General features: G+C 42.2%; 3 protein-coding genes across 7 annotated transcripts; 1 reads left to right on the top strand and 2 right to left on the bottom strand.

Annotated features, from left to right (window-relative positions):
* Positions 1-34,318: 34,318 nt before the first annotated feature.
* Positions 34,319-72,440, bottom strand: LOC137147956 (uncharacterized). Its single transcript, XM_067540374.1, has 11 exons — positions 72,404-72,440; positions 71,704-71,914; positions 69,017-69,108; positions 67,833-68,065; positions 57,885-58,121; positions 56,791-56,872; positions 55,988-56,197; positions 49,932-50,140; positions 48,816-48,888; positions 42,335-42,452; positions 34,319-34,514 (listed from the first exon to the last, which is right to left on the bottom strand). Exons 1-11 carry the CDS (start codon positions 72,438-72,440, stop codon positions 34,319-34,321), a joined length of 1,698 nt encoding a protein of 565 aa, XP_067396475.1.
* Positions 72,441-87,792: 15,352 nt separating this feature from the next.
* On the top strand, positions 87,793-96,818 carry LOC137147803 (2-epi-5-epi-valiolone synthase-like). Its single transcript, XM_067540192.1, has 5 exons — positions 87,793-87,962; positions 90,622-91,255; positions 92,735-92,968; positions 93,793-94,045; positions 96,718-96,818. Exons 1-5 carry the CDS (start codon positions 87,793-87,795, stop codon positions 96,816-96,818), a joined length of 1,392 nt encoding a protein of 463 aa, XP_067396293.1.
* Positions 96,819-105,832: 9,014 nt separating this feature from the next.
* MITF (melanocyte inducing transcription factor) lies at positions 105,833-266,821 on the bottom strand. Of its 5 annotated transcripts, none has more exons than XM_067542302.1 (10): positions 266,594-266,821; positions 172,673-172,919; positions 132,373-132,600; positions 130,779-130,862; positions 129,111-129,206; positions 122,639-122,756; positions 117,621-117,695; positions 116,507-116,582; positions 112,062-112,209; positions 105,833-110,023 (listed from the first exon to the last, which is right to left on the bottom strand). In XM_067542302.1, the coding sequence occupies exons 1-10, from the start codon at positions 266,695-266,697 to the stop codon at positions 109,643-109,645; spliced, it is 1,557 nt and encodes a 518-aa protein (XP_067398403.1). In that variant the 5' UTR covers positions 266,698-266,821; the 3' UTR covers positions 105,833-109,642. The 5 variants fall into 5 exon arrangements, with proteins under 5 accessions (XP_067398403.1, XP_067398422.1, XP_067398413.1 ...); XM_067542321.1 differs by having other exon boundaries at positions 117,621-117,677; XM_067542312.1 differs by having other exon boundaries at positions 172,673-172,916.
* Between the last annotated feature and the right edge of the window lie 10,012 nt (positions 266,822-276,833).

The following is a 276,833-nucleotide window of genomic DNA, read 5'->3' as shown; positions in this document are numbered from 1 at the left end:
GTGATGGCACTGTAAGGGACATACATCCTGATATTCCGCCATGTCTGGGGATTTTATGCACTGAGGACAATTTTGGGGCCTGATTTTCAGAGGAGTTGAACACCCCAAATTTCAGTGAAAGCCAGCGGGAGCTATCTCTGGAAATCTGGCACCTGTGAAAATTAAGCCACGTAAGCCTTCTGCTCTTGGGATGATAAGGCCAAGAATCCGTTTAGAAGTCACATTTTTCTTTTGTAACTGATGATGGTGTTTCCATTAAAATGTCTCAGTGCAAAACAGCTCTCACAGACCTCTTCGTTTTCACTAAAAAAAAAAAGGGCTACACATGCAGCACTCTACTAGCCAGGTTAATTCCCTTCAGGCTATTCTATGTGGAAGGAAGGAAGCGAGGGAGAGTCTAACAGATAGCATTTTGTCTTCCGAACTTATTGACTATGAAAATGATGAACATAGAAGAAGCCTATTCCAATGATAGCCCAGAGAGGAAAATACTCCATTTGCACCCTCTTTTACCAAACGGGTGGGAGAGCGCGAGGCAGGGAACAAAAAAGCAAGACTTACCTAGGATAAAAGATCCATTATCCAGGCTCCCTGTTGCTCTAAGCAGATAAAGTGAAAACAAATGTCACCATATGTCACCTAGTGATCGTATCGGGTAAAAAGAAAATTCAGCGTGAATTCAAAACACAGGAATGAAAAAAAAAAAACACTGAGTGACAATGGAGGGGACTCCGGGCCCAGTTCTCAGAGAGCATAAAGAGCTGTAGCTGTGCTGAAGTCAATGGTGCTATGACCATTTGCTCCAGCTGATGATTTGGCCTCAGGTCTTCTGAAGATGTCTTTAAAATAATGGTGTAGTCCTTAAACTGAAGCTCTGGGCCAGAATCGCATTTGGGCTGAGTCCCATTCACAGCACTCTGTAAAGTGAATGTAAATGACATTTACACTAACTTCAAGGCCCCTTTACGATGCCAGAGTGGCACAAAGTGACCCTTAGTGTAAATGAGACTGTCACCCTGTATTTTTAGAAGGAAAAACAATATTTGCCAGGAAAATCTCAGACAAACTGCTTCCCATCAGCTGAAGTGACAAATACATTTGGGGGTCCCCACAAAAATATTTGAAGCTATCTCCCCAAAATGTCCCCAACCAAAGGCAAAAAACCCAAAGAGTAACAATAAATCAACAGAATCTGGCTGGCAAACTGGAGCACAGAAATAAAAAATTCTGCTTCTTAAAATAGGAGCCTGAATTATCTAGATTTGTACATGGAAGTAAGTGACAAAAGCTTTGAGATAACACTTCTCCTTATCCGCATATTTAAACATAAAGTCAAAATTGAGTGGAAAAATATGACTGCCTTGAAAAATAAATATATTACTTATATCAGCTCTAACAGCCTGTTGTGCCACAGCATAAATGTTTAAATAAAAATTTAGAAAGTGTATATTTTGAAATACTCCAGGCCAGTAAGTTTTGTATTACAAATTTCTATTAAGAATTTCATTTTGGTTTTTTTGCTTCACTGAACAGCAATGGAAATAATTTGCCTGTGTTGTACAGATATTCATTTTGCACTCTGTACTCCACGCTAGCATTTTCCCATTTCCTTTTAACCAGAAAAAGTGGAACTATTGACCTTAAATATTTCCACTCAAATTCCTTCTATTCTATCATAGACTTTATAAGACCCACACTGTGACCAAGATAGGTTTCCCTGTATGGAATTCCCACCCTTCGAGAGATTGCCAGCAATTCAATACATATAAAACACTATACAGTCACTAAAATTTGGTAACGGAAATTTGGAATTGATGTACCGGTAATACTTCCTCTCTGTCCCTCCTTCCCCCCTCAGCCACCAGTCAATTAGCCACAAAACATCATTGAAAACCAGGCATTCAGCAGGTTTTTTTTAAAAAAGGGTTGGCTGTTTAATCATACGGCAAAACCATTCAAAGTTACAACAGTAAGAATTTTTTTAAAAAACACTCAAAGGTTTTTGGAAGGAATATAACCCTCATGTCTCAGGGTGTGAGCCATCCTGTAATTAGTGTGACCTAGAAAGAGACTTGGGCTCATTATTCCCCTGTTATTATAACTGCCTACTACAGGGTTTCTTGCCTCTTGCTCTGGAGCAACTGGTACTTGCCATGGCTGGGAACAGGATGTTGGACTAGATCAATTCCTGGTAATTCCTATGTAATCTGTTAATTCCTTGAAATCCTGATTCTACATTCCCTAATCAGGCAAAACTGCCATTAGGCCCTGACTCTATAAAACTTTGCTTACGAGGCAACAGGTTGAAAATATTAAAACAAGACAGCGAATAACAAATAAAGGATTGAAATCAGCCTGTCAAGTGCCATGAAATTGACAATTTAAGGCGTGCCAAGAGTGTTATGATTAAGCTTGAGAAGGAAATAAGCTCTGGTCTCATAATTTATAAGAAACAAAAATTGCTTAAGTGGGGCGAATAATAAAATAGCCAAGAAGAAAAATAAACTGCTCTGCTGTGTGTCCATCCCATTCTGCAAAATTTAAAAGGCACTTACTCAGTTTATCCCTGCACTTAGCACTCCCCAATAACTGGTTCAAAAGAGTTTGTTTACCACTGCATGGAGGAAAGAAATTGAGGAGCACTGCCTGGGTCAGCTGGTGGGTGGGAGCATGTGATCAGATTATGGTTTAATGTTCTTAACTGGAAAGCTGACTTCTACACCATACAACACTCACTCTACAGGTTTCAGCAGGGTAACAATGAGGCTGCAAAATTTCTTCTTTTCCATTCGGTAGTTATGTTTGCTCATTGACATTTTAACTTAAAGGCCAGTTTGCTTTCCCTCACAATGTGGCTGGACCTTTAAAATAAATAATGCACAATGTGGACAATAAAGGACAAGGTTAAAATGTAAAACATTTTAATGGAGCGTCTTGATGAAAGGTACATTCACCCTTTCTAAATACTCTATTAATCTCAGAGGGTTACTTTTTTTTAAGCTCATAATGCACTATTAATATGCCTCTAATTGTGGAAGTAGTAGGTTTCAGACATGTTCTCCGATTGCTGTACTCTCTGAGTAAGGGCAGTTAAGCCCAGTGACAAGTGCTTAAGTGGGGCTTACGTGATGCACAGGGTCTTGTGCAGGCCTTCTTCACTATGGTGAATTTCAATCTCTGGGGAAAAAGGTGGAGCCCAGTTTTTAAGTATGCAATGCTTATCCTAATTGGGCCAAATTCTGGTCCCATTGAAGTCATTGGGAACTTGCCCAGCTTACAGTTAGACACTAAAATAGCAGGCTAAAAACAGTAGTAAAAAATGTTCGATTTTGTGTTTTATTAGATTAACGCGCCAGGAAAGTTCTGCTCTACTCTTTCATAATATTTGGTCATCTTTGACGTCCTGATTTTTACTGAATTTTTAAAAAGGCTGCTCATGGCAAAAGGAGGTCAAGTGACAATAAATAACTCAGCCAGAAACTAAATTTGAATTTCCCTGTAGTAACCTTACTGCATGCAGTTACACTTAAGGCAGCTGATTCACCCTTTTTTTTTTTTTTTTTGGTTTTTTTTTGGGTAGCAAAGCTGAAGTACTACATAGATTTGGGGAGTGGTCATTTTAACATGCTAGCTTACACTAAATATTATCAACACATTGGCTGCTAAGGGTGCAAGGGCATCAGCTGTATTTTGATATGTGCAGAACATCATACTTCCTCCAGTGAATCATAGAATCATAGAATCATAGAATATTAGAGTTGGAAGGGACCTCAGGAGGTCATCTAGTCCAACCCCCTGCTCAAAGCAGGACTAACCTCTGCTATATCATCCCAACCAGGGCTTTGTCAAGCCGCAGCTTAAAAACCTCTAAGGATGGAGATTCCACCACCTCCCTAGGTAACCCATTCCAGTGCTTCACCACCCTCCTAGTAAAAAACTTTTTCCTAATGTCCAACCTAGACCTCCCTCCCTGCAACTTGAGACCGTTGCTCCTTGTTCTGTCATCTGCCACCACCGAGAACAGCCTAGCCCCATCCTCCCTAGAACCCCCTTTCAGGTAGTTAAAGGCCGCTATCAAATCCCCCCTCACTCTTCTCTTTTGCAGACTAAACAAGCCCAGTTCCCTCAGCCTCTCCTCATAAGTCCTGTGCTCCAGCCCCTAATCATTTTTGTTGCCCTCCGCTGGACTCTCTCCAACTTGTCCACATCCTTTTTGTATTGGGGGGCCCAAAACTGGACACAATATTCTAAATGCGGCCTCACCAATGCCGAATAGAGGGGAATAATCACTTCCCGTGACCTGCTGGCAATGCCCCTCCTAATGCAGCCCAATATGCTATTAGCCTTCTTGACAACCAGGGCACACTGCTGACTCATATCCAGCTTTTTATCCACCGTTACCCCCAGGTCCTTTTCTGCAGAGCTGCTGCCCAGCTCGTCGGTCCCCAGTGTAACAAACACAGCTTTTTGTAAGTTACATGGTGGAACAGCTTCCAAGGGGAGCCAAAATTTCAAAATATTGGGATGCCCAAATCAACACTGAGGCAACTAAACAGAGCTTGCTTGAGCAAAACTGGAGCCTGCTGCAAAAGCAATCAGTCCCTCAGCTGTAAAGCCCAAGGTTCAATGTTCAAACGTCTTCCTACCTCCAACCTGCCCCAATCTCCTAGAGCATATTAACTGTGGAGGAATGGATATAGAAGGGAGGAAAAAATGAGAATATGTCCTGAACTTTTTTGGATGGATGTTTCCACAGATGATAGGGAAAATTCCATGATGCTTCCCAGTCACTGTCACCCACAATTCACCTACAACCCAATCTTAACATAGGCAAAGCTTCTAGCTCTGGAAATCAGTGAGTGTTTGCCAGAGTAAGACTGCAGTATTGGGAGCTAGGAGGTCAAACCCCTGCCCCTGCCTTCAAAACTATTGCGTGCATTGGAGCCCAACTGTCTATGGGTCCTTGTGTCCAGCAGGAACATGGGGCACTAGCACAATTCATCTGCCACTATAGAGATAACCTGGTTCTTTCCCCCAGGACTGAGGAGCATGGGGATGAAACAGCAGCAGGCTACTCTAGTTCTGAAGTTAGAAAAGTGAACATGGAGTAGCTCTTTGAGGCAAAGCTTCTCTTCAACCCGACCTGGAGCACCTCCCCAGAGGTCAGCCAGGGTTTTCAGACTGTATGCCATGGCCAGGATGCAGACCAAGATGCAATGTGCCTGATAAATGCACACAACACATCTCAAGTTACCAGATAGCAAGTGTGAAAAACCAGGCCCGAGGTGGGGAGTTATAGGTGACTATGGGAGGAAAAGCTCCCGATATCGGGACTGTCCTTATTAAATTGGAACATCTGGTCACCCTAAACACATGACTCTATTTCACTAAGAGTTTTGGCTCAGTGAGGATTGCAAGAGCAGGACACTGGTGTGTTCTTCTCATTCAAGCACGGAGAGCCTTGTATTTAAACAGTTAAATTATTTCATTCATTCATTACATGACTCTGCCATCACAGAAACCAGAGTCTGCTTCAGGGAGCCGGAAGGTGCAGCTACCTTTTCTCTGTCCAGAGCTCTGCATTCCAATATGGAGAGTGATAAACCTCTGAGTCACGCCCACCGCCGTATACCACAGTAACGTCTGCCATTTCCGGTACATAACCCTGAAAAACCACCTGAACTACAATCTAAAGAAAAGGGAGCGATTTCGTATGGGTGTCTGCTAATGACTAAGCTGAGAGATGTGAATTGCCTGTGTCACTTCTTGTCTCAAGCTAGCAAGGGATAGGATTTCCACAGGCCTGTTTGGGATATTTTAATTTCTTTAAGTATAGTCAAAGCATAAACGCAGAGGAACAATAAGAATATAAGAACGGCCATACTGGTTCACCAAGCCCAGTCTCCTGTCTTCTGGAAGTGGCCAATGCCAGAGGGAATAAACAGAACAAGGAATCATTGAGTTATCCACTACCAGCTTCTGGCAATCAGATGCTAGGGACACAGAACAAGGGGTTGCATCCTGGAGCATCTTGGCTAATAGCCATTGATGGGCCTATCCTCCATGAACTTATCTAATTCTTTCTTGAACCCCACTACAGATTTGGCCTTCACAACATCTCCTAACAACAAGTTCCAAAGGTTATGCACTGTGTAAAGAAGTACTTCCTTTTGTTCACTTTAAATCTGTTGCCTATGAATTTCATTGGGTGATCCCTGGTTCTTGTGCAGAGGAGGGGGTAAATACCACTTCCTCATTCACTTTCTCCACACTGTTTATGATTGTATAGATCTCAGTCATTATAGCCCCCCTTCGTCGTCCCTTTTCCAAGCTGAAAAGTCCAAGTCTTTTTAATCCCTCCTCGTATGGAAGCTGTTCTGTACCCTTAATCATTTTTATTGCCCTTCTCTGTACCTTTTCCAATTTTCATATATCTTTTTTGAGATGGGGCCACCAAAACTGCATGCAGTATTCAAGGTGTGGGCATACCATAGATTTTTATAGTAGCATTAGGATATTTTCTATTTCATTATCTATCCCTTTTCCTATAGGTTCCCAACATTCAGTTAGCTTTTTTGACTGCCGCTGCACAGTGAGTGGATGTTTTCAGAGAACTATCCACAGTGACTCCGAGATCTCTTTCTTGAGTGGCAACAGCTAATTTAGACCCCTTCCATTGTTGTATGCAGTGTTGTTGCTGCCATGTTGGTCCCAGGATATTAGAGAGACAAGGTGGGTGAGTTCATATCTTTTATTGAACCAAGGTTGTCTCTCTCACCAACAGAAGCTGGTCCAATAAAAGATATTACCTCACCCACCTTCTCTCTCTAATTTAGATCCCATCATTTTGTACAATATGTGAACTATGAACTAATTGGGGGAAGATGGAAATGAGAAGATAAATTTCATTTACATTATCTCCCTTTTTACGGTTGCTAAGGTCTAAAGTAAAGGTTTGGTCTCTTTCTGGTCCATAAAATATGGATTGCTATTTTCAAACTACATCAACACCGTTAATAGCCATTCGCATTAGTCAGCCCTATAATAGCACTGTGATGCTATGAAATATTGACATGATAAAACAATGTAGCCCAGGGGTTACTGACAGAGCCTCCTTTTTCAAAGACAAATAAATGCAGACTTTTAAATGTGCTCCTCTTGGCACCTTTCTACCTGGCTGATAACATATAAAAACTTAGGACTAAACTCTGGAGCCCTTAACTCACCCTAGGGAGCACTAACTTACGTGAGTACTCCCACTGCTGTTAATGTGAGGAAGGGCCCTAGGACTCTGTCCAGTAAAGGGGGCTGAATGCAGGGAGCCTGCACAGAAGATGCAGCCATCTTGTATAGTGCCCACAGGGCCCTCACATGGGGGGGGAAAAAGGGTACACTTCACTCGGGGCCTGGAGGCCCTGGGGGGCCCTGCCCAGGCTGCAACCCTCATTACCAGGAGGAAAAACATTTCATGGCTCATGAGATTGTATGTATGGGATGAGGGATAGTGGTGTGTGTGTGGGAGGGGGCCTGTGTTACAAGTTGGTACTGGGCCCAAAAAAATTATGCTTGGGCCCTGAGTGCCCACAGAGGCTCGCTCGCTCACACACGCACACGCACACACACACAGCTGCTGTGACGGCTGCTGCCACAATACCCACAGAGCCTTTGCCATTCCCACTGTCCTCATCCCCATGGCTTGACTATTCTGTCTGCCCACTGGGAAGAGGATTTGGTCCTTAGAGAAGGTGTCTACTCCACATGTTGTGTTATGATTTAAAAACACCCTTGCACTTAGGCGCTTAATGAACTGTCTGTCTTCCAGGCTCAAAACTGATAGCACAATTATATTTCAAATGGCAACATTCCGCCTCCTTCGTCAGCTATCCACAAAATGATCTTTCCAAGTTAAAAGAAAAAAAAAAAAAAGTACAAGTCTAAATACAAAGGCAAGGTAACAGGCAATTTACTGGGGCATTTTTAAACTTCAGATGTCTGTTTGATGGATGTCTCTCCACAATAGATTATACCTGCAGTGTGTTTTATATAAATTGATGGTAAGCAAATTTCATACAGCACTGGACTCTCTAATAGAGCAGATACACAGTCCTAACAGGGCTCAAGGAGTAGTGCTTACAGATCAGTTAGTAGAATACATTAAAACAACATTAAACTAGGAATTACCAACTAAGGCGCTTCACATAGCTTCCAGTTCAGACTAAAAAATCCAACCAATGATCTCCGTTCCAACAGCTAAAACACCCCACCATGCTCTGATTATCCCCTGCCTTTATTACTGTGACCTCTTGCCCTCCCGGATACCTACATTTGGCCTGCCATTCTATCCAAATTCACCCACTGAAATCATTTTCAGTGCCTGTCATTCAGACCAGTCACTTCCACTCCTTAACAGGGGCTTCAAGTTTAAACTTCTTGTCCTCACCTTCTAGGTCCTCCTACAGCTCTGTTTCCAGACACATTTCTGACCTAGAATCTTATCAAATTCATAGATTCCAAGGCCGGAAGAGATCATTGTGATCATCTAGTTTGACCGCCTGCATAATACAGACCAGAGAACTTCCCCAATATAATCCTAGAGCAGATCTTTTAGAAAAAACATCTAATCTTGATTTTAAAATTGTTAGTGTTGGAGAATCCACCAGGACACTTGGCAGCTTGTTCCAGTGGTTAATTACCCTCTCTGCTAAAAATGTATGCCTTATTGCCTGTCTGAATTGTCTAGCTTCAACTTCCAGCTGTTGGGTCATGTTACATCTATCTCCTAGACTGAAGAGCCCATTATTAAATATTTGTTTCCCACGTAGATACTTAAAGACTGTAATCAAGTCACCACTTGACCTTCTCTTTGTTAAGCTAGATAGATTGAGTTTCTTGAGTCTATCACTCTATCTTGAGTCTATAAAAGGGATGTTTTCTAATCCTTTCATTATTCTTGAAATTACCACCCATTCTCCTCCTCTTACTCCTACCTCACTGCCTTTTTCCACATACCACCCCCCAAGCATAGAATATTTACTCCATTCTTGTTTGTCAAACTTACACCCTGTCTGCACTTAAGTGCATCCTAAACAACCACTTCTATTATGTCCACAAGAAATGAACAAAACACACACAGATGCATGCACAGCATATGTATTACCACTTCTTCGCCTTATCTCATCAATCAGGGTCAGCAGCTCTTGTTCTTCATCTCTAGAGGTTCTTGTCCAGGTTGACTTCCAAACTGACACCAGCCTTCTTCATGTCCTTCTTCAGCATCTCAAAACACCTTTTTCCAGGTCTTCTTCGTGGTCTTTGTCCCATGACTATGAACTTTAGTACTCGCTGGCCAACATATCTCACATCTCGTTGCCTCACATGACCCAGCCATCTCAGCCAATACTCCATTAGCTTGTCCATGATGGGGGCTACTTGTCAGGTCAGTAACCTGCGGTTTCTTCATCTTCTAAGGATAATCACTGAACAGCATTCCTTCTGTCACCTGTTCTTACAGCCAAATCTGGGATGCCGAGTTTGACTGCATGAAGACTGAAAAGCGACATTTTAAGGACAATAGCTACTCAGAATCACTAATATAGGCAGTTTCTGTGGTCTAGAAGAAATTTTGCAGTGAGATGTAAATTTTCAGCCTCCTTTTCTGTGCTGTAACAATGATCTGCAGGCACAAGTCTGAGCCTTTCTACTTCTATCTGAGTTCACCCCTGGGCTCTACAGAGATGCATGGGTCTGTGCTAACAGATGTGATTGCTGGATCTGTGTCTAAAAGGTTAAATACATAAGACAGTATGTACTAGGAAATCCATCAGTTGGCTTTCAGTTTCATGTATCTATAGGGTGGGCCACAATTTAGTTGTTCCATAGCAAATATGGGGCTTTGTTAATCATTTAAGCCAGCTCGCTCATTTCCCAGTGCCAAGTGTGGTAGTTGTTTAAGCACAAGATGTGGAATGTGGAGTTCTGGTCCTGGTATATCACAGGTCCTGCCATTGACTCGCTGCATGACCTTGGGTAAGTCCCTCGCACTGTTTCTGCCCCAGTTTTCCTAACTGAAAATTGGAGATAACAGCCCTTAACATGGAAATGCGATCTGAGACGTAATTTACTGATATTTGCAGAGAGCTTTGAGATCCTCAGACCAACAATGCTAGGAAAGCATGATTTTATTTTCCTTGCTAACCTGGCAATCTCTGGGTGAAGATGAAATGCAGACATCCAGACACTTTTTCATCTACGGGCCTTAGGGTGTGTGCGGCTCAGGCTTCCTTTTCCCAATAATTAAGCTGTACTCTTCACTCTTCAGATTTTCTGTTCCTTCTGATATGGCTCAACAAATAGATCTAAGGTGTGGTTGAACCCACATACCAAAAATCGCTGTTATGACTGACAGAGCCATCCCTAGGCTACAGCGAATTGGGGCGACCACCCCGGCTGGGCCCTGTGCTTTGGAGGGCCCTGCCAGAGGCGTACTGAGGGGGAAGGCCATGCCCTTAGGCACCGGCCTGGAGGGGGGGCACCAGCTGGGCCCACGTAGGAGAGGGGTGGGGCCAGGAGAGGGAGCAGCCACCGTGTTCTTTGGGGCAGGAGCGGCTCCTGGCCAGGGCGCTGGGTCCATGTGGGCGAGGGGCAGGGGGAAGAGGCATATGGTGTGCTGGGTAACGTTTCGCTCCATGAGTGGGGGGGGATGTTTCTGTGACAGACATGCCTATTGTGTGCACAATCATGGATAAACTTTACGGAATTAAATTAAACCTCATTGCATTAAGTTTAAGTATCGTAGCAGTTCTCTGCCGTAAAACTGCATACATATATGTATTGTCGTGGGACTGTATGCAATGTCTCTAAGAGGGAGACATGACTGATGTAAAACCGTGGGAAGTGTTATGAGCTTCAAACACCTATTTTAAAATGATGGGTGAGATAAGAAGGAACTTTTGGAATAAACAAAGTTAAGTTCTCCTAGGAAATACCTGGGGGGAAGGAATGCAAATGTCCTGTCCCGAGACCCAACCTTTGCCTTGAGGAGAAACCCATTGTCTGACTGATTACCCATTCCCAGTCTCTAAGGATCAAAGACTCAAACTGTATAAAGGAGAAAAATCAGACTCATAGAGGTGCTTGTTCTAAGCCAAGGTGGTTATGAACTTTTAACTACAGCAAAACCCCTTTGTGGGGTTTGAAGGATTTTTTCACCTGCCAGATCCCTTGTTGGATGATCTCTGATACGTTCTCTCTGTAATGCTTCCACCTTAAGATAAATGTGCTTGCTTGGAAAAAGCTGTGTGGTAACTTAACTGCGGACAGTTACGCTGTTTATAGCCTCTAAGGCAGGCAGGCAAAGCAGGCCTACTGAGGTGGTCTGACGTGCTAGGGAATTCACAGTGTAGGCAGAGAACTGTGCAGCTTGGAATACCGCAGTCAGGACACTTGTCTCCGCCCAAGAGAGGTGACAGCTGAGAAGCTGGAAGCCTAGAGTGGGTGCCCTTGCTGGACCACAGAGAGGAATACAGATGTGTGGCTCTGAACTGTAACAGCTGCTAATTGCTGAGAGAGAGAAAACACAAGAGGTATGAGCAATAAGGGGAATAAGAGAAAAAAGAGGAGAGTCCCTTACACTAAGTCAAATTGAAAGGCATAAACATAATGATGCAGAGAGTGCATGAGCTTCACCATTGACAGAGGCAACATCCTGGGAGAGTGACTCACCTCGTAACAGGCATGTGTGAGCGCTAAAAATGTGAGGAGTGCCTCTGTTGATGCCCATGTACTACATTCAACTATCCAAGGAGTCACTCTAGATTGATAGATGAGATGTATATAAGGAAGCAAGTGACACTTAGCAGCTTTAAATTGGATGCTGCAGCACAAGATAGATAGACCATCCATGGGGAATGTTTGAATGACTGATGATCTCTACCTTTTTCCAAGCCCTGACTCAGGGAAGCATCCCCAGACGAGAAGGGCACTCCACCACATGGTGAAATATAAGCACCTCCTTCACTTTATTTGATTTCAACAGGTCTTACGCACATGAATATGTGCTTACCTGATTCGGATTGGCCTTAATCAGAAAATTTCCTGAATCAGCAATTTACTTCAGAAGTTTGGCCATCTGTATGGGTGACGCTGAGGTTGTCAAGTACGAATGGACTGTGTTCTAAGTTGATTATTAAATTATTGAATTCATGAATGAGAAAAAAAGGAATAGTTAAAAAAACGAGTTTTTTAGCCTCAGGGGTTAGGGAAAAGACATGCAAATAAACTCACCTGGACTGTTTGCCTTTCTCTAGAAACTGATAGCAATCCCTAAATTAAATCAGTTTAAAACTGGGCCGTGAACTCCGTTTAATTAGTTTTAAAATATCGACACCACGGTAACAGCCGTCAGACAGAACTTCAGCACTTCATCAAGTGTAGAGATTTATCTGTCTCTGAAGTGAGGTTTTGCTGCTGAAAACTCAAAATTTCTTATCGCTTAACAGCCTGGCTCGAAAACAAGGTAATTTGGGACAGTAAAATGGCTTGACTGACCAACTGGTGTTCTAATCCACATGGACCAGACTTCACGGTGCTCCTTGGTGAACTCCTCACCTTGTTCTGAAGCCCATAAGCTATCTTCTGTTACAAGTGCAGGGAAGATGCAGGGAAGAGTTAAAAGTGAATCTCCTGCCTCTTTGAACTGTTTTCTCAGTACTGCGTGTACACAGATACACTTTTGATGTGTTAACTAGAAAATCTGACTGAAAAAGAACAAAGCAGCTGTCACTTAAAGGAAGACACTGACGAAGAACCACACAGCTTTTTATTGAAGAACTGTCAAGATTGATCCTACAGCACTCAGTTTGTCTGTAGTATTTATCAAAGACCTAAATCAAATGAAGGAAATTAAAAAAAATAATAAAAAAAAGTGCTATCCACTGGACATTTATTAATGGTCTCTGAAAAATGTGTTATATTTAAAACACTCATGAGGATTATTTTTAACAGTTCAGGGACAGGTATACATACATGTTGGCATTCTTCATAAATCTTAAAATATAATAATTTGCCATTGTTGAGCAAACGCACTTAATTGCCTGCAAAGTTTTAAGTTGCAGATGTACTCGGTTAAAAACCTTTCTGGTTGGAAAAGTTTAAAAATGGTTGCCTTTTAAGGAAAAGCATAATGTTCAATAAATATTGTACTGCAGTAGAGACTAGTGAGCCCAATCAAAATCAAGGCACCATTGTGCTAGGTGCTGTACATATGTATATTATGTGACCATCCCTGCTTGGAAGACATTATAATTTTAAAAGACAAGACAAATAAGGGGTGGGATAAAGAGAGTATTATTACCCATTTTTTCAGAGGGGAGTCCAAGAGATTAAGTGACTAAATCTTTGGCAGAGTCTAGAACTGTACCCAGATTTCCACATCTCAGTCTAGTTGCCTTAATTACAAGATTATCAAGTAAACAAACAGCCTGGCCTGACTGTTAATCAAACATGTCTCACAACTATGGTGATGATGGGTTACATATTTGATATGACAGACAGTAATTGCCTTTAGAAAGACTTCATTTTGCCAACAGCTACCTTAGTGTGACATCGAAGATCCTGATCTTGCAATGAGCTCCACTGAGAGAACTAAGGACCAACAGTTTCTCCAGTAATTACCATAAAAGTAACTGTGGTCGCTATGTGGTATCTCTTGGCAAATATTGACAATTTAGTGATGAAGACTCTGAAGTTATGTCTGGCACGCAGCCAGCAACATGAGCCTTTTCCATGTTACACAAACCTTTAATGAAAAAAAATAAGGCCAATGTTTCTTTCAAAGTCATCAGTAGTCATAATAATACTTTACCTTTCCCCCAAAAGATCCGAAAGCACTATGCAAATGTGGATTAAAACTCAAACACCTTTGGGAGGGCAGTAAAAATTATACCTACTATATTTTCGGGGGGGGGGGGGGGGGGGGGGAAGTAACCGTAAGCACAGAAAGATACGAACAAGTTTTTTAAAAGACTGTCCTCTCACAGCACCAAAATGCACGCACGGTTGCACATCAATAATTTTCATGGCTGTGCACACATATCAAAGTTTTGTGCATAGAAGTGGCCATCAGCAGCTAACTGGTCATTCGCAGCTGATTATACCCAATTTGCGCATTGATTAACGCCAGGAGTTACAAAAGGAGCACATGGCTGTGTGCAGAGGTGGGACTCCTTTTGAAACTAATTTGGTGGTGATGTATGCAAAGTCACAGTGAGTCAGTGACAGAGCCAGGAATAAAATCAGGAGTATTGGCTACCAGTCATGCGCTATAATGACTAGACATCCCATTCTCATAGAATCATAGAAGATTAGGGATGGAAGGGACCTCAGGAGGTCATCTAGTCCAACCCCCTGCCCAAAGCAGGACCAACACCAACTAAACCAACTAATTCTCCCTTGTACTAAACAACCTCATCTATATAAAACACCGAATTGTTGTTGGTAGTCTATAGAAAGCAGCTGTCAGTCTTGTACGAATAACTGCTAATACCGAAGACATACTGCTCCGTCTTCAAATTCTTGTAGGCATTACTTCTCTATCAAGAAGGAAAGCATCCTTTTTATTTTCCTCTCCTTACATCTTACAAGAGCAATTGACATCAAATGTAAAATACACAAAAATCCTTCCAAGTTTCCTAGGGCATGCAACTGGACAACGAGTAGCCAAAACAATACACCACCAAAGAACTGGCAGCCAAGGTTTTATGTTGGCAAACAAAATCCTTGCTAATAAGGTACTCGCTACCTGTAGGTTATTCATGTGCCAACTGACTGTATTAAACCATTTGGCACTAACCTGCTTCTCTTAGAAAAGCGGTACTTTCAGAAGTGGCAATCAGCGTGGCAAAGTGAATAAATACGTAACTTAGACCAGCAGTGCCAGATTATCGGAGGGTGGTGGGATGGATGCTATCTAAGTCCTAATACCGCTTTCAGTGCTCTACCGTTTGTATGGCTACACCACCTTCAGAAGGTCAGATGATCTCTGATGGGATCACTGGAATCTGAAGTATTTTATATGGGGCCATTCTCATAAGGTGCAAACACAAGCGAGAAATATTTCTCTCGCCCGGTGAAATTCCCACTTGTGCAAATGGCCAGGCTAAAAGTCTAGATACCATGCCCTTCATAGAGGAATAATATAGATCTTATGTGGCATTTTGGTCTTGTGCTGGCCTCTCTGCACCAGGGCAAATTTCCCCCACATGTGTAAGTCTTTGTAGGATCAGGCCCTTAAGCTTTTTTGAGGGAAAGAAGAAATTAAGTAGGACTTGCTCTTTAAATTGTAGAGACAGATGGTAGATTCTCACTGGTGTCAACTAATGTAGCTCCATTGATGTAAGCACAAAACCTGCGTCGGAATCCACTAGCATGAATTTCTGTGCTTGTGTGGATTCTTCTAGAAGAGAAGGGCGGGGTCCATGTTAGTGGATCGTTGCCAAGGCTGGATCAAAGCCCTAGGCGGCAAACTCAATACAGGCAAACAGGCAATACAGGCAAACTCTGTACAGTGCTATACACACCCATGATGCCTTGTACAACTGATTAGTAAGCCCCAGATGAACCACACTTAGAGAAAATGAATCTTTAAAAAACTCCCAACAGCTAACTTTGGAAACCTAAAAGAAAGTTTTTGTTTCTTCCTACCCAGAGAATGGAAGTAATCCATTAAGGGCAAGATCCTGAAGTCCTTATTTAGTTTTTGCTCATTCCTTATTCGTCCAAAACTTTCTCCGAAGCCAATAGGTGATTTCTCCACATTACAATTTGGATTTGGCCATATAGACAGGATTTTTTGATGTAAGATGATTTCAGTGGAAGTACACTAACTTACACCCTATGAGGATCCATCCCAGAGATTTTACTTTTTCTGAAAAACATTGAAAGCCATGGCAGACATAATCCAGTATCAAAATGCCTAAACTATAATACACAATAAAGATATGGCTTTAATAATTTTCTGTTATACTTCCTCTGCAATGATGTTAGCGAATCTCACCCAAAAAGTAAATTATTCAGCCAAGAGGGTATAGAAATCTTTTGATGAGTGTCACTTTTCCATTTAAAGTTTTACCAAGATCCTGTTGGATAAGATGCCTTTTTCAGATGACGTATTTTGTTTCTATGCCTCTCTTTCAATCAGCAAGCTGTTTCTACTTTTTAATATACTTTTCTAACAAAACAGAGTGGCCATTCAAATGGATCTATTCAGAAGAAGTGCTCACATTCACAGTCACTGATATATATATATATATATATATATATATATTATTTAGTTGTAAGAATACTTTTTTTTTTTTTTCATTTTCAGAACATGAAAGCTGGAGTCAAATAAAAAAACGGCAGTCTTTTTTCAAGGCAAGTTTGGAGAGAGACTAGTGTGGGTTGCAGTAGGACTCCTTTTCTTTCATGTAAATAAATAGATAATTTACAAGAGCTTTTTAAATGGGAAAAAATGTCTAGGAGACCAATACATTTATTTATAACATACAGTTATATGGTAATATGTAGCAAATTGAAAGGATGAATTCCAGAATGTTTCTTTTCAAAAAGGTACTCATATTCTGGAGCCAGATTTGCAAAAAATAAAATAAACAAACATAAAATAAAAATAAAAGAGCAGTTTAATTAGCGAGTCGTATTCCCTTTGCTTTAATTTCAGGTAGGTACAATAACCAGCTAATTCATTTTCCAGCTATTCGGTTTTCTCTTTCCATTTATTTAAAACCCTGTATTTGTGATCCTGTCCCCTTGCAACTGAAAGTAACATCACAAATTTAACTCTGATCTGAGTCAAATTCTGCCCTTTGAAGACTTGTCTTTGCAAGGGACAGCCTGCAAAAAAGTCCTCATTGGTTCAGTGCTACAGATTGTTAACGCGGCTAAAAGTGCCAGGTCAGGCAGACCTGCTTTGAGCAGGGTGAGATGACATGATGCTGCAGATCCCAATTAAGGAAAGGGTCCCTAATCAGGACAGTGCCTAAGCACATGCATAAACATGTGCTTAAGTCCCATTGAAGTGAATGGACCTAAAGCACGGGTTTAAATGCACTCCTGAATGATAGATTTAAGCCTATGTTAAATGATCTGGGCCTAAAATATTAGGAGGTGGCCAGTACCCCTGTACTTTTCTGATCCCCACATCTGTGGAGTTGAACGTGTGTTAGTAATGGTGGGAAATTTTAGAGAGAAATTCCCTCCTATAGCCAAGCCTCGATATTTATGCTGAACACCTCAATGTGAAATTCATCCAGTAATATAATTTCACAGTCAATAATTTGCTCAGCTCTATTCACTAATTAAAGCTTTCCTTCTTCTTGCCTTTGAGGGATACTGCTTTTGCCAATCTTTTGTCTAATTCTTTATAGCTGTATTTTTTTCTTTGTAGTTAAAAAAGTGAACTGAATTATATTAGCAGCTCATAGCGAGCAATGTGAATCCATGCAAAGCCCTTAGTTGCCAGCATGCATTAGTGAATGCAGCGAAGTACTCATTTATTTCCTGACATTAATCCAGTGGGTCTCTTTCTAATTCTTGGCACAGCCTAGGCAATGCAATTCATTTGAAAGTCTTGCTGTGGCTTGTTACAAATAGTTCCCCAACACTGAGATTGCCCGTGTCCTTTGCATCTGATTTACCAAAAGGCATTTCCCTTGGCTCTACGGAAAAGCTTTATACAAATTTCCGCCCTCCTCCCCAGTCTTAGCAGTACTTTTTCCATCAAGACGCTCCACAGGTAATCTGTTGTTTTCAGTTAGCAATTTACTTGTGGCAGAAACATGCAACACTGTCTGAAAGATTGCCACCAAGGTAACGGGGCATCATGGTCCTGATTTCCATCCCCTTGGAAAGCGTGGATTTGCATTACACTAATAAGGAGCCACAGAACTCTGATGTTCTGCATCCAAAATTCACACATAGAATTTAGGACAAGCAAGCACAAAACTTGGAGAATAGCAGATGCCCATATAATGTGTTAATTCTCTCGCTATCCGAATTTCTTGATTTCCTCCAGGATATATGGATTCTAACTCTGGAACACAAACTAGTATTCAAGAATAAATCAAACTAGAATGAGGAAGCAGCTACCTGGAGTTCACAGAAGACTGACGGGAATGATCAAGGGCCTGGAAAACCTGAGACAAGACATTGCTAAAAAAATATAGGAAATAATAAATGGTCTTCAGAAAGTAGAAAAAACTTCTGTTTTTTGTGTCTCAGAATACAAGAACAATGGGACAATCAGTGAAATTAAAAGTTGGGTAATTCAAAACCAATAAAGGTTAATATTTTTTCACACTTATGAGTAAGCTATGGCACTTACAATTGCAGAAAGTCATTGAGGCCAAGAACTTATGAAAATTCAAAAAGGAACTGGATATTTATATAGATCTCGGGAATATCCAGGGTATCATAAGTAATAGCAATACATTTTGGAAGGGATATTCGATAGAACTGGTTGAGAATTTTTTTTACAATATGTTTTTTCCAATCAGAAATTGGTGCTTCACCAAAACCAAAACTTTTTGTGGAAACTTTTGTTGGGAATGTTTCTCAGGCTCAGGATGGAATGGAGTTTCGGGCCGAGAGACCCCTACTCTATAATAGCCTGTGGTTAGGGCACTTACCTGGGATATGGAAGACTAGGGTTCAGCTCTCCAAATCATGTAAATGACTTGCCTTCATACTTGTAAATCAGTTTCCTATACAGTCAGTCATCTCAAAAACCGTTCCACTTTGTACTTACGTTTAGAATAAACAGATTGCTGTGTTCTAGCCTTACCAGGAATATTGTCCTCTACTGAACCCAATCAGCTCTGAAAGGAGATTTGCAATTTTGATTCGCAGTTTCCTTTCAACCTGTTTCCCTAACATGATCTTCCCCCGAAGCAGCAGGAGTCTTCAGCCTTTATTTGACTAAATATATAAATATTTAGGCACTTACAGATTTGAAATATATGTATTTGTTGGAACATTTACCACCTGCTATGTAAAGTTAAATCCATATATTATAGGAAACAACTTCTTTATCATGTTTAGTCTAATGCCAAATTAAACACAACTCGATGCCTATAGGCGTTTAGTGCTTATGAATCAGTATTACAATAATAGCCGGAGCCTTACTTTAGACGCAGGGCAGAGGGGCTGCGGCACTGTGCTCCCAAGGAAAACAGCCATTAAAACATGAGCAGAAGTCTACTGAAGGAGCCATGAGCTTGCCTTCTTTACACAGGGTCCTTGCAGTGTCATCGGGCTCCCTGAGTAGAAGGACCCAGCCTATGGAGGAGGATAGTGTGTGGTTCCTTCTGTACCCATCTCCCTTGGACAACCAACTAGGGTCATCATGGGCATGATCCGGCCTTAAGTTTGGAGTTCATTATTTGCTCTGCTGGTGCAATGCAGTCACAGGGCCTGATTCTGAGTACCAGTAGGCCTCCTTTACACCACTCCAGCAGTGAAAAGGGACCGCCCATTTTAAAGATCTTTCCATTGCCAGAGCAGTGTAAAAGGGACATAATATAAGTAAGAACCAGGCCTGCAGATCCTTGGGTAGGCCTCCAATGCAACCTTTCCTACACGGGACAGAGGGAAGAATTGCTACCATCAGCATGGCATAGTGTTTTGCAAGGTGGTCCGGGGCGGGAGGGTGGGGAGAGAGGGCAAATCATCCCAGCACGCAGGCGGGAGGCACGCTGCAGCTGCCTGCCTCCCAGCCAGTCCCAGCACGAAGCGCGGGACCTGGGACAGTTGCCCCAATTCGCTGTACCCCAGGGACGGCTTTGGCGTTTTGTGATGTTGTGTGTCTCAGGGCTTGTCTACACTGCGGACTCCGCAGCAATCAATGCAGCCAGATCAATTGAGCGGGTCATAAAGCTCTCTGTTCAACGCCATTGGTCCACCTCCCAAGAAGGAATAAGGCTGCATTGACCAGAGGGCATGTCCCATCAATGCAACACCATGAAGATGCCGTGGTATGTCAACATAAGTAGGTCGATAGGAGATACGCAAGCTACATTATGTAGGTTAGGTATCGCCCATCAACCACTGCCACCAATGGAGACCAGTTCCCATTTACGTCATGCAGCTTACTTTGTGCAACAAGTCCTTTGTTTTGGAAAAGAGTGGTTGCTTCAGGAAGCATTTGGGGCGTTGGATACATACACGGAATCGATGCTCTTCCAGAGCTGCGGGGAACCCAAATACCTGGCAGAATGAGGCTATTTCTCTTGTGTGTTGCTTTTGTGAAGTTTCTCAGGTAGCAGTTTGATCAGGCATTGCATAAGTACCAGGAGCAGTAGAACTGGGCCAGAATATGTAGCAATTCTTTGGAGGTGATACCTCACAGCAGACTAGCCAATTCTTATTGTTCTTCCACAACAGACTGGGCTTGGTAATTAAATACATGGTGTTTTTGCTCTGTGAGCTTATAAAAAACAGACCCCAAAAAAAGAGTAACCCCCTGAAAATTAGCTGAATTTACCCTAGACGTTTTGGAAATTTCGAAACCACCTCGTATTATTTTCACTAAACAGATCTCGACATTGTTGGTTCATTTACAAAGCCCATGCACACTTCAGCATTTATGCTGCAAACAGTAAATGGAGTTGTCCTCTGAAGTGACAATTCTTTACACTTACAATAACATATGGCATGACCGGCCGTGACTTAACCAATATAGCCAAACACCTGGAGAATGGGTAGAGAAGGTCAGCTTTGATCAGACGGCAAGAATTCGATACACAAGTACTCAAGTACTCAGGGTTTGCTATATGTTCAAATATTTTGATATGAGTCTTCTAGGAAAAGAGAAGCACATATCTAACCTCCAAGGAAAAGACAAAGAAGACACTTGAGAAGAACTGACCTGGGCTGAGGAATATAGCTTCCCGTTTTCACTGACACCTTTAATCATAACTTTTGATGTTCTGACATACAAATAGCTAAAATGTGCTGTTGCATTCTTGTTCACTCCTAAGGTTGAAATGTCATCAAGTTACATTGGGATTGAGATGGGGTCCCAATTTGCTAAAAATGCTTTGTGCATAAGAAAGTTCTGTGCATTCTTTCACATGGGAGTCTGTCTGTCCAATTCATCATGCATTCATCTTTCACGTGGGAAGAATCTTGACACACTGCTCAGGCGAATTACTGAAATGCAGGGAGAGTAACATCAAAATGTTCTATGTCATAGTACACATGGACCTAGTTGCTAAAGAAAAAGTGCAGCTAGTTTATCATATATTTGATCATTTCTTTGTCCCGCCTGACTAGTCAAAAGCTGAAACAATGCAAAACCTGTCTGTTGGGTGGGTTCTTTTGGAAAAGTCAGACCAGGAACCTTCTGAAAGATTCTTTGATAAACCTTCTTAGTTAATTAATCTTTGACGTGAATTTGGGTTCAGTTTAAAGCAAACTTGGACACACAAAGGATTTTCACTGACGCCATCTAAATTTCAGGTCCACCTGTTTTCAGTACAAAAATGCAGGTGAAATGCAGGTGATTTCACTGTGAGTTTTCAAATGCTCCCATAGTGCAAACCCACATGCACTGAAACCAGACAAAATGTTTGCATGGAAACCCGTGAACCAGTTTTACCAGGCGTTTTTAGAGCAATTCCATGATGTAAAAGAGCATCTGTTGTTATCCTAAAACTGAGGCACAGAGGGGTATAGAACACATGCCAGGGGAATAAGTCCTTTCGAACACAACTCTGTAATGGCATTTAAGGTGGACGTCTTCTAAAGGCTGGTTCAACAGGACAACAAAGCATGCAGCTAGCCACAAGAAAAAGTCCGGTATTCTGTACCCCCACCCCATGCTCTCCAGTGCTCCAACTTCGGGAAAGGGGGTGCCCATCCAAGCAAATATCTCTAATACATTGTGCCCCAAACCCTAGAGCATTCAGAAGATACCATCTTCAAAATAAATGCCAAAGCTTCAGCTCCTCCAGTATCTCTCCGAAGGTGGCATGGCTCAACCAAGCCAGAATGGCTGCTCCCCCAGGGATCCCTCTAGTACACAGAGAAGAGTGGCCCAGCTGTTCTGTAGGGGGAAAAGGAGAAAGGGCAATGAAGTGGGAGAAAGTAGGAAGAGGACAAACAGAAAGAAGGAAGGCAAAAGAGAATGAAGAGGTTTCCTGCCACCAATCCCTCCCCTCCACCCAAAGACGACAACTAGAAAGGTTTTGCCCCAGCAGGTGAACAGTCATTCAGCACTTGCTCAGCCTGTTATTGAAGCACTCCTTGCTGATATCCAGGTTGCCCATATAAGGATTCATGAGCCATGGCAGTAAGGGGTAGGCTGGGTCTCCCAGGATCACTATGGGCACTTCAATATCCCCCATTGGAATCTTTTGATCTGGAAAGAAAGTCCCTGCTTGCAGCTTTCTGTACAGGCCAGTGTTCCCGAAGATGCATGCGTCATGCACCTCCCCTGACCAACCCGCGCTGATGTCAGTGAAACGCCGACAGTGATCCACAAGCGCCTGCAGTACCATAGAGAAGTACCCCTTTCTATTGATGTACTCCAATGCAAGATGGCCAAAATTGGGATATGCGTGCCATCTATCGCCTCACCACAGTTAGGGAATCCCCTCACTGCGAAATCATCCACTATTTCACACACATTTCCAAGACTCACAGTTCTTTGTAGCGGAATGCGATTAACGGCCCCGCACATTTGCGATAACCCAGCTCCAACGGTGGACTTCACGACTCCAAACTGATCAGTGACCGACCGGTAGCAGTCTGGAGTTGCCGGCTTCCACACGGCAATCGCCACATGCTTCTCCACCAAGAGGGCAGCTCGCATTCTGGTGTCCTTGCGCTGCAGGACAGGGGCCAGCTCCGCACAGAGTTCCCAGGAAGGTGGCTTTCTGCATTCGAAAGTTCTGCAGCCACTGCTCGTCATCCCAACCCTGCATAAGGATGTGATCCCACCGCTCTGTGCTTGTCTCCCGTGCCCAAAAGCAGCGGTTCACCGCATGCGGGTGCTCTGTGAATGCAAGCAGTAATCTGGCATCGTTTGTTTGCACAGCACAGCAGGTCAGGCGCCTCGGATTCCAGTTCTGATTCGGTGCTCGTGATACATTGCGCAACCATCCGTGCTGTGTTCAAAGCGCTGACAGCAACAGTGGAGAGTAGCGCAGGATCCATCCTTTCAGATAGAGATGGCAGATGCGCAGGAAGCTGGGGCCCTTGAAAAATGCCGTGAAACGCAGTTGGAAACCCATGGGACGTTGGGACAGAAATCACTGCATCATGGGACGGTGAGCCCACACCCATGGTGCACTTAGATCCTCTCCGCCTTCCCACAACTCCTAGTGGTGCAAGGTGGTGAGTTGCACTGTGGGATAGCCGCCCACAATGCACTGCTCTCGCTGTCGATGCCGGAGCATCAACTGCGGACACGCTTTGGTGACACAAGTAATGGTGGGTGGACAGGCACAAGCATTGTAATCACAGTGCTTTTTGATCATCACTGTCACTTGCGTTGACAAAACTTTCTAGTGTAGACGAGGCCTTAGTAACTATCATAAGAACTAAATCCTGGGCCCACTGAAATCAGTGGGTGAATTTCAAGTGCACAAGGCATTGGCCCTTAATCTATAACGTGGTTATTTTTTTTTGTTTGTTTCTGTATAGACTTGTTGTATTTTGGGATACAATTTCTATGAGAGATGCTAACACAAATTGCTTTGCATTAAACATGTTTCTCATTTTGCAACCTCTTCCTTTCTAGCTCTCCAGGTAGTTCCAGATCCATTTGGAACCTTCGATGTATATGAATTGTGTCTTAATTTGGGCAGTTCACTTGTGGCACAAACAAACAGTTGATATTAGGCTGACAACCGTTACCTTACTTAGTGTCATACCGTGGCCTGGTTCCACATGGGGCATGAGTTTGTATGCACCAGGATAATATCCTGCAGAATATATTCTGTTTTCAAAGAGTGTACTAGACTGTTTCTCAACCTTTTTGATACCACGGACTAGCTTGCTGCCTTCCTAAACTGTGTCAGGGAGACCTCAGGGACTGGCGCTGGTTCACAGACCAGTCATTGAGGAACACACTCTTTTAGAGAACAGAGGCACCCAATTACACATGTTCACATCCTATTTACATAACATTCAACTAGGAATATTTACCACTATCTTTTGGGGCTCTTCTCTACAACAAGGTAATGCACTCCAAATAAAACCATGCCAACAACAGGTTTTTCAGGTCAGTGGCAGTTCTGAAGAATCAGAAAAAAAATTCATTTGGTGTCAATGTAAAATAATAATTAAAAAAAAATGTGTTAAACCAAAAAGTAAAAAAATAAAATAAATCTGTGTCAGGTTTTTTAAAAAAAGCCCACTCATTCCCCCCCAACTACCTCCAAAAACCTTTACAAAACTCCCAAACCTCCCAAAACAAAAACTAAATGTTGCATTTGACCTGAAACAAAATGTTTCATTTTGATTTTGAGCATCTTTTAAAAACTGTTTATTTTTTTAAATGAATAAAAGTGAAGGAGATTTTGAAATAAAAATCATTTCGACTCGATAAGTCAAAAAGTTTCCTTTCAAAAGGTCAAAATGGAATGTTTCAACTTTCGTGACTTTTCTTCTGACATGAGCAACTCAGCAAGACTGACGTGAATGCCTGAAAAGAAGTTTCAGCAGAAAAATTTTGCTCAGCTCTAATTTCAAACTCAGTTTGAAAACCTTAACCCACAACATTTGGGAGCGTGCCTCCCAGAACAGGTAGACAGACTTGGGCTAGCTCCACTCACGCTAGCACACTGAAAATAGCAGCATGGACTTGTGCCATGGCTGGCCACTCAGGCTAGCCACCAGACCTCGGATCCAAGAGGTCAGGTGGGTTTTGGCTTTGGGTGGCTAACCCTACGAGCCTCCCCTGTCACAACATCACCACTACTATTTTTAGTGTGCTAGCTCACTAGCTTGAATCTGCCTACCTGGTCGAGGAAGGACATTCCCACCTGCAATGTAAGACATAACCTTATAGTTTTCCATTTTCTTGGGTGTCGGATTCGTGCCCAAGTAGGCCCTCTGTTTTTGTTCCTAAAGGACAGTTTACGTCAGATCCCAGAAGTTTCTGGAAGGAGTGAAGCCACTGTTCATTTTTAAATGCAAGGGATAACTGATCCCATTCCTCAAACTCTGATAAGAGGATGGCCAGTACAACACAAATCTATCTAATTTATTAGACATGGTGATGAACAGGAGATATAGGCCTAGATATCCAGACAGACAGAAAATGCCATTTTTATGCTGGAAATGCATCTTCGGGTTTTATACAAAATACTGTGTGTCCAGAGATCAGCATCTGAGGAAATAGCTGCACAACAACCTTCCTTCTTGTAACTCCATTAAGTTGTTCACTGACTCTGTGGAAAGCACCATTTGATTCCCAGCTAAAACAACGTGATCAATATGTTATGGAGAAATAAATCATCTTCAGTACCTACATTGAAATATTTATCCGCTTGTATCAATATCTCATCTGTCACGGAAACAATGCAAAGCTTCAAAGATTGACACTTCATTAACCAAGGGGAAGAATTCAGTCAGGATCCATCACCCTTTCTCCAGTTCCTCTATTTTCACAGCTGTTACCCTAGTAACAACCGTTGAATGGAACTGGTCAACATTTTCATCAAAAATATATATATATATATATATATATATATATATATATTTTTTTTTTTTTAAAGAAAAATGGCTTTTTGAACAAAAATATTTTTGCAAAAAATTTCATTTTGGCAGAAATTTCCAGTTTTTTAATCAAGAAAAATGGAAACTGAAACCTTACAAATTTTCCGGCTTTGGATCTCCTCCAGTAATGTGGCTATCAGCTTGGGGGTTGTTAGCTTTACCCAGAGTCTGAAAATAAACAGGAAATTTAAGGCAGTCCCACACCTAAATCAGCCATTACAAAGCACTCAGTAGGGTGGGGAACAGCTGTGTTGTAGAACTGGGGCACCAAAAGTCACTTATTCCTTCAAAGTTGGCAGGCAAATGCTAGAGTAAGTCTACGTACCATTTCTGAGTGATGGGATTGGGACATCAGAGTTAGATGAGTGACGTGGTGGAAAGGGAAATGACCAGACAAATCAAGCTATTATCTCGAGAGATTTACAATGAAATGGAGTAGCACCTGTCATATTGCTATTTACCAAAGGCATAGTTATAGCCAGGATTTTAATTACAGCCCTTAATCATTGGAACGGTTCCAAATGTTTAGTCTCTCTTTCACATTAATGTATCATTTATGCCATAATATATACGTCAGGGCATATCTGAATTTCTTCGGGACCTAGAATAGCCTTTTGGGTCAAAATCCAATTTGTGTGTGTTTTATTTAAGGGAGAAAATAGTGATGTACATGTTTAATAGCTCCTCAGAATGCTTTTACAGTCTGTCAAGCAAACGATATGTATTCTCAGAATTAATGAGCCTCCCTAGAGACAGAGCCCGTACATGGAGCCAGAACTCCATGGTGCCTGAGAAAGGACCAGTTAGAGCATGTCAGAGACTATTTGCAGATGTAGGGCTGGATTGTATCCTTAAGGCTAGCACACAGAAGTGGTGGAACAAGAGACTTGCATTAGCCTCAAATGTCACTTGAGCTCCCTGGGTTAAGTCTGACGCCTACATCGGTGAGAAAGAGAAGGGAAGAGATGCCTTGTACTCTCCCCTCCTACCACACTATGGACCAGATTCTTCCCTCACTTACCATTCCTACATCACACTGTTATACTTAGGCTAGTGTGTGGTTCGTGGAAGGTATATGAGGGCACATGAAGAGAGTAGGCCACATGCTGCCCTAGCCTTACCATCAATGGTGCTGCATGGTGCACGTGGGAGATGAATTAGGCCCACAGTGTTGCTGTTTCCCTAGAGATGCTCCGTGTGTTTTTGCTCTCGTTGTTTTTGCTGTATGCAGACTAACACGGCTACCCCTCTGGATTAGTTCTTGTGTCCACATTGGCGCTGAACTTAAATAATTCCTCTCCCTCCCTGGTATTTATCCCTCCGATGTATTTATAGAGAGCAATCATATATCCCCTCAACCTTCTTTATGTTAGGCTAAACAAGCCAAGCTCTTTGAGTCTCCTCTCATAAGGCAGGTTTTCCATTCCCCAGATCATTCTAGTAGCCCTTCTCTGCACCTGTTCCAGTTTGAATTCATCTCTCTTAAACATGGGGAACCAGAACTGCACACAGTATTCCAGATGAGGTCTCACCAACAACACCTCCCTCCCTCTACTGGAAATACCTCATCTGATGCATCCAAGGACTGCATTAGCTTTTTTCACAGCCACATCACATTGGTGGCTCATAGTCATCAATTGACTATGGTGTCATTGGTAATCAACCAATATGCCCAGGTCCTTCTCCTCCTCTGTGACTTCCAACAGATGCATCACCAGGTTATAGCAAAAATTCATTTTATTAGTCGTACCTAAATGCATGACCTTGTACTTTTCACAATTAAATTTCATCCTATTTCTATTACTTCTGTTTACATTGTCATCCAGATCTTCCTGTATGATATCCTGATCCTTCTCTGTATTGGCAATACCTCCCAACTTCATGTCATCCGCAAACTTTATTAGCACATTCCCACTTTTTGTGCCAAGGTCAATAATAAAAAGGTTAAATAAGACGGGACCCAGGACCGATCCCTGAGGAACTCCACTAGTAACCTCCCTCCAGGATGACAGTTCACCTTTCAGTATGACCCGTTGTAGTCTCCCCTTTAACCAGTTCCTTATCCACCTTTCAATTTTCATATTGATCCCCATCTTTTCCAATTTAACTAATAATTCCCCATGTGGAACTGTATCAAATGCCTTACTGAAATCTAGGTAAATTAGATTCACTGAATTCCCTTTGTCTAAAAAATCTGTTATCTTCTCAAAATAGGAGATCAGGTTGGTCTGGCATGATCTACCTTTTGTAAAACCATGTTGTATTTTATCCCAATTACCATTAACCTCAATGTCCTTAATTACTTTCTCTTTCAAAATTTTTTCCAAGACTTTGCATACTACTGAGGTCAAACTAACAGGCCATGTCAAGATTATTCTTAACCTCCACCCCATCCTCAGTGCTTAGTGGTCCCATGTCTTCTTTCTCGGTTTTCTGCCTATTTATATGGCTATAGAACCTTTTACTATTGGTTTTAATGCCCTTTGCAAGGTTCAACTCTACCTGGCTTTTTGGCCTCTCTCACTTTATCCCTACATGTTCTGACCTCCAAGAGGTAGCTTTCCTTGCTGATCCCTCCCATCTTCCACTCCTTGTAGGCTTTCTGCTTTCTCTTAATCACCTGTCTGAGATGCTTGCTCATCCAGCTTGGTCTATAACCCTTTCCTATGTTTTTTTCCCCTTCCTTGGGATGCAGGCTTCAGATAGTTCCTGCAACTTTGACTTGAAGTAATTCCAAGCCTCCTCCACCTTTAGATCCATGAGTTCTTCAGTCCAGTCCACTTCCGCAACTAATTCCCTTAATTTTTTTAAGTTAGCCTTTTTGAAGTTAAAGACCCTGGTCACAGATGTATTTTTCTTTATCCTTCCATTTAGTTTAAACTGAATTAGCTGATGGTCGCTCGAACCGAGGTTGTACCCTACAACCAGCTCTTCTATGCGGGCCTCACTACTCACCAATACCAAATCTAAAATGACATCCCCTACTTCAGAGCAACAGGAGGCCCTTCCTCTCAAGAGCAGACAGTTCACTGCAGCACCTCTAGCCCCTACACCGGGCTGAAAACGGACTGCTTGGGCTGGGTCCGATGCTTTCCTGTGGTAACATACTGCACTGGCCACTGGACTGTCCCCAAATGGGAGACTCCATTCTGTTTCCAGGAGAACTGCACCGGCACCGATCACTGTAGGCAAGCAGGCAGAGAACCTCGGGCAGAAGGAAGGACACAGTCTAAATGAGGGAGAAGCAGAGGACAGAATCTTATTCCTTCCTTCTGCCATTCTGGCCCAGTCCCCTGGCTGATGCAGAAGGTGGGAGAACCCTGTCAGAGGGCCTACCGCTTCAGGAAGGCACAGGACAGGGATTGTGGGTGTTTTCTGCACAGGATAATATGCTGTCTCCTCTCCTACTCCACACACAACATTTAAATGGCCCCCAGACCCCAGCTTAAGTAAAGAGCTGAAATACATCAGTGTGAAACACTGTACTGAGCCATAATCCCTTGGCATTATACACACACACACACACACACACACACACACACACACACACACACACACACACACACACACACACACACACACACCATTTTCAGACACCCATCTCTCAGGTATCCTAAATCTACTGAAAATTATGCACACATTGCAGGGCAGCAGTATACTCAGAAATCAGACTGGCACAAGGTCACCTGTGGCACCGGTAGCAATCTATGGTGTCACTTTCACACAGTCTTTAAATGTGACCAGTGATGGATGGATGAGCTGAGGCGAAATAATCCCTCTTTTCTCAGAGGCCGGCATAAAATCCAGTCCCACCTTCATGTCAAGTTCAAGTCTAAATTTTATCACACACATTGAGGAGATAATGTTTTGTTTTTTTTTAAATCCAATATTATGCTTCTGAATACAGAATTTACCTAAGTAAATAATTATTTTTAAACCCAAGATTTAGGCAGCTTTAGTATTCTACATTATGCTAATGTTTGACAATTACTAAGTGTGGGTATCAGCCAGTGTTTTTTTTTTTTAAGTTTAATTTAAAGCAATTTGACATGGAAAGGTTATTACTTTAGTTGCCAATAAAAGCTGTACTTTTAACATAAGTGTACACCAAGCCCTAGGGTATGTGACTATTATCTTTTCTGCAATTATGTGGTGTTCTACATAAATGTTTAAAAAAAAACCCTCAGAAATATCAAAAGTACTAACTTAGATACAATATAAAAGTTGAATAGATAAATGGGAAACCCAGTTAGTACAGACACAACATAGGTTGAGGTTTCCTCCTAGAGGTAATATTAGGAACAACGCCATCTGGCTTTGACGGAATACATTAATTCAGACTAAATCTTACCACCACCAACACCGAGGGAGCAGAATATTGGTTTATTTTATAAACATTTTAACTGGAGATGCAGATGTTTGTTTTGCAAGCTCACTAGTATTTACGATAAGGGCATCTTCCTTCAAAAACTCACCTATCTTCTGCCCCTTTGTTACTAAAATAAAGGGAAAAAATGATTCCTTATCATCCATTTTGAGCTTCTTTTTTTCCCCCTTACAAAAGAAAATATGTGCTTGCCACTAACTCTTGGGCTACATTCATAGATTTTGAAGCCAGAAAGTGTTACTGAGCACTTTGATCTCACCTCCTGCATACCACAGGCCGTAAAAGAACTTCACCCGGAAATTTGATTTAAGTGACTTGCCCAGCACCACGCAGAAAATGTATGAGAGCACAAGGCATAGAACCAAGTTCTCCTGGATCACGATCAATTGCCTCAATCACAAAATTATCCTTTCTCTTTAAGGGACAGACCGTGTTGAAGGTGTTTCAGCAGTACACTTCCCTATTAAGAATTTCTGGAGCCATTTTTCGCCTCTCTGTAGGGACACAGGGGAAAGGCTGGCTCCTATGCCAATCTTTATCTTCCAAATTGGTACAAAAGGGCAGAGGCATGGCTGCACAAGCCTCATGCAGTCCTTGAATAGAAACGGATCTTCTCCCTTACCAAGTTACTCCTGAGACCACGAAAAAGACTATATCCTGTCAGGAATTTTTCCACACAGCTTGCCACCAGGACAGGCAAACTATAGAAATCAGTCGAGGCCAGAACACAGCCTAATGCAGGAGCTCTAGATGAACAGGTTACATATAAGAGTGCCCCATGGTGTTCTGACAACCAGGCTAGGAGAGTACCAAAAACGTTTCCATCCGTGGTGCCTATTCTTCTATGAGATTCTTTGCTCCGGACAATGTGAGAATTCCATGCAGAGCCGGCGCTAGGCATAAACAGACTAAGCAATTGCTTAGGGACTTCAAGCAGTTTAAGGGGCCCGGCCCTTATGTGTTGTGTGGGGGATCCCCCCCCAAAAAAATATTCCTGCACCACCTCTGATTCCATGCAAATCCAAAACAATGGGAATGCATCCACCTCTGCTGATAAGGCTTATAGCACCTGGATGCAAATACTCTGCTACTTTCACCATCAATTTACCACTGAACCAATCCTCTATAATGGAAAAAAAATCCCAATGAGAAGGTACTTTCCTAACTACCTCTGGCTAGGGATTGCTCTGGGGTACAACCATTAGTGTCCCACTCAACGGCAAGCTTCTGAGCTGGTCTAGGTCTTAGTAGTGTCTCTTTCAAAGGGCACAATAATAGACCATTGTCCTCTGGAAACAAATTGGAGATCCTGGGGGAACACCTGCAGGAAGAATTCTACTTAAAGAGCCCAGTTAATCACCTAAAGACCCAGATGATATAAAATTCCCTTCTATTTGTCCTGAAGGCAATTAAAACCCTAGATCTTACACCCTTTGTACAACTATCTGAAAATTGGTGATGATCATAATGTAAGCTAGGTCCCCTGAAATAAGAGACCCCAGTTGCCACATGCTACTGAGGACAAAAGGACAAAGGACATTTCTTTGGCAAGAATGAGTTGCAGCACCTTCCAGGCAATAAGTTGAGACTAGCAAGCTCCACTGATTGGAGTCTATAAAGCTGAGTCGTAGACTGATAAGCCAATCAAACCAGAACACCTTTGATTGATCTTATAGAGCTGTCGGCAGCCTTTCAGAACTAACAGCTAGCTGAGAAAGGTAGACATGCACCTCAGTGGGATGTCTAGAATGGGTCCCTGGAGAAGCTACACAAGTGGGCCTTCTCAGGTCCCACAGGGCTCAAAATCCAGACTTCCAAAACAGATTCAGCTAAATGTCCTACCTCTCTCCTCCTTGCCCTTTCCCACACATTCAAAAGGAGAACATGGAGAGTAACAGACTGGAGGGAGAATGTGTCTAGATCTAAACAGCTGGAGCTCATTAGATAAGAGAGAGTTTGGACTTTGAAAAATGCAGTCTCTCTTTTTGGTTGTCTGGGTTTGTTTTGTTTTTAAAGTGAATTTGTAGCTTGTGAAAAGTCCCAGAGTATCCACCTTGCTCTGAAACCTCTGCTTCCCCGAACGGACAAAGCCAAGGCAGCTGAAATTCAAGCTTCCCATAATAATCTACCAAAGTGCTTCCGTGTTAACCAGGAGTGACCATCTCTAGACATGAAAGGTTAGTTCAGTCTTCACGGCTTACTCAGTCTTTGGTCTGTCTTCTGAGACTGATGACAAGGGGCTCAATTAGAACACCAGTGGCAATGGTGCTTTGTGCTTCAAATTCGCTGAAGTTTGCTCTTTTACCCTTTAGGTGGGAGCGGTAACAAGCTGTTCACCAGAGGTCCAAGCCATGAAATACAAGCCCCCCGAGGATCACTTGGAATCTCTCCTGATGAGTTCACCAATGTGTGCACCTTGGGATGAAAAAGCCAGCCAGAGAGATGTGAGAATCTCACCAAGCCCTTCCAGAACATGACACAGAATGACGCAAGTGTGGGAGCTCATAGAGAGAAAAGGGTTTGCGAGCCCAGAAAAAATAATAAAATGTTTAAGTCCTTAATTGTTTTGCTTGACAATTTCTCCCACAATTAAGCTTTCCATAAGCTTGTGAGTTTGCCGAGCATTGTCAATAAATTAGATCATGCACACGAAGCGAGTTTTCCAAGCCAAAAAGTTGTAGCCTTAACAACACTCTCCAAAAAAATGACTGTACATGAAACATGAAATATTTATTAAGTATCAACGATCTCATAGAAAACTTACTGAAGACAGGAATCTTCTTACACTTTATCTAGTACAATGACAGTACATCAGTGAAATAAATGCATAGCCAACAGAATGATGGTGAATGTCAAGTCTGAAACAATTATAGCAATTCCCCACAATAATGGGTAGCCAACATGGGGACTTGTAGTATTAATAAAAGTAATGACATCCATCCACAATTATTTATGTTACAGTAACATATGGCTGCCAAATGAAAAACAAATGACAAGGATTTGCAAGTGAATTCTTGCAAATAAATTTTCTTTCGTTACACAGGCGATGCTTAGAAGTCCTCAGATGGGAGACTATATAAATGCAGAATACTGTCATTATTATTGTGCCGTACTTTACTGTCTCTAAACAATGAGCCTGATTCTATTGCTCACACGGGTTTTTCCACTGATATAACTGCATTGATCATTGAAATTATTACTGATTCACATCAGAGAACTAGCAGTTCTTAGAAATTTTGCAGAAACAAAAAAAAGTGTAAGTAAAACTTTGGCTTGCCTTTGCTTACCAAAGGAGAAAAAAAAGAGCCCAAGAGTGCCAACAGTTATGCATGTGCTTAACTTATGCATATGAATATAATTCTCTATTAAATGCAGTACTTTTCTTGCTGGTGTGTGTGTGCGCTTATGCATGCGTGCATGTGTGTGTAAAAAAATACCTTGAAAACCTAAGTACACCAGTAAATATAAAATGGCAACATTCAGGATCAAATGCAATTAATTTATTTTGCCATGTCACATTTAACATTTTATGTTTTTAAAAACAATTCACAGATGTCACTGAAACAACTTGAAGAAAAAACATTTGAAGAAAAGCATTCAGCACAGACCAACTAATAATGTTTTCTTTAAAAAAAAATGTTCCCCTGTTAAAGTAAACAACATCTGAGGCCTCACCTGTACCAAACATATCTATATTCTTTTATGTACCAACTTCACTGAGATTTGAATGCAAGGTGTGAAGTATCAAAAAATTAGCGAAAAAAAAGGATTACAAACGTCTCTCCTACAAAATTATTTCTAGACTAGATGAGTAGTAGATAGGTCTTCAAACAAGGTATTAAACAAGGAAGCAATAATTTTATTCTTGATGGTCATTTATGTTGTAAGAGCTAAAATCGGCATTGATTTAACTCCATTATCTGTTTTCTGAAGTGTTTTATGCACAAACTTTTTAAAAAGATGTATTTTTATTTTATTTTACTTTTTACACACATGTTTTCACCCAGTCCTGTGAGGAACTCAGAATTCTCTGGAAGCATCTGAAGACCCTTATCTTGCAGACTATTGAGAACGAGGATTCTTTCCTGTCTGCTTACCACTCTTATGCTCATGCATTAGAAAGCACTACAAAGAAGAAAGGTGCTCAGTTCTTTTCTACCACAAGCTTTGACCACCCTCTATGACCAAATTGTGGCCTGTTATGTAATCTGACGCTTCGGATGCCAGGTACACTACGGCCGCCTGCAGGTCTGTCACTTGAGCCAGCTTCCCAGCAGGAATATCTCTTAACCAGCGCTGTACTAGAGGTTTCAGATCCTCCGAATGGATAAGTGGCGTGTCTACAATTCCCCTATAAATACCACACACACCGTTACATTTTTCATCTGTAGCACTTACAACAGTAAAACAAGTACTGGTGGGAATACAAAATGCCAGTTAGAAACGAAAACCATGAAATGACACAAGTGAAGATCCCAACATTAGACATCGTGTAGCTTTGCTAAGGCGTTCCAAACCCAACTTCAATCATGGTTGTCCCCTACCGTTGCTAAATCGACTCAGCGGTTTACTCTTAAAGAGCACTCATGGATTGTACCGTTGGCTAACATAGGTGCCCCATTATCTCAGGTTACTTATCATAACACCCGATTTACATTTTCCAACAGAAAACAAACATGTCGTGGAAACAAAATGAGCACAACCAGTCTGTCTCTGCATGTTGAAAATGTGTTCCATTTACCAATTTCTTTTTCATCGGCGCACAGCCTAATGTTACACGACATGTTTGCATACAGTTCGGAAACTGAAAACAGCCCAAAGTTTCCATATGCCAAAAATGCGGAAAACAAAATCCAGCAGCACCTTCCACAGTACTACATTCCTTGTAAAATGAAAAGAGGACAGGAAGAGGAAAAAACAAAATATGCCAAGGATAAACCCCCATTAAATAAATAACATGACCAGTTACAAAACATGGACCAATCTTGATTGTTTCACATTAATGAGCCAACTCCAAAACATATTAAAACTCTGCTAAGTTCATTTCCCTCAAATAGACTAAAAATGAGTGGAAAATAGAAAGCACAATACAGCACTAATATTTGGCTGGTTTTTATGACTAACTAGGACTGATTTGTCATGCTCCTCCTTAACAGCATATTTGTATTTTGTGAAATGTATAATTTTTTCAGTCCCTGAACAAATATATTTACATAACTGTGTCTAACGAGAAATTACATTTAACTTCCCAGAAATGACAATAACTAAAACCTGAACTGCCAATTCCACTTCATTAGTGTGGTAGAAATGCATTCCAAATGTTAATAAAAATTCCAACATGCTGATAAATTAGCGCTTCTAAGGAGCATGTGACACCTTGGTTAACATATTCAACCTCAATTATATTTCTCTTCAGCACCCTGTTATCTGGAACCTTTGCTGGCAATCAGAGGTGCTGTTTTTCAGCGGCCAATTTTCTAGATAATGTAGCTTATCAACACTGTGGGTAAACTTGCCAATGAAATCAGGCTGCACTGAACCACACACACGCTAATTGCATCTCTTTTTTATGCATATTTACAGACTGTCACTTCAAAGAAATCAGTGGCCCATTGAGGCACCCAGTTAGCTGGAAGAATTGCCTCTTGCAAATGAAAATTAGCAAACAAGCTAGTGATAAATATGAAATGAACAAAGTATAAAAGTACTGTTTTGTTCTGAAACTTCATCATCATCCCAATTTATACTTCCAAGGAAATAGGTTTTAGAGACACACTGAATTCTGGGTATGTGATTTACCTTTTGTTTTAAATGAAGTCTGAAATCGTCTATTGACTATGCTACTAGGTGGAAGTAATTCAGACTGTTCCTCAAAATTTCCATTTCCGCAAACTGGCCACACTTTAAATATCAGCATTATTTTTGCTTGTAATTGTCAGTAAACCCCATAAGCATTCAGAAATGCTGAGCAAGGGCAAATTGACTGAGCTCTCACAAAGTAATAAAATAGAATAAATTCCAGTATAACTTTGTAGACAGTCTACTTATGTATCCCTAAGCACAGTCTCCCTCCCACCCATTTAGCACTGGTTTTCTGGGCAGAAAAACCACCGTTTTAGTTGCAGAAGTGAAAGCGATGGTCCTAATCCTCCTCTTGCTTACACCAGTTTTACACTGGTGATTATCCACTGAATTCATTGAAGTTACTTCTGATTTACACCAAGCACTATATCTATTGGCAAAGATTTGCAGGACCAGGTTCTAGGTTTCCATGCATCTATAGTATTTTGATATCCTAACTAGCAAAAGCTAGGATTTTTAAATGAGGTTTTTGTTTTACCTATAATATATAACACTCCAATATATTAATTAAAAATGATATAGATTAAGAAAAATAATATATATTCCTCAACCGATTTCAAAGAAATAACGTGGAAACTAAATATAATCAGCACAAGCTATAAATAATTGAACTATTGCCTTTAGCTGTCCTTTTACTTTTGTTTTAAGAGTAAAAGGTCTGATTTTAAAGAAAATGTTACAAGCAATTTTTATAAATAGAAAAAGATGTAGCACACAATTTTTTGTATTTAAAGTTGCAAATACACATACTGATGATACTATAAATATTAAGCATGTCATTGATACTACACATCTTCTGGGAAAGGCTTGTGCCAAGTTGGGCAAATTAATGTTGCAGAACCCTTTTAGGCAGATTTTAGTTGGCTTCTAACCAGTTCCAGCAAAGACAAGTGCCAATGCATTAATTCCCTACCTCATCTAGTATGCCGTGCTGAGCCTATCAGTGCTTTCTGTTGCATGTCAATGTTTTATCAAACTACTGGTTCCTTAACATTGGACAGGAACAGCAATATTCCATTGTTGATACACAGGGCAATTTGAGACATTAAAAAACAAAGGACAATTGCCTAAAACATCTCCACTTTGAGAGAGACAGTGAAAACAAAATCAGTTAACTGGAATTGTTGTGTGAGTTCAATCCCCATATGAGGGAGGGAAAAACAAACCCTTCCCTCTCCGTATAACTTGATTTCTTTCAGATGAGTTATTAATTTGAATCAGTTAAGTACACTCCACTTAATCAGAAAATGTTTAATCAGGAGATCCACTTAATTGGGACCTCTCTCGAGGAATTACAGTTAAATCCAAAGATACTTAACAGCAATGACTGCTGCTTAATGGGAATAGTAATGCTGCTTAATTGGGACGCCTTTGGGTGATATAGTGGTGCTTAGCTCTTTCCTGTGCGGCAGTCTCACACTGGTTGTTTGTGTGTGTGTGTGTGTGTGTGTGTGTGTGTACTCCTCTAGCAATGGTTTGTAGATCTTCCATAACTGGGGCACATGCAGCAATTTTGATTTGCTTCACCACCTCCTGTTCTCCTTTCAGTCCAACTCTACATGCTGGGCATCTTATAGCTGTCTCTAGTGTAGCACTGAGAGCTGAGTGTAGCTCATTCCCTCTCTCATTGCACATGGTGCCTCCTTCCTCCCCCAGAGACCTATCTGCGACGGGGTGCCTGCCCCTCACTGGCCAGGAAAGGGTTAATAAGGCCCTTGGAAAGGCTGCATGAGAGGCAGCCAATAGGAAGGAGCTGTGTGACAGCCAATCAGGGCCCAGAAGGTCAGTACATAAGGGAGCTGCAGAGCAAGGACAGTGCTTCCCAGGAGCTTGAAGGGAAAGGTCTGGCAGTGGCTGGCTGCTGTGACTCAGCAGAGGCAAAGGTCCTGAAGCAAGGGCAGAGAAGGTACTGGAGCTGCGGGGAAGTGGCACAGGGAAATCGTCAGAGGAGTAGTGCGGGAGACACAGCGGAAGGCCGCCATGGAAGGCTACCACACACATAGAGTCCCTGGGCCAGGACCCAGAGTAGTGGGTGGGCCGAGGTCCCCTCTGCACCCCCAATCACCATAGGACTGGTGGCAGGACTGCAGTGGCCACAGTGGGAGGAGACTAGAACTGGGACAGCAGAATCCCCCGGAAGGGAGAGAGCACTGATTGGACTGAGTGCGAGACACTGTGGAGAGATAATGCTTGTATGGGGTCCCGGCTCAAGAGATTGCATTACCTTGGAATCTCCACAACCCCATTAGTTGCAAAGCAAGGAGCTGACACATTCTGCAGAGCTTCGTAGTCAAGGAAGCCAAATAGCTGTGCATGGAGTTGCATGTGGAACCTGTGTGCTTTGTAAACTCAGGCCAGTTAGAGTCTATTGATGGAGCTGACAAGGTCTTCAGGGGAAAGACAACAGAGGGTGTTATCTGAGCAGCCCAGTGAAAGCACTGATTAGCACACTGATTAACACAGGCTTACACCTATATCAAGCTCTGCAGGCCTACTGGAGTCCCTTGTCTAGTGTGTTGCTATGCAAATCATTAGCTCTGCAGGATGGGGGCTTCAAATCGAACTTCAGGGGACACATGTGACACCCAGATGACTCCGAATTTTGGTTCACTAGGGATCAGATAACCAAGGTTTGACCATAGCTGCTGTTCAAGGAACTTAGAATTCAAGCACCAGTGCAAACTGCCCAAACCAAAGAGCTTCAGACTGCTGCTCTTTCTCCATTTAAAATCAAACCAGAATGGAAGTTTGCAGCACGGGGGTAATATTAATGCAGTGCAAAGTTTGCAAAATCAAGCACTCAAAAGACAGGACACCCCAAAAAGGAAAAGGGTCTCTTGCAATGCCTTCTACAGCTCTTTGCATTAAAATAAATAAGCATATAATTCATTTAACTTTACATAATGAACAAATCAGCTGCAAAATAAATCAAACAATGCAAAATATTGTATTCTCACGGAAACTGAACAATTCAGCAGCTGTTGGCCATTGTATGTCGAGTGTGCTGCTCTTGAAGAAGATGGGTTAGTTCATTGCAGGCTTTTTTTTTTTTTTTCCCTCTTCTTCTCAGTTTGTACTGTCTGGGCCAGAGCTACTGGTGACCATAAGAATTTTGCCACTGATTTCAATGGTATCAGGATAAAGCCTTATGTTAATAATACCACTTGATAAAATCTAATAGAGTGATAAGATTCTGGCATGCAACATAAGGGGCTGATCGGCTCTTTACACTGCATATTGAACATTACTGTGGATTAGCACACTGGCACTAGCTATTCGGGATCTGAGCTGGATCCAAAGAAAATTTGCCTCATGAGTCTAGAAGCTAGGAATAAACTTCTCTCTCGCTCTCTCTCTCCAACTCCTCCCACGCCCAATATCCCTCCCAGAAAGAAAGAGGCTGTGAGGCTGTACTGTAACATGAGGCAGGGATTACCTGATCAGCAAGAGAATTAATAAATTCAATACAATTATGCTAAGATCTCTGCCATCCCATTTTATGCATTGCTATGCATAAGTTTTATAGGCTCGTTTAAAAAAAATGAGTTGATGAAAGCTGCCAAGAAAGGAAAGAACAAACAAACCAATGTTTGCATGTCGAAAGAATGTTTGTGGTCAGATGTGAATATGTGGAGATACAAGTACGTTGATATAGCCAGGATTCAGCAAAGTATATAATCATATTCCCCATTCCAGTAAACATCACTTTACATCAGGAAGGAAGGACTCAAATTTGTGCTTAAATGCTTTCCTGAATTGGGACCCAACTGCTTCATTGTAAGCACGAGTAGTCCCACTGAATTGAATAGGAATACTTGCCAGCTTAAAATAAAGCACGTGCTTAAGTGCTTTGCTCAACTGGGGCCTATGTGCACGTTTCTGGAGCCCCACGGGTTCCTTTATTGAAATAGTTACATGCTATAACAAAGACTATCTGCACGTTCACTTCAGTACTAAGGTAAACCTGTGACACTGGGCCAGTTCCTCACTCTTCCACCCAGCGAAGCACTCAGCAGCATCAGTGGGCCTATTGCCCCCGAAAGGAACCGGGCCTGATCTTGTGAGGTCCTGAGGGTGGATAGGCCAGAACCTTATTTTAATGTGCAGTATGAGGCTGAAATGTGTGTTCACATTTACATGACCTCCTGAGGTCCCTTCCAACTCTAATATTCTATGATTCTATGATTCAACAGAGAGGTGAATTTGAATATCCAATCATTGAAATGAACAAAGGTGCATTTGAGTTCACCAGGGAGTGTTTTAAGGACATGCAAGTGCCAGTATGTATGTATTGAGAGCTCCTTACCTTTGTACATTGTTAATAATAACCCAGGAAAATCATGGGCAATATAAACCTGATCCAAACCCTATTGAACTTAATGGAAAAAGTCCTATTGATTTAGTTGGGGTTGGTCCTGCTTTGAGCAGGTGTTGGACTAGAGGCCCTCCTGAGGTCCCTTTCAACCCTCATCTTCTATGATTCTATGAGTGGGCTTTCAGCCAGACCATATGTGATTATCAAATATTCATAACTAGTATGTCTAAACCAGGGTTAATCAGGTATAGCAAAAGCTCTTTTCCTTACTGAGCATGGAGGACCTGTTCTGGCAAGCCTTCAATGAACAAAAGTCCTCCCTTATTACAAAGGGATTCCCACATAGAGAGAGTTCACAGGCATGGGACCAAAGTCTAGGATGAGTAAGAATTATTCAAATTAAACCCAATTTGGTTTAAGGAGTAGAAAAAGAAAAGCCTCTGAATGGAGTTCTCTCTTAAAGCATCAGTGTACCTTTTCACCATTTCTCTGACAAATCACAGCTAACATGAAGTTTTACTATCCTCTCTCCAAAAATGTTATCAGTTAAATATATTTAACAAGCAGGAGAAATTTCAGCCCAACGGGTAATTTGTTGCAGGACGTTTTAAACACCTGAAAACCAGGGGCTTATAACTTAAGTGTCTCTTCAAGCACAATTACGGTGACTGCAACACTAATATTCCAGCTATATTAATAAAGGCTACTGATATATTTCTCAGCCAGAAGGTATATTGAAATGTGACCAGTATTTTCTGATTCTAGTGGGCCCCAGGAGCTCCAACCTGTATATAAAAATTAATTCATTGCAGCTCAAAGCCTCTCTGCTTCCTACCTCTATTGTTAACACTAGCTCTGCCCTGCCAGTTCTTGCTGCAGCTTTGCAAATTTCATTCAGCCCTCCTGGCCCTGGAAGCTTAGAATCAGTAGAGCTAGATACAGTATCACCAGTGTTGAGCCAGTGGTATTGGTGTGGGTAAATCCCAGTTCAGAAATAGGATGTTATTTAAATAATCTGTGGATTGAGTTGAGCTAAGCCTGGAATAACAATTATTATTAGTAGCAATAAATAATAATAATTAATAATAAACAGAGCCAGCATATAGAAGTAGAGACCAGACCAATAATCAAAATAAAGATATTTGCAATTGAGCTCTGTGATGGTTTTCTCCACTTTATGGATTAAAATATTTAACTTGTTTTTCTTAATTTCATGTACATCATATTTTCATTATTACCGGTAGTTTAACTTCTGGGTTAAAATCTTGCTCTGCTTACTGATTGACTTCAGTGGTCTATGGAATTTGATTGCTTCCAATTAATACCGTCCACTTTAGTTTCTGCTCAGCACAAATTTGTACTGAAAATTGTTTAATAACAAGAGAGAGACATGCTATTAAAAAAACCCCAACCAAACAACATAACCCAAAAAAAACCCCATACATATTTAAGCTTTCAAAAATTAGGTAAAATGTAACTTGTAATGAATATTTTTGACAAAATTACAGGTACGTATTCTGTAATTGCCAGAACTGAACGGTGTCTCAATTACAGCACTACAATGTGGCTTTTAGAGTGCCTATATATTTGCCTGAAGTAAAAGAAAAAAGAAAGAAAAAAAAAAGAAAGCATTGTCTATTAAGTGTCAAAAGCCTTTTCTTTAACCGCAGAAGGCTTGGACAGAACTAAGAAAATATTTCATCTGGAAGAAAAATGCTAAAAACTACCCTTCATGTTATTGGAAAACCTATTATCAAATGTTAAAACCTTTTCTCAAATCCCTGAACATACACCGCCATGGAGAACACTTTGGTTACAATGATTAAATCTTTGTTAGCAGAAGACAAAAAAAAAAAAAAAACCGGGGGGGGGATACAATCCACCTGCTGATTAGCAACTTTGTTTTCCCAGATTTTCTTAATTTGGGCAGTGAACACTTCCTATAACATTTAATTCTTTCTGTACTTTATAAAGTGAAACTACATTTTACTTACGGGGAAATGCAATTGACTCTTACTCCCCTGTCAATCCATTCGGTTCCCAACGTCTGTGTTAATTTTACGACCCCAGCTTTTGAAGCGTTATATGCTAACTGCTTCTGCGGGTGAGGAACTAGAATAATTCAGAAATACAAAACATTGATTCTTTACATATTAACATGCACAGGGAAACTAAGATCACAACGAGGACATATGAACTAGCTGCCCTTTCCCCCTGATGTTTGGCAGGTAACATGAAGGAATCACAATAGAGCAAAACTCTAAATCTATATTTTTCCTAATATAATATTTTTCATCTAATATTTTTGCATTAACAGCTGGAGGGTTGAAGAGAAAATGAAGAAACAGCAGCAATAAAACAGACTGCAGATTTCACAACTACAAAAAATAGATATTACAAGTATGTACTCAAAATATTTGGCTGTATCCCATAAATATAAACATATGCACAAACACACGTATACTTTTTATAATACATACATACAAGTAACTGCCTGGAACAAATTATTCTGCTTATTTCATAACCTCTTTATATTATCTAATCAGGTGTTTGTGTGGATGTGAACACGTGTCCCCAAAAATCAGATCTCCTACCACTTTCGAAATCTGAAGCTTTTGAAAATGTTTCACAGATGTCACATGTCAGTCATAAAGGAAAATGATCGGCTTGTTAATTACAATGTTCAAGCTTGCTTCTGTGGTGTGTTCTGTTAGTTCTACCCCTTCGCTGAGTTCTCATACTTACAGTGTTCCAAGGAAAGCTACTTAAGGGCAGATCCTCAGCTGGTGTAAATTGCCATAATGCAACCAAAATCAGTAGAAGTCACTTTGGCTATCTCAGTTTACACCTGCTAAGGATCTACTCCATAAGTATTTTTAGTTATCTGGCTGCCATTATGACCTATTTAAACAAAGTTGTTTAAAAGCAGTGAAATCTAAACATGTGCAGTTTAATATTAAAGATTACTGAGCTGTAATTCATTTTCACTGAGGGGAAAGAAGCAGCACTAAACAGCATTAATGAGGTAACAAAACATATATTAACACACAGTGTATGGTATTAATGTATTTTAAAAGGCAGGTGCATTACAAATTTTTGTAAGGTGTATCAGCATATTAAAATTGCTTTAGTTTCATGTGACTACTGGCAAGCACCATATAATACAGGTAGGAAAATTAAAAATAAACTGGGGTTTGAAAATGAGCATTAAAATAACTTAGCAAGCAATTCTATGTCACTATTATAAGTATTCACCCCAGAGTTCTGAAGGAACTCAAATACTAAATTGCAGAATGACTAACTGCGGCATGTAATCTATCGTTTAAATCAGCCTCTGTACCAGCTGACTGGAGGATAGTTAATGTGATGCCAATTTTTGAAAATTTTACCAAATTTTATCATTCGAAAGATAACTCTTTTAAAAAGAGCTTTTTTTAAAAAAAAATAAAAGGCTGCAGAGGCAATTCTGGCAATTACAGACCAGTATATCTAACTTCTGAACCAAGCAAATTGATTGAAACCATAATAAAGAACAGAATTATCAGACTATAGATGAACATAATATGTTGGGGGAACAGTCAACGTGGCTTTTGTAAAAGGAAATTGAGTCTCACCAGTCTATTAGAATTATTTGAGGATGTCAACTAGCATACAGACAAGGGTGATCTGGTGGATATAGTGTACTTGGACTTTAAGAAAGCTTTAGACAAGGTCTCTCATAAGCAAACTAAACAGTCATTAACAGATCCTTTCATAGCTAAAAGATAGGAAATAAACTAAAGAGTAGGAATAAATGGTCAATTTTCACAGTCGAGAGAGCTAATTAGTGGGGTTTTCCAAAGACTTGTACCAGGACCAGTACTGTTCAACATATTCATAAATAATCTGGAGAAAGAGGTAAAACAGTGAAGTGGCAAAGTTTGCAGACAATGCAAAATTACTCAAGATAGTTAAGTCCAAAGCTGACTGTGCAGTGTTACAAAGGAATCTCACAAAACGGGGGGACGAGGCAAGAAAATGGCAGACAAAAATCAATGTTGATAAATACAAAGTAATGCACATTAGAAAACATAATCCCAACTCTACATACAAAATTATGGGGTCTAAATTAGCTATTACCACTCACGAAAGAGATGTGGGAGTCATTGTGGATAGTTTCTCAAAACATTCGATCAATGTGCAGCAACAGTCAAAAAAGCTAACAATGTTAGAAACCTTTAGGAAAAGGGATAGATAATGAAATAGAAAATATCCTAACGCCACTATAAAAATCCATGGTACGCGCAAACCTTGAATACTGCAGGCAGGTCTGGTCACCCCATCTCAAAAAAGATATATTAAAATTGAAAAAGGTACAGAGAAGGGCAACAAAAATGACTGAGAGTACAGAACAGCTTCCATATGAAGGAGAGATTAAAAAGACTGGGACTTTTCAGCTTGGAAAAGAGATGACTAAGAGTGAATATGATAGAGGTCTATAAAATCATAAATGGTGTGGAGAAAGTAAATAAGGAAGTGTTATTTACCCCTCCACAGAACTCAAGAGCCAAGGAACACCCGATGAAATTAATAGGCAGCAGGTTTTAAACAAACAAAAGGAAGTACTTCTTCACACAGTCAACCTCTGGAATTTGTTGCCAGGAGATGTTGTGAAGGACAAAAGTATATCTGGGTTCAGAAAAGAATTAGATAGATTCATAGAGAATAGGCCCAACAATGGCTGTTAGCCAAGATAATCAGGGATGCAACCCCATGCTCTTGGTGTCTCTGGCTGACAGAAGCTGGGACTTTGATGAGAGGGGATGGGTCACCCTGCTCTGTTCATTCCTTTGAAGTATCTGGCCCTAGACATTGTCAGAAGACAGGATACTGGGCTGGATGGACCATTGGTCTGACCCAGTATGGCTGTTCTTATGTTTTTACTTCTCCTATACTCATGAACTTTCATTTATCCCCTAGACCCACTGTTTGTAAGTGTTGCCTTTTAAAGTGTAGAAAAAGGCAGGTAAATAAAGAACAATATTGCTGGATTATATGAAAACAATGAAATGGCATAGGCCTCAATTCAAACACTTAAGCACATGTTTAACTTTCTGCATGTGAGTAGGCCCACTGACTTCAGCGTGACTTCTCGTGCACTTAGATTTGAGAACATGTAGAAGTGTGTGTAGGATTGGGTGGGGAGACGTAGCTAATAGTTCCTCCTCTTTATCTAGCTGATAAAAATTTGAAAGATCCCCCACTTCCCAGATAATGCATTTTGCAGTTTGAAATCCAAATTCATTCCATATATTTTTTTTTTTTCTAAAATAAAATAATTAGGATTTGATTAGAAGAAATATTTCTCCCTTCTCTCTCTTTTATTTTATTTTTTATTTTTTGGTTGTCTATCACATCACAGATGCAGCACTCCATGTGGGCTGTTGAAACAGAGTGGAATATAATTCCTTGATTAATTGATGCACATCAGCTCCAAATTATGTACAACTTTGGGACTTAACCTCATCACCTCACAAAAGCAGTTATTGCTAAACGTTCCCAGTTTGTCTGTTTGTAACAAATCACTTGAGTTTCCTAAGAGGACAAAGGCTTTTGCATCTTCCCCAGTCAAGGTATCGTGGTTTTCAGTGTGTACAAATTAAAACGGAGATTTGCTGTAAAATGTTGGAAGCTGATTTTGGAATGGAAGCTCATTAGATGTTTTCTAGAGTTCCTTCCTCTAATGCTTCTCATTTCCCAGAAATGGTTAAGGAAGGAAATTTAGAAGATGAAATATATACCTCGTGACACACTCGGCCCCTCTTAATTGAAAGCACTCAAAAGGAAGCCAAAGGGTGTTACAAAGTGGATGGCTTTCACAGTGGCTACTGTTTTTGCGATAAAGTACAAAGCACCAAATCCTGTTCTCCTTACTTATGCTGTCCTCTTCAGTCGAAACTCTCATGTGCACATGGACAGAATTGAGAACACACTCACCTCCCCCCCCCCCAAAAAAAAACAACAACAACCTTCTATCAAAAATTGACCAGAGCTTCCTTATAAATGTAAAGGTTTATCTGCAACACAGTGGAAAACATTTTAGAAAAGGACTCTTCTCTTAGGGCGTTGTAGGGGTGGGATTGGGAGAAGAGGGCTAATTTCCTGTCTGTTTCACATATTCCCTGCTGTTTTGCACACATGGGGGTGGGGGAAATGTAGGTAAAAATTATACCAACATCAGCTGCATTACATTTTTAATAACCAATATCATTCTATTGCTTATTGTTCGATGAATGAGGGTTTCCACTCTGCCCTTGGTACACGCATGTAATATTAGTGGGGAGTTCATAGACCTCTGATCACTAAAGATACTCTCTGCAAAAATTAGGGATCTCAGCTACACCTGAATAAATCCGGAGTAACTCCAATAACAACTGCTCTCCATTACACTGGAATATATCTGGAATTTCTCCAGTGAAGCTACTGGAGTTACTCAAAATGTATACAGGCAAAACTGAATGCAGATTCTCAGCGTGATCACATTCACTTTATTAAACTATTTGAGAGTAATAAATTGGGAAACCACAATCAAAAATCTATCCAATCAGTTTAACTTCCCTGACATTCTCCTCTACTCATTTTGTTGTACCTACCAGAAAGAACTCAACCTATGAAAAAATTATCCAGTATTTCTAGAAACATTCTATACTATGCCAGTTGGCCAACATACTTAAATAACCAACCAACCAACATATTTATTTAACATTCAGCAGATGGACACGATATGAACATCGTGATTTTCAGTTGTATTTTTATAACTGATTCGATTTTTTTTGTGCCAACTTTCAAGCAGGTTCGTGAAGTAAACACATTCCCCCTTGTCTTGACTGCCCATCTCACCACGTCCACTTGAGTTAATATTTTGTTGACATTTAAGTGCACCTCAGGCCGCCCTTCTCAAGTTATTTTCAGCATTGCTTTAAAACACGCCTATATTTCAGTTAAGATTTCCAATTGTAATTGATACACTTGAGGCCAGATTGTCAACTGCCATAAATGGCCAACCCTCCATTGAGCCAACCAAGCTGTGCTGACTTACACCAACTGAGAATCTGACCCTCAGTTTGCAGCTTCAGTAAGTTAATTGTCATTTAATATTCTCTTTGGAAATGTCACTCATTCATTTAAAACACAGCACTTTTGAACAACAAAAGCAAGAGCGGTAATGGTATTCTGACACTCAGGAGGGGGTAAATCCTTAGCTGGTAGAAACGGCCATAATGCCTTCAGAACCAAAGCTCTAACTACAGATGTAACCTAACATTCTATAATGTCTAATATCTACTATTAAATCAGTCATTATTAATTAATTAATTACTTGATTAATTATTGTATGAATTGTGTGGTAGCATCTCAGAGTCGCCACCATGGATCAGGACCCCATTGTGCCTGGCACTGTATAAAACTCATCCCATTTTAAACTTTAAAGTGACTTTTTCTATTTTTGTGTGTGAGATTTGCGATTCCCCATACTTTGGGACAGGGACCACGATTGTGTTTAACCGCCAGTAAAACAGCTGGCAATGACACTTGAAAAAAAAAAAAAAAAAAGATTAACAACAGCATTATAAATGCATTTTTGAAGAAACATTTCAAGTTACTATGCAATAAACTGAACAGAATGTCGTAGAATGTCAGACTGGGCACAGTAAAAATAAATGTTATTCCCAAGGAAAATAAAAAGCCTGCATATTTATGTAACATTCAGCAGATGGACATGATATTAATATAGGGGTTTTCTGTTGTACTTTTATAGCTACTAGATTTTCTTGCCTAACTTGGTAACCCCAGGCACCATTTGATTTTTGGATTTGGACAATACTGCAACAGATGTCCAGACCAATAAAATAAATTCCTAAAGGGCTATGCTTAATTTGTGTAATTGATCAATTTTTGTTACATGGGCTTCAGTTCACCAGCATGTAACTGCCTCCCAGATTAGCTCAGCAGTTGGGATTTCATTCCATATGTTCCGACAATAGTTTATTGGCTCTTTGACGACACTGCTGATACAGCAGCGTTAGTGGAGACACCTGTTGGCGACGTAATGAAACATAACAACTGGTATTGCAGTTAAGGATAGAGTGAAAAGCTTTTGGATAGACTGTAAACACTAGCAAGGTACAGTTTTCTGGTAAGTTATACACTGTGCTCCGATTAATGGGCATTATACCAACACTTTTCTTCCATAATAAATGTGTCAGACTCAAGGAGAGTAAGTCCGCCTCTTCTATAAAAAAGTAATATGTGCTCTAAAACATGGAGGACAGATAAATGTTGAAAAATGAGATCAATAAAAATTTTGTAGTACATTTTCCCCTAATACAAAATGTCAGTGATTTACTCCTCCCCAATACAGGTTTAATTGATTCAAATAGCATTGGCAGTAATTAAAATATGGATTCCGAAGCACAACTGTTAGATCTCATCACTCACCTATTAAACTTGCCATAGATGCTGTGTTAATTATCTTCCCATATCCTTGCTTCAGCATAATGCGGCCTGCAGCCTGTGATAGAAATTAAAGGAAAGACCAGTGACCCCTTTTGTGGTTGTGCTAATAATTACATGATAATAAATTAGTCTTCACTTTTCAGAAGAGTTTATGCACAAATGGATTTTTTTTTTTAAAGTGCATGATATAAAAATTTGATAATTTGAAAATGGCTGATGCAGAAAAATGTCTATTGTCATTTTAATTCAGCTACCATTTGCCAAGATTTTCAAAGGGTGAGTAATAATACTGGGTGCCTCTAGTTTTGAACACTCAAACTGATATCCCCCCAAATTGTCTGATTTTCAGGGAGTTTTCAGCACCTCTTCCCCCTACCCCCGCAAAAAATCAGGTTTCTTTTTAAGGTGTCCCACACCAGACACCCAATAATCACTAGTTACTTTTGATAACCTTGGCCTAAAGGTATAGCTGATACAAAGCTTAGCAGAATTGAGGGTTTTTTTAATATATATATATATAATTTCAACAGATCATACCAACATTTATTTTAAGCATTTTTTAAATGTATCTATTTAAAATTTTCAGAGTTGAAAAAAATGCTTAAAACCTATAATTTTGCACAATTTTTATCTATTTAAATTTTCATAGTTGTTGGAAATTATGGGGATCAGACAATGGGAGGGTCAGACAATTATTTAATGACAGCAGACACCGAAATATAAAAAGTTAAAGCTTTACAACCATTCAAACACAAATTGTCAACATTTCATGTCAAGATATACAAAGTAAATATCCTTAAACTCTAATAAGTTCTCAAGCACCATTTTTCTTACTTTTCCTATGCTTAAATTTAAATTGTTATGGAAGCAAATATTTTAATCATTTTGTGTGAGTGCAATGAAATTGACATTTACTGATGAAAATCGAATCCGTCCAAGCCTACTGATACAAAACCAAACCATTATTAACACCCAATAATATACGATCGATTTTATGATGATAATTAGCAACAGAAATATCATTAAACCTCTGGGTAAGTCAAATGCTCAGAAAACAGCTACATTTCTGTGGAAAACAGTACAGATCCTCATACTTACTTGGCAGCACAAAAACAAGCCTCGTAAATTAACATTAAAAGTTTTGTCCCATTCTTCTAGTGAGGTGTCTTCACTTGCAGAATTCATGTTAATTCCAGCATTGTTACATGCAACGTGAACTGTGCCCCACCTAGCTACAATTGCATTAAGAATCCTTTGCACATCTTCGGGTTTGCTTACATCTGCTGCCATTGCCATGCTTTTTATCCCTAGATTAAAATGAGATTGATAAAACCAACATAGGCATTCACAGAAAACAAGGCATCATTTCGTGTGTAACAAGTTATTAATTCTTAAAAAAATAAACAAAACGAAAAACCCAGTTTAATCACTACTCTGCTGATTGCAGCAAATGATGTGCTACTTATGGAAGCATGATGCATTGGAAAATGAATCTTTTAAAAAGTTTTTAAGTTTAACTTTTGTAAGCTACTTGTAGTATAACACATAATCAATTTGTTTAAAATCAAAGTTCAGACTCTCCAGTTGAATGAATCTTTGAATACAACACCATCTTCTGGTCAAAAATCCAACTGCAGTTTATCAACTAAAGCGATAGTCATTCCAACAATTCTCTGAGTGCCATGGATCATAAAGAGTATCATCTTCAGGTGACTGTTATTAGCTCAGAAACAAGATAAAACGGAGGAATATTTTATCTGTTGAACTACAGATGTTTTTACAGTGGACCCCAGATGTCACAGAAATCAAATCAATTTGTCAGCCAAACTGATTCTAAGCATCAAGCTTTTAGAATTTGGAGTGTACATATTTCTATAATGTATAATGGTGCGTGCAAAAGCTATCCAGAATTAGAGTTATGATTTAAACATGGAAATCTAAATATTCAAAATGATGGCTCTCATAGTAACTAATTCGGTCCCATTGCAGCTACACATTAAAGCACAAAAGTTAATATCATTAGTAAATAGCAGTAAAAGTACCCTATGGATGTGAAATGTGACAGATAAATTTGCTTTTGCATCAATAACTTTGCATATCTTGCCTTTTGCACATGTATAATCTCAATCAGAAATTATTCCAAAATAGATTTTGCATTTCATTTTTTAGACTGCTTATGCAGGAAAGCTGATTTTTACATAAAATGTGAAACCTTATTTTTTTAAGGCTCCAATCCAGCAAAGCACTTGAAGTCAATGAAACTACAAACATGCTTAAAGTTAAGCATGTGCCCAAGTGTTCTGCTTGACTGGGAACTAATTCACAGGAGTGTAGGCCGCCATTAGAGTTCTATCACAAATCAGTATTCTACGAGCAAGAAACAAAGGGTAGGGAAAAAGTAATATATTATAAACAGGATCCTAACAGATCTGGTCTCGTGTGGTTTATTAATAAAAAACCAGGAATTAGTCAATAACTGAAAAACGAGCCATCTGACATGTCAGAAAGAAAAATGTCAAGAAGAAATGTCTTAATGTGTCTTCTGAAGCATTATGGAAAACCCACATTTTGGGGGGGGGGAGCGCTGCACCCAGATATATATATATGCAGCTATACACACTAATAGTGAGTGGATCAAGCTTTGGACTTATTCTGAAGACATCTGAATTCTAGTCCCAGCTCTGCCACTGGCCTGTGTTACCTTGGGTGAGTCACTTTGTCTCTTTATGCCTCAGTTTCCCCATCTGTAAAATGGAGATAAGAATACCAACATCCTTTGGAAAGTGCTTTGTGATCTACGGATGGAAAAGCCCTAATTTCCCGTTAGATATTATATTATTATTATTAACCTTTATTGCTATAGAAATGTAGCAAAGATGTAGAGAACTCCATGAGGTTCCTGTCCCTTACAGGGATGACAGAGCCCTATAGCTATTTAAAAAACCAGCATCTTTCAACAAGGCAAGGCACTGGGCTAGATTGACAGAAGTGAATTCTCAGTACCCAAGCTCAGCTGCCCCCAAACCCTGTTGGTGCCTAAATTTGCTCGGCACCTACATTTTTGCAGTAAAAGTTCCCTACGTTTCTGCCTCTGGGCAGGCAGACGCACACTGCAGCTACACACCAGGCGCCTAGACACCTATGCCCCAGAGTGACACGTGAATTGGAGGGAGATCAGCATTCCTCCACCTAACTTACCTGTGGGACCTTATCCTATAAGCATGCTCAGAGCTTGCCTACTGGATGGGATGAGGTCCCAACAGGCAAATTTACATAAGATACCCAAGGAGGAGCCATAGCTCCATCATAACTTGTAGCCCAAGTGCTTAGGGTACTCACCTGGGGATTGGCCCCTGGTTCACGCCTCTCTCTACCTGAGAGATAGGAAGGGTTTGAACTGGAATTTGATGCCTCTCAGGTGAGCACCCAGCCACTGGGTTGGGGATATCCCAATGGGGAGAGGGGAGGGTCCCTCAGTCTCTCCTGTTGAAACCGATCCACTGTAGCTAAAAGAACTGGCTCGTGGGCCTTCCTCCTCAGAGGGGTCATTCTCAGGCTTTTCTTACTCTTTCTGGCCCAGTGATTCTTTCGTTATTTATAGACAGACCGAGGGACTCTACATCTTCTGCCAGCAGCGTGGGAGGGGAAGATTAACAACAACAACAACATCTAGCTGGGAAAACAGGGCTTTTCCATCCAGAAAATCCATAGCCCAGAGATTAGGGCACTCACCTGAGAGGTTCAAATCCCTTCTCCCCCTCAGGCAGGTGGGAATTTGAAGTGAGAGTCTCCCACAGCCCAGTTGCATACCCTAACCACGGGACCTAAAAGAGAGGTCCCTCTTTTCCCCAGTCCCTCAGCTTTTTCCTAAGACGGCTAGATGCGTAGCACCAAGTGAGGCTTTGCAGAGAATCCCTGACAGAGATAGATGCCTCGCTGCAGCTGAATTTATCTCCAAGATCTCCTATCTGCAAGAGGGGGGGCAGGTCAGGTCTTCGCACACACCCTTTGTAGGCTGAAATGGGTATAAATGTGTAACAAATGCTAACAAAGTCAGGCTTTTTCTTCCCCTCTATTGAATGTGTCACATATAAAGGTTTATAAGAAGAGCAGATTAAAAAAAACAAATACAAAATATGGGAATTTATGTACTGGCTTCCCAGAATTTTGAAAAATGTCAAAATTCCAACAGCATGCTGGGTAATGGGGAAATATTGATGTGCTATCATTAAGGTTAAGAGCCTGTCATGGATATTTTTGGTAAAAGTCAGGGACAGGTCGTGGACAATGAACAGCTGCTCCCCGGGGGCAGGCCGGCCGATCAGTTGTTCGGCAGCAGTCCCGGGGCTGACAGCTGCTCCAGCCCTGCCCCAGAGGCCCTGGAAAGTCACTGAATCTGTGATTTCCATGACCAAATCTTATCCTTAGCAATGATGTTAGCCAAAACCCCCATAAAACTGATGAAAAATTGCACTGAAATTGACGGGTTTTATGACAAATTTTGTTTGATACTCAAAAATCCAAAAATGCTGATCAGCTCCATCTGTACATCTGCTTTTGCTTCTAAGCGAATGGATTTGGTCCACTAGTTAAAGAAGTAGAGGATCGTGCTTTTAGATCCCCAAATCTGCCTGTAAGTCCATGCAGATGACTCAATGAGGGGTAGATACAAGTGGACGGTTCATTTTTCATGCACATGGGGGCCGAGGTGCTGAGTTGCCAAAAATGTCTCCTGTGAGGAGTTGACAGTGCCTACACTTCTTAGGATTGTCCATTGATGGATGGTGGTTTGTCCCAGAACTTAATTTATATGTAGCAAAATGTTAACATATTCCTGTTTTATCACTAATCCTACATTCCAATCCGTGGAGATGGACCTTTGTGCCTATGCAGAGTCTGTCTGAGTAACTGCAGTGGGGATCCAGTCACACAGATACAACTGCAAAATTGGGAGTGATATGTGAACATCTAGAGAAGGACTGATAAATGTGCGCTCTCATTAAAATAGGTTACCAGATTTAGCCAGAACTAATCAAATTCATTAACTTGCTCTAGATCCTGAAAGAGCAAAGAAACTGGAGTTTTCTCCCTTAAAATAATATAGTAAAAAGAAAATTAAACAGTTAGAAATATAGTCGTAAAGTAATAGCCCCGATCTGAGCCTAGAAATCCAAGACAATTCAAAGTTAAAGCTAAAGCCCCCTGTTTAATTCCTGATGCTACAGATGTTAGTTCAGGTGAGTAACGTTAGGCAGCTTGAACAGTCCCCATTGATTCTGGTCATCCAACACACCTGAGGTCAGGGACTTCTCCGATGCACAAAGTAATTCATGGGAGTGTTTGCAAGACTGGAGGCCTTAATTTGTATGTTATGGGTCAGTTTATTGCAGAATTCTCTCAAAGCCCTAGATACTGCTAGCATTGCACTTGCAACAGTTTTTTTCTGTGGATTAATTATGCAGAGTTCATGGAAATAGTTTTCAGGTTAAACCAGCCAAAGACACAGCTGGAAAGGAATTAAGCACTTGATTTAGCCTTCTGTGGCAGGGACTGTCTTGTTATGGGTGTGTAAAATGCCTAGCACAAGCCAAAGATGGGGACTGCCACGATAGTGCATGGTCTATTACTGTATCCATTTGCACAAATATTGGAGTACAGGTCCAAATGGCAGTATCCCACTGTCCTGGATGAAACTACATCTTTGAGGACATTGAAGGATCCAGTGCAGCAGAAGGTTTGGATGTACTTTCACAAGAGGAATTATAAAATAAGTGATACCTCCTTTCTTTTCTCATTAAAACTCTATTTCCAACTGTCTACGTTTCCTTTATGAATATCGTTTAGCTTTATCAAACTTGCAAATGTCTTTGGAGGAGATTTGAATTTTACATCCTATTTTAGTGATAAGAACAAAAAAACCTGTGTGGTTTGTAGAAGACTTCACCTATTATTTGGGATTTCAGTTGCGATGTATGTTAGTATTTTGTACCTATATCTGACGTCTATGCCTTTAACTTATGCATGTTCTGAGCAACTACGTCCAATGTTTTCAGAAGTGACTAGTGGTGATTTTAGGTACTTCTGAAAAGACTGGCACCCAAAAATTAACAGGCCAGATTTTCAGAAAATGCTGGCTACCTGGCCTCTGAAAATCAGGGCCTTTCAACGTATCCAAAGTTGGGCACTGAAAATCACTCTTGAAAATCTTGGCCTTTGTTTTTAGCTATGTTTATGTCTGGAGTTTCCCTCAAAGGTACATGCAACTAGCTTGTCCGCATTCAAAATTTCAGGCATGATCAGCATCGCTTCTCTTCAGCCCCTTCCCTAGTTCCTCTGCCTTGCTTTCTGCCTGTGTACCGATCATTCCTGAACGATGGCTACTCTATAATGCAGTGAGTGGAAATAAAGTCACAGCACCAAATCCTGCACCGAACCCTGCAGCTTATCTTAGGCAAGAAACTCCTTGAAGTGAATGGATTCTGAACAAGGACTGCAGACTTTGGCCCACGATTATTGGACATACAGGAGACAGATTCATGCCCCAGGAAATATTACCCTATCCACCCATGATGCATTGTGACTGTGCACTTGGTTTTGTGTGTGAAAGTAGAAGCTGCGACTGGGGTATTTGCTAAAGAGTGGGTGGGCTGTGTCTGGCTGTTCTTTATTAGCTAAGTCTTGACTGCCTTAGCTGCCACATGATATAATGTATGGAACACCTCTTTTTGTGGCTGATTGATGTGTATTATATAGCACTTATTAATAAAAGATTGCTCTTCTCTGTGCCCGTCAGTCATGGCTCATTATATGCTGTTTTTCCTTCAGGTACCCCTGCTAAAGAGTTTTATATGGGATAATTTGCTTTCCTGGTTGCACTTATTTTGCGAGGCAACACAAGCGGGCAATGTGACATTGGCTATTGCTTGCTGAGATGCCGTGTGAGGAGATCACGCTCTGCAACTATGGCATGTGCACGCTATTCTTTCCTTTGCGGTTAGACTTATTCTGCATCAAAACTCGATGCAAGGTATTTTCCAACCAGACACCAGCTAAGAAAGTGTCAAGTTTAAAATAACAAAGCGCACAGATATTACAGGGAAGACACTGTCGAAGTGCACGTATAAGAGTAATCAGCAAATTAGTAAACTGCTTACCTTTCAGGCTGAGCTCATCCGCTACTATTTCTGCCTTTGCAAGTACCAGATCCACGATGGCTACCTTAGCACCTGCTTCTCCCAATGCATGAGCAAAGGCTCTTCCTATCCCCTGGCCTCCACCTGTTACATAGGCCACTTTGCCGTCCAAACGCAGGCGATCAAGGATGCGACATCTGTTATAGCCCCAAAATACATGATCTTTCACCACTTCTTTCTGTAGCAAAATAGCACAATGCACAGAGGGTGAAAACTCAATTTCTGTGGCAGCTTTGCCGGCTAATGGAATAGTAAGATTGGTGGGTGTGGAGGAAGTCTACCCGGATGCTGTAGTCAGAAGCAAGTTAATATGAGAGTAGTGACAAGGTATGAACTGGGCTTCATCCAAAGTCCACTGAAGTCAATGGGAGACTTTCCATTGACTTCACTGGGCTTTAAGCCAGCAAACAGAGCGGGAGAGAAATTGGGTGCATATTAGAGAGGGGGACAGAGTAGGAGGGGGGGAAATGGAAGGGTTACTATAATCAATGATATTACGATATAAAAAAACAGCTGCCCCATAGCACGATATAATTTATGGCATGCCTCACTCTAATACTTGTTTCTTTTACGGTTCTTACTCTTTAGGCAACTACTGGGAAAAATGATGCATACGGGACCCATTCTTCAAACAGGATTGTCTCTTTAACACGTAAAGTGAAAACAAAGGGTGAAATCCTGGCCTCGGTGAAATCAATGGGAGTTTTGCCATTGACTTCAGTGGGGCCAAGCTTTTCCCCGAACTGCTTATGAAGAGGAAATACACACCTTTGATTCAATCATCCCGTCTGCAGAAGCGCGGCTCCTTCGAACGACACTCAGTCCGCCTTGCACAGGCAAAATAACCTGGGAAAACACATACACGTGTCCAAGTCGACATTGAACCATTCCAGCTTGGAGGGCACACTGGGCCTGATCCCAAGCCCACTGAAATAATGGGAGAGTCTTTCCATGGACTTCCGTGGGCTTTGGTCTAGGCCCATGCTGGGTATTATGGTGGTTTTGCTGTTTGCATTCTGTTCCCTGCACCGGGAAGTCCCTTTCAATCCCAATATGCCATCATCCATTTTACCAGACTCCTAATTCAAGTCTCACTACTTCCACAAATGCTAGATCCGTAAAAATGCCATTTTGTCTTCCAGTGTTATAAACTGGGACTTCCAGTGCCTTGGATTTTGATTGTCTAATGAGATTTTATGTTCTTTGGGATCTGTATCGAGATAATTTTTGGAGCTTAATAATAATAATAATAATAATAATGATTTTGTGACTTTGAATAGTCTCTGGACAATCTTACCTACTACTATTTGTGTACTTCTGTATAAAAATTGCATTTTATGTTCCATCAATATGGTTGCGTGCCTGAACTAGTGATCTGGTGCCATTGTCTAGATGGCAACCAGACCTAGTGAAAATGACACCGCATCTTGTAGACTCAACACCACTATCCAAACACAAGAAAATGAGATTTGCAGGCTAGGTACCATTGTGACTTAGTGGTTAAGAGTAGATTTCAGGGCGTGGAAAGTTAAAGGGGCAGAGAACCTTTTCTGCAATTGAAAGCAACCATTCTTGATGACAAAACAGATCACGAAGATGCACAATATGAATTCTTTTGGATCTAATAAATTATTCTTAGGGTTCCACTGGGTGAATTATGATGACTCCTTTTCAGTTCCCTTGCATACAGTGCTGGAACTGACAAAAGAAAGTTTTAAAGCATGACCACTACTATAGGAAATAGACAGAAAGATTGAAACAGCCTACTTCCAGGAGTCTAATAAAACAATACTGCTGAAGCAATTTCATAGATACTTACAATACCAATATAACCTTTAATTAATTGTATAGCACTAACCTGCTCAACACGAGGATCTGAATTAATTACTTTATTTAATTTTCTGACAGCTAATACATTTTCATCAGATACGTTCTCCAGGTAGACTTGTCCTTTCATGAGAGTATTCTCCACACAGATCACTCCATCCATTCTCAGCAAGTGGTTATCCATGACAAAGTTGTAGACATTAACAGGATTTCTTTGATCAGCATCAATAAAAACTATATCAAAGTGATCGCCCACAACCGCTAACTCCTGGAGAAAAAAAAAAATATGATGTCAAAGGAAAAAAGTACTGTTTCCTTGTAGGTGGAGGGTCTTGTAAAATGAAACATCCTCCGTATGAAAACACCTAACATCACAGAACAGAAAACACTATTTTAAGGTAATATTCCTAGTCAAAAGTCATTTCTGCTTGAAAGCAACCTTTTGATTTACAGTGAGCAAGGTAGAACTGGTTGAGACTCTTCTGTATACAGGTTACCTTGGCTATCTGCAAACTATCTATCCACCACAAATAGGTCAAGCCCTTTGAATTCCCTCTACTGCTGCCAGTGCCCAGAGAACCTCAGAAAACACCACATTCCCAGTTGGTGATTGGTGCTTGCAGTACAAGTCAGAGGAAATATAAATCAAGATCTCCTGCACTGGCTCGGAGATACCTCTGTATCTCCTCCCTGCAGGGTGTGCGTGCATTTATATTCAGTCCATTTTTAAAAGCTGTGTGTCGCAGGGAATATATGGTGGTATTTTCATGCATGTTCAATGTTGACGTAACAACTCTGCTCCTATTTAAGTCAATGGGAGTTTTACTATGGACTTAAATGGCAGCAGAGCTGGGCCAACGCTGAATGCTTTTGAAAATCCCACTCATCATTTTTTCCAACAGAACCATTACAATGTAGCTGTACACAACCAAGGAAATGTTTTTTAAACAAAACATTTCTTAAAAACTTCATGAAACAAAGGAACAAAGCTAGTGAGGGAGGCTACCACAACACATCCTAGTGCCAAAGTTGATCATTCTTGATGAACATCTGAACAACCAACACTGCCATTCTCATGGGCGTGATCCTTACACTCTCTCTATCATACAGTCAGCCCATTATGCAATTTCTAGATGTGTTTTGGTAAATGGACATGTCAGGAGATTGCTACTGGGACACCAAGCCTTTTGTTGGCAAATTGGGCCTATGTCACTGGCTTATGAAATTAGTAGGCTCTCTGAAGTCTTGTTCCCAGTGAGTTTGTGGGCCTCTCACAGAAACATCCACCATTAGTGGAACTAAATTGGCACCGCCCCTGGCATCATAGCAAACTTGTCAAGAAACTGAATGCTCATGAAGAATCAATCACCCTGTCGAGGTGATACATCCGGAACAGGACTGAGGGATATGGGTGGGGAAGCTCAGAGACTATCCTGCTCACTCTTATTTGACTCCTCTCTACTCTAAACAGACCTAATCTTTTCAATCTGTCTCCATATGGAAGGATATCTGTACCCCGGCTATTTCTACCACATATCTTTTTTGAGATAGGTTGACCGGAGCTGAGCATAGCAGGCAAGATATATTGTGGTGCCACATGCAAGCTCCTCCTTCCGAAAGGCTGGCTGACACTGGTCAAAATGATGGGGTCTGTATTGTGAAGAGAGGGATCCTGCTATCACATGAAACATCCTGTTTCCCTTCACTTAGGGACAGGTATAGTTACTCCGCCTCATGTCTTTAGTTCAGAGGAATCCATGAAATTCCTTCATGCTCAGCCTTCCCTATGGAGTAATCTCTGCGCAGGAGATCAGAAGACACAGGAGCTGGTGGTAAAGATGGCACTCACTTCTGTGGCACCTTGGCTCTGGGCCTGGATTTCCGTGATCATTTCCTGCCTGGGGAGACTGCGGCCCTGCTTGTCCCTGATGAAGCTTTAGAGAGTGCGAGAGGATGCAGAGGCCTCGACAAACCATGAACTCTCTCATCCCCTCTCACGGGCAAGTGAAGTTCTGTGGTTATGGCCAAGGTCCCCCGAAAGGCACCACTTAGCTGTTGCCTTGCTCTGGTAGGCAGGATTGAAACAGAGAGATGGCGCTTAGTGTGAGCAAAGTGCACAAAATATTGGTACTGTAAGGGAGAGGACAGGAGCGGAAGGGGAAATCCTGCTCACGGCTGTCCCTAGAAGAAGCGTTAAAATAAGAATGGTCAGACTGGGTCAGACCAATGGCCCATCTAGCCTAGTATCCTGTCATCCGACAGTGGCCAATGCCGGGTGTTTCAGAGGGAATGAACAGAACAGGTCATCATCAGGTGATCCGTCCTGTCGAACATATGGGATTGCAATGGGCAGAGTGCTCAAACTCTGCTCTGATTGACTTGCCAGAGGCAGAGAATCTGGCTCATCAGCAGAAGGGTTGTGCCCAGTTCAGGGCCCCAAGAGAGATCTGAACTGTCTTTACTATTTGCAGAAAGAGAGGTGCAGCCCAAGTGTCTTGGACTGGGAGAGAAGTGGAGATCCAGAAGGAGATAAACTGTCTGCAAAACATTCTGCTGAAACCCACGTGGGATGTTGACTGTGCAATTCCTGTCCCTTTGCTACAGAAGCATCAAGAAGAATTGTTTTAATCCAAGGTTGGCTTGGCTGCCATTACTGTTTTTCCATACAATAAATAACTATTTCTTTTAAAAATCGCAGAACTGTGTAGTGTACTGGAAGACAATGTGTTCAAGATCCTAATATATATTGCTGGTTATGGCAAAAGATTAGAGACAAGACCCCCTGAGAGAGAAAATGAAAGAATCTTCAGCCAAATCTTATTTAAAGCCTGATGTAGTTTACACTGGAACCACCACTCACACCAGACTTGCTCAGTAGAAAGACTGTCCAGTTTCTTGGATATGGATCGTATAGTCAGTATATTCTAACAAAGATAAACGCAAAACTCATTACCTTTGATATGCCTTGTTCTTGACCTAAATGTAATAGTCATTTTTCCTTAGGGTACATGATATACATGGAAAAGTTCAACTTCCTTTTAAAACACCATTAGGATATTTTACTGTATGTGGACATACACTCTGGTTACTCCTAAATGCTATTCTATTGAGTACAGTTTATATTCACTGGCAAAGCTAAATCTCAGGGGAAGCTAGAGAGGGAATGCAATTTCTAGTAATAACAGCTCACAACAGTGAATACTATCCACTTATCCCCACAATTTCCAGCTATTTTGGACTCCTTTCTGAATTAACCTTTCATATCAAAAGGAGCAATTCTGCACACTAGAGACTCTGACACAATTTCATGCATAATTTATTCACTCAGTTCAACATTAAACGCAGAGTCCTTGACTTTGTCAAGGTGGATTCTGTTGGCAGACTTCACAAGCAGCAAAACAGGAGAAATGAGATCTGCAACTCAACCTATTCACCTATTCTCTCTGGTTAAAGCGGGGGAAGAAAAAACCCCTGACTTGCACAATACCCTGCATCAGCGCATTCTTCTGCAATCATGTTGTTGTTGATGTTGTGAGTATTTTAGATTTTAAAATGGAAATAAACTTGAATCATTTCCCACCCATTTCCCTTGCACTTTGCATTCATGTAGGGCCCAAACCTGCATTCTTTGTTCAACAAAATCTCCCCCAGAAGTCAGTGGGAGTTTTGTATGCAGGAATGGGCTCATGTGTGTGAAGAATACCACCCACAGATAGAATACCACACGTAGGAGTTTTTGTTTAAAGGGCTTTCCTTGGAAATGACTCTGAAGTGTAAATATGAGCACCACATAGACAAGGGAAGCTCCCACACTTATTGCAAAAGTGTTTAAATTATTGATGTCATTGTGCATAGACATATGTAATATACAATTTTTTTTTCACTTGGAAACAAGTGTATTTTTGGTAATGCATCTGTATCCAGTTTGGGACACAAGAGATTATTTTCTCATGACATCAGGTGGTCTGACAGGGTCAGACTATATGGCTACCAGAGAGTGCTACTACTTGAAATCCAGGAAGTGGGTGGGCACAAGCCCGCCCACTGCTAAAGGCCCCTCCCCCATCTTAAGGGGAGGAGCCACTGGACCTGGGACTCAATTGATTTTGGAGGACAACTAATGAGAAAACAGGAAAGGGTATGAAGGTCAAAGGGTCAAACGGAGGGAACTGGAAGGGGACACTGAGCAGAGAACCCTGGACTGTGCCCACTACTCCCAGAAGGCATTTAGGGAACCAGTGGATGCTGTCCAGAGGAACTCTGCCCGAATACGTGAATGCATGGAGGAACGGAAATAGGCCCCAGCGTCGCAAAACACCTCCTCAGTCAACCTCCTCTCCCTGGTGTTATAGATGGTCACCTTGGCCAGCGCTAGGAGGAGGTTGATGAGGAGGCCCCGTGACTTTGTGCATATAGGAAGAGGTGCGGGGAAAAGTGCAGCCAGAACCTTGGCAGGAGGTTCTGGAGGAACCAGAACAGAGGCTTCAGCATGGCGCACTCAAGGTAGACGTGCGCCAGGGTCTCCCTCACGCCACAGAAGGAGCAGGTGTTTGGGCGAGGGGTGAACAACGCCAAGTACACACCCGTGCTCAAGGATCCATGAAGGAGCTGCCAACTGATGTTCCTGACAGGCCACAGGGTCAAGGTGGAATAGAGACTGGCCCACCGGGGGTCTTGGGCCCCCCCACTCGGTACGCTACTGGCCTCAGCTTCATTGTGCTGTTATGAATGTCTAAAATCTCTTGCGCTATGCCTGTGCCTCTAGGCACCTCCTCGTTTAGTGTTTTAACTGTATTGATACCAATGACACAGAAATTGGGCTAGTCTCGCTGGTGCAGGTTGTTAGTGCTAACGAATGTCGGAATCTCAAGAGGACATCTCATCCGTCCCCTGAACTGAGACGGGACCAAATAAACCTAGACCATCCCTGACAGGTGTTTGTCTCATTTGGTCTTAAAAACCTCCAACGATGGTGATTCCACAACTTCCCTTGGAAGCCTATTCCAGAGCTTAACTACCCTTCGGGTTAGAAAGTTTTTCCTGCTATCTAAGTTAAAACTCCCTTGCAGCAGATTAAGATTTCTGGTCCTACCTTCAGTGGACATGGAGAACAATTGATCACCATCCTCTTCATAACAGCCCTTCACATTTTGGAAGATTGTTATCAGGTCCCCCTCAATCTTCTTTTCTCCAACAGAAACATGCCCCACTTTTTTAACCTTTCCTCATAGGTCAGGTTTTCTAAACCTTTGATCAGTTTAGTAGTTCTCCTCTGGACTCTCTCTAATTTGTCCACCTCTTTCCTAAACTGTGGTGCCCTGAACTGGACACCAGCTGGGGCCTCACCAGCACCAGAAAACACCAAGCTGGGAGGGGGACAATGACCTCCTGTGTCTTACTACGACAATCCTGTTGATAAACGTCTGAATGATATTAGCCTTTTCGCAACTGCATCAAACAATTGATTCATTTTCAATTTGTGATCCACTATACCCCCACCCTCCGATCCTTTTCAGCCGTACTACCACCTTGCCAGTCATTCCCCACTGTGTAGTTGTGCAGTTGATTTGTCCTTCCCCAGAGCAGTACTTTGCACTTGTCCTAATTGAATTTCTTCTTGTTGATTTCAGACCAATTTGTCAAGGTTGTTTTGAATTCTAATCCTGCCTTCCAAAGGGCTTGCAACCCCTCCCAGCTTGATGTCATCTGCAAAATTTTATAAGCCTACTCCCCTCTCCCTTATCCAAGTCATTATTGAAATATTGACTAAGGACTGGGCCAAGGAGAGACCCTGCAGGACACCACTAGAAACATCCCAGTTTTACAGTGAACCATTTATAGCACCTCTTTAAATATGGTCTTTCACCTAGTTGTATGCCCTTCTTATAATCATTTCATCTAGACCACATTTCCCTAGTTGTCTTATGAGAATGCCATGTGGAAGTGTGTCAAAACTCAAGGTATTTCTAAAACTAAGATATCTCACATCTACAGCTTCTCCCCAGCCACTACAGCTAATGTGAGGAACCTGTATTAGACTTGTATTATACTGCGCTGACTGATGCTGAAACATCTGGTCACGTGTTCACATGCCAGGTAGAAATGCAGCAGTATGTTCATTTCGCATCACTTGCCTGGAATGCATGCAAGGGGCTGAAGCACGTACAGATTGGCACCTTGGCAACTGTTAAAAACAGGACATCTGGATAATGTGACTGTCTCAAGTCTTTCATCCATTCCTTGCACTATCTGAATGACCCCTTGCACTAGCCAGAGCTGTTTAGAGAACAAGCAGGTGCTTTAAAGGAATCACCATATAGAGCCAAGCCTTCCACACCACAACCTCTCACACCCCACCCAAATAGCCTGAGTTGGTAAAAGGAGTTTCCAGGAGGGAGGGGGAAAGGAAGAATTCTCTCTTTTCCCCTTGGGCTATGGAGTGGCAGTGGGACAAACCCATGGTGACTCCTGCAGCACTAAGGCTGTGGGAGCCACTTCTGCAGCATCAACCTGACTCCGGGGCGAGCAATGCAACGTGCATTCATGCCGTGGTGGGTTCACTGACTCTTCACTCCCCAGCCCAGCTCTGCTGAGACATGAAGGGAACCCTCAGCGAGCTGGGGTTGGAAACCTGTCAGGGTCTGAAACCACCCTCCCTCGGAGGGCCTCCCAAATACGTTTCCACACTCCACCAGACTCTACAAAGGCTATTTCCCAGGCAGGTTCCCTCAGCCGCCATGGCGGAGAGAGAAGCATGAATGCCATAATGCTGTCACTGCACCGCAAAGGTGAAGCAGCAACACCCCCCTCTGTCGCAGCACTGGGCCCCCTCCTTCCTACAGAGACTGCTAACAGCAGTCAAGCGTGTGACCCGGTGTGCACAAATGCCAAAAAAAGGCTTCAGCTGAGCTCATTTGCACTCACACCTAAAGCAGGTTTGAACCCAGCATTGAAATGTGAAAAGGCTATTGCATTATTGTTACACACTGTGCCTCTTCCCTGGACTGCTTTGTGCTTGCCAGCTACCTGCAGCAGGGCGGTCCCTACACGCCTGGTGAAATCCCTTCAGACGCGGGAGCTACATTTCTAGGAAAGATTTCGCTGCACTGCACATGAAGAGCTGCAGATGAGGAGAAGCTGCCCAGATGCCTTAAGAAAGAGCCTGCTTCTCACGATCAGCAGCTTGTCTATCTCAGGCCCCGATCCAGGAAAGCACTTCAGCATGTGCTTAACTTTAAACACAAAAATAGAGTCATTATCTTCAGTGGGAATTCTAGGCTACTGTAAACACTGTGCAACCTGGCACTGTTTTGAGGCATGGAGGGAATTACATAGTCCCCCAAAAATACACCAGGCCGTCAGATTAAAGATCACTTTGGCCCGCAGGAGGCATCTTCCCAATGTTGGTGGCATGCTGTGTTTGCAGGGTTGACTTCCACCCGCAGTGCTAAACAAAACAAAGCCATGCAATGGGATGTGCAGAGCAGGCAATCTTTGACAGCGGGACTAACACACCTGCTAGGTTTATATGTCGAGGTAACTAGAGGGAGAGACGTTGGGAAGCCTGCAAGGGGTATGTATGTATCCTCTGTGCTCTTCTGCTATGCTTCTTGGACGCTCCATCACGGCAGCAGAGCGGGCTCTGTGGTGGGATAAATTAGGAAAGCTGTGGAGGCATGTCCAGTAGATATGATCTCTATGGATCCATCGACTCAATTTCCTGAATAGCTGTGGGCACAGGTCCTGTGGAGGCTGTTGCAGTTTATGGGCTAGGGGAGTTTTTGTTGCCACTGGAACCTGGAGGTCAGGAGGATTCTGTCTCCCATGACCCCCTATGGAGCATCCTTGAAGGAAACTAATGTATTGGGGCTCTGCCATGGAAGAGAGCATTTGGGCTGAGCTTTCATCTCTTCATGAGTTTAAGACCAGAAGGGACCATTTCAGCATAATCTGACCTCCCGCGTATCAAGACATTAAATGGCACCCGGATAACCCTGTGCTAAGTTCAGTGACTTGTTCAACTAAAGCATTTTAGCTCTCACGAGACTAATCTAGTGTGCACCACCGCCAGAGAACAGGAGAGACTGAGGCACCAGCCAAGCCTGATGTCACTGAAAGGGAATTGATTAGGTGACATGTCCTGATGATCAGGGTAATTATGAAATAATCCATGCCCTGTCATCCAGTCCCAGCATTTGGCAGTCAGAGACTTAGGGACACCAGAGCCTGGGGTTGCATCCCTGACTATTTTGGCTAATAGCCATTGATGGACCTTTCCTCCATGAACTTATCTAATTCTTTATTTGAGCCCAGTATTGTTTTGGCCTTCACAACATCCTCTGGCAAGGAGTTCCACAGTTAATCTAACAACATTCCCATCTCCTGACAAAACATCCATTGACTCCAGTGGTGCAGGATCAGATGCCGATACAGTAATTCTTCCATCTTTTCATAACAAGGAATCCCCAGCCATGAGGCAATAAGCACCTCCTACCAAATCCTGAACTCCTTCCTCTCCCCCTCGCTTAAACGGGAGTTCAAGGCCTGGAGCCCCATTGCAGGATTGTACTTGGAATGTTCTTTTGGTATTTGCTGATAAGAAGCAACAGGAGGATATCAAATCAATTGCAGCTCTCTGTTTCAAGGGCTTAATTTTCATGTCTTCGCTCCCATTCTGGTCCCTTCTTTAATCTGTACACAGCATGTACCCCGCCTGCCGCCAGATATTTTAATTCAGTCACAGTCAGTCAGTCGCACAGGATGAGCAATAGCGAGCAACAGCAATTCAATTAATTTCACACTCGCTGCGGGGAGCAGGATTTTAAACACCGCTCGTTGCAGGTGATCCTTACCGTTTCATTTGCAGGACATATGCCAGAGCTCTTGGTTTCTTTCCTGTCAAACACACTGGTCCCAAAAGCCAAAAATCTCCTGGCCATTTAATTTTAGAAACAAATCCAGTCCCTGCTAGCGCAAATAAAGTTGCATTTGAGCCTACACTGATAATTCCAGGCTGAAAATGAAGTCAGTTTAAACTGATAAGCAAGGGATGTCTCTAGTACTAATGCTAACTGATGCCTACCATGGTTCATCAGCAGCAATAGAACCCTCTGTCATCAAAACCAAACCTTCGGGGAGATAACACTTGAAATAAAGGAGTGCCTCCATTAGCAGCTATCCGTCGCAGGCTTCATTCTTCTGTGGGACCAGCCAATGGACAGGACAAGACAAAACAAATCGAGCTACAATGCTACATAATGCTTTGGAAGTGGAAAACCTGTGTCCTGATTCCCTGATGGGGTCATCAGTAGGAAAATATCTAGAAGTGACCTCCAAAGCGAAGACCTCTATCACTTCAGCTACAGAGCTTAGTCCATCAGCTGTAAATTCTACCAGATGGCTCGTCTCTGTGGGGTCACGTATAAGCTTTGCCTGTGCGTTGCTCTGGGAATCGCTGGCTCTGATGCACAGTCCATTGAAGTTAACGGAAAGGCTTCAACTGACGTCTATGGGCCTGATCCAAAGTCCACTGAATGTAAAGATGAATTGTTCACCTGCTTAAGAAGTTTCACTCTTCCAGGTAGGGAACAGACACAATACTGCGTGATTTAGCTGTACAGGCACACACCAGGAATAACAAATAGCCCCAACTAAACAGCTGAAATGAACAGCTCATGAAACAACCCATGCACTGAACTCCTTTCGCATATTTGTAAACAACAAAGAAATCAGGATAAACTGGCAGATAACCTATGAACAGGAAATAGGACTATATTTATTTGCAACCAATACCCCAATCCGCTCTAAAATGAATGTCCTCTTACTTACGATTGTAAACACTTTGGGCAGGGAATGTCTTTTTGTTCTAAGTTTGTATAGCACACCTAGCTAGCACAATGGGGTCTACAACCAAGGATCCTAGGTGCTACAATAATACAACTAATGAATAATAAATAATTATGATTAGACGTGAGTTTACCTCCAACGTGTCTGCTATTGATCCCACTTTCACACTTATTTTTTTAACATGAGATGAGTAATCAAACGCTTCCTGGCTTTTCACTCCAAGATATGGCTCTGCTGCACACACAGTTATTTTTCCATCATCTGGCAATGCCTCCACCATAGCAAGGATACTGTAACCTTTAAGGCTGCCAATTAATAAAATCCTCTTGGCTCCAACCATATGAACAAACATCCTGAGAACTTGGCCTATTGAAAGAATAGCACAAGTTGTTTTAAAAAATAACCACATTAAAGACATACACCATACATTGTTCACAATGAAAATTAAATCTAACTTCCAAGTTATCAGCAATTTTTTTAAAAAAATCACATCTTAAAACACTTTAGAATAGGGGTTTAACAACAGAATCTGACAGCATCTCATCTAAAATGCTGCTAACAACAGAATAAAAGTACCGATTTTAAGTGTAGAATCTGTATCATCAATGCCGGTATTGTTTAAGTGCTTGTTAAATAGTGCTTGAAATATTGCATATTTTAACATTTCTCCCAGAAGAAAATGGCTTTAAGATGTCTCCTGTATTCTTTCTGAGGCCAGGTTAAAAAAAAAAAAATCACTACATTACCTAGCATTTGCTCTTAAAGTCATTATCCCTAGACAGCACCATCATTTAAGAAATTTATCATCAGTTCTGTCCTTTGAACAATGTATTAGTGTAATACATTACATGAGTGCTTCACTGCGATGATGTATCACTGAAAAGATGGCAACATCTGAGAAGAATGAGTCCAGGAATAGATTTAGTGCGATAGCAGCTTTACACGTGACCACAACCCCAAGAGTCGTTAGTTTGGAAAGGACCAATATTTACCACACTGGAAGCACACTTAAACAACCTTTGCCATTTTTTTAAAAGTTGCCTTTCATCCCATTAATCTGATCTCTCTCTTGTTTGTGGAAGAGACGGAGCAGGTTTGAAAATTAGCTTTTCAAGAAAAATGAAGAAAAATCCAACCATAGAAAAACTCTCATTTAAATCCTATTTTCCACATGTCCCCAACACTTTCATGTTGTCCGCCCACACCCATGACACTCTCTGGATGCATGGGATAGAATGGAACTAGCGTCATGGTCTTACTGGCAACTGGCATTCAAAGTTTGTAGCATTTAGTTATTACGTATGCTGATGGACTTGCCTTTTAGATAGCCGGAAGTGCATTCTTTATGAGGCTTAACTTTCGGTTCAACTCCTTTGACATTCAGTTGCCTGCCTTCAAGGGAGGTTGTTCTAAAAACGAAACAACCAGTTCAGTGTGATTGTCGTGTACAAAATCTGCGAATCCCACATACAAAATGGCACGAGAGAGGGCATGCCTGCAAAACATGGAATGATCATGCGAGAACATTGGGGCCTGGAAGAACAGCTGGTACCCTGAACGACAAGCATTCCCAGAGTGCTCTGTAGCAGACAAGCGGTGACACAAGGAACAAAAAAATAGACTGCTCTGCTGCAGTAAATTCCAGAGGCTCCGATGTGCCACAAGTCACAGAATTGATGGGAGTCAATTTGGCTCTGGGACAGCAGTAACTCTCCAGGCACAAGGTCGGCTCTGGTCATGGTTTATATAAAACGGAACAGTTGTAAAAGAAAGGAGCTGCATCGTTGAGAGCTGACGTGCAACATCTCCCCAGCTGTGCCTGGTATACTATATCTGTGACCTCCATGGAGCATTGCTCTCCCGGGTGGGCAACTCCAAAATTGAGCTATTGCCTTCAGAAGACTCAATTCCTTGAGGATGGAGCCCATTTAACCGTCTCCCCTGTAGCCAGGGAAAAATCCACACCAGTCACAGGGTATCGGGAGACTCCCCTGATCATAACCTATGGAATAACGTCTGGCGACTCCCTAAGATCCCAACTGGCACAAAGTATATGACAATCAGATTGGGCTAAATTAGGGTATGTCTGCATTGCAATTAAACACCCCCAGCTGGCCGGTGTCGGATGCCTTGGGCTCACGGGACTCGAGCTACAGGGCTGTCAAATTGTGGTGTAGATAATTCAGGATTGCGCTCTGGAGCCCCGGCAGTGGGGGAGGCTCTGTTTTGGGAAGAAAACACCATGGGTTACTGAAAAAGGCAACAGCCACCAGGCAGGTGAGATTCCCCCATCCGAAGAGATTAGTCACCCCAGCTGTCAATCCTGGGAGGCTCGGGAGGCTTCTGCAGGCCAGAATTTTAAGCCACTGAAGCTATTTTTACTCTACTCCCCCTGCCAACCTTCAGTAAAATGAGAAAGAATTCATAACCCGTATCAGACACACTCAGATAATCCAAGACTTGAAGAGCTGAACATTTCATATAACCTCTTTTCTGCCCCTCATAAATGCTTTAACAACTTTAATAAGATAATGTATAGCTATTATCATACAGCTAGCGTAAGTCAAACAACTATCAGCTATTATTTCAGCAACAGAACTAATGCTCAGCATTCCCGTAATCCACAGACTGGAACAGTTTACACATTGTCAATTTCAGAAAGAACGGGCTTCTTCCACGTCTCAGAATTTACGTTGATAGATGGGAACCGTTTAGCAGACTCTACACATCCAGGTAATATACTTCGGCTCGAAGAGGAATAATGAGGGTATCAATTGGACTTCTGAATTAACGATACCTAAAATTAGCTTAATTAATTAGTTTAGTTACTAGAGTAATTTAGTTAGCAGACTAATTAATATTTGTAAAGCACTTTTGAGATAAAAGCTCCAGGGCATACAAAGGCTATTATTACTGGGCTGAATCCTCAGGTCCTTAACTCCTGTTTTATATAGAAAGTTCATCTGTGTTTACTCCTAACTAGAAGCATTTCAAAAGAATGATGGCTGCATTTGATCAGCATCTCCACGGTTTCAGATTGTTAAAAACACAGATTGTTCATATTATTAGGGGTTCAAATCCTGACATTCTTTAAAGGACAGATCCCTTTGCCTGCGCAGAGCCCCAGTGAAGTTCCATGTGAAGGTCACTGCAGAATTGGGGTCCTAGGTGTTAACCACTTGTTTTGCCATGTCCTTATTCAGACAAACTCTCCTTGGTTTACGGAAACAGAGAAGAGTCAAGCCCCTTCTTTCTTGGCTCTCCTAAAAACAGTTCAAAAATCATTGCACTGTGGGTTTTTAATGAGCTCTAACAAAGAAGAGAATAGTTAAATGGTGTGCATATACTGAACCTAGCAAGGGGAGCAGTGGATTCTCCATCTCTTGAAATCTTCAAATCAAGACCAGATGCCATTCTGAAAGATATGCGGTAGTCAAACACAGGTCATGGGGCTCAATATGGGTAAATGGGTAACTCGTATTCTATGGCTTGTGTTATATATGAGGTCTCTTCTATTCTGGTTGTTATACCATGCTCATCACCCCACTATCTTTGTGTCTACCACTAGTGCATTAAGGAACATAACTAACAGCTATCTTGTGTTTGCTCTCTCATCCTCTCCCCCGGGGGGAGAAGTGTATGCAGTGGAGTGTTTTGGTTTGGATTTTTTTTATTATTATATTACTAATAGATAATATATAATGAACTGGTAGCAGTGTGTGTGTGTGTGTGTGTGTGTGTGTGTGTGTGTGTGTGTGTTCGCATGCACACGCACACACGTACATTCCTTTGTGTGTCTGTTAGAGAAGACAAGGTTAAAGAAACGTGCCTTACACTTAGCGTGGAAGGTCGTGAGGTTGATGATGATTCTTAGTTCCTGGAGGAGTTCATTCCACAGTCTTGGGGCAACCCCTGAGATTATGGTCTCTTAAGGCCTTAAAATCTAAGACTTTAGGGATCAGACCATGAGAAAAATGCACAAGGTAACAAATAAATCTCCTTACTGCTTTGAGGTGGCCATTGCATCCAGGTAAGGGTCCAGTCCAACAGCAACATCCAGAGCTTCCTGTAAATAATGCTTTAGCTCTTCAGGAACACGAGAGTCACCGAGTGCTATTTCTCTGGCTTTCCTAAGGTTCTCCGCAATGAGCCCCATGGATGTTTCTGAAAGAAAAAACAAACAGGAAGTACTTTTCAAATTGAACGTGGAAATATCTGTTACAGTGAGTTTCTGACTGCTCAGGATTTAATGGTTGTCAGGGAATATAGAAATTAGAACTGATAGTTTTTTTTTTTTAATTTAAACATTTTTACCCAAAAGCGGCTTTTTGAGCACAATGAACATTTTTCTGGACATTTTTGAAAACTGGAGAAAACACGCTATCCGGGCTTTTTGTGTTTCCCCACTCCTCTCCCCCTCCCTCCCTCGCTCCTTTTCCAGTGGAAAGTGGGGGCGGGGGAGAAGATGGAGGGCAAGATGAAAACTTTTCTGGTTTCAAACCTGAAAACCAAATTTTGTTTTTTGACCAAATGAAAACGAAATAAAACAATTCCATTAAAATTCCAAACGAAGTAAAAAAAAAAAATTTCATTGCGATTGAAAATTTTCATGAAAAATCCACACAGAATTTTTCAACTTGCTCTCATAGAACAAGCCTCCTGCTCCAAAACCTCTCACCTGACTCAAAGGAAAAACTCCATTACCTGTAGAAACAGCCACTAAAGGGCGTTTGATGTGCATGTAACCAACTGGCGAGTGTGCGTGTGTTACAGGGCCCTTTCCGTGCGTGCTCTACAGAGGCAGAGTCTGTTCTAGCCCAAGCTAGAAAGCCTCTGCTTTTTTTTTCAGTTTATTCTTCTGGCTCCAAAGACCCTGGTTCAAGCCACGTGTCTGCCAAAATGCAGTTGTCTCACACACACTCTCCCGCAAGACTGACATTCTGTCTGGCAGAGGGCAATTGTGGACGCACACACAGTGTTATTTCACGTTCCACCAGTCAGACAAAGTTTGTCTTAAAGCATCTGGGAGTGACAGATGTTTAAAATGAACATGCTGGCACTGCTGCATGGTTATAAGAACGGTTAATTAGATCTGGTCAGGAATTTTTTTACAAAATTGGGGGGGGTTTTTTAGGCAGGACAGTGACACTAAAACTGGGTGCTCAGGGCACTCTCATGAGATGTGGGAAAACCAGGTTCAAATCCCTGCTCCCAATCAGAAAGACGGAGGACTTTGGGGTCCTCCCCTATACCATGTGACAGCCTTACGCACAGGGCTGTTGGCGTCTCTGGGGTCTCCCTTTCTCGGTCTCAGAATCTTTGAAAAAATTTAAAAGGAATGGGAAAAATTTCTGAAATCGCAAACATTTTCACAGGTTGGGAAAATCATTTCTTGCCCAGCTCTACTGTCAATGAACTATATTATATGCAGATTCAGCAGCAGGCACGGAAATCAGCACCTTCGGCTTCAAAACCGCTTGAGCTAAAGTGATTGCGCCATTAAGCACTGTAGTATTAGGGTTTCTATCTTCAGTCATCAGTAGGGACTGAACATGGAAACTCTGATTTTAAAAGCATGAGCTTCTACCACTTGGGTCAAAACCCACTTCTGTTAGGTTGGTGATAATAGCAGACTCAAACCTCTGTACATGGTCAAGGAATAGATCGACTCTGCATCTGGGAGCAAACCTCCCAGGCTGGGTTCCACACACTTGGGCAGGCCTCGCGCTAACGTGCTAAAAATAGCGGCGTAGACCTTGCTGCTCAGATTGGAGCTCAGACCTTCAAACCGGGAGTGGAAGGGGGGCTTGAGAGTCTGAGACACAATGTCAAAACAACGTCTACACAGCTATTTTTAGAGCTACTGTTGGGGGAATTCTGTGCCATTGAACACGCACAGAATTCATGTCCCCCCCAGATATTTTTCCCCCTCCGAAACGAGATTCTGCCAAGGAGGTGCTGCAGTTACACCTTCTGTCCACCCAGGGTTTCTTTGGACCCAGAAGAGGAGGCAGCTGGCTCAGGGAGAGAGCAGCCAGCTGTGTGGAGAGGGAGGGAGCAGTGGCTGCCTTCCTCAGAGTCCCCTGCCCATGGGGTCAGGTGAGGAGACATGGGAGGGGATGGACAGACAGAGCAGGGCACACAAGGCTTTCGGGGGGGGAATCACATAAACTGGGGTTTAGAAAGGCTGCGGGGGACAGGCTGGGTCAGGGGAACAGGAGGTAGTGGGATGACAGTACTGAGCCAGGGGCTGAATGGGAGTGGGGGTACAGGGACACAGGGGGCTGAGTGGGGTGCAGGGGGATGGGGATGGGGCAGATGTGCCTGACTGAATGGGAGTGGCTATGGGTCAGCCAGAGACTGCTGGGGTGAGGCTCCCCTACTCCCTAACAATCCCTGCTCCTCTCCCCCCAAAGAACTGGTCCATACTTCTCCCACCCTATCCAACAGCCCTCTGGGTTCACACCCCGGCTCCTTCCCAGCAATGACTTCCCTCTCCCTCGGCTCCTCCATCACCCGACTCCCTCCCAAGCCTTCGCCCTGCTTCTGAGGGGGGCGGGAAACACGTTTCTGCTTTGTCCTTGAATGAATTATTACTCGAAGTTCTGCCTCAACAGGCCTGGTAAGGAATCCATTTGTCAAACCAAACCCCCACAACATTTCCTGAATCTTTTTTGTCATCTGTATTGTTACAGACACACTTGCTGGCAGATATTTTGAAATAAATGACCAAGATAATTGAAACGGGCGTGGTTATATTGTGATATTATTTTAAAATCTTGTGCACCGAATTTTGAATTTTTTAAGCATTCCCCTAGGCGTGACTAGCGGAGCCCTGCTAACACAACTCTGTGGACCTGAGCTGGGAGGCTGACCCGCAGATGCAGCAAACTCATGCCCAAGGAGACAAAGAGCCACACACACCCAGGTCTTTTTCATGACCCAGCCTCTCTCAGGCGAGATGACTAGAGGCGCGTTTCTTCCCATAGAGAGAAGCGGGGACACATACAGATCACGCCAGTCGGTACTGCAAAGAGCACAGAACATTTCCAACAGCAGCTCACTCACGACGATGAGTTGCAAAGCCGCCCAGTGTGCTGCAGCAGGTGACACTCGGGTCTTTTTGCACATAGAAAAGGTTCTCGCTTACGGCCTCTAGCACCGGTAGTGGAAAATCAAATGGCAGGGGTACAAGGGGGAGGGGCGGACGACGCTCCAGAACAGCAGCAATTCATTCCATTATAACAACAGATTCACTTTAGCAGAATTCTTCCAATCTCCATTTATCAAAACGCCTGTTATGCTTTGAAGGGATCTGACGACAGCTATTTCAGGACAGGACAAGTCAAGCAGTTTTTAATGAAAGTGGGGTGGAGCTTGTTAGGGCGCGCAAGACTTTGTAACGCGAAATCAGTATAGTTTGACAAGAGCAAGGCCCTAAAAGCAATGCTAAGCCAGAAAAGCAAGAGTTAAGACCTCTCAGGAGCAAAACCCAGACGCTGCCCTCTGCCCGACCTTAGGCCAGAGGAGGAAGTGCCTTGGGGTCTGGAGCATCCTGAGACGACCACAGACATTTGCTAATGCTTGATAAGCTAAAAGGTCTCTATTTTAGTAATAATAAAGGAGAAGTAAGACTATGGCTGAGCTCTCTTTGAAGTAAACAACTAACGTCACCTTATTCCAGAAGGTCCCTAGCTAACTACCAATAAACTAATAGCAACTAAGTGTTAAGGCCCAATCCCTACTGGGATTGAGATATACGCCATGTATTGCTGGGTAAAGCTTGCTGCAAGGTGAGGGGGGAAAAGGGTATATCAATCCCCCGAGAGCCTTCCCAAGTGGAGACTCTCCGTGGATCCGTGGAGGCGCTAGCGGATGCCTCGGGCAGGCGGTTCCCGTACGTCACCTGCTTATCAGAACGAAGTATGGGTCTCCCTCGTTCTTGGTGATAAGCGTCCCTGCACACGCTTAAATAAGGCTAGCTTCTTACATCGATGGGCCCCCAGGAGTATATTGCTGTAGGTATCCTCTTGGCAGGTCTCTTCCTTGCTTAAGGTTCACTTCTCTGTTCGCTAACTGCAGCTGCTGCTGCGGTTGCTCAGCTTATGATAATAATAAGTCCTGTGCCTATAAGTTGCTACTTTATATCCTTGTGGTTAATTGTACTTTCATTGTACTTTTCATCTTAAGGCTTGTGCCGGAGCTGCAGTTCCTGTATGGTACAGGACTCCCGCTCCTGTCTGTCTTTCTTATGCTATCTCAGGTAATAAATAAGCACTTTGACATCCTTTTGCCAGTGTGCTCCATTCCGCCACCGAGATAAAAATACCGAACACTACAGAGCTGCTTTCTGAGTGGCAACATTTTATTCTCTCTGTGATGGAAAAAGCTGCTAAAGGACATAACAGTAACCAAAACAATGACCACTCTTCTCTCCAGAGAGCCACGGCCCTGGCTCCCGAAGGCCGGATAAGCAGCACGATCTGCAGGGAGTCCAGGCGCGATGGCCACACCCACCCAGATGTAGCACTCTTTGGCGGGGGAGTGGCTTCCTCAGCAACAGAGTGCTGGGAGGTGCGTTGTGGGAGGGGTTTAATGGAACTGCAACAGCTGATTTACCAACGCCGCCCGCGCCAAGGCCAAAGGCAACATGCAGCAGCTGGTGAGCTGGTTATAGAATGACCCGGCAGCAGGATTCCATCTCCCCTGATGACGGAAGAGCGTTCATATGAACAGCTCATATGTTTGGGGGGGATCCAGGATCTGGCCCCTAGAAAGTCAAATTCCACAAAGGGCCCGATCCTGTCATCCTGACTAAGACCAATCTCCTATTGTCTGAGTTGCACTTCACTGACTCTCATTGTCCAAGCTGAAAGAAACAGACAAGTAGACAAAGAACATAACTAGTGAGAAGTAAATTGGATCTTTAACCTTCTTTCACATAGGAATTTCCGTGTGACCAAGGGCTATCTATTCCAGTATCCTGCTTCTGTACCGGACACAGTAGGCAGATGTGGATAATCTGACCCCACATTAGATCTCATCCCTGATTTCCAATAGTTGGAGATTGGCTTCAACCGTGAAGCATGAGGATTAATATCTCTTGCAAAATGTTTATTATTAATTGTGTAACTCTGCATTTCCAGAGAAATGTCGAATCCCTTTTTGAATCTTGCTAAATTCTCAGCCTCAACAACTTCCTGTGGCAATGAGTTCTGTAGTCCAATTACGTGGTGTGTGAAAATATCTTTCCTTATATCAGTTTTGAATTGGCCACCTTTTAATTTAATTGATTATGGTCTTGTATTATAAGAGAAGGAGAATAGAATCTCTGATCTGTCTTTTGTAGAACATTTATTATTCACTCTGAACAACCAAAGTCTTTATTGCTAATGTAGGAAAAGAAAAAGGTTTACATCCAGTGTATGATTTTTTTTTTAAAATGAGGGAGTTACATTTTAGCTGGAGGGACAGAGAAAATTTGCCTGCCAATCAAAAGAGATTTTAGCCTCAGCAGTTTTGTAACCCAGCCCCACCTTTATTATAACACCAACCTCAGGTGCTGGGAATTGTGAAAAGAGAAATGTTGAGAACGACATGCCAACATCAAGTACAGAAATCTTACACAATCACCCCAGGAAGTGCTGCATTTATTAATGATACCCGGGCCCAACAGCAGAGGTCAGAATTGCTTTAGTTTATGCAAGCACCTGACAAATCCAAACAGAGCACAGTTCATGGCTAGCTCCCAATCAAAGGCCGGGTTTCCTAGGACGTAACCCACTCTGAATTTTTAAATTACATTTCTACACGCTGTATCATCTAGGTAAGCGATAAGAAACCATTTAATCAGCTACTCCTCTCCTTTCTTGCTTTGGGGAAGGACCTGACTTTTTTTGATTGCATGTTGGTGTAGCACCAAGCAAAACGGGACCCCCAAACTGGTTGAGGCTTCTAGAGACTATCAAGATACAAATAATTATTCTCTGATTTTCGGTGTGCACGATACAAATTGGACTATGTTTTCTTTTTCTTCCCTAGGTTTCTCTCAAAGACAGCAGATTCCCCCCCCCCCCCCCATGCTCCTCTCAACACCTGTCTTCCTTGTCTTCACCCTATTCCCCTCCTTCTACCTTTGTGCACCTTCCCCAGCTATTCTAGCAGCATCATTTCAAAGTGTATGGGGAGGGTGGGGGGGAGCTGGCTCGCCAGAAGTTGGATAACACTCCCAGATCCGAAGCAGAGAGGCAGGCACTGCTGGCAGTTTCCCCACTGAGTGGCAGCACCTCATAGAAGAAAAACAGAAGCACGGCTGTTCAGCTTCAGCCAGCATGCCCCGCTCCCAGTCCGTTTCTTCCATAAAAAGGAAGCTGAAGCGGAGGGAGGTTACAACTTTTGGATAGAGCCAAGCTAATCTGGGACAGACTTAAGCAATTTTGGATTCAGATAAGCATTTCGGAAACTCAGAAGGAAATAAAGACGAGCAGAGCAGGAAGGATGCACTGCGTAGCTTGTGTTGCAGACATAGAACCACATTCATTGCTGGGATAAGCTGGTGTAATTCCATCGACTCCAGCAGAGCTGTGCCAATTTATACCAACAGAGAATTTGACCTCGAGCATTTGGATAGATTCCGAATTCAAATATACCTTCAGTTTGGGCAGATGATCGGGGGGGATGGGAAATAAAAGGTGAAAGACCCAAGCCAGCCATCTGTCCCAAGACTCACCTTCAGGGCAGAGATAATGACTATACGTACAAGCTAAAGGCCTGACCCAGCACACACACAAAAATGTAAGATTAAATCTTTGCAAGATCGGACCTGTACAGCATCCACCGGGAGGCTCGAGTTATAGGCTCAGACAGACCTTGGCTACTATACGAAATAAATGGGGACCTGAGGGTACGATCTAACTCCTGATGAGCCGGTTTTTATTGCTACACAATGACGCTAGATTAAATGGGGAAGGAGAGTAGCAAAAGGTGCGAGTTTGCAGGCTGGGCAAGCGAATGGGGAGAGGCACCTTCTGGGAGGTGCTAGGTGTGGAGGTCGGGGGGAGGTCTTGTCTTCAAGAGAAATTGGAAAATATTGTCAAATAAATGCCTATTAGGGATAACCTGGCACAACAATTTGCCTTAAGCTAGAGATCATGTTCTTACGTCTTTGCAGGGTGGGGCTCTACAACTGGGAAAGGGCAGGAGAAAAAGCAGCGGATGGGGGAGCCTGCTAAGAGAAAAGCAATTTAATTACATACGGCCACTCAGGGAATCATTATTTGTGAACAATTATATTCAATAACTTTTTTATTTCATGGACATCACAAATTATGGGAATTTTGGCACAATATTCTATTTTAAATGGCAGTGTCTTGCTTAATACGTGATTTGTAGAGAGACTGTCATCATCATCTGTTTATGGTGGCCCACACCAGGTGCTACACCCTTCCCAGACAAAGCATGGTTCCTGAAGGAGCGAAGAGTCTAAGAAAAGCCGGATGATAAATAGAAATGGGACAGGGAAACAGGGATTTTATATTACACACACAGAATCAGCTAGATTAACTGTAGATAGGATGGCAGAAGTGGGGACAGATATGTGAGATGGCTAGGGACCTTAAGGATGGACCCAGGGAGGTTGTGTTGTGCATAGGGAGCCAGGCTTGAAGACAGCAGGGCACGGAGATGAACGTGCACTAAGACGATAGATGCCAGGAGTAGTTTGGGATTTTGCAAAGACAAAGCCAAGGATGGCTTTGGCCACAGGACCCGTTTTATCTGAACCCATGAGGTCTGAGGGGAGCTGAGACAGGGCAGGGTGGTAGCTGGCTTGCATGTACAGTTCCAATTTTGTGGCCATCTGTATTTCGCATGCCCCATGCACTTATTCCCTCCTTATAGTAACCAGGGCCACTTTATAACCACAATCAGGGCCAGATTGTCCAAATGGCTCCAACCCCCATCCCATTTAGTCACCAGAGCAAGGGGTGGATTTGCAGAGCAGCTCAGCATGTTCGGGGCTGAATCCTTTTGAAAATCTAGCCCTAAGTGCTACAACGGGACGTGCTGGGAGCTGAGCACTTGGCAATCAGACACTGCAGGAGGGTTTCGGCAGTCATCCTCAACGAGGCATCTCAGCCATTGGCAACGTCCCACCACAGTTATTGCATAAACGCACACCCACCGAGACACCTTTCCCAAGGCATGGTGTTGACATAAACCACAAGAGCAAAACTCAAGTGGTTTCCTTGCATCAGCCGATCTCTAAGAATAGAATCACAGCCTTACAGGAGAAGCTGGATTCTACTGAGAGTTCCTGATCCAAATTTTGCAGTTGGAACCCATATATATATATATAGATAGATAGATATAGATATAGATATATATAGATATAGATATATATACACACACTGTATACTCAATGTCTGGAAATCTTTCAGTGCAAAGGTCCTCAGAGCTCTGATGAAGACAGGGACTGAGAATGTCACACTGTCCTTTTTGGATCTGATCCAAAGCTCATTGAAGTCATTGCTTACAAAGGGGTTTGGATCAGATCCTTTGTCAAGCCGCCTCACGCTTCCTCTGCTCTTGAGTTCTGCTGAAAGCAAAGGATCAGACATAACATAAAACATGTAAAATTTAAGAATCTTAACAAGGTATGTTGCTTCAATAAAGTGTATAGATTAATGTATATCCCCAGTTAGTAAAAAGAAAATCACTTGGAAACTGTAAACTACAACAAACCAAAGTCAAGTGGTATAATTATACAATAAAGGTTAATAATTCATATTTTGATTTATAAACCTCCACCATAAAACATAAAATCATAAAACATCCTAGCTCTGGGCAATAAAGGAAAGGATTTGCTATTTGATGATAACTAACTAACTAAAAAAGATGCATTTCCATAATACTGGAGAATGTGCCTAAAAAAATAAAGGGGGAGGGATCATCCGTTGGTGTTAATAATCAGAAACAGACCGTGATTTCAATAAAGCTATGACAATTTATACCAGCAGAGCTTCTGCCTCAAAGCACATATGCTTTTGAGAATAAGGATTATCCAGGCTAGGAAACTAAGAACAGGTTATACCAAAGCGCTGTATGAAGCAGAGAAAATCCACTGGTCTTTTAGGTATGTTGTCAGTCTAACTGTTCTCCTAAATGTTTGATAGCACTTCCTGGCGTGGTAAATCAGGTGGAGGATGAGATTTACTGTCTGCCTAACATATGACTTTTATTTCACCATGCGGAGAAAAAGGGATTGGGTCTTTGTTTTAAAAGAAGCTAGAATGATTCACAGAGGAGGAATCCTAAAGGGATCTGCAGAGGACAGTTTGCATCGCCAAGAGTTCTGGGATATTCCCGAAGCAATGGGAAACCCACAAGTTCAATGGGCAGCCAGTTCCATTGACTCCCCCGGTAGCCCTAGTTCCTCCCAGCTCCGCTTGCCACTCTAGACAAAAGTCAGTCACCTGTCCCCAAAAAAGGAATGTGCTTTCCCAGCACCCGTGCCTTCCCTTGAAGAGGGGGAACCTGTTGCTCTTGCATTGCTGCCCCAGGGAACCCCAAACTCTGCAGCAAGGGCAGCCGGGTTGAAATCAGCAGGAGGAGGAAGAGAGATTTACCTGTGGGGCAGTGCATGATGCTCCAGCCCAGCCAGATGCCAGAGGATGTGGTTGCTGCTCTCTCTGTAGCTGTGCAGTGCTCAGTTTGGGAGTGTAAATCCCCTCTCCACGTGAGGGGCAGGGCTGACATGGGGAGCACGTGGGAAGAGGCAGCAGAGCCTGAGGTTGCTGCTGGTTATGGAATGATCGCCCCCGGCTCGGGCTGGACCTGTTAGCCCCAGCTGCACCAGGCAATGCCTGGGCTACTCCCTCCCCCAGGCAGTTCCGATAAACTCACCAGGGCTGGGAAGAGCTAACAGCACCACACGGAAGGCAGCAGAGTTTTGGCATCTAGATGTTGTTTTATGTAAGTTGTTTGTTGGCCACAGGGCCCTGTCTGGGCTTTGAGAAGTTCTGGGGCCGGGGAAAGAAAACCAGCAGTTACACAACCTTAGGGCTGTGCGGCATAGAAGACTAGCCCCAACCAAACCCCCAGAGCCATGGAGGGGCACGTGCTCAGATTTCTATGCCTTGCCCTGAACCCCGCTGCATACCACCAGAACCCGTGCCCCCCTCCCACACACTGTCGCCTCCGCCCAGAGCCCCACACTTAGGAGGAATTTGACATCCCAAACCCACTCTACATTCCCCAGTGACCCCAAAGCGCAGGGTCTCAGGATGCCTATTGCTCCTAAGCCACATATTACACGGTGCCTGCTGAGACGCCACCCCTTGATGCTCACGACATTGCCAAGTATCTGCCTGCGCAGAACTGGCCGGTTTTGGAGAAAGGTAATTGAGGTTGTGGCAGGTCAATTCTGATGCGTGAGCCGAATAGTCAGACTTTCCCAATCCTGATCTGCTCTAGACCCCAGTTTGGGGTAGAAACTTCACTGGTTGTGCTGACCAAGTCGGCCCTCTTTCTGAATCCCTCCACCAACTCCCCGCTCTCCATCACATCAAACATAAGCTGCTGGCCTTCACGTGAAAGGCCCTTCGCAGTCAGTCCTCACGATCCCTATCGTTTGTTACTAAGCTCACCTCCCATCAGCCCATGATGCCAACGTCACATTGCCCAACGGTTACATTTCCAAACAAGGCACCTTCGTCCGGTCTCCCATTCCTTTCTACGCCTTTGGGAGGTGCTCCCTGTAAATATCCCAAACCTAGCTCGTTACCCACCTTCAAATCCCTCCTCGAAACTTCTCTTTGCCCGGATGATGCCTGCAAAAGACTTGACAAAGCTTAGGCTTTTGGTGTGCTGAGACTAGTCTATCACGCTGATCAATAGTGTCTCACTGTTCACTTGCAACTCCCCCGTCTGCCTGAATCCTTCTCTTGCCTTTTGTCTTATTCTTAGATTGTAAGCTCCTTGGGGCAGTGACAGCCTTTTTGTTCTGTTTGTACAGAGTCTAACACAATGTGATCTTGGTCCATGACAGGAGTTCCTAGGTGTACAGTAGTACAAATGATCCCTGCCCAGATGGGGAAAGTGAGGCACAGAGCAGTTTAAGTGATTGGCATGAGGCTACCCAGAGAGTCAGTGTCAGAGCTGTATTTAGAACCAACATTTCTAATCCTTATACTCTACTGCTACGCACATAACATCCGCTGCCCCTAGGGGCTTCCATTCTGCAAGCAATGTACCGGGTCAAACAATGCAAGGCCCTGGTGGTAGATGGCCATTATAACAAGCCTGATCTAGCTTGCCAACATTTGAAGTGAAACAGCAATACTTCCATGCCTCCCGGAATAAAGCAGAAAAATATCAATAGAAAATAATAAAATGTGCAGAACAAAATAGTACAAAAAAAAAGGCGAATAAAATAACTACAATTTTGATCTCTTATTACTATTAATCAAACCAAACAAACAAGACTAAATAGATCAACCCCCTTAGATACCTAAGATTAGCCCCATAAATCAGCAAACTATGAGCCAAATTAGATACTACAGCCCTGATAGAAACTGGTGCAACCTAAATATGGATTGGAAGTTAAAAGTTTTAGGCAAGTTTTTAGTATTGTTAGGACCAGAGCTGATACTCTAACCGTTCTTCCAATCTCTCCACAGATTGCTGGGTGACCGTGGGCAAGTCATTTCTCCCCATACCTCAGTTTTGCCATCTGTAAAATGGGGATAAATCTATTGACCTCCTTTGTAAAGCACTTTGAGATCTACAGATCAAAATTGTTATTAGAGCCATGTCTTGTTATTATTCATAATAATTAATTATCGCCTCCTTGAGACATGGTCAAACTTGCTTAAAAGATTTTAGCCTAGGAAAATTCTTAATCTATTTTAATAGCCTTTTCCAGGCTAAGTTTGCTGGTCTAGATTTCAGGAATGGTTTTCAATTTCATTTAGGCCTTAACTGAGCTATAAATATTCCTATATATATATATATAATTCTTGCTTTATGACTATTTAAAAACTAGTTTTCTTATAGTCTGCTTTTACGCTTGTTTTTAATTTTCTTGATCTTTGTTTTTCAAGTTGCTATGCAACTCCCCATCTTATATAATGGTATTAATTTTTGCCTTCAAAATAAAAGATCCTAGTAACACAGATGGTGTATTCTGTTTTACTAATTATTAGTGATTTCCCCTGTGATTTTCTTCATTTCCTTAAGCGATTTAACCCCAGTATACGGTTTGTGTTTTTTCTCTGTCACTGCTAATTGCATTATATGATCAGTCTACTTTTAATTTATCTAAGCTGTTCTAATGTTGCCTGTCTCCATGCTATCTAAAGGATTTTGTTTCTACCTGCAATTTGACATGAAACATGGCTTTAGTTTAAAAGAGCTGGATGAGGAGCTTGCTGGACCAGTAATGTTGATTTTCAATAAGTCTTGGAGCTTGGGGAAGTTCCAAAAGACTGGAAGAAAGCTAATGTTATGCCAGTTTTTAAAAAGGGTAAATGGGATGATCAGGGTAATTATAGGCATGTCAGCCTGATCATGGGCAAGATAATATTGATTAATAAAGACCTAAAGGAGGATAATGTAATTAATGCAAATCAAAATGGGTTTATGGAAAATAGATCCTGTCAAACTAACTGGATATCTTTTTTTGATTAGATCACAAATTTGGTTGAAAAAGGTAATAGTGCTGACATAATATACTTACACTTCTACAAGGCATTTGACTTGGTACTGCATGACATTTTGATTAAAAAACTGGAATGATATAAAATTAACATGGTACACATTAAAGGATTAAAAAATGGCTAACTGATAGGGCTCAAAATATAACTAAACAGGGAATCATCATCTTTCTGGTGCGGGTCCCAGAGGGATTGATTCTTTGCCTTATGCTATTTAAAACCTTTATCAATGATCTGGAAGAAAACACAAAATCATCACTGATAAAATTTTCAGATGACACAGAAATTGGAGGAGTGGTAAATCATGAAGAGAACAGGTCACTGATTCAAGTTATTTGGATCACCTGGAAAACTGGGCATAAACAATATGTGTTTTAAAATGGCTAAATGTAAATGTATACAATTAGGAACAAAAATATGTAGGCCATACTTATGGGATGGGGAAGCAGTGACTCTGAAAGAGATTTGGAAATTGTGGTGGATAAGCAGTTGAACAAAAGCTCCCAATGTGACACTGTGACAAAAGGACTAATGTGATCCTGGGATACAAAAATGGGAATCTCAAGTAGGAGTAAAGAGGTTATTTTACCTTTGCATTGGAAGTGGTGCGATCACTGCCGGAATATTGTGTGAAGTTCTGGTGTCTACAATTCAAGAAAAGTATTGATAAATTGCAGAGGATTCAAAGAAGAGTCAAGAGAATGACTTAAGGACTAGAAAACATTCCTTATAATGATAGACTCAAAGAGCTCAATCCAAAAAGAAGGTTAAGAGGTGACTTGTTTATTCTATAGGTACCTACATGGGAAACAAATATTTAATAATGGGCTCTTCAATCTAGCAGAGAAAGGTATAACATGATCCAGTGGCTGGAAGAGGAAGCTAGACAGATTAAGACTGGAGATAAGGTCTCAATTTTTAGCAATGAAGGTAATTAACGATTGGAACAATTTACCAAGGGTAGTGGTGGATTTTCCACCACTGACAATTTTTAAATCAAGATGGGATGTTAATCTGAAAGATCTGCTCTAGGAATTCTTTTGGGGAAGAAGAAGTCTATGGCTTCTGTTTTACAGACTAGATGATCACAATGATCCCTTCTTGCCTTAGAATCTATCTATCAGTCTATGACCCTTGCATGGAGGTGATCGAAGGTCATTACTGGCAATAGGAAGGGAGACAAACCTTTCCCTGGGGGCGATCCAAGATGGTGGAATGAACTCCCCGCAGACCTAAGGACCATCATAAACTTTGCCACTTTCTTCTCCAAGTGCCAGGTGCATTTTTTGACCTTGTCTTCTCTGCTATAAACATATACCAACAGGTATATTTATATTAAAACCAAAAAAATAACAGTACCCATACCCCCCATTCACACACTACCAAACCAAGACACTCTTACTGCATATACTTCTCCCTCTGGAGAAAGGATGGGAGAACAAACACACGACCGATGTGTAGTCATGTTGCTTAATGCGCTACTGGATAGTGCTCAATACTATGGTGATGAGCATGATACAAGACCCTATTCAAGAATAGAACAGAAGAAGTTGTCCTCTCGTTAGATCATTCTACTAGTCACCCTTTATAACCTGTTCTCAAGTCTACCTCAAACATTATTACTCATCACTGGAAATCTGACTGAGGACAGATTGAATAAATAGCACATGGCATTGCTGTTTTTACCCCCATCTCCACCACCAGCCAAGTAGTTTTCATGGGCTGTACCCTGCCCACAGTTCAAATCAGTGATGAGTGACTCTCAAAAGATTTGGAGTTAGGTTCAGAGAAGCAGCCACACATTAGAAGTCCTACCCGAGACATATAAAACATGGAGAAACCCCAGCAGGGCTCACAGCCCTTCCTCCCAAGTCCCCTACCGGAGGTGGGAGATCAAGGCGAGAGGCAAATATACATAGAGGTGGGGACTTTGCATGATCAGAGGCTTCCTAATGCCACTCTGCATAAGGCAGATTGAAACAGGAGGGCAAATTCTCAGACCATCAGCCAGGAAGATGGGGAAGAGGAGAAGTATCCCTATGATTTTTGGGAGCACTGCTAAACTGAAAGAAGAGGTCTCCCACTGTATTTAGCAGAGAAGGGGATAACGTGTTCGCCCTTTTACTTTACCACCTGCACACTGCACTCTACTATGGCAGAGAAGTTGGCTCTCGTGGAATAGACAATGCCTTGGTTGTACTCTAGAACAGCCCCCTGGCTGCCTCCCTGAAGCCACCAGCAGAAGAGAGTAGTCCAACCAGTCAGCCTTGAAGTAGAGACCCAATTCGGGTGACTGCGAGTAGAGGAGATTCTCTGTTCGGGAAGGTACAATAGAGTGCCCCCTTTTTAAAACTTGTCCGGCAGGACAACCTCCTCCTTTGCTAATGTGTTCGTGTCACATGACAACGTTGGCTCACAGCATCACGTCACAACAGTAAGGAGTTCAATGCAAGGAACTACGCAGAGGAAGTCATTTGCTGGGCACAATTTACTGGGCAATTTGATGGACAATTTACTGAGCCTACAGGTTATAAACAATATAACAGCCCTCATATTTACATGCCAATGGATGGCGCTCATCACAGCACCTAGGAAAAGGCTGAACCAAAACCCTGGATCTGAATGCTCCGAGCTAGACGCAAACCCAAATCCTAGGGTTTGAGGCCACCCCTCGTTTTGATGTGATGTCACCATAACAGTGCTTCACAGGGCCTGAAATGGATTTCAGGATCCATGGAACACTGGGATTGCTGCTGATCACAACTTGGATGATCTAACAATAGACACCCATGGGCATGAAAGATTATTACGTTGACCGTCCCCTTGTGTTTTAAGTAGAACACAGGAGTGAGAGCTGCAATGGGACCTACAAAGCCTGCACAAATCTCAGCACCATTGCTGCTTATGATCCCTCTTTGCCCCTTGGAAAGGAGGTTAAAAACCCAGCTGCACACAGAGCAGGGCCAACCATCAGGTAAATCAGAGACTCTGCACAACAAAGAAATTCCTGAAACTGAATCGATGTTTCACATAAATTATTTGACTTTCATAACATGCGTTTCACTGCAGGGCATCATTTGGGACGCTAATTTTTGGATTTGTATTGTATTTCCTAAGTATTATAAAACTAACTGATTATACAACGCCAGCTTGGGTCTTACATGTGTCTCTGGGTGAACTGAACACCTCTGACTCGTGCCCTCAGATTAGATAATACTAGTTTTGTAATTTCCCTCCCCCCCCCACACACACACTACCGACAGGTGAGCAGGAGACAGGACCTCCTCTTCCAAAATATGACCAAGCTGGATCCTTTAAAAGTGACTGAAGGCACTCATTTAGGTGAGATCTCTTGAGATAGAGATTTCATCTACTGGAAAGATGCCGGTGTCTAATGAGATCTTAGCCCCAAATGCCACAACAATCATGCCTGAGGATTCCAGGCAGACAGATTTTCAGCTGGTGCGTGTCAAGAGCACTTGGTGTCGGATCAAGAAGGGGGAAGCCATATGCAACTCTGAGGACAAGATCATCATCTCACAGGCTAAAATGTAAGTATAGACGCTGTGCTAGGAGTACTTGACAAAAACTTGATGACAAGTTTGTCATCAATCTGGCTTGGGTTTGCCATGTTACGTTATCTTTCAGATGGGGGAAACAGAGATATGTTAGGCTTATGCAACTGAAAAATGTTGTCTAATGTTGTCATGATGAGCATGACTGAAACCCACCAAAAATGCAGAGTAAAGGCTCAAACATGTTTCTCAACTCATCTTTTTGTGCGCAAATACCACTGCAATGGAGTGAATTAAAGGGGAGATTGTTATCTCCAGCTCTGAATTTTTTCACACTTTTGTGTATTTATCTGCATTGAAGTTTGGAAGCTTTCTTAAAACGTATGAGGAGTATTTAGAGGAAATTGGAGATTTTTGCAATTGGGTTTATTCAGCGTATATACATCATCATTGTGTATAAAAGGGCGGGAGGGCGTAATAGATGTTTACAGATACACAGATACGCGTAATGAAATACATAGCCAGGAAAAACAAATACAAAAGTACTAAAAATCACTGACATGATCAAAAGCATAATCCATTTCTCATAAACTTTAGGGAATTTTTCTTCCTGTGGCAACGTCAGAAAAGGGTCACAGATGGGTGAATATCTGACAAGCTTTCCCCTACGGCCAAATACAGGTCTCTGCAGGAACGTCTGCCTAGTTAATTAACCTTGGATTGCAGGAGGATCCCCTTTCATCAGAATATAGCATTTCCTTTTGCTATTAAATATTAATGGAATACTCCCAAATGTGGCTTTTTTTCCCTTTCTCCCTGCCCCCCCCCCCCCCCCATATCAGAAGCTTTCCAATATATAGAGAGACAGAAACCAAAAAGAAAACTAAAAGTATTTAGTTAGATTGTAATTTAATCAAAACAGTTGTTTCACCTTGGCAAAATATCAAAAATTTGTGGGAACAACAATGAAAAAAATGAAAAAGTTTTATTTCTTTACTAATATTTTATGGGAAATGTAATTTTTCCAACCCTAATTAAAGGCTCGATTAAGCCAAAAATGTTTTGAACAAGCATCAGCTCTGGCAGACTAAGGACCTGACATCAGTAAGAGACTGAACTCTGCTGGGAAAGCTCTGCTATTTCATCCCAGCAAGGCAAGTTCTAGCTCGAAAGGGAAAACAAGAAGCTACACAGTGGATCTAAACTACTGTTACAGAATACAGGACTAGGAGTTAGGTCCCGGTTTCGGACCTGAGTTGCAGAAATGATAAAGTCTATTTCAATTGCAGAATTGCTTGAAAAATCAAAGGATATCGTTGGATTCAAATCAGAATGCTTAGCTGTGGAGTTACCACAAGCTCTGAGAAAGAGGCAAAACAATTGTGCTGTGCTAAGAGAATCCCTTTATAAATATTAGGAAAATTAGTTCATGATCTCACAGACTGCACTGAAGACATGAAATTAGCCCAATGTCATGATTCCTCTGGCAGCAGGGAGGCGGAAGTGGGCATGCCTGCCCCTGCGGCCCTGCTGTTGGAAAAATCAGAGTATTCGGCTAATTCAGCTGCTTGCAGCAGGAGCGTAGGCTGAAGGTGATGTGCATATCCACGTGGCACTGGCTATCCGGCCCAGCTCCAGCCCAAGCCAAAATGCTGCTTCCTATCTGGTGGGCTAGTTAGGAGAAGGGAGCAGTGCTGACAATGAGTGGCATTTAAGAGCTTTTGCCTGCCCCAAGGGAGACACCACAGGAGCTGAGACCAGGATCAACTGCTTGGAGCACAAGCAGGAGGGAAAAAGGATAGTGGTAGGGTGAAGGGCCCCTACCCCAGTGTGGGGATCGATCCTCATCTCACCCCAATCCCCCTGCCTAGGGAGGGCCCCTCACACCCCTGCTCATTCTCTAAATGACAGGTCCAGGTGTCAGTCCTTCAGCATCTCCTCTGGCCGACTGGGTGTCACTATAAGGTGGGCTGGGGCTGCTAATCACCGTGCATTGTCACTGCCTCCCCACTTTCCCACCACCTCGGCTAGATGCCTTTGAAGGAACTCCTCACAATCTTCCCTCGTCTTGGCTAACCTAAGTACTTGTGTCACTTGTCAGTTTTGTCTCATCACTTCTCACTCCCTGCCCTTCCAAGTTCATGACAAAAAATGATATGAAACATCAGTTTTAATACAGAACTTGGGTACCCCACTGTTAAATTTTTGCCATGCTGGAAATAGATCTCTCTTTCATAGCCACATGTGTTGTTGGGGGGGGGGGGGACGGGGGGGGGGTTGGGTTTTTTTTTTTATTTTTGACAGTTTAAATAAATTAGAGCATTCATCTCCACCATCTTATTGACAAACTAGGGAATTGGAGAGGAACATTTCGCCTTTACAGAAGCCGTGCTACTTAGCCCTTGCTATATCATTACCCACCTCTGGGTTTAGTCATTTGATTTTTAATGATCACCTCAGCCAATTTTCCTGGTGCTGAAGCAAAGCTGACTCGTCTACAGTTTCCAGGATCATCCCTAGCGCCTACAGTATTTTAAAGATCATTACAGTATTTGCAACCCTACTATTTTCTGATGTAACAGCTGGCTTTACTGAGTGTGTATTTCAACCGGTAAGCTGGCTGCTTCATTCTTAAATTCTTTCAGACACAGAAGGTACCTAATGTATTGATCTCATGTTTTCTGATCCCTGACAGAGGCAAAAGTGTTTCAGACATTGGGATTTCCTGGACAATTGAAGCTCCTATCTCTTTCTGCTACAAAGTGGTGGAGACATGCAATCTTCTGGATCCTGCCAATAGTACACTCCTTTTTGGGCATGTCATAGATCCTCAGCAATTAGAGATGGCCATTAACAGAGAAAGAGCAGAGAGGCGTTTTATTGTAATCGATCAGATTGTTGATGAATATTATGGCTCAAAAGTGAGAAAGTACTTTGAAGCCAATAATGTTCATTATAAAATCCTTTCCCTTCCCACCACCGAAGAAACCAAATCCATGGACCTGGTCTTAAGCATCTTGCAAGAAGTTCACAACTTCGGCATTGACAGGCGTACAGAGCCCATTATTGCAATTGGAGGAGGGGTCTGCCTTGATATCGTTGGCCTAGCAGCATCACTTTACAGGAGACGCACCCCTTACATTCGTGTCCCAACAACCCTCTTGTCTTATGTGGATGCCAGTGTGGGAGCAAAGAACGGCGTAAATTTCCTTCAGTGCAAGAACAAGCTTGGAGGTTACACTCCTCCTGTAGCTACTTTTCTGGACAGATCATTCATCCAAACTATTCCACGTCGACACATCTCCAACGGGCTTGGTGAAATTTTAAAGGTACCGTTTTTTGGAATACAAATGTATTTTTGCAATACTAATGAGTAACAAAAAGTTGGATCTGTGTGTGTGGCTAGAGCTTTGTGTAAGATGTTTTATACATCCAAAGGGTGGGCTTTTCAAAGCCACTTAAAAAAGTTGGGCAACCAAATTTCATTATTTATAAATCATGCACACCCACATATTTTATAGTGGTTTGGCTTCTAAGAATCTAAAAGTGTGCCTACCCCTAGCTTCTAGGGACCCCTGATAATTTTTTAAAGTACACATAATATATAACCAAGTCATGTGCCAACTGTAGAGCAATGAGGTGGAAGAAATCTCCTTCATAATGGGCTTGATCCAAAACTTATTGAAATCCATGGGAGTCTATTTACTTCAATAAACTTTGGATAACCGTCCAATAAGAGCAAGATAAACTAGTTTTTATTCAGAATGGGGGAAGAACAGGGAAATTAGTTAAATTTTTATCCCAAGACATGTTCTAAAAGACCATTTATATACATCTCAAATGCTCAAAGTATATATTGAGTTTGATTGACTAATGCTATTCTCAATCTTTCTGGGCCAAATTCTGCTGTCGTTGTAAATCTATAGTTACTCCCTTGGACCTACATATGCAAACAGCTTTGAGAGCTATCGATGTAACGTAGTGCAAGGTCTGATTAGTGTGTCAACTTAAGAAATATTTAAATGTATTAGAAATGCATCCATCTTGAACACGTGCACACAATATCAGTAAAACCTATGCAATTCAAACCACTGCCCATAAAACTAAAAACCTTTCCAAAACCCCAGACCCACTATACCACCCCAAACTCCCAACTACTCAATTCTCTTTAAAAACAACCCTGGGGAAAAGGCATGGGTTATCCTGATGAGGTTCAGCATCTCATCGAAAAGGCCTTACCCTTTTTGCCAGGCATAAATGGCAAATGCCCTGTAAAGCCTTTCTGTTCCTGGACAGCCAGGAGCAACTAGTAATTCAACAATACATCCAGGGTTGACCAATAGCAAATTTACCTCAGCCACTGGGATGCTTCTGTAATCTCTGTTGTTTTATCCAATGGCTTCCCACCCCCAATGGACATCATCTTAACCCTGTTTGCTTTGAATCTCAAACAACTCATGTAGCTCTTACCCAGATGAGATGGATATAGGTCATTCAGAAGAGCGTCCCCAGTCAGAGTGTCATCCACATAATGAACATACCACAATCTGCACATCCTCTGTGAGCCTCCTAAGAGTCTTAATACAACCTGAACACTAGTTTTATCCATAGAACTACACTCTGCACCGATTGTGTCTGTCTATACAGACAGACATAATCAGTATATGTAAATATTTATTTGCACGCATGCACTGGGATAATGTAGTACTAGTTGTCTGTATTTCCATACATACTTTTCCTACATGTATTATGGGCTTATATAAAAATTCACAGTTTTTTTAAGTCCTTCTTTCCATTCTTTATCCAAGATGGCGCTCATGAAACACAAAGAACTCTTCGATCTACTCAAAAGCCATGGGAAACACATGCTGGACACAAAGTTCCAATCTCTCAATGGCTTGGTCAATCATGGTGATGCTGCAGTAAAGACGACCAGACTTGCCATCGAAACAATGCTGGAAGAGCTTGCGCCCAACCTCTGGGAGGATGATCTGGACAGATTGGTTGATTTTGGGCACCTGATAAGCCCGGAACTGGAAATGGTAAGTCGTGAATTTTATATTGCAATGTTCTGCTAGGAAAAAAAAAACAAAAAAAACCCCAGGTTTTATTTCTAGTAAAAATGTTCTTGGGAGGTTTTAGGTTTCAGTTCAACAGTTTTGTTGTACTTGAGAGGCAGCATGGCCCAGTGGGTAGTGCACTGGATCGGGAGTCTGGAGAGCTGAGGTCTAGTCTAAGCTCTACCAGTTATCTGACATATAACAGTGGGCAAGTCATGTCCCTGCTGTGTGCCTCAGTTTCCCCTCCTGCCTTTGTCCATGTTATCTATTTTGATTGCTAGAAATTTTGCGCCAGTGATTGTCTCTTGCTATGCATTTGAACAAAGGCACAAGGGAACCCCAATTGCATTGGTGCCTCTAGGCATTAGTGTTATATAAATAATAGCAATAATCTCAGCTCTAACAATCCAAATATTGCAGGGTTTTAAGGTTACAGACCTTTTGTTGTAGAGAAACTACTGTTCGGAAGTGGGTCCTGAGGAGGAACAGACTCAGTCCCTGTGACAAAGTTCAAGTGAGGTGTTTGCCACTCAGTAACCTTCCCTCTCTCTCTCATTCAAAGTTCAGCCATTGCCTTCAACAGGAACAGAATCAAGCTCTCTGTGGGAGATTTTATGTACCATTAATCACGTGGAAAACATTTTCTCCACTCCCCAGAAACACAAAGGATGCTGAGATCCAGCAAATCTCTAGTTCTCCTACTGAGAGCCACACACTAATGTTCATCAGCAAAGTCAGATTCATTAAGAAAACCCCCGACTATTGACTGTAAGGGGAAAAATAAGTTAATTTTACTTTCCTTACAGAAAGTTTTACCATCACTGATGCATGGAGAAGCAGTCAACATAGACATGGCATTTATGACTTACGTGGCCTATGAAAAGGGGCTTTTAACGACACCGGAAAAAGCTGACATTATTCAGTGCATGAGGGGTTTGGAGCTCCCGGTGTGGCATGACGACTGCAACTTGCATCTCATAAAGAAGGCGTTGGTGGAAAGGTTGAAACACTGTGGAGGCCAGATGAGAATGCCTCTCCCGACTGGACTTGGAACAGCAGGTACTGCAACACAGCTTCTAAAGCAGGGGAGAGGCGGAGGGTCCTTCCTTTTCGTGTGAGGGGGCCACATTGCAATTTCTTTTTCACTCAGGGGGCCGGTGAGCTGGAGGAGAGGGGCTGCTCCTCCGCTAGGCCGGCTGTTGGGGCACTGCTACTGTGCTGGGCCAGCACGGGGCAGGAGGGAAGGGGCTGCGCCTCCACTTCCGCTGGCTGGGGGGAGGGCTGCTGCTGCGCCCAGCCAGGGCTGGAGGGGGAGAGCTGTTCCTCCACCCCGACAGGCCAGAAATCAGCCTTTGATGGGCTGGACTCTGGCCCACAGGCCGAGGGTTGGACAATCCAGTTCCAAAGCTACAGGGAAAGTGGGAGTTTTCACCCCCATTCACATATAGAAGAGCAACTCCCAGACACGCTCACGACTGGCCAGATTTTTGAAGATGCGTGGAGGCCTAACGACGTAGATGGCTGCTGAGTGGGATTTTCAAAAAGGCCTAGGCACCTAACACTCATTGTGCTGAGGCACTTCTGAAAATTCCACTCATCTATGTCTTTAAGTGCCTTACTACCTTTAAAAACCTGGCCCTGAGAACCTGATCAAATACCTGTGGAATTCAATGGCAGTTTTTCCATGGACTTCAAGGGGCTTTGGATCAGGCTATTACAGTTAAGTCTTTGGAGATATTAATTACTTTTTGCTTGGAAAGCTGTCAACTTTTTTGTTTTTACTTCTCCTGGCAATGTTCAAAGAAAAAAAAATTGGGGGCTTTAATTGATCTTTTAACATCTTAATTTACCGGGACAAAGAAGGAATTCAGCGCCTGCTTCTAACCACCAGAACTTAATTAAGGACTGAGCTGTAATACACTGCCTGAAAGTTGGCCAATTGACTTTGCAAACACATTATAAATCATACTGGGCATTGTGTCAGGACGATCCAAATGCGGTGCTACGTTTGTTTAAACAAAAAAAAAAAAACGTATTAACGGTAAAAATTCCTTTGTCATGCTTGAAAACATTTCGAAATAGCTCTTGGAAAAAGGCAGCCGGTAGAAGATGCAATTAACATCCTTAGAGCTCACTAGCATGCATCCTGAGCGCTGCTAATGTCTGTCCAAAGTGATGATACACGTCTAAATCGAAATAAAATTCAGAATAAAAAGCAGCATGTAGGGCCAGCTCGTGATACATCTATAATAATTCCATCAGGTTGAGTCTCTGTGGGCTGGAGTCACAGAGGAGACTCATTTCTCCACTGGGACAGCATGTTGGGTGTGTGTAGCAAACCACAACAGGGAGGCTGCCTCCAAACCGCAGGTATACGCAGGTGCGCAGGTATACGTCAGTGAAAGGCTCTGGCAGAGGGGAGGCAGCGGGGAAAGGCTCTGGCCCCTCCTTGCAGTGAGGAAAGGCTCCAGCAGGGAGAAGCTGCCTCCCACTGCCAGAGCCTTTCATTGCTGCAGTGAAAGGCTCCGGCGTTGGCTTGACAGCAAGACACCACGCCGCTAAAAACAGCAGCCTAGACGGGGGAGACGTGGCTTGGGTGTGTAGAGAGCCGTGCAAAGTACATACTGTAAGGTTCTGGTGTGCTTTTACGCTGTTCGCTTGAGTGGTGCCTCAACATCTACGCTGCTACACCCTACTTGTGCTAGGGGCGCATGCGGTTTCTGGGCCCTACACGCCACTGTAAGTGCAGATGTGGCCTTAGTGGAAGTCTGAGCCCCGAGGTAGGTGCCCAGGCTCCCTATGCATTGTATGCGGAGAATTAGGCCCCTAAGAAAAGAATTCTCACAAGCGAGAAAACCTAAACTAGCCTGGAGTCAAAGGCAGAGGAAAGAGAAACGAGGGAGGGAGAGGGGGACGGCTGCTTAAGACACCCGACTGACGGACCGGTGGGAGGCACCTGAATCAGGTCAGCCCTTCCTCTTGAAAAGCCACAGAGAAAGAGCCCTCTGAGCCCGACCCCTTATCGCCAATAACCCAGGGACTCTTCAGGAAAGTGGGAGAGCCAGGTTCATGTCACCGCTCCAATGAATGTCTAACTAGTCATACCAAGTAGAACAGCTTCCAACGGAGAGATGGAGAGAGCCCTACACCCACAATATCCACTGGCCTGGTGGTTGGAGCACTCACTTGGCCTGGGGTCAAGTCCCTGCTCCAAATCCGGTACAATGGGGGTTCAGGTCTGGGTCTCCCCCATCCCAGGTGAGCTACTGGCTATTCTGGGATAAAATTCCCACCCTGTTGGCCCCCAGCTGGCTCCGGTGTGGGGTAGACAGGCTCAAAGCACGTTCACTGGATCTGCCTCCTCCCGTGGAGATAAGCAGGGGAACGCCAGGTATAAGACTTAGGCATGAGGGACTTGGAGCAGCTCCAGAGTTGTAGGGCAAGGTCAGGACTTAGGCAGCTTTGTGCATGCCTCCCGGCGGCAGCTAGAGGGATCCAGGCACCTAAAGAGCGAGGCGGCCGCTAAGCGGAGGTGTTGTGAATGTCAGCGGCGCCTAAATGTTCGGCTTAGGCACCTAAAGATGCAGTCAGGCACCTAGAATCTCTTTGTGAATCTAGTGCTGTTAAGAAGTCTCGTAAAGCTGTGCAGGGAGAGTGCGCCTCACTTTCTGGGAGTCCGTGGGAGAAGCGTCTCCAGATGTCAAATTACCTAAAACAATCATATTTTGCAGAGATATTCAATGATCTCACCGAAGAGACCCTGGAAAGAGCGTACAAACGGTGGGCCAGCGAATGTAAGACTGCGATGGAAGAGGACTTTGGGATTCACTGAAGACTGTAGAAGTTGGATGGTATCAGGCAAAGCTGTAATTTAGTGGGCAGGGCTGGATTTCAGATAGAATCATTTCAAATGACCTTATGAAGTCATCAAAAAAGTGTTGGTTGTTTTGTGTTTTTTTTTTTTTTTAAAAGAGGCATCTGATCTGTTATGCCTTTTACGTTTGTGCACTTTGGTACAGAAGCTCCTAGGGGCAACCTCTTGGTCTATGTTTGTATCGCTCCCAGTGCTTGGAGAACTCTCAAGAAATAATGAACATCAGTAACTGGAATTATGGACTGGATTGCATGTTATGAGCACAGCCCTGCCCCCACTGAAGTCAATGGCAGATCTTCCATTCCTTTTCCTTCTCCTTCATTCCCTACACTAGGACAGACTATCGGGTGATCTAAAATAGAGCTTGTAGAGGGATCTCTCTCCATTGTCCGCCAATGGAGCACTGAAGTCACTAGAAGTGTTTCCTGAGTTAAGATTGCAGGATTAGGTCTAGAAGGGATATAAAAGGAGTTGGGTTGGGTGACGTAGCAAACAAACACATTTCCTATTTATAACACAGCCTTTATCGTATAAGATTGCACTATTGTATTGTAAATGTGTTTCCTCGGAAAACAGTACACTATGTAAAATAGTTAAAGAAGAGTAAAATGCCTCTGATACATTATGCAGCACAGATAGTGGTTTTCTAAGCTACTTTCCATTTTAGTTGTTTGAATATGTTAAGGCAAAAAATATGTATTGGCTTTTACCCTAATCCTGGACAGAACGTTTTGAACATAGAAACCATTCTATAGTGTCAGATTACAAAATCTCTCTGTTTCAATGTGTAATAGGCAATGGTATAATCTAAGTAGCTGTGGAAGTCCTAGATGTGGGACTTTTCAAATTACAGTGGACAAAAGGCTAGAAAGTGCATAGCAGGCAGCAAGCCTCCACCGGCAGCAAAAAATGGTCTATTGTCACTTCTAACGTCTATGATTCTGATTAACTGTATTTACTTAACTAGCTAGAAATATGTACGTACAATTATATCTCAAAAAACACCCTTCGTCAAATTCTGCTGTGATGTAGAGTGATCTATCTGACCAAGTTACACATTGGGTTTAGGTTGGTCAAAAAATGGATGTTGGTGGTTTATCTGGGTAACCTCTACAAATTCAGAAAGCCGTGGGTGTGCTCAATAAGTGCAACTTATGTCACTTTCATATTGTGTAGACACAAAATCTAGGTGGCATATGCAGGAACAGCTCCCGTTCAAATCTAAAGGGAGCTGTGTTATGCCTACTTACCCCTGGGATGAATTTGGCTCATTCGAGCTCATAAAGCATTCACATTCAAGGCAACTATGATCACTGAAGAAGAACCACTAGAAGCTGGAAAACAAACAAGATTAATATCTCCAAATGGCATGAACATTATGTCTTAGTAACTTGACAGTCACGGAAAATGTTATACATCACATGAAGAACATGAAAAATTGAAGGGGCTGTGGTCCTTTTGCTTGGAGGTGGATGCAAGGGAAATACAGTCAGCAGCCTTTTTATTATTTCAAGTGTTTTTATGCAATCAATTCAATATGCTATACTAGTTTTTGCTGGTGTATTGGTTTCTCGCTATTTACTAAAGAAATAAAAGCCATTAAATCATAAAAAAGTTTGTAATGAAAACCAGTTCAGAGTGTGTGTGTGTGTGTGTGTGTGTGTGTGTGTGTGTGTGCGCGCGCATGAGAGAGAGAGAGAGACAGACAAACAGAGATGAAACCTATGAATGATACCTCTCCAATACTTCCATTCTGCCTGGAGGAGTCTTTAGCCACCATAACATTGCTCTTTTAAATGCTTCCTTTGCAATCCCTTCTTCCCTGCCTAGCCTCACGTCTGCTTTTGTTTTTCTGCTCTCCAGTGTTTGTTGTGGGACGGATGGGGAGAGGTCTGGCCAGAGTTCCCCCTTACCCTTGACACTTGAAGCGCTGATACCTAAAACACGCAAAGAGAACAACACTGCCCCCTACTGAAAACCCAGTCTGCCAGGTTCTCCTCTTGCTTCTGACCTGGGGCTGCAGGGAACAGCAATCTTCTAGGCATGGGAGGGTGCTGCTCGCCAAGGATGCCAGCGTTAAGAAGAAGAGCCAATGATCCAGTTATTGCCCAGGCTTTTCTATTTTATGACACTGAGGTCAGAGAAAGCGATCCCCACAGGCAGTGTGGACGAAGGTGGTGGCTGACGCTCCCCTTGAAGGCGGCCGCAGTCTGCCCCTGCCTGCTTTTGACTTAGCTGTAAGTCAGCTGTCAGCATTCTGGCAGGCTGCTAATTCATTTGGAGAGCACAAAGCTGCTCAGAAATCACACCCCGGGCGCAAAACCAAAGATATTTTAACAATAAATCTCTCTCGGATGCCTCAACAGCAACCAGCACTAGAGTTGAGACTCAACATCCAACCTTTGCCTACAGAAGAAGAGTTCTCTACACCGCTAACTAGACAAATCTTGTGACAGACACAGCTGCCATGTGAACACTCACTAAACACAATTCTTATGCCAGATCACAAAAAAATACGTACGTCCATTACATTAACACAGGAACTAACTGTGTAGTAAGGCAGCTTCAGGCGTGAGGCTGCAGAATAAATAGCTACGTATGCTCAGATGCCCACATTCATAATGGCTGAGAAGCAGATAAGGGCCTTGTCCAGACAACTTCCATTTAGGCTAAAAAACCAATACCAGTGACTTTGCTGGAAGTTCGGACTGAGCCCCTAACACATGCAGGGGCAGAGTCAAGGTTGGTTGTGTGCTGAGCACCGAGAACGTTGTTTCGTGGTCTGTGTCTGTATTGAGCACTCAAGCTGGCATCCCAAATCTGTAAAATAAGAGTCACGTGTTCCAGAAAAATTGACACAGAATCATAGAAGATTAGGGTTCGGAGGACCTCAGGAGGTCATCTAGCCCAACCCCTTGCTCAAAGCAGGGCCAGCTGCAACTAAATCATCCCAGCCAGGGCTTTGTCAAGCCGGGCCTTAAAAACCTGTAAGAATGGAGATTCCATCACATTTCTAACTAACCGATTCCAGTGCTTCACCACCCTCCTTGTGAAAAAGTGTTTCCTAATATCCAACCTAGACCTCCCCCACTTCAACTTGAGACCATTGCTCCTAGTTCTGTCATCTGCCACCACTGAGAACAGCCTAGCTCCATCCTCCCTGGAACCCCCTTTCAGGTAGTTGAAGGCTGTTAGCAAATCCCCCTTCATTCTTTTCTTCTGCAGACTAAACAAGCCTAGTTCCCTCAGCCTCTCCTCATAAGTCTTGTGCTCTAGCCTCCTAATCATTTTTGTTGCTCTCCGCTGGACTATCTCCAACTTGTCCACATCCTTTCTGTAGTGGGGAGCTCAACACTGGACACAATATTCCAAATGTGACCTCCCCGGTGCCAAATAGAATACATTCGAAAATACTCACTCACACTAATTAGACTGTGGATGTCATTGAAATAGAACATTTAGCAAGATTCTGAGAGGGATTGGACACTGGCTATCAAGAATACCAGAGTTATAATAGTAAATACTATAAATGGGGTTTTGGAAGGGATATAAAATCTCATGCTTCTAGGTTTAAACCATCCTCTACTAGGAAGTGGGTGGATAATCCTGCTCTATGGCCAGATTATCCCATATCTGCCTACTACAGGGTTTATTGCACCTTCCCTTGTTAGTGCTGGCCACTGCCGAAGACAGGATGCTGGGCTAGATGGACTGCAGGTTTGATCCAGTTGGACAATTGCTATGAGGGCCTGGTGTGGTATAAAGTTCATATTGATATTTTGGGATTACCAATTTAATTCACTGGTAGCTTTACTACTTGATGAGTGATGGGGACAGCCTAAACTCAAACTGATAAAACCATCTCATGCCAGCACATAAAATCATATCTATAGAAAGTCAAATGTATTGCTAAGTTTTAAAGTATGCAATGTGTTTCGTGCTGCCTGGTAAAGAAACTGCTGTAAAACACGTTCTGGTTGGTGAACCAGGAGCCATTACACAGCAGACACTACATTGAGTAAATATGTAACGTTTTCAGAGGCACAAAGGGCCTTTAGGCACCCAACTCCCACTGACAGCCAGATGAGAGTCGGGCACTTAATTGTGCTTCGTGTCTTGGAAATTAAACTACAAATAAATAAATGTCAGAAGCACATTTGAATAACTGAGGGTCTGGTCCGATCACGTATCCAGGCAGAGTTCCTCTGGGCCGCATCCGCTGACTCCTTAGCGTCTTTTGAGAGCAGTGGGCACTGTCCGGGGTTCTCTGCTGTGTCCCCTTCAGGTTCCCTCCATTTAACCTTTTGACCTTCACACCTGTTCCCGTTTTCTCATTTGTCGTCTCCTGAAATTAGTTGAGTCCCGGGCCCCGTGACTCCTCCCCTTAGGCTGGGGGAGGGGCTTTAGCCATGGGCGGGCTTGCACTCACCCCCGTCCCGGAACCCAAATAGTACTGAGGCTCCAGTCCAGTGCTCATTGAAATCGGTGGAAAGACTCCTACTGACATCAGTGGGCTTTGGATCAGGCCCCAAATGCATGACATTTTAAGACTCTGATACCATATCAACTCCAGTGGTGCAGTCATATGTCGAGATCCACCCGATATTGTGTGTACTGCCTTTTCACCTCCGTCTTCAGGAAATAATGCGTATAGTAACATATCAAAGGAGCTAGAGTACAATTATGATTAGAAGGGGAGCACGTGATCATTATCTCTCCCCCCCCCCCCTTCTACCTTAGTGACAGAATGCAATCAACCTCTGCCAGGCTTTGTTGCTTAGTAGCAGACATTTTTAATTATATACTAAAATATGCTAAAGCACATAGAACTGCTGTGTGACTAATACACGTATATCAAGAAAGGCATATGACAGCAACTAAATTGCTTTAGTGTCTGATAAAGAGTTCCTCTGCCAGACTTGTCATCAAAAGATCGAGGAGAGGAGGTGGAAAGTATTTTTAATAAAACAACTACTTTAAAATACTCTTCATTGTTTGCAATGCATTTTTTTTTTAAATCTACCACCAATTTAATGCTTTTCCATGTATTAAGCTTTGATTTAATTCCTTCTTTTCAAAGGGAGCTATTATCACTACCCCTAAAATCTCAGCTCACTTCCACATTACCGTCAATGAAATATTATACCAGAGAGAAAATGAAATATAAGCTCCATCAAGATGTTAACGAGCTGTAAATACTTCATGTATTTGTTTGTACTAGATTATTTCTGTAAAGACGGTGAGATTGTTTTGAAATTAATACATGCTGGAGTTAAACAATTACTCCTTTTCCAACTGTCTGGTCCACAATCAGCAGCTGCATCACAGGAAATCAGTGTTCTTCTCAAACGAGAAGGAAAAATCTTGGGCTCTGATTCTCATTTACATCAAGGTCTCTTTACAGAATTCAGGCAGTGTAAGGTGGTCTTAAAGTGGATGTCATTTACAGCCACTTTATACAGCATTAAGGGTATCTTAGGGCAAAGGGGAATCATGCCAGATTTCTTTAACAGTGGCAGGTGCTAAATATTTTAAACAAAAATCTCTTAAGTGGAGAGTAAAACATCATCGAACACAACAGAATTTTAATATGAAACATGTGGTCTATCCCATGTATTATGTAACAGACTGCTGAACGTTTGGTGTCTGTCTTAAGCTGCTGCTGATGATGTAAATTACATGCTACGTTCAGATGAAACTACTTACAAATTAGGAAATTAAATCATGACTCGCATTAGAGCAACACGAATTTACTTGGTCTTCATTGGACTAGAACTGATCATATGGAACTAATGCAATGTTGTGTGTGGATGTCACATTAGTCATGCATTTGTTGTAGGAATTCTGCAAGTGCCAGAATGGAATAGCAATCACACACGGCAGAGTGACATCCAGGTCTCAACCTGTAAAGGGAACTTTACCTTCATTAAGCTTCACACAGAAATGAAGGCTACATCTCCATTAGGTTTTGGTTTTTAGTCCCATCCTAATGCCATAAGGCTGAAGGGGAAATGGAAAGTCTTTCATACTGGATAGCTCCTTACAGGATAGGAGAGTCGTTGCATACTTTTTTTAGATCATAATTTACGTTGCTCTGGGGTGTGAATAATCCACATCTCTGAGCGACATAAATTACATGGACCCAAACATCAGCGAGGACAGCATTATGTAGGCGGGAGAGCTTCTCCCGTCGACACAGCAGAACTTCCATGAGAGGTGGTAGCTGACGGGAGCTCTCTCCCATAGGCATAGAGCATCTCCACCAGATGCGCCACAATGGCATAGCTTCTCGTGTAGACTAGCACTCGGTCTTCACTGCTTAAAAGGGTGGCTTTTTAAAAAGCAAGATAAACACACCATAGCTATCTCGCTGAGTAAACGGAGACAAGGCACTTGTGTTTACCCTTCCTGGGGCTGACCTTGTCTCGTTTACCTCGCAGCAGAACTAAAGTGCCTTGTCTCCAGCTCTGTTTTTACAGCAGCCGTATAGCTCAGCCGTATAGCTCAGGCGGGCTAGGTGCCTTTTTACCATGGAACAAAACAAACTGGCAGTGAAGACAAAGCAATAAACTATGTCGACAGCAGCTGGGAGAATGCCATTCCCAGCCCCAGTCAACATTCAGTCACTAGCTCTGCTTCAGCTACTGAAATAAAAATGGCAGTGGGGTCGTGGCCACACGGGAGGCAGCCCGGGCTAGCCACACAGCTGAGTACAACCCCATCCAAGATCCTACCTGCATCCTTGGATAGCTAGCCTGAGCCATCTCCTGTGCCGACAAGGCCATGTTGCTATTGTTAATGCGCTAACTCATGGAGCTAGCACCTGGGTGTCTACTCGAGCTGGGAATCACACCTCCTAGCTGCAGTGTAGACATACCAATAAACCACAAGGACTTTGGGATGGGGACCGTCGTTCCAATCCCCGATAGGGGATCTAGGTATTACACTACAAAGAATACATAATGCAATTTGAAACACAACATTATATACCAATGGATTTCTTAGGTAATATGTGAATTAACATAAAACGGTGCCTCAACCCACCACAGCAACATTACCGCCAAGGCTAGTCAGTTGTCTGTATCATTTGAGTTTCACTTGAAGCAACGTTCTGATTTGCACTATGAAAACTGGTGGAAAAGCAATACACTCCTCCTTTCCCATTGGCAGCTCGATGGTCTTTGGGATTGTCTCACAAGAACAAGCCAATAGCTCAGTCCATTAAGACTGTGTCCGCCAATCAATTGTTAATCTTTGGATACCTGAACATTCGCCAAACCTGAAAGCAGAAGCTGGGTAAAATGTTCACTCTAATAGGTGATCCTCAAAGTTTGGGGGTGCTTGCATCCAGGATTTTAGTCCAAACCAACCTCTGGTGTAAACTAAGGATTAGAGGGCTCCTAGTTTATCAAGTGCCCATACAGGAAATTGTTTTAAGGTTCTTCTCCAACCTAAGATATTCTTCTCCAACATAAGGTGTTCTTACCTTGTCCTGTTCATCTCCAACATAAGATGTTACCTTGTCCTTCCCTCACGTTTGTTGTGTCCTCTTGTTTCTTGTCACATATGTAGATTGAAAGGACTTTGGCATAAGGACTTTTCCTTAATTACTCGTACAGCGCCTAACACAAGGGTGCCCTGAACCCCAACTGTGGCTTCCAGGAATTACTGCAACCCAAACAAAAGAATCATGTGTGTGTAAGGGGGAGGAGATAAATGGCTATGATTTGGCCGGTCTCCAGTTGAACATCAGAGAAGAGAACATCCATACTCAGTGCTGTTAACGCCATCATCTGAGATTTACCACAGGTTTTTTCACTCCATGATGTAAGGAACAAATGTGTAAAACAATAATTATTATGTGCACTACAATAGCACCGCGAGCCCCCCACTGAAATCAGGGCACCAGTGCGCTAAGTGATGTACAGAAGAGACAGTCGTGGACCTCACATTCTAAAGGCTGGAAAGAGAATAAAGGCACCGGGTGGGGAAGGGTTTGCCTGAAGACATGGGCCAGTGAGTTGCAGAGCTGGGAATAGGGCCCAGGTCTCCTGATTCCCAGTTGAATGCCCTGAACCAGGTGTTCACAAATCACAACAATGCACAATATCCAGCGAGGCAGGAGGAGGTCATTAAGATTGTGGCTGCAGTTATAGCATGAACCCACCTGCTGGCAAAAGAAAATGCACATAAATGGAACGCGTCTCCTTTTGAGACTCACCCATCTGGGGAGCATGAGCCTCTACGTTGCTTTTAATGAGTCAGGGTGTCTTTTTCAAACCACTCCTGGGAATTTCTAGGGCACTACAGAGAGAGCGAACTTCAAACCTGTTTGAAAAGTAGAATTCTGTATTTGTGGACTCTGCACCACAATCGGACATTATAGCAAGGGGGGAGCGCGGGGGAGCGTGCCCCCTCCTCACCTGAGTTTGGCGAAGTTCAGCTCAGTGATCACACAAGGCTTCTTTCTGCTCAGCCTGGTAAGCGGTAAGGGGGCGAGTCTGCAAACAGAGACCTTTGTCTGAGTGCGCTGAGCCAGCCAAGTCCTGCCCTCCCCCCCAGTCCTCTGCTAGAGCATCAGCCTGGAGCTGCCCCTGGTCACCTCCCGCAGAGCTGTGCCTTTACACCAGCCCGGACAGGTAACGGTGCTAAGCCAGGCAGCTCACAGCACCTTCTGAGAACTGGCCAGTGCGGATGGAGGGGTGGTAAGAGGTCTCCATTTTTTTTAAGGGGACCCCTGCCCAATTTTTTTTTTGGAATCCTCTCATGGAAAAAAGCTTCTAAGGAGAACTGCCTGTCAGCATCAGCTCCTCCCAGTTCATCAGCCTGCTGGACGTTTGCCCATCAAAAGGCCAGGATCCATTAGTAGGACTCGGGCTAAGTCACAAACATGACGTGTGCCGTTGGGAGCCGTAACAGTCATTTAAAACCAAGATTCACTTGCACTGAACACACGTGGCTCACACAGAGGATGTGAAAAAACCAATTGCTTTAATCCATCTATCAAGAACAACAGTTCAAAGTATTTCATTGGATACATTACTATTGATCCATAATTTACAGTGCTATGGACCATACACAAATTATTGCTGCAGTCAACAGCAGGTGAATATCAACATCATTACAATACCAAGCATCCTAGCAAGAGGCAGTAATTCATGTCAAGAAATATTGGTATTTCATATCATCGAGATCCGCTTCCCCCCAGTGCATTTTATGTCAAAAAACATCAACGTAAGTGCATTATTTTGTGCTTTGCTTTTTTTCCTTGTATACTTGCTATTTGCTTTTATAGGCTGCAGAGTTAATATTGCTTCATAGTCTAAAAACAACAAAGACCTTCACTGTATTCCATACGTTCATATTTGTTGCATAGTTTTGGCAAAGGTGAGAATTGCTTGGAACTCCATTTACCTGGCCAGGTAAGTCAGGCCTAGCTCACATTGCCGGCAGGTGGGCCACGTAGTCATGACAGACTGACGCTTTGGGCAACCACTGTCCTGGCTGCTCCATCTTGCTGCCGCAATGTCTTGCCTCCAGCTGCTGACTCCTTGCCTGTCTGCTGTAGTTACTCCCCATGTAAAACATGAAGGGCCATATGCACCATGGTGCGTGTACAATAGAGAGAATCAGAGCATCCGAACTGAAAAGCCCAGACCTGCTAGTGGCACACTGAACTGGAACACTCCGAGGCTCTCATGCAGAAGAGCTGCAATACCCCAAAAACGGGACATGGCCTACGAGGAGTTGAGGGAAAGGCCTGAGTTGAGTGTCACGGACAGTACGCTGTCTTGGAGCTACACTACAGAGCCCACACCACGTGATATAGTTGCTGGGGACCACAGAAATGTCTAACCAGAGAAATCCAGATCTTGGTAAGGAATTGTATTTTTGTCGATTTTTAAGTATATCAGGATCATATACAAATTGCATGAGGGCAGGGGATCAGGGCTTCATTTTAGTCCACGTGGACTAAAGCACGATGCATATTTGCATGCCTCACACCCAGACCCTGCACAGATAACAGCATGGTACCCTGCAAGGTATCCAGTTCCGGGCCATAGTAATTGGATTTTCTGGTGACAACACCCTTGTGCATCCCATTTTTGTCAGACTGCTGCAGCCCTCTGGTCTTCGCTCACCACTTTGCTATAGCCACTCTTTTACCTCTCCTATTTCCTTCATCTGTCACCATCAAAGTATTGCAACGAACAGGAGCAAGTGACTGCATGCATAGTTGCTAAACTGCGGCGCAGCTGTGCAGACAGCCACCCAGGAAATACGAGCATCTTAACTGCACGGCTGAGTATGGTGATGGGCTGCAATAACAGTGCTGGAGACCTATATATGCAGTGCCTCTGGTCTAGCAGATACAGAAAACAGCCCCAAAAAACTGGCTAGGAGAACACAGGCATTGTTGTAACACGGTAATCTGACTCCTGCCCCTACTCCAAAAGTGACAAATCTGGTGATTATCAAAGCTAATATACAGTTAGCTATTCAAGCAGAAACAAATACTGGTGAAAGAGCTATACAAACACAAGAAAGAATGTCAAGAATATAGAATCATAGACGTGTAGGACTGGAAGGGACCTTGAGAGGTCATCTAGTCCAGTCCCCTGCACTCAAGGCAGGGCTATGTAGTAAACTAGACCATTCCTATGTGGCTGATATAGAGGAGAGTTCCCTCTCTAAACCCCGATCGACCCCAAGTACCAGAATAGAAAGTAGCAGAGCTGATAGCAGGCCCGGTCATGCACTCTCATTGTCAACCAAAAAACTCCTATTGACTTCAATGAGAGCAGGACTGGGCACCAGTGGTTTCAAGGATTTTTCCATAACCGAATGCATACATGAAAGATGCAGCATCCATCAGTATGAACCTTCTACTAAAATGCCTGACATTCTGTCCTCTGTCTTTCATCAGCACTATTTTCACATTTGATTTCTGAACACTGTTAAACCGCCAGGACCAAGTTTTCTTGGTCAAGTCTGCCATGTTTGTACTCAAGATTTAAAGGTATATCTATCTTTCCAGTGTCGCACAAAGAGAATGGGAAGCTCTTGTTTTCTACCTAGGCACCGGGCTCCCCTCAGATTTCCTATAAATATCACCTCAAAACTTTCTCCTATGCCACACTTCAGTCAGTGTTAGCCCAAGAAGACCACTATGATAATTTAAGGCACTTCATTCTGAATGAGACGCTTCCAAGTCAACGGTAGGCTGTTACTGAGAAATCCACTCAGTCAGCCTGGCTCATAACACTATCTGTCATCTTTGTAAAACATCTAGGTTTGATATAATGCAATTATAACTACTGTTATTGCATAGGACTACACTTGTGTAGATAATGCACCAAAACTACTTTCACAACATTGTTGCAAGTTAAATAAATACAGTGGTTATCAAGTAACAGTTATTTGAAGATACAGTAAATTTATTCTTTTTAAACCAGCCATGCTGCTGAAAGAAAACACCAATTTAATTACTATAATGGGCATATTAACTATATAGCTATTAGGCTTCAAAGCGTATTACTAATCTTTCTGCATCACTAAAAATAAATATGTAAGTTCAGTTTCTCTACAGAGATTTGTTTGTTACCTAGTCTAAATTTGTACTACACCTTAAATTGTGTTTAAAAATATTTCAAAGTGAGACTGTAATATACAAAATATTCTCAAAATCTCTCTTAATACATAGGATCCTGCATAAAAGCTTCCTTTCAAGTGTTTACAAAGAATGCAGAAAACCTCCAGTGAGTTTTAAACATGTCAAAAAACGGTTGCAATATTAAAAGGCATATTCTTATAAAGGAAATACAACTATATTTAAAACAAAACAAAAAAAATGAGGATAACTAAAGAATCCATGCAAATGAAAAACCTGTACAACACATAAAAAAAAAAATAAGGCCCGTTAGAAATATACAACAAAATGTGCCCAGTTGATAAAATGTATTGAATTTTGTCTGAAACTGTGTACCAGCCTACAGTGCTCCTTCGTGTTTTATTATTGATAAGCAATTCTACATCTCCTTCCCAAACTAAAAGCCTTTAAAGAAAAGCTTGAACTAGGAGCAGAAGGGAGACCCACTCAGCTGAGAGTAAAAATAATAGCACTCCAGGAAACTGAGACAGATTCCATGTCTCCCTGCACGCTCGCCTTCCTTTCTAGCAACACCATGAGGAACATTTTATATTGCAATCAACACAATCAGTATGTGTTAACACTAGTTTTATTATTATTAAAGTAGAATAGTGATTTATTTTAAACATCTGGTGATAAAGACTAAACTAAGTTTGAAGGATACTGTATCTTTAAGGCAGCACTATTAAATCATTACAACATGGTTACAAAGTGGATATTTTTGGTTTCTTCACATTCTCTCTCTCTTTTTTTTTTTTTTTTTTTTTTAAACTTTACATTTAGTTTCCAAGTAAGTAACTTGTTAAGTTTCCCTGAATAGAAACAGACTGTTGCTTTGATTTGTAATTCTATTGCTTTGAGTAGATTTGACCAGTTCAAAGTTCTTGGTGAATCCAGTTCACAAATACGGTACATGTGTCGTACACTATTTTGGAGGCATTGGTAACTTTTAAAATAGAATATACAAGTCTTTTCACAAAATTCAAAAAATATATATAATATATATACTGGGCTATTGATAAAGCACAAGTAGATTAATATTAAAAGAAAATCAAAAAACCTAAAAATGTAAATTATTCCATCTACTGAGCAAGAAATGAAGCAGTTTATGAGAGACCATGCCCATGATCTGCTAACAAACGTGATCAGTGTCTTCCATGCTCACGCTGCTTCTTCTGCTACTTGTTTTTGAAGCTCCAGGAGACACTGAGGAAAGGAGCGGGTCAGTAACTCCTACAGGGGAGAGAGTATCGTCCATCAAAATATCTTCCAGTTTGGATCCCACTTTTGTGGGAACACTGTAGGTTCCTAGGTTATCGTTGAAAGTTATGGTACCATCAGTAAGATCGAGGGTAGTAGTGCAAGATAAATCTGAGCGGTGCTGCAGTATGTCTTGGTTGCAGTTATCAAGGACAGGTTCTTGCTTGATGACTCGGTTTACCACATCTGGTGAGCAAAGGCCTGTGGATGGAACAAGGGAAAGTCCATGTGCTCGAGCCTGCATCTCAAGTTCCTATAAAAAAGGCAACAGACACAAATAAAACCTGAGAGCAAAGACGAAGCGTAATGTTCTTGATACATCTTTGATGGATTAAAACGGGTCCCATCTCACTAGGAGGGCAACAACTACTGCAAGAACTGGACTTGACATAGCTATCAAACCCCTCCCACATCCTCCTCTTCCCCCTTGTCCTCCCCCCTCGCCCCCCAACAAAATTACTACTTAAATAATATTCTCTCAATTAAAAGTCTGCAGAGAGTCAGTGGTGGCAGACCACTGCCAAAGCCAGTTCCTTCAGACTTTTCCTGAAGAACCATTTCATTGCCAAAAACAAATTTCACAGGCAAATTTCACAAGACATCTGGAAGCACACCAGCAACTTAAGTTTTCAATGGATATCCAGATCAGGAGTGCAGACAGCAACTTCAGCGAAGCCTTACCGTGCAAAGCTACACCAGATATACTCATAGACTTTAAGGGCAGAAGGGCCCATTATGATCATCTAGTCTGACCTCCTGCACAACGCAGGCCAAACAACCTGACCCACCCACTCCTGTAATAGACCCCTAACCTATGACTGAATTATTGAAGTTCTCAAATCATGGTTTAAAGACTTCAAGGTACAGAGAATCCACCAGAAAGTGACCCGTGCCCCACGCTGCAGAGGAAGGTGAAAACTCCCCAGGGTCTCTGTCAATCTGCCCTAGGGGAAAATTCCTTCCCGACCCTAAATATGGCGATCAGCTAAACCCTGAACACGTGGGCAAGACTCACCAGCCAGACACCAGGGAAAGAATTCTCTGTAGTAACTCAGCACCTGCCCCATCTAACATCCCATCACAGGCCATTGGGCATATTTATCCCTTGTAGTCAAAGATCAGTTAATGTTTTTGTACAACTTGAATTCATAATGACCATAAAGAGAATCACCAAAAATACACTGGTGATAATGGCAAAGTCCTGCTGCTCATAGGGGAAACTGAGGCAATCTCCAGGAAAGAGACACCAACACAGTATATTACTTCCTCTGGTGAAAACCCCCATGGCTTTCCTCAGTGCATTGATTAATTCATTGTTCAATGTATTTTTAATAGCCATGCGGACACTGGCTGGGTTTCCTTACAGCAGCTCAGTACCAGACACAAAGGGGATGCAGAAAGCAGTTAAGTAGAACTGCCAGCTTGGTAGCCTTCAGGGGAATGGTGCTGCAGAACATGGCTGATCTCCTGTTCCTCTCTTTTCCACCCTCAGCACTGCCTCTCCGGCCCCACTGAGTTTATTCTGTGCAGAGCAGCAGCTGAGGGGCTCCTGCAGACTATCAGGGAAGGGGTATTAATGTAGAATCATTCCATTCTCCCTTCCAGAGGACAGGGAGAAGAACCTGCAGGGAGGACTCCCTCTATCTGCCGACCACAGGGACAGCCTGTGCCTAGAGTTGGAGCTCTGTGTGAATTTGTAAAAGCTTCACACAACGTTGCTTCACTCAACTGCTTGTTTAGGAAGCTGGCCTGAGAGTGGAAAACCGTGAGCATCTTGAGTCAAAAAGCACTTGAACCTAATTTGACCACATTGACAATTGCTCCATATATAATATGGTACTGTGGGGCTCATCCTGCTCTTACTGGAGTGCATGGCAAATCTTCCTCTGCCTACAATGAGAGCAGGATTGGACTCCTTATTTGTATGTACAACATCATAATGTCCAGGGCAGTTTGCAGTCCTTAGAATTGTTGGGGTGGGGGCTGAGGGACAGTAGTGGGAGCAGAGACACACTAAACTACAAATGCTTTACCAGAAGGCTAGAGAATTATCTGCTATCTAGAAGCATCTCACTTTTTAAAGTTCTTCCTACAACATAGCCAGGTCTTCTGCAACTGGAGGACCAAGAACTCTACAAGTTCAACTCAGCATTAACCATAGCTATTGCAGGTCCAGCATGATGGCTCCCTCTAAGTTACCCAGTGAACTGACATTTCCTTGCAGCAATAGATGTGAACGATATACATACATGCAGCTATTACGTTCATTCACAATGTATTTAGCAGCAAACCTGTATTCTGAGCAAGAGATGTCTGTTGGCATGTTCTAGTTTCTTCTGCCTGTTCTCAAGTTCTTTCGTGCGTTGCTGTTCTCGTTGCAGTTTGCGGATATAGTCCACAGATGCTTTCAAAATGGTGCCTTTATTCCAGCGCATGTCCCTATAAAAGCGGTGTTGGAAAAAATAAATCTCTCACCCAGATGATCAGCCAAAAAAATCTGCAGTAACATTTACAGCAACGCCTGATCTAGACACACGATGGGGTTTGAAAAGAGCCTTGTGTTATACACTAGGGGGAGCCAGAGGGCAATTCATCAGCAGGCAGCCTACTGTGCGGGATGCGGAGTCAGGTATTACTGAAGGCAGGTGGGTGGCACAGTCAGGACACATGCTCACCGCTGCTTTCTCCTGGGAATGAAACTGCCGGGATGGGAAATTACAGGACTGAAGGAGTCAAGTGCCGCACGGCTCTCGTTCTAGTGCAGTAGTAAAAAGGGACAGAGCAGCTGGAGACGGGGGGACTCACTCAACTTTCAGTGGTTGGTTGGTTTTTGTTTTAAATTACAAATCGACTTTGATTAAAGCAGAGGACAGGCATTTAGGCTTTGGCAACAGCAACTTCAGCTTCTACACCTGGCTCAATACTGAGAGACGTGATCTGCTTAACGATCTCCGAGGGACTGTGTAAATCAATGAGACGCTCGTGGATACACCTCTGGAAACAATCCCAGGTCTTAGAACCCTCACCACACGGTGTTTCCCTAGGAGTGATTTGCAGAGTCTCAGCAGGCATGTGAACAGGTCCTTTCACTTTTAGATTCTTCTCCTTGGCGCCTCTGATCATGTCAGCACAGACCTTTCAATGACGTCTGTGAGACTGCTTGACTAAACCCTCCGAACGAGCAATGCTGGATTTCAACTTTGAACATATTTGAACTCCCCTTCACCAATGGCCAACTCTAGTCCTGGACAGCAGGGACGTGCTACTGACTGGGAGAAAAGGGTCTGGGAGCATTGGACAGCCTCCCACGCAGCAGCAGGGCAGGACTCCTATGCCCTCTTTAGCCACTAACACACCCGCTCAGGAGGCGACATCTACACTTCCGGCAGTATGCAGAGTACAGGCACTACACGTGTAACCACACACAGCAGGGAAAGGCAGGCTGCGTCCACACTTGTCACTGTGGTGTGTAGCTACGTGCAGCAGGGAAAGGCTCTGGCAGGGCAGAACCAGAGCCTTTCATTGCTGCCTCCCCCAGTCAGGGCCTTTCATTGCGGCAGGGAAAGGCTCCAGCAGCAGTGATGCAGCGGGACACTACACTGCTAAAAATAGCAGTGCGGACGTGGGAGACATGGCTTGGATGTGTAAAAAGCCAGGTAGGGTTTTTACCTTCGGGGTTCTACTCGCTTAAGCCATGCCTTGCCATCTACACCACTTTTGTTCATACTCGTGCTAGTGGAGCATGCAGTGTCTGCACACTACACGCCGCCACCGGCATAGATGTACCCAGTGTGACCAGCTCCACACCAGTCAGTGAGCTCTGGTCCAAGGGGAAGTCATCTGCTGATATGGGGATGTGGTGAACCGTCCAGGCAACCAGCACACACAATTTACGTGTTAGCTAGGAGTGCATGGTACTCCTTTGCTCATGGAAGAGTGCACGCACAAACAGTCTCCCCTATGGAATCCTACCTTGGCTGGCAAGGCACTAGAACTAAAGGTTGCATTGCGAAATATCTCTGCTCCCATTTACATTGATTAAGGTCAAATTTTTCCTGGAAGGGTCTCATCACACTATCGAGCTATTAAAATGCATACAGAGCAGCAAGGCTCAGATCTAACATGCCGGTACACAGCAACACACACAGTTGACTGACAATGCGACAGAGTGCATTTTCCAGGGATTCCCTAGTAGGGGAGGAGGAGGAGACATTTTGCGTAGGGTGGGGGACAAAGAGCAATTAATAGTGCTGCAAGGAAATGTTTTGGCTTTTCTTTTTTAAAGCTGTCAAAGAGAGTGCAAGGAAAGTGTATTTTCCTGCTATTCAGCTTAGCGTGCTCATCCTTTGAGAACTTCAGCGTACTGATCTTCACGCTGATGATTAATACTGGTCACTGGGTCTCAAGCAATATATCTAACCACTTGATAAATGCTTATGTAATGAATGCCCAGCCCTAGCCCCTGCTTTATTTACTCACTCCTTGGCACTGAGAAATTGTTACGAAGAGTGAAATATAGAACATTATTTTCAATCTTCAGGACAGAAAAAGCAAATGAGCAGTTGCTAGATTATCCAATCTCTGTACCAAAAATGTAAACAGCGTGAAACGTGAACTGACAGATTCTCTCAGTGGTCGTTCCAGAAGAATCAAAAACTGTTGTGTATATTGAATTTCTGTGGCAATGCAAAATAGATGGAGGTCATCATCTCAAGAGACACGGGTTAATCAAGTTACTCCATCAATATTCCTCCAAAGGGAACAATAACTTTCCTGTTTTGATACTGGTATAGACTGATAAAGCCTCATTGATAGTGGAGAATACAAGAGATTTCAAAATATAAATAGCCCAAACCCTATGCTCCTTGGATAAAATGGCCGCTCATTTTAATTACCAAAACTGGAGTTTGGTCAAGACACCAGGATTAATACCTTTACCCTTATGAAAAATGCTCTGGGATAATTAAGCCCATGGGGTCAGACCTTTGCTTTAAGTACCATTTGAAAGATCTACCAGCTATGTCAAGGCAAGGATAAGCTTGTTTGAGAAATGGTAGCCACTCCAAGGATGACCAAATGGATTGACCAGGAATTGGAGTGAGTGCCTACGCTTCAAGTTCACATCCATTTGTTGAACTGGGCTTCGATCTAGGGGAATACGCTGGTAGTGCTTGCAATCACGTCCTTTCTGTTAGGGGTGTACCTCACAATACCCTTCTTAAACTGCAAGAAAGGCTTCCCTACATGGAGAAATTGACTGACATAGCTATCACTGAATAAGTTATTCTGCAATCGCTATTCCAGAATAGCTCCCTGTGTGGACAACAGAGATACGTCAGTTCTGGAATAGTTACTCATCTCCCAAAGTGGAGTAAATAAAACAGAATAAAATCACTTTTATTTGGGAATAGTGTCCACGTGGAGGAGTTTTGGCAGAATAGCCATGCCAGTCAACTTCCCCCATGTAAACAACGCCTAATAAATTCCATTGGTGCCTAATCCTTGCAAGAGGGTTAGGATACGTGGATTGCTTGCAGGCATTGTACGGGTAAGACTGGAACGCGCAGATATTTTAACCCCCCTGTCCAAGCCCATCATGATGGTATTTATGTGGGTTTGCCCATCTGTGGATGATGATGAGAATCAGCATGTCAAGATAAGATTTAGGCCCACGGGAACACAGAAAAGTATCTGGCTCAGCTCACTAGCCAGCTGGGATCCCATTCTGGGTAATGCATCAGGGACCAAAGAACTCCCAATTCACGTAGTAGAACAGGAGAGAAGCAGCAGCTTTGTTGTTTTTGTTTTTTTTACTTGAGAGGACTATCTGCTTGGGGGCACTTGGTCTGCTATGACAGTTCAAATGGATACTAATCAGAACAATGTCCACTTGGTCTAGTATCTTACCCAGCGGTGGCCAGCACCAGAGGAAGGTATAAAACCTCCATGGGGAGCAGTTATATACCAACATGCTAGTAGGAAAGTTTCTTCCTACCCAAGGCAGTTTGTGTCAAGTGCGTGATCAGACATCCACGGACTCAATGGTAATACTCCCACTGACTTCAATAGGCATGGATTCAGGCCTTTAGTGATTGGCTTAGGTCCTGGAAACATGAAAGTTTCAGATCCCTTATGTATTTTTATCCTAGCTGTGGTAAATTAACTACAGTAAATTACTTAATAAAGCTACTTCTGCATGGATGTGCAAGTCTGGACATGTTTATTGCAAGTTCATGGTCAATGATGCGGAGAACTGGGACAAAGCCAGAGTCATTGTGTTTTTTCTGTTTTCTGAAAGGGTGGGGCAGTATACTACGTGCTCACCGACACAATTACTGCCAAGGTCCTGCAGACCAGACATGTGCTTTTGCAAAGGCTAACTCATTGCCTAATATGATTCATTAAGATATACCATCTAAACAACTTCCCAAAAGTTAGTCAGAATCTTCAAACATTTCAGTTGCTGTGAAGAGACTCAGTGCTATGACCTTACCGGGGTTTGTCTACACAGGGAAGTTAGTGCACAACAAGCTACAGTGTGAATTTCCAGCACACTAGCTACTCCGCACTAACTGTCCAGGTGGACTCTCTTGCCGGGTGCTAAGACTGCTCTTGGGGTGGTTTAGCTTAATGCACTCCCAAAATACAGTAAGCGACTGAGCACAAAGGCGCTTTCAGGAGAACAGATTTTATTTTGGGAAAGACATTTAAACAAAAATTCACACATCGTACTTACGGGTCATTCGATTTCGGAATCAAAGTGCCTAGCTCTTTAATGCGGTCGTTAATATTAAATATTCTCCTTCGTTCAACTTCAGAAAAACAACAGAGGAATATACATTAGTAACGATAATGCTTTCTGCTTACAGAATGCAGCCCCTTTAACTGAAAGATTTCAAAAACACTTTATGCTTTATTCTTATATAAATGTGTACTTTATACATCACTTAAGCTTTGTAACATACTTGTGATATTTATACCCATTTTATAATTAGATAAATTGAGAGACAGAAGCTGAGTGGTTTGTCCAAGGGCATCCAGTTTGTCAGCAGCAAGGCAGGAAGGATCGAAGGTTCTGAGTGCCAGTCTTATTCTTTAAGCACTTTGCCATACCTTCCTCAAAACCCAGCATGATCACAATTAAAAATCTTAAACCACACTGCGCCATCAAAGAGAAGTCACTATTGAACCCAATGGGGGAGCTCTGCTTTCTAACTAGACGTGTGAAATTGTTTCTTGTTTTTAGAAATTATATAAAGGATACTTTAACTGTCCTTTTAGAATTTTTAAGTTATTAATACACATTCATGGCTGGTTAATATAAATGTATACTCCTTAAAAAAATAAAAATATAGATATGCTTATACTTAGCCACCCAAGTTTAAAGAAGAAATACATGAATTGACTGCACACATTCATTTTTAGTTAAAACCACACAGATTGTCCTGGTAAAAGTTTGTATGGTGTGTTTGTCAAAGGCAATTGGCCAAAGACTCCTCAGTTATACCAGTGCAAACTCACCTGAATTTAAGAATTTGGATCATATTCTAATAAGTTTAAAAAATTGTTCTCATTCATATAGATTTTTGAAAAAACAAACAATACTGTTTTAAATCGATAGCAAGTTTAAGCAATCAATATGAGAGAATTTGGGATATTTGATCTGTGGCTATACCAATAAAGTTGTGTCAGTACCACACAGTAAACCATCCAATGCTTTAAGAGGCCTGCATTCCAATACCTTTTTAAAAATAATTAAATCCTTAATAATTATCCATGTGACTTACCCTTCACTGTGAGTCATCAATTAAAATATTAAGGAAATCATATATTGCGCAGAATCAACTTACTTAAGTTGTGATTGTCTTTCTTTTGCCTCTCTTTAGCCAGTGCCCTTGCTTCTGACTCTGTAGGAAAAATACACGCTGTGCACGTGAATGAAGTCATTAGAATTTTGGAAATTCAAGGAACACAACATAGCAATTGATAAAACACATTTCTGATGTCATTGATCTATGACTGGGGATATGTCTCACTACGGACACTACACTGGCATAGCTACATCACCATAGCTTTTCCGACATAACCCCATACCGTAGATGCAGCCTACAGAGACGGAAAGGGTTTTTCCATCTGAGTGGGAATACCACCTTCCCAAATGACGATAGCTACATCGAGGGAAGCACTCTTCCATTGACATAGCTGTGTCTACACAGGGGGTTTTTCACACCCCCGACTGACATAGGTAAGTCAGCCTAACTTTAAGTTTAGTCCAAGCCTAAGAAAAGAGAAGGGACCTATTTCAGAAAGGTTCCCAAGCACAATGCTAAGACACAACTATGGCAGTGCAAGAATTATCCAAGCATTACAGAAAACAATTCACTTCTTCAGAAGTTTAGAAGCAATAGGTGAAATCCATCCCCGAGTGAAATTCATCGACTCCACTGGAGTTACAACAGGAAAGACGTTAACCCAAAAGCTCTACAGAGGCATCTGCATTGCCAGGAACAGGGTGAGATTCTTGCAGACAAGAAAAGGGTTTAAATCCCACAAGGAAAGGTGGAGTGAAAAATATTTTTAAAAACACTCTAAATCTGCAATTGCACATATTTCTGTTGCAATACAAATAATTTTACTCAACACATGGGAACACAATGCAAAACAAGAAAGAGGCAGCTCAACCACAGAAAAAAAATGATGTGGTTTTCCTGAACAGGGGAAAGGAACAGACCCAGAAACCTCTGCATCTAGCAAAAAGCCCTAGCAATTGGAAAAGTAATACCATTTGGTTCCGAATGAAAACAAAGGTAATACATACAAGATCTATCACCCTGATGGCAAGACTGCTTTCAAAAAGAGCTTGCATTAGACAGCGTTTGATGACTCAGGGCCTGATCCTTCAAACACAGATAGAAACAAGTTCTTATTCCCAGGAATAACCCCATTGACTTTCAGGCATTCCACTTGGAAAGGTTTGCAGGTTGGGCTGCTTGGAGAACAGCACAAGAGGAAGCAGACACCACCAGTTTAGCCTCCTAAAAGCCTCCTCAGGCTGTCAGTGATGCTGTCTGTTTCCTTTGCCAGTGAAGGTGATAACCACAAGATGAAGTGTATTTTTAAAACGACAGTTTTGGTAAACCTCACCCAGATTTTAAATTGATCTTCATTTGAAAAGGCACGATCTACCTAATATAGAAGAAGCTAAGAGACTGTTCAGTACAGGGACATAAGTGCTGTGAAGTCAGAGGCGTTATTTATTGGAATTAAGCCAACGAACGAGACTAAGGCCATGCCTTACAAGCTTACAGTGGCACAGCTGCACCCAGTGTTATGCCGACGGGAGGGAGCTCTCCTGTCGACATAATAAAACCAGCTCAACAAGAAGCTATGTTGGTGGGAGAGCGTCTCCTGCTGACACAGCGCTGTGCACGTGAGCACTTATGTCGGCAAAGCTCACCTCGCTTGGGGGGGAGGAGGTATTCTTCACACCCCTGAGCGACAAAACTTTTGCTGACATAAGTGCTAGTGTAGACATGGCTTAAGTATTTGAGTGGCCATCTAACATGTACAGGTCAGCACAATAAGAGGCTTACAGTAGATCTTTTCTTGATATAAAATACTTAACCGTTACAGTAATACAGGGCCCTTCATTATTAGATAAAATAATGAACAAACACATCACCTTCATTAGGGATATCGCTAGAATACAACAGCTCTAACTTTCCTCACCAGGACTTTTTTCCCCACTCCATTTTTTTCTTAAAGGCAAAATAACTATGCAGCTTTCCAGTTGTGCTCTGCACTCCTGACTTTTAGGCCACCTGTTGAGAGGTGTAACTGAAACTTCAGACAGTGTGAATTCTGGGAGAGCACTGGAGTTACTCAGAGAGAGTTCTCTGAAAACTGGGCTCCGTATGCATCTAATTTATTTTTCAGAGTACACTATGTGAAGGGCTACATATAAAAATGGATATTACCGGCTGAACATTTTTACATACACGTGGAGCTGTGCAGAACATGCTGATTTCATTTCATTTCATTCAAGGTGCCAATCCTTTTCCATCCTTACACACTGATTTTGGGGGTTCATTCTAGCCCAACATGGCACAGGCTAAACGCAAAATCAATGACCTTTGTTAAGTTCTGTGGCTGCTTAACGGAGAGAACTTAGCATGTGACCCATTATCACAAGTTCAGTTACAAAGACAACACCCTCGAAAGGTCTTCCCTGTGTCTTTTCCTTCTGTGGGCTGTGGATTTCAAGTCCTGCCCAAAGTATCAGGTAATAAGGATTTCCTTTGGAGCATTTGGAGTTGACCATTTCATTGCTCTTAATTGGGACTAACACTAATATTCTGGGCAGACGAGTGGCATGGTACTTCTTGCTTTGCGTTAGATTCCAGAGTGGGCGTGGGAAAGCTTGAAAGGCTACAGAAGACTACGGGATGCCTGCATCAAAATCTGGCTCTACCATAGTTTGGACCATGAAAGAAGTATAAGGTCTTGCAGGGCCAAAACTGTAGAAAGCGGACTTCTGAGTGAACAGTGCTACGGGTGAAGGCTGCGTCGCCGGTGACAGTGGAGGTCTCGTGATCCTTCCTGTCATAGCAAAGTGTGATTTGAATGGATTTGGTTTGTCGAGGCACTTGCTCCTCTTCATGAATGTGTGGCAGGACGACTTTTAGAAAAGGAGCAAATGCCAAGGAAATTTAATAAAGACTGTGACAGAAGCCATCACATGTTCTCACTACCATGGTACTTCCAGACCTCAGCTGTGGGACAGCAAAGACCTTTCTATCCTGAGGATGCAGAGATCAGACTACCGGGGACACCAAAATCCTGGTTTACAAGTACAGATGTCCCCAAGGAAAACACTACTTTCTGATTTGGACTGATACTCCCTCATCCCTACATCCAGACTATTGCTTTTAAAGAGAAATTCTTCAGATGCTTCCATATTTGTATATGCATTCTGGTACCACACGTAAGATAGTAGGCACTGTCCACACACATGGGAAGCTAGTGACCCGCATACCACCTGCTAGCACATATTTTGAAGTCCCTGCTCTTAGAGTATGCAAACCATTGCTCTGAACCACCTCCAACTAAGGACTGATTGTGCCAAAGAGACAGTCAGCCTAACTCCAGACCCTTATCTTGACTTAACACCACCTCTGTAAGAGCATTCCTCATTCACAGACTATTTTTTGCTTTACGTCCCAAGTCTTGCACAACTTTGCCCTGTGTATCTGCCTGTCTGGCTGGTTTCCTATGTATTCCCTCAGGCTGTGTGTTTAGTTCCACCCAGAGGCTCAGTTAACTTTCTGCCATTGTGGAACATCCTGTATCTCGTTGCTACGGTCTGCAATCAGACTCCCTTCGCACATCTCTACACCTCTGCTGCAATCCTAATGGCCTTCCAAGGCAATCTACCATTTTTGGCAGCCACAACAGCCCACAGAGTTTGCCCACAGACTTTTCTTGCTGTAGAGAGAAGTGTAGTTTTGTTTGCGTGGTGTGACCATGTCAGAAAGCAAATAGTACCAATGCCTCAGCACTGGCACAGAGGTAGGACTCCCTCCCAGCAGAGTCAACTTGTGGAACTGTTCAGGAAATCCATTTAAGATCCCTGCTGTCTAACACCTGGGGTTTCATTCAGTCAGCTTGTGAGCTTGCAGAAAGCCAACCTAGCAAATAGGTAAGAACGTAGGCAGCCAAGATTCTATGCCTCTAACACGTCTACTGAAGGTTGCATTCCTAGTTGTATCTAAATACCCGACTGTCCTCAGAGTACGTCTCTTGTTAAGAGGAATGGTTGTGTGCTTTAAAACTAGTTTTCAAAAGTCTTCCTGGGTTTACATGTGTTTCAGGGGTACAGTGGGCTGAACTATCCCCGAAATGTGGTTAGCTGCTATTTTGCGTCATTCCCAAAATGAAAGTGAAACTAAGAGTGAGAGATGCCTCAGAGAACGCCAGCTTCTTCCTTCTCCAAAATGCAGCCACAATCTTAAAGCTTCATTCTAATATGCTTCTGCATATATTTAAACATTGGAATAGGTTTTTTTGAAACTCATGTCTTTTTAAGATGTATGTTCTATCCCTTGGGGTTGCAAAGGACAGGGATTCTATCAATCTGTTTCTTTCTAATGCATCTAAAAGTTTGGGATCAGAGCACTGTTCATATGTAAGGAAAGGCTGTTTTAGGACTTAGGTGATGAGATATTTTGGAAGATTCTTAATCTTTATTATGATAGTCAATTAATAAATATCCATTCATTCCACAATACCTGACCACTTAAATGCAGCAGCAAAGGGTAATTTGACACTTGTTACAGGATCCCACATTCCTAGCTTGGCAGTATTACAAATTATTTTCTTATAATTAATAATCACTCCCATTGGCAGAGAGTCACAGCATACAGTATTCTTCTCCAGGAAGTCTCTTGAGAAGAATTATGTTAATTCAAGTTGCTATTTTACGTCTAGCTGAAGCAGCATACAACAGGTCCAAGCTAGAGAGTAGCTATGTAAGAAATGCAGAGCTTTCGATCTTTAAAATGATGCAGGGTTTTACTCTGCACACTGATTACAAAAACCCTTGGATTTCCACACATTATGGCATGGTCCTTGTTTGCTACAAAGCAGACTGAGAACATACATATGGACAGGAAACTGACCCCATTATTAAAATCATCCCGCATGTGCTGTGTAATGGAAGCTAACAGGCCTGCTATGAAATGCACAGCAAACTGGAGAAAAGAGCACCTCCAAATTTCTCTTTTCATAACTGAATTTTTAAAACCGTATCTTAACAAGGAAACCCCTTATGTCAGATCACTTCAAGAGACAGCATGTTAAGATCATTTACCTGTGAGCTCCCTTTTTATATTGGGAAGATTAGCTGGACACGAGTTGCTGATGTTTAGCCCTGAAGGAGGCATGCCTGGGTTGCCATAAAGGTCAATCAAATTGCCAGACACAGGTAACTGAAAAAGATAAAAGAGAAGAGGATCACTTGCTGTGTCCCATCTGAAACACTCGAAAAGAGCCAACATTTGCGAAGAAATTTGTTCTCTACTCCATGTGCAAGCATGGCTCCCAATAAGGCTAGTGACAATAACTACTCAGAGAGAATTTTGCAGTGCTTTCTCAAAGGCGTGATCCCGGGAGACACAGAAAGCAAAGAATGAGACAGAATATACAGACAATGCAATTTTTAATACAGGGGAAAAAAAAACCCAGGAAGCCCAGGAACTTCACTCTCCAGGCTACAAAGGACCACGACATAAGAACTAACGAGAATTTTCATATGTTATATTGTTCCCATACAGTTAGTTTAAAAAACCCAACAACTGACTATACTTGTATGGGGGAGAGGGAAAAAATGCCCCCAAAGTTTAAAGTGTAACCATAAGAGGGAGCCCAAACTCTGCCATAAATGTAAAAGAGTGAAATTGCCTAACAGAAATGAATACACATTCATCTAAAGTGGACTTGTTTAAGCCAACTGTATTTAGTTTTTTAGATCTGCCTGCCTAGTATAGACCGAGTTTGATTTGTGATTTTCTTGTTCTAATACACATGAGGGGGTGGGAGGGAGTTTCCACACTTTTTTGCATTATATGGGCCACTGTGTCTCAAATCACTGAGTGAAAGGTCTGCGGCATTCTGCATGAGTTGCAAGTACCAGAGAAGGCCTGCTAGGAGGGATCTGCAATAGCTGAGCCTTGTGGCCCCATGAACTCATGCTCCTGATGTAAAGTCACCATGGCACAGGAGAGGGTGCAGGCTGCACCAGTCATGTAACTGAAAAACGCTGGGGCACAGAGCTTATCAGAGAAATACATGGTCAAAAGTGACACCAAGAGTCTTCACCCAACTACACCCAACTCTCCTCAACATGCAGGGACATCGGGAACACACAATGCACACACTGTCCTTACATGCATATGAATGAGGCGAGGAGAACTGGAGTCGTACCTAGTTATTTTTATCTATTTCTACTCTCAGTTACAGCTGTGAACTGATTCTAAAGTAATACCCACATAGGTAAGAGCAGAACTGCCCCCCAGGGGAATTGTGGAGATTCAAGGATATTTTAGTAAGAATTATTCATCCCCAATTAACAAATTCAGAAAATAAGGGCTATGACTTTGTGAGACAGACTATGACCATGAGATCTAATCAGTGATCTCTCTGGCAGATCCATGCTAACGTGTCAATTCCAATTTGATATGGAGTAGGATAGCGTCAAGCTCTCGGGGCAGCGACCATCTTTTTGTTCCCGGTTTGTGTATCATCTAGCACACAGTGGGGTCCCGGTCCATGAGCGGGACTCTTAGCTGTTACTGCAATACAAACTACAATGGAAATGGGAACCCTGTGCCTGAAGAGAACTGGATTCAGGTTGAAATCTGTAGGCAGCACTGTTCACATGCAAAAGATCAGTAGGCTACAACACAGAGCAGAAGATGCTTATTATAGGCAAACAGGAGACACTCATCATAAGTGCACTGGAAGCAATGCCTAGAGTTAAGATTGCCAAGCATTTCCTACTACTGGATCATGTTTTCGGTTGCTTATAACTTTACAATCTTCAACGGTTTAGGCTCCAATTTTCCATACCAGGTGTCTGCCTCAGGCTGAATTTGTTCGGGAAGTACAAGGCTGGGGGGAAAATATGTTGTTTTGCTCACGTTCAAAAATTCTTACAAGTGTTTCAGAAGAAACAAGAAGCTGTACTACCTCAATGCTTTGGGACCGACTTGGAACTTGACAGTCGGGTCTCTAGTGTCCGGGATGCGCCTTTTGCTGGGCCCATGAAACCCAACTAAAATTTGGGCAAGTTATAAGCCTCTGAAAAATCAGAGTATACACATGCTCAATAAAAGTTTGTTAGAGGGTAGCAGATAGAATCGTCAAGGAATTTATCTGCACTGGACATGCTCCATCCCCAAACAGCTCCTGCATGCTGACAGGATTGTGCATATGCTACTCCCAGAGGGCCACTGTGTAGACCCCATGTTGGGGTCTGAGCTGGACTTGTCCTGTAATTGCTCCTCCAGTCTAGAAGAGGGCTTCCTGTGGCACCAAGCATCATGACTGAGCACTAGAAGTCAATCCCTCCCTTCTAGTGCTCAGGCACCGTGGAGGAAAAGGAGGAAGCAGCCAGATTGAATTACAATGGGGTGGAAGTGTGGATTTGGGGGTGAAAAGGTGAGAGAAAATAGGGGCCAAATTTCACTGGGCCAATCTGGAGGGATGGGGGCAGAAGGGCCAATAACCCCTCAATTACATTCCCCTCCAGAGCCTGAAACTGAAGCAAGGATTCTCAAGTATCAACATTCCTCTGATGTCTAGCAAGTATATTTGTGAACCCCATTGACAAAATGAGTCTTTTTCCTCTCTTGGCTCTTCCATTTAGATGATAACAGACCACTCAATAGCTCAAGTGGATCCAAAGGTCCCCCCAATTCTGCTGATAACCCGTCTCTGAGGGACAACATGATTCCATGTGATTGGGTTTTTTTTCTAGTTTCCTTCTTAAGAAAAGAAAAAAAAAACTTAGAAAATTACAGTAAAACCGCATTAAAAGAAAGCGAAGGTTGCAAAGTCAAGCATTCCAAAGTTAGGAAAGTTTTGAAAAGAAGATGCGCTGTGTCTGCGAAACAGCTTTGGGTGTATCCACCTTTGAAAGGCTCTAGGGAACCTAAGAGAAGCTGTGTCCAACTTCCATTGAGTTACATGAAAACAGACAGTCAAATTTTAAAAGGGATACAAGAAAAACAGAACCCAAAAGTGTTTGTGCAGAGCAGCAAACACAGTCCTCGATGGATTTGGGAAACACACAACGGGCATTCCATGACAAAGTGTCATATCCTCTTTGGAAATTATGCATATACGTTTATAAAAGAGATGATAGGGTGGTAGATCAAAGGAACTTAAACGCATAAAAGAGATGCAGAGAGATCTATTTCAGGTAGGGACAGCAAGTTGTAACAGTCTCCCTGCCTAAAACGCTGCAAAGGCAGATTAAGATTTAACATGTTGCCACATGTATATACATATGTATCCCCCCTTTTTGTTTTAATCTGATCCTCTGTTTGGTTTTACTAGAACTCAGGTGGCTTTCCACAGTTTGGGAACTTTCTGAAGATCATCCCAAAGTAGTGAACAACATTCAGCCTCCCAGAAGAGGTAATGGAGGAAGGGTATGTCTGGTACCCAACTCAGTTTGGGTCTCTTGCTCACGAGAGCATGGTATAATGAGACCTCTCCCATCAGATGTCACTCTCAGTGTTTGGTCCTCCAGATGCACAAGCAACACATGAAGTACAGTAACGGTGTACATTTCTGCCACTCTTGTTGCAAGATTATTTCAGGATTCCTGAGAACTATGTAATACTGAAGTCATAATTTCCAACTAAAATAATGGGTTGTTGTGTTGGAATCTAATGAAAGGTCTCTTGGGAAACTGGTGAGAAGTTATGACATTGAACCATCCCACCACTGACGATGTTAGTTGGGATCCCAGCAAAACTACCTTCTTATCTTTTCCCAGTAGAACGAATGTCCACATTCATAGTGCATTTTGAGTAACCAAGATGGAAAACGATCTGTCTAATCAACAAAGCACCATTATGTTTTGAGGGGCTCCCTTTCCCCAACTGGGGCATCCTACCTGTCATTAACACTGTCCTATTCCTTAAAATTCCTCCTGACCTATAAACATCATTCCACAACGAACACGGAGCTCCTCCAAAGAAGAGATTCAACTCTTGCAGCAAAGGCAGATTTTAAAGGAAGTCAGGCTATACACATTCAAGGCACATGTTCAGGAAACATTCCGATTCAGAATTTTGCTTACATTTCCTTGGTTTCAGTGAGTTAACAGTTAAACTTCCCCGCCCAGCTCTGCTTTTTGAACCTAATTTAATGGCTATGTATTACATATAATACCCCAGCTATTCCACCACTGGGTCACTCTCCAGCAGAAACTGCAAGTGGAATGGTGACCTTTGTGATGTATCTTATTGTCAGATCAAATACAACTCACTTGTGATCAAAACTAAAGTGTGAAGACAGGTCTTTGGCGGTGAAGGGCGAGGGCTACACGTTTCTTGCAAGAAAGCCTGATGCTTTTCAATTAAGTGGTGCTGAACCTTCCAGTATCTCCCACTCAGTATAGATCTTCTATTCTGAACATCAAGTAAGCACTGTTACCACATGTAGTAAACTGGGCCTTTTCTTCTTTGTTTATAACAGAACAACAAAGCCTTTGTTATGGTCTAAGCTAAGCTGTGCTATTTATAGCTTGTGAGTCTCTGAAGTCTGCTTCCTTTCCATGTTCTTTCACCTCTTAGTTAAATCAATAGTAAGCCTACAGATGGCACAGTCTTTTTCCTAACGATAGTTAAAGCTACTTATGCTGGAAACTGCATAAAAACAATTAACCGTATGCAATCGTGTTGGACTTTAAAGTTCACTTCCATTTCATTTAAATCACAGGTCTCACCAGCTGATGAGGAAGGCCCACCTATAGGAGCAGAAGGGAGTGAGGGGCAGATCAGAGAGCATGGGAGTTTGGAGGTCTCCATTACAGCCGTGAACTAGTTAGTCTTTACAGTAAATGCTGGCACACATGCCTATTGTGTTATTACTGGGAGCATGTATGCCCATGGGGCAACTGAAAGGGTTCCCCACTAAAATGCCTTTCTGATGGTACAATGTTCCCACATCTGGGATTCCTGTGAAAGGGCATGGGGGAGGAGAAATGTAGGAATCACTTATTGAACGGTCCTCTGGAATTTAGTAGGGATTAATCCAACAGAATTCTATAGAAATCACTCCAAAAATTAACAGATGATATCCTTAATAGGAAGTTGTATACTGCCCAGGGGTTTTTGTTTTAAACCGTGTTATTGGAGTTTTTGTTTTGTTTTTTTCAACGACCCTACAGAATTCCATAGCAGAGGTTTGTGTGCATCTGGAATCATCCCAGGGCACTGGGGAGTGAATTCTGCTCCTGCTGTAGAATTCTACATAGTGGCTCAAAACACCCATTTAAACATTATTTTTATAATCTAGAGGACTTTTCTAAGAGGGATGTAACTAGGGCTTCTACAATGGAGCACATGGGCTTGGAGGGTGTCCCTAAGAGAGGGGTGGGAGTTTCTGGGAAGAAAGAGTTAGGCTGAACAGCATCAGGCAGGTGTTATAAAGGGACAGCAACTAATGCCGGTAGGTTCCTTGAGTACTAGCTGTTAATTCTGGCGTTAAATTTAAAAAAACTTGGGCTCAGATCTACCCAGCCAGATTTAACAGCACTGATACCTAGGCAAACAATTTTTTGGTGTCACCCTCTATGAAAGATCAAAAGAAGAATATACCACCAGTAAATTACATAAATGCATGTAACTCACACCACTGAGTGCAGCTCACTCCTAAAACATGTGGAAACCAAAGAACATTAACTTTTTTTTTTTTAAACGGACCTTAAGTATGCTCTCTCTCACCCTTGCCTGTCTTTTCCATCTCACACATCCCTCCTTTCTTTTCTCTCTGGTTTTCTTCTTCTCTCTTTCCCCTTCTCTCTTTTTTAAGCTATCATTTTCCTTACTTCCTTACGTTATTCTTCTGCCCTCATCTCTTTCTAGCCTTAGGGCTTGTCTACACACAGAAGTTACACTGGTTTAAACTAAAGATGTGATGTTAATCCCTTCAGTTAAACCTGTGCAGTTTTGCATGTGGATACACACAGATTTAAACCTGGCTTGTCTATCTGCTTACCTTGCACCAGATGTAAAGCTACGTACAGATGTAGGGATCTAAGCTGCGGATTCTCCAGGCTGAATTTAACTTCCTTGGGCTAGCTCCATCTCACAATATAAGAAAAAGACTAGGTGAAATGAGCTTACCCTTTGCTAGTTAGAGACTGAGCCAGTGACCATGACAACTTCCCACTGTGGGTGAAGGGAAAAAAACTCCTTCCCTTGCAACTAGCACTGGAACCCCCGAAGTCTGACTTCACAGGCAGATGGTTATGCCTACACCAAAATCCAACCCCTTGTAACTGCTGTCCCACAGAAATTGGTCATTTTTTTTAAAATCAAGTTTCACACTGTTACTTTCCATTGTAAATTCTTAATGCTCTTCCAGAAAGCTCCCCAATTACCATTGCCATGGCATTATATCATCTCCTTAACACTAGAGATGGCTGCTAGCAAAATGTGTTGTGCTCTGATTTCACATTAAAAGCTATTCAAAAGCTGCAGTGATTTAGATCTAGCTAGATGGGACGTCTAGCAGGCAGTACGACGGAAAAGAAAGGACCATTGTACCGTATTTGCCATTTGCAGGGCAGGATCCATCAGGCCAAGGATTTCTTCATTATAACTTGATTCCAAGCTAATTATGTCATCAATTACATCATCCATCTGTAACAGAAAGGTGAATGGGTAAAAATGCAAATGACTTGAAATTGTGTTGGCCACAGGACTTTATATAATAGTAATAATAATTTTAAGAGAGAGAGAGAGACCTCCAGCACTACCCCCCTCATCTGTTGTCTTGGTCTCTGTTGGACTCCTGAAACCAACCCATTTTTCCCATACTCCAATTCCGTCTCCCAGCGGTAATTCCCACTCTCCCAGCCCGGGAGCGGATAAGCTGCCCTCAGATATCATCAATGACATTCTTTAAGCAGCAGGAGGAATCAACATTGAGTGGCATGCAACATTTCCTCCCAGCACATTGAAGATCTGAGTTACTCATTGGTGTGCACAAGCAAGAAACCATAGCTGGAAATCAAGACCACAAGTAGGTGGGTTCAGGAGATATCAGGCAAGGAAAAGGGACACTGTTTCTAGGCCACCAACCAGCTTGGCAATTCTGTGCTTTTCAGAATCCTTTCTTGTGGCAACTTCAGAGAGTTTGTTCTTGAATAACAGCTAACATTTGTATTCTTAGGGAGTTTGATCAGAGTGAGGTTTCAATTACAGCTTTGTAGCCAATATCCTCCACAAACTCAATTTTTTTCCTGAAGTACCCCAAAATCATTGACAGCAGTCAGCAGTGATGTCATGTGCATTGCAGAGGACAGCAACATAGGTCTTACAATCAGCAAAAGACATACATCATTTGAGACTAGCTGGCATATAACTTTACAAAAGGACTGTGGGACTTCTATGAACCTTCCTTCCAACCTCCTCTCCTCACCTTTCCTTCTCTTCTCCTAACCCTTGCATTTCACTCCCTTGCCCATCACCACTGCCAAAGATTTCAAAATTTTGTCCATAAAATGGCTGCCTTCATCTCTGGTGGAATCCAACAGATTCAATTCCCTGATACTTCTCTATCGGCAGCTATTTCCATGGGCGACTCATAGAAGATCCAATTTCCATACAAGCTCACCAGAGCAGGGAGACCAGAGAGGAAAATACAGTAACAACGAGACACTGTAGCAATTACAGGCTATATACCAGACATCACTGTTGTAGGGGAGTAAGAATTCATGTCCTTGACCCATATCATCTCTATGCTAATAAGAAAATATTAAACTACCTCATCTCCCATTATCAAATCTGAATGTCATCTCCATAGAAAGAGGATCATACAACATACTAAAACATCCTACATAAAATGACAGAATAGAATTAGAATGTATTTCTCCTTTCCATTGAAGACCTGGGAAAAGAGCAACATACAGGAGCAGTCTTTACAACATGCAATCTTCCCAAGACTTCTTTACAATGTAGAGGTTTTTTGTAGGGTAAGATTGGAGTGTGGAAGAAGGGTGAACCCTTTTCAGATATATTTCTAATACACTTCTGAAATAAACTCATAGAAAAGGACACCACAGATTTGGTTTCTATATAGTAATTTCTGCTGCATTCATGCTTAAAAAAACTCAACCAAGTAGGGGGTAAATTTCCATATTGGTGGTCATGGAAAAACATAGGCTCTCTTTATAAAGGGTTCGTGCTCCCAACTCCTGTGTCATCCAGTACCTGCATGCATGATGCTCGTGAGTGTGCGTTGAGAGCCGGGCACTCACTCTCTACTCTGCTTTGCTCTTCAAATTTATAAAGTCCCTGTGAAAATAAAAGAGGGGGGGAAGGAAAGTATGAACCTGAGTTTACGACATAGCCCCATCCCATCATCACGATCACACCCACATTTTATCTTTTCTTTAGCTTCACACTGCTGTGACATGTGTGCATGACACTGGCTCATCCGTGCCCTTCTAGAGGAGAGACTATTTCATTTTAGATTGTTCTAAGCATTGGAACAGTGGGGTAAAAGAACAGGAAAACCACTGTTCTCTTTGCATGTGCAAAGGGATCGCTGCAAACATCAGTCTGATAAGATATGCACATTACATTATTTCTGTACTATCAAAGTAGGAGCACAGGATAATTTTTTTTTTAAGAGTCTTCTTCACTGGCCTCTTACTTTTGCAGAAGCACAAACCTATTTACATGCATTGGATAGTCTTACTCTTACAGCCGTACATAAGCATTAGCATCGGCGCACACGTTCATCAGCACCAGAGGTTGTTGGCTGCAAATGCTAATACTGCTGCAAAGACACGTACAAAGACGGCCACGACTGAAATGGCAAGCAGTAATATTTTAAAGGGTATTAAAACATTGATATTTTGGAAAGCTAACTCACTCGTAACTCCTAAGAGAGACAAGGTGGCTGAGATAATACCTTTTATTGGACCAACTTCTGTTGGTTAGAGAGACAAGCTTTTGAATTTACATAGAACTCTTCTTCAGATTTAGGAAATGTACTCAGGGTCACAGCTAAATAGAAGGTGGAACAGATCGTTTCGCATAAGCAGTTAACACACATTTCAAGGCGAAGTGGCCCATTAAGATCCCTGTAGCCACGGGACAAAAAGGGGGGGAGGGGGTTAGTGGATTACAGGTTGCTGTAATAAGCTGTAAATTCAGCGTCTTTATTAAGACCATGATTTTTAGTGTCTAGCAAAGGTACGAATTTAAGCTCCCAGGCTCATCTTTTGAAAGTGTTGTGCAGGTTTCCTTTCAGAATGAGGACTGCTAGAGCTGCTATAGAGTGATCGCTTTTTGTGCAAAGTTATTTCAATTTTATTTTACTTTAAAAAATTTTTCTCCTCACACTGGTTTGTGCTTGTCTTTTTTTCTTCTTAAAAAAAAACAAAACAAAGAACTCTTTACTCTCGATCTCTGAATAAGCCACAAAAGAATTACTCCAAAATGTTATAGCAAACAAACAAAAACGGCCTTGCATTCTCCAAAGGTCAGTTACTCGCTGTTTTGTGCATTGACCAGGCAAGACCGTAAGAAGCACAAGCTGAGGACAGTAGCGCTGAGGTAAAAAAACCGAACCGGGCCACAGATTTTTCACCCCCAATATTTTATGCTGATATATACACATTTTATATATGAGAAATAACTATATTTTTCAAGTCAACTCTTCACAAGAGAAGATAACCTTAAGATCTGTATCGTGAGTGACTCTGGTTTAACATTCTTCGCAGAAGACAAGTCACAATTATATTACGTTTAAGACAATATCACAGTAACGTACAGACACAGAGAGAGAATTAATTACCTCTTTTTCACAGTTGGAGTTAAGTGTAAGCATAGCCATTGGACTGTTGGGTGCGCTGCTTCCAGTTCCAGGTGGCATGACGTGATCACCAGGCTGGTTTGGACAGGGCAAGCTCAGAGCTTGGTTGGCGTGTTTACTTGCTAGAGTGGTGGAAAGGTACTGCTTAACCTGCTGCCGTTGGGCTTGCTGAATGTGGTACTTGGTTGGATTTTCAAGGTGAGTCTGCACCTGTCAATACACAACAAAAGTAGCGCTGTGTTGTTTTGTGGAGTCATTATAACATTATTCTAGATGTACATTTATCCCAGATATACTTCATGGGCCAGATCCTGAGCTAGTGCAAATCTGTGTAGCTCCACTGAACTCAATTGAGTTTCTCCGGATTACAGTAGTTGAAGAAGTGTCCATTTGCCTCCTAATGTACTGGTAATTGCAGTTCATACGCTTAATTCAGGATTCCAGATCTGGTTATTTTTCAATATGCTGTTGTCTTTAAGTGACAAAATTAAGTTATTTAGATCTTTCTCCAAGATCAGTGGTCAAGTGAGTGCTGTAGCTAACAAGTTTTTTGAAAAACAGTAAAATACTTTTAGTCCAAATAAAAGACAAATATAAAAAAATAAGCAAATTAATAATTACATTTTCCTTTGCATATAGAACATTTAATGCTTAGGTATACGTGGCATAATTTGCAAGAGATGAGGAGAGCATTTTTAAAATATGCATTGAGAATAACGACAGAACAGAAATATTTCGATGTTGAAAATCCAAGTTAATTTAGTTTTCTATTCAGTATGCTCATTAGACATTTTCATTAATACCACATTTTATTTAGAGCAACCTTTTAACACTAAGAATTTTTTAAAACAAAATCACTCATGCTGAAATGAGCCTACACTACACCATGCAGGCAATAAAAGAAAGACAACAATTTTAAAGTAAAATTTTTACCACTTTGAGAAATTTTGTACTTATCAGCATTGCTTTTATCTGCAGAAAGTAGAGGATAAATTGAAACTCAATATCATACTGAAAAAACTCATTACTTTTAAATGTTAATTGTGATAAAATTATTTTCAGATCTTGAACAGCTACAAAAAAGGTATCATATACCTCCTTCATTATTTGTTGTGGAACAAACAAATAAAATACACCAGATAATATACAGATGAAAAGGACTTAACATATAAGTAAATCAGGAGTAACCAATTATTTTTTTTTGTCAAGGTCCAAATTTCTTGGTCAAGGTCCAGAGAAAATAATTAAAACAACAATAATAATGATGATAACAATAAGTAAATAAAAAGATCTTGGAGGGCCATTCAAAAGCGTTTGGCAGTCTAGATTGGGCCCAGAGTCCGCCTATTGACTACCCCTGCAGTAAATCCTTTTAATAGGTAAAGTGAGCATAAGATAACTCACCTGATAACGATTATATTCAAGCATTTCCAACATAATATTTATATGTTCCTGGCTTAACCAGGGAAACAGTTTAGCATTTATCCTTTATTTTCTGTTATTCCAGTTCAAAGGCTCATGTACGGATGCACCATAAACAAGCTATCCTGAAATGGCGGAAGAAGTTTTACTACAACAGCTCGGGCTTATAATAACCTAAGCTAATTAGTTACGCACGTTGAGAAATAAACAGTTCACACAAGGGGCTTTTCTTAGAATCCATGCGAGTTTAGCCCTAAATATTGGTATTAATTTTTTTTTCCACGGCTTTGACGTCATGCTTTTTCATAAACATAAAAGGACCTTTCAAGTGATGGGTTATCAAAGTCAGATTGACACTTAGCTCAAGGCCAAGTCACTATTCATCTTTCGTTCCAGTCATACCAACGGACAATGGTAGTTTTCTTTAGCAGTAAGGTTAAGAGTTGTATGTCCAGAGTACGAAGCGGAAACTGCAAGAAAATGCTACAAGTTTCATGCAGTATTTACGGAAAGTGGCGTACACTGAACAAATGTATGTGGTTTTCTAGTCCTATCCTGAGCTTCCATGTTTATTGTATATTGTCACCCTCCTCCAACCTTACTTAACCCCTAACTGCTTTTGGGAGGACCTGGGCTAGGGCAAAACTCCCACTCTCCACAGTATCATTCTTGTCCCTCCTCACCAAACTCCTAGGGAATACCAGAATGAGGAAATGCAGACCCAAGTCTGATAAGAACCTAAAAATTGATCTGGCACTGTAAGCATCTAGCTCCTAGAACGGACTGCCAGAAAAATCCCAACACAGTTTTACTATCTGTAATTAAAAAAAGGCCTTCATCCAATATTCACTGGCAAATAAAAGCAGCAAGGAGTTCATTTGTGTTCATACTGTTAAGGAAATGTGTCAAACTGTTCCTGTTTAACCTCCACTGAAAGTGGGATATTAACAATTTATTAACCAGCATGATACTTTGTTGTACTTGAATAATTCAGTTGTGTGGTGCTAGTAACCCTAGGTTTTCCACTTTAGCAAGTGTACTGTGATTTTGTACAGTCTTTAAGAACAGAAATACACCTATATTTAACCAAATGTCACGCATGATTTGTAAAAAGAACTGTGCAAATAATGGATTTTTCAATTTGTTGGCAATTCTGAATAATAAAACAAAAATATCATTTCAGTCTCATGAAAGTTTCATTTTGATTTTGAACAGTTTAAATTTTTTAACTTTAAAAAAAATAAAGTTGAAGGAAATTTTGAAAACAAAATGCCATTTTGAACCGAAAAATTGACATTTCTGCATTTTTCATCAAAAAAGTTTGGGCTGAAAAATTTTTGCTTTTTCTGCAAACACTAAGCTCTTAAGCATGTAAAATTAGCTTCTGTGTCCATACTAACATGAACACAGAAGACTAAATCTCTTATGCTTGAAGATCATAGAACTTAGAAAGATACTTGTGCAATTATTTACGTGATTTAATTATATTAATTCCATGATTTAGTATGCAATCAAGTCAACTTTACAATTAACTTCCTCTACAACCATGGCCCAAGCGAAACAAGATTTTCATGGATGGAAAAAATAACTGTTTACTTGAAGGAACCACCCTTCCACACAAGTTCATTTGTTGTATCAATGAACAGAAAATCTAATAAGGCAGCTTTTGCGTACTATTTCTTTCCAAAGGGTTATTTAGGTTCTCAAACTTATTTTAAGCTGGATAAGCAAAGCATGACCACATTTCCTAGACTTACAAATAAAAATTATGACCCCAGTCAAAAAGCCATAATTTTCCTTGCCCACCTGTAAACATTATTAGCACATGTTAAATTACAACATGGTAGGCCCCAGTTCGGGATGAGGACACCATTATGTGACGTGCTATACAAACACGTAGAAAAAGACTTTCTGTCTCAGAGCACATACAGATCGGGAGAAAAAAAAATACAAGGGTATGAAAGGACACAGTCCCTACATTAATTGTAACAGAGCTATTTTAGAGTTAGCGACAGGGAACCACTGAAGTAAGCTACTGACCTCAGTTAGCTGATTGTATGATGTTGCTCCCAGATTTCCTTCTAGGCTCGACTCTGGCCTAGATTCCTCTTCATCCAAGAAGGCATTCCCACTTCCCTTATATCCCCAATGGAGTTAAGTAGCGGCTGTAGCCGCAGTGTGTCAGCAAAACTTCAGCAGCTATCTAGCAAAGTTACTCAGGGACAGCACTAATATCCCATGTAGGTTACCAAAAAAAAAATCTGGATATTTAGACTGCTTGTTAATTACACGGGATGGACGGAGCAAGATGTTATGTGAAAGGCCCCTCTCAACGGATTGGAGGGGCCTACTGCTAATACTATCCAGGGTGTAAGTAAAATCAGTATTAGGTTCCAAGATTCCCATCATACAACACAATAACTAAAAACGTATGAAAGTGAATACATTCATTTTTCCCTTGTTCTGATAACTAGATGAGAATGGCTAATGGAGTTAGAGTAGTTTCTCATATAATACTTAGCTAATGGCTTACACCAACACACAATGCATGTTATATTGGCAACTGTTTCCTCCAAGTCCTTTATAGCCCTCACTCAAGGTCAATAAAGGGACACCTCAGAAGTTCCATGTCTGTCTACTGGTTTAGAGAACCAAAGATATTCCCCTCAAGTGGGTTGGCGGGTCCAGAGTTAGGACAAACAATGTACAGAAGTGTCAGAGTACAGTACTATATTTACTAGAGTTGGTTACTGTAGGTGGGAACTCCATGTGTGGCCTGAGGTGGGTCGCTGGAGTTGTTGTAGTGTAGAGAAAGGGCTGGAGGTCCCTCTGAGGTTGTTCTGAGCCTGGTCATGCACTGTATTCTATATTCTTCCAAAAGCTTTGAACTGCTCATTTTTCTGCAATTTACAAGATGTCCGTTTGCATGCAATTGTCTGTATTCTCTTTAGGAATTCGTAGGTAAATCCCGTTCATTCCTTTTGTTCATGCTACTACGTCTCCTCCCCAAGACTTTTTATAAATACAGCTTTTCTCTGCCCAGACTCTATCTTTCTGCACTTGGCCTAGTTATTTCAGTCCTGCTTCCAACCCCTGCACCAGGGACAGGCTCATCTGCTCACCTTCCCCTCTACAGGGTCACACAGTTACAATCCTCCGACAGACACATACTGGGGGAGATGTTTCACAATGCTTACAAATTGCTTGAGGTATTTATCTGAATTCTTCCAATCACCTCACCAAATCAAGGCGGTGACGCCCAACTTCATTACACAGGAGGGCCACATAAACCTAAGCCTAACTTGGTGTGGGACAAATAGATTCTACATATTTTAATAAGATTTAAAGTCACTTGTATTGATTTATATTTTAAGTTCAGCTTGTTTCGTATACATTTAGAGAGATAACACTGTACCTAGAAACAACCTATTTACACACCTTATTTACTTACTTTCCATTTTCACATGTCCAGTAAGACTTGTGAAAAAGACCTGGTACTAAACATTTCTGAATAGTCACTGAGTGTGTTCCCCAGCTTCACAGAGCTACCTACACATTAAGTGTACTGAGTATGTTCCCATCCTATGGCAACAGTCACTGTCAGCGCTACAACAGAAACCATCCCTTTGGCCTAGGGGAAGAAGTGTTGTGTTTGACCTTCAGTCATGCAGCTCAGATCCAACTAAAGGATTAAGTAGTAGTGCTGGCTGTAGGAGGTGGTGTGTATTTTCTCTGCAAGATGGGCAGCATACTGAGTTATGGATTAATGAGTAGTCTCGCTTTACAGACAGCATAACCAAGCATATTTGGACAATATCTTCTAGGAGGCAGTGTGGCAAAATGGATGACTCTTGACTCTGGCATAGAATCCATATTGCTAATTCCATTCTGGGACTCTTCTCAGGGGGATATGAGGCCGTGATTATTCAGTAAGAAGGTTTATGAAGGGTACAGAATTATTAACACCAGTTAAAAGAAATGAGTCTGGAACTTATGATGTACTGGTTCCCAGTTCAGTGCACTTTCCTCTAGGATATATTGTTGAGAGAAAGATCATTTTGTCTGTGTCCTGACTAGAGGTTTCAGTTCTGTTTCCCATAGTAAAGCAAGAGGCTGAGGAGCATGCTCCATGTGGAAGGATCATTGAGATATTTGAAGAAATGAAGTTTGTTTGTTTGCTTTAACTTTTTTTGGTTCTCTGAAAAATGTGAAAAGCTTGTTTTGCATTGATTCAAAAACTATTTCCTCCCATTTTTTGGTTCAGCCACTGAACCGGACAATTTGTTATTTGCAAAACTCTACTTTTAGGTCATTTAGAGTTGCTTTACTAACTGGCTGTTTTTCTGCAACTGTTTGACAAGTTATATGACATCCAATGCCACTGGCTTACTTCCTGCCAGTGTACAGGAGGCTACTAACTAAGATACACTTTTTTATAGATGTTTCCAATTTCCTTAACTTAAGATATTTCTGCAATATGGTCAGGAATGCTCCCTTTACTAAAACTCCAAACACTCGCTAATCCTGATATCTCAGGGGAAAAAATCTTGAATTTGGATATATTTCTACTATTTTTGTGTTCACTTTCCATGCATGTTCTTGTAAACTATTTGACCAGAAATAATATTCAGGGAAACAGGACGTTAAGCAAATTTTATTTCCACAATCCAAATTCTGAATTCCACTATTAACCCGGACACCTATTTCTATGAGTTGTACTTGTCTATTCACAATACCATGTGACCTATGTGCCCAATCAAAACTAACCAATGGATAACCCAGCATCCATGCTGTACAGCTTGTAAATGATCTACAAATCAAGAATTTTTCGCAGGAAATCTGTGGAAACTAATTTCAACAGCAAAAACATTCAAGCAAGCTGCAAAGCGTCTCAAATGCAATTCATGAACAGAAAAAGAAAAGGAGCTCTCTCCCTGTGCTCTTGCTTCTCCCCCATACTCTATATTCCAACACCACAACTAATCAAGAGGCAGCATAACAGAGTACAGAGCACGACATGTCCTGAAGCTCCACGTTTAAGTGCAATTATATAAGCAGGGGACCGGGGAATTAAAAACCTCCAGCCAATGTAGCAGGGGTGGCCAAACGTATCGACCCACCGAGACTTCCCTCCCTCTCCTCTGGGGAGAATCCTCTCGCTCAGTGGTTCCCAACCTGTGGCCTGGGTACCAAAAGTGGCCCACGGGGGCTTTCAAAGTGGCCTGCAGCTCCCCTCCTGCTGGCTGCAGAAGGGAACCGCTGCCTAAGGACCTAGGCAGAGCGCATTTCTGCAGGGCTAAAAGACCGGTGCAGGTTCCTTGCTTCAGCCAAGGCGACAGGAGATCAGCGCTCCCCTCCCCCTGGCTGTAGCAGGGCAAAGTGCTCTGCCTGGGTCCATAGGTGCTGGGATCCCTGCTGGAGCCAGAGGGAAGAAAGCACTGATCCTCCATCCCTCCGGCTGCAGAAGGGAGCCACTGCCTAGGGACCCAGGTGGCGTGCACAGGGCTACAGGACGCGAGCGGTTTCCCTGCTGCAGCCAGGGAGATGGGAGATCAACGAGGAAGCAGCCTCCTCGCTGAACTCCTTCGGTCTGACGGGGGGAGGCGCCTCACTGGCAGAGACTGGTGGCCCTTCAGGGTTGTAAAAATGATATCTGTGGCCCTTGAACCAAAAAGATTGGGAACCACTGGTCTAGCCCCACCACCCTGCCCCGCAGGGCAGAAGCTCCAAGCTCCCCATCCCAGTCTGGTAATCAGTGAATGGGGGCGGGGGGCATAGGAGGCTCCGCGAGCTGCACTCTGACTGGAAAACAGGCACGTGTGGCTGACGAGCCACAGTTTGGCCAGCCCCGCAATATAGCTTCTGCCTCTTTCCCCTTCCTATTTTAACTCTGATCTGCTGTGATGATAGCTTATTCACAGGCATTTAACTGTTTTACCTACAACTGGAAAACTTTCAGGTAAGCTCTGCAGGGTAGGAACTATGTCTACCGCTATCTAGCACACGAGTGCCGACAACGGACAACTGACAATGAATGCTATATGAGCCATGTGATATTCTGTCTCAAGTTAACAAAGATGTCTTGGCTTACATCCATGGCCCACATCAGGAAGAGAAAAGGACAAACCTGAGTCTACGCAGAAGAGAGTCTCCTCTTCAAAAATGTCATTGAACCCTTGCTAAACCAACCTCTCCACATACGAGAGGCACAGGAACATACCAGAGATTCAGAGGATAATTATTATCCAAGTGAAGGAAGTAAAATAAATAAAGAAATAAAAAATGAGCATTTGTTCCATTTAAATTGCCCTAGGATTTGCAGTTTATCATTACGGATAAAATACTTTTGAGTTAGTTTTCCCAGCTCAATAGCACTTTTTGTTGCTCAAACCGCTAAACATCATGGGATTTTAAATAAAGGTTATAATGCTGTATCATTTAACAATTACTGATACCAAAATACAAATCCTACAAACCCACATCAACTGAAAGAGCTGCAGACATTGGTTATGTCTACTTCATTGGAAAGTTGGTTTCTGCAAGCCAAATATTCCAGTAAAGGATATCAATGACAGATTCTTAACTACTCTAAAGATCTTACCAATTTTGAGAAAAAGACAGGCAATTAAGTGTTTTGTAATACTACTTAACTTTTTGCCACAATAAACCCCCACTCCTAAAAGAGCCCTCTATTTTGTAGCATTTGTGAGGCTAAGGAAAACGGAAATAACGTGAATGCAAAAATGCAATAGTTTCCTCCATTACCAACACAAGAGATAGGGGAAAAACAGAGAGAAAACCCATCACTAATACCCAAAACATGTCTATGCCCTTGACTAAAAACAGACACCTGTTGCTACCAATGACTACTCAGGTATGGGGTATTACAAAGATGTATAAATTAAGTAACATAAGAAAATGGCATCCAACTTGATAATTAATTATTGGTGTCCATTGCCTCTCATATTAAAGAACTTACATTTGTATCACAGCAAGTTTATACAGTTAATTCAGTCTCAAACACTGAATCAACACTCAAACAGGCAAACACTGATTAGTCTTAAACTTTAGAAACTGTTCGCTAAGGGATTGTTCTATTAAGGGCTTTTTAATTACAGGACTTTAATAGTTGTTTCTTGACCTGCTGTTTGCTATGACCTGAACTCTCTCCCAGTGGATCTAAAAGAAATAGTATCCAAGATGTAACAATAGAAGTAGCTAAAAATGACTAAGTACAGTCTGAAACTGGAAAATGTAAAAGAAGGTACACATTACTTTTAGGAGTGTCAGATTTCAAATCTAACAATGTTTCTACAACCAATACAAATTTCTCTAAGTGCGATTCATTGCAACTCCCTCTGCTAGGCCTAGAAACCTAAATGTTATCTAAAACTTCATGTTCTTATTGCACAGAAAAATTGATCTCTTATTTCAGGAGAACAAGAAGAATCTTCACACCATCAAATTCAGCTTGAGTAACTCAAATGGTGTTGGGACAATGACTTCACTTATTCGCCAAGAAATTCTCACATGTAACATTCAAACATTGTATCACATAGTTTCCTTAGAACTTTAATAGCCTGAGGTAGCATTTTCTTTAGATGTTCAATGTTCTTTCCTGGTGAAGCCATTTCCAGAGCTCCAAGTCTGAATTAATCACCTGCCTGCCTAACCGTAGACTTAAAGCACAATGAAGTACATTGGGTTTTGATTAATATTGCTCCCTCCGGAACCACGCCATGGTCAGTCACAGATAAATTTATTCAATATAGTTTTCATTTCCTTTTTCACATCTGTAGGGAATATCTGCTTTCTCTTCATTTAGTCAAGTAACAGGGATCATTGAGTTAAGAGAGTCAGAAAAATCCTGGAAACAAGAACAGTTCGTCACTAGCCATTCCACAGACATACCGAAGCAAGGAAACCTGAGCAACTAGTGTCTTATGACCAGGGTTTCTCAAACTGGGAGTCGGGACCCCTCAAGGCATCATGAGGTTATTACGGGAGGTTGTGAGCTGTCAGTCCTTGCACATGCCGTGCATGGCTGACAGCCACAGCCCTACAGAGATGGGCGGCCAGAGAGCAGCGGCTGCTGACCGGTTGTTCGGAAGGCAGTGCAGACCCCAGCAGCAGTGCAGAAGTAAGGGCGACATGGCATGGGGGGGATCATCACCTTTTTGGGGGGTCATCACAGCCTGAAATATTTTCAAAGGGGATCCCAGAAAAAAAAAGTTTGAGAACCCCTGCCTAAGACAGTTAAAAATCAAGTACGGCAATATAACCAGTGCAAGGAAAACCCAATAGTTAACATTGTAACTACGAGCTGTTCGGTTACTTAAATCATCAGCTAATAAAATCACCATCCAAAGATTCCCCAAGTAGAAAGGCTAGGGCAGATACAAATGAGGTATTAAAACTTTAGCAACACCTGGGCTAGGGTGACCAGATGTCCCAATTTTATAGGGACAGTCACGATATTTGGAGCTTTTTCTTATATAGGTGCCTATTACCCCCCCGCACCCATGGTGATTTTTCAGACTTGCTATCTGGTCACCCTACTGAGTGCAGACTAAGCAAATCCAATGGCTGCCTTCGGATGCCATCTCTAATGGAGTAGGTACTTTTCATTTTGTACCCTTCTGGTAAGCACTACTATGCTGATGTTTGGGGCTTAGGAAACAGTTTGAAGAATCGACATTTAACGTAACTCGGTACCATGAAAACATGACCATTATGGATAAGGGATTATTGAGGAACTAACTAAGGAACAGAGACGTTGGGAGACTTTCCCCTAGATCACACATGGAGTCAGCACAGATCGAGAACAGAACACAGAAAACATATTTCCCAAGGCCTACAAAAAACCCCAATGTTTAGGAAAGTTTTGGCATATTTATTAAAAAGCCTCAATAAGGGAACATTTTAAAGAAATGTTGAAAAATAATACAAAAATTAATATATTTTAGAGCCATTTTGTTTACTTTAACAAATTGTTTCACCAACGCTGGTCACAGCACAAAGAACACTTGTTTTAAAATATGTCTCTGTTTTCAGGCAACGTACTTTGCAATGAACACTAAGTGCCACGGGAACAATTTAGCAAAGAATGAAGATTTTGTTAATTCAGAATAGTTCTGCGCAGTTTAAGTGCCCGGAGCTATTAGACGTCATAGTTAATAAAAAAAGTAAGCCAGAATCTACACTACTTTGCCTACAGCCTGTAATGGCTTTTATGTCAGCCTGAATATGGAAAGGTTGAATAAGCCATAGCATAAAAACTATTTAAAGGCGTTCATTTTATCACGCTATTAACATGATGATTAGAAACGACCTTAAAAAAACCAGAACAACGCACTGACTTAGTTCATATGAAGGAGACACAGGCTGGCTTCCAACTGAATTGCTTGATTTTATCCTTCTGCTCAATGAGTTGTAAGGTTATTTATGTCTATGTTAAACCTACTGAGTTAAAATTAAACAGTTTCGATACATCACTGAACATGATGACCAAGCTTTTTAAGAGTAAAACTATCCAAGTCACCTTCATGCAAACTCAGCTGTCCACTGCCTAAACTGCTCCATTAAATACTACTATTTTTCTGTTGCTATTTTTCTTTTGGTAATCCAAAAAAAGAAAAAAACTCAAACAAAACATGCAAATAAGTGAAACATTGTTCCGAAGGATAAAATTATCCAACAGGCCGAAATCATGCTATAAAGCATCAAAATCAAAACCCGCCTCCGTGACTGTTCATTTTAAATGGTGCTCGCATTTTGCTGTGAAAATAAGACACGTCATTACACCCCCGATGGCTTTTAATTAAACACCATATCAAAAACACCAGCATCATTCTGCAATGGGATTAGATAAGTCATCCTTGTGTAAGTGGCATTTCATGAATTTATTACTGCCTTACAGTTCACAGCACAGTGGGTAACAGAATGCTACACACAAGTTGCTAAAGCAGTAAAAACACTGCATTTGTGAGTTTATTTCTGATTTCCTGTAAGTATAAATAAAATGGCATTAAAATAAGTTCGTCTTAGTTGATCCTAGTTACTTATAGGAACATTTCCATAACGCATGAGGGGCAGACAGCTTTACTGGAATGAGACATTTAACAGCCAAACTTTGCACAGTGCTGAAGATGCCCTCAACTCTTGCACAGCCTGACCTTATTCCCATAGCTGTCATTAGGTAGCTACCTATTGGCTCCAAGGAGAGCAAGATTGTCCTCCGCCCAATCATATTCAATAGGGTGCTCAGCACCTGCCAGAAGGTTTTCAGTGTCTTTCAAGAGCACAATCCTGGGAGTCACACAAAACTAGATATAAAAATCAACGTCTCCCCTAGAAACTATTTGAAAGCAGAAGACAAGGGGCCAAATTCTGTGGTAGGTGTAACGACTGATTTCAATGGAGTTACACCAGTAGAGAATTTGCCCAGGAATGGTAAAGGTGCTGCTCTCAGCTCACATACCTCTCTATAGTGCAGTTTCTTTCTCTGAGCTAGACCCAGGCATTAGAAAGTCCCACATCCTTGGCCTCTGATCCTTTCTGGTTATCTTCATCTTGGCCGATTTCTCTCTACCTTTAAGCATAACTTTTGCTTTTTAGAGGGCACATTTGCTGACCTCTTACTTCCTCTCTGCTGTACTTAAGTGAAGGTGTGACATATTGGTTACCTTCAGTTAGCCGCACAGAGAACAAAAAGTACCTCTCTTGGGAGCATCTTCCAAAAATGTAGTCTATCCTCATTCCCTCCTCATCTCCAACATCCTTGTTTGCCACCAGCATCTGTAACCATGGCACCAGTCTCTCTTCTGAACTTACCCCTTCTCCTCAGGCATCTCCTGTTCACAAGTCTGCCTACCACAACCTCCTCACACTGCCCATGTGTTTCTGCTTCTCCCCAGAACTGAAAACCTCATCCATGTCTTTATCTCCTCTCTCTGTGGTCTCCCATAGCTCCTTTCAGGCACTCAGGTAATTGAAATGATGAGTGCAATTTGAGAAAACAAGTAGACAGATGTCCAGCATGTACAGATCGCCTCCCTCCACCTTTTTTCACGTTCAGTACAGCATAAAGATGGATGACCACATCCCTCAGTCTCAGACAACTAACTCCATTAGCTCCCCATTTCTTTTACCAACCACTTCGAAGTTACCCTCCTTATTCCCTACAGCCCTCCATGGACTTGCTCCAAACTAATTCAAGATGTTCTGCATCTTTACTCCCTCCTCCGTCTCCTGTCCCTTGAAACAGGCTTACCAATCCATCCAAGAGCCTCTTTTACAGCTCCTGCTGCCAGGAACTGCCTTCTTGTAGTCCCCTGCCTCAGAGAGACCATCTCACCTCCAATCAAATGGAGCCCTCTCTGCCCTGTCTCTCTCTCTTTAAAAGTGGAAGAGGAAGAGAAACACTTAAGGAGAGTCTAGCACTGCCCAACATTATACAATAGCAGGCCGGTCCCCTAAAAACATTACAGAATCAGCCCACAATGAACAGGATTGCAAGAGAGTCGCTGATTTCCCCTAACTTTCCCTAGACTGAAGTAAAAAAAACCAGGGAGCCTGTGCTTTTAACAGCCTCCTCTTCCATAAATCTAGGGCCTCTCCTCTATAAAATCTAGCCTGATAACATCATGACTAGCACCAATCATAGGCAGTGAAGACTGATTCTAGAGCAACACGTTGCTTTAAAATAAAAAAAAAGACAATTGTGGTAATGCTTCTCAAAACTGCTTGCCAAGCGTACACTTTTTAAAACTCTGAACAGATTAAAACCGTACAGAATTGACCAGAGTCTTCCGATTCCTACAACATAAGCACGACATAATGCAGAGCAACAATGAAGCTCTAATCTAAAGTCTCCGCAGCAGAACGTTAGACCAACAGTCATAGAACAAGAGGACGAGCTGCTAATATACAGAATGCAGAGCATTACATGATCCAGACTCAGTTAAGGAGACATGTTAGAAACAGAAGAACAGACTGGTTAGACAGACTGAAACGTGAAGAATGGGAAGCCATGTAGAAAGGGCAAAGCTTCTTCTGTACGTTCCGCAATTGAGAGAATCACTTTTCTGTGGGTATCTCACCATACCTTCCCACCTTACAAATATGAACTGCCATTAGCCCGTTTACTCACATTACTCAGCAACCCAATAGATAAACTTATTTATTAATTTCCCTGGCAAGCAGAGGAGCTAATTAAGACACCCAGAACACAAGGGTGGTTGCTTATCAAGAGAGAAAAGGATGAATCATTCCCTCAAAACATATTTAGGGCTGGTTCAGCCCTACCTGTTCATTCTTTTTCCTGCTCTAATGCAATTAGCAGCCAATAATGCTGTTTGTTTACATTCTAGTTGAGTCAAGTGCTGCACAAATACATAGGTAGATAGTTCCTGTCCCGAATGGGTTAAAAAACAGATAAAGGGAGAGTAAGAAATATATATAATGTAATGCACTGATCTTCTCCCCAACATCATAATACCTAGGCATGATTTTGAGTGTGCAACTACAAAATAAGACCTTGATCATGCAAAGGGATGCATGCATGGGGGTTCTTACTGCAGAACACCAACAGTGTCAGGGTTATGCCTCTGTCGATCTCTTTGCAGGATTTGGGTCATATTTTAGTAGACAGAAGCAGACAAATTCACCTTTGCAAGAAGTTCATAGAACGTCCTTTAAAAATTGCCTAATCTGAAAGTCAAGTAAAAACACAAATCACAAGGAGAGGCAACATTCACAACACACAAAGAATTGGTGTGCGTGCATGTGTACATACATGTGTGTGTACGTGCAAGAGAGAATCATTCTTGTGCCTCCAAAAGGTTGGAGGTGAATAAGTATTGCTCAGAGATTCAAAAGTAATATTTTTGTCAGAAGATCAAACCAGCTTTTGAGAAGGAAATTCAGAGCCTCCAGGCTTGGTCTCAAAAGAATTCTATTTTAAAGCACACATCCTAAAAACACTGTATATTTAACCCTTCAGATTCTCTTACCAAAAGAATAAATGTTTTCAAAGAGAAAAGCCAGCACTTCCAATTAATGCCAAAGAGGTATTTATTTTTATATTATACACCAGACTCAATACTAAAAGACGAATGGAATGTTGTAAAATATATTTAACATTTTATTGCTAACATGGGAAAGAACATTTTAGCTATCTAGGGATTGATATGTTTATAGAACATACAGCACCTAACCATGGAGGTGGGTTAAGACTGCAAAGATCAACACTGACAAAGGCAAGAGGAAACCGTCGGACTCAGAGTACGAGTTCAGTTCAATGTCTTGCTTCTCAGCTTGCTTTGATTTCATCATGGCCAAAAGAGGAGTGACTGAAAACAGCTCATCTTGCCATTCTTACTGAGTGCATAAAGCCAAAGGGGGGTGCAGCCTGGGATAGGATTTGGCTCCGAATTATTTGCTCAATCCAGCTAAGAGGAAAGTGTCTGAAGAAAGTTATTACCAATTTCAGAGGTAAACTAAGAAAAAGTTGGGAAGTTTCCAGGAGGCTTTAGGATTTATTTTTGCTTTCACATCACAATGCGATACACGATTGCTACTCACGTTGCTGGGGTTTTATTGCCTCTTTAAAATGTCATCAGCACACAGAGTACCAGCACACTAAGGCACCAATCGGCAGCTAATTATGGAGCTCCATCTGACAACAGAGCTGGCCCAAATTTAGTTTCAGCGTCAGTCTTTCTCCACTCAGGTGATGAAGAAAATGAACACTATTAAGGGATCTGTTGAAATACGGCAAGCAATTCTGGCTCTGTAGCACCCTAGGTGAGGTATACAGCAGCTATATTCAGTCGTCATGTTCACATTGCTACAGAAAAAAGAAAAATTGTGGGTAAAAAGACAAATTGCATCAAGGCTGGGGAGAGAACTCATTTCCATTTGTTTCGGAATAATCAGCTTAACATGGTCCCTTTATCGTTTAGCCTGATATTCCTTTAAATGGAGTAACAGAAACAGGTAACATAAGCACATAATTGGGAGGCTGCATTTTCAACACAATATACTACCATCTACTTATGGCAGGAGGCTAGAACTCTACACAGAAAGGCAGTGAACTCAAGGTAAGTCTTGCTAGCTTTACCATGGAGTATAAAAGAGAGTTAAGATTCCCTTTCTGAAAGGGAGGGAACTAGAAGTAAAGGCTAAGGAGACTTGCAAGGAGAAACCTTAGGAACAAGCTGATCTCGCATGAAAGCCTTGACGGAGGTTTATGTCTTGTTATATATATTAACCAACGAAGGGAAAGGACGGAAGGGATTTGGACACTAACCAAGTGTTTGTGTTTCACTGAGAGGAGTGTGGCCATTCTCCTATCATTTTCTTGGTATACCACAAACTGATTGAATCCCAAGTTGCTTCTCAACATACTGCATAATATACTTTCCTGGATTCACTGACTGATGCCTTATAGAGAAGAAATGAACTTTCATTTGACTGGAGCCCATCAATGCCAGCAGAGAGCAGTGCCTGTAGTCCCAGGCCTCATTACCTTTTTAAAAAAAGGAAGAGTGGAACTCTCACAAAAGACAGAACAGGAGTGGCTGCCCTTGTATTGACACACTTCCCCTTACCCTCCCCACCTGTCCATGGCCATGACTTGTAATGACATGTCAAATCGGGACTGTAAAAATCTTTGGGGCTGAGGCCGTCTCTTTACTAGGTTGTGGGGTTGCCTATTGGATCATTTGGGGCTCAAAAATATTATCCATTCAAAATCTAAACAGAAAGAAGCAAGAAGAGTGAAGACGCATCTGAATAGGAGAATTTGAAATCCCATTCTAAAATATCCTTTATGGAAGAGACTTATAAATTAAAGTAAAAAATCAGATTTTCTATAGAGTGTTTTGGACCACTCCGTAGCATTATATCCCTATCTAATGCTATAGGATGGTCCAATAAACCCATAGGGAAAATAGCCTTTCTATTAAATTCTACCAGTTTTTAGAAGTAATTTCTATAAAAATCTGGTGGTTTAATCCCTATTAAATTGTATAAGACTGCTCAATAAGGAAAGAGATTTCAATTAAAAGCATGAAAATACTGAAAAAAATGGACATGGTTGCAGTGTGTGCTTAAATCTCATTTTCCATGGAAGTTCTTTGTTTTTTATTAACCCATTCTGTGCTATATTAATGCACATCTATGGACAACTCATTTTAAAGGGAACAAAAATTAGCTGAAGACTTTGGATAAACTGGATATTCATCAACGTTCCTCTCAGATCATAGCAGTAGGCTATTTGAGAAACATTAGCACACAGTAGATATTTTGAAGACAGGATGTAATATAGACCACGCACTTTTCTATACAACACTCATGTTGAACTGGAAACACAACGTAAGTTTGTAGTATCCTGATCACTACAATATTCTAGTCTCTATAACCTTTAGTGTAATCTCTCCACGTTACTTACTGTTTGCTCTCTCAGTTGTTTATTTCTCTTTTAGCCTCATTCTTGTATTTCCATTATATGGTTGAAATCCAACCCCACCCCCTTTTTGCAAATATTCAGCAAATATCATAGCCTTCCCCGTACCTCCCCGCCAAAATCGAGGAAGGTGAGGTTTAACAAGATTAAAATAGGGGAAAAAAAAAAGAAAAGAAAAAGAACCTAGAAAGCAAAAGTGAGAAATACCAAGAAAGTCCCTGAAATCGTTTGATATTCAGGTCGCTGGGGTCTGCGGAGAACTTTGTTTTGGTTTAAAGTCTAATGCTAGAAGGGGTATGTGTGGCAACGTGCCAGACCCCAATTTAAGAATAAAGCCATTAAGTACATCTGTTTTGCCTCTGTGAAATCAATTTTGTAGTCTCAGTTCAGTTCCCAGTGAACCAGTGTCCACATAAACACGACCATACAGGACAGTGGTACAGAGCCTCAGAGATGAGCTGTGGACTCAAACATCTTCAGCTCTAAGAAACAGGTTGCCTGTTGAGGCACCTCAGTTAAGGCGGCAAGGGGCATCTTGCACTGCCATGCCACACACGTTCTCTGGACAGGGAACTGCAGCGTCCAGGATTATCAATCCAGCAGTTTTCACAACTCTCAAATTAACATGATGCCATTTTGGTTCAAGGTTCATTTCTGCTACTGTATCCAAGCCCTCTGTCCAACAAAAAACAGCAAACCTTAACTTCCCCCACTGCTCAAGTATCTATTTCACGTAGGCAAACCCCCCCCCTCCCCCCGTTACATACACAAAAATTGTGCCTTCTTCCTCCCATGTGCCCTTTGCTACTAGAAAAGCTTGTATTTTCATAAGGGCTTTTTCCATTCCCACCCTAACTTCTTCTGCTACTTCATCTCCGATATAGCCACAAACTTGTGGTTGTGCCATCTTGGTTCGTTCTGGAAGTTTAAGACATTGCAAACTGAGGACCCAATGGGATTGGGCACGGAGGCATTTGCGAGGCCTGAAGTGCCCCCATAAATGTGAGAAATGCTGGCATTAACCAAGAAAAGAGATGTTCAGAGCTGCAAAAGTAGAGGACATTGGGATGCGTGGCACAAAAATATGCAGCTTGGGAGCAAGTGACCAGGAAGAAGTAAGAAGTCTTGGGTAGTTGGGAGTAACCATCAGAAAGCCAGGAAGTGATCAAGATTGTAAATTCTGATGCAAGAACTTCTCCGTCATGAAATCGCTGAAGAAAAATCCAGCGTCTTTTTGTAAAGTGACCCTGATAAGTTTTTTAGCTCCTGTCCCCTTAAACAGGGGAGAGAGATCCTGTTTCCCTCCTCCGGGTATGTCTACAGAGCAGCTGGACAGGGGCTTCCCATCGTGGACAGACAGACAGGCACTAGCTCTGCTCCAGCTAGCAGTAGCAGTGTAGCTGTAAGCAGCAGGGGCAATGACTGGGGATAGCCACCGCCAACGCCACTCTGGCCACATGGCTATTTAGCATGTTAGCTTAAGCAAGGCTAGCGCATGGTTGTCTGTCCACGCTGCGAAGCACGCTCCAAAATGCACTGCAGACATACTATCAGTCCTTAAAGACAACCCAATGTTTACTTAAAAAACCACCACAAAAACACACACATCCTACAAGAAACCCTCCCCACCCCCACCATATTTTAAGGAGAGGAAATTCCCAATGCATGCCTGTTTGCGTGTTTCTCTGAACAAGTTTTACTTTGGTAATTAATCACCACTTGAAATCTTTTAAAGTAAATTTTTAGGGTTTTCAGCCAAGCGTCTCCAGTTGATTTTCAGATAGAACGAAGTTGGTAGCACATAGGGTAGCCTACAGCTAACTGATTTTGCTGTAATTTCCTGAGCACATACCATATCAATGTGGTGTTCTTTTTCAAACCCTTGGTTCTTGAATTGCAGAGTAACAAATCAGACTGCTGAACATTTTATACTTTGGCTGTCAGAACAGACAGATAGGTAGAGATTACCATTATTTGCACAGCAGAGAAAGAATAATTCTTTTAGTCATATCGAAGGGCTGACCTGACCAAATTTCACTTCTGAAATTGCTGTCTACTGTCGTGGAAAAGAATCACACGGCTACATTTTAGAGTTGGATCGGGTGCAGCTTTAATTGTGACACACACAATCACATAACCATAGCTATGGGGAATACTATAGCCATAGGGAAAACCCAGGTGGCTATAGGGAAGTCAAGCAGCATGTCTGGATGCTGGGCAAATGTACTTCACCTGGCTACCAGATACAAAAGACTTATATAGGGGTTGCTTAGGTTCATTTACATGTTGATCGTATAGTGGAATTTGATTAACAATTTATACTTAACAGGAAAGACAATCACAATGCACAGTGGGGCATACCAGATGCCCTCACAGGAACGCCCAATGAGTCACTTGATTATACAATCAGGTTTTCAGGGACCCTGGCTAACACCCGAAGATGGGTGGTTACACAATACCTGTTCAAATGCTAATTTCTATGGAGTGAGTTTCTATGGGGCCGGTAAGACAAAGGGGGGCAGGTACTGGTACTTATCAAAACAGTTGAAGTCTGTTCAGACTTCAATAAGGCTTAAGGCTCATAACAGAGACTTGCCTCTCGGGTGTGGTTCAGAGACCTCTTGTGGAGTTTTAACATCTTTATCCTAATTTCAGTTGAGGCATTCTGTTAATGGTTTAGCCTGGGCCTTCTATTTCAGTTTCAGGCTACAACTTCAGGCCAAGCCTTCTATGACCAGTTTCAGACCAAGCATTCTATTAATAAATGTAATGCTTATTTCTTTGATTCCACACTACTAAAAGGTCAAGGAAGTGTACTAGGAGTTATGCAGACTGTGGGCAAAGAAGAACGTGTCTATATCCAGGTAAGAGGTGGAGGGGAGAAACCAACTCTTGTGTCTAAGGAATGATAGCCCTCTCCCCAAATGGGGAATTTGATCCTTCCCCGCTTTATTTCCATGTATGGCAAATGATTCCTAGGGAAACGTTAGAACGTTTTCTGATGAAGCTTATTTCAATTAAAAATTCCTTTCCATTCAAACTGAAAAGTTCTTACTTGGTCAAAGGTGGGCATTTTTCATCAAAGATGACTGAGAGTCTCATATTTTTACTCCTCCCCAGTAGAAAGGGTTTTTGTTTTGTTTTTTTTAATGTTAAGTGTTTTTTGTGGTGGGCAGGGGACTAAAATCAAACTGTCAAAAAACAGGATTCATGGAAATGAAGGAAATGGAAGTCAACATTTTCCTTCTGTTCAAAGATTTTTTTGGAAATATACTTGCTTCTTTCAATCAGCTGCAGTCCCAGTCCAAAGATAGCAGGCTGTCCGTGAACTGTTGAAAGCACTGCTGTCAGCCAAGGACAGCAGTACCTGTTATTTATCACTTAAGGTTTTGAAGCATTAGGATTAGGAGAACATGGCAGATAGGAGGTTTATTTGCATGGACTTTCCCATATCACAAGCACGTCTGTAACTTGCATCAGCAGATCAGTTGGTGTTTTAGCTTTGGGCTTCCATGACAAACGAGCCTCTCTGCTGTAAAGATGTACCTTATATAAAGCCCAATCCTTTAAGGGATCGAGCACCTTCAGCTCCTTGCTGAAACATGTCCAGGGACCAGTGTTCAGGGACTTTTTGTGGTTTCCACAGCTCTGAATGTTTTCAGATCTACCTAGAGCTTAATATAGCAGCATCACAGCAAGGGACTTTCAATACTAGTCATTAAATCAAAAAGTGATTAAGATCCTTCACTTAAAAAGACTGCAAACTAGTCACTCTTAGATTGCATCTACACTTTAAAGTTTTACTAGCATAGCCATGTCAGCGAGGGGGTATGATTTTTTTTGCCAACATAGTTTAACTGGTAAAAAGATCTACTGTAGACACAGCTCTATCAATATAGCTTTTAAGTTGGTTCCCAAATCAGAATAAGCTGTGCCAGCATAAACACTTTTATACCGGTATAACTGTGCCCCTACTAGGGTGGTTTTGCTGCTTTAACTATGTCACAAGCTCTTTAGAGAAGTCCTAACGCCATCCACAAGTTTAAAAGAAACTCGAGTTTTCCAGTAGCCCGGCTCTGGTCTGTAATTCTGTCCTTCCAGTCCAATTCAGCCCAGTCACTTCTGTGCTGGACAACGGAATCTACCAAAGTCTACTTTAGTTTAAGCGTTTTAATACTTTAAGGAATTCACAGAATCACCAAGGTGCCTGAAAGCATCAACAGACAAGTCGTTTCACCCTCTCCCCATTTAACAGGGGAAAGGTTAGCTAGATGTATTGGGTATATTGCCCCCAGGGAGAAAAGCGCCTCTTTGAAATGCTGGTTTGTTTAAAAACACACAACCCACTCCTGCTGATGTCAATGTAGTCATGTTAAAGATATGGCACAGATTCCAAACAAGTCAGTAACAAAAACTCTGCTGTCAGAAGCCAGAGCTTCAAGCAGTAAGTTTCCTGACAGCAATAAATTACTTAAAAGTCCTGTAAGATCCTAAACCCTCATGAACTTAAGACTGGAGTAATATTAATGTTTTCTCTTAAAGCAACTCCACCCTTTTTTCCAGAAGATTTTATTTCATATGGACAAAACAGAAGGAGAAAAGTGTGACTAAGGATGCACCTGATAAACTAACATCTTAATTAGGATTTATATAAAAATAATGCGGCTAACCATGGGCTGGGTAACAACTTAACCTTTCCTCCTACAACACACCAGTCTGCTGGGTAAAATATTGCAAAGTGGCTAAACTTTTCCCAGTGCTTTGGACTTCATGCTATCATTCCATATCAAAAGTTATACTGTGCATGGATACTTGAAGTAAAAAAATCTAATGGAATCCACCAGAATTCCCTCCCGCTGTTTCAGTCTGACTTTCTATATTTCTATACTTGTCATAGTGCTGTCATACTGCAGCAGCTGTTCAACAGCATTCCACCCCAAGCATAGCTATGTTACCGTTGGACGGGAAGCAGTCCCTGCATACAAGGCTGTGTAACAGTTTATCAAGTGCTTTGAGATCCTTCTGGCTGAAAGGCAAATGCATAGATTTTTAAAGCCAGAGAGCACCATCATGTTAGTTTAGTCCGACATCCTGAAGAGGCCACAGAATTTCACCCAGTGGTTTTGGCATCACGCCAATAACTTCTCGATGGAGCTAGAGCACCTCTTTTAGGATGAGATCCAATATTGATTTGAAGACTTCAAGTGACGAAGAATTCACCACCTGCCTAGGTACCATGTTCCAGTGGTTAATAACTCTCAGTAAAAATTTGCACCTTATTTTTAGTCTCCATTTGTCATAGCTTCAGCTGCCAGCCATTGGATTTTGTTATGCATTTTGTCTGCTATTATCAGACAGCTTCTCACCATATAGGTACACCATCTCTTAACCTTCTGTTGGAGAAAAATTAAGTAGATTGCACTTCTTTACTCACTCTCTGTAAGGCAGGTTTTCCAGATCTTGAATCCAGTGAGCCATAACACTAACATGGCATCAGCCCAGCGGAATTATAGGGACCCTTTTAACCTCTTTATTCCTATGTGCCATTTCATAGATTTTAAGGCCAGAAGGGACCATTATGATAACCTAGTCTGACCTCCTGGATAACACAGGCCAGAGAATTTCACCCACTGACCCCTGCATCAACCCCATCACTTCTGGTTGAGCTACAGCTTGTTCAGTGGCACTCCACAAACCACAATGCACAGGAAGGGCTGCAGAACTTGCATTACTGCATAACTGCGTTTATTCAGAGACTCTTCCTTAGGAGAAAACACTGGCACCCCTCACCCAGCCATAGTAACCATTCAGTCACCATGTCCATGCTGAAACGACCCACACCACACAGCAATGCCACAGCCACTGCGGGATGACCCACTGCTGCTTCTCCTTTCTTCCATGCACCAGCCCCTTCCGATTTCTCTCCATCTGCAGATGCCCGGACTCTAGACACAGGAAGCCACTGCCATTTCCTTCTCATGCCTTCCACTCAAATAAGGTTGGAGGGTGAGAAAAAGCCACCCACCTACCCTTCCAACCAATATCTTTGGAACCTTTGGAAAGGTCGCACTGCAAAAGGACAACAGACACTGCCACTGTTCTTTCTCCCCCTCCGCATTCCTCCACCAACCATCAGGACCCTTCATAATTCTGCCAAGTGCTGCTCTCTCCTTTCCTCAGCCCTCACCCCCGAGAAGAGAGGATCCTAGTGCACATCCTGTGAAAGTCACCCCATGCGACGGCAGAGATTGGATGGTCATGATGGACTTATGAGGCTTTAGTTTCCCTGATATCAATACGTATTTGACTTCTGTTCTGCCCATCCTTTAATCGAATGGGAAGAAATGCTGAAGACTTCACTTCAAGGCGTGAAGACTTCAGTTCAGCTGGAGATTACAGCAAAAACAACAACAAAAAAGGTTCTACAAGAATGTTCACAAAACAGTAAGTTTTAAACTAATGTTGAGTATTTGCAGAATGCAAATTTAAATTCATGATGGCAACTCATGGAAACCTGATTCTAAGAGTGATTCTTCATCCATCAGGGCGCAAGAGGAGTATCTACAATGAGCTATGCAGCCAATCAAAACACAGGTCAAGTTTCAAAAACTTGTAACCAGCTAAAGACAAAATGAAAACAACATTTGAATTTAAAAAAAAAAAAAAAAAATCTCAAAAACCCCCATGATCTATTTATAGGCAGTTTACAAAACAGGAAAAGTGGCAACAGTTGTCCACGTTATTCATTCAGATCAAATTCTACATAGCTTTGTCAGCAGGTAACTTTAGTCTTTGCAATATTTTACATTTTGTAAGAAATAAATATTTTCAATAAAAAGGAGCACTCCTTCGTGCTATTTTAAAATTAATATTTTTAGCATTCCTGCCGTCCTCCATAGGGTATGTTCCTTTATAATTGACACTTAGCAGTACTGGAGTATGTGTGTGTGTGTTTCTGTATACCTGCCTTTCACAGCTCTCTCAAGGTAATTTATTTTTACAAAAGAAATCTCTGATTTCATATGAGATCATGCATGGAACAAGTAGCAGTTCGAGTGTCCTTGGAACCTTAGTTGGTTGAGATAAGCTTATAGTGCAGTTTCTAAATTGCCGTTCAATACTTATAGCATACTATTCTAATTTCTGTACATTAAGCTTACATTTCAAAGAAAAAGGAACAGTTCCCAATACCCTTTGCACCAACAATGAAGGCTTTATTAAGCAGATTTACTAGAACTTTTGGAAACTCTAGTGCTATCTGGTGACATTTTAGGAAAACTCAGTATTATATTTGCATCAATATGTGTTCTGATGTATTCATCTCACGTGCAACAAGACTCTATTACATGGTTTAACAAAGGTGTTGAATTAACATCAACAGCCTATGTTTAAATGCTATATTTAGACGTTTTTAAATTTGTAGGTCCAGATAAATTCTTGAAGGCAAGTTAAGAATTGGCTTAGCAACTGAGCCATTGATGCTGATACTAAACAATTCTTGCAGTGCTGGAAGTCCCAGACGACTGGAAAAAGATAATCATGTGCCAATATTTAATAAGATAAATGGGATGACATGCATAACTACAGGCCAGTTAACTTGACATCAATTTTGGGCAAAGTCATTGAAAAGCTGATATGAGATGCAATAAGAATACCAATATCCTTTAATTCATTAATTAATGCAAATCAGCCTCGTTTTAAGGAAAACAGATCTTGTCAAACTTGATATCATTTTGATATTACAAGTTTTGTTTGCAAAGGTAATTCTGTTGACAATAACGTATTTAGATTTCTCTAAGACACCTGACTAAGTACTCCACTACAATCAGATTAAAAATGTTGAGTGATACAAGAAAAACCTCAGTGTAGCACATATTAAAGAGATTAAAACACGGTTATCTAATAGCTTACAAAGAAACAATAAATAGGGAATGATCATCCAAAGGGGGCATTTCTAGTAGGGTTCCAAATTGATCAGTTCTTGGCCCAATGCTAATCAATATCTTTATCAATGATTTGGAAGACGTTTGCAAATGACACAAATTGGTAAAACGGTAAATAAAAAGGACAGATCAGTTCTACAGGACTATCTGGATTGCATGGTAAACAGGGCTCACTTGTACAATATGCATACAGGGTCATACATCTAGAAACCAAGAATGTAGATTACAGTTGTGTCCAACTATTTTGAAAGCAATGACTCAAAAGAATGTGAAGGGTCATGGTGGATAACCAACTGGCCATGAGCTCCCAGTGTGAGGCAGTGATTAATAAATGTGTTTCTTGGATATTTAAGCAGGGGAATATCAAGTAGAAGTAGAGAGGTGCTATTACCAATGTATATAGCATTAGACAGACCATTACTGGAATAATATCTCTAGTTCAAAGTGCGCACACTTCAAAAAGAATGTTGACATTCAGAAAAGAGAGCAAAAAAATAACTAAGGGACTTGAAAAAAAATCTGCCTTACAGAGGAGGGGGAGGGCGAGAGAGAGAGACAAAAGAAGAGAAATCTATTTAGTTTTTATCTAACAGAAGGTTAAAGGGTGATGTGATCTATAATACCTACGTCGGAAGAAGATTTCTGAAAACAGAGGCTCTTTAATATAGCAGACAAAGATGTAACAAGATTCAATGACTGGAAGCTGAAGTTATGACAAACAGACTAAAAATAAAGGTGCAAATTTTTAACTGCGAGGGTAATTAACCACTGCAATAAGATACCTCAGGAAGTGGTGAATTCTTCATCAGCTCAAGTCTTCAAGTCAATATTGAATGTCTTTCTAAAAGACGGGCTCCAGCTCAGTCAGAAATTATGGCTGTGATGCTGGAACCATGTGGTGAAATTCTATGATCTGTGTTTTGCAGGAAGCCAGACTAGATGAACATGATGGCCTCTTCTAGCCTTAAAAAAATCTATGAATTTGCCTTTCAGGTGAAAGGATTCCGATTCACTTGACAAGAGGGTACACAACCTTATACGCAGGGAGTGCTTCCCACCCAATTATTGTGATGATTTATTATTAGTGTTATTGAAAATAGCTATATCTGGGGTGTAGGACAGAGTAATAACAGAGTAATACCACACAACACTATGACAAGTTGAGAAATACAGAATATAAACTAAAACAGCATGGGAAATTTATGTAGGTAGTACTGTAAATCACCCAAGACAAATCTATTCCTGGCAAAATTCTGAATAGGCACAAGTTGTTACAGTCATCACACAACTTCGGTTTTTACATCTCATCTGAAAGGTTCAGATGCAGCATTTGTGTGCTCCTCAACACTGAAGTCAGGGACTGAGTCAGAGAGGCAGATGCTAAATGAGTGAACCAGATACCACCAGCTCCTGCAGGGGGTGGGGATTCCTTCAAGGCTGCCCATCCAAGCATAATGGCCATCCAATCCCGCTTAGCATGTGAATTATGAGTTAAAAACTATTAAAACTAAACGTTAAAATGATCAAATACAGAGTTTAGAAAAAGAGTTTCAATACATCTGGGTATAATGCATAGATTATCCAAAACACAAAGTTTGGTTAAAAAGACAGAATACAAAGAGTACATAATCCGCAATATTCCAAATGAAGGGTAATCAATTTAGCAATACAGTTGAAATATTAGTGTCCAAATATTTGGGTATATCACTCATACAAAAATCATACTAAGAGCAGACTACACAAGGAGTTAGCCAGGACTTACAATGCAGATATCACAAGCAGCAGAGCCACAAGCGATGCAGAGGCCCTAACTGGGCGGACACCTGTCAAAGAAGGAGCCATCAGAGAGGGGAGAATTTCTCAAAGTGTTACGAGACGCTGAAAGAAGTGGTTCTAACATAACTCTACAATCCCAAAATGGAGCAGTGATTATACTCATTGGAATCTGCGGTGGTTCGCAGTTACAGATAGCTACACAGGTTTTTCCCTCCAAAAAAGGGGGCAAGGAGTGGGAATAAGAACACCTGGGTTCTGGTCCTAACTCTGCCTTGACCCAATTACTTAACTGCTCAGTTTCAGTTTAGCAATCTGTAAAATAGAGATGGGGAAACTTGCCCATCTTCAAGAAGTACTTTGAGATCTTCAGATGAAGAGTGCTATGTGAATGCAAGATCTTATCAGAACATGAAATTGAGTATTCCTTCTTGATTGCATAGTCAGAACTTCCATTAAGTGATTCAGGTGATTCAGTAATAGCAGATACCAGGTCATTTACAGAGTGAGGGATTAAAACTGCAAGTTGCACATGTAGCTGCTACCCAATTTCCAAATAAAGGGTTAAAGGAAAAAGACTAACCATTACCTCAACCTGCCTATTCCTACACTAAAGTAGTCAGTAAATTCCATCAAACCATGCTTTATTAATAAAACCTGACAGGTACCTCTCCCACTAAGTCTTGAACATCTTGGGTTTTTCTCTCCTCTCTGTCCCTTACCCTCTGTAGTGGGAAACACAAGAAATCACAACTTTAAAAAGATCCAGATGATCGTCAAAGAGAAATGCAATAATTAGTCATTAAGTTAGGACAAAACTGGAAATTGTTCTCCAGAAATGGAAAAGCACAATCAAAACACCAGGCTCCGTTACAGACACCACACAATATTGTTTTTGTTTAAGAGCCAAGTTATGGACTTGAAACTCGTTGATAATGAACCAGCAGGCATTATTTTAAATCAACCAGTTTTATTAAATGAGCCAGAAATGAAAGAGGCAGGGCTAATTAACAACATTCCTTGATGAATTACCTAGTGGTGTGTGGTAAATCTCTGTGCGTCTGTCTTTATCCCCAAATTTATCCCTTACTTATTTCCCAAGAGGTTAAAGGACATGGGGTTAATTAAGGCACCAATCAAATGACAGACAGAATCATTCAAGGTAAGGTTGGGAGGTTTTTGTGTTTTGGTTTTTTTTAAACTTTTAGGCTTTTGCATCTCTGCCTGGTACTTCTTAATCTAATTTTTTTATACTCCTACTAGGAAGGGGGAGGAAAAAAAACTAATCTTGTCACGGTCAGACAGGTTGAAATTGCCATGCAGTGCTGGGCAAAAACCTACATATTTGAAATTTAGCCAGTAAGAAATTCCTTAAGCCTCTCTTGAATGGCAGGAATGTCTCCAGCTTGTCAGTTTCAATTTATTCACTCTACAGGTTCAGGTGCTAAGAAATTAATGCTTCCAAACCAGCTATGTAACTGAAGCAAAGAATCACATTTGTGAGGCTGCACAGGTCCTAAAGACACTTGAGTAAGCCATTAATTTCAGGTTTTAAAATCTAACCTATGTTAAAGCTGTTACAATCTGGTGGCCCTTTTTAAAGCTACCACCTCAGTGCCCAAGAATTAAAAAATAAACTAAGCCACCAATATTCTGAGGTCTATGTTTTTGGTGCTCTTTGGCTCCCTCTTTAGCAGCAGTTAACTGATGACCGATACTAGTCTCCAAATTGAACTCTGAAGTAAGCAGGAGTTGCACGTTCAGATCCAAGGACAAAGTTTGGGTCCAAGCCCTGGCACAATGGAGTACACAAGAGACGTCCATTTCATCTTACTTGCGATAAGTCCGGGTACTGATGTTTGCCAAAGACAGGAAGAAAAGAAAAGGGCTGGTAGTGAAGAGTTGGGACCTATTTTACAAAGTGGCTTCTATTTTGGGCCAGATTTTCCAGAGGTGCTTAGCATCCACATCCACTGACTGAGTGCATTTGTCAATGCCCAGCACTTCTGAAAGTTAGGTACCCATTTTCTTTTAGGTACCCAAATCTATATTTAGGTGTCTATTTTAAGCACCAAAATTTGAAAGTTGACTTATTAAATGATTACTTTGATGTCTCTTTAAATACAGAAGGTTTAAAAGCATTTATCATAAGCAACATTCTAGGGGCAAAATCTTGCTCTTGTAGGTCTAAACCACACCAGAGAGGAACAGAATTGGTGATAGGGGAAGTGGTTACATCATCCTGCCAGCCTTGAACAAATAACGAGTATACAGTAAGGTGGCTTGGGGGAAAGCGAATGTGCTGTGTTGAGCATCTGATCGCTGCTCCGTCATGGAGCAAGGAGCCTGCAGGCCCAGCCAGACACTATTGCAGGCTGATTAGCTGCTCCTCTAGTCCAGAGTTAAGCAAAATTCCACTCTAATACTTCCTTGGCTACTGCATGGGTGGCAGGAGCGGAGAGGAAAGGCTCCCTGTACTACATTTACAATACACTGCACAGAAAATTCTACCAACCAAATGATCCCCAGATCAGTCACTTTGGTTTTAAAACATAGAAATATGTAAAGTTCATCAGCTGATTAACTTATTTTTCATATATAATCTATTAAAAAACTAGGCACACACAGATAATTGTGGCTCTAGCTGACTGTATTTAAGTACACCAGTCACTGTCAGCCCAGCCTACATCTTAAATCTTTCCTTTTTCAGTTGAAATTCTGGCATTGAGCTCTGCTCCCAAGATTCTCTACTTTGCGGAGCTGTGCCTTGAAGCTATTTGTAGACACATTGCACTAGCTCTCAATTTATTGAGCAGGATAACAAATGAACTGGTCCCAGCCCATAAAAATGTGGTTTAAAAAAAAACAAACAAACAAAAAACAAACAAGAGAAGGTTAAAAGTACATAGGCTGGAACATTTAATCCAACTGTCTAACAAGGCCTTTCTAGAGTGAAGAGAAACACCCGATTTTCTCAAGGGACTGAGCCTGAGAATATACAATTCAAGGGGACATTACTAACAAACTAGATTACTTTGCAAAGAGACACTTGCAGAATGAATGTCTCAAGCCTATCTTTGTTTGCATTGGATGGCATTGTATTTTTTCCTCTGTTTAAGCTTTAAAACACTTTTTTTGTAGTTTCTCTCTCTGCTTTGATGACACACTCTCTGCTGCTCTTCTACTTGTTCCACAGGCACTTTCTATTATTTTGAAGGTTTTCGGGTCCTTATTCTCCTCACATTCTCTTTCCTCCTCTGGGTCTTTCGTCTTCTGCTGCTCAGATAACATCATATGCCCTATCACTCACATTACTTCGTGCTCATTTTCCTGTTGCTCCTGCGGCCCCTTCCATGCCTTATGCTGTTGTCAGATTCTTCTGGAGGTGCACCTTTGAATTTTACCTAAGAAGAAACTGAAACAAGCATCAGCCATGATGTACATTAACACACAGCATCCATTCTTAACTCGGCCAGGGAAGTGCAGTGGCTTGTTCATGCATTAATGCTGACTGGAGGAAGACCTTATTGCAGCCACAGTTAACTTCTTTACTTGATGGGCCCTGGAAGCTCTACAATGCTTTTGAGATCCACAGCTACAGACGGTACTTCCAATTCTGATGGGGATTATTTCCTCTTCTACAGCTGTGAAACAGATACTGAGACAAACTGCAATATCCCTTTCCCAAGAGCTAATGCTTCTGACTTCAGTGAGCATGCTCAGAGTGTTCACACAGCCAGAGAAATATTTTAAAGAACTGGTGAGTGAAAATTATTGGGCTCTCCCTGAAGGACTTCTCAGTCAATCCAATCACCTGTTATCATACTTAGAGAAATGGATTAACTCCATCTGGATTGTTTTCCTAATCTTTAAACTGGTTGAAAAGACAGGAAACAAAGGGTAGGAATAAATGGTCAGTTTTCAGAATGGAGAGATAAACAGTGGTGTCCCTCATGGGTCTGTACCGGGACCAGTACTGTTCAACATATTCATAAATGATTTGGAAAAAGGGGCAAACAATGAGGTGGCAAGATCTGCAGATGATACAAAACTACTCAAGATAGTTAAATCAAAAGCAGACTGCAAGGAGTTACAAAGGGATCTCAGAAAACTGGGTGAAAGGACAACAAAATAGCAGATGAAATTCAATGTTAATAAATGCAAAATAATGCACATTGGAAAAAATAATCCCTAATATACATTTAAAATAATGGAGTCTAAACTAGCTGTTGCCACTCAAGAAAAATCTTGGAGTCATTGTGTGGATAGTTCTCTGAAAACATCCACTCAATGTGCAGCAGCAGTCAAAAAAGCTAACAATGTTGGGAATCATTAGGAAAGGGATAGATAATAAGACAGAAAATATTGTATTGCTTCTTTATAAATCCATGGCACGCCCACATCTTGAATACTGCATGCAGATCTGGTCACCCCATCTCAAAAAAAGATATATTGGAATTGGAAAAGGTACAGAAAAGGGCAACAAAAATGAGTAGGGGTATGGAAAAGCTTCCATATGAGGGAAGATTAATAAGAGTGGAACTTTTCAGCTTGGAAAAGAGACGACTAAAGGGGAGATATGATAGAGATCTATAAAATCATGACCAGTGTGGAGAAAGTAAATAGGGAAGTGTTATTTACTCCTCATAACACAAGAACTAGGGGTCACCAAATGAAATTAATAGGCAGCAGGTTTAAAACAAACAAAAGGAAGAATTTCTTAACACAACACACAGTCAACCTGTGGATCTCTTTACCAGGGGATGTTGTGAAGGCCAAGACAATAACATGGCTCAAAAAAGAACTAGATTAATTTATGGAGGATAGGTCCATCAGTGGCCATTAGCCAGGATGGGGAGGGATGCAGAGCCATGCTCTGCAGTGTCTCTAGTCTCTGTTTGCCAGAAGCCAGGAACGGTCGACGGGATGGATGACTTGATGATTACCTATTCTATTCATTCCCTCTGAAGCACCTAGCATTGGCCACTGTTGGAAGACAGGATACTGGGCTAGATGGACCACTGGTCTGACCCAGTATGGCCGTTCTTATGTTCTTAACAGACTTAGTGGCCACTAACCCATACGTCTGCAGAATCCAAGAATTTGGGAACAGTGGCATGTTAGCAGCATGAGCTTTTTCCTTCCAGATGACTATGCAATTCTTTGCATGGACATTAAATCTCTTTTTCCGCTGCTAGATGTTATTCCAGGACGACGTGTAAATTTGACACTGCAAGAGTGTACTGCGAAGACCCAGCTAATCATCAGTGGGGGCATGCTAACATTTAGCATCATATCACCCATTTATGGGACAAGTAGTGTGATTTATCACGCAACCTTTATTTGCCTCATCTACTCCCTTCCCACTAAGCCATTTCTCCCCAGGATTATTCTAACACACTAAACCTTCAGCAGCCACCAATCAGCCTGCCAATGAATTCCTCCCCCCCCCCTTTCTACTTCCCTCAGCACCTTCCCCCCAAAAAAGTGGAGTAACTCCTACTGAAACTCTGGAATGGGGAGATTCAGTCCTGAGTTAGCGCCAGCTTTTTCTTAAAACTGTAGTTCATCAAAGAGCTGAACCACCTGCAATGAAGACTTATCTACTATTGGCATCCATGGAAGTAGTGAAAGATGATCAAGGTCAAGTATATTACATACAATGTTAGGGCTTGAGCAATCAGCAACTTGTGTGTATTATTTCACCTTGAAGTTCAAGTACTGTGTATTTTTGATCACTAGCGACTACTTTGCCACACAAAGAATTTCTATATTTTCTCTCTATCACTTGACCAAAGATTCCCAATACAAGCAGTCTCTGAAGCAAAGCTACAGATTATCCTGAGGTTCTAATTCTAAGTCTTCAGTGAACATTTTAAATGACCTTTGACCCAAGACACAAGATCCACAAGACCCCACAGGCCACAGCTAATCAGACAGGTATTTTTATTTAAATAAGAACTTAGCGTTAAGCCGACAGTAGATTCTTTGTGGCCAGATGTTTATATTGATCTAAGAAATCTTTAGGAAGACAGCTACTATGCTGAAGCTTCCTAGAATTCACGGAAAGTATGGAGAGAAATTGCTCTCTCAGTGTAACAGTTATATTTGTGTCTCAGTACGAACTGGTCTGACAAAAACTTTCACTTTGAAGTCAAGATTGTCCATTATGTTTACTGCCTGAACTGCTTACTGAACCTTCTACTAAAAACTGGAGTTCAAACACACAAAACTAGCTTGCTATCATACCTCTTTTAAATCAACCTATAATAAGAATACAAAGAAAGTCATGCAACACCACCAAGGGCAATACTATGGTAGATGCAAAAATTTCACTGTTGCTGTTCTTCAGAATTGCAAAATAGATCTTCCCTAAGGAAACAGATCACAGAATCTCAATTCTCTATTTCTATGTGGACCCACAGAGTTCTACCATAAGCACAAAGAATATATTAAGAGTACACAGTATTTCTTGGTAGCAGGGCATATTATTGCAGGAGTAGTAAGAGACCCAGACTATTTCTGGACAGCTGCATACAGTAGTTAATTCGTATCACCCAAATGGTGTTCTGGGCATTTCACAAGTGGCAAAGACAGACATGGACTCTGATCCAAAGAACTTACAATTTAATTTGTAAATGTAACACAATGCATGGGAGTGCAGACACCAGGGGGGAGAAGAGACGAAAAGGCAACTATTTGACTATATGCACTGGGGTTTGAGAATTACTTTCAAAGTAACTATAATATAGAAAATAAATCTAACAACATACATAATAAATTTATTGTAGACAGTGCGCCAGGAATGAGACGAACTGAGCAGCTGGGCATTCAACGGAGTACTCTGAAGAGCACAAATTCCAGTGTGTTTGGAATCTGGAACTATCAATGTGTGTCCCGTTCTACAAAGGGAAAGGACAAAATAGAAGGTGGAGTGTGTGCACCTCACACACCCAGCAGCTTGCAGGAACAAGTTAAAGTATTTCCTTTCACACTTACAACACTACAGGGACCTGCACCATAAGCAAAGAGAAAAAGCTGCTGCCCTACCTTGGAATAATGGCCTGAAGCAACAAGTGTAAAAGGGAGGGCCCCTTCAAGTGGGGTTCATTTAGGATATGCCCATGTCGCAATCAGAGGTGTGACTGCAGCAGATGTAGACAGACCCAAGCTAGCTTAGATCTAGCAAACATGGGTATCACAATAGCAGTGAAACAGCAGCAGCATGGGCAAGCCACACAAGTCCATAACCTGGGTCCCTTACACGCCTCTTGTGACCTAAGGAAGGAAGGGAGGTCTGAAGCCTGCGATTCCTAGCTGAGAATGCCCAGGGACCAATTCTCACCACACTTAAGCCACAGACTGGCCCATTAGTTTGAGTAACTCAAATCAACCTTTGTGATGTCACTAGGGAAAGGACAGCATCTCAGGTTGCAAGCCATTTAAGATTTTATAGCCAGAAGCTGGGACTGGGCAACAAGGAATTCAGTAATGCTCATTAATTGCCCTGTTTTGTTCATTGCCTCTGACGCATCTGGCATTGACCACTGTTGGAAGACAGGATATTGGGATAGACAGACCATTAGTCTGACCCAGTATGGCCGTTCTTATGTCTTAGGTCAAAATGGACACCTTAAACTTTGCCGAGAAGTCAGAGAGCCAGTGCGCACACCATGGTACAGAGGTGAAAATCATTCCATGAAGCACCATTTAACCATCAGCCCCCTTCTACAGCCGCTGCAATTTCTGAACAGTTCTGAACAGTTCAATTTCTGAACAGTGTCACAGTCACAATATGGTAATGCAACCTGAAGGACCCACAGGGATGGATAAGGACAATGGTGTCTGGATCATAAAGAAAAAACTGAAATCTTGACAAGCACGGATAGTAAGACACATTATTGGCAGTTGCTGGTATCTGAGTGCCAAAAGTAGCTGGGAGGATCCAGCAATAACCTAAATTGTGAGCCATGGAAGTTGGCAGTACACAATCCCTATAACCAAAGTGATTTCTGTCAGTGGGTTTCCACAAACTTGAGTGCAATCTCGGTCCTCAAATAATCTAGGTTCTAAATCTCATCCAAGACCTGATTCCCAAGCCTCCCAAATAAGTCTGCCCACCAGTCAGGCTGGAAGAGATGGAAATGTAATCAAAGTGTCATCAGCACACTGAAGATGCTGTACTCCAAACCCCTTTCCTAATCCCTAGCAGTGCGAAATACTTGGATTTGAACACAACTGGATTAAACCATGTGGAATGCTTTGTAAAATGTCCAAAGCCACCTTCTGGGATTCTCAGCAATAGAGGAACCGAGAAACTCATGTGGAACCCCTATCAACTCCTGCCAGGGTCTCTCAGTGCGTTAATGACATCAAAGGTTAAGAGCCAAGCTTTTAGATCTCTCTTCATTTGCGGCCAGGAGATCAGTCACCAAAACAACCAACCAGAGTGGCTTCTATACCGTGTGAAGGCCTAACACCAAATTAACTGGGATCAAAGATACACAAGGAGATGAGAAATAACTGGATTTGCTTTGCAGCAGACTTCACAGTAGTTTTTGAGAGAAGGCAGTAGTAAGAAGTGAGACTTTACCCAGTTCAGTATTTGGTATCCAATGCAATTTAAAGATTTACTACTGTAATTGGTGTGTAAGGTACCCATGATTCTTAATATTCTCACTACATAAAGAACATAAGTAGAGGGAAAAAACTTCACGATAATCCTGGTGAAGTACAAATGATGCGGTTTCTCCAGTGTAAGGGCCTTAAAACGTAACTGTGATGGTACAAATAAATAATAAAATCTTCACAAATGAAAGCCTTAAACTTGCATGTTCCCTGGTTCAGAACTTTGTCATCTAGGGAACAACGCAAGACCAAACATTCAGCCTGGACAAAACATTAAACAAAAAAAAACCCAAACCCAGGTGAAACTTGGCAAAGGATGACCCAGGATTCTGGCTGAAACTCAGCTGCGTTGTGGCATTCCGCATTATACCGGGCTCTCGGCATACACCCACCATTTGCCTTTCAATGACTTCTTGGAGAGAAGTAGGAGTGGTGGCCTGCTGCCCTGGAATTCCAGACTTCTTGCAGGGTGACTGGATTATCTGAGTTCTTGGGCAGGGGAGGGAGGTGAAGACAGGGGAGAGCCATACACTTTACATTTTCCACTTTTATTGTCCATAAAGTGTGGTATCCCTGAACCACTAGTTGCCATCTTCAGCAAACACCTCACTACTGGAGGAAGGGCATGACATCAAAAAATACTTAGGGTTCATCTCAATCCGCTGGTTAGAAGGATCTAACACCCAAGTGGCTTGACTAGTACAGAAGATTGGCAGGAGAAACCCTAGTTACTCTGGGGTTGAGCCTGAGACATCAGTGCCTGCCATAAACGTCAATGGGTGAAGTAGAAACAGCAGGTCAGACTTGTAGTTGCTGAAGAATGGGGAAATCAGACATATTGCACAATCCCTGAAAGATGCTGCCAAAGACCATCTTTACTATGGGCAGCAACTGTGACGCAACCACCAGCCAGACACTCCAGACAAACCAGTACAGAAGTCACCCCCTCAGACATCTGGAGGGATCTTCCAGTAGACACATGTGGGAGGAGTTGATTAAATTCACCAGCTGCACCAAAAACATTAGTGAACTTTGCTAGGGTCTAGGATCTGAACACCTCACATTCTTTATCCTTACAACACCCCATCAGGTAGGGAAGTGCGATGATCCCAATGTTACAGATGGGAGAGTGAGGCAGAGAGAGACCAGACGACTTGCCCACGGTCATACGGAACCTATGACAGAATAGGGACTTGAATCTGGGTCTTTAGAACCTTGGACTCAAGATACATGAGTACAATGCATCAGGAAAATCGTGATTCCCAGGAGCCAACCTCTGTACATTTGTAATAGAAAGCTATTGATTCTTGACCTACTTTTTACGTATGAATTTGTTTCACACTTTTAAAATGGATTCAGATCTGTCTTTAACATAGTATGGAATTCAGGGCCTTGGAAATCCTCCAATAAACAAGGTATTTAATTAACACGTTTTACATTATTTTGTCCTATTTTCGATGCACAGTATGTCTAAATCATTTTGCATCAGTCTCAAGTCAGTCTATGACGTCTCTGCAGTCTTAGCTCTCAGTGTTAATTCAGGCCAGTGAGAAATGGATAGCAGGATGTGGTTAATCTGATGCATTCCTCATGAAAATTTAAAGCAGCCTGCATCTGTTCTATATAGCCAATTTCAGCTTTGCAGGAATACCACAACAAATCCTATTATAATACAGGATCCTAACAGATATTACTGCAACTGCATTAGATCTTCTCCCAGAGAATACCAATTAATTTCCCTTCATTAAGCAATAGAAATTTTCATTCCAAAAGGTGTTTTCCTACTACACTAAACTATCCCACTTCACAGATCAAACTTGCAATTAGGAGCCCATAGTTACGCACATTAAGTCATATTCATTCATGTGGCTATAAAGAACACATCACATTTTATTATGCAATTTTGAGAGTGTACAGTATATAAGGTGGACTAACATGAATTACTCTTCTTGTGCTGTATTAAGTACCTCCATAGCAGACATTATATTAATGGTTTGCCTTAATATATTGTTGTTTTATTAATACAGCTTTTTAAAAATATCATCCATCTCAAGGCACTTCATTTCAGACTTGCAAATATCACTAACCTTTTGCACTGGGTGAATGAGGAAGAGGAAGTAATCTGGACAAAGAAAACTTCATTGTAAAATATAAAGGTAAATTATTCAATGTGTTCGTAAGCCAATTTTCATGTTTTTAGATATTTTGTGAAAGAAACTTACTTTTCAAAAACCTTATTTTTCCCAAAAGATATAGGATACCCTAAGTCCTATTTGTTTACACTATAACCTTCAGCAACTCGGCTTTTAAAACGTCACTTTGCAGATTAATGTTTATGAAAGCATAAAAGTCCCATTTTTATCTCGCGTTGTGTCCAGTCATTAAACCCAGGCCATCAGGATAATTAAACTTACCTATTCTACTCATCTAATTAAAGCTTGCCCACTGCTCAAAACAGATGAAGTGTAAAATATCAAATCTGATGAACCGTTATGTAGCAAATAAGGTACTCGATTTAGAGCTAGCTGTCCGTTTCTCTTATCTAAAAAAAATATTCTAGTGTCAATTCCACATTTAAATCTGACTGCTTCTTTAAAACATACATGTACTTCTGTGGTGAAGTTTTTGCCCCAGCGACAGCCTTGGGAATTTTGCCATAGACATCTATGGAGTCCCACTCTCATACCTGGAATTTTTGTGCATTATGACTTTCGTATAGAACCCATCCACATCCTTAAAAGTAACGGACGGTGATGAGATTCTAGCAATTTCCATAAATAAAAAAGCAAAATTATACAGAGATTCTTCCTTTCCAAAGAGTATCAGCCATTTCACGAGCTTTGGGGCTCAGAATACATGGGTTTGTGTAATGGTTGCACTTGCTGATGCAGATGGTGCTAGCACTGATATTTATCTTGCTCTAAGGTGTAAATCAGTCACCATGGAGCAGCATGCAAGATGCCTCTCTGGTAGACATAGTTTTCCTCCTCCGTTGCCAGCACTGATTTGGGGGCAGATTATGGTTTCAAGTCACAGCCCAGAGAACGGGATGTTGCAGGAGTGTCCTGCACCAAGAAGCAGTCTGCCTGAGGGAGACAAAATACCTTCCGGCACACAGCAGGACGATACTTACTACTATTCCCCTTCTTAGGGCAGGCCTTATTCCCAAACTTGGGCTAATGAAGAGGATGGAAGCTGAACAAAGCAGCCCCTTTCTCCTGCCATTTTTGGGGCATGGTCTGCCCTGGGGAAGTAGCGTGGGGGCTTTTCTGCGCACAAGGATGCCTGGCAATCCTCACACCTCTCCCAAATGTACATCTGTGTAACAGCCTGGCAGAATCTGTCCCCTTAAAATTTTGTTTATTAAATGACTGATGATCAGGTATCACCTGCCAGCTTCTTTCTACTGGGGCCTCTACTATAACCTGTTGCTCCACCAAAAGTAAGAGACCACCCCTTCTCTCACATAGGAAAGTAGCTACAAAATAATGAATATCTAACATATTACTACTAATACTGCTGTGATTTCGGCAGTCACATAACAAACAAATGATGAAATTTAGCAGAAATAAGCCAAATACGTTGCTATAATTAAATTACATAGGTGGTATAAAACGTGGGAGATTCAGAAACAAAGCCTTTTCACTAAAAGACTGAATGCATCATCTCCTTGCTGATTCAAGATAGGAGACTGATAGGAGACTATTTCATGTTACAGTCTACACCTATCAGCCAGGTGTGCATTATAACTATACTATAGCATTTAGGCAAGAAATCCAGTAAGTTCCTTCATCACAAATTTTTGACTGGAAAATAAATTATACTTCGTTCATTTTAATAGTTTCTGTATTGGGGGGTGGGGAGAAGAGTCAAAAAATTAAAGCCTGAATCCAAAATTCAGATTCCTTCTTTAATTTCCTTCCTCCTCGTGCCCCAAAAATGTAAATGCTGAATTCAGTTCTGATCCTATTAGCTTTTTGCAGAACTCCAGTAATGGCGTTTTTACCATTCTTTTTATTTAACACGACAATACTAACAACACGCTAAGTGATAAATACCGTAGTAATAATAAGTAAAAGTACTCATTCTAAATTTGCTGGATAATCCAAGCATACACAGGTTATTTTAAGATATATTTATTCTAAATCTACCGAACTATTTTTAAAACAAATCTTAAAAGGTAGTTGATACAAAAAATGCCATCACTACACAAGACTTTGAAAATAGTCTATTGTAGCCAACTTGGATTGTGTTTATGGGTTTACGGTTTGCTTACTGGCCAGGAAGAGTTACTAACCTCCACACTGTAATAAAAAGATAAAGAAGGAGTTGCATGTGGCAGATAAAGCAGAATAAGTATGCAAATACTGAATTTTACTTTGATGTCGCATTATTTCATTTATTTTTTCAATCATTTTACATGCTCTTTTAACAAGGCATTTCACGCTACAGCACCCTAGCTCAATTTACCCTACATGTGTGAAACTAAGTCTGTTCTTGTTACAGTTTTTCCCAGTAATTAGCAAGCTACATAGTCTCCGGCAGCAAGATACTAACAAGCTCCTACAGTTTCTAATCTAACAAGGAACCCAAAGCTACTAACAGCAGCCAAAGCATTTGAGCAAAAAAGGATTACAATGGCTAGTTACAAAAGGCTGGAGACTCACCCGTATTTCAGAGTAAGTCCATTTGTAATGGGTTTTGATTAAGTATTTAAAACAATTATTTACCAGAAATAAATTGGTCTTAAATGGAAGGCTGGTTTGAAATATGTATTAATTATTTTAAGAGGGAATCTTCAACTATGTGGAAAGACAGACATTTTCAAACAAAAAATGTATTCATTCTGCAAATAATGCTTGCTTCTGAAATCAAGTTAAAAACTTCTTCTTCCCTGGTATCGGGACACTGAGTTCAGCTAAATATGAAACCAGACCTGCCACTTATTTGTGAAGTTTAGTTGTCATGAACATCACTAACCGTGTCACTATTACATGTTTAGACCCGCATGAGAGCCAATGAACGGAACAAAATCACACTCACTTACCTTGAGGACTTCCATTGGTACCTGGGTGGCAGGGGGCAGGTTAGATGGGACGCTGACGTTGATGGCTGGCGTCTGGCTGAGTGGTACTCTCTGCTGCATGAACTGGGCTGCTTGCTGCTTCTGTTGCTGCTCCCGGCGCTCTTGCTCCTGCATCTGCTCACGCATGAGCTGCTGTCGTAGCAAAATTCGTGATGTCATGCTGGAGGAGCTTAGGGGAGGCTTGGACGCTCCAGGATGCTCCGAACTGCTGTTGGAAGACCAAAGCCACAGACATCTCTCAGTTTCCCCAGTTAGAATAATTATGTCTCACGTCTGCAGAGTCACACTAAAGGGTGAAACAAAGTGGCTTTCACAAATAAGAGAATGAGTAATGATACGCTGCCCAGAGTAAATGGGAATTTGGAGCCGATCTACTTCAGGTCCTTAGAAGCCAAATTAAGCTAAATTAACCCAATTAAATCTAGCCATTATTTTTAATTTTGACTTCTCGCAGCTAAGAGGAAATGTTTAAGTTTTATAAGTCTAATGCTCATTAACATCTAATGGAGTGATTGTGCTGCTAGATGTACTGACCTACAACAGTGCTCAACCGGATACGGTATTTCTTGCACACCCCCATTTATAATGGCAATGCTTTTAGTCAATTACAAAACCCCCAAAAAATGTATTTAGTGTCGTCTTAAGATTAACAGGACTTGACATAACCCTTTACATAGGCACTGGGGGTAGGGGAGTATTCCCAGCACTACTGATGTAGAATACCGGGGCTGGAGCTCCACCACGTGTTCCCACCTCCCTGAAAGCACATGGAAACCCCTCCACACTAACTTGGTGTTCAAGGGTGGGTTGGGGCAGCTGCCCCTGTACCCCATTAGAGTTCAGCAGATTTGGCAGTAGCACTAGCAGGCCTGAAGTGAGGAGTGGGATGTGGGTCTGTGTAGGGCAACCAATAGCAACAGTGTCTAAGGGATCCACACTAGGAGGGAAAGAGAAGGGTATAAAGGAGCAGCTGGGAAGGGCCCAATGAAATGCAGGTTCTTCCATGGGTAGAATGATCTGGCCCATTATTTGTTCACAACACAGTGATTAATACATATCCCATATGTGAGTATATATACAGACATGGGAAAAGCGGAAGGTGGAAGAGACTGGAAAGGTTGAAGACAAGATGATATTTGAAGAGGTATTTGTTTTTCATTAACAAGTGACACAATCAGAAGTGTAAAAGGAAGACCCAGTGCCACTTAATATTACGCAGACTGTTCATTTTATATCCCACCTACTAAGCACTGCTGTAATCAAATACATACTTGACCAAGGACATCTTTAAGAGGATTATAAGGAAGTTTGTGGCTCTGGTGCACTCTCATTTTGATCCATTTCACACATGCCACTTTATTAAAAAAAATCGTAACAAAACATACTGTAAACATTTTATTTGAGCAGATTTTTTCCAGCTACTATGCTATATAATGGCATACAGTGTTTTTTAAGATTTGATATAATTATTTCAGTCACACTTTATATCGAGGTTCTATTTATGAATAGTTGATAAAGAGTTAATAAATGAATAGCTGTTGTGTGTTTTACAGCAGTATGCAAAGTAGTACGTGGTCTAGATGATTACAAGCACATCAGTAGATGGTGTTTTAAATGGCTATAAGCCACCTATTGACCTCTTGGATTCATTTTTCTTATTAGATTAAAAGTAAATAAACAGCATTAGTCACACAAAAATTAAATGGCATTATGCCCATTAAAATGTAGGATGCTTATTTGCATCACTTGCATTCAAATGACAGGGACTACATTAACATGTTCAAGTGTATCCATTCCAGTAAAGCGGCACCATTGTATAAATAAAGTGCCAGATTTTCAAGAGTGCTCAGAACTCAACATCTCCCATTGAGAAATCCGATCCTCAGGTACTCAACTCCCAATAGTTCTCATTGCGTTCAGTGGGAGCTGCACTCCCCAGCAAATCTGGCAAGCCACGTTTAGAACCAATACATTAAAATTAAATTGCTCACAGTAGGAATAAAAAAGGGAAAGGGGATATTTCGTTTAAACAAAAATTAAAGCCTGATTTTCCAGAACACACCATCTAATTTTCCTTTAAAAAAGGGGGTAAGGTGCGGGGGAAGAGACAGTCTTGCTATTTAAGGCCTGTCAGGTCGAAACATTCCCAGAGAGACTGATCCTTTTGATAAAACAAGAGAAAACCTTTGTGGTGAAACTAATGCAGCTGTTGAATAATCGTACTAATTAGCTGCTCAAGACAAGTCATTGATGGTGATACTCGCAAAAAAGCCTTTCAATTAACCGTGAAGTATTCTCACATTTTAAACCCAACATAATGTTCTCTAACTTTGCTAAAGTTTGGAAGAGCTTTTAAAAGACATTTCACACATTTTCCAACTGAGGAGCTGTTCTATTTAAATTGTTGCTTACTAAAATAGCTACAGGTTAGAGCTGAAATACCATTTGTTAAATTCCTGCAAAAAACAGGAATCGATCCCACTCCTACTCAAGTCAATGGAAATGTTATTTAGGTTTATAGACATGCTAAAAGAGGGTGCCCATCCAAGATATCCATATGATCTAGGCATCCTTGGCAGAACTTACAAGTACATACCAAGTTTAGCAAGTTGATAACCCAAACCAATCCCTCCTCAAAAAATCTGCTCCTCCATTCTTCCCCATTTTCAAATACTGGGAAGGTGTGGGGAGGGTAGATGAGTCTTGCAACATGCCCTGAAGTTCATATTCAAGCTATTTTGAACCAAAGAGGGAGAAGCGAATTTTGAAGATGGAGCTTTTGCAAAGAATGTCCTACCATCAACCCTTCCTCATTTACACCAGTTCAAGGACCTCTGCTGATCCCAGCTATGGCGGCATGACGTGTGGAGAGACTGTCTTTGATTTGCCATTTATTTCAATGGGTGCCCATTGTCTAATGGCAATTCATTTAATAACTCTTCAACATTTTGTGTTCTTTAAAACAAAATAAAGTTCAGTCCTTCCTCAGAAATGACTTTATTCACATAAAGATCCCCTGGTCTCAAACTTATCCGATCCCTGACTTTCAGTCTGTTCATCTTATAGGTCTCTTCAATATTCGGGTCTGCTAAAAATAGAGACTCTTATGTGTGACTGATTTGGCAAAAGAAGATCTGAGAGCGTACCCTAACATAAATGCCATGAATGAAAAACAAAAAAGGAGCCTGATCTTTTTCACATCCAAAATATCAGACGGAGGGTGGGGTAGATAAGAGGGAAAGAACCAGCTGCGGAGATTACAGAATGTTCTGTTCATCCTTAATACAAGAAACAAATGATTTAGCAGCAAAAGAATTAAGTGAGCTAAGCAGATGTGTAGCTCAGTTTTTATTCATGCACACACTGTAGTTAGTTACTCCTCAAAATGAATAGTATTCTGTTAGTGAGCACGCACCGTAGAGCTCACACTTAAATGGAAGCTCTGAAGTTGAGAAGCTTTCTGCTCTGACCCCCTTTTCCAGTTGAGTAACTTAGTCCAAAGGAAACTTATCGAGAAAAACATTCCATATTGGGTCCACCACTTTCTTTAGCCAAAGAAGTTATACTTTGGGAGTGACCGGGGGAGGAGGGGAGCAGGGGGGAGAGCTGAAGCGAGAGGTGCACAAACTCACCTTTGTTCTGCTTATAGCTATGTGCTCGCATAAAGTAACTAAAAGCTGGTAGACCTAGAGTCTTCAGACTAGAGGTTCCCACACATGGGCAGCACGCAACTCCTGCCGTTGGGGAGACTGGGCGGAGGGGGGCCACTGGTGCTCGGACCACGGCCCGGCCCCACCTCTTCTCCCTCCCGAGGCCCCACCCAAGCTCCGCTCCTGCTTGGCCTCCTCCCCCAAGGTCCCGCTACACCCACCACTCACACCTCTTCGCCCCCTCCTGCCCACCATTTGCACCTCTACGGGGGCCGGGGAGAGAGGGCCAAGAGGCACAAGCAGTGGGCAGGGTAGCCTGGGGGGAGGGGGCCAAGCGGGAGAAGGGCCTGGAGGTGGAGCGTGGGCAGGGCGGCAAGGCAGAGCGGGAACTTCCAGTGGCAGCTGTTTAGGGCGGCTTAGCCTCCCCCAAGCTTACTATATCCACCGCCTATGTTCCCACAGCAGCCTCTGTCCTGCAAAATAGCCAAGTACTTGCATTACCATCACGTCCTCAGCCTTCAGGGCTCAAGGAGAACGTCATGGAGCCTCTGCTACCATACACGGAGTCAGTTGCTCTTCCTTCTGCAAGAAGGAGGGGTCAGCAATCTATGTAGTTCATGGGGGCTACACAGAGCTGCTCCATCTGTCCAGACACTAAGCACAGCCACCCCTTGTCTTTGTGGTGTGGGGGTGTCCTTGGCTCCTCTAGCCTGTCGTGCTAGGAAGAAGGTGAAGAGGGGCTTTTAAAAAGGAGGGTGAACATTCTCACTCGCCCCCTTTTCTTAACCAGCACAACCAGGCCAAGTTTGCCCTTTCCTGGATTGCTGCTGCTCTCTCTCCAACAGGGAGCACCTCTACATGAACAAAAGTCAGCCAGCCAAGTGGCAAATGGGGCAATGAGTGAAGAGAAAGATAATTTCTAATAGATGTATTGTATCCTCATGCTAACCGTTCCTTGAGTGCTATTCGCGGGTTAGGATCAGTTACGATTCATGAAGCCAGCAGTGGTCATTACAAGATATTCTGGGCTGCAACGCCCTCTGTATGATAGATTGTCCAGTCCTAGGTCTTCTTCCATCAGACCCAGATGCCCAAGCTAAAAGCCTGAATGAGAATAGATGAAGTGAAACTCAATTCAAAGGTTGTACATTCCTTGACAAAGGGTCAGCATGCCCCCTCAGGGAAATTCACTATCTAAGGCCTCATTGGAAATCCCTGGTGGCAGGAGTGGCAACTGCTAGTTACCAGAAACATTACAACTTTCTTCCTTCATACACACTTTACCACAATGAGCCAGTTCCAACTGTAATTATTCCCTCTCTCTCTCTCACTGGGTCTCCCCTTGAAGGCCAGCTACATGCTTCAGCTAGTGCAGAACATGGCAGCCCACATGGAAACTAGCCAAGACACTGGGGCAACACCCTTTCTCTTGTTAAAAGTTGTTCACCACCACAATGGTTGGGAGCTCAACATTAAATCTCATCCAGACGATGGCATTTCAGACAGCAGCACCCCTAACACCATGTCCAAGCACTGATTCAGACAAATTCAGTCTGTCTACCTTTTCCCGTCAGCGTTTGTTATCAATTATTATGACCTTTTATGAACTTTCACACACTTCTAACCATTGAGCTCACAATCTTGAGAAAATCTATAGGCTGAATTACTACTATAGGTGGTACAGTTATCTGCTCTGAATGCCTACCAGCTTCCTGTGAGAATCTTCTTTGATTGTGACACAATGAAAGCAGGATGGACAAGGACCCAGCCCCAACATCCTCCCAACTCCTCCCACCCACCCAGCAAAGACCTAAAACATGATGGCTGGATGTCATCAGACAGGCATCCTTCCCCACAACATGCCAGATTTGGCTCAAGACAGAACATCAGGGAAGTGCATAATGCATTTAGTGGCCTCTAGGCTGCCCAACCAAGACCATGAGGACTAACCTCTCATACACTCTTGTGTAACTAGCAAACTGTTTAACTCTGCAGTAGGACAGCTCCCTGCCGCCATAAATGCTATTTTGATATGATACAATTTAGGTCCTTTTCTGCAAATGCAGTAAATTACATCATTTAATTCCACCTAATGAAACTGACCAACAAACCCACCTTTAAACTGACAAATCATTAATTGGTTATCAATTAATATTCTAACAAAAGTACTTTAGTATGGAACGCAAGTAGTTCGGCTGGTACAACAAATACATTTATGTGCACCACATGCAATTTTGATGGACCACAAAATGCTCGACTTTTTCTTTGCTATTTTGAGCCCTGAAGAAATCACTGATTAAAGTTTATTAATGAATACAGTCCAAACTGTGTTATCTGGATGGATGGAAGCTTTTAATGACTATATGTGTTACTCATAATGTACATGGTTATTATTATACCAAAAAAGACAACTGATCAGTTTAAAAAAAATCAAATTATTCTAAAAACCCAAATTTCCTTACTGTATTACTACTACTGTCAGATTATTAACACCAAACACTTTTGGAACCTAATTTATGTTTCTCTACTTATTCAGTTGGTTCAGGTCTTTATATGTCTCTCTGCTCAGACAAAAAAAAAAAAGACTAGTCAGTTTCTAGTCAATTTGGCTTGCAGGTTCTTAAGTGCTGACAGCACACTGAACTGTCTTGATTGTAAACATTGATTCTTTTGTTTAGAACATTTCCAAAGAAATTTATAATGAAGAGTTATTAAAATGTTCCTATAGATCTTAAATTTTACAATTGTTACAAACCTAAATTGTGGGCCAAGTTTTACTCAAGTCTCTTCAATCTAAAGCTTTTTTTATTAAGACACACAGTAATTGTGTTTAAAATAAATATGGACCGACATCTTTTCATTTGTACAGCACCTAGCACAAACGGGTCCTGGTCCATGACTAGGCACTATAGTAATACAAATCAAATAAATAAAAACATCTAAGTTCAGTTCTTGAAAAATAAAATGAAAAATAATAAAATGTTCATTGCAATCGAAACAGTCAATATATGTATGTCACAACAAGGCGGGAGATCTTCACCGTATTCCTGAAGACACAGTCAAGAAATGCAAGGACGTCCTTCATAGGCACAACAGCCATTCAATGCTTTTGATAGCTAAAACTTGGACCTCCTAAGTTACCACCTCTGGGGAAGATGACTTGTGGAAAATGGGAGTAATCAGCTCTCTACACAGTCTCTACACAATCTTTATTTTATCTAGTGAATGTGGTAAAAATTATAATTGAGGTAACACCTTTGTTTTCCGGTTTGCCCCACGATTTTTGATTAAAGGGGGAAGAGACAATCCCAAAACACTTTCTTCACTGTTCCTTTTTCCATTTGTTTTGCTGATCCTATGAACTGTCTGAAGCAGAGTTGTGAACTGTAAACCACTGAGTTCCGTGCAGGGATGCTGTAATTTTTTCCTCACACTTGTTTCGCATGCTAACACTTCTGTTTAGCTCTGCATTCACCCCGTCTTCCCTCCAAACACACACACGAAGTACCAAGTTTTCCCCCTTTTCCAGGTTGAACTGCTAGGTTGTTTGGGTGGAACCCATCCACACATAATATTACTCTAGGCTGATTCAGAGCTCAAATCAAGTCCACTAGTTTCCTTCAATTTCTAGGAAAACATGTATAGAGTTTACAATTTGTAATTGAATTCCAAGCCAAGCACGTATAGGATTTTGTTTCAAAAGAGCTAGCGTGCATGAATTTTGGAAGGGCTCCCCCTACTCCCTGCAAGAGTGAAATGTACAATATCCCTTCCTACTTAAAGTTTAGATCAATATGGCTGAAGATGCTCTAAGGAATTAAAAAACAATCCATTCTCACTGTAGTATCCAAGCACTGGATGTGTTTGAATGTCCGGGATAAAATCATTAGTCTACTCAGTACTCTGTTCAGTAATAGCTGCCAGACTGGCTGGCTAATTTGGGGCTAGCACTTAAGCTTCCAAACCAAATGTCCACAGTTCTTCAAATAAGCAACTGTTTGATAGAAACAAAGAAACATGGACCTTAAGAGATCTACGTAGTAAAGAGACAATGAAGAGGCCACAATATAAGCTGAAACATTAGTCTGCTCTTCTGGACAAAGGAAGGGGTAGAGCTTTGAACAAAGATATTAAGAATGCTAAAGTACATTAAAGAATTCTAGAGTACATTACTCTACCAAACGAGAAGAAGGCTGGGGAGGGCAACAGCTCAGGGAATAAGCACAGGTTACCAAACTGACCATTAACCCATCTGGGGATAAAGATCCTACAAAACTCGCTTAACAGGAAGCTATTGCTCCTTTATAAATCTGGAGAGCAATCGTAGGGCTTTCAAGAACCCCAAGGGTCTGAGAAAAGTCTTACTAAAGCCCGACTATTTAAGTGGAGTGAAAGCACACAAAAGTGAGGCCACCTACTATCCTATGTTCCTGTGATGATTTAAAGCAGTGTAGCATTAAAGATTTAATCCAGAGGTCAGCCTAGCCAAAACTTTCAGTGTCCAAGAGATCAAGCCAACAGAAGCAGCAGAGAGAGGTCAAGCACAAAGATTCAGCATCCCAAGAAATCTATTGGGATGACAGTGCTTATGAGGCCCAGAGGAGAGAGAGAGAGAATGCACAGCTAGAAAACTTGTGTTCAAGATCTTACATTTAGTCAGTTCATGAGTGGCCTGTATTTCTAGTCAGTACAGAACATATTGGAAAAAGTGAAACTTCTGACTAGGTCTTAAATGCCAGTGGCCGTTGCTCTTCGCCAGACCCAAAGATACCCCATGAAAAAAGATAAGGAAGCACATTATAAAGGTTAAAATAGGGGAGAAAAGATTTAGATAGGAAAGTGATTTTGTGTACAACCAACTACTACAGATTCCCACCTACCCCATAGCACTTTGTATTTCATTCCTAAAACTTAATAATAGATTGTGGGTTATAGTGACACTTCACTCAGCAATGCTATTGGCTGCCATGTCTTAAAGTACCAACGTCACACACACACACACACAAATCAATCTTGGCACTCTGCTATGTCCTTGCCAGCCAAGGACAGAGTAGTAAACCTGATAAAATTACTCTTATAATGGTTGATATAGGTCCACAGATCATATATTTACTGCTGCTTTGATGCAGGAGACTAACATTTTCCACAGAGATCGCAAAGAAGGGAATGAAGTAGCAGGCAGTCTGACATGAACATATTCCCCACCCACAATGCTTTCACTGCTTATCCCAAACTATTCTTGCTCTGAGCTGCTAATCTTCCAGCTACACCATTTAAAAGTCCACCGAACTTAGCAGTACTCACAGCCCAGGATGCAGCACAAGTGGCCGTGTTCTACCTGGATGCACCTGGGTGTTTTGTCAGCAGTTGCAGGACTAAAGTATCTTTCAAAAAACAGTTGCAAGGGAGTCAGGGGGAGGGAAGGGGATCTGCAGGTGAATCAAAATGAGTTTTTATAAAGAGACAAAAAAGAGTCTCGCAAATAAGCAATTAATTGTTGAAATAACAGGATGCAATTGCCTTTAACCTACAGTTAAGTGTGGATTTTTTTTAAATGAAAAATTCTATTAAGTAGCTGTGTACTATTTAGTATTTTTCCATTTTTCTTCCAGTCTTTAAACACACCTTCACAAGCTGCTGAACATAATGCTTTTCCATCTTAATGAAAACCTCTCTCATGACCTGAGAGCATTCAGTAAATAATTATTAAGCTCCAGAGGTGGCTTTTGCATGAGTCTTGACTTAATAAAATGCCATAAGTTGATTTGCTTGAATGCTTATTCACTGGGGGACACAGCATTCAGTATTGTTTGGAAAGCTTTATCACTGTATCTCTAAGTGGGAGAGTAAGCGTAAAGAGGCAATATCTAGAAGTTGCAAAGGTCATAGTAATAAAGGATTTTACAGTTTGTAAAAAGCTCAGGATAATTATAAAGTTCAAGATACGTAAAAAACTTTCAAATATATTGGTTACAAATGATTACTATAAAATAATTTAATAGTGATATGTCATATACCTCAATTTAACCAGGAGATGTCAGTAAAAGAAGCTAACAAGAGACACAAAAACAAGAATTTCAGTAAATGCATCTGTCCCTGGGTTGATGCATTAAGAAATGAGTGTCAGTATAACAAATCAGAAACACAACTAATCACGTTACCCCAACCTGCACAGTATATTTATATCCTATATCAACCCCTGCTCTTACCACCTTGTTTTTTTTTAATGTAACAAATTTCAAAAGTCATTAAAAATCATTTTAAAAGCATTTCTATGTTCCTCATAGCGAAAGTTGCTATCTCTGTCTTAGCCAGCCAGACACAGCTGTTGTAGCTTCGAGCTAGGTGACGACGACAAGTTAACAAGCACAGTATTTTTAAACTCTCAGAACAAACCTCCATCACAATAAATCGATCATACAATTTGTTCAGAGTGCTGTTTCTCAAATAAAGTGTCACTTACAGATAGAAGCTTTCAAAGGAGCATGGCATGAACATCTGAACTCTAACAGCTTCCATCTTTTCTCCCCCTTTAAGGTGTTCTGCAAGCCCTTGGAGAAGAGTGAAAGTCAAACTAAGTCTTGGCAGTGGATGTGTCACTAGGGGTGGCTCCAGATAAGGCCCTGGCAACTCCAATCCAAGCAGAGCTCTGTGCCAGAATGGTGCCCTCGCGTCTGTCTGCATCAACAGACCTGTTTAATCCAGCGCCTACCTGGGGGGAAAGTGCTGCTTGTCACAGCAAAATGTAATATTAAGAGAATGTGAAAAGCCTCATTTAAAAGTGAAAGGGAAGAAATTCAGAGTCAGGGTTCCACAGTGTGTGATGGATTTAATTCTTACCAACCTTTTAAGTTACTGCACATAAAGTATTTGATCGGAGCATCCCAGAACAGTAGATGCACATGCTGTGTCATGATTTGAATAAATAAAGCATGGAGGTATAGCTTAGGGCCCAATGCTGCAAAGATCTACACACAAGTAACTATACTGCTAGCAGGCCCACTGGCAATGAAACTTTAGCTAGATATTGGGAATGGGAGGGAAGAGATGCTCCTGAAAACAGCTATCCCCATTCACAAATTATTGGCCCAATCACACTAGCACTAATGCTAACTTAACTCTGCTGTCAGAGAGCACTGGTTAGCAAAGGATCCCAACCACCATGACTTTCACAGGAATTGTACAACTCAGGTGTCCAGAGAGGCCCGAAGAAAGAGATGGGTCCAGGAGGGACTGCAACAGTAAATGACCCCCTATTTTCTGCTGGCTTCTGGGAGATGAACCCCTTCTTACTTGCACCATGGGACAGACTCTGCTATCAGACAGAACAACTCATGGAAACTGTGTGAAAAAGCTTGGAATTTACTACTCTTTAGGCAGATGTAGCCTGTGTGTGGGAAGGCAGGGCCTTTAAATATATTTTTTCTTTAAAAAGTGTAAACCATTTTCACCTTCCTAGTTTAAGAAAAAGAAAGGTCCTTCCGGTGACACGGACACAGCAGTAACAAACACTACAGTCAGAGTTCTACAGATGGCATTAGGTGACTCCATTAGCACGGTTACAGAACCTATTTTCAGCTATGTTTGAAAGCACAAACAGGCAGAATCCACAAACAGAAGAGGGAAAAATTTGTTAGATAAAGGTTGGCTTCCAGCTTCCCAGAAATTACAAGGTGTTCCCCCCCCCCCAAAAAAGAGGGGGGGGTTTAAAAAATGTAGCTGATTTTAGTTAATATTCCTCAAACTTTCAAAGCCATGAAAATAAACTTATGCTTTTCTTTCACAGGTATCAGCTATGAGCTAGCTTTAAAGATTTGCTTTTCACTTGAATGTCTTACTAGTCACCTTGTTAAAGGCTTTTTCAAGCAATTCAGACACTGCTTTCCCACTATCAGTACTTACTGATAAAAAACATGTTTGCAATAAACAGATTACATGCTACAACAAAAGCCAAAGGTGGTAAAATGGAGCAGCCAGGAGAGAACACCACACTGATAATCTCTACAGTTCAGGAGTTTTGTAATGTAAAATTTGCCTTCTTTATCTAGGTAAATAAATAGGAAGATAATGCTGTCGCCAATGTAGTAGACAAAGCGTTCGTTAATTTCACTACACTACAGCTTTACAACTGCTTGACCCTAAAATCTGACCTAAGGTTATTTAGTTAAAAGAATAATGAAAGTTATGTTAATTATCACTTGACTCTTGGACCCTGTAAATCACTTGTGTGAGCAGCCCCACTGCAGACAATAGGAATAACTCAAGTTGAGTAAGTGTTCCCAGTTTCTCCACTTATTTCTCATTTATCGGAACCTCTCCAATGGGAGAGAAGTTTACAGTGGTATAGTAATTCAGGAACTAAATTCCTCTGTTCATCCTGGATTCTCTGTTTACTCACTTACCTTGTTACAATTGTGTTTGATGATTGAATTCTTTAGAAATTAAGGTTCCCTAAATCTCAACTCTTTACACAAATGACATCCTGGTTCAGCTGTGTTGAACAAACAGGACTTTTAAAAGTGAGAAAAGGAAATATTTATGTAAGACTTGATAAAAGAATCCCAAACAACCACAATAGTGAAAAAAAATCACAATGCAAATTCTGTGCTCTGGTACTCTTCAGGTCTCTTCTCCTATCAATGTGCATGCCTTGCTAACGGTAATGCATGTTACATCCCTGGAGAAAACAAACCCTTGCATGGTGCAGAGACAATTCTAAGATCAAAGTGCTCTTTATTATACAACATACAAACTCAGCATTGCCATCTCTAGCCATGACATTTGGTATTTATTTTAAAGCTCCAGTTCCTGGAGACTGGTGATTATGTAAGCAGGTCGTTATGAAAAAAAGGGGGGAGGAGAAGGGAAGAGAGAGGAAGAGAAATTTCTAGTCCTCTTGGTTGCCAAGAAAAGCTTAAAAACATTATTAAAAACTAAAAAAACAAACAAACCAACAAAAATCAGAAAGCAAATAAAAGTAACCTCAAGTTATTTTTTAAGATATTGTTCAGCCACTCATGATTTTGGGGCCTGACTCATTGCTTTTGAAGGTCTGGGGTTGGCAATATAGCTAATTCTGGGGCCCTATATCAACCTTCCATTCCCAAGTTCACTGCAAAAAAAAAAACTGGGCCGGGGAGGGAGGGAAGGAGGGGGGAGGAAGTGGGGAAGGGTGTGCAGCAAGGCTAGTTTGCCGGGATGCCACTCTGGGCATACTTCAGTGCCCAGGGGAGATTACAGCAGCTGCACTCTACTTTAACTTGCCTTGGACTGCCCATGAAGTGCTAGCTGGCCACATACCCCTCCTTCCCTGCACAACAGGTCATGGTTGTGAGAATGACCTCCAGAGCGTCATTCAGCCAGTTCTACTCTGAGGGTATTCCTTGTGGAGATCCGCTTGCTTTAGTGATTACTTTATGTCACCAGTAAAGGATAAAGAGACCATAGGGCAACACAGAATCAGGCCAAGGTCTCTGGGGTGTCTACTTGTCTCCAGGTGTCCCTCAAAGGGACACTATCGACTTAAAGTGTCATGTGAGCATGCAATTTTCCCCCTTTAATTTACCATTGTTCCTACAGATTAGATGACTATAAACTGGAGGAGATTGGAGGAAAACATTCATTCTTCTTTTAGTTTGCTTTAAGTATTTTGCAGCTATTTGCATAAATCAACTTCACTATTTCTTCCACAGTCAGTTTGCATCCCATTTGTGAGAGTCTTTCCCACAGCAACAGGGAAGAGAAAAAACACATTTAAAAAAAAACCAAACCAGAAATGTGAGTGTTAAAACCGTGAAAGATAGCTAAAGGGCCTTGAGGCAGGAATAAGGCCTGAAATATATTTTTGGTCTCACTGTAGGCCTCATTTTAATGCCTATTATTTACTTAGACCGTACCTTAAACTTACATGGTGCTTTACAGGGAAAAAGCAATGAAGGGAAGATGCATGTTAATCAATAAAGCTAAGATGTTTGAAGTTATATTTTGCATGAAGTTGGAAATTCTGATTCTTTTTATTCTGAGGCAATAAGGAAGTGAAAAAAATGAGGACATCACCTTAGAGGAGAGGGCATTGGTGGAAAGCTAGCAAAAGGAAGTAGATCTTGAGAATCAGGCTATGTCTTCACCACCAAATTCACCACCATCAGATCGACTTATCTGGATCGATGAGCGGGTTCTTCACTGACCGCTCAGGTTGATCCAGAAATCGACATATTAAGACCACCTCCTCAAGTGGCGTAGCGCTGTGTTGACGGGAACACGGTTCCCGTCAGCGTAGTGCATGGATGATGGGGCGCAGAACAGAAGCACAGAAGTCGATGGGCGTTATGCAAGTTTTCTGCGTAGTTTGCATAACTCCGGTCGACTGCCGCCGAATCTCCGAGGTAAATGTAGACAAGCCCTTAGCTTTAACCAACTGCCATGGAAATCAGTGGAGAGGCCCCCATATACTTCAGTAGAAATTTGATTGGTCCTTTGATCCTTTGTGTTAGCGGAAGTCCCTGTGCATTTAGAGAAATACATATAAAGTATACAACAGCCACGTTGCCTAACACCATGTTAGCACATAAATCACGTACTCAGAAGGGCCCATTATGATCCATCAGATGACCTCCTGCATATACACAGCCTAAAAAACTTCACCCAATCATTTCTGCATCAAGCCCATAGCTTCTATTTGAATGACAGTATATCTTTTAGAGAGCCATTCAGTCTTGACTTAAAGGCTATAAGTAACAGAGAACCCACCACATCCTTAGATATGTTGTTCTAATGATTAAAATTATCCTCATTTAAAAATTTGCTTTTTATTTCTCGTCTGAATTTGTCTGTTCATATGCACATAAGAAAAAACATACTAACTCTGCAGACCACTACATCCAATAAATAAAAATATAAAGTATATTTTAAGCCGGATGTGACTCAAATGAATTAAATGAAATATCACATTTTAAATAAATGTCTGAAAGCAAGGTTTCTGTATTATACCTCTGGCAAACACCAAGAAAATAATTTTTTTGTAAATGGATACCCTTGAGTCAATACAATACTTGAGTTAAGTAGAAATGGGGTTGTATGTAAATAATTTCTCAGTTTCATTCTGGGACTCCTGCAGAGCAAGATAAATGGATGGGTTTCAGAGGATTTGGGTGAAATGAGAGTTTGCATATTAGAACACATGATCTTTAAAACACATTTAAGAGCAAAAACTGATTTTTACCAAAATTAAATTTTAAAAATATTCCCGTTTCAGCTCAAAACCAGGCTTGCTTTCAAGCGAAAAAAATAAAATTAAATTTAAATTTAACAGTTTTGTCACAGTATTGATTCAGTTTCATGGAGTTTTAGCAAAATGTAAAGACCTCGGATTTCAGACTTTTCTTAATATCTTACTCAGCCCTAAATAGAGTGAATGTAGTAGATGTGGTGCAGGAACCTCCCTCCTTAACTTTCTTCAAAGTACATGCAGCAACTGAAACATTTTTTTAAAAAGCAGCCAAATCGACAAAATGTATTTACAAGCCTATTGTTAGACACTTTTAATCCTCTCTGCTTTGCTGATAGTATCACCCTTGAATGGCTATTTCTATTCAAAGTTAGGGGTATACTTTGCAGGGGAAAGACTGCCAACTCCTGAATCATGTAAACAGGAACGAGCGCCAGAAAATGTTTCATTGAACTCTGAAGTTCACAGCTGCATTAGTTACTGTGACAAAAGGCAAAGGCAAGCATTTAGTTTATAACCTAAAAATCCTGCAAGATCATCACCACAAACCCTGTTGTCAGAGTTCAGGATTAAGGGGTTTAAATAATTTAATCTTGTGTATTTAGCATTCAGGATGATGGCACATTACCTGCAGAAGTATTTGCAAACTTTACAGGGGCTCTAAACTGGGGTTGGGAACACCTCCCTATTTCTGGGCAAACACAGGCACCAGTTTTACCATGCAGAGATCAGAAAGACCCTTCGCCTTCTCTCCTTGTGAGAGGGGAGCTAGATGTCACCTTGTTGGTATACATGTTGTGCCCATCGTTGTGGTATCCAAGACCCTGATCTCATCTTCACTCATCCCTGTATCTTCCCAAAGAGGAGGGAGGAGGGATACAATTGGGATACAATTAGAATACCGTCATCTTCTGTCAGTGATCATAAATATGGAACTAATGCTGCATGTGGTCACCAAACACTCGAAGCTGCTCTTTGGCACTAAACTTCCGAAAAAAGCCATGTTTTTATCCCAGTATCCTGCATTATGTGACTGGGGTGGGACAAAATTTAAATCTAACTAGATTATATTTCCTTGCATTGTCTACAAAAGCACAGGCAGCCAGAATAGATCATCATAATGGTCTTTTTTGGCCTTACACAATCTATGAATATTTGTTCAAGAAAAAAAAGACACTTTAGTTGGCACAAGCATGCATGCGTGCCTGAAGCGCAACAGCATACCCATAGATGGGAGAAATTGCTCCTCCTTATAGAAAGACTGCTCCTAGAACATTGCCAACGTCTTTGCCAGCATGTATTACTTGCTACTGATTACTAACTACTCACCTGGCTACACAAGAAAGAGTTTACAGTGAAGTATCGCTAAGTCTCTCTCACGCTGCTATGCACATGACCCACAAACTTTTCCCACTTGTATCCCCCCCGAATAACAAGCATCCCATAGCATAGCAAAATACAAAAACACACCCACCATGATGCAAGTAAAATGTACAAATCCCATTCCACCACCATTTACTCTAGTTTAGCGCACATGCGAACACACGCACATTTTTATTTTATTAGCTAAGCTACTATGAACTATTTACATGTGGAACTGCTGTAAAGTGAACATGAACAGGCTATGGTACGCAATACATGAGGAAGCATATAAGCCAAAGCCACTCTGCTAATGTATGCCTGTGCACATAACTTGCTGATGCTCCACAATAAATGCGCAGAGTGAGTTTTGTCTGGCATGCTGGGAGGTGGCTCTGCCGATTTTGAGTTTTCCTGTATAGTGCCAAAAGATCTAAAACAAAAGTAAGTGCAGCTTTCATACACTAGATGGAGCCTTGTCTCTTATTTCACATAGCTTGACACAGCTATTCTCAGATTTCTCTGCACAAGGACTTAGATTTGAAGGGTAGAAAGTGAAGGGCATTCGTGTAGTGGTTAAAAGAAAAAAAAGTGGGTAAACTCTTACCTTAAACTCTGTAGTCCCCAAATGAGAAGTGGGTAAATGCAGCATACCTACCTTTGCCCTCAGCTACACTGCTGGTAAGGGGTAAAATCCTGGCACCAGTGAAATTGGTTGGGTAAACGCCAATTGACCTTGCTAGGGCCAGGATTTCGGCTGGGGTGGGTCTTTTTTAAAAAAAAATAAGAAAACAAACACACACACACACACACCTTTTTTTTTTTAAATTGCTCAGAAAACCTTAATACAACCCTGCTCTATAGGTTTCATAGCATCAAACATCAGATGCCATTTAAAGTTATGGAGCGCTCCAAGTTCTCCAGACCCCCTGGAGCCTACTCACCAAGCCTTTGCTGCAGCTACAAACCAGGATAGTTTGAGTACATACTGGAGACCTCTACAGTTAACTTGTGTTTTATTCATTTGCATTTGCATCTATCATAGCCCCTCAAGTACATTAGAAATCTTAATTCTTTTACTATTTGTTCTAATCTTTCATCCAATAATGAGTTAAACAGTTTAGTAATTTCCTGGTTCTCATTTTTCATCTGTGCTAATGCCTTGGTTTCCTGCTACCTCTGCCCTTGTCTAGTAAATTAAAAGAACCATCATTAATGGATTGATGAGGCCTGATTTTGTCACTTGAGAGTCTTTTGACTGCTGATTTACATAAATAGAACCAAACAATTTATGGTTCCAGAGCTACGGTTGAAGTCAATGGGAATTTTGCTCAAGTGAGGAATGAAGAATTTGACCGAGATTGCTAAAACAATATCTCATCAATCTTCCCTTAGTCATGTTTGGAGAAAAAAATGTGTTATGTTCAAACCAAACAGTTCACTCTATGCAAACTAGAGCCTCATAATTTTAGTGGGAAGGTGGCAGAACAAAGCCAACCTAACTTCTGGCAAGTTGGCACTCTCCCACTAGGATTTTTCAGTTTGCAACAGGATACTCTGCCTGTGAGTGGGTGGGGAGGTGAGGAGAAATAAGCACAGCAGAGGAGAAGACTGCCTAAAGCAGCAAGCTGATTCATTTCACAAATTAAACATTTAAGAACAGTTTGAGAGCTGGCGACAATTTAAAACATTGACTCATGAAACCTGGACAATTCTTCAAGAAGTTCCTGTACTGAGGCTGGTTATTCACAAAAGGTTAATTTCTTTCTTAATGAGATCTTTCTAGCAATCTATTCTCAAAAATGTAAGGGTACATCCACGTTGTATTTCAGGGCATGATATCCAGTTTGTATAGACACACCTGTGCTAGCTGTAATCCAGCTTGCTAGCTGGAAACAGAATGGGAGCACACTGCAGGGCAGGCATCAGTGCAAGTTACATAATTCCACCTGATCCCCCTGGATGTATTCTCGCTTGTGCCACCTGCGCTGAAGCTTGCGCTGCGGACCTGTAGTGTCCTCACTTTGTATTTTTAGGCCGCTAGCTAAAGTACAGCTAGCATGGGTACTTCTACACAAGCCGTAGCTCATGGTACATCTGCACTGCAGCTGAGGCTATAAGACAGACAGAGGTTTTTACCCTTTGAGGGCTGATAAGCATCTGAAGTCACCAATTGATACCACAGGCAAAATGTACGCCCTTATCTGCCCGTGAAAATTCAGTGTGTAAACAAATCAAAACCCATTCCAATTAATGATGTACTCAGCTCATATTCTTTCATTCAGGGACAGGGAAAAGTTATCTGAAATTTAAAAGGACATCCGTTAACGTGAATGAGCTTTGGATTAGGCCCTCAGAAAACACAAGTTTAATGCAGCAAATCTTTAGTGCTAGAATCATTTGAAACTCGAGTCTAGTAAACTGTATCAAAACAGTAAAACTCGACCCTTGTTGGAAAACGATCATAACTGAGAAGTACTTGAATGGGCCTCTCCTCGAGAAATGTGGATTTACTTGTAGAAATATTAATACGGAAAGATTCTAAGAACACACATTTTACATAGCATTTGGTACACTACACTGTCTAAAAAATAAATGGCGACATCTATTGTATTGCAATGTCTTGGAACTCTTTCTGTGTCAACTCTCTTGTTCTCCATGAACTTCTGTATATTAGTCCAGCTGAGTGAATCAAAGTTCAAAAGCATTGAACTGAAACAGCAAAGATGAAAATACCTCCAATGTGACCCCTTGTTCTTAACCATTTTATAAATAACTTGAGTGCCTGGATTTCTGTAAATCCATTAGTTATTGCTTCATAAATAAATTATTGTCTTTTGGCTGATTCTGCCTTTTCTTTGATTTACTGTGTCAAGAGTATACCAGAGATTTCTGCAGTTTATACTAGGAACAATATGCAGAACTGATTAGGTGGGCTTGGGGAGAAATCTAGATGAGAACAATCATCGTATTTATTGGCAAGAACATTTCAGAGACAACATATCTTGTTGGCTTAACCATTTGGGGTAAGATTTTCAAGACAGCTCAGCTCTCATTTAGGCATCCAAAAATCTAGCCAATGAACATAGGGCAATGCACATGTTGGTTTATCTTCCTGTGTTTTCCACTCCTAGAGATGTCCAGAATTCCATCACTGCATCTGGTTCAGTTCATACAATCCCAGATTAAGATCTTTAGATTTCACCTCCTCCACACTCTCATTATCAGTGAGACCTTTTTAGTCTTTCTGGAGCATTAAATCGTCCTAAGTCAAGAGAGTCCATGTCCCTTTAATGTTATGCAGCTGCAAACTCAGACTGTGAGTAATAAAGTCAGAAGACCAGAAAAATTAAATCTGGAACTAAACCACACAAGAGAGTGGATATTATTTTCCATACAAAAAACTAAAATATGGGCTGTATTTGGTGTTTCTGAAAGTAGATGTAATGGGAGTTTCAGATGATTAAAGTGAATGGCTATTGGACATGCCAGAATATGAATGGACAGGAAAATACAGCTAGAAAAATATTTCAAGGTAAGAGGCTAATGTCCACCCACATTTTAAAATATTTACTTACTAAATACTCCCTTCCTTTTATTTCTTTTCCACAAACTCTCATGTTATTCAGTTTTACTGGAAAGCAAATGTCAGCCATCTAGGTGAATATTTGCAAAAGCCAAATTTAAAGTTCTGTCACAAGTATTGACAATAGAAATGCATCCTGTTCAAATCAGAGAACAGAAGCAATGCCACGTGACTTATCTGACCAATCCAACCAACCAACATAACTGGATTGATCACCAAGAGTCCTCCAAGGATATTTGAGTTCAAGCTTTTTTTTTTTTTTTTGTTTAAAGAACCAGCAAATAGTCTCGACCCACATTCTGAACCTGTGACCTATTCCTGAATATTACTGAGGCATGAGAGGTCAAATTGGTCTGATAATCTTATTCATAATAAGCAACTTAATTTTATTTGAAAACTGATACTTTATCAAATTTTCAATCATATAACGACAGCTGAATAGGAGCATAAGCAAGCATCACATTTTCTCACCGACACGTTTGTCCAACATCAGATAACAAACATAGTTAAGAGTTGCCAGATAAAGTCATATATTGATGACATGTATAAAGTATATATATTGATGACAGTTTAATAAATGTGTACCATATGATGAGTCTGTGCACACAATTTTCACTCACTTTTAACCATACCACTATTTATTTGCTCTAATAACAGTATTTTATTATGTTTGGGTGGTTCTGCTAGTCTTTAGGGCGCTATGTCTGTGCACGTATAGTTCAAACTCAAACATCTAGACGTGTTAACAGTTATACAACTTGCAGAATAATAAACACTGAATGAAACAAGTCATGAAGACTATCCATTTCACCAAGCTTCCCAAATGCCATTAACTGACTTGAAGTCTCCGCACTGCAAGAAGAATCTATGGAGCAGTGTTAAACAATGAGATAATTATGTTTTTTGATGCACCTTTAAACAGTTTATGTTTTCTGTAATCTCTTCTAGGAATAACCAGAAAATAAATTTGTGCAAGACATGGCGTCATCTACGCCTTTTTCCTATGTCTGTTCGATGCCTGAATATTTCCACATACAATAATATTTCTGGCATTCAGACATCGGATTTAATGCTGTAAAAATGTTCCACTGAAGCTGGCATCAGCACTATCCTTTCTGTCACTGAAGTCTGCAACCTTGAATTAGTTTCTATGCTTCTTTCTCCCCACACATCCTGTCTCCCAGTCTTGCTTCTTCCTTGGAAAAGAGACAACAAGCTAACCCTTTTCATTATGTCCCCATCACGAAAACACTTATCAAAATAGCCTTGCCTTCCACTTTAATTATTGCTTTCTTACGTTTCTTGTCCTCTGCTCCTCCATGAAGACAGAGGGTCCTACATGTGGACACTAATTTTCCATACAGGGATTATCTCTACAATTAGCAACAACGGTATATAGGAACATACGAAAACAAGGTCAAGATTTTCAAAAGTCCCCAGAGACTTTAGTGCCGCCATTTTTTTGTGGTCTTGACATCTTAAAAAGGGCCCTTGATTTTCAGAAAGTGTTGAGCTCTTGCTGGCCACCCCTAAAGAATCGCAAACATTTAAAGCTTCCCATATTGGACAATCAAAAAGGAGACATCAAAAACATGGTCACTAAAAATCTTGGCAATTTTGTATTTCTTCAGGTCAGTGTGAAAATGCATGTATTATAAATAGACAATAGATTTTGGTTGGGCTGGGGAAAATCTGCTTTTGCTGGGGGTTGCCATGAGGTGGCAGAGCCTACCAAAAGTCTACCATTAAAAAAACCCAAAAACTTTCTACTAATCAGCCTTCTTTTGCACAATTTTATCTATTGCTCTGGAAGACTTTTGCTCTGGTATTTTTACTGGTCCTCATGCTGCATGATCTCATGGCAATCCAGAGAGTTGTATGTTTATTATTGGTCTTACAACAATGCTAGAGGCTCCAAGACTGGGTCCTCACTGTTGTTGACACTATGCACACACAGTAAGAGACAGTCCCTGCGCCAAAGAGCTGACTGTCTAAATGGACTAGACGAAGGGTGTAGGAAAATGGAGAATTATCTCCACTTGACAGATAGCAACCCAAGGCAGATTTAGGAGACATTTTCAGAGTCATATAGGGCAGCTATATGCCCAACTCCCACAGACTGTCAAAGGGGAGTTGAGCACCTACCTCTCCTTTGTACTTTTGAAAGTCTCCTCAACGTGACTTGCCCAAGGTCAGATGGAGTGTGAGAGGGACAAGAAGGTAACCCAGCTCCCAAGTGCCAGCCCTGCGTCTTAACTACAAGGCCATCCTTCCTCCGTAGCCATGAAGCAAATCCAGGTCTCTTTCATTATCACAGATGGTGTTAACAAGCCACACTTGTAAAAAAGACAGCAGAACTTTGGAACAGTGGGTGAAACCAACACCCGCTAACAGCAGAAGTGTCTTTCCAGCCTGTCACAACCTCAGTGGTCACTCCAGAGTCGTCCCAGACACAGCTCTTCTCGCTGCTCATCTGTAAGTTCCACCAAAGCACTTTTTGATGCATTAGTAGAATAGAAAGGGAAAGCCTTCATAGCACAGGCAATACCCAATCTGAGGACAAAGTTTCAGTCTCCAGCACCTTTATGTGAGGGCTTAAATTTATTTTAAAAATGATTAACAAACATTTGCAGTGTACAACCAGAGCCTCTTTCTCCAGCTGCACTGTAAAATCCTGCCTACTGGAATCAGAGCTTTGATTATTCCAGTCTATTCAATTGTTTTCACATTAAAAAAAAAAATCTAACATTCACCTTTGAAAAGGTATTTAAATAAGAATACTTTAAAGAATGGGCTACACAGAGTAAATAAGATATCAGAGTATGGGCTCATAAGGTTTTAAAATGTAAAACAACATAAATCAATTGCTTACAGGAACTATCTTCTAGTTCCTTATTTTGCATACCAACTGTTTAAACAATACTATACATATGTGGATTTTTTATTTTTAAAAACACAAAACTGAAAAGTATTTCCTACAACTACAACCTGTGCATTGAATGCAAAGTCTGGAAAGTCTGAAATACTGAAAGCAAAAATTTCCCTGAAACAAAGAAAAGAGCAAAAAGCTCTAGGTAAAACGGCAGCAGCAGCAGCTCTACGTAAATGGATATTGCAACATCAGCAGGAGCCAGAAAAATACAATTCACATGCCAAAGCATTTTTTATGGGCCAAAGACTATGGTGAGGTAATGGCCTTGAAAAGAATTATATGTGAAGCATTAGCAAATACTAACAACAGAGATATATAAAACTATGATAGTAACTGTGCTGCTTCTAATTGCAGGGCAGCTCTTTAAAATGTTTGATATGAGAAATAAGATTACATCTCATTAATCGTATCTGAATTCGTTAGGAATTTTATATCCTTCATCTATATTCTGAGTGAAACAGAAGAATACGACAGTAAAACGGTATTGGCAAAAGGTCATGTAATTGGCAATAAGGAACTTGTCATATTTCAGGGCCAGAGAGCACTTTGGCACACATCTTTATGTATGTGAGCCGACTCGCTGAGTTCAGAGGTACTACTCATTTTGCCTGATTCGCCTACTCCTGCAGTCAACGGGAGTCTTTCTAGCAAGCTCAATGAGAGTAGAACCATGCGCCATTTCCTGAGAGGTAAGCGTACACTTAAGTCCTTTGCACAGTCAAGTGCCTGAGTGAGTAATGTTCACAGAAAGAAAATTAAAAAGCTGTTCCATGAATGCATTTTAAAAACACCTGGGCAACAATGTTTCCAACTCTTGTGATAGCTGGGTTTACTGAAATCATCAGCTCCTGGAGACAAGTGATAGGCGAGAACTCTCAGTTCTCAGTTTTAAAAGTTTCTAGTCGCATTTTCAAGATTTTCCTCCACAACCAAGCGCACCCCCTAAAGACTAAAAACCCAGAAGGCAACTTAACAACCCCCCCCCTTTTATTATTTAAATATCATGATTTTTCTCCAACATCTTCTGGTTTCTCAGTTCTTTATTAATACGATAATAATGAATCCAAAACACACTCCCCCCCGTGTTGTGGAGTTGTGGCTTGGAGAGCTTTTCTATAATAATGCTTCTTTCCACCTAATAGCAGTGTGGAAATTAGTATTGGCAGTAAATTTCCGCACATTAAAAGCATTTTGGAATGAGGGATTAAATGCTAAGAAACTAATTGAAATTGAAATGTCAGGAAAAAAAACCCTAAATACCATTTCTTTCATTGAGACTAATGAATCAAAAATGTAAACACAAGATAGAAAATAATAGCTCGATTCTGTAAACACTGAGGTGCATGAATATTTTTATGCACGTATTAAAGAAAAAATATGCTCAAAGCATCACCTGAATTCTTCAAACTAGAACAGCCACCATCCCTACATCATATACAGTGTTATACACATTTTCTCAATCCAACCCACTAGAAAGTTGAATTTTAACTCTTTACCAACATAACTAGAAGAATTCATCAAGAAAAATAGAGCTTACACTATTGTGCTGAAAGTTAATTCAGTACTCCCGGGCATCATATTACCAGTTTATTACTTGGGAATCTTTTTGCCACCTTCCCCCTTCCCCTCCCATTTGACATCCTGCTTGTACAAGCTATACTGCCAAAGTTAACTTAAAAAAAAATTAAATATTTGCCATAGAAAAAAAAACAAGCAAATTAAAATTCTCTACGGTAGACTCCTGTTTCAAGAGGGTGGAGATTTGTTTGTTCTACTCTAATGCCAGGTCATTTTGAACTTTTTATTCTGACCTGGACTTATTAAAATCTTTATGTGCAATAAAGCCAATGGTGTGAATACAGAAAAAAATTGTTATTTTAGCTGTTAAATACAGAATGTAGATAAGCCATAAAGTGTTCTATTTGTACCCATTCAATCATTCTCCTTCCTGCAACTTAGCAAGCAGGAAGACAGAAAGCCATTATCTGACTCTGAAATGCTAAGAGCTTGCTAGTAAGAGAGTATGTTTTAGATATGTATTCATTTAAAAGCAAAGCAAAGTTAGAAATGTAGGAAAGTGGCAATAAAGTGAAATGTAACTAGTTAGGGTTTTAACCAGTACCCTTAAAGACAATAGCTGTTTTGCCACTGATTTCAATTGGAGCAGGAAAAGGTCTTAGTACATTAATCCTGGGCCCAAATTCTGCCCACCTGATTTGTGAGAGTGCTCACACTGATTTATATGTTGATTTGTCTTCCTCTTTCTCATCCTTTATCAGAAAAAAATGCACTTTTGGTATCAGTTCCCACTTTAAGCAAAGTAACTGCAACCTGCTAGGCTGTTACGATTGTTCCCAGAGTTTCTTTTATTAAGAGTTTTTATGGTCCATTTGTTTTTCTAGTTGAACATTTCTCTGCTCATCCCCCTGCCCTGTTGCAAAGATTTAACAGACATTATGAACATAAAGAATATTTGTATTAGCAAGAAGCAATATGTAAGAATTAGTTCATACAATTCATGTTGCCCATGAAAAAGTGAGTAAATTTCTCCGTAGGAGAAGCATAACAACACTATGGGTTGATCCAAATTGCGAGGTAAGCCTTAATCTTACTGCTGGAAAGAGCAAATGCTGTTTCTTGATTTTACTGGGTTTACTCAAGTTATACTGGAAGTCTCCATGGAAAGTTTAAGACTAACTTTCAGTTTGTTGTGCAGCAATAAGCTAACAACTCAGGACCCAAGCCCGAATACACTCAAGTCAATGGGAGTATTTCACCAGTGCCCTTCAGCGCACCCAAAAAAAAAAAAAAAAATTTGAACAGCACAACATTCCCAACAGCATGCAAATTTTCAGTTAACACAATGGGGAGTCTGCACTGAAATAGGGAACCCATAGCAGCATCACTCCAAATATGCATAGAGCATGTTACATAGTCAAGGAAGTAATAATGGATGTTTAGTCAAACATGGAACTCAAAACAGCTGAACATTAAAAGTCATATAAAGGTCTTGTGCAAACTTGTTGGACTTTTCCACTTTACAAAATGGGTAAGGGAGGAAAAGTTTAATAGACTACTTATAAGACAGCCAGCACTTCAAGCATAAGTACCTCCAAGAGTTTTATCATCCTTATCTTTCCATTCAGAGACTACTTTTGAGTAAGCTCCTATACCAACTCCCTTATCTGAATTCCACACACAGCGCAAGCCCAAATCCAATTCTTAATGCACTTCATGCAAATCAACTGCAAGGAGCTAGGAACACACAAAAACCAATACCATGCTAGAATGGCTTCCCCCAAAACAGAAGTTGTTTGATACAAAAGCATCATATTTTAAACTAATAAAACAACAACAACAAAAACTTACCCTGTGAATTCATGTTTTACGTTTCGACCCAGCGAGGCAAGAGTTCCCTATCAACTGTGTTTCTGATGGCCACAAAACCAAAGCTACACAGAAAGGTCTTACTAAGCAGTAGCTTTCAGAAGCTGATAGCACTTTTTCCCTCCTACTATCCACCTCCTAGCCCCTGCTATTACATTTGTGTCTGCCTTTTGTTAGAAAACTTCTGCAAATGAAAATAGATGAGTAATGATTGCTGCTTTATGAAAGTCCCAAACTCATCATCACTAATAATAGCTCTGTTCTTTTTGCTACTAAGAATGTTTAGAAGTTGAAATACTTGTACGAAAACACATTTGCTTGCAGAGATCCAGTAACTTTTTCCTGTATAATTCTAGGCCCTGATCCATCAAACAATTATGCGTATGCTTAACTTCATATATATTCTAGGCCCTGATCCATCAAACAATTATGCGTATGCTTAACTTCATATATATTCATTGGATCATTAACTAGGAGTTCTCCTCACATATAAAGGGATGGTGGCATGACAGAAAACATGATTGGGCTTAAACTCTCTTCTGTTTTTATCCATTAGTGAGGAGTCCAAACATCCCTGAACTCTGGAGAAAAAAAAGTCTGAATACAAAACCAAATCTGAGCTTTCCAGCTCAGGCACAACTCTGGTATGTGGAACCCCATTAAGATTATACAGCGCCTAGCATGGTGAGGCCTGGGCCATGTCTGGGGCCCCTAGGCACTATAGTAATAATGAATTTTAAAAGAAAGATAGAGGGTTATCGTAAGTGACTCGGCCACTCTGCTCATCACAACCACGCTTAGACTAAACAACATATGCAACGTTGTTGTACCCATGTTGGTCCCAAGATATTAGAGACACAACGTGGGTGAGGTAATTTCACTTGATCAGATGTTAACTAATGTTGGTGAAGACCAGTGCAAGTAGGTGGCACTGCAGGCAGGCTCCTGGATCTCAAGAGTTGGACCAGGGCTGCCCAGTACATGGACATAAAGTCCACGTTTGGTCCGGATTGTGGACACCCCAGGCAGAGAGCTACAGGAGCAAAGCTTTAAGACACTTAAGGGTTATAGGGCAAGAGGTGACAACTCTTCACCAGTCCAGATTGCACCCCAGAACATAACAATTGGTCCAACGAAAGATATTGCCTCACCCAACTTGTCCACCTGAACAATAACAGTGACTAAACCCGTCCTCCAACCATCATCATACTGTGAGAGTGCGCAAGCCATCAAGTGGGGGCGTGGGAGGGGGTGGAGGGGGAGAAGAGAAGCTGCGAAATGACAGTGGGGAAGCCATGACAAAAGCCTTTCTTACACAAACCCTGAGTATGATTCATCAATTGTAACAAAACTTTCATTAAACCCAAAGTCAGTTTCGGGAATTCCTTGGCACGATAAAGAGAAGTGTCTTACAAGTGATCCTTTTTCCTGACAAAAAGTCTGCATCCTTACTGACCTAAGTGATGCATCCAGAAGATTTCTTGACATCACCCCAGTTTAGGAAGGGAACTGTTCAAGTGGCCTTTCTAGCATGGTACTGTAAACCCTTTATAGAACTGGAAATGTCTCACATGACGGCACACTTGGACTGTGGAATTCTGCTATTCATAGTTCTTCAACAGTGGAGTTAAAAATGGACAGCAATTCTCTCTTACTAGGACGCAATTAACACTTACATGAAAGTACGTAATAAAGATATTTCACACAGATTGCACTATGTTTTCGAACTAAGACAGAACATGGTGCATGGCTATCTACTCTGATAAACTTCTGGTATACTTAAATGCCTTTAGGTCTCTACAAAGCTCATTCTCTTGAACTGGAATGGATTGCGTAGCTATTCCCCGAGCAGCCAAGTCATACTAACCAGTCATCGAACTTTATTCATAAAGCTCCCATTTTTAGCCCACCCCTGTATTTAATATGCTGTAGAAAGGTTTTAGAGCCCAGTCTGAAAAGCTGGCTTGTGAAAGCAGAAAGACTCCCACTGATACCAATGGGCTCTGCCTTCTGGACAAGATGAATTAAGAGCAACTACTCATTTTAGGTACCCAAGTTGACACTTTCTAAAAGGGACTTGTTTTGAGAGGACACATGCTCAGCACCTTCTGAAAAGTCAGACCACTTTAAAGTGTCTCAAACTGGGCACCTGAAAATGGAGGCTCCCAAAAATATTTGCATTATTGATCATCTTGACCTTTATCTTTCATAAAAAGTGAATTACATTTTCACTAGTTGTCACAAATGCTAGTAAGTACCTATCCTGGCCTCTCTCTAGGACTGCTGTGAGGGAAATCCAAACTTTGGTATTCTGGATCGCTTAGGTTCCTCCCTTAGCCTCTCTGGCACATTCCCAGGGCATGAACTCTCAGTCTGTTACCCCTTCTCGGAAACGGGACTCCTCAGCGCTAACTCCCAAGATACACCACTTACTTAAACATACCCCTCTCCAGAACTTCACCTCAAAGGTGTGAAGCTTCTGGTTGACAGTTTAACTCTCACAAGGGAAAACAGTAGTTGTGAAACAGTTAAAATATAGACACACACTTTGCACTGTCTAACACCTTTATGCTCTTTTACACTTAACTGTGTAAAGCAAGCACAGGAGTACAGATCATACAAAACTATAAACACTAAACGCATGTCCCTGCCTCAGTTTCCTCACCACTCCAGGGCATTCTCTGGGCTGACGTCCAAGTCCCTTGGGTGCCAGAGATCTTGGGGCCATCTGGGCTCAGGAAAGCAGGCAGGTCCCCCTTCCCCATGAGACTGCTATATGCTATATGACCTCTGCCTCCCAGAACCACCTTCCCCAGCTTCCCCTTGCTCTCGCTTGCCCTACGTTTCTTCTTCATATCTGCCCCCCTCTGTTCCTGTGTGGCTTTTTTATTTAAATCTCTCCTCGTCACCCGGCCTCTATTGTTCTCCTCCTGGTAACTTTCCACTGCTCTTACCCACACCATCCCTTCAGAGAAAACAGCTAAAAAATATTTCTATGGATGCAGCCGCTTTTTTTTTAACATAACCTTTTGTGACATTTAAGTACCATTATTAATCTTAAGTATTTCCCATAGTCCCTGTCTTGGTATGGTGCCTGTTAGCAATGGTGGATCCTGTCAGCAATGGACAGGCCTGTCAGCAATGGTGGATCCACATACCTATAGGCACAGATGATACAGCAGTTTTTCCATAATACATCACAATATCAATCAGAATTCATAAGCTGTGCAGATATAACCCCAGTTCATCACACTAGTATTGATATTTCCAATTTCTACTCAATGACATTTTGCTGAAATACACGTCTTTATAGAAGATAACTTCTGCTGAGACATAAAAAGGTTCTTTATTCATTTGTAACTGTACTTTTTATTGTTCAACAGTACAATGAAATAATATAGCAACACTGTTGCAAAATAGGAATCTGAATTATTGGGCCAAATTCATTCCTGTGTGACTCCACTGGAACCTGATGAGTTCCACACGGGATGATTTGGCTCACTGTTTATTAGTAAATATAGCACCATACATGAGCACCATACCATACACACTTTGCAATGTACAAGAACAAACATGCATGCTAAAAATTACTGCACAATGCTTAAAAGCTGTGAGAAAGGTTTGGACTGATTTTAAAACTGGAGAGGTTGCTATAAGAGTATTACAGAAAATCCATTCCAAAGTGCAATCAAATCACCTGGTACTTGTAACTGGAGTACGGAAATGGCAAAATATCATAGCTAGATCACAGGCTGAGAGTCTTAAAGCACATATTGGGTATACAAGTCAAGTGTAGTCACTGTAAAAACTAAATTCAAGTTTCAGATCTTAGAATACCAATAACATTTTGATCTGGATTCCAGTTTCAGAGGCGATCTGTGCAAACATGCAGAGAAATGCAGAATGGGAGTAATTATAGAAAACTAAAGCAGCAGTATGGTAGTCGTGAATGGACTGCGGATAATAGATGGATGATGCGGGACACCAGCAATGTAGTCATTACAATAGTCTCTCTCTCAAAAAAAAAAAAAAAAAACCCAAAAAACTGGGACATAGTTCTCTTTGCTGTGAAGATCTGATTTAGGTGTTGTTTAATAATACTGCCCAACGTAAGATCAACAAAAGTCAAGCTACGATAGTGATTCACTTTTAGATTCTTGCACTAACAAGAGAGACACTCACATTATTCACTCTGGAAATAGAGCTAGTGTGGGAAAGATTTACGTGTTTAAAAAAAAAAAAAAAAAAAAAGGAACAACCAACAATATGAACAACAACAGAATCATCATAATTCAACATAAAACATAAAAAGGAAAGAGGAACGTATTGCCATCGACCAGTCAGATTTAATCTAAAAACTAGTTAAATGAACAAGATAAGGGACAGAAACCGTCTCAGAGAATAATCACAATATTGGGAATAAAATTACACACATTCCTCTTCCTAAGGGGGGGTGGTTCTCAGAGATTCAACCTGACGGTTTGCTCAATATGTACTGAACAGAATCTACCAATTCATTTTGCAAAGGCTAGACACCTGTCCAATTGTAACAGCTGTTTATCACTAGGCTAAACATAAATATCTTGGCCCATAGGTGATGGTTTCTACATCCCCCCATCATTCTCCTAATGTAACTAGTGCCTTTCAGTATATTTCCTCAATGCTTTGTTCTAAGCTTTAGAAAACAAGACACATCAGGAGATCTGACTGATATTCTCAGCTTCCTTTTGTTTATGTGCTTCCTAATTTAAAATTGGGAAACAATTAAAAAAATGTTTCTGAAAGAAAAAAGCCTACAAATAAAAAGCTTCCAACTTCCATAGGAAGCTTGTGAAAGTTAGAGCTGGCAAGGAAATTCCATTTTTGGTAGTTGCGAATCAGAACAAAAAGCTCAAATGTAAAAATGTCCTGCAAAATAAAAATTCCAAAAGGTTTTCATTCAGAACAAAATGTTTTGTTTCAATTCATTTGAAATGGACTTTTGCATTGAATATATTTAAAGTATTTTTATATAAAATCTAAACAAAATGTTTTGACTCTTCAGTCAAAATCAACATGTTCTCATGAACCATTGTAATTTTGACTAACCTGCATTTTACCAGGAGGCTGCTCTGTTGAACATTATTTTGACCAGCTCTATTGAAAAATGTTTTACGAAGCAGCGGTGTAAAGCAGAGAGGGAATCTTTACAGGGGCGACTATATAGACTCTCAGATGCAGAAAGAAAAAAGACAATAGAGGATGATAAAATTAATTAAAAAGAGAAAGCTGAAACACTCAGGAATCAAGAGGCTGGTAAATATGCTGAGGGACTGGTTACAATCCAGGGGCTCCAAAGCAGCCATAGACTGGTGACAGAGCAAGATTTTTTAAAGAAATGTAGTGACTCATAGGAAATTTCAGATATGGGTCAGCATAAGTGCCAAAGCAGTCCACGAAGAGTAAATGGACAGGAAACAAATTAGAAGGAAGTGTGTATAAGGATGAGAGTAGGTGGATAGACGGTCAGGAGTTCAAGAGGAGCAGCTCCATGGAGCATTTTCAGAACCAGCGTGAAATCTTAGCCCCAATTAAATCAACGGGAGTTTTCCCACGGACCTCCTCAGAACCAGGATTTCACCCAATGAGGGCAATACTGAACATTTATTTATTTTATTGCAATAGCTATCTGCTTAGGCCCCCCCCACAAACCCCCCTCCATTAAACAGTTAGGCACAAACTGATATACAGAGGAAACAACAGAGAGAACCATTTATTGGGGGATAATATTTACACACAGGGAAAAACTTTTGCAGTTTGAAAAAAAGGGAAGATTTTGTCAACTGTTGCCTATGGCAATAACTGTCACAGCTACACAGTTTGGAGTATTTAATTTTGAAAATAATTAACTTCAACCAATGCAGAAAATGTCACGGCAAAGGGCCCAACAAAGAGAGCTTACAAAATGAGTTAGCTGTACAGCTTGTAGCGTGTACTGCAAAGTCTCAGACTGTGATCCGCAGTCTGCTAACAGATTCCAACAATTAGATTTTAAGGTTGAGAAAAAAAAACCCATTAGCTCTTCTTCAAACTTTATGATTCAAGCTTGACAAAAAACCACACTGCAGTGTTTCCAAGATCTAAAGAAAATTCCAACACTGTCAGCATTATTTATAGCTAGTTTATTTTGCTGTATCGAAATACAGCATACAGCTAGGACATCCACCATATTAAACAAATACATAAGTGTGGTTTATTAAGCCTTTAAGTACTATCCTCGGGGATGAAAACTTAATTTTTTATTTTAAAAGCTTGTGGAAATCTGTTTCCTCTTTGGAGAACAAACAGCTCCTATTTTTGATTCAGCTTCAATGAAAAACAACCTATGTTTTTTTAACCAGAAGTGTTACTGGAAAAAATTGGTCCTGGAAAATATTCAGTGACAAAATTCCAGAAACAAGAATGTGGAAAACTGCATAGCATTTAAGTTGTTAAAAAGGAAACAAAATACACTGAACCTTAGTACACATGTACATATCCGAGTATGGTCTCAATTACACGTGCCCTGTATTTTCCAGGCTATGCAGCAGCAGCTCCATTTTTCACTGCATTCTGCCAGAGAGTTACTAGATGATACTCTAGAGTTTGGAAGTGAAGCAAACAGTCAGAGGTGACTGATTACTAAAAACTCTGCAAGCATAACCGTATTACCTAAATTCAGCTGCTGGGAACAGGCCAAATTAATTTTCTTCTGTGCCAAGATTTATCAAATTTGCTGAGTTTGCAAGCAAGTTTTCCCTCGTTATCAGAACACCCCAGGGGGGACTAGAAAAGTGCTCGGACAAAATCAGAAGCTAATTGTCCTCCGCTCTAGAACTTGATTCTCCATTTGGCCTGTCAGATCCCAAAGCTTGTTGACCTTCAGGCCATGGACTACCCAGTCCTTGCATATTTTTGCAAAGGAGAAGAGAAGAGAAGAGAAAAGACTAGGTACAATGGATTGGTTTGTGGAGAAAGCTTGGTTTCGGATGTCTAGTCAGTCTAAATTTGTGTGATTCTGTTATTAGTATATTCACCTAAAACATAGGAGGAGTACATTTCATAAATACGAATGTAAAAGGCTTCAGCTACTCATAAATGAGATGAGAAAGGAGAATCTTTAGTTGTAAAGAGAGTATGTTGACTAGTAGCAAGTCAACAACGTACGTATACTTAGTACACAGACACCAAATATTACACACTCATGACAGTCACTCACTCACATGGCCAAAACCTACAGGCATCATGCTAAATATTATTTACTCCCTGCAGTTAAGCTTGTCTCTAGAAGTATTAAATCATTTTCAGACTCACAGGTCTAGCCTCCTTTATCACCACTCACAAGCTATTCATGGAACTCAGGTCAACTATGTTAAAGACTTGTATCAAATCTCTATGTAAACTTAAAAACAATTAAACCCTGTATTTTGCCAAGATAGCCAGAATGAAATTACTGGCCTATAAACACATTTTGTCCAAGTCCCAAGCATACCTAGTGCAGAATGCTGCTCAAGGGGGAAACCTTCATTATAAACTTTTTATTTACAAAGTATCAAAGCCAACCCAGCTCCAAAGGTCTGGTGAGCAACTGACAAGTTATTTTATGCAAAAGTGAATTTTTAGAGTACAGGAACCCAGCCCTTCCATCTCAAATACAATGTACACACTAGATCCTTTAGCACGCCAGTTAAAAAGGGGGATTGTGCCCCCGTTTGCTGGACAAAAACAAAACTGTTGGCCTGTTTCAAGGAAATGAAGTAGATGGGGAAAAAAGCAGAGTGTACCCCTTGTACAAGGAGATTCTGCTGGTGACAAGTAATTACAATTTAAGAACACTTTGCATTGCAAGGCGTATTCATGGTTATTTATCATTCAACAAAACAATAAAACGTATCGGTTCTGAACATCTTTTTCCAGTTTGCATCACTTACAAATGGAGAAACCGCGCACACCACAATCCACCACCACAGGTAACTTAAGACCTGCCTCTCAGAAATGAAACATACTTCCAGAGTTTTGTAAGCTTGCTTCCTTCTGTCAAGGTGTGTCAGGATTCCCTTCAAGACCTCTTTCCACTCTGCTTCCCAAGAACTCAGTTCAACCCCAGACAGTCACTCAGATATATCTTTATTTGGCATACAGCAACACCATGCTGAGTGGATCAGACTCAAACATACGGGGTGGATGCAGCATACAACACAGACACAAAGTTACACAGAAACCCACTTCCTTTATAGGTATCTACAGATCACATTATATTCACTATATACTGGATTACAAGTTTTGAGATTGGTTTGGTTTCTTTGCAGGACCCAGTCCCTGTACAGCAGGCTCAGTCCATGTCTGACTTTACCTCATGTTTACACTCTCTTCTCTTGTCCACTGTTATTTTGTTCTCAGTAAATGGTTTCCTGGGTGTTTCCCCCTCTAATCTTAGCTAGCTCAGACATTTGGTCTTTCAGTTTACTAACCCATTTACTTATCTGGGCACAAACATTCTGTTTTCAGCCTGCTGATCCACTGACCTCCCTAGCTCGGTCTTACAAGAAGTGAGGCCTCTCCCATACTGAATTACTCAAGTAGGCCTGGCTTGACAAGGTGCAACTTCCATATCCTCAAGGGCACATTCGATGTTCTGGAAAACCTATAGCAAACCTGGGAAACGTAAAGCAGACCACCTTCCATCAGCGATGGGGTGGCCTGCAATCTGCGAAAGGAAACCCACAACCAGCGTGACCATCACCAGAACAAATCCCCATTCACAAACTCTGCAAGTTCCTGAGGTCCCCCTTGGAAGTACCCCCCCTTAGCACAGAAGCTCTCAAAGAGCATTCACCCCTCAAACACCACTTGTTGCAGGATTTTTTTTTCTGAAGAGCCTCAGTCAAAAGTACGTCTGGCTTCAACCATCTTGCTTCTGCAGCACAATAATCGTAACCCATGGAGATATGCCCACTTCCGAAACAGTACCCAAGGCTTCACCGTTCAGTTAGGTCTGTGGGATGAATTTAGTTTCCTCACCCCACCAACTAGTAATGAGATGTGGAATGTACACAAGGTGACAGAGCTTCTTTATGAAGAGGACACCACTAGGTATCACACAGCAACATCAGGTGATCGGAAGGGCCCAGCCCTTTTATTATGTTTATTACTTTTTTTTTTTTTTAAATATTTTATGATGTTTATTACTATATTCAAATGCACTGAAGTCACTTGAGGAACAAAGGAGAGCTTGGGATGATGTAGGTAAGAACACGGGTCACCAGAACAACATGAATGACCTTTCCTTCCCCATCTGCCTTGCAGCTAATTATCACAAGGTCTCCCTGGAAATAGCATCCCAGCAGCACTGGCGGAATATTCAGAACAATCTTGCATTGCTGCTCTCCATTCTGTACCTATTCTAGTGTCAAAAAGAAGGCTTCTGGTCGTCTCAATCATCAGTCTGCCACCTTTCATGACTTTAAATTCATTTTAAAAATCTCTTGCAGAAGATAAATGACTATCCACAGAAGGTCTCGATCACTCTCCTATACGCAGAAAGGAACAAGGAAACAAAAATGTGACACCTTATCAGTATTTTCAGTAGTCTCAGAATATGCTCCAAGTGCTTCAGGGGCTTTTCCAGAACTCCTCTAGTCACATGACCAGGTAAGCCAGATGTTTCTTCATATAGATAGGAGTAAACATGGAAGAGAGCCGGCTGGCAACAGCCATTTCTGCAAAACAAATGCCAGAAGCAATTCTGGAGACTGACTTTATAGAATTACTTTTCTTAGTTAAGAAACACGGGACTAGGGAGGATGCAATCAATTCCTCCTATTTCCTCACAAGTACATTCTCAAATTGTGTCTTCTAGAAACTGATCACAAACTAGAAATAAGATATGCAAATTTGCACATATGGCTCCATGTTTCAGTATATCTAGAGAGCCGAACTCAGCAGATGTTCAAATGCAGCAGTTAAAATTAAATTAAATACCATGCAAGATTAGTACGTCATTTTGCAGCCTCTCATAGCTTATGAAGCTACTTGTTTCACAACAGGGTACTTGCAGCAAAATACAGATCAAGACTTCAGCCTATTCTCAAGAAGGCAGAGAAAGAATTCCCGGTTTTAGAAGGGAAGGTCATGTTGACCAATAAATCTGTACAGTTTATTTCAATAAAATAAAAAGAAGAGTTGAAGCACCCTAGCAGGTGTGGGTCCAGAAACACGTCTCCCATCCAAGACAGAACTTATGTATGTATGCACAATTCTTTTTAGAAGTTTGTATGTAATACATTTTTTCCTTATACACACAAAAATCTGTTAAAAGAATGTAATTTAGTTTGCAAAGTCAAGAACTCCAGTTAGTATATGCCAGATGCACAAGTTCCTATTTAACCTTAATTCTGACCCCTTCTGCATCCACACTGTGAACTGAATGAGGCAGAGGTTGAAGGGGGAAAATGTGATCATGTAATTAGATCCTGTATTATAACGTACAGAGTCAGAATTAACATTTCATGGATAACCTTCAATCGGGCATTTCCTAACTTTTTCAAGTATTTGACTTTCCTGCCTAAATGTTCTTTCAATGTAGTTTATGTCCATACGTGGAAACCCTGTATAATTGACTGCTGAACATCATAAAACTTGGCCTTTCACATTTTCCTCTTCTTGGGGCTGCAGCCCCAGGAGTCCAGCTTTACCTGCCCCTTCCCTCACTCACCGCCTTCTGACATAGCTGCTCCAGCAACTCACAGGTTTTACCAGGGCAGCATACTGTCCATGTGAACATGCTCAGTACAAGCCAAGCAGCAACTCGGGGGAAGGAGGCACATGACCCCACATGCCCTCTCCCCTATGTGTCACTTCTGGCTCTGTTCCTGTTTTGGCACACTGCCAACATTTTTTGAGGAATGCAAGCAGAAAGGAAATGGTTTATAACTCGGCAAAACCTGAATTGAATTTCATGGGACAAATTAAAGGCCCCAGGGCTTTGACCCGGACGAATTTCAAAGGCCTGCTGCAGACAATGGAGATGTTAGGACTTCTCAAAAGAGTTGCAGAAATCTTTTACAGTGGAAACTGTTAGGCGACCTAAACACAGGTGTCACTACCTGCTCCCCCTGCAACTCTTAGGTTGCTACTTAGGGCGCTAATTGAGAGTATTTGTGCTAACCGATCAAGGTGTGTATTTGGTTTTCCACATGGGGACATAAGAATAGGAGCGTCTTCCCGATCTGTGGTAGCTTAAGGGGTGGAGAAGAAAAGATGCAGAGACAAAAAATAAGGTCCTCAGCAAAGAGAAATGCAACTCTGAATAAGACTAGACTTAACCAGCGAAGCAGCATAAAGCGGAGTTGTTAAGCTTCTTCAACATTAAAGTAACATTCAAGTCATCTATTGAGACCCTTAGCAAGTCCATGCTTTAATCATTTAATATGTGACACAGAAGTCAGAACTGGGACCAAGTCGAAGGTAATAATGTCATGTTTATTTCTGTTGATGACTCTAGCTTGGATATTCCTGCCCTGTGTATCCTTTAGCATTTTGAAACAAACAAATGATCGTCTCACTCTCCAGCACGCTCTTTTAGTGTGTGTATTAAATTACATATTTAGATTCAAGACTGGGCTTGACTAGTGTGTGCCAGCAGAAGACTGAACAAGCAATCTGAGGACAACACAAGGTGAGTATTAATCGCAAGGTATACTTTTGTTTGACAACTGACACTGAACTGATTTATTTAAAAGAACAAGCAATATTTTGTGTAACATTAATTCATTGCATCTTATCTGGAAACTAAAAAGAAGAAAAATGAAATTCCCAAACACTTAATCCCAAAGGTGACTCAGTCTTGAGTTATGTGATTACCGAACCCGTAGTCAGAGCCACTTGAGTGTACAGTTCATGTGGCAATGTCACTCAAAATATCAATGACTGCAATACATCCATCTTGACGGAAAGCATCTGCAACACTTCGGAAAAGAGCACGCATCATCTCATTGGATTCTGCTCACCACACCATCAAATAAAGTGTAAGCCAAAGAAAAAACTATTGGTCGCCTGCCTTTTTTAACTGTATAGCTGCTGGCTGGACAGCATGTATACAACAGCAACCTAGAGACCCCTCAAGAACATTAGTAGACTAATTGTATCGTTTAAGCATTCCAAAGTTTGGAAATACAGGTTAAACTAAAACACTGGCAACTTTTACTTTGCCTGCTTATATGCTACAGTCTTGAGTTATCCTTTAGGTAGCCCTTCCTGTTATTATGGCTGCTCAATACTTCCCATTAAAAGACCCTGCTTTCAATTTCTTATACCTTTGCCAGACATTAACTGTTTGAGCTGAATTATTCCATGCCATGGGTCTTCCTCGGGCTGATTTTTTTGGAAAATTTCAGCCAAAATGTTTCAGCCGTTTCTGAGAATAAGGTTAGTGAAAGACAACGTCTCTTTCCATGTTAAAAGAGAATTCTAGCCACCTTTTCTTTGGAAATCGTTAGTGCCCTTATGCTGTGGAGGTGGGACCTGCAAATAGGCAGAGATAGCCAGGGATGCCCAGTTATAAGCCTCTAAAAATGCGCAGTTTGCACATGCTCAGTAGAGATTTGCTAGATCTGAACAGCTAAAACCTCCCAAGATGCCCTCCTCATGGACCATGCCTGAGCTTCTTACAGCTCCTGAGGTTCACCAAATGGTGCACGTGCCATCCCCATAGAGAAATTGCATGTTCTCGCTAACCCAGAACTCCAGGTTGAAGCTAGGCTTTCTCCGATGGCCACTCCAGGCCGGGCAAGGGAGCCCATCTCTCCTGTGTTTTCAATGTCCCAATTGCTGGCAACCAGGCATCATGGAGGAGGAAGCTGTCTGATTCAAATGCAGAGGGGACAAGAGCCAGACTCACAGCGGTGCAGAGGAGGATTAGAAGGGGACACGATGTGGAGGGAGCGGGGGGCAGAGACTGGGACTGGTGGTTGGCAGGGAGGTGGATGGGGGACCGTGAACCACTGGAGCAGAAGGGGAAGGAGGCAGGGAAGACAGGAAACACCTGACAAGGAGCTGGAGTGTGGGGCAGAACTGAAGCTGGCTGGGAAGAGAGACTGGAAGAGGTGAGGACATTGAGATGGGATGAGAAGCCTGAGGAAGGAGACTGGGACTGAGCCAGTGGTAACGGGGGAGAGGTAAGAGACAGATCAAGGAACGGGGAAGAGAACTGGAACTGGCTTGGCAATTAGGCTGGAGAAAAGGGGCCACAGAATGGCGTGGAGTGGGGGGGGATTGGGAATCTGGTGGGGTGAGATTAGGACTCGCTGGACAAGGAGACTGATGAGTGGAGACAGGCTGATTAGGTGAAGACAATGGGACTGGGGCAAGGAGGCAGTGGTGCAGTAGAGGACAGACCTGTAACAGAAAGGTTCAAGCGTGAGGGGAAATGGGCAGAAGAATCTGTGCCTACCAGAGCACATTCCCCTCCAGAACCTGGCCTGGAACCCAAGACCCCCGTCTGATCATGCCTCTGCTGTCAGACAAGATCTGTGAAACCCACATGCAAAGTGTCTCCTTCCCCTCTAGTGCTAGTCCATGTAGATGATGACAACCTACTACTGCTGTCAGTTACTTCATTAGCTCAAGGGGCAGATGTCTCTGGGGTGGAGCTAAAGTTTCTAGTCCTAATAAGGAACTACGTGGGTGTCACATGACGCCAGATAAAGCTGTCTTTTCAGGTTTTGTTTTTTTTAAACGAGGAAATTGCACACAAAACGACATTAAAACTAACGTTACCGTTGTAAACTTAGAGTTGTAAAGTTAGGAAATGCACAAATGACAGTTGCCTGGGCAACCTTCATTCATCCCCACTGCTCATATGCCGTACGATACAGACTTTAACTACACGATCGTGGTGTATTTTTTCCACAGGGCGCCTGTCTCGTTCTGTGCCCGGAACGGATGACGCTCACTGCATTAGCAGCTATCAGTATTTTGTCTCCTCATTGCTCAATGTGTGGCCCCAGGCCTTATTTACCGCACACTCATTGAACCATGCTCTGAAGGCAGAACTATTAATTTCCTCATAGGTTTTTCTATGGTGCTCATCACTCTGGTTTCCATAAACGTTACGTGAGTCTAGTCTCAGAACACCCCCATGAGATTATCCCCATTTGTTAACTTAGGCAGAGAGAGATGAAGGTCAAAGTACTCACTCATTTTGGGTGCCCGTTTTGGGCCACCTAGCGCCTGATTTTTCAGAGTACATAGTTTATATAGCACTTTATATGTCCAAACCGCAGCTCCCACCAATTTTCGCTGCAGCTGCGAATACCCAGCACGGCTGCAAAGCAGAACCCAGAGAATCAAATCAGGCCCCCAGAAAAGTGAGGAACACACAATTAGTGACCATCTGTGACAAGTTTGACTTAAGTGACTTGGCCAGCATCACAAAGGAACTCTGTGGCAGAGGCAGGGAGGGAATCTATTTCATTCAATTGACTTAACCAAGAAATCATCTGCTCTTCCTGCAATCCCCTGCATTGTTCCCTATGCCCCTTTCAATTTCTGCAACAAACAAGGCAGGACTCTTTACAGACAAAAGCCTCCTTTCACTGCACAACCTTAATTCACCCCAAGGCAGGACAATCCTGAACACTGAATGAGGCAGAGGGCCTGTGGAAAAAATAGCATGTAATCTGTAACTTAAGATGACACAGACTATCATAATTCTTGCATTAAACTTTTCAGTGCTTGACACTGCAACCTTAACAACGCTGGTTTTAATGAAGCTGTGTGTGTGTCAGGCAATTTCTCAAATAAAACACTAGATCTGATGACATCCCCTTAAACTCCACAGCCTACAGATCCTTTTCCGCAAAGTTCTTTTCCCAGCAGCAGAACTCTTCTGAGCTGCACCCTTTAGGACTCTAGCAGGGAAACAAAAAAGAAAGCATGCTCACTGCACGATCTTCAAAGGTTCAGCTCTCAGGTCCAACAAAGATAAATCCCCTGCAGAAAGAAAGGACTGTTTCTCAAGGATGGCTATTTCCATGCCAAAAGACACCTTTTGAGATACAGCAGTTTTATCTGTAAGACTGTTCAAAATATGGTCCTTTCAATCAAATGGCTCAGCTGTTCCAAAAGAACTCATCTTCAGGCAGAGACCACGCTCTAAAAATTTCTGCACCCTAAATTCATAATCTGCATGGAAGTTCTGAGTGACTGAAGCAGGGTTCCATTTTTTTAAAGTCACTTTGATGTCATCACTTGCTAACCAGGTTTTGGTGCACAACATTCAATTATTTTGACTAATTTTTTTTAAGTCTTACCAGAAAATATAAGCTCAGCATCAGAAAGATCGGAATACCATGCCGACATAGTTTGGCTGGTTGCATGGTCCTTTCCATCAATAGGAAATATTAAAGGGAGGCACCACAGTCTTTCAGAGCGTAAATAATCAAATTCTAAATGACATTTCAAAACATTCTGAAAGTGAGCCTAGCTAATGGCTTAGGAAACCGTGTCTTTGAAGAATTAGTTTCACTCTTACTGGAATAAAGTTGACATTCAGGAATTTGAGAAGCGTTCCATTCATGATATGAGCCACATAAAATTGCTACTGGATATTTCTCGCTGCACTTGTTAATGAAGACATCAGCAAGCAAAAAAATTAGAGAGAGGGCAGCCATATATCCCCATAAATTAGGTCGATGCAAGGCAACTTATGTTGACCTGTTTGTGCATACGTCTACATTCAGATTTGTCTCTGGCTGACACAAGTGCCCCGTTAGAGTGATGCACTAAAACCATCTCCTCAAACAGCACAGCATTACAGTCAACCTACTGAGGTTGGCAGTATGAGTGCAGATACTGCTGGCTTGACCTGTGTCAACTCTAGCAGTCCTCCAGCAGCTGTCCCACAATGCCCTGTTCCCTGCGACGGCGACAGCTCTGGTCACAATTTTAAACTTTAGCGCCTGGGATCGCAGAGACTGAAAGACACACTCCCTCCCAACTTTAAAATTCTCCACATTTCTGAAATGCCTTTTCCCGATCGTCCACCTTGGAGAGCACACCTAGAAGCCAACCAATCATGCCGGCTCCATGAGCACAGAGTGGTACTAGATGCGCTCCTGTCTGTAGTAGACAGGAAGCACTGGATTTCTTGGGTCTGTAGGGAGAAGAGGCTGGGCAAACACAGCTACAGACCAGATGTAGAAACATAGGCATCTTCCACAGGGATGCAGGGAAAGGGGTACAATGGGGAATCAGCAGCAGCAGCTCTGTGAAAGCACAGGAACTTTGTCCATGACCAGGAGTGCAACGATAGACCTGGTGCAGCACAAGAGACCTTATGCTTCTGCAGTCTACATGCCATACTTGGCAGAGACCCCATCAGTCCCCCGCAGACCACAGTGGATGGCTTGGAGGAGCCCAAGACAGAGACCCTTGCTGTGAACAGCAAGGAGGAGGAGGAGGAGGAAGACTAGCCAGTTCTGCCAGGCTAGTGCAGACGAGTCTGAGTAAGGAGAAGGGAACTCAAGGAAGCATTTACATGCATTTTCCTTACAACATTTAAGTACAGAGATGGTGCCTGATCCATCCCAAAGTTAATAAGACAAAGGTAACAACTTCTCATGGCTTTATTCATATGAGAAGAGGTAACACTACAATGAAGAGAGCAGAAAAGCGTCTGCTTTTCATCCCACTACTGGAATAGGTGAAGGAGTGAGAGGCATGCAAAGCAATGCATACAGATGTCCCTTTTATCTTCCTGAGATATCCTGAGGAAGTTTTCGTGGTCATACCCTGCAATTCTCTCCCAAAGGTTTCTAGCGATGGCTGCCTTATTTCTTCTCCCATGGTAGGACACTTCCCCGTGTCACTCTGAGATGAGCTCGACTTGTACCATTGCAATAAACAAGTTAGTGGCGTACAGGCCCAGACAGCTTCCGGACACCACCTTCGGTAGCAGCTGTGTTCTCTGTGCCTTTGTAACCCTAAAGAGTGAGGGATTAGCTAAAACCACCACCCCTTGTGGTAAATAATGCCAACAATTCAGTGCCATTTTCCTATACTCATACTCAGGGAATAGGGATACCATTTTTATAGCTTTATGTAACAGAAATTCCTTTCCCTCCCTCACCCCTGGCAGGCCATTCTCAACATCGCTGGGGCTGGAGAGCAGTGCTGTGCTGAAGTGTCCAGGAGCATTTCTTACTGAAGGGAGCTCCGAAAGATATATCTTTCCCTTGTGCTGTAAATCCAATGGTACAGCTGTCTGTTTTTATCAGTAGCTCTTGGCATGGCAGCCTTGAGGGACTCCCCCCTCCACACCCACAGAATGGGTGAGGAGGAGGAGGAGAAAAGACAGGACATGTTATTCAAGATCCTGCAAGCCAGTGCTGCATCAAACTGCGAACAAAGAATTTGGAGAGTCAACATGACTGACAGCATGGGAAAATAAAAGACAGAGAACAGGGAAAAAGCCCAGGAGTCCAAGCAGGACAAGGAGCGGCAAATGCACCAGGACACAATGGGTCTTCTCAAGCAGCAAACCCAAAGGCTACGGGCCTTGGCTGACCTGCAGGTCCAAAAATCCTGAACTCTTCACCCTTTGCAATCCATAGAGAACCCCGTGTAAGCAGCTCACCCTCCCCCCACCAACATCCCACTGGCATCACGGGCCTCAGCCCATTGGGAGACAGCAAGGAAAACCACAACTTCACATACACCTATCGTGGGGGCTCCTAGGGGTCAGTGTACGTAGCCACAATAGGCGACATTTGTTTACTCAAATGCGCGTAAAATGTTTACTTCCTTTCTAAATCTTAAATTTTCACCCCTTTAAGTTCTGTAAAAAATGCGTATACCATTGCATGTGGCTGAGTCCGAGCCTCGCCTAATGAGGAAAGGGGAACAGCTGTTAGCCTAATGCCGAAAGATAAATGGGGCAGAACAGGAAACCGAGAGAGGGGCATGGCCAAACAGACCAGGGAAGCACTGCCAGGCAGGCTGCCTGCTGGCCAGGAGGGAGGTACAGACCACAAGTCTCTGAGCCCCTGGAGTACCTTGGGCAGGAATTGAGAAGACTAACTGCACTGTAAATAAAGAGCAAGGGTGACTGCAACTACAGGGAGTGGTGAGTCCTTTGTGGGTCAACGGGAGCAGAACCCCGAGAGAACCGGGGGACGGACGTGTCACATTAAGGATATGAGTGTCATGCACCTTCCCTGATCAGCCCACGTTGAGAGTGGTGAAACGTACCTAACGATCCATTAACACTTGCATAACCACAGAAATGTCGCCCTTTCTATAGATTTACTATGGTAAGGTGGATTGGTGCCTAAATTGGGATGTGTGCACCATAAGAACATAAAAATGACCATACTGGGTCAGACCAATGGTCCATGTAAGCCCAGAATCCTGTCTTCCGACAGTGGCTGATGGCAGATGCTGCAGAGGAAATGAACAGAACAGGGCAATGTCGAGTGATCCAGTCCCAGCATCTGGCAGTCAGAGGCTTAGGGATATGCAGAGCATGGGGCACACTCATCATCCCATTGTGGTTCAAGAGCTTCATCACTGCTATCCATCCACTGTTTTCTGTGTGCTGCCAAGAATCCCAGTCCTGTGTGGCAGGAGACCATTAATGGCTCTGCACACTTGCATGACAATAACCCCTCATTGTGGATTTTCCAAAATGATTTCCAACTGACCAGTAGCCATCTGGCATTGCACACTTCCTTGAGTGCAATCACTACTGTCAATGCAGCTCTCATTCGGGTGTCCCTGCGCTGGAGAGCTGGGATGAGCTCGGCACACAGATCCAGGAACGTAGCCTTTCCTACACGGAAGTTCTGCAGCCACTGCTCGTCATCCCAAATGTGCTTTGGTGTGATCTCACCAGTCAGCGTTCGTTTCTTGAACCCAGAAGTGGTGCGCCATCCTATGCAAACCTGAACCATTTTTCCTCAGCAAACTACCCTTGAAGAAATCCTCAGTCCTCAAAGAAGTCCCGGTTGTTGCAGTACTTCCTAAGCATCTCTAAATATAGGAAAATAATGCATCTTCTATTTGCAATGTTCATGAGAACAGTGCAGAGTTCTGTGGGCTCCGGATGGTGAGGCTTTGGACGCTGGGATACCTACCCCTGGTTCACCACACTTCAGAATAGACACAAGCACTCCTGGTGAATACACACAGCGCCAGTGTAAGCAGTTAAGTATGCACACTCCTGAGCAATATACAAACTTTGGCAGCTGTCCACCCACCAACATACCTTGTGTTGACCAAAGTTTGTAACACAGACATGGCCAAAAAGAGACACTGTTCATATGGAGCAAAGCAACACACTATAGGTGTCACCAGCAACAGCCATTGTCCGACACGCATGAGCGTTAAAATAAAAAGTTGTTATAACAACAACGGAACAATGGCTCACTATTTTGCGAACGATACACAAATTAGGTCACTGGGCGTTTTCTTCTCATTGTACCATGTAAATGTATTAAGGACTTTGTAGAGCCAATCTGACATGATTCACGGTGTCAAACTATTACATCAATGAATATGGGTTACAGGAAAGACTCTTATATGCCTACACATGCAGAGGGTGCCACAAAGTGCAGAACACCCTAGCCAACCTGAAATCACCACCACCCCACTGTAGACATGCACACTGTAGGTGTGGCCTACAAAACAGATATATATTTCTCACCAGCCCTCTCTTGATGCAAGGTGAGAGCAGAGCAAAAGATTGCAGGATACATTCACAGAGCACCAGCTAAGGATGTCTTGTATGATCACTGAAAATCCTAGGGCAAAGCCATTCAACCGAAGTCAGAATTGTTATTCTTGCACTAAATAATTATTGCAGTTCAACAGCTTCTTCAGTATATCAGACGCTACCAACCTGAGTTTAAGTTACAAACTAGTGTTACCTTATTAGATTCTACTATCACACTAACTGATTTCATGACCCCACTGTGATGCTGGCTAGATTAGGGCGGCCCTAGGTGTATTCAGGAGCTCGGATTACCCCATTCAATCTCGCGTTGGGGGTGTCACGCTGGCTGGATGGATATGGTTGATAAATCTGTATTTCAAATTGTGCTGTGTCTGGGCGACACCCCAGACAGGATGGTTGTAGCACTAGCCTGCTTAATGGCCCATTAAAGAAATTCACAGATACAATGGGTACCAGAGGGATAAGCCAGGAATATACCTGACAAGTCACCAGGACTTATTCATGTGACTCTGGACTCCATCTTGCTCCTATAAAATTCCACAAACAGCATGGCAAAGACCAAAGGACATAAAAGGCAGCTGCCCAAGATCCATTTGTCTTTCAGTCTCTGTCTTCAGTCTTCAGCTACCTCTGGATCAACTCATCTACAGCTGAACTGAACTGAACTGAAGCTGGGAAACAAAGGACTGAGACCCATCCAGGCACTGGATGTATACTAGAGGGACTATACAAGCCTGCTAACTCCAGTTCTCCTAGAAACCTGGTATTATATGGACTTTCAAATCATTTGTATTTATCTGATTACTTTAATCCGTTAACATTTCTCTTATAGTTTCTTTCTCTCTTTTTATAATAAACCTTTAGTTTTAGTTACTAAAGGATTGGCTGGCAGCATGGTAATTTGGGTAAGATCTAAACTTATATTGATCTGGTGCTGTGGCTGACCCTTTGGGGTCAGGAGAAACCTTTTTGGTAAAGAGCATAGAGTTTAAATAACTGGTCTCTTTACTGGAGACCTAGTGGCCGATTGGGAGCCAGAGACTGAAATGCAGTAAAGGGGGCTGTGTACATCTTTATTTTGGCTTCTTGATAACCAGCATGGGGAATCAGAAGTACTGTTTGTGGCTCGTTGGGAAGTCTGACTTCAGTGTCACCCACCATGGAGAATCTGCTCTCCTTTTGCAGCCTGCCCTAACCATGGCATTTTCAGGTGGCTACCCTAGGCACAGACGTGTCACACACACACACTCACTAACCTTCAGCTTTAACAGGGCATTGGGTCAAGGTATTTTCCCCATGCATTGGATCATCTGCCCTAACAACCCTATCACTTATTTATCCTTTGACAGCGCTAAATTGAAATATTTTTCCTTCTTGACACATTACTTTCCATTTCAGAGATATCCTGGTTTGCTGCTTTACTGTTTGGCTTAGCGAGACAGTGCGCTGGACAATTACGAGCTTTAAAACAGTGGAGTCAGACTCTAGGCCTACCCATCTACACAGTTACTTTGTAATTTAATTAAAAGAAAGTACCATAAAGAGAGCCAACGTGGCCTTGGCAATCGTTTCTTTGTGGGCTGCATCTAGAGTAATGTTCAAATGCCCACTCCAGTAGCACATCGAGAGATGTCAGCAGCGCAAGAAATAAGGTTTTTACACTGGCTGTATGATCAAGAAAATCCTGGCTGTTGCAGAGCAATTAGGCTTTCATCTAAACAGTTATTTTAACCATGGAAACATTAATAGGCTGTTTTTCAGTACATATTACAAAAGTCCAGCTCTTAGAAGCCACACAGGCTCTGCTTAGTTATGCTTACGGCTTCAGAGGGAAAATAATGAAGCCTTTATTAACAAGAAAGAAAAATTCCATGTAGTTAAGCTGCAGCTTCTAATTCGGTTGGCAAATTTTCCGTTATTGTATCATGGTAATGCGGTTAAAGCGAGTCACTACGGTTGGAGTCCTTCCCCACCCCTGACGGAGGCACGCAGTAGGCACAGACACGGCAAAGGTGTAAAGTAAAACTAGTTGTTTGGGGCAAGTCATCCTGCTGCCAGCATAAGGCTGAATGATTCCAGGTGGGCTCAAAGTAAATACAGTGCGGCAGGGGGCACCTTTGCTTATCACGTGCTGCTAAGTGCAGCGTATGCATTAGCGAGCTTGGGCCTGGTCCATGCCTGCTGGTCCACAGATCATGCTCCCACATGGGAATGAGGAACAGCAACCAGCACAGAAGCCAGGCCCACTCCTGATGCTCTCCTGGGTGCGAAGTAAACACTGTGTTTTGTTGCTTGCATAGGTGTTGCATGAAAGAGAGGTCTTACATCCTGGCCTATTACTACAAAGGCATTGAAAAAGAGGGGTCCACTTTCCAGCCTTTGCAGATAGCAGGGCCTGGCTCTCACCAGTGAGCAAAGAAAAGCCCTCTCCTTCTCTAGTTCCCTTCCAATACTGCGTGGCAGGTGGAGAAAGAAGTGAGAGAGACTCATCCCCTGGGAAGAGGGGAGTGGTACAGGGGAGGACATGAGCCTGTCACTCCCCAAGAAGGGGAGGATGGTGCAGAGTCTGAAGGACAAGGAAACAGAGAAGGAGACTGGGTTGGAGGGATAACGTGCTGGAGGGAGGAACGGACCCTGGGGGAGTTTGCAGGGACTGTGTGAGAGTGATCTGCAACATGAAGAAGGTGGAAACGAGGTATCAAGGATCAAATGGGTACTCCCCAGGTGAATGGAGCAGGAGGGTAAGGAAAGCCAGGGGACAGTGATAGAGCGTGCAGAGAAAGGGGGGGAAGACGACAATTTCCAGAGGGAAGGGAGAAGCATCGGGGAAAGAGGGAGAAGAGAGAGATCAACCACATGAGAGCATGAGGAGGGAGCAGAGGGATGGCTGGAGGCAGATCTGTATTGGGATGGAGTCAGGGTTTTTCATAGATTCCAAAGCCAAAAGGAACCACTGTGATCATCTACTCTGACCTCCTGCAGTGCTCAAGCCAGAGTACTTCCCCCAGGTAATTCCTCAGGCATATATTTTAGAAAAAGATTCAATCTTGATTTAAAAGTCATCAGCAATGGAGAATCTACCACGACCCTTAGTAAACCATTCTGATGGTTAATGACTCTCACCATTAAAAATGTGTGCCTTATTTCTGGTCTGAATCTGTCTAAGCTTCAGCTTCCAGCCACAGATCATGCTATACCTTTCTGCACCAGCCTAAAGAGCCCATTATTAAGTATTTGTTCCCCATGTAGATGCTTACAGACTTAAAACAAGTTACTCCTTAACCTCCCCTTTGTTAAGCTAGATTGATCTCCTTGAGTCTATCACGATAAGGCAGGTTTTCTAATCATAGAGTCATAGACTTTAAGGTCAGAAGGGACCATCATGATCATCAAGTCTGACTGCCTGATCATGGCAGGCCATACAACCTCAAGCACTGACTCCTGTAATAAACCCCTAACTTCTGGCTGAGTTACTGATGTCCTCAAATCATGGTTTAAAGACTTAAAGTTACAGAGAATCTGCCATTTACACTAGTTTAAACATCCAAGTGACCCGTACCCCATGCTGCAGAGGAAGGTGAAAAACCCACAGAGCCTTTGCCAATCTGACCCACGGGAAAACTCCTTCCCGACCCTAAATAGGGCAATCCTTTAATTATTTCTCATGGCTCTTCTCTGAACCCTCTCCAGTCTATCAACATCTTTCTTGAATTGTGGACACCAGAACTGGACAAAGTATTCCAGCAGCAGTCACACCACTGCCAAATACAGAGGTAAAATAACCTCTCTACTATTATTGGAGAGCCCCCTACTTCTGCATCCAAGGACTGCATTTGCTGTTTTGGTCACAGTGTCGCACTGGGAGGTGGAGTTCAGCTCATCATCCACACGACCCCCAAAATGCCTTCAGAGCCAGGATAGAGTCCCCTATCCCATAAATATGGCTGACATTCTTTGCTCCTAGACGTACACCTTAACAATTGCCCATGAGGTGAGGAAGGGCAGAAACAGGCCTTAAGGGGAGATGACAAGTGAAAGACTGAGGGAAAGAGAGCGATAGAAGGAAAGAAGTCACTGAGGAACAGGTAAAGAGAATAAGAACAAGGGGGATGGGACGGATTGGGCTTTTGGGGTTTTTATTTCAAAAAAGCTAACAAAGTTTGGAACCACATCTCTTAAAATCCCCCAGTGCACGCAGGTTTAATGAAATGAGCTCTCTCTCTCTCTCTCTCTCTCTCTCTCAGCAGATGGGTCTGTGGAGGGAGATGAGGCTTCTTGGAAAACCTGTGTGTGAGGTGGACACAGGAGACTCCCATTCCTGTGCATTCTTTGTGTTGCACCTATCCTCCTCCCACAAAACTGGCTCTTTGGCTGGTAAGACACGTGTACACAGTCACCTGGGAGTAAGTGATGCTGTTTGGAGCTTTGTGGCTTTGGGGTCTATTTTCCTACTGGCCAAGTATTCTCAGTGCCAGGTAGAATTCACAGTAGGGATGGTATTTCTGTGCTCAACGAGCTTAAAAGCTGAAGTTCCACTTGACATGTCAAAGTTTTCCTACTGCCATCATTCGTGCAGCTGTAGCACCTAGGAAACCTAGTGATGGTTCAGGGCCCCATTGTGCTAGGCATTCTATAGACAGCAAAGACGACCTCTATGATGAAGAGCTTCCAGTCTAAAATAAGAGGACAAGCTCTCAGCTGGTGTAAGCTGGCATAGGTTGATTTACCACAATGGAGATATGCTAGTAGAGAATTTTACTCAACATCTGAAGTGGACTGGAGCAAATACTACTGTATTCTCCAATGGCATTAACAGATTGGAAAACATGAGGCTGAGAAATATTTTTTGCTTTATGCTGTTTGGAACACAAAAACTACCCTGCTCTTAATGGCTTGCGGAGTAAAGAGTTAATCATTATTAGTTGAGGTTTACATTTCAAGACCACTAATGACAGACCATTATAAAAGTTCTGTCTAAGATGCTGACACATTTGCCCTCCTATTTATGGTGTAAGTTATATTTGTCTTTGCAATGTTTCCTTTAGTGCTGGCCCAGATGCAAACTGGAACTAGTTCAGTAAAAACAGTTCACCCTCAGTGATACAGAGTTTCTAATGAGGTACTTTCCCAAGAAACACTCACCCTTTCTGAGTAACAATTATTCACATATGATAAAAATAAACATGGATGGTAGTACCTTCAATATTCTCATCAATCACTATGCAGCTTCAATCAAGTAAGTACTGAGGCTGTTGATATGTTATTAGAAAACCCCCACCAAGGAAACTTTATATGTTCTCCTGACACAGCTGCTCCTATTTATGTGATGTTGCATCTCTGTGGGGGGGAAAAACATGTAACAGCTAAGTAAAGTTGTGGAAGCCATAATTTGAATTTTATTGCTGGACTATATTTTACTAAATTTTGCTTTTAGGCCTTGTCAACTAAAACTAAAAAATATTATTTATTACACGTATGAGAGAAATGCATGTGAGTGTTTAAATGTATGAAGACTTAGCCATCTTGTGTTAAACGTGAGAAAAGTAAGAAATAACTCATCTGTGATCACTAGTTGCTTTTGGTTTTTATAATTTTGTTGCCAGCAAACAAAGACTGACCAAGTACATCAAGTATTTGTTAGTATTTTGCTACCTATCATTGACAAATAGATAATCCCTATTATAATGTTCCTACCCAAATATAAGGTAAATGTCTGAAATGAAAACAGATTATTTGTATGAGACAAAGTCACATACAACTGCCAGCTTGTATGCAGCTCAGGCCTTTTATCTACCCTTTTTATTAGGAACATACTAATAAACAATGCTGAAGCAAGTAACTTAATACTGAATATGCATAAATTCAAGTTAACATGCATAATAAGTACAAGTAACTTCAAGTTAAATATGTTGAGTAAGATTCTGCACTCAGTTATACCAGAGTAAATTTGGAGCAGTTCCATTGGAACAAGTTGAATTATTCCAGATATACACTAATGTAAGATAGCAGTATTTGCCCAATACATACAGATAGGTTTCTCTTTCAGCTCCAGTAGCGTATACTCCTGTTATATACTAGCAGGGCATTTGATTGTAGTGGATGGGTCTTCCCTTATATAACCCATGTTATGGTTGTATAAATGCAGAAACAAACATATACCTATGTAAACAAAGCTGTACAACATCATTACATAGGCTGTTGACAGTTTTGAAGACAGTCAGTAGTTATACATGCCTTATCTCTTGTTCCACAAGATAAAGCTGTCCAAAATGAGGCATGATCTAGTGGCCAGATCTTGCAACTGAAAGATGAAAACTTCTCAAGTTCCTTTCGCTGCACTGAAATCTACTCCCATAGTGGCCTCGACAAGTCATTTATCTCATTTATCTCATTTCTCCCCATCTGTACCATATGGATTACAAAACTTATGCTGTGAGGTTTATTGTTGGTAAAACACTTTGAAAAGAAAAATCACTTTAAAAATATTTTGATTGTCAGAGAACAAAAAACACAACCATGATAAATTAACAGGGCATGTCAACAAACCACATTTTGTTGTATTTCAGAAGAGATCAGATAATTACTTAAGATGCTACGTATGGAGTTGTTGCTTACATAGCATCTTAAGCAGTTAAGTAAATACTACTACTACTACAACACTACACAACACCACTAAGTTGTCAGCTATTGCTACTATGTCCATCTCCTACCCTTGGTGAAGTGTACTGTCATGAATGGGATTCAGTTGGAAAACAGAAATACCAGATTGCAGATCTCCAAATTTAGTCAGTGGTAAATTTGCTATTTCAACCAAGGGAGAGCCAAAGGGCAGAAGTTATTAAATGGCTGTGCAGTCAGCTGCCTCTTCTTTCTCATGACGAAGACTGGGGCACACTCATCCGGGGCTTTCACAGAAGAAGTGTTCACATCTAAAGGACAAGTTACCCGGAGCCAAGTTCTTTTCCTCCGAAGGACTTTCCCTGAGGCAATCTGTAGGTAAAGCTGACCAAAGAAAGAGCTATATTGTGAAATACCATCTTGATTGAGATCATCTTCACCCAGCTGGCTAAATTCACCTGCTGGACCTTTGAACTTTGTGGAAGAAACAGAGAAGACATGGAAGTAGATGGAGAGAATGAATGGGACCCTTAGAAAGATGGAAGGAAAGAAGTAAGTACTCATAAAAAGCGGCACAGAAAGTTCAAAGTAATGAGGAAGATGACAGAAGAGTGAAGATACCGCAAAGGAAGGCAGACGAGAGAGAAATGGTAAGCAGAAGAAGCAAGAGAGACTGGTACAAAATGCTCAGTTAAGGAGATGAAGTCTAATGGGCCAGGTCACTTGGTCTGACTGGGAGTTATGCTCAGCAAAGGACCTGAGAGGAGTATATCTATGGGGGAAGGAATAAAAGTGGCTTTTATTTCCCTCCCCCAGTCCTCAATCCTGGGAGCAATAAGAGAACCCTTCCTGAAGGCTGTTCCACCAGTCATGGATTGGCAGGGTGCAAGATGTCAGCCCCAACGTAAGGGAGGTAGCACAGGGCTGGCTACGCTGACTGAGCACCCGTAGGAATCCCTCTGCAGAAGAAGAATCGCCAGGTGCCCACTTAGGGCAGCCTTCCTGCTCCTTTGTGACACTGGACCAGAGCAAAGAGGCCAAATGAGGGGTTGAGGGACACTATCAATTCCCCGATTTGTCAGGCAGCAGCTCATCACTGAAGCCATTATGTTTTTATGAAGGGAGAGCTTTTCTCCTGAAATGGTTCTTTATCTGATACAGACAAGCACATTGTAACAGCTCTGGAGGGGGGAAAAAAAAAAGAGGGCATTTGTCGTAACAGCAACTACAGAGAGATGAATCAGTATCCTAGGAGTGGCCTAAAAGGGAGTGAAAGAGGGAAGTCGTGGTAGTGAGAAATGCTTTACTGAAAGAGAAGAAATAAAGGAAGGTACTGCTGAAGGAAAGTGGGGTGGGGGCTGCTGAAGGGAGGACAGACAGCGAGGTGAAGAGGGTTGTGAAGTGAGGGGAGCGCTCAGTTCTGAAGAGAAGGAAGGGACTGGGGAGGGAGATGGAGAGGGCAGGTCAGGGACCGAAGGTTGATAATAAGGCTTGTTTAGAGAAGGAAAAATAGGCAGTGGTTAAAGGAGGTTGGGACAGAAGGGGGAGCTCGTGCCTTGCCCTCTGGCTTTTAACAAAAGGAGAGAGAGGGTCTCTCTCACTCTCACCCCCTTTATTTAACCCCTGAGTACAGGAATCAAAGAGGTTATCACAGAAAAAGGAGTCAATGAGGCAGAGAGAGAAATGAGGGGAGGTTGCTAATGGAAGGAAACAAAAGGAAGTAGTGAAGGGACAGCTCTCCTTTATGTCACTTCTCAAATCACCTCCTCTCCTGCCCTAGACAACTTTATTATGTGCATAGCCTGCACTTCTCTCCTCCTGCAGTTCTAGCACTGAGCAGCAGCAGCAGGTGCTCACCTGTTCCAATAAACCTCCCACAAGATATCTCACCTCCCTGGGTCATTCACCCTCCTGATCCTCTTTCCACCCAAACAGAACTGCTATTCATGGCTCTTTTGTCCACACATGTAACTAATGCATGTGGTGTGCAAAAAGATGTATAAATGTTCAAAGAATCTTTCTGGCAGAAACTGCACCAGAACAGACTTCTTCCTCCCTCCTCCCAGGCTTTTGATAAGAGCATAGCCGCAGGCGTTCCATGAAGCTGTCTTTTGTGTTCCACTTCATAAATTGCTTCTCTATGTACCGTTATCCATGAAATCAAACTATATGGTATGAATGAGCTTTCTAAATATTTATGACATGTTAAAAAAAAAAAAGAGCTGCAAGAGGAATTTGTGACTCACTAAGGAACTGCTAATCTAGGACCGATCTTCATAAATTATTAAATTTGTGTCATGTTTCAGAAATCATGTTCACATTTTAAACAATTATCTTGGACCTACAGCATACAGGCCAAAAGATCAATATCACTGTCACCACAGCTACTGGCAGAACAAAAACAGATAAACAGCCTTCTGCTGAAGATGGAAAATATCAAATTACCTACAGAGCTGGAGTCAAGCCAGGCTGCTCTTATAAAAAAAAGATGCTAACCTTAAGCAATAATACAGCTATTGACAGAAGTATTGCTTCTGAACTCTCCATATTTATAATCCATATTGTGTACAATTAAAGGCATTCAGTACAATCTTGCAAACAGTCCTAAGAACTACAGAGTTTTATAAAACATACAAGATTCTTTGCAAATTTCCAAGAACGCAGCATCATGCCCTCCCATCTCATTTACCTCTAACAATATTTGGCACAAGAAAAATGTTTATATTGTAACTCAACGAGCAGATTGCCTTTGTGACTAAGCTGTAAAAAAGGTATTACTTCACCTACTTTATCTCACAAAACTTTTCTGATCCAGCCTGTCTGAAGAGATGGTTTGAATTAGGCACAAGAACATAGGAAATCTATGCTTCTCAATATTCTTCCACCCTTTCAAATGAGGAAACCTCGCAGAATTTTACGGACAAATTTTGCTCTCAGTTACACAATGTGCAACTCTGTTTCAACCTGCTTACGTAAGTCTATAGGGGACACTAGTTGGGATGCTACCCTTCAAGCCAGTCATACTTTCCTGAACACCACTTTGTGACATATATACAGAGATGGATGTGAACCAGAGGAGCAGACCTAAATATCTGACAATCAGTACTTGGGGAAACAATCAGACCTGGATCGGATTTGGGTCCCAAACTTCGAGAGTCTCTACCCTTCCCCCCCCCCCCATCACATATGTTGTGAATAACTCAAATGAAGACTCTCTTTTTTTTTTTTTTTTTTTTTTTTTTAAAAGATTGTATGTTATCTAAGATTTTAACTATATGCAAATGATTTCATGGCACGGAACAGCAGCTGAACAGAAAACGGCCTTTCTTTCGACTATGAAGAACTGTTAGGAATGCAAGATTGAGGTCAAAATTGTGGCTTTAGTGAAGTCAACGACCATTTTGCTACTGATTCCAGTGGAGCCAAGAAGAAACCCAAAGTGCTAATTGAGGTTTTTGCAGATACACATTTTTAAGTTTAATCGATTGGCATATGTGCTCTACAGAAATACCGCCATAAGTGAACTGGGCAACACTTCTGGATACCAAGGAAATGGAACATCTAGATTAGGAACATAGGAGTTGCTATGGCAGATCAGACCGCAGGCAGCACCAAATGCTTCAAAGAAAGGTTCAAGAAATTCCATGGTAAATCATTATAGGATAACCCACCTACACAGGAAGCTTCTTCCCAACTCTCCCCTCTGCCCCAATTGCACATGGGTTGGGTTGGAATCTGAACGGTGAGGTTTGTATACTTTCTACAGAAGATGTTCTGTCTTGCCTCAGTTGGCTGTGGCTGTGTCATTATCTATTTCAATGTCTAATCCTATTGGTCTCTCGGTCTCAATATCTAGTAGCAGTGAGTTCCGCACATTAAGTATAACATCTGTGAAAAAAAATTTTAAAATCAATTTTAAATTTCCCTTTAAATGTCATGCAGTGTCCTGTTTTATGGGTCTTTTTGTAATGCAAAGAACAAGACAAGCAACATTCGCTATTTTATGTATGTCTTATGTTCCCTCTTATTCATCTTTCTAAATCATGATCTGTTTAGTTTAGAGAAGAACATATATGATAAGTATTTCTGCACTGTATAAAACCCACTCAAACTGCAAGTTTGTGATATTTAGACGTTTCTGTAGCATTCTGACTGTTGCTTAAGCAACATGTTCTCTTCAATTACAAGAAACGCACGTATTTTGTTTCATTTGCTGCCCTAAAAAATATGCTTCTCAGATTCCTGAACTACAGCACACTCATTTATTAATTATTTGCAGAGCAAGGATCAGGGCCTCATTGTACCTGGTACCATACATGTATGTAACAGAGACAGTCCCCGCCCCAGAGAACTTACAGCAGACAACATTCTGTATTTCTGCAATATTTTGGTTACCTTTTTGGGAGATTTTCATCTGAACAATTATTAAAATATACACAATTAAACTCAACTTCAGTGTACCTCAAAGTCATCAAAAAAAAGCATACATACATGCCCAGAATGATCCTTATAACATAGAAGCTAATAGGAAAATTACTAGATGCTGAAGTCATTTAAGCAAAAAAGAGAAAAATCAGCTATAAAGGCTGGGAAGTGCAGCCCCCAACAGCTGGCTCATACTTCTGTATTAAGACATTTACACTCTTTGACTAACTAGTTTGTTTACCCATGTGTTTCTTAAAATTATGGATGCATAGATTGCGCTTCAATAAAGTACGCATACCACAGAGAACAAGTCAATGCTCTTCTAAGCAGCAGTTGCAATGTGGATGAAGAATTAGAGCACTTTTCAAGCATAACATACAGAGCACTTTGCCACTTTCCCTACTAAGCCCATATTTCCACTGATCACAGCCCCCTTTCAGATTTCTAGGGATCTCAGCCACAGATGCGATGCACAAGACATTAGAGCATGATGGCCTTTAAATAGGCCATTTTTTCCATCTTTAGAATTTTTCCAGCCCTTCGTAACTAAGCGGCACTTTAGGCTAACTTTGTTACACCCAGGCTGGCTCTCCTAAGATTTACCCTTAGGGCTTGTTTAAGACTTAACTACTTAGCCAAAAATCTTTTTGTATTACGTGCAGGCCTAAATAATAGGTCTTGGCATATACTTACTAGAAGCAGAACTTCCCCCGAAGAAATTCCCAGGGCCTAACTGAAAACAGCTGATTCATGCCTTGTTGTGACCACTACTGCTAGAACGAAGACTCACCTAAGTGTGCCGAGAGGGCCCCCCCCCATACTTTTGAGATTAACAGAGGAAGAAAGTGTAAATGCCACACCTGTGTTCTAGCCTCTGTTTGCATCTGAAAGTAGTGGATCTATCAGAAGGAGTGCTAGAAAACTAAAATTAACTCAGGGATCAGTCTAGAATAGATCCACCAATGTTCTGAAGGTGCCTTAACATAATTTATCCTAGCCGTTTCTCACTGAGAAGAAGAAATAAGGATGAGACTTCTTCTCAATTCACTATAGCAAACAAAAACCACTCTTCCTCCTGATAACCCCCCAATTTGAATTTCCTTGGTTTGTTCGGATAAAGACCAGATAAAGACTGTGTACTTTTTAGTACACAGTCCATACAGTATTTTTTTAAGTTCATATTTTATTGTTGGATTAAACACTCCGAGCTCTGTTCATCATTCTTTACTCAGGCAGAACTCCCAACATTACAGTCAAGGGGAGTTTCACCCAAATAAAGGATGGCGAACAGAGCAATAAATGTGTAGGCTAAAGAAGCAATGAAACAACCATTAAATATGTTTAATAGCATTTAATGGATTGTAGAACTACTGCTCCTGAACATGTATGAAACAGGCAGCGACTTTCAAATGCTCCACTCAGTCAACTTGTAAGCTCTGTAAGAACTTGGACGTTTATTGAGGCCCAAATCCTGCTTGCTTCACTCGTGGGTGCTTCAATGGGGCAACTCAACTGAACTCAACTTATTTAAAGCAAACGAGCTCTGGACCTAAATTTTTCTGTACCTCAATGCTCACCATACCAGATAAGCTTGTTCCTGAGGAGTTCTCTCTTATGCTTGGCTACAAAGGTTTTGGCTGAAAATGTTAACTGTTTTCCCCCGAACAATACAATGTTGGGAAGCAGTTAACCCTAAAAAGAATGGATCATCAAAAAAACATCAACAGACTTCAGCAACAGCTAATACAAAGAATAAATGGATAAGTCTGTTGTTCTCATTCTTGCCAGCAAGTGTTGCTGTTTACCAGTGGAACAGCTAAAAATGATGAAGCAAGAATAAAAAGGAACGCTGTTCAGTTTCACTGTTCTGTTCCATAGGATCAGGCTCCTCCGGCAGAAGAACAGCTTGGTTATCCATTTTTTTTTTTTTTAAAAAGATACAGTGAGTTTAAAAGTGTTTTTGGATAAATGTCTTGAAAATCGAAGGGTGGTAGTTTCCTGTAAGAACTGAAGAGATCTTTTGCAGGGTAGATAAGCATACAGCAAATGCTTGTGGAGAAAATTTGTGGGGGGAGATAATTGCATAAAACTATTCTGAGCAACAGTTTCTGGTTGTTTACCTCCCCCGTCACCACACTGAAAATGTACATTAAGTCATATGTGCTTTAAGGTTATGAAAGAATACTGTTTTGGCTCATGTATTACATAACCAAAGCATTTCTCTCAAGATTTATGTAGATATCCTTTTGATATCCTTTTATACTAAAATAACAATAAAATTAAAGAGGTAAACTGACTACCAAACCAAGGAAATTCTAAATTTAGACAGATTGCCATTCCAATCGCAGGGAAAGAATAAGGTCTAGAGGTTAAGGCACAGAAGTGGGAGTTGAGGGTCAACAATTCCTTTGCTGTTTGTGTTAATAAATCACAGAGACCCTGATTCAGGTGTATATCCCTAGTCAGCAAAACACTTAAGCACATGCTTAAATTTAGGGATTAGGTTTCATCGGAATTTAAGATTTGGTTAAAGGTAAGATTGTGCTTGAATGCTTTACTGAACTAAAACCTAGATGCTTTTGGGTGAGAGACAGCCTGACTGTGCTTCCATTTATAAATGTGGATAATAGTACTACTTTAGCAGAGGTCACGTGAAACCCATTAAACAACAGTAAAGTACTTGGCGATCTTCAGGTGAAACTTATAGCACACAGCACAGCTGTGTCCAAGGATGTTTTGGGTACGAAGTAGGAAACTTACTGTTCTAAGTTTCCTTAGGCACAATGCAGTGAAACAGCAGAGCATCTGCCTGAGCTCAGGCATTCTAGATGTGAAATAATTTTAGTGCATGCTTTCATTGTTTCATTTCTATAGCTTCTTTCAAGTATTGTATAAAATATTTTGAGGAAGGAAGGCAATTTTCAAAAGGAAAATCTTTCATGAGTTTTTCTGGTACAAAAGCTTTGTGATGTCCATTTTTAAACATAAAGGAAATACAACACTGTGTGCTAATAATTGCCCAATAAAGCGAACGCCACATGCTAGGAAAGCATGACTGAAGATTACCGAAAAGTATCTGCATGGGGCTGTTGATATTTGGAAGGATCAATATGGATTTATGTGGGGGAAGGAGTACAATTGCTCTATGGATCCTCTCAGAAAAGGTCAGAGAAAAGAGATGGCACCTGGTATGCTCTTTGTGGACCTAGAGAAGGCGTACAATAATGTACCAAGAGAATTAGTTTGGTGGAGTTTGTGACAAAGAGGTGTGCCAGAAGGATATGTTCGTGTTAACCAAGATACATATAATGGAGTGACCACCTTAGTCAAAACCATATGGGGCTACAGCAGAGAATTTCCCCTAAACTTTGGCCTGCATCATGGGTCAGCAGCAGTAAGCCCTTTTGTGTTTGTGGTTGTAATGATCGTGATAAGTGAGCATATATGAAGGGAGCTGCCTTGGACTGCAAGACTTAGTGTGACACATATGAAAGATTGTCAGCCCTGCTGACCAACTCTGAACAGTGGCAATTCAATTTTGAGCATGCAGGACTTAAGAGTGAACATTGGTAAGACTGAGGCTTTGAAAACGGAGGGAAGAGGACCCATCATCAAGGATATTACAGGCAGAGAGCTCAGAAGAAAGAATTTAAATACTTAGAATAAGAGGTTGCTAACAATGGTGCCCTCAACCATACCAAACTGGCTTCCTCCATTTGCACAACCCCAGTTCGCTGTGATAAAAAGATGTCACACATATTAAAAGGTAGAGTGTATAAAAATTGTGATTTGACCCATGTATGGAACACAGATGAGGCCAGTCACGAGAACATAAATCAGTCTGCTCTCCACTACAGAAATGAAGATGGTCAAAGGGTTGGACATGCCATGATAGGGAGTCAAATGAAGTTGTAAAGGATCTAATGTGGGTTGCCTCAGCTGAAGACAAGGTGAGGCTACACTGGTATGGACACGTCCAGCAGAGACCAGACAGCTACATTGGCAGGATGGCCCTTGCAATGACCATGGATGGAAGATGACCACAGGAAAGGCCAAAGACTCAGTTCATGGACCAGATATTAGCAGACCTAGGAGAGACCGATTTGCATGACAGCCGTGCATATAATCATGAGTTCTGAAAGAAGGCTATAAAAGTCTGACCCCAAATAGAAAAGTGGCAAGGAAAGATTTTTTTGAAAGGAAAAACAACCCACTAACTTTTTTCTACTGTCTATCAGCTGTGTTTCAAAAATTCCCAATCTCATTTTATGAAATCAAACTGTGAGGGGCCTCACAGTACTCCAATGCATCTTCAGATGCCATAAGGCTGGCTGGACTAGATACTCAGCCATCACAGGAAAAGCACTTTCTTTAGATCATAAACCCTTCAGGGCCATGTTTGTAGAGGAACAAGCACATTGGGCCTCCAGTCCTGACCGAGACCTTTGGGTATTACCACATTATAACTATTTACTACGAACAAACATGCAAAGAGTACAAATGCTACCTGCAGCACATAGCAATATGCAATACTTGGTAAGATCCTAATGAAAACCAACGCACAGTAGTAAAGAAGGAGACTTTCACATTTAGATCACTGCTTCAAACCTACCTTACAGTGACTAATTTTTTTTTTTAAACCATCTGGTGGGTGTTATGAAATCAATTGGTCTCAGTCTAATTCCTAGTGGACAGGTATCCATATCAGAAAGCCATCAGTACACCCAGCACTGAGATCTTTACTGGCAATCACAGCATCAGAGAGGTCAAGGAGAGGACGGACATGGAGGGTGAACTACTCTCATCCCTACAGATGATTCCTCCAGAGCACGGCTGAGACAGTGCTACTGCCTCCCAAGGTACAGCAGTTCTGTGAACGAAGACAGAACTTACTGTCCTGTTCTGTCAGCCCAGCACTTTTCACGGTCACCAATTAATGTTTTAAAACTGGCCCGAACACTAACTACTTGCTTTAAAATGGAGTGGTTTGGAGGAGAAGACCCAGTGTGATGAGGAGGCTGTCCCCAGCTTTAATCATTAATTCTCACGAACTTCAGTGGCTTTGGATCAGGCCCTCATAACTGGCCAGCTCTTACTCATTTGGATGCAGAGGATGTCTCCCATCTTACTAGCTTGTGGCAGCCTGCATGTCACAGGGAACTGAGGTAACACACTTTTCCAGTCAATTAAACAGTCTATTGCACTATTAATTTATATAACAGAAAATCTTAATATCCATCTATGTATCTTGTGAGCCATATCCCAGCACCAGTTTTTAAAACACAATCCCCATTGCAATCCGCGAGGAGTTCTGTTTAAAAGCTGATGGTACCAACATGGTTCTATATCAGGGGAAACAAAATATTTTTTCCTGCTAACCCATCCTCCTCATGACAACAGTCAAAAATACCCTTCAGTAACCCGTATGTGTCAGAAAGCTTCGTGTCATCCCAGAATGTTTGGTATAACAGTTATTTCACAAGCCTCTGTCTGTAAATTCTGGCAATCTCAAATACATTTCCTTTGATTACAAAACTAACTTTAGAGCCATCAGAAATCTTTCACTTTTGAAACTTAACACTTCTAAATTTAGAGTATTACTTGGATTACAAATTTATCTTTTCCTTACTGACACAGCACAAATTAACAAAAAAACAAAAAAACCCAGGCGTATTACCACAGACCATCAAGCAAGCCTGTCAAAAATGTAATAATGGAAAAGGTTATGTTCTTGGAAGATAGAAATATGTGTCCTAGTACTGAGAGGAAGTGCTTGGTTTAGGACTCTGTGCTAAATCATTCTGTTCTGCGCTTTACCCTCTGTGAAATGTAAATGCTGTCACATACCAAGGTCACATGGCTGTGAGTTTTAACTTGGTTATGTCAGTAAAGGGCCAAGGTTCTTGGATAAATGCGCTGTATAAAAGTGCAAAGGAGTACCGTACTTACAGAAAAGGAATGAGAACAGCATTTATGTATATGTTCATGTTCTGTTTCACAGGAAGTTTTACATTGTGGGCATGAAAGAACATTTTCAGAGTGGCGTAGGAGGTATTGGGTTTAATTCTCTAACTTGCCTTTGATTTAACCCAGTCATTAGATTAACAAACTTTACTGAAGGCTAAAGAGAAATATATGTTCTAGTCAGCAGAGCCAATACTGGGAACCAGGAACTACACAGTTCTAATCACAGTTCTGACACTGACTTTCTATGTGAAATCAACCAAGCCACCCACCCTCTATGCCTCAGTTTCCTCCCTCCCCCACTGTAAAACAGTGATAACATCACTCACTATCCCCACACAGGAGCACGGAGAGGATCAGATTGTGCTTGTAAAGCAAAGCCTTTTCCCCTCAAAGCACTTTATAAATGCTCTATGCTAGTATATGGGTGAAAAAAAAACCCACCTAATCCAAAATAAAACACCTTCATGAGCCAAATAAGTAAAAGTTAATGTTGGATGAAGATACAAATTAGCTAAAACAAAACCTGACAACTCAACATATAGAAGTATTAAATAATAACAAGCTTCCTGTTGCATGTAAAGACCGATTATTAATGACAATTCTGGCATGAGAAACACCTAGACAAATGCCCAATTAAAGCCAGAGGTTATGATTAATGCCAGATGTAAAGGGAGACATCAAGTAGAGTTCATGCATATGGCCTCAAAATAGTGTCATATTTCTTTAAACAACATCTCCCAGCTAATGTCATCGGCTTTGCAATAGATAGCTTATTTACCCAGCCAATGTAAGTGCATGAGGTTTTGGATTTCCTAACGATAACCTGCTCTGCAGCTACAAGGAGTATCAAGGGCCATCCAAATCGCCTAATACAAATACAGTGGAGGGATGGTTGCATATCAGCTCCCAAATCCTTGGAAAGATTTTGTAGGCATTGTTCCAGTAGCTGCTTAAATTCGTGGCAGGAGAACAGAATTGAAGCAGAATGGCATGTTGCTGCTAACACCTTGAGCATTTGCTCTGATTCATTAGCCCAGCCTTGAGGAGTTGTTCAAAGGTCTAATTAAACCTATTCAAGATCTGGTTTTGAAACAAGCATAATGAGAAGGAAGCAGGGGTGTGAAATCCGCCCTTACTTCCTTGGTATAGTTTGTTATTTCTATTAAGCTAGCACCCAAATGCCCCTTTCAACAAGAGGCTCCTTTGGTGCTAGGCACTGTACAAAGAGAGAGAGATGGAGTAAGACAGTCCCTTGCTCCAAAGAGCTTCCAATCATCACACACACTTATACGTTTGGAAACAGACTACAACATACCAACTGAGTGGTCAAGGAAATGATGAAGATAATACCTACCTCTTACCATCAGTAGATCTCAAAACAGGTATCTTGGCAATTCTCACTTTCTGCATGTTTTAACATTTATGTTCAATCCTTGCCACCATTTCTATTTTTTGTATTTAACAAATCCAAGATGATTTTTATTTTCTTTAAATCATCCCTCCCAGCCCCCATCCTCAAAGTGATTTTTATTTTTTTTATTCTCTTTGCAACTTACGTTTAATAGTTATGGATTATGATGGAATTAGTCTGACTTTGGTATTTTCTGAAAGCTAACCTACATTTGATAGTCCTTCAATAAGATATACAATCCCTGCTTGCATGAATTTCTCAGTTAGCAAAGAATAAGTGAGTGGGGAAATTTCATAAAATCTGTGCGCTAGTGTCATGTGATATCTGATGTGTGAGTACGGGAACTGAGATATTGAGTTGTTGTGTATAGTTTCTCTCTCCCAATTATACTCTTGGGACCTGATACTGCGGGCTACGGAACACCAGCACTTCTCACGGACTTCATCCAGCATTGTGTCTATCCCAAATGGATTACATGTGGAAAATGGGATTCCATCATGGGCAAGCCTTGGACCACAGACACCCAAATGGAGGCGAATGCCTGAAAATCCAACTCTTAACATACAGAGGGATTGGCGCAAATGGTTCTGTTTTCATTACTTTCTGTTTTATCATTTTTCTGCCATCATCATCCACAAGAACAAAAAAAAATGTAAAAGAGTGTAACTAGAAACAGAATAATCCTTAGTCTTCCCAGCATAGTAACAGTATCTTTTTTTTGTTTTTGGGTCAACTACAAAATCCTCAAGTCACGTGAATCGTGAACGAGTGCAAACAACGTGATCATATTTCTGTAAGCCTTGTGCTCTCTTGGGACTCAGGGAGACCCTGTGAGGCAACACTAGGCAGTTGTTGTGTTTAGATAGTTTGGGAGCTTGGGAGAGAGAGCTCAAAGGCCCTGTCTATGTCCAGCAGCCTCCATAAAGATTCTCCTTTATCTTCATTACAATGCACTCTTGTCTCTTCTCTACCACGAAAGACACTACTCCCTTGTCATGTTGCATCTTAACGTAGACCCCCCCCCATCCAGCACTAGGATCTGCTAGCATGGATCCCTACACCTACATGCATGGCCATTGACTTGCCAGTGACGTAGGATCAGGAAAGCTCTTGAGATATGGAGTGAAATCCTGGCCCCTTTGAAGTCAATATCAAGAGCAAAATTCTCTTCAGAGGAGCCAGGATTTCAGCCACGGTCATTTATTGGGCTGTAAAGCACCAGTCAAATTTGCACACCTTTATCTGCAGAGCTGTTATACAAACAGGGAAAAAGAAAAACTGAAAAGCTTACCGCGGGATGCAGACAAACACCAAACACATGTGCAAGCACAAGTTGCTCTGTGTCAGAGATACAGGGGGAACTGCACTTCACACTCCTTTCCTCTCAGGAGACAGGCTTGGCTTCCTACACCTCCCTCTGAATGGAACCCCATGGTCCAACCCTCAGACTAGAATAGATCTCTGGGCTGCAGCCCCTCTGGTTCCCTACCATGTTAACACGACAGGCCTAACTCCATCAGACACCTGTCAGCCCTTTCGCTCCATGGACCAGTGACCAGCAAGCTGATTAAAAGCAACTCAAAAATATCAGCTCCCAAACAAAGCAATATTTATTCATTCCCCCAAGGTACAAAGCAGGTACAGCAAAGGATAAAAACAAAAACAGGTCTCTACATGCACATACCTCCTTCCTTACAACTTTCCTTCCAAGCTTAGGTGCATTTTATCTAGCCTGGCTAACCCCCTCCCTTCCCCATCTTTGACTAGGAGAAGCAGACTGCCCTGCTCACAGCACATTTCTTCTGTCTCTTGTCTCTCCCTGCTGGCTTGTCAGCCACTGTTGACAGTCTCTTGCCACTCGCTCAACTCCCACCCTTTTCCAAGACCAGGGTCTTCTAAGGTTTGGGATCTTCCTTTTGATTCTAGACTTAGTCTTGGGAAGAGTAAACCATTCCCAGCCTGCCTGGTAGAAAGTACTCCCCCAAAAAAACAGTTTCCCCATTGTTTCCTCCAGGACTTTTATCTGTGTCATTGTTTTACCTCTCCTATGTGGTTCCTTTAACAGCCTCTTTTGATCCAACTCCATAGCAAGCACACAGAGGCATACACCTTACTCCTTTCCCAGTTGGTCGCATCTTCTATGGGGATAGCCACAGTGCAAGAGCTCATGAAAGGAGGAGCCTGAAGGAGCGGGAGGGTGCTTGGCTCCAATGAACCAAGAGGCTATCCAATCACAAAGGGCATCATGGGGGGGGTGGGAGGACATAAAGCAGAGAGTGAGAGGAGGAGACAAAGGGACATGCTAGAAAAGTAGGCTTAAAGGAATCCAAGGAGCAAGTTGAACAGGCATAAGAGAAGGAAGGTGGGATGCAGTCATGCAGAGGCTTGAATGGGAAGAGAAGGACAATGACGTCATTCTAGGAAACCTGAGGAAGTCAGGGAAAGGATGAGGAGGTGGAGATGTGCTCAGTGCAGCAGTAGCTGAAGAACTGAATAGACTGGACCATAGAAAGACACTTCCTTCATTTTGTTTCGATCAGACAGGAGATGATATCTAGCTTTTTAGAGCAGCACTTTCGTGTGCAGAAAGAAAGCGGTTTGTGAGGGATTTGGTTGTTTGATACAGGCAGACACGCTGGGGGAGGGCGGGGGGGAAAAAACCCTCCATTTTCCACAAGAACTCCCCTGCAAACATGCCAAGCATGAGGGAGTCTTCCTGAACCAGCACAAACTCCCAAATACCTAATACCAAGATCCATGGCCCAAATATAAAGCCACGGGGAAGAAACACATTTCAGAGTCTGATTAACTGTTCTGGATGAGACTATGGGCTCTGGACATAATATATTATCTATTTTGGCACAACTTCAGAAAAGCATGAGGCAGCAGCCTCGTCTAATTGATGTAGAGGTTCTGGACAGGGTAAATAACTACATGACAGTTTAAATACATGTCTTCTAAAAGAACTGAACACAGAAGTGAACTCTGACACAATAGCTGGCCATTATCAGCAGTGGCTACACACTCAAGGAATTTAATCCCATTTGACCCATCTTCTACATTTTATATCTTGTTTGGAGAACGGACTGACAAATTGGAAGATTTAAATGCAGTAGCTGCTGGAGACCAATATACTGCCATTCGTACCTGGAATCATTAGTTAGATTATTGGATCACGGAACCATTGGGTTTTAGAAGCTCGGAAAGTGGTTGATATGGGAAAAACTACCTAGCAAAAGCTTATTAATTACAAAGAAAAGGTCCAATGTGTTTCAAATAAAAAAAAAACCCACCAGATTTGTCTAAATTCTTTATATTAAACCATTGAATCTAACTCCCTGATAAAGACATCACTGAATCTAAATTTGATCAACGTGAAGGCTGTTAACTCTGACTCCAACTCTCTACTAATGCGTTGTTTTTATGCCGTAGATGAAATTCATCCCTATACTGAGGGCCAACACAAGGCCCATACACAATCTAAGTCCCAGTTCAGCCTTATTTAAGGGGATGAAGTAGCGTGTAGGCTTTATACTGGCCTTCTGCACAAGGGTGAATTTCACTCTGTGTTATAGCCTAGGAAAGAAAATATCTTTTTAGTTTTTAAGGCACAAAGTAAGTGCAAATTATTTTATTTAAAAAAAGCAAATGACAGTGAAGTCAGAGGAGTTTGTGCTGCACACATATAGCTATACATTTAGTGACTGGTGAAACAGAGCCATATCTGCAGTGAACTCACAATAATACACCTTTGTCCTCTGTGAAGACTAGTAGAACGTACAGTGCAACACCATTAGCAGGGAAGCATTTTAACAGGAGAACTTATGTCCCCATGCTATAACATACCAGATAATGAATTTCTGTAAATGCCTTTGAGTTCACGTTACTGGATCTGGTTCCTCTGCTTTAGTGACTAATGCATATGTAAAGACAAGGAGACACAAAAAGTATCTCCTGCATGATTCATGGGCAATGTCCACAGGAAGGTGCAAATCCACCTGCACGCTCACCTAGGAACTGAGTAATGGAAATGGAATGGTTAATCCACACAAAGAGGAAGACTGGATGAAAGGCAAGAGACCTGCAAGCTTATTCAGGATGGAGCTCTTAGACCGAGAGTAGGGAAATGGTGCAATCAGAGGAGGACAACTGCTCCACCTCCACATGGAAGGCTCCCAGCAGGAAAGGTCAATACATGTCTCACATCAGCTACTCCAACCTCCAGGGAGCAGCGGCATAGCTCACAAGGGGCATTCTTCTTCCCCACCACCCTTGAGTATATCCCCCCAGCACGCAGCTGGGGCTAGAATTTGCACGTGACCCTAAATTAAATCCAGTGGTCTTCACACAGGTTTATTAGTCAGACACCTTTATGAACATTTTCCATCCAGTGTAAATACCTTACACTTTCCAGCACCCGTGACCATCACCCCTTCCTCACAGCCAAACTACCAAAAAAGATAAACATTTGTGCTAAACAGAGATGCAATGACAAGCCAATTTGCTAAGTGACAATCTCATCTGCCTTACTAATTTCCATCCTAAGTCAGAACATTCCTTCTTCATGCACCTATAGAAATACAACATTCCTTTTTAAATGCTTTTGGTTCACCGCAAAGTATCTAGCGCTGTGCATTGTTCATTTCACTTAATCTAATTCCTGCACTATCCCATTTCAACATCAACCATTACTGAACATCTTTCATGTTTTAATTCTCATAGCATTAGATTTGCTGCTCCAAAGTAGCACCTTATGAACTCAACAATAAAAGAGATTAATTACTACACTGCATTTTTAAGTGAGAGCAAAACTCTATTAAGAGCCTATAGGAATGCAAAGGTTGAGTGGCGCAGTTAAAGTGCCCATGACAGCTTTAAGGTTACTGTCACAGGGCACCTCCGCCACCACCCGGTCTACTCGACTGCCAGTAGCCAGTTCGTGTGGCCTCGTGGTCACACACACCAGGTATTGTCTTTCACCAAGGAGTGTATTTATTCCTTTCTTACAAACTAACCGTGCAATGCAGGCGTACAGCATGGGGAAGCTTTTCTGCAGCAGCACAGGATCACACCCAAGCTCTCCTTCGGAGTTGTCATTGCTTCCTGTTCCTTCCACTTATACCCTCCCAATTACATCATTAACCCAGTGATTACCACCCAGATGCTCATAATCCCCCAATAGAAAGGTTAACTGCCTCCGTGACCAGGGCCTGCAGCCTGGTCAGGGGTCTTCTGATAGCTCCCAGTGTCACAGTTTAGAAAGTGAGGGAGCTCTCTCACAGGATTACACCGGGTGTCTAGAACACCCCCACCTAGCTCTTACATAGTGCATTTCACCAGTAGTTCTCAAAGTGCTTTACAAAGGAGGTCGGTATCATTATCCCTATTGGCTAGAACAGTGGTGGGAAGGACTGGCGTAGCTTCCTACCCCCTTTATTTCTGACTGCCAATTAGCCACAGAACCAAAAAAAATGAAAGAATTTGAAAGCCTGTAATAGCCACCTATAGGCAATGCTCCAAGAACTGCCTCCTCGGGAAACCTACAGTAATTACGTACTAAAAAGGCACTAAGGTATCTCAGAGGAGCTCTGGGCCCCAGAGATGCAATGCTGAAACTCTACATTATGTAGATGGACGTTCCCTCCTACCCGCCAGCCATGACTTCCTTTAGTAGAGGAGAACATTTGAGTCCAGAGAGTCCCTTGAATTCCTGAGTCCCAAAGCCTTTCATTCATGGTCAAGTGCTCCTGGACGGTACCCACTGATGGCCTTGCAGTGGCTTTTAACATTCATCCACCAGCTCCTTGATACATATTGCTAAGCCCTGGGCTAAAGGGAGAGAGGCTCAGAGGACACAAGATCCTCGGTGAATCTAATCACGTGCAGGTAGGATACAACAGAAGCCCTGTGGCCATCAGGTAATGCACTGTGTTGCTAATATTTAGCATTTACATAGCAGTACTTTACATCTCCAAACAACCTTACAATCAAGGCTCACAATATCCCTGTGAGTTTCTACAGACATTGTGGTTTCACCATCATAGCTATGCTCCTCTTCAGAAAGAGCATAGAAGGAGAAAACTGTCCATCAGGACCTCAAGGATGCAAACACTGATACCACCTAAAACAAAGTGAAAAGAGACTGCAGAATCTCCCTGTTCTCAACTCTCCCTGAGAGCTTCCTCATGAGAACAGCTAATCAAATTCTCCCCAAAACAGTACTGCGTTAGAGAAGAAAGTAAACACCATTAACTTTCTGCTTGTTTCTCAACAGTTATTGGCAAACTGTAGGGAACAAAACCTTGGATCTGTATATGATGTTTCTTTTCCATACCAGACATTCTCTCATGGTCAGCTGACCAAGACTACCAAAAACATGACAGAGCTTGAGGATACAGAAGAGTTCATGCTGTATATGCTGAATTGCATAATGGAATGCCAGGCAGAGCCGCTGCAGACACTCTTTCATAGCCATTTCTAATATCAAATGGAATCACACAAGACTGTGTTTTGGTATAGAGTCTCTGGCCTTTTTTTTTTTTTTTTTGCACTGATAAACAAGGAAGCCATCAGCAATCTGTGTTGAATTTCTAAGATCTGCCACGTTATTTTACCCGGAAAGACTGAAAGCCTCCCCAGAAGTAACTGAGCAAACTTCTTTATTGTTCCCTTTTTGAACATATGCTGGACAGTCCCCAGTTCATAACCCACTGAGGCAGCTGAAAACTAGAGATGTACCCTCAGTCAGAAGAAAGTTGAGGTGAAGTCCAGTATAAGCCTGCACCTGAGAAAGAACATGCCAGCTCAGTCCTACTGGAGCACTATGGTAATGGATTTTGCTTAACTTGGAGAAGCTTTGTCAAACACTGTCCCACTTGACTTAGAAATTGTTGCCCAAGTTATAGAGGCATGTTCTGTTGACAGCACACTGCAATACAGAGTCTAGAGCAGTGATACTCAGGATTGAGGCTCGCAAGCCACAAGGGGCTCTTTAATATCATGTGCTGCAATGAGCCTCAGGAGATGCATTAAAGCACTGGGTGATTTAATTTTTACCAATCAGGATGCCTTTGCTAGGTTATTAACCAATTGTGGTTGATAAAAATATGAATACTTGGTCAGTCATTTTGCTGTGAGAATTATATACAGAAAAACAGCCAAAGTCCACATTTGCCATTCCAAAAGTAATTTCTGCTTTCCTGTATGGATGTACAACAGACAAGGTAGCACTGGTGCATCAAAGAACTGGAATATTTTAATCAACAACGTTGAGTTATTATACATACTGAGCAGTAAGGAATAATGAGGTTTGGCAAAGAGGCTGAACAAAGCATTGAAACACGGCTTATAAAAAACACAGCTTTGTTGCACTGAGTAACTCATCCACAGTGCGGTAAAAGTAAGTGTCACACAGTGTATATATGCCGTATGACACTTCACATCATGTGAAAAGCAATAGCAACAAATTAATCAGTTTGGCAAGGCCTGAACGACCATATGGAGCAGAAAGATTTGAAGTCGTATGTAAACACAAAAAACAAGGGAATCTCTGCAGGCACAGAGAAAAGACGACACAGACGTCGAGCAAAATCTGCTGCCTAACCTGTGGCTAGGTTCGTAACTCAAGGCCCGACCTCTGCCATCTAAAACCCAAGCAAAATCTTCCAAAAATCCAATTTTTCAGACAAACAGCAGTTTTGACAAAAACAGTTCAAAATTCAGCTTACTTGTGGAGTCTTGTTGGAATAGCAATAATGAAAACTGAGCAACACCTCTCTATTCCGTTGTATTTCTGGAGCCAAACAGTATGTCCTGAATCATTCTGTGCTATAGCCTCATATAATGGAAGACTTTATAGCAATACCTATACACAGTGGGGCAGAGTGAAAATTAGGGAAACTTGACTTTAAATTTTCCTGACCTATGTGCAGTTACAACGTCAAGGTCAGTGTTCTATTAATAACGTAGCGTCTTACTTTGAAAATAACGTTTTTTTCAGTTAGAAGTTTGGTGTGATGAATAACCTCTCCTCTCAGTGTAGGACTACAGAGAATGAATTCACTGTCCATCTTATACACACATGAACACGTCAAAGAATCATTATTTACCAATTTAAGTATGCACAAATCTAATTATGTTTCTCCAGAATGTATGAAACTTTCCAATGTTGAGAACATTTTGTCTCTCAATCAATGCCCTCCCTTCCCTTCTCCCCCCTACGAATTAAAACAAAAGATACTTTCCTCGTTGGAGATTACAGATGCTCAAAGAGTGCTTTTGAACAGTTGGTTTATAGCACACTTATTGCCTTACAACAGATCATACGGAAGTTGTTTTATTTGTATCTTGTGTCAGAAAGAGGTTACACTTCATTGTTTTTGGAATGATTTCTTACTTTCACAGTCTTTCAAAACAATATTGTTTTTAATTAGAATTCATCAGTGGAAATGGAATATTCTAAAGTCAGTTATATCCACTTCAAGAGCATTCCTCATTCAGGGCTCTATCCTGCCAAGTGTTGAGCGCTCCTGTCCCAAACTAACAAAAGCACTAAAGCATGCGCTTAACTTTAAGCACACAAGGAAGACATTTGATGTGCTTAAGAGTAACATATATGCTTAACTGCTTTGCTGGAGAAGGGAAAGAGTGCTCAGCACATTGCAGAATCTAGCCACGATCCAGCAAAACACTTAAGCACAATGTTAAACCCATGAGGACTCTCCCTAAGGCAATGCTACTACTCACATGCCTAAAGTTAAGCACCTGTTTAAGTGTTTTGATGAACTAGGATCTGATCCACCCTTAGGGTCTGATCCATCAAAGGCTTTAAGTGCTTGCTTAACTTTAAGCATGTTTAAGTTCCATTCATTTCAATGGGATTTAAGCATGTGCTTAAATACTTTGCTGAACTGGGGCAATTCAGACTAATTGTATTAGAATAGCAAATTATAAATGCTACCCAAAAGACAAATGCTTAAAAAGGAAATCAAATTTGTTATTTTAATATCTATTTAAAACACACACACACACACACACACACCTCTAAAACATTCAAGTTCCTATTAAAACTCCAGAGAATAGGCAACTTTTGATTTGTAGTCACCTCCATAAATTTAAGTTCTGGCCTTGATCTAACCAGAAAACAAAACATAGCCTGTTACCACAAACATGGATAACATTCAGTCAAGTTGTCCAGATGGTTTTCATTCCACAGAAAATACCAAAGTCAGCAGTTTGCAGAGCATGGCATTTTCTAAATATGCAGAATAAAGGAGAAAACAATACGCAAGTGTAAATGCTGAGCACACTATATTTTTGTTCCAACAGAACTGCAATACAATCAATACAATCTTGCATTTCTTAGCACCCTTCCTGCTACCATACAGGGTGCTCTACATTTATAAATTCAACCAAACACAGATGAACATACAGTTCTTAAAAGTATCACTTTAAAACACACACACACACACACACACACACACACACACACACACACACACACACACACACACACACACACACACACACACCTCTAATACCCAATACCCATTTTAAAGTCTCAACAGTCCACGTATTTCCTACTTCATTAATCAAAGCCATGCAGCAAGGAAACTAAATGTTCTATGGACTTCAGATCAGTTTGTAAGTCCAGCCATTACAGGATCAGAGTCTGGGTTTGGTAACCCTTAGTCAAGTAAAGCTCTGACGTAAAGGCAACGCTCTCCTTGACCAAGTATGGGCTACAGAATTGGGATTTCAAAAGAGCTAAATAAAGTACACACTGAGTAAATAAACCCATTGAGAAAAGGAGAACAAAGGGAGGCAGCACAATTGTATAAACTGAGCTATTTCATAAACATCTTATTCCTCAACAGAAAGCCAGTGAAACATTCATGAAAGGGGGACGGGGCAGTATTGGTCAGAGCATTCAAATTCACATTGACAGCAGAGCACTCAATTCATATTGACAGATACTAGAAAACCTGGTAAGAAAGGCCAGTAAGACAAGAGCTATAACAAAACACCTCAAGGATACAAGTGTGTATTTTGCCATTTTACATGACAAATTGCGTTAAAAAGTTTTACAGCAGTTGGGCAATCAGTGACTATAAGGAAGTAAAAGGGAAAGAAGCATCGTATTAGCACCTTGAATCTAAACCTGCACACCTTTTCTCCCCCTCCTCCTCCTCACCACCCCCATAGCTTATCATCTTGGTGGTAACAGAAGAGACAAACTGAATCAGTCATAGCTTTTAATTAGCGAGGAGACTTTAGGAAGTCATGGAGCCAATTTCTGTTTCAGATTTCACTTGTTTAAAATTCTTCAATACTGCTCTGGAAGCACCTTCACTAGGAAGGCTAAATAGTAAACACAGTGATAATTAAAAGGATCCTCCACAAGACAGGTCTCCTTTAGTAAGCCGGTAATTGCTGCCTTCTTAGCGTGACAGGGAATTCCACCAGAAAGTGGGGAACATGAATGGCTGCCATCTTAAACAGGGAGGCTGGTCTCCTTGTTTCACTGTGGCTGGCTCTTGTGTAGGTACACAAGGGGTGGCAAGAAGCAGGCTTCCTACGCTTTCAAACGCAGGTCCATGCCCTAATGACACAATCTGTCCTCTAACATGGGGCTTAAGCGGTGCATAGGGCTAATATTGTGTTGACACTCTGCACTGGAGTGACTTTTACCCATTATGATTAATGAACAGAGAATCCAAACTTTGGATTGTTAGAGCTTTTTTTATATAAAAGCCTAGCTACAGTATCATCACCACCAGGCTTAATTCAGCACACCAAGGACCTTTGCAAGAAGTACATTTGTTTCATCCACCTCCATATTATTTGATGTACATGAAAAATCGAAAGTCACTGCTCTGTGTGAGCAGTGTCTGCTATGTATCGAAAGTCACTGCTCTGTGTGAGCAGTGTCTGCTATGTATCTTTACAGTCATTCAGAATGAATGACTCTGACAAAACAGCCTTTAATGTAAAATAAACTGCCCCTCTATGATCATGCCCCAAAGCCCACTGAAGTCAATGGGAGCCCTTTCATGACTGCAGGCTCTATATACAATGCTAATGCATTCATTGCCACGGTAATCTGTGCCACCACCGTGCCCAGACACCATCTTATCACTGGCAGAACAGCTTTACAAGTGAATTGAAATTGTAACTCATTCAACAATCAGAATCAAAACCAGTCATTCTACAACTTTGAAGTGATGATCTATAGCAACTAATGCTCCACGCGCTTCAAGCATGAACTTGTGTCAACTACAGAAATCTGCTTGTTTCAAGACCCCCTTATGCCTCAATCCCATCTTTGGCTGAAATAATCCACTCACATATGGGCATCCTCGGACTCTCCTGTTCCATCATAAACTCTCTGGCATTCCACGTTACTAAAAACGAAGTCCTCTCAAAGAGCAAATCCACACCCTTCACCAGTCTCTAAAGCTTGTTTCCTCTCTTGATGTCTTCCTGAATTTATGTGCACCATACTGGAAAGACTCTTTGATTACCACATACTAGGTGCAGTAAAACTACATCTCCTTTAAAGCAACTCACCTTCCCCTCTGTAGCAATTCAAGCATCTTGGCTCTCATATCCTTGGGCAAACCTGACCCTCCAATACTTGAATTCTCACTTCAAGAATGAACCCAGAATACACAGCATCTCCTCGATGGCATCCTCAAAGCTCTGGACAATTGTCTTTTTGTAACAGATGGTCATGGAGCCAGAGTTTAAGAACAGAAAGGACCACCTGATCATCTAGTCTGACCACTACCACCATGCCAGCATCTGTACACTAAACCCAACCACCAAAATTAGACCAAAGTATTACAGCCCACACTAAACTATTACGTGACACAGGCAGAGTACAGATGGGATAAGGTGCATCCATGCCAAGGCAACGGCAGGGAACTGATTAAGTGAAACATACCCAGATAATTCTGGCACTCCATGCTACAGAGGAAGATGAAAACCCCCAAAGTCACAGCCAATCTAACCTAGGGAAAACCCATACTGCAAAGGGATCTTATTATGTGAGGAGATATCCTTTTGCCTCACCAGTTAATTCAGATATGAGAGCATTGTCAGTCAATTTTTTTTTATGACTCTTCTTGTGCATAAGAGGTCTTGGTCACAATTACAATAATTTTTCTTGGTCTTATTTACACGCATTATGATAGCACCTAGGATCAAGGGCTCGTGCTAGGAGCTGTACAGATAAACAACACTCCTCGCTTGCAGTCTGTGTGTCCGACAGGTGGGCAGGGAGGAGGAAGGAACAAAATGAACAGTTACGCAACACACTGGTGAATTTGAATGCCAAAGCCACTATGCACAAGTTTAACAAACAGAAGCAGCAGGTTAGTGGATTAATACCAGGGTGGATTTAACAACAAAACAAAACAAAAAAACCACCGTTTGGGGTATTTTTTAAATTAAAAAAAACAGATTTTTTTCATTTCTTTTTTTAAAATCATCAATAAAATACTAATTTCTCTCTCGTTTAATCAAACAACAGTTACAATTAAATCTCATCACAAACATGCTAAACTTACACTTACAGTCTCATAAAAATGAATTAATGGCTCTAGTCTGTCCAGCCAACTACTAGCTCTTGTTCCTTGAAAGTTCTGGGCTTTCAGTTTCTGTTTCGGTTTCTGTTTCTCAGCAGACTAAAGTCACATGTGCAAAGAAAGACATAGGCCAGATAGGATTGTTGTTGTTCTGTGCTTATGTAGTGGTGGAGCTGGGCCAAGAAAGGCAGAGGAGTTAGTTAAGACACTGTCTTAAAAACAGAGACACAAAGGATGCAGGCAGAGTGGAAAGGAACAGTGGAGTGAACTGAAAAGAAAAAGGGAAGACATTATTCAGTACATACACTTCCTATATTCCCCCACACTTTTGGCACAGAAAAACTGTCATGGCTTCTGGGCGTAAGAGACCCTATCTGGGAATATTTTGAAGAAATTCCTTCCCTGGGTCAAAAAGGAAAACATGCCAAGTGTAAGCAGTGCAAGAAGGAAATGCAGGGCCTAGCTGCGAGAATGAAACATCATAATGAAAACTGCTTATTGGGAGAAAATGATGTGGATGAAGACGTGGATATGTCTAAAGCAGCGGTTCTCAACCTTTTTTTCCCCTCGAGTACCACTCGGGTCAGGTACAGTCAGGTCAATGGTCAGTGGTACTTGACCTGACCTGTACCTGACCCGTACCTGACCCGAGTACCACGCAGGGAAAAAAAAAGGGGGGGGGGGAGGAAGAGACTTGCAGCGGGCTGCGGGGTTTCGCCGTGGCGGCGGGTAGGGACTTTCGGCAGCGCGGTACAGCTCGCGTACCACCCAGCCTTCTTCGAAGTACCACCGGTGGTATGAGAACCGCTAGTCTAAAGAATAATGTGGATCAACTGGTTAGTAACTTAAATAATTCACTTTGCAATGCACCATTCTTCAAGATTCTCTCTATGCCTTTTAATAGAAGTGTGATTTAACAAGTAAATTCCCAAGCTGTTGGCTATGTTGGATGTGCTAGAAAAAAAACAGTTTAGTTAATCCTTATGGCTTGTTTAATTAGTTAACTAGGGCTAGAATCTATCACCCACGTATACGGTACAGAAAGCTGCAGTAAGAGAAATCCAGAGTTGCCAGTTGCGTGTGTGTGTCATTTTCTGATTTTATATTACATAATACATGCCTCTTATTTTGGAACATCATGGTCACAGACTGTAATGGTGATGCCATAAGTCTATTCCCTATTTTACTTCAGCATAACTCAGCCTTCCCAAGGGAACCCCATCTTTTACTTGTTTTCTCAAAAAACAGAAGTGCCAGTGAGTTCTATGGGGCTTACTCCAAAATTAAATGCACTAAGTGCAGTCAGTCTTCGCTTTATTGGTCATTTGGAATCAGATCTGCATCCTTGCTGAAAAAAATGTAAATGATTAACTGAATAGAAGAGTGAGAAGAACTGAGAAAACAAGGTTACTTGCCAGTTGGAAATTAGATTGACCGATAGGACCAGTTCCCTGAACGGAACGCCCTTGATCACTGCCCTGGGAGTCCGCCACCAGTTTAGGGAGGCTACGATGGGTGGGGGAACTGTGACCACCCGGTCCAATGGGTGTCTGCTTGGAACATATACTGAGGCCAACCATGCCTGAAGCGGTCTGAGCCTCAGGCGAGCTAGTCTCACTATGTACGTGCAGACCGCCATGTGGCCTAACAGATATAGGCTGTACCTGGCCATTGTCGTGGGGCATCAGTGCAGCTGGGACATGATAGAGATCACCACCTCAAAACGTGGCTGAAGCAGGAAGGCTCTGGCCTGGGAAGCATCCAGGGTGGCCCCAATGAATTCTATGTGTCGCATTGAGGTTAATGGGGACTTCTGCTCGTTTATGAGCAGTCCCAGTCTGCTGCACGTGGAGCAAGTGAGGGTCATGCTTTCCTGCACTTGGGACCTGGACCTGCCCCGATCAGCCAATCGTCCAGGTAAGGAAAAATCTGCACACCCTTTCATCTCAGGTGGGCAGCCACTACCGCTATGCATTTGGTGAACACTCTTTGAGCCGAAGATAGGCCAAAGGGTAGGGCTGTAAACTAGTAGTGTGAGCCAGCCGCCATGAAATGGAGAAAACGCCTGTGGCTGGGGAGGATAGACACATGAAAGTATGAGTCCTTGAGGTCGAGGGCAGCATACCAGTCTCCTGGATCCAGGGAAGGGATTATGGAGGCTAGGAAGACCATTCGAAACCTGAGTCGTTTGACATATTTGGTTAGACGACGCAGGTCTAATATGGGTCTTAGATCCCCTTCGCCTTGGGGATCAGGAAGTACCTCGAATAGAACCCCTTCCGCCTTGTTCCCACGTTGAGGAGGGTGTCCACCTCCCACAAGAGGAGTTGCTCATGAGAGGGGTCCCTGAAGAGGGACGGGATGTTGGGGGGGGAGATAGATGTAAACTGTAGGGCATAGCACCCAGAGACTATCCCAAGGACCCAACGGTCTGAAGTGATTTTTGCCCATTCGGGATAGAAGGACCTTAACCTGTTTAGGAAGGGGCAGGGTGGATCCAGGAGAGCAGTTGGGGCACCACCCTCGGGCGCACCATCAAAATTGTCACCTCTGGTTGCCCAACCTCCTGGGGGCTTTCTCCTTCTAAACCCCCTATTTCTATCCCTATGCCTATAAGGTTGAAAGGCCTGGGCGGAGGCCTTGGCTGCTGCGGTGCCTGGGGCCGTGACTGATGCCTGGAAAACTGGGGCGTGTAAAGGTCCAGAGAGCGAAGCGTGGCCTTGGGGTTCTTCAGACCACGCAACTTCGCATCGGTCTGGTCGGAGAATAGGGCCGACCCATCAAAGGGGAGGTCCTGAATAGACTGTTGCACCTCCTGGGACAGGCCTGAGGATGGCAGCCACGAGCACCTTCTCATACAGTTGGCAGAGGCTATGGCCCTGCCCACCAAGTCAGCAGCATCACAGGATGTCTGAAGCGCTGCCCTAGCTACCATGGGTCCTTCCTCCAGTGTATGAGAAGGAACTTGAACAGTGTGCAAGAAATACTGAGGGGAAATTTGCCAGCTTAAGCCTTGATGGGTGGAGCAATGTACACAATGATCCAGTAATATGTGCCTGTGACACAATAGAAGATGGGGTTACATATCTTTCAGAAACAACAGATACATCGGGAAATGTCCACACAACAGACTATTTAAAAGAAGTGGCAGTGAAAGCTGTAATAAACTGTGAACAAAAATTCAACTGTCAAGTGCACAGTTTTGTCACAACAATGCTACAAACGTGGCAAAGATGAGAAGATACTTAGAAGAAGAAACAGAAGGACGCTCCTTAATAACATATGGCTGGGGTGCCCATTTAATTCATCTTTTAGCCGAAGACGTCTTCTTCAGGAATAAAATAAAATGTTGCTGAAGTCGCAAAATACTTCCGTAACAACCATTTTGCTTCAGCTTCACTGAAGAAAGCAGGAGGATCCAAACTAATTATCCCTCAAGATGTTCGATGGAATTCTGTGGTTGATTGTTTTGAACAATTTATTAAGAACTGGCCTATTCTCATAAAACTTTGTGAAGAAAACCGTGATAAAATAGATGGAAATATCTCATCCAAAGAATCTAACATTGGATTAAAGAGGAATGTAGAGTATATGCTCAGTATACTGAAGCCTATACCCATAGCCCTAAACAAACTACAGAGAAATTGTTGCTGCATTGCTGATGCTGTAAAAAATTGGAAGGCACTTCAAGAGACACTGAAGAAATACCTCATCGGAAAGTTAAACTGCAGGCAATAAAGAAGCGAATGGATTAAGCACTAATTCCACCTCATTTTCTTGCAAACATTTTCGACCCCAGATATAAAGGTAAATGCCTAACTTCTGAAGAAGATGCTACTGCCATGGCATGGACATCTCAAAAATCATTCCTCAGTTATGCCAGTCATAATAAATTTCAGGATAGGAGCGGAACCATTTAAACAGTACATGTTTAGTGATGATGTTTTGAACAAAGTCACTCCCCTGATTTGGTGGAAATCATTAGCCAGTCACCTTGAAACAGAGTTCTTTCAGTTGCTAAGCCAACTTTTCACAGCAGTAGCTTCCTCTGCAGAGAGAATATTTTCATCGTTTGGTATTATTCACTCAAAGCTAAGAAACTGACTAGGAGTTGAAAAAGCAGGAAAACTCATATTTCTGCTTGTCTATGAATAAAAAAAGACAGTGGGAGTGGGGAAAATTAGAGCTAGTTGTAGAAGTTTTTTGGACAGCGCACGTTTAGTGTTGTGATGACTTGTCTGTTAGAGTTAATAAAATTTGAAAATTAAAAAAAAAGGTTTAAGGACAGCCATCAGCCGGCAACTCAGGAGGCTGCTGCAATTGCAAACGTGGACCATGTATGTAACATTTAGTTTAATAAAATATAAGTGTTGTTATTGTGTGTGTGATTTAGTTCTTACTATTCCTAATGTACTGCTGTTGCATCTGCAGCTTGACACAGGTAGTGAGTATTACGTACGGTTTCCTAAATTAATATAAATCAAGTTATCTAAAAAATTACACAAAGTATATCCTCCTAGATGTTGTAAAATGCTGTATTGTGTTGTAAATTAATATGTTTTAATGATCAGATTGGCACCATTGTTTAAGAAATATGTAAAGACGTATCAGTGGGAAACTTGATTTAACTCAATGATTTTCTCTTGGTGATTTAAATCACCTTGATTTAAATCAATCCACCCTGATTAATACCTTGTCTTTTACAGAGCTGTCATAAAAATCATCAAAACAGCAGCCTCCACTTTACAAGCAAGAGACACCCAGCAACTGTTCCTAACAATGCCAATGTCTTCATTAGAGGAACTGACAGCAGGGATGTGTCCCTGGTCTGGCTGAGGTTTTGGAAAAGGCAAATCCCCTAGTCTGAACAAAAAAAGCTTGCAAGCATGCCCTCTAGGGTGAGCAGAAATCTAAATAAAATAATTGTGACTTTTCCAGGGAAGCACATTACTGGACTACTGCGTTGCTGCTGATCTCTTGTGAGTAGAAGGCCGCAAATGAGCAACCCCCCCCCAAAAAAAAAAAAAAAAGCTTTTTTGCTCTCCTGTACAATCCAGCTTCCTCTTGCCAGAATTCCACATCTCAGCATCATCCTGATTAAAGCACATTAAAACTCTCAGGTTGTATTTCTTTGTGATTTAGGCCAGTTGAACTTTCCAAACAAACAAAAGAGCGAGGGAGGTAGGGTTTTCTGTTCTGAATTTCTACTGTATATGGCATTAAATTACCCTTCAAGGCTGTTTGCTTTGGAAACTTTCCTTGGGTTTGAGCGTTCATGAAAAAATGTTCCTCCCTCACTTAAAAAAAAAAAAAAAGTCTTGAAAGGAAAGTCAAGACAATAAATACATAAAATGATACCTGACACAGTTTTAGCCAGGCTCTGCTGCTTCAACCATTGCCTTCCCATTTAAAATGTCCCAACAGCTCCTTTTATCTCCCCAGTAGCAGTACTACTTTCCCTCCCTACCTGAAAACACTAGCAATTCCAATACCCCCTTTTCCTCACCCCATGAACCTGAATGGTCCCAGCTCCTACTGAGGTCTTCCTGCCCTGAAACAACTCCTTGGGGTGGAACCAAAGCAAACAACTCCCACTGTGGGCTTCCAGCCCTCTCAAAGAGGGAATCACAACAGTTCCCATTTCTATGGGAGTTACAATAGTGAGCACAACAGAGTCCATCCTGGGAGAGCCCTTTAGGTGCTACTGTAATACAAATAGTAAATATTAATAATTCCTTTCCCACTCTGCTGCCTCCTTAATCCAGAACACTCCAGTGGTTCCCATTTCTTTATTCCGGCTGCACTCCTCCACTTGAGTGGCTCCCATTTCCGCCTATCCTCTCAGATCCAAGACTCCGTAATGTCCCTGCCTGAACCCTATTGTACTTTGCTAGATTTCAACTTCTTGTGTAGCAATGTGTACTGTTATAGGCTACCAGGTAAAAGCTGCCTTAGCATCCTGAGTCTCACAGGCAAGCTTTAATACACTTGACACCTGAACAGACAGGATTTTTTATTAATCCCTAGAGATATGAATGGCACCTAGGGAGCTATGAAAGCTTAAAACAGTCCTGTCCTTGAATGACAAACCAAACAGAAGCCTCAGCCTGAGAGTGTTTTGTCAGCAAGGTTTTCCTGCACCACAAAAATGCTGCATTTTCACATGTAAAGCCCCCTTCTCTAAATCTGCACATACAAATAGGGTTTGCATGTGTATAAACCAACATTTTTACATGAAAGTGAGAGTGCACCAAAAAAAGTGTGTGCACCTTTGAATACAGTAGAACCTCAGAGTTACGGACCCCTTGGGAATGGAGCCTATTCGTGACTCTGAAATGTTTGTATCGCTGAACAAAATGTTATGGGTGTTCTTTCAAAAGTTTACAACTTAACATTGACTTAATACAGCTTTGAAACTTTATTATGCATAAAGAAAAATGCTTTTAACCACCTTAGTTTAAAACAAACAAGCACCTAAAGTCTCCTTACTTTGTCAAATCTTTTTTTTTTTTTTTTAAACTCTCTCTTTTTTTAGTAGTTTACTTTTAACATATTACTGTACTGTATTTGCCTTTATTTTTTTGTTGGGGAGGGGTCTCTGCTGCTGCCTGATTGTGTACTTCCGGTTCCAAATTAAGTGTGTGATTGACCAGTCAGTTCATAACTCTGAGGTTCCACTGAACATACAAATCAAGGATTGCTACAGGTGCCTTTGAACATTTGGCCCAATATGATTCTTCCTCCTGGCCCATACATCTTGATTTGTCTTTCAGTTCTACTTATTAACCCTATAATTACATCTAATTCTGTAGAATGATTGGCAATAGAGGGCCAGATTCCCCAGGATGCTCTGGCTGATGCTCAGCACTGTGCAAACACAACCATAAACACAACCTAAATTGCTGGTTAAGCCATGTTTGTGGCCGTTTCGAGTGACCAGAGCATGCCTGGCCCATGGATAGCATGATAGGCTTTACAAAACCGGGACCTGATCCTGCAATCCCTACTCAGATAAGCAAGCTCATTGATTTGAATGCAACTGCTCGTGTAAGCAAGGATTATTTATGTGGAATGCAGGCTCAACCTTTTAAGTTGTATCTTATAGTACCACACTGTCTGTGATACTCTTTCTTTTTGCTGAAAGAGTTATTTGTTTGTTCTCAGTATTATTACAGAATGCATTTACATGAACTCCTCTTTGTCCTCTGTTGTACATCTAGTTATACTGTACAAGCAAAATCTTCATCAGAATTGAGTTTAAAAAAAAAAAACTCTGTTGGAGGCTGTTAATACTAACATGAAAGCCTATGGTAAACTTCTATTCTCCTTTACACGGTGTTAAATGTAATAATCATCACTCCATGTGGTTCTGTTAGCTCATGCTTGAAGTAGTAATTCTATATGGCAGCAACGCGTGTCTATCCCACAACCTGCCACCTCAATCTACAAAGAGGTTGTTAGTGATGTGTAAAAAAAATCCTATAGAGGATTTCTGCATAATCAATCAGTTATCACGGAGGACAAATACAAACCACTGGACTCCCAACTGAATCTTTGGAAGAAAGATGGTTAGAAAGATGCAAATGCAAATATGATAGAACCAGTTACAATGAAGATGTCATTTGTTACAGTATGAACTAGAGGTAACAAAACTACTAAAGATGGTTCATTATAATATTAAAGAGCAGTTGAACTCCTGTGGCATCTAGTGACAAAAATGAGAATGTTCTATCATTAGTTCCTACACCTAGCAGTACTATTCCAGTGAAAGGAACAAAGTTCATACTGATGATACATGCATCTTCTTAGAAGAATAGCGTCTTTCATCCTGAAGGATCTTAAAGTGTTTTGCAAACCAGAGTGATTTATAAGCTCAGAATCTGACTCTCTCCTGGAGTCCCACAGACATCAGTAGGTTGTGGCTGTGGACTCCTTTGGAGGGGTCCATACATATTAAAGGAATCAATTCACTACTGGAATGCAACCATCGCTGGGTGGAAAGCACTTCACAATGGTGCGGTGGGTCAAAGGTGAAATTCTGGCCAAGGACACACAGACAAAGCCCTACTCTTCCAAAGGCAACTTGGAATCTTTAATGCCTTCACAAAGCAGATAGACCCTTGGACTTTAAGATATTGTCTGAAAGTAAACAACATGGAACTCATTTTATCTACCTCAAAAGGAGGACAGGCTCAACTAACCTGCTAGGATTCCTATCTGATTCTAGGGAGTCTACATATTTCAAACCAGATGCTTAGATCAGTAACCCATGGCCTTCTTCGGATATATGCAAACTAAGCAATAGTATGCTACAAATACATATTAATGGAGAACAAAACGTTGTCAGTTTACCTGCATAGCTCCTATACAGCTTCCATTTTATATTTCCATTAACAGTATGCATACTATTCGTTACCCTGTAACTGTTCCAGTTTTACTGCATGTGTATAAACCAGTAAGAAGGAAAAAGTCATTAATCAAGTAGAATAATAATATAATGCAAGATGACAGGTTTCAGTGTAAAATTAACTCTGTTACAGCATCCAGTCACGCAGCCTTATTCTGGCAAAACGACTTCAGTCAGAACGAGTTTTAGTAAACAAGGAAAATAGAATCAGGCCATTACTTTGTACATTAAAGTGTTTGAGACTTGAAAAGAGGAACATCACCACCTATGGCCAAAGGGTTAATAGAGCTTGTCTGGAGCGCCCTAATTCTCCTTCTGGCACTGAAATGTCAGACTGGTAATTAAAGATTTTCCTCAGTCAACATGGAAAGATTTTTTTTTATTCCAAAAAAAAGAACTGAAAATGACTGACTCAGTTTTATTTTTTATAAAATGTGAAGGGTGTTTTGCTTTGGAATGCAGGGGCAAATGCAACATTTTCAAATATTTTTACACGTTCTAACGCTCCTATTCAAAACCTATAGGTTTCTTTCTATATTATTCACACGCAGAGAGCAAGTGTATTTTGAACAAAAGCTCTCTGCAATTCTCCAACTCTCCCTATTAAAGTTTTAATTATAGGAGTGTATGATGGGAAGTGAAATGTATGTGTCAAATAACATACCTGAAAGTTTCTATTACTCCTCTCTTTCCCAGCCTTTATTTGGATTCCAATCAAGCAGCAACATGAAATCGACCAGATTCTTTCCAGTTTCACAGCAGCCCACAGGCTTCTGTCCATGGTCAATGTACCTCTAATGCTGCTGAGGAAGCCCTGAGCAGAAGTCAGGGTACTAGAGCTGTTTATCTGCATATTGGACAGAGCATCAGTTTACATTGTCACATTTAGAAGGCTATGTTCACAACTCAAAGGGGAATGTTTGTTCTCACATGAAAATTTAGATTATGTACAAGTTGTTGTTAACCTATGTTATTTAGGGCTGGTCTACACTACCAAGTTTTGTTGACAAATGTCAGTTTTTGTCAACAAAACAGTGGAAGTGCACACATCGAAATAATATGTCCCACTGACAAAACTCCCCTGCTATGCCAACATAATTAAACCACCTCAACAAGACGGCGGACGTCCGTGTAGTTAGGGGGACAACGTCAGTATAGACACTGCCTTCCTTACATCAGCTGCTCCCCTCCCCACCAGGAGGGGAGAAATCCAGGGCAGCTTCTCCACCTGCTCCTGGCCTAGAGCCCAGCAGCCGTGAAATTGACAAGGCTGAGCTGTGAAATTGACTAGGAAGGGAAGAGGTGGGCCTGCCAGAAGCCAGAAAGCCTGTGGAGCAGGGAGCTGAGAGAGACCAGGCTCTCAGCTCCCCACACTGCCCCTCTTAGGTCAGTAGAAGCATTCCTGGTGAGGACACACACCACTAATCCAAGGAGGGTAGTGTGGACATCAGCCACCACAGTAATCATTGCTGTGGCTGTAAATTGACCTAAGGTCAACTTATCTTTGTAGTGTAGACAAAGCCTTAGGTTGCATAGTGAAGGCACTCAAAAGTTAGGAAATGTCAGATTTACAGCTGCCTTTGCAAACTTAATTCTGCCCACTTGTGCATCTATCTATCTCGGACACTAGATGACACAGGGATCTGTGGAAAAAACAGTACGTGAGCATGTTATTAAAGACTGTACCTTACTTAATACATACACCCAGCCTGTTTCTCTACCCTACTTGCGCCTCTGGCAGCTCCCAGGTGTGGCAGTGGTGTCAGCCTGGTCTTAGAATGTTTTGTCATTAATTTGGCAGGCTGCCTGTGAAATGCAAGTGAAAGAAATGAAATGGTGATCTTTAAGAGTTTACATCGCAGTAAAAACTGAAGACAAAGAAAAGGCACTTCTGTACCCCAAGGGTGTCCCCCTCCTCCCGAATATCAGAGAGCTGCAGCAAACAATGGAGGTACGAAAGCTTGTCAGAGAGAAGGTCACAAGAATCCTTTACAATGGAGACCATTAGGCAACCTAAATAGAAATATCAACACCAGTCCCCTATATGAGCAATATTTTGGATGAAAATGTGGGGAAAGATAAGAGCCATCCCAATTACAATCACTCATCTTTGTAAATCACTTTGAGATTAACTGATGAAAAGCACATATAAAGCTAGGTAGTGTATTATCATTAGGATACATTTGTTTCTGTTGGGTACCAAAAAAAAAAAAATAGTGACATTTCATGTAATCATCTATATGGATAGGGTTCTCTCTGTAGTGATGTGAATTTAAGGTGTAGACTCAACATCAGATAATTTACTCACCTCACAAAAATGTTATGGGAGGGTTCTTCAGAGATACACAGCACTGGCCTAATGCTGCTCACACTGAAATCAATGAGACCACAGTTACTCCAATGCTGAGTGCTTTTGGAAATCTCACCCTACATATTTTGCTTTGCTTATATGCAGTTGCTATACTTTCTTGTTGTTAAAACAGTGTTCATGTTTATCTTCTAGAGAAGGAAAAATCTTTCAGAAACTGTTTTAAATTTGTTCCTCTGAGATACATTTTTTTTTTTAAAACATTCAGACTCTGTTCCTGGATGTAAGCACATGTGACTTGTTCTAAATAAAGGATATTTTCCACTTCTTGCACAACTGGAACAGATATAAACAGACTGAACAAACTGCACTGCAGAACTCATCCAGAATATAAAACACTCGAATAAGATCCACAAATAGCAGTAATCTCCAGTAAAGAACAAACACAATATTGAAAATCCTAATGTAATAGAGTTTAAATCTAATCACACTGCAAAATTAATTTACAAAATTAAATTTGATCATATGCACAGTAAAGAACTTTAGAACAGTCCAGTTTAGTTTCAGAGTTAGTATTCTCTGCAAATATATGTGAATCTTTGGTTTTCTAAACAGAAGGAAAATTCATTTAAACAGTCAATCTCCAACACTGAGAGCAGCACAAGATGACATAAAGTAAGTGCAAACCTGGATACTGACTAGGTATGAGGCACTGATTTACATTAGTGAAAAACACATAGCTCATTTTTTATATATATATATAGCACTGAACATCTAGGGCGATGACAATTTTGTAGAAACAACTGCAGCAATATTATAAATTACATCTTAAAGTTATTACTGATCAAATAAGAATAAGCTTCTTTTTAAAAAATTACCATGCAAACAAAGCTTCTAACTTTTTCCATTTAAAATATGATTTTCATAGCAGGATTATTCATGGGTTTTTCAAACAGTGAAATAATAAATTTAAGCTGAAAAAGGTCAGCAGTGCAACAGCATAAATGGTTAAAAAAATAGCTTGTAGTTCTTGCTGAATGCAATTTTTATCAAATTAAAATTGTCAGCTACAATAGTTGGCAATTTGCAGGCCTTTACTGTACCAAGCATATAACCCAAATGGGTTTGTAACATTAGGAGGCAAAAGGAGAAGCAAATGGACTAACCTAACCAATTTTCACTGTGCTTAGCACATCTGGATCAACTGTAAGCTTAGATTAACACGCAAAGTGAGCCAATTTAAATGCAGAGCTTCCCACTGACAGCAGAGGATCACATATGCCTTCAGTGGTGCATATGTAATGCTCACTGAAAGAGTCTGCATACGCGCAAGGAAGGGCAGGATTTGGTCTTGTATTCTGCAGTCTAACAGATATTCAATAAAAATAAAATAAATAAAACAGTATTAAAAATCCTTTTGTCATATCCATTTATTCACATATTCCAGTTCTCTCTCACATCAAAAAGTGACTATGCAGAAACTATGGTGCCTGTAGGAACTGTTTCTTCAAAGTTTTCAAAGGCTTATGCTTAACCACAGCAAATTCCAGAGAACCCTTGAACATGTCTAACACTTCCCAGACCGAAAGGCTTATTTCCAGGAGTTCCCTAGGACTTTGGGACGTTAGGCTGGAATCACTCACTGTATCTTAGCCCAGCATAGTATTTTCAGTCCTTGTTATCTGGCCTTTTTGCCAGACTTACATATTTCATTGGCCTCTAGCATTCCACTGTGGCATGGTCTAGTACAGTATTTAAAACCAATTTATTAGAGGACCCCTTGCAGCTTTGGATTGGAATCTTGGATTATCAAATGTGACTGTGCAATAAAGAAAAGAAGAAAATTTAACTAGCTGTCATAAGCTGGGAGACAGGTGGATTGGGGGGACTGATGCAGTGTAATAGGAGAATCTGAAGGAGGAAGATCAATATTGCAAGTGCTGGGTTAAATTAGTTGTGGATTATAGGTGAGTCTTTTGGGGCAGGAGGGAGTTGGATTTTTTTAATATATCATGCTGGTTGGAATTCCCATGTGAGGTGAGGGTAGGTAATGGGGGTTCTGCCTCATCATCCCAATGAGGCTACAGAGAGAAAATAATTTCCCTTTAGGCAGAAATGAAAAGCCTACTGGACTGGGTCACTAGAGGGTTTCCCCATCTTTGGGCTGGATTGATTTTGTCCATGTGAATAAAGACAGGCAGTGTTGCTTAATGGACAGAGCACTAGACTGGGACTCAGGAGATCTGGGCTCTACCACTGGCCTGCTGGGTGAGGGTGAACAAATGACATCCCCCCTCTGTGCCTTGGTTTCCCCATCTGTAAAATGGAGATAATGGCACTACTCTCCTTTGTCACGAGCTTTGAAACTACTGAGGAAAAGCATTAGTTTTTTATTCAATCTCTGTCTGGAGGGCACAAATGCCAGTCCTTCTGACTGAGCTTCCTCCAGTCTCACTTCTTGAGGCTCCAGATGTGCAAGAGGAGCTTCAAATTGCCTAAATAAATTGAAAGTGTTCTCTGCCCCTCATGGCTAGTAAAAATCACAGAAGAAACTGAGTTCTGTTAGCGGCCGTTAGTGAGACGCAGTAGCATACCAGCACTGCTCAACCAAGTGGTCGTTTAGGCCCTTGTTCAAGAAACCATCTGCTGATGTTCATCATCACCTCATTGTCACCCAATTCCTCAAACACCTTTCGGGATAAGGTTGTTGAGAAGAAAATGTAACCCCATTAACTTCAGTTACTCCTGATTTACACCAATATGACCAAGAGAAAAGATTCAGACCCTTGATGTTCTTAGATGCCCTTGAGACCCACCAGTTGGGTTTCAGGCATGGGCAGGGCAGAAAAACAGCACAGGATCTCCTTCCTTGTGTGATCTTCCCCTATTGATGGAAACAGCTCAGGCCTCCCCTGGTTCGATCAGCAGCCTTCGTTGTTGTTATCCATCGGGTTTTATTAACCTGGCTGTGGACCCGAGTTGCGCTAGTCTTGCAGTCCACCAGGAGAGTGAGCCCCCTGAATCGGCCCAGCCAGCTCTGGGCTCTGCACACTAAGACTCCCACAAAGGACAGGCAGCAGTCTAGGCTACGCACTGGTGTGTAACAAGCTAGGCTAGCTGGGTCAGTATCAACAGCATCCAGCCTCCCTGTCACAAGGATTCCAGGCTGTCACTCTTCCTGCTCAATATGTATGTGAAGCTGCTGGCCAACGCAGTGACATGGTCTGGACTGCGGTACCACCGCTGTGATCTGATGACTCGACCTCGGTTTCTTTGGATGCGGACCGTGCCCAGTGTTTGCATCCCAGATGCTCCGAGGTCAGTACCTGTGCTCAGGGGACAGCAAGCCCGCTGAGGCTCAATCCAGGTATGCTGGAAATGATGCTTGTTGGTTTCAGGATGCCTCTGAGAATAAGGTCATCATTCCTGAGTGGATTTGCCCACTTCCCCCTCACAGAGGTTCACAACATAAGGGTGCATTTAGATCCCAGAGTCCCCGGCGCCTAAAGCACTTCGTTTATCTGCACCTGAGGGAGCAAGATGGGGTGATAACCATTCACCTCAAGTTAGGAGCTGGACCCTGTTCTCTTTGCTCTGACAGCCTAACAGACTGGGTTTCGTACAGCACACTGCATAGGACTATTCTTGACCACCAGCCACAATCTACAGCTGGCCCCATGACTGCTCAAGGAGACTGACTACAAGAAACACCAGTGCCATGAAGGTTGAACCGGTTTCCAGGTGCAACTTAAGGTCTGGACGTTGAACTTTGAAGCCCTTTATTGTTTGGGTCCTAACTACAAGAGAAAAATTTCTCTCCCCATGCAACACCATTGCAGTCGGTCTAAACAGAAGTGCTCGCACTACAGGTATGACTTCACTGCACAGTGACTCCTCTCAAGTTAGCTTAGCTCACATGAAAGCAGCCATGCTACAAAACAACACAAGTTGCACAGTGGTCAAGTTGCCAACTGAAGGGGGTAGGCTAACTCGAGCTTTAGCATGTACCCCGGCAGACGAGCCAATTTAGGGATTGTGTGTGTTGAGAGGGCAACACTGGAGTTATAACAACTTAACTGCAATGAAGACGAGCACCAGATTTGAAAGCCTAGATGTTAGTGGCAGGGTTTTACAGGGCCTTCACTAGTCCAAGAGCTTGAATTTTTCTTAAGCCCACAATATCGATCTATCTAACTGGGAATGGGCGACAGGGGATAGATCACCTGATGATTACCTGTTCTATTCATTCCCTCTGAAGCACCTGGCATTGGCTACTGTCAGAAGACAGGATACTGTGCTAGATGGACAATTTTTTATCTGAACCAGCATGGCCATTTTTATACTTACACTTTTGTATGAGGGATGGAGAACTTATGTATAGAGACTTACTAAAGATGGGCTGAATCGACTTAATATTTTGCCATATCCCCCATGCACTATTTTAATTACGTACATGTGCCTAGAGACAGTGGCAGAGGGAACATACTTAAAAACAGAAAATAACTAAAACAAGATATGCTAACAACAGGCTTGGTTATAAATGAGATACACAGATGACAAAAACGTTCTCTCAGAGAGCACTGTGATGAGGATGGAAGGTTTATTATTGTCAAAGCATCTTGGAAGGAAGTCCAGAAAAGAAAAAAAGACATTGCTGACAGAGTAAAACATGCAGGGCCCAGAAGGCACACATGACCTGAACTGCTAGATACATTTGCTGTCTTCTAGCAGCAGTTTCCCTAGAAGAAGAAAATGCCCTAATAGGACTGGAAATACGCTGAACAAGCTGGAGCCCCAACTAAATAAACACAACAGATCAAGATGAAAATACAGCAAATAACTGTGGAAAATATCATCGTAAGAACTTGACATATCTATTCACAAGTTTTAATTCATTGGTTGATTTCACATCGCATGGGCCTGTTCCACACAAAAACCCAGGAGGCTTGCAACGCTTCTTTAATTTGCATTGATTGGATCCCAAATTCTGCCCTGCATCTGTTTCCAGTGTAAAAGTGTGAAACAATGTATTCCCAAGTGCCCAATTTGTTCTGACTAGCTAGCATTTATCCAGCTAACATGACAGCATTCATCCCCACAGAAATAGATGTTGCAGGTTTTGCAAGTGCAAAAACAGCTATTCTCCAACACCAGTGTTGTGTCTGATAATTTATTTTACCTGACCAGAGTTTTCCCCTCACTCTTCCACAAATTCATGCAATGTTATCTAGGTGATCTCATCAGAACACTCAAACCACCCAGCGTATTCACTCATTTAGAGGACTACATGCCCTGAATGAAAAGGTGCTGGTTTCTCTCTCACTCTCTGGCTTCTATACTAGTCTTTCTGCACAGTCAAGCACTAGTGGGCCTCTCCAAGAATGACAGTGATATTCTTTGGCCAAGGCTAGATAATGCCCAACAATACCCTTTACATAATACCACGCCAGAACTTGGGCCCTCCCTCTCCCCGAAACACACGCCAAACAAAACTGCTATTATTACAGGAAACACTAACTAAATGGCTGCTTTTATGGTCCCAACCGCATAGATGTTTCCTTTCAATATATTTTGTTTAACGTTTACAAACGGGCTGATTCAGCAACACCGAATACAAACAGCAGACACATGGCTGCCTGATTATTCCCTCGGTAACATTTTTTTCAATCAGGGACGTGGTTTAAATACCAGCAAACCACCAGCATCATCATCATCATCCCATAACAAACAGCTTCCTCGGCTTGGGACATCCCCCCCCGGCTTCAACACCCGCCTCTCCCCTAAAATGAGCAGCCTGCCGTTTGCAGCATTGCCCCTGCTTTTGACACATTGCCCCACGCTGGGTGTCAGCGAGAGCCGACGCGCTCCCGCACCCAGCTCCAGTGCGCCCACAGGCAGGCAGGGCCTGGGGCGTCGGGGCGCAGGCAGCACCCCAGTGACACTACCGGGGGGCGGCGGGGGGAGAGAAGGGGCAGCCTTTCCCCCTTCCTATCTGAGCCAAAGTGGGGGAGGCGGGGAAGAAGGGGGAAAGGAGCAGAGGGAAGGACAGATGGGGAAGAGGAGGGATAAAAGAGGGGCGAAGGGAAAGGTAGAAAGGGAGGGGGCAGAGAGAGGGAATGGGAAGGGAGCAGAGGGAGGAGAGAAGGGGACAGAGAGAGGGGGAATGGGAAGGGGGCAAAAGGAGGGAAGGAGAACAGGGAGACGGGGCAGGGGCAGAGGCACCGCGCTGGCCTGGCCGGGCCGTGCCATACCCCCCGCCCTCACCCACCTGCTTGTCAAGGGCTGGCTCTTCAGCTCATAGTAGGTCTTGGGCTCCTCGTGAAACTCCTCGCCGACCTCGAAGTCCGGCACGATCCCCGACTCCGCCTGCATCGTCCCCGGCTCCGGCAGCCAGCGAGGGAGGCAGCGAGGGAGCCCGGCGCGGCGCTGCCCGAGCCCGGCGGCGTGTCGCGGGGTGGGTGGGTGCGAGGCGAGTGCGCGGCAGACAGGCTCGGCTCGGCTCGGCTCCGCTCCCCGCCACCGCCCCCCGGCCGGCACACGCCCCCCTGCCCGCCCCGCCTGGGACTTGTAGTCCGCCCGCCAGCCGGGCTACCCGCCTCCGCCCGGCCGGCTCCGGGCCCGGCGCACTACAACTCCCGCCAGGCCCGGCAGGAGGAAGCGGAGCCCGGCGCGGAGCGCAGCGCAGCGCCCCGCCCGCCCTCCTGCGGCCGCAGCCGGGAGAGCGCCGGGCGCTGCCGCCTCCCGCAGCCCGCCCCGCCCCGCAGGTGTTGGCGGCAGCAGGCCCGCGGCTGGGGGCGGCTCCGACGCGGGGGTCGCCAGGGCCACCCCCCCCCCCCCAACTTCGGGCCGACCCCTCCCAGCCGGGCGTGGGGGGGCAATTGTCCCGGCCCCACCTCAGGGGGGCCCCACCTTCAAATGCCTGTAAACTCTGAGTAAAGCAAGTGGGAGGTGGGTCCCCCAGTTTCTCTCACCCAGGTCTGCTTCCCCCCCCCACACACACACTCAGACCTGTTCCAGGGGGCTCGGGGCTTGCCCGCTTTCATGGCCCCCTGCCCAAGAGCCAGCCCGGGTTGGCCTTGCCTCACAACGCCGCAAGGGGCCCCCGCGGTGGGGCCGGTTCAGTTGTCCCCTCTCTTCTCCTCTGTCCAGCGGCCCTGGGTGGGATCCCTGCTGGGAGGGACGGGCAAGACCCCCTCTGCAGCTGGGGTTGAAGCATGGCACAGCGCCGGCTGCGGGCAAAGACACGGCCCTGGTGACCCCCCACTCCCATCAGACCCGCAGGCCTGCCAACAGGTGTGGGACTTCCTGTGCACTGCAGCTGTGCTGTTACGTGTGCCACACAACGATGCAACACTGAACATCTTGAGTTTCAACCAGTTGCTGGTGAAAAGCGTTGGGACGCCGTGGCAGCCGAGTCTGGCAAGCAAACAACAGCACCTTACGGTCTTCTGTAAAGGTTACCTCCTCGCGACATTGGGCATCCTCCTTTAGCCATGAGGAGTGGAACCACCAATGAGTTCCCTAAGGGTATGTCTCCACTCACAGCAGCACATTTGGCACTGCCAGATTGATTCTCTGGGATCTATTGAACAGACAATGGAAACGGAGACCCGCCCAATCGATCCGGAAGTCGACTGAATAAAACCAACCCCACAAAAAGAGTTTTGCCGCATGGACGGGGGGGTATTTCCCATTGGCGCAGAAAAGTGGGAATGCCACATTAATTAGAATTTAAGAAGTCGAACAAAAGATACACAAGCTATTCTACTGCCAAATTTCACGGTAAATGTAGAGCAGGCCTAAGTCATCCTGAAAAAAGTACCATTAAAACTTTTTTATCGCATGGCATCATTTATTCTGGCTTCTAGGCCATGTGTGCTACAGCCAGGTTAATTCACACACTTCTTGGTTTCTAAACTGTCGTTCATTTTTGTTTTTTGTTTTTAATTTTCTGGATTTTTTGGCAAAGAAGTACAAGCCTATCACACTGAGATAATAAATGGGATAGCTAAAACAAAGGCAAAATCCCTGCGTCAGGTCAGGTGCATGCCAAGTTAGCTACCTTAGCAAGGGTTCTTGACCAAAAATAAAACATTTTATTGCAGTACAATGCGGTTAATGTTCAATTAAGCTCAATGAAACTCTTTTTTAGGCTCGTAAAAGTTCTCCCAGTGGCTTTCATTGCATGCAGTGCCATCCTAGTACAAGTGTCAACAATTATAAATGACAAAGAAAGGAGGCCATTCCAGTGTATGATGAATGGTTCTACACTCCAGATGAGGTACATTCAGGGAAGGAAAGGAGGCCAGAGACAAAGGTAGTTTTAAGGTCTTTTTTGTGTCCTGGTGTTCTGGCTGTGGCTCAGCTATCAGTTGCACTGGGACTGCCAATGTTTCTCTATGTCAGGGGTTCCCAATCTTTTACTCAGCATGACCCCATTTAAACACTGAAAATTTTTGGCGACCCCAGCAGACAAGTCAGGGCATTGCAATGCTTATGGTATTTATATTTTTCATTTAAAACATTTAAAATCATTTTAACGTTTTTTTAAATAAAAAATACAACATTGAATACAAAGCCTGAAATAGCTATTAAATCCATTTATCTGACGTTTATTATTTATTACTTTTGCCTTCTGTGGATTACATTTACATACCGTTAAACCCTAGATTTCACGGTGGCTAAATTGAGACTTAAAAGTATGGGAAGGGAACACACTGCTGAGATTCTGGGCATTGCTGCTGTGTATAAGTATCCAGCAACAGACTGCTGTAATGTAGGCTGTTCCCCGGTACTTTCTTAGTTTTCCCATGAGTGGCTCTGGCTCCCAGATCAGCCCAGGCACTGGAGGATACAAAATGATTTAAAGCACCTTATTCCTTTTCCCCTGGGTTGCAAGTTTTGTTGTGCTGCACCTCTTTAGTGCCTTGCAGTAATTGTCCTCATTCATCTCACTTAGGCCCCCATCCACAGCATTGTGACCACACCCCGTCCCCGCTCTCCTGCCCCAGGCACCCCCCCACACACACACACACTGTGCTTCGCTCCTGCCTGAGCCCCCAGAAGTGCCTCTCCCCATTCCAGGCCGCCTCCCCGAGCTGGGCACTGCTGGGTGTCGCGGCGTGCCCAGGACTCACCACGGTGGGGAGGGCGCATGGGCAGGGAGGACACAAAGTGAAAGGGGAGGAGTGAGGCCGCCTGCCCGTGACCCGGCTGGGCCAGCGCTGCTGCTGCCCTGAGCGGGCTGGAGCCTCGCCCTGGGCTGCCCAGTGCTCCGGCCGAGAGCTGCTGAGCATCTTTGCAACCCCATTTTTATCATTACAACCCTAAATGCTGCTCCAGGTCTAGGAGCTGTGGACAGCCCAGTAGAGTGAGCCCAGTAGCTCACGCCCCTCCCCACGGGATCTCCTTTATCAGGCATACCAGTTTACTGGAGCTTACCGGTGGGAAGGTGGGGGTTGTAATAGCCAAAGTCAGAACTGAATGAAAACATAAAACACTGAAGGAAAGCAGGAGGTGATGAAAGCTAAATGATATGCAGTAATAGGTCTTGCCTATAGCGTAGGTTATCCTTTCCCAGCAATGTTTGTGGTTGCCAGCCTAGACCTCAACGATAGTGTTTACAGAGTTAAGAAATTCCTCATAAAAACCAATATGACATGTCAGATACGTGCGGTTTTAAACCAGAGCTTGCCATTGTTGTAAAGTGGTGCATTACAATTATGTAAGCATTTAGGAGCCAACTAGATTTTAATTATTTATAGCAGATTTCTTTTCATGCCACTTCTTGTTACCCTGTCAATCTGTTGAGGCCCCGGATAATGACTGGTTTTGTTTTATAGAACACCGCTGATGAGCCCACTACTATACACGTATGAAGACAAGGTCTCTTCCCCCAAAGAGCTTACAATCTAGATAGGCTAGATAAAAAGCTGCTTTTTGGTTTGTTTGTTTTTTTTAATAGTTAATGTAATTAACCATTGGGTTGTGGTGAATTCTCCATCACTTGAGGTCTTTAAATCAAGATGCACTATCTTTCTAAAAGATACGTTTTAGCTCAATCAGAAGTGAAGGGCTTGATCACTTGGTTGGCCTGGCTCATTTAGCCTAACCGAAAGAAGGCTAAGGGGAGATATGATTGCTCTCTACAAATACGTCAGAGTGATGAATACAAAGGAGGAAGAGGAGTTATTTAAGTTCAGTGCCAATGTGGACACAAGAACAAATGGATATTAACTGGTCATCAGGAAGTTTAGACTTGAAATTAGATGAAGATTTCTAACCATCAGAGGAGTGAAGTTCTGGAACAGACTTCCAAGGGGAGCAGTGGCAGTAAAAAACCTAGCTGGCTTCAAGACAGCTTAATAAATTTATGGAGGGGATGGCATGATGGGACAGCCTACTTTGGCAATTGATTGATTTTTTACTACTAGTGGTAAATATGTCCAATGGCCTGTGATGGGATGGGTTCTGAGTTACTACAAAGAATTCTTTCTTGGGTGTCTGGCTGGTGAGTCTTGCCCACGTGTTCAGGGTTTAGCTGATCGCCATATTTAGGGTTGGGAAGGAATTTTCCCCCAGGGCACATTGGCAGAGGCCCTGGGGGTTTTTCCACTTTCCTCTGCAGCATGGGGCACGGGTCACTTGCTGGTGGATTCTCTGTACCTTGAAGTCTTTAAACCATGGTTTGAGGACTTCAGTAACTCAGTCATAGGTTAGGGGTTTATTACAGGAGTGGGCGGGTGAGGTTCTGTGGCCTGCGTTGTGCAGGAGGTCAGACTAGATATCATAATGGTCCCTTCTGACCTTAAAGTCTGAGTCTATGTATGAACCACTTGGTAATTCTCGGTGCTGTTATGCAGGAGGTCAGACTGGATGATCATAGTGGTCATTCTCACCTTAAAATGTATGAATGTAAGATGAAAGAAGAAGAGCGTGTTTAGGAGTGGAAAACTGGCCAGGAGACATGAGCTTTAAGGAGACACATTTGAATTGCCTTCAGATCGTGCTGATATTGTGAGGGTCATCTTCCAAATACCTGTTTTAATTTTGTTTTTAAATCACTCTGCGGCTAAAAACAAAGGGGATTGGGTTCCCTTTTTCTATCTGATTCTGAAACATGTCTAACAGAATAGCTTTCCTACAACACCCACCAAGATCAGGGCTGTGCACAGCTAGTCTCAGAGCTTCCTGCTGAGGTGCTCAGGAATGGCTCACAGACAGATCAGTGTGGAGAACGAAGCAATTCGGTTCCTGAAGGATTAGAAATGGCAGGGTACACAATTTTCCAGAGTAACACAAATTGGTCGGGAAGAAAAATGTTATTTACTAAAGGCCTTACCACACTCTGGCTGAAACTGTTCTGGCCACAATCTGTCGCTATCAAGGTTCTAACCTGGCTTCCCATCCCCAGTGTGGAAGGGGACTTTCTCCTTATAACCATGCTATAGGCACCTGGATTTTTACTACCTCACAGAATTAATTCCACAAGGTGTTTTCATTAACATGCCAGCTAACTCACTGGCTATCAAAGTGGTAGCCTCCAGTCCCTTTGAGGGCCCCTGCCCATGGCCATTAGATTGTAAGCTCTTTGAGGCAGGGGCTGTCTTTTTGTTCTGTGTTTGTACAGCACCTAGCGCAGTGGGGGTCCTGATCCACAACTTAGGCTCCTACACACTACAGTAAATAAAATAATAATAAAATAACTAATAATAATAACAAAACCATTAGGATTTTCTCCTTCCCATAATCCCTGCCTCTTCCAACCATTAATGATCTGTCACTCCAGTAGAAGATCCTGCTGATCTGCACTCTCCCATCCAGCAGTAGGAAGTCTTTTTTTGGGGGAGGCTGAGAGATTCACTCACTTCTGGCAGCAGGTCCTATTTGGGGAGGTAAGATAAGGCCACAAGACTCACTCCTTTCTTTGGCTGGTGAAAACCTGCCTCATATCCAGAGGACCCTGCTATTGCAACTCGCTCATCCATCATAGCCGCACTCTGGAGCTACTGTAGAGTGCTTGGCTGCTGTGACCCCACAGTCCTGAAATATCAAGGCCCAGTGGAAACCCTCCTATCACCAAGCTGAGTGGGTCTGCTTCTGAAGAGGGAGGGAAGGGAAGGGAAGTTTGGGGAGTACATAACCTTTTCCTAACCCCACAAGAGGGTGAGGTTCAGTTTGAGACCTGGGTGAAGATTAAGGCTGATTCAGACCTCTGGGAAGCACGGCTGAGTGGTTAAAGCCCAGGTTCCATTCACTGTGAAACCTGGGTGGGTAAGTAACCTCACACTCAGCTGTGCTTCATGTTTTCCCCCGCTGTGACAAAGGGCTAACGGCACTGACCTACTTCACAGGGTGTTCTAAGGCTGAACTCATTGATGTTTGGGCAGTACGTTGAATGCCTGGAATAGAAGGCACTCTGTACGTAAAAGATGTTGTTATTGGTCTCAGTCATGAAGTTTACAAGTCGTGAAGCAGCCAGACTAAGGGGCAGCCAGAGAGTGATGAAAGGCAGATATAGAATCTCTAGAATGATCCTGGCCTTGTTCCCTGTGAACTGAGGGGAGGCCAATTAGGAGCACCTGAGGCCAGTTAAGGCCCAGCCAGGGGCCTGGTACAAAACCCCCTGCTCCAGCCAGGCAGCTGGTGGGAGGAAGAAGACCTGGAGAGCGTGTTGGAGTGTGGTGACTGATGAGAAATACAAGTGAAGCAGGTGAAGGTGAATGCTACTGTTCGTGTACTGTTCCTTGGAGGGGAGGAGTCACTGGACCCAGGATGCAACTGATTTGGGGGGACAAAGAATGAAAAAAGGAGCAGGCGTGGAAGTCACAGGGTCAAACAAAGGGAAGCAGAATGGGAAAACCGAGCAGAGAACCCTGGACAGCACCCACTGCTCCCGGAAGGTGTCAAGGGAGCCAGCGGACGCTGCCCAAAGGAACCCTGCCCGGATGCGCGAATCGACAGAGGAACGGAATGAAGATGGATGCTGGGAAGGAGGCTTACCTGCCAAACTGCAGAAGCTGAAAGGACGGGGAAGAACCTCAGGGGGAAATAACAGCTAGAAGCACTAGTGGCAGTGCATAACTGCTACTATGAGGGCCTGTAGAATGTCCGTCCTATCTGGCCGGGTCACTGCAGCCCTTCCTCGGGTCCAGACTCCGGGGAAGGTCACAGCGCCTTCCTAAATGGGGAGCAGTTAGCTCTTGTGCCTGGGTCCTAGCCCTGGCCCTCAGGCAGGGCGGGCAGTCCCATGGTCTTTAAGCTTTCCACTCCACCCGGTGGGGTGAGGCACATAGGCAGTCTATTGCCTCGGGCCCTGAGGCCGATTGAGGCCAGCCAGCAGTGCAATGGCCCGGCCTGAGGCCGGTTGAGGCCAGCCAGTGGATCCACTATCTACAGTGGTAGGGAGGAGTAGGCTCTCCCAGGGTGGTTAGAGAAGGGGGGAGAGGGACGCAGGGCCACCCATCTCCACTGCGTCCCAGCCCAGGGCCCTAGCAGTGGCAAAGGCGTTTGCCACTGAGTCAGCGGGGTTCCCGCCACAACACGCCGGCGGGGTCCTTGCTCCAGACTCAGCCACTGTCTATGGCTGTCCTTGGGCCACTTCCTCCCCATATCCCCAGGTATCTGTGTACCATTTCCTCCGGGTCGCTCTGGTACTCGGTCCATGGTAGGCCCACCAGTCCCTCTTCATCCACTGGTGGTAAGGCGGGGAGCTCCTCGGCGAGGGGCAGCTCCTCCAGGTCACAGGGCTCCTGGGAGGCTTCAGCGTCAGGCAGTTCTTCCAGGTCCTGTCCGGCTTCTGGGGGCTCGGCTTCGGGCAGCTCCTCCAGGTCCTGTCCGGCCTCAGGGGATATCTCCTAGCCAGGTTGCTCGGGGGGCTCAGCCCAGTCACTGGGATCTGGGAGCCCAGTCCATTCAATGGGGTCTGGTAGCCTGGTCCAGCTGGGACCTGGAGGCCCTACCCAGTCTCTGGGCCCTAAGGTAGGATCGGGGAATGGTTGGGGTCTCCACTGTGGGAGGCGAGCATCCCTGGTATCAGCTCAGCTCCAATCCGGCCTAGGCCTCAGCCGGCAGGGCAGAATATCTGTCTCCAATGGCAGTCTTCTCCCTACTGAGCTCTGGGCCCTGTCTTTTATACTGCCCCTTCCTGTAGAGACTCCGCCCTGCTGTTGCTGGTTGGGCTGGCCGGGCGGTCCTATCACTGCCCGGCCTTTTGGTTGCCGGGCGGACTTGCCTGCTGGGTCTGTTTCAGTCCAGCCAGGTCGCTGCGGCCCTTCCTTGGGTCCAGACTCTGGGGGGAGGCCACCGCCTTCCTGCAGGGCCCCTGGACTGGGACCTGGAGAAGTGGATGGGCCTGGGTCCCTTGCCTCACAGGGCATTACCAGGCTGGCCAATGTTTGGAAATAAGGCCCCTGTAGGGCACCCTGACCCTCCATGAAAAAGAAAAGTGCAGAACCCACAGTGGCTGAGCTGGTGATTTGCCACAAAGTATTTGGGCCAGACTCTTGGGTCTAGCTCAGCTGTGCTCATGCGCCACCTTTGGACCTCTTTTTGATTCTGTGACTGGCTGGGGCACTGTTCAGCCCCTAGTGAAACATTAGAGCAGCTTCTGCTGCTGCTGGTCCCAGGGAACTAGTCCAGCAGCTAGGAATAGCCAGAAAATTCAGGCTGTCTGGCCATTCCCCTTACATCAGGAACTGCAAGGGGCATTGGCATAGAAGACTCTATGTAGCCTCTGTGGCTACAATTTTCAAAACCACTAAGTCACTTAGAAGGCCAAGATCCCATTGACTTCTTATGTTCTTCTGAAATTTTGACCTATGCCAATTAGAGCGTCTCTTACACTGCTGGCCACCTCTGCTAGGTTTGCAGCCCTTGGTGATGGTGCAGCACACAACGACCGTAACAGCATGGAGAATCTGCCCTTTTACCCATTGAACTCAATGAGAGTTTTGCCTAAGTGAGATCAGGTAAGAACCTCAGGACTAGGCCCTTACGTGTTGGTGTTATTTTGCCTGAACCTATCCCTCAGTGATGATTTCAACAGTAATGACACTTAATATATCATTTAAATTGATTGGAACACTTCCCTGTTGGGAACAGTCTAGGCCATCCGCCTGCTAATACAAGATTGATGTAACACTGGGATCACTAATGATGCTTTTGGCAAAAGAACACAAAAAATCCCAACCTGCTCTTCAACTACATGCAATATTTACAACCTGAGTCCCCCAGAGACAGCTGGTTCATTTTATCAACTGTTTCTAATTAACTGTTTCTCCATGGGAGAAGAGGCTCCATACCAATTGACATGGTAGGGAAAATATCAGGACTCTTCATAATGCCATAGGAAGTGTATTCTTGTATTTTTGGGGGCACAAACAGGACGTTCACCTCTGCTTATAATACACGATTTCGATTTTACCTTCAAACTCGTGGCAATTTTTCATTGCTCCTGGATAATCAGGAATCTTTGCACTGTTTTGTGAGTCATATTCCTGGCGTATAGCAGGTGGTGTTTGTTGTATAGTGCCCTAATAGTTAGCCTTTCTGGGGGAAGGCACAATGCTTTTACTGTGTCTGAGCGGGATATTTACATGTGAACATACCCACTGAACAAACAAGATTCCCGGAAGTGAATTATATGATGACAACACTTCAGTTGGATCACCATAAAATAAAGAGAATTATTTTTTTTAAATACATAAATAGTAGGTGGCGATAAAGATGCAAAGAATTGTCTATTGACGTATTATTATTGGGATTTACCTATAACAATCTAATGCTTTAGTGCTTATCGGCCATAGATCTCAAAATGTTTTAGGAAGGTAGGTAAGAATTATTACCCCTTACTGAACAGACAGAGGAATCAGGCACAGAGGGAATACTTGATTTGCCCAAGGTCAAGCAGTGAATTAGTGCCAGAGCCAGGAATAAAACACAGATCTCTTGATGATTAATCCAGAGTTTGCACCATGCACCCAATCGTGTACGCTTCGGCAGGTGCGTCATTTTAATAGCATGAGTCCCTCACTGAAGACCATGGGCGTGCTCCCAAGTTACTAACATGCCTAACTGTTTGCAGGTTTGGGCCAGAGTTAATTAGGATCATTTTCACAACTGTCTGTGAAGCAGTTTCCTGATGGGGAAACTGGGACAGATGTGCTTGACTTGGCCAAAGCCATTAAAGGAAGTCCGTGTCAGAGGCAGCATCAAAACTATGATGTCCCTGCTTCCTAGTTCAATGGGCAACCCACCAGACCACAGCCTTCTCCAGTGGCTTGGGGGGACAGAGTGATGCATGAATAAATATAAGCATCTTTGAGGCATTACAGTATTATCTGAAATACAGCAGTGCCTAGGAGCCCAGCTTATGGAACAGGACCCCCATTGCGCTAGATGCTGTACAAACACAGAACAAAAAGACAGTCTACCCTTCCCCCCCTCCGAAGAGCTTACCATCTATTAGAGAAGAGACAAGTGGAAACAGACAGACTGGGGAGCACAAG

The sequence above is a fragment of the Emydura macquarii genome, unplaced genomic scaffold (assembly GCF_026122565.2).
Source record: "Emydura macquarii macquarii isolate MOO-44397 ecotype Brisbane River unplaced genomic scaffold, CSIRO-AGI_Emac_v2 contig_71, whole genome shotgun sequence".
NCBI classification, from domain to species: Eukaryota; Metazoa; Chordata; order Testudines; family Chelidae; genus Emydura; species Emydura macquarii.
Note: the sequence above shows the minus strand (reverse complement) of the source record. Positions and strands in the feature narration are given on the sequence as shown.

Excerpts from the sequence above, each read along its gene's own strand:
- LOC137147956 (XM_067540374.1), bottom strand. The coding sequence starts at position 72,440 with ATGCACATCAAACGCCCTTTAGTGGCTGTTTCTACAG. Across the intron at positions 68,066-69,016 it reads CACTTCCGGCTATCTAAAAG|GCCAAGTTCTCAGGATGTTT; the intron begins GCAAGTCCATCA and ends TTCTTTCAATAG. Across the intron at positions 56,198-56,790 it reads GATGATTGAATCAAAGGTGT|TGGTGAAAGATCATGTATTT; the intron begins GTATTTCCTCTT and ends TACAGAAAGAAG.
- LOC137147803 (XM_067540192.1), top strand. The coding sequence starts at position 87,793 with ATGCCGGTGTCTAATGAGATCTTAGCCCCAAATGCCACAACAATCATG. Across the intron at positions 92,969-93,792 it reads TAAGCCCGGAACTGGAAATG|AAAGTTTTACCATCACTGAT; the intron begins GTAAGTCGTGAA and ends CTTTCCTTACAG. Across the intron at positions 94,046-96,717 it reads GACTGGACTTGGAACAGCAG|AGATATTCAATGATCTCACC; the intron begins GTACTGCAACAC and ends CATATTTTGCAG.
- MITF (XM_067542302.1), bottom strand. The coding sequence starts at position 266,697 with ATGCAGGCGGAGTCGGGGATCGTGCCGGACTTCGAGGTCGGCGAGGAG. Across the intron at positions 130,863-132,372 it reads ACTCCAACTGTGAAAAAGAG|GGACTTTATAAATTTGAAGA; the intron begins GTAATTAATTCT and ends TTATTTTCACAG. Across the intron at positions 116,583-117,620 it reads GAAAGACAATCACAACTTAA|TTGAACGAAGGAGAATATTT; the intron begins GTAAGTTGATTC and ends GTTTTTCTGAAG.